This window comes from Meles meles, chromosome 21 (assembly GCF_922984935.1).
Source record: "Meles meles chromosome 21, mMelMel3.1 paternal haplotype, whole genome shotgun sequence".
Classification (NCBI taxonomy): Eukaryota; Metazoa; Chordata; class Mammalia; order Carnivora; family Mustelidae; genus Meles; species Meles meles.
The window spans coordinates 34,989,728-35,274,742 of record NC_060086.1 but is presented as its reverse complement, the minus strand read 5'-3'; the positions used below and the strand labels follow the sequence as shown (position 1 = coordinate 35,274,742).

The following is a 285,015-nucleotide window of genomic DNA, read 5'->3' as shown; positions in this document are numbered from 1 at the left end:
ATGCTCATTGAATGAATGCTCTCTGTCCTCTACTTTACTTTCTATGGCTGTAAGTCACTGAGCCTTCTCCCCGCGAATACTCCTTATAGGACCTTGAAAGATTCTCCCTCTCAGTTCTTTGGGGGCCAAAGACAAACTTTTGGAGAACTGGAAGAAAACCACAGCCCTCGCCCTCAGCACTCAAAAGTTTGCATACATATTCAAGGTTGTCTCCGGTCGTCTGTCACCAGCCCTGCAGTTCTGGAAACACACATGGTCAGCAGACATGCCAGGTATCCGGCATGGGTGAGACATAGAGAGAGGCATGTAGGTCCTCTGCTCAAACATACTGTCTGTGATAGTACCCCTGTGCTCTCCTCCAAGGGGATATGACATCAGGGTCACACATCAGGCTCTGGGCTTGGTGGGGGAGGGGGAAAGCTGCAGCCACCTGTAAGTTTCATGGAAGTGTGGCAGTATTACCCGTAAGTTTCTCTGAATAGGGTTTTGAGGGGTGAACAGAAGTTCACAAATTCAGTGACAAAGGGAAGGATATTCGTTAGGTGGGAAATATATTGCTCATAAAAGCCTTACTCTAAATGAAAAGGAGTTTGGGGGTTTGGCAGCCTGTCTCCTTTGTCAGAGAGCCTAAACCCCATTGCTGAGACACTCCAGCAGACCCACAAAGCTAATGAGTCCCTTGGGAGCAAATAATCTCAAAAAGCAAAAGGAGAGAAGCCTCTGGGGGGCAGGGGGTGGGTGGGGAGCTGTTTAAGGTGGACCACAGGTCATTTTGTAGGATTGCTGCAGTGTGGAATGTGGCTTCCTCAAGGGGTTATGCCAGGGTCCCTGAGCCCTTAAAACATCTCCACACAGCCAGGCAGGAAAAGCGACTGGCAGTCTCTTACAGAGTTAACACACTCCTCTCGTACCACTCCGCAATTCCAGTTCTAGGTATTGTATGCGAGAGAAAAGAAAGCATATGCCCACACACAGACTTAGACGCGAACATTCACAGCATCTTAGTTCCTAACAGCCCCAAACTAGAAACCTCCCAGATAATCATGGACAGGAGATTAGATACACAATTTCGGTACATTGACGCAACAGGACACAGCTCAGCAGCAAAACCAAGCAAACTCTGGAGGGATGCCTGGGTGGCTCCATCCCCTGAGAATCCGATCTCAGCTCAGGTCTTGATTTCAGGGGTCGTGAGTTCAAGCCCCGTGCTGGGCTCGATGCTGGGGTTGGAGCCTGCTTTAAAAAAAATACTCAAGGGGTGCCTGGGTGCCTCAGAGGGTTAAAAGCCTCTGCCTTCGGCTCGGGTCATGATCTCGGGGTCCTGGGATCGAGCTCTGCGTTGGGCTCACTCCTCAGTGGGGACCCTGCTTCCCTTCCTCTCTCTCTGCCTGCCTCTCTGCCTACTACTGATCTCTGTCTGTCAAATAAATAAAAATTTAAAAAAAAAATACTCAAACCAAGCAAACCACGGAGACACACAACGTCATGCTTGACCTTCCCCCGTGTCCTATTTGGGGAAACTAACCAATCAGAAAAGGGTCACACCATGGGACCCCTTGCTTTGTATGCGGTTTAAGAAATTTATATGATATTTACAAAAGGCAGAGGTCACGGGAAAATTCTAGAAGGCCAGGAATGCGTGCGATCTTGGAGCGGTGAATACATAGGTCTAAAAAAAAAGTCAGCAGGCTGAATACTTAAAGTTGACACAGTTCAGACTCTTTGTCATGTAAATGTCCTGCCTGGAGAAAATAAAAACCAGTTCTGGGAGCCCCTGTACGCACACAGCCCCGGGGACGATAAGGTGCTTGTTTGACAGGAAAGAGAAACTCAGCTGCCAGCCAGGGTTTATTTTCACTTTCCCACCTGGTCTGCGGTCAGGTTGTGCAGCTCGCTGCCCGCCAGGTCTGGGGAGACGGGCACGTGAGGTCAAGGGCACAGCCCTGGCCATGGTGCAGAAAACAAGAAGGGTCGTGAGCCCCGGTTTTTTTTTTAATTAAAATAAAACCAGGAGGAGGAAGCCCAAGTTATGTCCAAATATGTCTGTCTGAGAAGAGAGTGAAAGACTGCACACCACATTGTTAACGATGTTTTTTCCGGGAGACTGGATGAAAGGGAGAAAATTAGCACCCAGCACACCTGTCATTACGTTGGGCAATGGGTCTCAGCATGCAGGGTGGGGGTGTAGCTTTGAGGTTTCACACCGTCAACAAGAGCTAATGAAAGGAGGGAACAGTGAATAGTTGGCCCCAGAACCCGTCAGCAAGGACCTCTTAGGACATCTGGGAAAAAATGTAGGAGCCTAGGTGTCTAGGAAACATCCCAGATGGGTCTTCTCCTCGCCTGTCTGCTCTCCAGGAGAAACCTTGGCCATCACGGTTACCCCCAATTTAAAGATGAAGAAACTGAGGCCAGCACAGTTTGAGGCTGGCCTGGGTGCCCCAGCCAGGAAGGATCAGAACTCACTCTCTTATCCCCAGAGCCCCCATTTTACAGGGGGGTCACCTGGGGCTGGAGGAGATGAGCTAAGTCATCCAAGGGCCGATGGAGGGACCCAGGTCAGAGGTTCTTTGCTTTGCCCTTGGGGAATCTGGTGCAATCAGATGCCCTTGGGGAATCTGGTACAATCATGGCCTGACCCTCCCAGGCCCTCCTCTCTTGCCCCAAAGCCTGGTTTCTCTAAGACTAGCAGTCTGGGGAGGCCAGCCTGAAATCGGGTGGCCGCCCTCTGGCTGTCAGGATAACGGGACTGGACAGCTGCCAGCCCCGCCCCTGCCACCTGGTCTGGTGGGAGGTCATCCGTTGTTTTCCTGCTGGGATATTGGGCGAGGGTCAGCTAACCGTGGGGAGCCGGGCATGACAGGGTGGGGCGACAGGTGAACGCCAGCCCTCGAGCTGCCTGGCCACACACTGCGGCTTGCCCATTGGATGAAAGGACTCTGCAGGAGGAGGGAAGAGAGCTGTTGGTGGAGTTAGGGGGAGCTTGGACAGGTGTGTTCAGGCCTCCGAACCTCAGTTTGCTCATCTGGAAACAGGGCTCGTCAGCACAACCCTTTGAGGGTCTGTGTAAAGATTAGAAGCAACACCCTGGGGGCACCTGGATGGCTCAGTGGGTTCAGCTCTGCCTTCAGCTCAGGTCATGATCCCAGGGTCCTGGGATCGAGCCCTGTATCAGGCTCTCTGCTCAGCGGGGAGCCTGTTTCCCCCTCTTTCTCTGCCTGCCTCTCTGCGGAGTACTTGTGATCTCTGTCAAATAAATAAATAAACTCTTAAAAAAAAAAAAAAGGCAGCAGCACCCTGATACCCATGCCAGAGGGCCGTGGAGACGTGTGGTTATAGACGTTCTGGAACAAGGCGGCTTGGGTTCAAAGCCTGCTCTCCCTTGCCAGTCATGTGAGCTTGGGCCCAGGGTTTAACGTCCCTTCTATTTATATAGTCCACACTCAGCAGATACTTATCGGGTGCCAATGCTGTGCCCGGTGCTATGGAGGGGCTCTCTGGGCCTCAGTGTATCCACCTGCCAAATGGGAATAATGGCATTTACCTCGTAAGTTTTGGGAGGATGAAACATCATATTCCCTGAGAGGCCTGAGAGCAAGGCCCAGACCCCAAATGCTCGGTTTGCTATTCCCAGAGCCGTGGCCTTCCCTGAATAGCAGCTTGATGACGAGGAGGGCACGGTTGCTTTCCAGATCAGGCCTCTTTGCTTCCTGGTCAGTGTGGAGTTTGAAACTCCTTGCTCACTCAGTCTGGCTGAGCCCTCTTGGTCCTCAGCGTCTGTCCCTCCCCCAGATGGTTTGTCCAGGGATGTGGATATCTTCTTCCATAAAAAAAGAAAAAAAATAAAGTAATATTTTATGACTGCATTGGCATAAAGAGCCATGTACCCCAGGCTGGGGTCATGGTGACTCATTGGTTATTAACCATATTTGGTTTTCCCTTTTAAAAGGACCTAAAACATTTCCATGGGCCCCTAAAAGCATCCTAGGCCCAGGCACTGTGCCCATGGAGCCCAGTGGATTATAAATCGCTCCCCTTCCCTCTTCCTGGGAGGGCATCCCTCCCTTGGGCTAGAAAGCTGGCTCAGAATTTTGCAGGAAACAGTGCTTCCCCTGCAGAATCCCCCTTGGAACTTACCCCATGAGCCCAGACCCCTGCTCTTTCTGCCCCTTTCCTGAAGGGAGGAGCTAGAGGTCCCCAGGAGGGGCTTACCAAATTCCTGTGACAGCCACCTCGACAATAGACAATCAGGAACCTCAGCAGCTGGCTCTGCGGAAGGGGCCACCTGTGCAGGTGGGCGCACGGCGTTTGCACCCTCCGGTCCCTACTTGGTGTAATCCGCCGCTCCTGTCCCGGGACAGATGGGACAGGTGTCGCCCCAGAAAAGCCAGAGAACATGTCCGAGGGTACTCAGTGAGTGGGAGGTTCAAAATCAGGCAGACAAGGGAGAGATCCCCAAATGTTTGCCATCTCCCTCCTCATAACGACACAAAGCATCAGCGAGAATGTCTGTGTATGTGAACTGGTGGGTAAGTTACATACACTGTATTCGTTTCCGGGGGCGACAGCAGCAAATGACCACGAACTGGGTGGCTCAAAGCAACAGAAATGGGTTGTCTCACGGTCCTGGAGGCCAGAAGTCCGAAACCAGGACTTCGGCCAGGCTGGTTCCGCCTGGAGACTCTAGGGGAGTGTGGGTTCCCTGCTTCTCCCCTGGTGTCTGGTTGCTGCTGGAATGCTTTGCTGGTCCTTGGATCATAGACCCAGGCACTCCGATCTCCGCCTGGGTCTTCACGTAGCCTTCTCTTAGGAAGATCCTTGTCGTTGGAGTCAGGGCCCACCCCAGTCCAGGATGACCGCGTCCCCAGAGCCTTCCTCACACGTGCAGAGAGGCTGTTTCCAAATCGCCCTCCCAGGTCTCGGGGTTAGGACTCGCACACGTCTAGGGGCGCTACTCAACCGGCTGCAAGCCAGATGCAGATAAAGTGAAAACCAGGATATAAATAATAGTCATATCTTAGCATGTGGCCCGGCGCCTGACACAGGGAAATTACATACACATATACTTAGGTCTGTAAAATCCCTAGTCTAACAACAAAAAAAAATGTTTGGGTGCCCCAATGTTCCCCGATTTCGGAAGCACTAGCTGGTGTGGGACCCCAATCTCAGGTCTTTGTGGAAAACACCTTTCGTCTCATTTTACATTTGGCAAACAACCCGCTGTTCCTGTCCGTGCAAGCCTGGCCTGTGCCACGGTTCCCGGAGAAAGTGGGGCCCTTTGTTTTCCCAGCCCCGGGCTTTTACTCCTGCCTTCCTTGGCCCGATGGGTCCGCCCACGCCATCTCTGAGATGCATTTTGTAAAAGGTGCTTATTCCCTGTTTACCCCCAGCTCCCAGAGAACTGGACCGCGTCCTGCCTATTCATTGCTATATCCTCTGGCCTAGAAAAGGAGCCGGGCGCACACACATTGGGTGATTGCACGGATTAACTCTCTAATCCTGCCCCTAATCATCTCTGTGACCCCCTCCCACCATCCATTATGTTTGAGGCCCTTGTTCCCGCTTTCAGTTCCTGGAATTAAAATCATGTTCCTACCTCGGGGCCTTTGCTCGCCTTTTCCCTCAGCCTGCAATGCCTTCTTTCCATCCAGATCTCAGCAAAAGGTCACACCCCCATCCTGCCCTCCCAGGCCCGGTGCCGACCTTTTGTACTTGCTGGCGTCCTCGCCCCACCACACGTCTGGAAGGATCTAGACCGTGCTTTGTCCTGGCTCATTATGTATTCGCTGCCGGCCTCCTTGCACCAGTTCCCAGTACCTTTGGGGACAAGGGTATCCTCTGGCTCCCAGAGGCAGCCCTAGCACCTGGCAAATCACACGTGCTCAGGAAATAATGTGTTCAACGTAGGGATATATGGTTCTCGCTCTTTAAGACAAGGTACTTTCATCTATCGTGAACCAGTGGGCTCCAAAGGTTGCAAAATCCTCTGTAATTGCAGGCAAAACAAGGTCCTTGCCAAAGCGTTCTCCCAGAGACCGGGTCCCATTGTACCCACCAGATTCTCCGTGGGTGGCTGCTCCCCAAAGACTGAGAGCTGTCACTTTATTTAAAACATTCATTAAAGGAGGCACCTGGGTGGCTCAGTGGGTTAAAGCCTCTGCCTTCGGCTCAGGTCATGATCCCAGGGTCCTGGGATCGAGCCCCGCATCGGGCTCTCTGCTCTGCAGGGAGCCTGCTTCCTCCTCTCTCTCTCTGCCTGCCTCTCTGCCTACTTGTGATCTCCATCTGTTAAATAAATAAAATCTTAAAAAAAAAAAAATATTCATTAAAAAAAAAAAAATCCCGTCTTTACTGTTTCTCTTCCTCTCTGTGCTCAATTTCACTTTACTTAAGGTTAAACAGAGACCGGGCTTTCTGCCTGGGTCGAGGGCACTGAATAGTATCAGGGAATATCTGTCTTGGCTGTTTGGGCCTCATGGCACCTGGCATACAGTTGGCGCCTCATTCATGCTGACTAAGTGGAAAGAGGAAGTCAGATCCACATCATTTGCTCTGTCTGTGGGACCCTGGACTGGTGGTATGCTCTCTCTCTCAGCCCTGATTTCCCGGTCTGTGAAATGGTGCCCTTAAGTCCTCTCCTAAAATCGGGACGGAAGGGGGCATCTGGGTGGCTCAGTGGGTTAAGCCTCTGCCTTCGGCTCAGGTCATGGTCTCAGGGTCCTGGGATCGAGCCCCGTATCGGGATCTCTGCTTGGCAGGGAGCCTGCTTCCTCCTCTCTCTCTCTGCCTGCCTCTCTGCCTACTTGTGATCTCTGTCTCTCTGTCAAATAAATAAATAAATTCTTTAAAAAAGAAATAAATAAGTTAATTAATCAAATCAAATAAAATCTGGACGAAGGGACAGCAGGGACCGTGGGCTCAGCAGCAGATGGGACCACTCCCGACCGCCGGCTTTGCAGAATTTCATCCTGCTCCTACCCTTCTGACTGAATGGATCAGGGTTTCTGGGGTAGCGTGGCCCCCCTCCCCCCGCTGGATAACAGAATTTTATTTGGCGACAAAGACAGGCAGAGCTCGGGTCTTCGCTACAACGCAGAGGGCCTTGGAAACGTGCTCTGTGATGGAAGGCCGACACGGAAGACCGCCTATTGGAGGATGCCCTTTACGTGATACGTGTGAAGCGAATCCAGATAGAACATAGATCAGGGCTTTGCCTAGGGTTGGGGAGATGGGGCCAGCGGGAGTGACCATACATGGGTACAGGAGGGTTAACTGTTTGGGGTGAAAATGTTCTAAAATTGATTGTGGTGGTGATTGCACAACTCAGCCTAGACTAAAAACTACTTTAACGGGGTGAAATGCATGGTATGTGGGTTGTATCTCAAGAAAGCTATTTTTTTTTTTTTTTTTTTTTTAATTTCTACAAGAGAAGAACTTCTAACGCTTGGTGAGCCAAAGGTTGGAGCTGGTGAGCAAGGAGGGCCCGGCCGCAGGCCCCCGGCTGCAGAGGGAGCTGGAGCGAGGGAGGCGGTGTAGTTTCATGTGTGGGCTGGGGCTCCTCCCACGGTCCTGGTAAGATCCTGGCTCTGGGGCTCACCCCAGTCCTTCATGGAGGGGAGGCCCTTGGGGATGTGGGTTTTAACAAACCTCCAAGGGAAAGGAGCAAACCCCTGGTTTAAGATGACTCCGTGTGTGTGTGAAGGGGGCCCAGATGCCTTTGGGCAAGCCACTGATCACCAAGGACCTTTGGCCCAGAAAACCACACACTCAGGATGTAGAGGTCTCAGGGGATTAGGACTCTTGGGCCCTGGGGACACAGGACACGCCCACAAGCTGCTTATAACTAGTTATAGCCCTGTGAGAAATGAGCTTGCTGGTTACCCAGAACTGGAGGGGAATAAATTAGAGCTAAAACTGGGCAGTGTTCAGTGACCCCCACTAATTCACTCAGTTCCTAGGAAGAGCCCCTTCTGCCTCCTGCAAATCCGTTCCAGCCTGGAACTGAGTGCCTCTTGGCTTTGGGCAAAGAAGACAGCCTTGGCATTGGCCATCCTTCACAGACTCCTCAGGGACTCTCCTGACCTTGGCCCCACTCTGTAGGAGGGACGGCCCTCGGGAGATCCTGACCTCCTCTGGGGTCTGGGAACTGGGTGCAGAGCCGTGTGTGTGTGTAGGTGTGTGTAGGTGAGAACAGGAGCAACAGGGTAGCTCGTACTGATGGGACCCCACGCTTGGCCAGGCCCGTGCTCAGTGCACACCATCACCCAGCCCCCCAAGGACGGTGGGATGATTCATCCTGCACAAAGTCCCCCGACCTGTCAGTGCCTGGCTGGGTCCCCAGAACTCAGCTTCAGAATCTCTGTGCTGCCTTTGCTCATTTGTGTGTGTGACATAGTAAAACAAAAGTGTCGTTGGGGCACCTGGGTGGCTCAGTGGGTTAAGCATCTGGCTTCAGTTCAAGTCATGATCCCAGGGTCCTGGGATGGAGCCCCACGTCACGCTCCCTGCTCAGCAGGAAGCCTGCTTCTTCCTCTCCCTCGGCCTGCCACTCCCCCTGCTTGTGCTCTCTCTCCCTCTCTCTAATAAATAAAATCTTAAAGAAAAAGTGTTGTGCATTGGCACACCCATGGTCATTGCAGCATTATACACAACCGCCAAAGGCGTTAGCCACCCAAGTGTCCATCAATGGATGAATGGATTAAACCCAGTGTGGTCTCTCCATCCCTTGCCCTATCATCCAGCCAGAAAAAGGAAGGAGATGATGATACTTACAACACACGTGAGCCTTCCCGAGATCATGCTAAGGAGAGAAGCCAGTCACAAAAGGACAATATTGCCGATTTCTCAGATATGCCTAGTGTCCCCAAAGTCACAGGGACAGAAAGTGGAATGGTGGTTGCCGGGGGCCACGGTGGGGCCTGGGACATTCTTATTTAATGGGGCAGTTTCAGTTTTTGCAAGATGAAGGGTTCTGGAGATTGGATGCCCGACAACGTAAATGTACTTAACACTATTGAACTGTGCACTTAAGAACACTTAAGAGGCGCCTAGGAGGCTTGGTTGGTTAACTGTCCATCTCTTGGTTTCATGGTCTCATGGTCAGGGGATCGAGCCCTGGGTGGGGCTCCATGCTCAGCGTGGCATCTGCTTGGGATTTTTCCCCCTCCCTTCCCCTCTGCTGTCCTCCCCAACCCCCTCACCGCCACCCCCCCACCCTCGCTCCTGTGCACACACGCGCTCGCTCTCTCTCTCTCTTTCAAGTAAGTAAATAATTAAAATCTTTTTAAAAGAACAGTCCAGGGGAACTCTGTGGCTCAGTGGGTTAAGCGTCTGCCTTCGGCTCAGGTCATGATCCCAGGGTCCTGGGACCAAATCCCGCATCAGGCTCCTTGCTCAGCAGGAAGCCTGCTTCTCCCTCTCCCTCTCCCACTGTTTGCTATCTTGGATCTTGCGTACAATTTGACTCGTACACACACTCGCGTGGGGCTCACCGGACTGACGGAGGAAATGCAGCTCCTGTGGGCCCCGCACCCCCAAAACCTCTCCCCGAAATAGGTCCCTGGCGATCAGACTCCCGTCCGACCAGCATCCTTCCCTGTTCTCAAACATCATAAACGGAGTCGTACAGCGTGTCCTCGTTTGAGTCTAGCTGCTTCAAAGGCTGTGTGTGCAGGGACGCTCCCGTCCTCTCGGTGCTCCGTGCTGTCCTGTTGTGTAGCTGCTGTCTTCCTGCCAAGGCCCGTGTTCCCAGTTTGGGCTGTTAGGAGTGTCGCCGATCTGAGCGTTCTTGCGCGTGTGTGTCTTTTGGCGAACTCGCGACCACGTTTCCCCTGGGTATGTCCTTGGAAGTGGGATCGCAAGGTTGCAGGCTGTGTATGTGTCCAGCCTTAGTAATGCTGCCAAACAGATTTCTGCGAAGCTGGGCCCGCTCACATGCCGGGTGGCCGTGCACGGGAGTTCCCCCCGCCGCTCGTTCCTGTACCTGCTCTTGTCTTTTTTGTTTCGTGCCTTCGGCTGAGTGTGTCCTAAAGTGGCTTCTTATCTGGGGTCTGGTGAAGCCCAGGCCACAGGCCACGGGGTACAGGTGAACGTGTATGAGATCTTTGATGAAAAGTCCCTAGTGCGAGGGCCTTGATGACCAACCTTGTCTGGCAAAGGACAGAGGGCCACTGCTAATGGGCTTGTTTTGAGAAAGTTCTACAGGGCTTACAGGAGCGACTCCCACAGTGTGGTCCCTGACCTGGGGCATAGCATCCCCTGAAGCTTGGGTCCAGCCTTTCACCTAGGGGTTTAGGAACTCTGGGGGTGGGCGGGGCCCGGCAGAGTGGGTGTCAACAAGCCCCGCCCCCAGGGGATGTTAGTGCCTTCCCGTACAGGAGAGCTTCATGGTGAGGACATGGGCTCTGTCCTGGGTAGCTGTGCTACCTTGCCATGGTTCTTAACCTGTCCGGCCTTAACTTTCCTCCTCTGTGAAAGGGGCATAAAGACCATACCAACCGCACTATGTTTTTGAGGATTTGATGAACTAAGATCTCTCCTGTTCTTGAACCCAGATAGCATTCCATAATCAAGTGGAAGGGGAACAGGTAGGGCTGCCTGGTCCAAAGGAGGCAGGCACCCACGTGTCCTCATACATCTGCCCACGTGACTGTTGGTTAAGTGAACGCACCAGAAAATTTCCACTGCCTTCCAGACCCTGGTGCAAGGCAAAGCTCAAGTCCGGGAGGTTTTGGGGGGTTTGTTGGGAGTGAAAACGGGGTGAGGCTCTCACCCTACGATGTTCAAGGAAAGGGAGGCTCCCTCTCTGGAGAAGGGGCTGCACAGCCAGGTTTCCTGCTCTCAAGGAGACTCGAGAACTGCTCGCACTTTCTCTGGTTCCATTTTCAGTTTCTTGGAAAGCACCGACTTTCCCTACCCTGGACCCCTCCTGTCAGCCCCCACCCAGGATCTGCACACCAGAGGCGCCAAGCATCTTGGAAGCCGTCCAGAGCTGGCAGATAAGGAAAGCTCCTTGTAACTGCCAAGGTCAACATCTCACACAGCAGGGGCGGGGCTGGTCCGCCTCCGGCAGGCGTCCTGCAGCAACACCCCAGAGGCGCAGAGGAGCCCAGGGCAAGGTGAATTATGGTGCTTCCGCACCATAACCCAGGTTTTATGTGCTGATAGGGAGACGAAGTACAGGGTGATAAAAGCAAGGGGCAGGGGCGCCTGGGTGGCTCAGTGGGTTAAGCCGCTGCCTTCGGCTCAGGTCATGATCTCGGGGTCCTGGGATCGAGTCCCGCATCGGGCTCTCTGCTCAGCGGGGAGCCTGCTTCCCTCTCTCTCTCTCTCTCTCTCTGTGCCTGCCTCTCTATCTACTTGTGATCTCTCTCTGTCAAATAAATAAATAAAATCTTAAAAAAAAAAAAAAAAAAAGCAAGGGGCAGGTCCGGTGGCAGAACAAGCTCCCATTTGCATAAGGAAGAGAAAACATGAGTTAATTCCACAGGCTGAGACCAGCAGAACATCTCTTTGGAAAGGCACACGGGAAACTGACCAGAGTAGGTGCCCCCAGGAAGGATAGCCAAGAGGCTGCCGAAGGCTAGGAGGGAAGCTGACTGTCTTCTTCTTCTTCTTTTTTTTTTTTTTAAGATTTTAATTTTTATTTATTTGACAGACAGAGATCACAAGGAGGCAGAGAGGCTGGCAGAGAGAGAGGAAGGGCAGCAGGCTCCCCGCTGAGCAGAGAGAGCCTGATGCGGGGCTCGATCCCAGGACCCTGAGATCATGACCTGGGCCGAGGCTTTAACCCACTGAGCCACCCAGGCGCCCCAAAGCTAACTGTCTTCTGAAAGCCTCTGGAGGCTTCAAATTTTTTTTGACTAAATATTATCAGCACGCATCATTATAGTGGGGTTCTTTTTCCAAGGAAGAAAGAAAAGCAAAGAGGCTTTCTTGTTTAAACCAGCTTTCTGGAGGGACATCCTGTGTGCTCTCTCTCTGGGAGATTTAGTAAAATCAGGGCTGCAGGGTGCCTGGGTGGCTCAGTGGGTTAAGCTGCTGCCTTCGGCTCAGGTCATGATCTCAGGGTCCTGGGATCGAGCCCCGTCCTGGGATCGAGCCCCGCATCGGGCTCTCTGCTCCGCAGGGAGCCTGCTTCCTCCTCTCTCTCTGCCTGCCTCTCTGCCTACTTGTGATCTCTCTCTCTCTGTCAAATAAATAAATAAAATCTTAAAAAAAAAAAAATCAGGGCTGCAGATTCAGCCTGGGTTCCCATCTGGACTGCCCCACTTTTTAGCACTCTCGGGCAAGTTGTGAAACCTCTCCAAGGTTTGGTTTTTCTCCCCGGTGAAATAGCACAGATATGGCACGGCCTAGGAATATTGACATGAATACAATAATAATAGTTCCTGCTTCATGAGCTCGTTTTGCAACCTGAGAGCTGCAAACTTGTTTGATATGCTTGAGAAAGTGCCCAGTGTGGGGGCTGGGCGGGGGATGAACCCCCTGGGGTCTTGTTCAATGGAAGGTAGATTCTGACCCACTGGGGTAGGCCTTAGACCGGGTAGGTGCTAGACAGGCAGGCAGATCTGCATTTCCATAAGCTCCCCGGAGAGCTGGGAACCGCTGGCCTGAGGACCACACTTGCTGTAGCCAGGGCCTGAATCGTGATGGGGGGGCAGTGACTTTCAAGTGTGTGTGTGAAAATCGATCGAGCCGCACGCTTCAGAGGCGCGCACGGTACTGTATGAAGCGGATACCTCCGCGGAAAGGACCACAAAGGCACAGATGGTTTGGGGTGCTGTATGGATGGGGGAGAGAAACAGCACTGAGTAACAGTGGAGAAAATACCCAGCCTGGGGATGGTCTCAAGAGGAACTCGCTGGCCTGGCCACCCACAGTGCTCTCTGTAACCACCCCGCCTTCCTAGCAGGTGCTGGGGGAAGGAGCGCCTTTCTCAGGAAATGCGTGTGGTCCCTGGTTGGGGAGACAAAGCCACCGGCACTGGTGTTCGGCCCCCAGCAGGAGGAAGGGGAGCACTGCCTCCGGGCAGGTTCCAAGAAGTGGGATTGCTGCTTCAAAGGGAAGGCAGACGATGATGGAGGGGTGGGGGTCGAGGGCAGCCGCTGGAAACCCCCCCCCGCCACACCCCACAACACGCCCCCACCCCATGCCGCCAGTCTGGACCCACCTCCTGGCTCAGCGGCACCATCGCAGGCCCCTGCTGGGGCAAACCCAGCGCCTGTATTACCCTGCCTGCTCCCCACCCTTGGCCAGCCCCACCCTGTCCTCCCTGGTCCCTGGGTCTCTTCATGCTGTCATTTCCTCACTGAGTCCCTGGTCCCCCAGGGCCGCAGGGCTGAGTGATGCACTGTGGCCTCTGGAACACCTTGTGCGAGGTCCAAGTCAGCTCCACACAGACGCGCTGGGTGACCTTCCGCGGTTCCTCAACTTCTCTGTGCTTTGCTCTCCTTGCCATAAAGCCCCGCCTCTCCGGGCTGTTGGCGAGGATGAAATGTGCAAACCTGGGAGGAGCCCTTGGAATTCTGACCCGTAGTAAGTGCTGGCTAGCCCCCAGCCGCCACCCACCATCATTCACGCCCCTGCTCTCCCCTGTTTGCTGGCGGGGGCGGGGGGCAGGGACCCCTCTGTCCAGCCTGGGAGCTGACCTTGCCTCGGTGTCCCCACACCTCCCACACGGGTCCCAGCTCCTTGCCTGTGTGCGGAGCCCAGCAGCTGCATTCCTCCTGGGAGTCCTGCCCCTGGGCTCTCCGGGAGCCACAGGCAGACCAGAAACAGTGGGCTGGTGTTGCTGCTTCTCAGAAACCCGAGATCCCCAGGTCAGGAGCGGGAAGCCGTGTTTCAGAGGCCAAAGCTGAGACAGGCAGGTTCTGTAGATCATGCCTCAGCCTCTGGGCCTGCGATCTGGCGCTAGTCTCCATGTCCCAGACAGCTGTGGGGAAATCGGGTGAGGTGGAGGGACCCTGAACCCGTCCTGCGATAGGCACGGCATCTCGGGGGTGGGGGGAACTGCCCCCTGCCCCCACCGCCAGCTTCCTCAGCAGGGAGACAAGGACAGTGGATGGATTTGGAACCCGCAGCGTCCCTCTTCCTCAGCCTCGGTCAGGCCAGGCTGGGGGCTTGGGGGGTGGTCTCCAGAAGTGCCTGGAGGGCCCCAAACCTGGAACTCTCCCGGGCTTGGAGGCTCGACACACCTCAGTTTGAATCCTTGATCTGTCACCTAGCAGCTTGGTGGCCTTGGGCTCACACCTTCTGCTCTGGGCCTTAGCGTCCTTGGCTGTAAGGTGGGAATGTTCTCCCTTTGCAGGACAGGTGACCATGAAGGGCCCCTGGGATTTTGGGGGTCCCTGGCATCACCCCTGCGGTGCCACTCAGACTAGCGGGGTTATGGCTCCCCTCTGGGTTCCCTCTGCCCAGGTGAGGCTCTAAGAAAATTCAGGCATCTGGGGAACGGCCCTACCCATCTCCTGGAACTACCCTTTCCTGATCTCTCGTGAGGGATTTCCATGGAAATTTCCATGGAAGCCAAGTGCTATTTCCTATGGGGTTGGCACTCCCCAGAGGGGCCCAAAGGCCAGTTTCCACTGCCATCTCAGTTCTCAGGGGGCAGCCAGGGAGCCTCAGTTTACCCACTTGTGAAAGGGCCGGTGACCTCCCATCTTAAAGCATCGGCTCCCTGATTTTAGGATCTCAAGGACCTCAGACTTGATTGGAAAGTTAACTACCAATCTTAAAACATTACCAAGAAGAGTTTTGAAGAAACCATTTAATATCTCCGATTTTCATCCCTCCGTAAAAGGAATGTGCGTACACCGAGGGAAGCTCCTGAAGTCCGGGGACTGTAGGGCCAGTCCCTGCAGTAGAATAATTACAGTGATTAACGCACCCTTGCTCAGTGCCAGGTGCAACCTTGAGGCCTCGGTGCAGCCCCATGCCCCAGACTTGATCATGATCTTCATTTCCGGCTGGAAAGTGATGTCTGGGGACACAAAGTGATGAGCCTGAAGCCACATGGCTATTGGGCAGCAGATCCCAGATTCCAACCCCCGGGGTGGCCAGCTCGCCGTCTGGACTTTGCACCACTAGGCCAGTGGTCCTCAAAGGTTAGCATGCTTCAGCAGCCCCTGGAAAGCCCTGTCTGCAGCTTTTGAAGCTCTGGAGGGGGCCCAAGGATGTACATTCCTAGCCAGTCCCCAGATGACCCCGATGCTGCTGGTCCAGGCTCGTGCTCAGAGAGCCAGGGCTCTTCCTCTTACTGCTTACCAGCATTAGCTTTGGCTTTAGGAATGACCCATGAACTTGTCCTGTTTTTCTCTTTTTGCTTCAGAGCCATTTTGGGGGGGTCAGTGTGGTCTGCGAGCCAGCACGTGGGACCCTCACCCAGGGGCAGGACCCCAGGGTAGCAGCTGTCCGTCCTGCCACCACTGGGACTCAGTATTCTCATCTGATAAGTGGGACCATCGTGATATTCTCTGCCTGTCTCGGGGTGGGGGCAGCAGAGAGGGGAACCCAGGGAGACACTCGGTGAGGAGTCCTTTGGCACATCACCACCCACCTCAAGGTGTGCCTCTGTGGTACACAGATGATTTTAGGTTGATTATTTTTAAGAAACAGGAGGCTCAGGAAGGAAGTTTGACCTTCCCCCTTAGCTGTCTGAAAGAATTTAGACAGGGATGCCTGGATGGCTCAGTGGGTTAAGCGTCTGACTCTTGATTTCAGCTCAGGTCATGATCTCAGGGTCGTGAGGTTGAGCCCCGTGGTGGGCTCCATGCTCAGCGCAGAGTCTGCGTGGGATTCCCATCCTCTCCCTCTGTTCCTTCCCTGCCACTTGTGCACACACTCTGTTTTTCTAAAATAAATAAATAATTTTATTTTTTTAGGAGAAAGAATTTAGACAGAGGACCTGCTGTAGGAAGGGAGCTGTCCCCACGGATACCCACAACAGGAACTAGATGATGGTAGACAGGGAGGAAGGTGGCAAAAGTCTGTTGATTAAAATTCTTCCGTGTCCCACTGCTCCTGAGTGGCCCCGCCAATACTTACCGAACATTCACTATTTTTCATCATTCTGTGAATTGTCTTCCTTCCCTTTGAGGCCCCAGAGCCCCACCCCTGTCTCCTCAGCTCTAGATACCATCGAAGCCTCAATTGCCTGACTGCCCCTGGGCCTCCTGTTCTCATGGGTCCCCTGCATGTGTGTAATTACATTGGATTTTCTCCTCCGATCTGTCAGTTTCATTCTTAGACCAGCAAAAAGAACCTTAAGAAGAAGAGGAAAATTTTTCCTCCCCAGCACCTCCCTCTGATAATAGTTAGCATTTACTGACCCAACTGTGCCAGACATGATTTTATGTATTTATTTATCAAATATTTATTGAGAGCTTTCTAGGTTCCAGGCAGGCACTTTCTGAGGCTTTATAGGTATCAACTCATGTAATTTCCGTTTCCAAATGAGAACTGTCTTAGCCTCATTTTACATGTGAAGAAATCAAGGCACAGAGAGGGTGAGTCACTTGCTTGAGGTCCCACAGCAAATAAGAGGTAAGGTCAGGATTCCGAGCCATGCTGAGAGGCTCCAAAATATGTCTCTTGTCCCACCTCTAGTCATGTTAATGATATCCCAGATAAGGGCTGGGATGTGGGGGCCTCTGCCTGGTACTGGCCCAGGCTCATCAAATATAGTGGGTTGAATAGTGTCCCCAAAATAAATAAGTTCACATCCAACACCCTCAGACTCTGTAGATGGGATCTTATTTGGGGGGAAAAAAGTCTTTGCAGGTATAATTAAGGGTCTTCTGATGAGAACATCTGGTTTAGGGTGGGGCACAAACCCAGTGACAGTGTCCTTAGAAGAGAAGGGCAGGGGATTTGGGCACACAGACACAGAGAGGCGGAAGAGGAGATCGGAATCAAGTGGTTGGAAGGGGGAAGGAAGGAGTCTCTCCCAGGGCCTCCACAGGGAGCATGGTCCCATGAGCACCTTGATTTCAGACTTCTGGCCCCCAGAATTGTGCGAGAACCAATTTCTATTTGTTTAAGCTGCCTAGTTCGTGATAATTTGTTACAGCAGGTCTAGAGACCCTACATACTGGGTGACCCTGGGCAAGTCCCCTCCCCTTCAGCCCCACCGTGCAGATGCTGGGGTCCTGCTCCCTGGCCTCCTGATGCCAGCCCATAGGGGACCCTTCCAGGATCAGTGGGGCATCATGGGCCAGGGTGCATCCCCCCGGGGACAGCACTGCTTTTGCAGACACGCAGGGCTAGGGGTAGAAGATGTGCAGATCTCGGGGCTCTGGACAAGACACCAGACCTCTGGGGCCTCTATTTCCTCTTCTGCAAGATGCGAGCCCACCTGCCTCCCGTGGGAGCTGGGAGCCTCCACGGCCTTCCACCTGTAAACACAAAGCCTCCGGTTTGTTAGTGAACATTGCTTTCAGTCCCTCAACAGGCTTTTCCTGAGCACCTACTTTGTGCTCAGCTGGCCACGAGCCCCCTCTGGAGGACACGAGCTGTTTTTCTGGTTGTGATTGTCTCTCAGGTCTCCCCCTGCTCCTGAGCAGCTGTGATGGCCAGGGTGGGGGGCTTCCCGGTGGGTAGGGTGGTAAGAGTTTGCCGTTTGGGATGGGGCTGGTCCACAGGGGGAGGAGCGTGCAGGCCTTGCCCGTGTGTGCCCGCAGGCATCAGTATGTGTCCGCACGCGTATGTGTGTGTGTGTGTGTGATGCACATGTATGTTACTCTGTGTGCATGCATGTGTGAGTTTTGCTTTCACATTTGGTGCTGCTCAGAGGCCCTGATTCCTGTAAACCTCATGGTCTAGTTTCCAGCACCCACCGCCCGGCAGTGGCAGCAGGCACTGCGACCGAGGCTCGGTCTGACCTGTGGCTTCCCCTTCTTGATCCTCTGGCTGCACGGTGTGCAGGGGATGTAAATGAAGGCAGGCCATCTGGCCCTCGTGGCAGCTGCCGGCCCAACTGGCTGTGGTATTTGTAGCATGAAGCCAGCCGGGGGGGGTCTGAGGGAGGGTGGGGGCTAGCAGGGCCGTTGAGGGTGCAGCGCCTCAGGAAATGTGGGTGCATCTGGGGGACCCGTTCTCAAGGTCCCAGCTGGCCAGAGGAAGATTTGCGAAGGAGCCTGCCCATAGTATATCCGTGTGTGGGGCCTGGGCCTCAGTTTCTCCTCCTGTAAAGGCAGGCAAGGAAGTCCTTGCGATCACGTGTGCGTCCGTCGGGGACACCTTGGGGACTCAGCCATGAACGGGATAGTCCTCCTGCTGGGCACCAGCCTTTTCATTCACCCAGATGTGCTTCCCTGGGTTAGCACAGGGGTCCAGGGGCAGAAATATCAAAGAATGCTTGCTTCCCCAAGCCAGTTCTGTTCCACCTGGAAATACACCATCTCACCCTTGGTGTTGCTCCTCATGTTCCAGGAGCTGAATGAGCGAATGCACCTTCTTTTCACTTGCAACTGCCCCACGGTGCTCGGGACTTAGACTTTCAGCCCCATTTTGCAGATGCAGAAACTGAGTCCCATGAAGGAACTTGCTCAGGCGTACGTGGTAGAAGGAGGTCAGGGTGGAATTCAAATCAAGGAGGCACTGGCCTTGGAGCCGCTGCCCCACCCAGCCCTTCAGAGGCACCCTAACGTGGGGGGGCAGGGTGGGGGGCCTCCTCCCAGCCCAAGGAAGAAAGGGTCTCTGGCAGGATGGACTGGACTGAGGATGGACTGGACTGAGCGGCAAAGGTGTGGGGGCGGGACAGAGATGGCATGTCTGGGGACAGACTGGGAGAGACTCTGCGCCTTGGGGAACAGCGTGAGCTCAGGATGGAGGCCAGGAGCAGTAGGAGCACGGGGCACTCTGGATCTCCTCCCTTGGGGGGTGATGGGGGTTGCAGGGAGAAGGAGGGACAGTCAATTCCTTGCAAACAGCAATGCTTGCATACAATGGGGTTCTTCTTCCCTTGTCCAGAGGCTCTCCTGGAGCCCAGCTTCTCCCACTGCCCAAGCCTCCTGCCCAGCAGGTGCCTGGACGGAAGTGCCTTCCTGAGAGTGCCCCAGTGGTCTGCAGCCCAGCCCTCTGCAGCCAGCCGCCTGCCCACCGGTGCCCAAGGATGGCGGGGGTGGGGAGGGCTCAGCACCTGGCGCCCAACCCAGGCTCAGGCAGACTTGTCTCCGGCCCTTGGGAGCACCTGAATACAGCGGTTTTTCAAGAACCTCTCAGGGTTGACTCAACTTCCTTTATTCCCAGCTGGGTTCGCTCAGGAGTGTCGCTGTTTTGCAAGGTGAAGTCGGAGTCCTTCAGAGGTGAGGAGCCGGGCTCTATGCCTCGGTGAACCTCTGATGAGGGTCGTGGCCCCCGAGAAAACCACAGTCCCAGCACAGTTGGGAAACTACCCCCTTTCTGGCCGTTGAGGTCTTGAGATTTGGAGAAACTGCTTTGAGGCTTTGGAGGGGGTGGGGCGGGAGGGAGTGGGTCAGGGGTGGGAGGAGAGATCGTCCTGTCTGTCCATGGGCAGCCGAGCCTCCTAAGCCCAAGCCCTTGCTGCCCTTGGGGGGCCCCGTGTTGACATCCCATGTGCCCCCCTTTTCCTGCCTGCCCCCGATCTAAGGCATTCCTGCCCACTGCTTCGCTCAGGCTGTTTTGTTCTTTCTGTACAAACACACAGGACATTGGTCGTTCTCGACCGTGTCGAACAGCTCCACTTTCACAGAAGTGTGATCATTTTGGGAAAAGAGGTCCATGACAAGTACAAAATACTGGCCTGGGTTTCTTATTCTTTTATTTATTTGAGAGAGAGAGAAAGCACAAGCAGGGGAAAGAGGCAGAGGGGGAGGGAGAGAACCTTAAGCAGAACCCCCCCCCCCCACCCTGCTAAGCATGGAGCTCCCCCACGATCTCACGACCCTGAGATCACGACCAGCGCCGAAACCAAGAGTCGGCCACTTCTCCGACTCAGTCACCCAGGCGCCCTTGGATTTCCCATTTAAACACCTGAGAGGATTTTCACATAAATCAGGTCACACCACTCAGGGGAGAGGGCATTCTGGACGGGACTCTGTCCCCATTTTCGGTGTGGGGAAATGTGTTCTTCCAAGCCACACCTACACTGATCTGAGGTCTTTCATGGCAAAGGAGAAGCAGCTGCCCAGGGCTTCCGGGTAATAGCTTCCAAGTAATAAGCGTCACTTTTGGGGGGCAGGGGTGACCTTCAACCTACCCTGTCATGTGATGTCCAGTGGAAAGGATTCAAGCATGGAAGCCTACTGACTCAGAGTCACCCTCATACTGGCTGTGTGGCCTTGGCCGCATCACTTGAGCTCGTGTGAAGCCTGGTTTCTTGGGGGTAGATTAAGGGTATAGGGTTCTCTGGATATATTGTTTTTTTCTGGTTTGAGATTTTTTTCCCCTTTTAAAAAATCATGGAGGTTTTTTTTTTTTTTTTAAAGATTTTATTTATTAATTTTGACAGAGAGAGATCACAAGTAGGCAGAGAGGCAGGCAGAGAGAGTGAGAGGGAAGCAGGCTCCCCTTCAGTGCAGAGAGCCCGACGCGGGACTCGATCCCAGGACCCTGAGATCATGACCTGAGCCGAAGGCAGCGGCTTAAACCACTGAGCCACCCAGGCGCCCCAATCATGGAGGATTTTAAAAAAGATTTTATTTATTCATTTGAGAGAGAGAGAGCGCAAGAGCCAGGGTGCTGGGGGTGGGGAGCAGAGGGAGAGGGAGAAGCAGACTCCTCGCTGAGCGGGGAGCCCGACGCAGGACTCGATCCCAGGACCCTGATGTCATGACCTGACCTGAAGGCATCGGTAGAGCCGCCCAGGCACCCCAAAATAATGTTGAAATTTATATATGTAAAGTCTACCATCTTAAAGTGTACAGTTCAATGGTTTCAGCACATTCACAGTGTTGTACAACTGCTGTCTCTCTACCTAGTTCCAGAACATTTTCACCAGTCCTGGTACTCACTCTAGAAGCATTAACATATACGCAATTGAACTTGCTTGGTCCCCTGGGCTGAGCCCCTGAAGAGGAAGTGGGGTTTTCTGGCTGGGCCAGAGCCCATGAACAGAAGAGGCAGCCTGCTGCCATGTGCACCGAGCATCTAGCCCGGGGCCAGGATGCTGCTGCACTGTGTGTGTGTGCGTGCGTGCGCGCACACACACAGTTCTATGAATTTTAACACAGGTAGATATTTGTGTAACGACCACAGTCAAAACCAGGACACAAAATAAGTCCATCACCCCAAAAAGTGCCCTCCTGCTATGCCTTTCTCTATTCAGTCCCCTCTTCCCCCAGCCCCTGGCAACCACTGATCTGTTTCCTGTCCCTATAGTTTTAGTCATGCCAGGATGTCGCGTAAGTGGAATCCCACAGTGGGGTCTGGTTTCTTTTGTACCCAGTCCCAAGTTGCTGTGTCTATCAAACGTCTGTTCTTTTTTCTTGCTGAGTAGTATTTCGGGGCGTGAATGTGTCACAGTTTGTTTCTCCATGCACCTGCTGAATGACCTCTGGGTTGTCCCCAGTTCAGGGCAATCATGATCAGACTGTTATAAACACCCGTATTTTGGGCGTGAACCTAAGTTTCCATTTCTGGAGGGAAGATACCCGGGACGGGGAACACAGGCGGGGTGAGGTACAGTCAAAGTGCATGATTCTGCTCCTGGGCGAGGTAAACCTCTTTGGGCCTCAGTGTCCTGCATCTGTAAAATGGGTATAACAAGAGTACGTACCTCACTGGTTATCGTGGGGATGAAATGAGATGTTGTATGTGAGGCACCGTGTAAGTGCCTGGTAATTGTCACTTCTTGTTTTTTATTTTTATTTTTTGAGGGGGGAGTGGTTCCTGTGTGTCTTTGGTTGTATTTTTGCCTACGCTGAGGGGGTCACCAGCCAGGGTTGGCATGCGGAGAGGTGATTTCCTTTGAGGCACCAGAGGTTGGAGTCCTGGGAAATTCATGAACAAGTCTGGCTGTAGACTTGAGGTCCCATTTGCAAGGAAGCTCCTTGATTCCACAGAAGGGGAAACTTAAAGCTCAGAGAGGGACAGAGTCTTGCCCAAGGCCACCCACCCGGGCAGTGGTAGGGAGAGACTTAGCCCCAGGGCTCCTGAAGCTCCGGCCCAGTGAGTACCCCCCTTGATTCCAGTGGCCGGGATCTGGGACACAAGTGAACGAATGAGGGAGACAGCATAGCAGGTGTGAGCACAGGCTCTGGAACCAGCCTCCCAGGGCCTCTCATCCTGCCTTTTTCTTACGAGTTGTATCCTTCGAGTACATTCTTTGACCCCTCTGATCTGTAAAACGGGCACAGTGATTTTCTCCACCCCATAGAGACGTCAAGAGGCTTACGTGCAAAGACCTGTAACAGTACCAGACTCACAGAACGTGCCTGATAAAACTTTTTCTTTCTTCCTTTTCATTTATGTATTGAAGATTTTATTTTTAAATTATCTCTACACCCGGTGTGGGGCTTGAACTTCCGACATGCCTGTCGAACGAAGGCATGCGTGTTGGTGGGAACTGAACTGGGCAGGTGGGAGGCATTAGACCTGCCTTCAGGACCAAGGGGCTCACTCCCCAGCTGCTGGGCAGGTGGGAGGCATCAGACCTGCCTTCAGGACCGAGGGGCTCACTCCCCAGCTGCTGGCTGAGTTGGCACCTGATGGCGCCCAGCGGAGTCCGTCTGTGGGAATGGCCCTAAGTCACAACCCCCTGTCCAGTGACTGGTCAGTAGGGAGCACGTAGGCCCAGTCCCCTTCCCCGAGATAGGACCCCTGTGCAGGGCTCCTCCAGACCTTCTGGAGTTTACTCACCTTAATCCAGACCTACCCACCTGTCCTTCCCTCCATGCACCCACCCGTTCAACGTGAGTTGGAGACGTCCATACACGGCCCCTCTTGGCCTATATCTTTTGGCGTGCATCTCATTAACTAAAATCCAAGATTTGTTTGTTTTATAGAACTGGCCTCCTTCCTCCCTTCCTTCCTTTCTTCCTTCCTCCCTCCCTCTCCCTCCTTCCCTCCATCCCTTCTTTTCTTGAGTTCCTCAGGGAATTCTATTCTGGATGACCCAGGATAGTGGGTCTGATGAGGGCCTGATTATTAAGACACCCAAGAGGGACCTTTTGTTCTATTTGGGGATCAGAATCCCGGACTTCACCTCTTACTACTGTGTGGTCTTTGGTCTCTGTGTGTGGGGGTGGGGGATTTGTGTCACAGCACCTCTCCAAGGATCAGTTTCTTTATCTATAAAATGGACTTACTGGGGCGCCTGGGTGGTTCAGTCGCTTAAGCGTCTGCCTTTGACTCAGGTTGTAATCCCAGGGTCCTGGGATTGAGTCCTGTCTAGGGCTCCCTGCTCAGCAGGGAGCCTGCTTCCCCCTCTCCAGCTCCCCTGTGCTTGGGTTCCCTCTCTCACTATCTCTCTTTGCCCTAGATAAACAAACTCTTAAAAGAAAAAGAAAAGAGAAAACGAAATACGCTTCCTGGGACATCTGGTTGGCCCAACTCTTGATTTTGGCTCAGGTCACGGCCTCAGGATCATGAGGTCGAGCCCCATGTCAGGGCAGAGTTTGCTTGAGATCCTCTCTCTGCCCCTTCCCCTACTCATGCACGCGTGCTCTCTCTCCTCTCTCTCTCTCTCTTTTTCTCTAAAATTGATGGATTGGTTGATTATTTAAAATTTTTAAAAAATAAAAGACTTCTTAGAACAGTGCTGAGGAGTAACCGAGACTCTGCCCTTGAAGCACGTGGCCTGGTGCTTTGCTCTTAGTAAATAAAAGCACAGCTAATGACAGCTAATTTTGAAGAAGCTACTGCGTGAATATCCTTCCAGAACAAAGTCCTTTCCTTAGGGCGGTTGGGTTCAGTCTCTGTTCACCCAGACGCATTGCATTTCGGCCTGATGCTCCCGAGAACTGGTGAATGGGTAGGTTGAATGTGAGATCAAGGCCTGGAAATCCCCTTGTCTTACCTTTGCCCTCAGGTGGCAGGAAACTCCCTGCCCAAGGTCTTTGATCTGGCTAAGAAGCAGGGGCTCAGGGTGGGTGCTTCAGGCCCCTGCTGAGGGTGGCAGGTAGGGAGGGAGATCATCTCCCATGGAGGGAGGGCTCGCCCGGCGTGGGTCCACGGACCCCCGTGGTCTGTGCACTAAGGGCAGTGAAGACAACGATTTTGCAACACCGGGAGCTGGTGACATGTGAGAGGCCCTTAGACGTTTACCCCGAGGTTCCAAGGAGCTGCACGTTGGTTAACACACGAGGCATCCATTTCCCCCCTGCACCCCAACCCCGCGGGGAACTTGGAGAAGAGCTTGCTTTGTAGAGACCGAGTTTGCAGACTGACTGCTCCCGGGTCAGAGTCCCCCGTAGACAGGTTTTATTTGGTCGTTTGTTTTAGAGTTGAATACGTTGCCAGCATTTTTTTTTTTTTTCAATCTTGAAAAATCAAATCTGGCAAACTCTGGGCCCACCTTCCTCTGTGGCTGCCATGACCCAAATCGGATCGGCCCATTCACTGGAACACACGGAGACCAGGTTTTTTACTGCTCTACGAGCGTTCCCTGCCTGGCACAGCTGGGCTCTGAGCTTGGATCCCTGGCAGAGCTTCTGAGGACACAGGCCCATGATTATGGTTCAAGACAGAGTAAAGCAAGTATTGGGGGAGCGGCGGGATCTAGGCCTCCCCGGGACACTGACGACGTCTGAAGCCATTTCTAGAAGCCACGACTCCAGGAGGGGGCTCCTGGCGCATAGCGGGTGGAGGCCAGAGATGCTGCTGATGTCCTGTGGGCACCTCGGGCAGCTTCCACAATATAGACTGACCCAGCCTTAAGGGTCAGAAGAGACCTTGGATTGGGGTGTCAGCAAACTGCTTGGGAATGGAGGGATTGACTCCCATCGTTAGCTCAAGAAAGTCTCCCTGAACAGGTTTCAGTGGCAGCGGGCACTTGGTGACTAAGCCAGGGTCAGCTGGGAGAGACTGGGGGGAAAGCACGTCAGGCCAAGGACAGCCCGAGCCGAGGTGAGGGGGCATCTTCGAGGGGGGAGGTGGGAGGGAGTGTGCACGATGAGATGACACGAGTGGTTCAAGGGCATCAAGTTTGGGGTCCGATGGACATGAATATGAATCCTGACTCTACCTGGCACGGACCATGTGGCCTCAGACCTGTCATTGGCCTGAACCTCCTTCTCATCACCTGAAAAATGGGGCTAAGAAATGAGGTTACGTGGGTACAGCCTCGTCTCCTCCCCGCTCCTCCGTTGGCACTCCGCCTCCCAGCCATCCTGAAATTCTGGCAGTTTGTGCCATGCTTCCGGCTCCTTCTCTCCTCTCTGGGCTCTCCATGTGGGGTGCCCTCTCTCCCCAGGATGCTTGTATTCCAGGTGTATGGATCACACCCATCAGGAGGTTTAAACTGGGCACTGATATGTTCAGACTGGTGTTTTGGAAAGGTCACTGGAGCTTGAGGGTTGTGTGTGCCTGTGTGCCCGTGTGTGTGTGTGTGTGTGTGTGTGTGTGTGTTTGTGTAAACTTGAAGGCCAAGAGAATGGTGGGAAATTCCCAGGCTCAGACAAGAGGCGTGGGAGCCTCTGCCTTTATCCCAGCTCCTTTCCCGATTTTCTCTGGCCTTTAGGTGCCTAGGAGGAGGTCAGGGGGGACCCACCACACATGAACGGTTGGCTTTCCTTTTTCCTTTTTTAAAAAAAATTTTATCTATTTATCTGAGAGAGAGAGAGAGCACGTGCACAAACAGGGGGAGGGGTAGAGGGAGAGAGGATGCAGACTCCGTGCTGAACAGGGACCCCAACGTGAGGCTCGATCCCAGGACCCTGAGATCATGACCTGAGCCGCAGGCAGAGGCTTAACCCACTGAGCCACCCAGGTGCCCCTGGGGACATACAGTTCTAAGGGAGAAATTCAATTTCTAGGCACTTATCTGAAATATATGTACAAAGATTCCGGTCCAAGTAGGTTCACAGTAGGGATTTCATAAAATGAAAAACTGGAAATGGTCTTAACGTCCAACTGTATAGGACAGCATTTAAACAGGTATCTGACAAACGGAATATTATGCAGTCGTTCGAGAGGAACCAGAGGGATATTTGTTGTTATGGGAACATGTTACTATTAAGTGAAGAAATATAGAAAATGTTATTTTTTTTAAAAGATTTTACTTATTTATTTGACACAGAAGGAGAGATCTCAAGTAGGCAGAGAGGCAGGCAGAGAGAAAGAGAGGCGGGAAGCAGGCTCCCTGCCGAGCAGAGGTCTCTACTCGGGGCTCGATCCCAGGACCTTGAGCCGAAGGCAGAGGCTTAACTCAGTGAGCCGCCCAGGTGCCCCAGAAAACGTTATTTGTAAATCAAAAATATATATGTATATATATTTTTAGATATGGATGTTATTATACTCAAAAGTTTACAGTGGATATCTCTGATTTTTACAATTTGTTGGGTGATTCCAGATTTCCCTTTCTAAATGTCCTACAATGTGCACTTCTTTTACAGTAATAAAATAATAAAATAAATAATAAAACAATAATCAAAATAGTAGTAAAAGGGACAGTTTTGGCCGCCGTCTCTGTCCCTCATCCCAGCCTTCTCCCTTGACTCGGTTCTTCATCATTCCCAAAAAGCATGGGCTACCGCTACTGTTCCTTCCAGTATCGACTAGGATTGATGAGCCTCAGAGTAATCCCGCCATGCGAGGCGACGTAAATACGGACATTGTCCGGGTGACTTGCATGCACATCAGGTTTTGAGATGAGCTGAAACAAGTTCTTCTCCCTCGTTCATTTCTGTATTTCTGGTAATTCGCTTCGCCCATTCAGTTTGGGAACGTTTATGTACTTGACGCACGCATGCGCACTCCTGAAGGCTTGGAGGAGGCCGCGAGACCGGGAAGCCCCGCCTCCCGGCGCCGACCATTGCTCCGTTCCGCCAGAGCGTCTCTGATTGGTGGCTACGGACCGGGCCCGGCTGCCTATCAAAGTTGGCGGGAAAGCGGAGGCGGGGCAGCATGGCGGCCGCGGCGGCGGCCGCAGCGGCTGGGGACTCGGCTACCGGCGGCGGCTCAGCGGCCGTGCGGCTGCCGCGGTCACCGCCGCTCAAAGTCCTGGCGGAGCAGCTGCGGCGCGACGCGGAGGGCGGCCCGGGTGCGTGGCGGCTGTCGCGGGCGGCGACCGGCCGCGGGTCCCTGGAGCTGGTGACCGTGTGGATGCAGGGCACTGTGGTGGCGGCGGGCGGCGGCGAGGCGCGGCTGCGGGACCCCAGCGGGGCCTTCTCGGTGTGCGGCCTGGAGCGGGTGCCGCGCGGGCGGCCCTGCCTCGTCCCAGGTAACGGCCGGTCCCGACGCGGAGCTGACCCTGGTTGTGGGCGGCCGGAGGGCGGGGCCTTGGCGGGTCCCCGGCCGGTCGCCCGCCGCGGTGCCCTTTCGTCCTGTTGCCCGCCCGCGGCCAGGCTGACCCGCTGATTAGCCTCCCCTGCAGCCCTCTTACAAATGGAATATTACACAGTCGTTGGAGAGGAACGATCCAGATGCTCCCCTAGATAGAATCTCCTGTGGAGGACCCCCCCGCCACATCGGTATTTGTAACAAGCCCCTCCCCCACGGGTCACCTTTTTTCCCTCCCCCATCAAGTCTTGGAAAACGCTGTTACGCTGTTACGAGGAAGCCTCTGCATCCCTAACGTCTAGACTCGAGTGTGCCTTCCTCCTGGAAGCCCTCCGTGACTTCTAGGAATGGAAGTTTTCTGGCACCTCCCCTTCGTGGAACTGCCTTAGAGTGTATAGTTATCAAATGTTTGCCTCTTAAATCAGCGAGGTCCTCAGACTTACCCTGAGGGCTTGTTACAACCCGAGGTCTGGGTGAGGCTGAGAATTTGCCTCTCTAAACCAGGTCCCTGGTGTCGCCCATGTGGATGGCCTTGGGGCCACACTTTGAGAACTGGAGGACCAGGACTCTTTCTGACCTCTCTGTCTTCAGCCTGAGGTTGAATTCCTAGCTCTGCTCTTTACCCGTTGAGCCTCCTTGGAGCACTTTCGTTAACCTTTCTGGATCTGTCCTGCCTGGGTCAGAAAGGGGCCTGTTGTGTGGCTTCAGTTGGGGAAAAAAAAAAAAAAGGTCTTAACACAGCGCCCGGCTCACAGTGAGGTTCAAGACATTGTGCTGTCCTCCCTAGGCGCTTGTTCCCTTCTCGCCCCACGCCTGGCCCCATCCTTCAGCCTCCTCTCCCCGCCCGCTCCGCTGTGGCGTTAGCGAAGCAGACGGCCAGCAAACCACAGGCTGCTGCCTCTCCAAACGGCCACGAGCCTTTTTTTTTTTCCATTTTCAGATGGTTCAAAAAACTAGAGGATGATTTCATGACATATGGAAAGTATAAGAAATTCAAGTATCTGGAAGGCGGCAGCCACATTTGGGGAAAATCGCGGCCCCAGTGGGGTGCGGGTAGTTGTGGATCTGTGAAGAGGAAGCTGCTGGAGGCGGACTTACTGGAAACGATTGGTGTGGTCCAGGCCAGCGGATGAAGGCCTGGTGTAAAGGAGGGGCTGTGGTGGGGCAGGAGAAGGGAGACAGTGTGGAGACAGTGCCAGGGGCAGAGAGGGTGTGGGTAGGATGAACCCTCCTAACCAGACTGTCTCATTGCCGGAGAAGCAAGTTCATGCCAGCTAGCTCATCCCTCTAGCCGTTTGTGCCCTTGTGTAGATATCCTGTTACACTCCCCTGGCAGGGATCTCCTTGGACTTGTTCATCTTCCTTGGGTCTTCAGTCATTCTTTTTATGAGGGTTCTGTCTTTACCAGCACTGGAGAGTCCCTTGGGAGGTATTGGCAAAGTGTAGTTTTAGCACTCGCTCCTATTACCGAGGAGCCCCACGTTACTTGCTCAAGTAGAATCTGGAGGTGGGTTCAGAGGAACCAAATTACATCGTGCATCGTGCAAGGGGTAGCCGTCCAAAGAGGCAGGTGTCAGCTTGCCAGCCTGCCTTCAGCCAGAGCCCGGGGGGCCTGCGTGCGAACTCAACCCTGCTGTTAGAAGCAGTGTGAGTGATTAAAGTAGCCTCGCAGGGGCATGCAGTGGGGGCTGGCAGGGTGCCTGCCCTTCCTGCTGTGTTTGGGGTTTTTTACACAATTGAGTTTTGTGTGGTTAAGCCTGGCCAAGTTTTGCTTTCAAGGAGAGCCACTTCCCCAAGGGAATGGGAAGAGAGTTGTGGTTAATATGTCATGAGATCATCCCAATGGCCTCCTGTTCGTTCTCTAGTTGATTTGCCAGCATGTGCCCGGCTGGTGGCAGGAATTGGTCCCGGGCAGCTGGAACAGCAGGGTGGCCTGGCGGGGTGCTGTGGCCTGCCCAGCTCTTCTGGGCATCAAGGGAAAGTCAGATTTGCTTTGGGGCAAATCTGGGGATATCTCTGCAGAAAGAGAACTGCTCCCGTACACAGAGATCAGCCACATACCCTGCGGGTCTGGGCAAGAAACAGAGATAAGAGAAAAGCTTGGGGGTTTTGCCCCTGCCTTAGAACAGTAGAATTATAACTCCTAACTCCATTGTGAGTCTCTTCCCTTCCTTAGGCACGATTGTTTCATGCATGATGGTAGCTTGCTGCAATTTTATTTTATGGTTTTAAACCAGAAGCCAGAGTTAAACATTGGTATCTACTCTCCGTAGGTTTTTGGTTTTTGGTGTGTGTGTGTGTGTGTGTGTGTGTGATTTGCTTCTCTGATAAAGTTAAGCTCTGAAGGATGGGGGTCTCTGATTTGGTTTTGTATCCATGCAAACATCATCCTGGGCTTTTCTTCTTCTAGGGAAGTATGTGATGGTAATGGGAGTGGTACAGGCGTGCAGCCCCGAGCCGTGCCTTCAGGCTGTGAAGATGACAGATCTCTCCGATAACCCCGTCCACGAAAGCATGTGGGAGCTAGAAGTGGCGGATTTACACAGGCATCTTCCTTAGATGACATTGGAACCCTTGCTTATAACCACAGGAACTCTGAAACAATTTAGGTTCTTACACCATGTAGATTTCACAAGTAGCATTCCGCGTACATTTCTCTGAAGTTTCTCCAAGACACCGTACATTTCTCATAAGTTTCTCTAAGAGTTTTGCTTTGGTTGACCAAGGAGTCCGGAGGTGGGATTTCTATGGACTAGGACATTCCTCTTAACTTAGCCCCCAATGACCCTTGCTTTGACGACTGTAGATGAAAAGCAGATGTGTACTCCTTTTTTTTTTTCCCTTTTGGTTTATGTGTGTTAATGCTCTTTAAAGCACGCAGAAATCTCATGTTGCATTTTCCAAGTCTTATAAGTGATGGTACTTTTTCCGTTGCCGCTGGGACCCTGTTTTTACGATGTCGAAGTTGAATCTCGCTCATTGCCTGCAGTGATTAAACTGTGGTTGTGGGCTCGGAAACAGACTGCGTGAAATGGGAATGACATCATGGCCCACCTCTTCTCCCATCAACAACTTCCATGTCCAGCTTGCAGGTCAAACAGCGTTTTCCTGCTGCGGGCACCAGCAGCCTCTCAAAGACAGCTCGCTCTTTGTGTGGCCGGGGCCTCCAAGCCATTAAGGTACATTTCCTGGAGATACCGAGGGTTAACGCCTGTCGTTCTTCCTCTCTTGGAGCTGTTGAAACACTCAGAAAATGTCTTGTTGAAACTAAAATCAAGATTCAGAATGACTTTTGGGCATTAACCAGACTTCTGGCCTCGTAGCTTCTGGTGAGATGCCGCAAGGCAGCAATGTCCTGGTGAGGGGTTTTGGGGCTTTTTTAACCCCCCTTCCAGTGTTACTGAAATACAGTCAACATATGGCACTGTGTAAGGGGTACTGCCTAAGGATTTTAGAGTTCTAGCATTTTCTGGACGATATGACTTTTTGTTGCAATTATGTTCAGCATGGGTTTCTGCTCTCTTACCGGTGCCCGTTTTCCCCAAGATTGTAAATACCAAGGAATTATATTCCTACACTGCTGTACAGTTTTTTTGGGTTATTGATCTTCTACCACTAATAAATTATTTTATATGCTGTATTTTTCTTTAAGATTTCTTATTTACTTATTTGAGAGCGAGAGATAGAGCAAGGGGAAGGGTAGAGGGAGAAGCAGACTCCCCGCTGAGCAGGGAGCCTGATGCAGGACTCGATCCCAAGACCTTGGGATCATGACCTGAGCTGAAGGCAGATGCTTAACTAACGGAGCCACCCAAGCGCCTCCCCTTTCTAAAATAGACTATTTGGGGGGATACCTGGCTGGCTCAGGATCATGAGTTCGAGCCCCACATTGGGTGTGGAGTCTACTTTAGAAAAAAATAGACTACTTTTTAGAGTAGCTTCAGATTTATAGAAAAAAGGAGAACATACAGCGTTCCCGTGTACCCCACCCCGCAGGTTCTTTTATTAATACCTGGCATTGGGGGGTACATTTGCTGTAATTCCGACACCACACTGAAAAGTGTCACTACCTAAAGTCCGCAGTTTTCAACAGGTTCTTGCTTTGTGATCCCCGATTCTACAAGTTTCTCAAAGACAGAATATCGTGTATCTTCCATGACAGTGTCCTACAGAATCAGAGCACCGCCTGAAACTCCTCTGTGCCCCACCTGCCAAGCCCTCCCTCTCCCTCGACCCCTGGCAGGCACTGATCTTTCTACTGTCTCCATAGTTCGCCTTTGCCAGAATGTCTCACAGTCCGAGTCCTACGGAATGTCGTCTTTTCGGACCGGCCTCTTCTCCCTTAGCAGTATGCATCTAAGCTTCCTCCGTGTGTCTCTGTAACTTGGTGCTCATTTCTTCTTATGGCTGAATAACACTGCCTTGCATAAATATCCCTTAATTTGTTTACTTACCTATTGAAAGACACCTGTTAGATTCCAGTTTTTGCCAGTTATTAATAGGGCTGACAGAAACGTGTGTGCAGGTTTCGTGGTAGACACAGGTTTCCATTTCTCCGCCATAAATGCCAGGGAGCACCCCTGGGGGTCCCACAGAAGCCTGTGTTAGCTTTTGGGAGAAAATGCCGGACTGTCCCAGGCCACTCAGGCTGCTCTCATAAGACTCCATAGACTAGGGGCAGGGGCTTGAAAACCACGGACGTTTATTTTTCACAGTCCTGGAAGCTTTGGCAAGTCCAAGATGCCAAGATTCAGGGTGCCTCTTCCTGTTCGTAGATGGCCGTCCTCACATAGTGGAGGGGGTAAGGAGCTCTCTGGGGCCTCTTTGCTGGGCACTGATCTCACCCGTGGGGGCTCCACCCTCGTGACCTAGTCACCCCCCGAAGGCCCCACCGCCAGATACCATCACACTGAGGGTTAAGTTTCAACATGGGCATGTGGCAGAGGGGACCCGTGCTCTCTTTAGCACCGTCCTCTGGAATGGCTGCACCCCCCGCCAGGCTCTCCCATCAGCCGCGTATGAGAGCGTTCATTATCCTATATCGTCGCCAGCATCCGGTATTGCCAGCGTTTTTGGTGTTTTGGATATGCTAGGCATCCCCCCGCCCCCGATACTAGTTCTATTTTATTTTATGTTTTTAAACTTCTAAAGGCAAGGCAAATCGGAAAGCGCCCGCTGTCTTTTATTACTGGTCTGAGTTCATGGACTGCTGGAAGCTTGGTTTCCAGCCAGCCGCTGTTCAAAGTTTGGGATTTTTCAGGCCCGGTTGCTGTTATCAGTAACTTTGCAGGGCGCCGACCTGAACATGAGCCCTTCTCACGGCGTTAAGTGTGCTGTGTGACTGTGAGCAAGTTAACTAACGTCTCTGTGCTTTACTTAGCTCATCTCCCAAAAATGCAGATTTTCCCCAGCCCCCGGCGCCGATATGAGGAATAAAGGAGGATGCACAGAAATCACACGTCCATGCACCCAGCAAATGGCAGGCATCGAGTGATTGTTTCTAGGAGGAGGAGAGAGTTCTTAGAGCCACTGACTGCCTTTAACAAATTTTTTTCCAAAGAATAATTTTAGATCCCCAAAAAAACGGCTGAGAGAGTACATAGAGTTCCCATGCACCGCAGCCAGTCTCCTTTATTATTAACATCGTACATTAACGTGGCATATTTGTGACGATTAATGAACCGCCACGGAGATGTTATTATTAACTGACGTCTGTACTTTATTCAGACTTCCTTCATTTCTTTCTTTTTTTTTTTTCCTAACGTCCTTTTTCTGTTCCAGGATCCCATCCAGGATTCCCTGTTATATTTAGTTATTGTGTCTCCTTAGGCCTCTGGGCCGTGCCCATGGACCCGTTGCTTTGATTACATGGATATTTAATTCCGACATAGTCCATGGGATCTCCAGTACAGGACCCTCGGCCTAAAACATGATTTCAGAATTGCTGTGGGGCTCCCAGTCGGAGTCCTCGAGCTGGGAGCGTGGTCGGCTCCTCGACCCCCGGCCCAGAAGTCTGCCCTCCTGAGCCTTGCCACCCCCCTATTCCCCCAAACCCGCTTTCCAGCTAGAAAACGGAGTGGGCTGCCCAGAACTTTCTCATCTCCCTCGCGTTTGTCTTCACCTAACTTGGGTAAATAGTGCCCCGTTGAGAAATGCTGATTTAGCTGATAGGGTTGCCTGGGCGGTGACCTCTAGTCAGCAGTGTGGGAGGTGGGGACCAGAGGGTGCCTGCACTTTTTCCGACAGTCCCCGCAGACTGCCTGCGGCTCCCAGGGGCTCCTGCCGCCCCAGTGTGGGGGTGCGAGCCCTTGTGGTTCCCCCAAATATTAATAGCTCTCACCGATTCATAGCATTTCCTCCTTGACATCGCTAAATGAAAACGCATCTCGGTTGGGGGTTTTAGTTTTCAGGAGCCAAATCACAGTCGGTTTATCAGCAAGCACCCTGCCCCCCCCCACTTCCCCACCAGATGAGAGCAGGCTGTGTGCGCTCCCGTCACCCAGCTTCCCTTTTGAAATGTGCTCTTTTCTAAGAACTGAAAATAAGCACCCTAGGCCGTGACTTCACTTTTCTTGGAACTGCTTTACATTAGAAGAAGAAACACACACACACACACACACACACACACACACAGACACCTTCATTTAGCTGGTTTTGGATCACCGAGTTCCCTTGTCGTTCCTGCTGCGTCTTCTTGTAAGGCTGAAGTTTGACCGCAAAGTTCTGATGCATCAGGTGAAGCAGGAAGGAGAGGCAGGGACCCCGTGACGCAGTCGACGGTGCTGTGTCCTGGCCGGTTCCATTACGATTTAATGCCGCAGGAGGGCCCGAGCTGGGATGGACACACTGTGGGGGGACGTTCAGATCCCCAGGGTCGCAGGCATGAGTGTGTGGCCCTGAGAGCCGTCAGGCCACCAAATGGGCTAGGGCTGGTGTCACTGACCCCCAGGCCACAGTCCAGATCACTGAACAGCTGCCTGTTGGCAACGATAAGGAGGGGAAAAAAGCACTTCTCAGCTACAGTGACCTACATTATAGTAGCCATGTTGGAGCCGGTGCAGGAGGAGGTCTCCAAGAGCCCCTGCCCGCTTAGGATAAGGGAGAGCGTGGCTGAGCCACACCGGGGGTCCAGTCCTGGTCCTGCCCTTTCCTGTCCAACCTTGGACTTGGAGGTCTCTGAAGTGGAGCTAGTTCTTCCCTCACAGGACACTAGTGGGCTCGTGGGAACTGGCGTAGATGCCCCTTCTCAGTGGGGATCATTGTTCTGAAATCGGCTGTTGGTATCTCGGTACCCATCAGTGGAGGCTTTCCCCTGGTGTGATCGTGGCTTATCTATCTCTGCCCCGTGCGGGGCCTTTGCAAAACCGACGTGGGCTGTCAGTAAATTGGGGGGTGAATGGCCGCTTTTTAGGTCAGAAGACAGAGTGGGGGTCAATGCTTTTGAGTTGACCCTCGGCTCACAGCAGTTTCCCAACGAAAGGAGCCCTTCCAGGCCAGGCCTAACGAAAAGCACCCTTTGACTTGAGCACCCGGCTAATGTGTAATCAGCCTGAGGGTGCTCGCTAGAATGTTGGCGAGAGCAGGGCGTTCTGAAGTACAGAGACAGCTTGATTCAAAAAAGGCTGGAGGAAAAGAAAAGAGACAGCAGGGCGCCACACCCCCCCACTCCTCCCTCGCCTGGCAAATGTACGCACTTCGGGCAGAATCTGAAATCACAGTCCTATGGGAATCAGTAAACATCCCTTGATTAAAAAAAAAAAAAAATGCAAATTCAACCAGGAGTTGCACGCCAGGGAGTCCGCTAGATTTCCCCTATGTTACCTCATTTTATTGTGTCAGTGCTTCGGGGACGTTCATTTCCTCCTCCCTGACCCGCCCACACCGGAGAAGGGATGCAGTCCCTCGCTGGAGAGCATCTAGCCAGCAGCCTGTGGCAGAGACAGGTGACACAGGCCTGCTGATGTCCCACGTTGTAGGGGAGGTGGCCGGCGCCTTCTTCCTGAAGTCCTCAGACCCATTCTGGAAGCTCCCGGTCTTTCCACTTAGGTGCTGGCTCCCCCTGCTGGCCGGCCCCAGACACCGCGGCCTTGAGCTGTCGGAGATGGGATGCCCTCCTGACAGGCGTGGAAAACCACAGAAGGAGGCAAAGGAACAAACTGAGGCCATGAGAAGCTCACAGCTGTCCACCCTGGGAGTTGTGACCATCGTGGCCAAGCCATCTTGGGGGTGGAGGGTGGGGGACAGTATTGGATGGGTTCCAGTGGCTCAGCTTTTGGACCCTTGCCCTATTGCCTATTAACTGGGTGACCTTGGATGAGTGGGTTTCACTCCTCTGAATCTTATTTCTGCCATCGGTACCGAGGGGTGACTTGGGATCTGAGAGGTGAAATCGCTCGTTCACGTGGGTGCTCAAAAAATGTTCACCTCATTGGTCTTTCTACCCCTAAGCACTTGCTGAGTGCCTGCTGGGTTCCAGGCTCTGGGGACCCACACAGTGACCGAAAGACATGTGGCGGCTCCCTGTGGAGCACGGTGTCCACACATGCTTCAAATCGCTGACCTCCCACTCTGCCTCCTCTCTCTGGCTTACAGCCCCACAAACCTCTGTGGTCAAGTCGGGCTTACCGGGATAGCCTCCCCCATCTCAAGGCCTTAATCTAATCACATCTGCAAAGTCTGCAAAGGTAACGTTCACAGGTTCCGGGGATTAGGAGTCAGACCTCTTCGAGGGAGGCATTCTACCTACCCAGTCTGCCCTCTGTTCCCCCAAAAAGTGTATGTCTGTCCCAAAGGCAAAGATGCAGACCCTTGGTCCAGAGGCCCCACATCTTCCCTAAATCTCATCTTTGAGGTAATCTGGGTGTGCTGTGGGCGGGCCCTGGGTGTAACCCATCCTGAGTGCCGCTCCTCTCCGTTAGAGAAACCAAGCTCCTCCCCCACAATGGGTGGGTGACAACCCGGAAGGGACGCCGTCTGGTTCTGTCCCTGATCCAAGGGACCACACATCCAGACAAGGATGGTGAAGAAGAAGAAACAACGAAGCCCTAGCACATGGAAATACCGAACTACTGGACATACCTTGCCCCTGAGCAAGTAGGGAAAGGAAAGGAGCTTCTAGAAAGATTTGTCGGCACCTACCTCTCCGGGGCATGGGGAGAAAGTGGACCCCGCCGTTTCCATCAAATAGGTGGGGCCTGTTTTGGAAAGTCAACCAGGGCCAGACCCCACCCTGGCGTCTTCCAGGGCACAGCTGTGCGGCCTTTGGGTGCCAAGACTTCCTCCGAGTACCGCCCAGGCTGGGCGTCCCCACGGGAGCCTCAGGACCATCGCACGTGGCTAATTATCAGCCCCACCTGGGCTGCCTTGAACCTGTCTCTCCCCGCACCTTTAATCAGAATTCGTGTGGGCAGGGCTCAGGAGGACGGAAGCATGAAAGCTCCCGGGTGAGTCTTATAACCAGCCAGGTGTAGCAGGCCCAGATCTACAGCTTCCTGGCTGGGGACACTTTGGGGGGAAGTCAGAGCTGCCCGAGCTTGGTTGACGGCTCGGGCCTTTTGCCTTCTCGGGCCCCCCGGAGTCCACAGGAAGGGCAAAGGAAGGACTTGGGAACCCTGGGGACCAGGACCGAGGGGGACACCCATCCATGGAGGAACTGGGCTGGATCACTGCTGCTGAGGTGTCCTAAGGTAGTGATATCAACGCTTTTTTTTTTTTTAAGTTAGGAGAAAGCAAAAGGAAGGGGAGTGGCAGAGGGAGAGGGAGAAGCCGACTCCCTGCTGAGCAGGGAGCCCCACATGGGGCTCAAACCCAGAACCCCGGAATCATGACCTGAGCCGAAGACAGACACTTCACCGACTGAGCCACCCAGGCGCCCCTCAGCTCTCCTGTTTAAAAAGTGAGTCCGTTTGAAGGAAAAACGTTAGTGAACCGTAGTACCAGTGGTCCGTGAAGGCCTGAGTTTGGGTAGCCCGCTGCCTTCCCTTGACCTGCAACAGAGCCGCGCGGTCCCACGCAGCAGCCACTAGCCCCGCCAAGCTGCGGAGTGCTTGTCGTGCATCCAGGGCTGTTGGTAGGGTTGCCAAATTTAGCCGACAAGTACGGGACACCTCCCATTTCCCAAGTGTGCGTCGTGCGTGGTGGCTTCCTTCCAAAGAGGACCCGGTGGGAAGGTGTAGGGGAGAGGGTAGCTTCCAGTGGAGAAACCTGGGCCCCCTGGGCCCCCACACCTCAGCCAGGTGACCAAGCCATGGTAAGTCCTGCTGAGTACGGTTTGTCCTTGGTTGGGTGTGGTGAGAACGACCCCTTCCCTCTGCGACCTTGCCTCCCCATGCCAAGCCTTGTCTTCCATCATGAGAAAAACCTGAGACAAGTCCCAGTTGGTCGGCATTCAACAAAATCCCTGCCCAATACTCCTCAAAACTGTCAAGGTCCTCAAAAACAAGGATCGCTTGAGAAATTGTCATGCTCGGGACGAGCTGGGACTACAGCCACAGGTGGTTATTAAGAGCAGGCAAAGCCTAAGGAGACCGGACAGTTCAATGTCATGTGGGATCCTGCAGGGAGGAAGGGTACAGGCCAAGAGGAAGTCTGAAAAGAGTAATCACTTCAGTTAATAACGTCTGGACATGGTCTGTTTGCAAAAAATTCCCATAGAACGTAGGATCCACGTTCTATCCACCTACCAATAGACGGATCTGGGGGTGAGGTAGTTGGGAACTCTCTACTTTCGTCACGATTCTTCTGTAGATCTAAAACTGGTGTCCCCGCCCCCAGAAGTGGCTTTTAATTAAAAATACAGGCTGCCCAGGTGAAGTTGAATTTCAGGTAAACTAGTACTCTTGGTGTGTAAGTATGTCCAGTGGGATATTTGGGATTTAGTTACACTAAAAAGTTGTCCATTTTTTTTTTAAAGATTTTATTTATTTATTTGACAGAGAGAAATCATAAGAGAGGCAGGCAGAGAGAGAGGAAGGGAAGCAGGCTCTCCGCTGAGCAGAGAGCCCGATGTGGGACTCGATCCCAGGACCCTGAGACCATGACCTGAGCTGAAGGCAGCGGCTTAACCCACTGAGCCACCCAGGCGCCCCAGTCCATTGTTTATCTGACTTTTGCACTGAACTGGGTGTCCTGCTTTTTGTCTGGCAATCTTACCTGAATTCCTACTTCTTTTATTTTTTTTTTAAGACTTTATTTATTTAAGAGCGAGAGAACGAACAAGCACAAGCAGGCAGGGGGCAGAAGGAGAGGGAGAAACAGACCCATTGCCAAGCAGGGAGTTGGACGCGGGGCCCGATGCCAGGACCCCGGGATTAAGGTCTGGGCCGAAGGCAAGATGCTTCGCTGACTGAGCCACCCAGGTGCTCTGAATTCTTAATCCTTAATGGATTTGAATGTAAACAGCCCTGTGCGGGCAGAGGCTGCATGTGGTTCGGGTAGCAGAGATCTGGGTCCTGTGGCCCTGAGGTCAGCAGTGAGAAGGCAGGTGAGGCCCTGGAAACATCTTCTAATTCCAAGTCTGGTCCTCTGAACTGTGCTCACCTGGTTCCCGCAGAGGAGGACCAGTGTTCTGAAGGACGTGCTGGGAGCCCAATGGAGCAGTGTGGGGCCTCCAGGAGCCCAGGAGAGGCACGGGAGAGTTCTGAGTCTCTGCCCGGTGTGATAGCTTGAGACCATGGCTTAGGGACCGCCAGGCCACGTAACAGATTGCCACGGGCTCAGCAGCCCACCTGAAACAGCATGGTTGGGTTTTCTGCTCAAAGCCTCACTAGGCAGAAATGAAGGCGTCGGGCTGACTGAGCTATTAGCCGGAGGCTCTGGGGGGCGGGGGGGGGGGTATACTTTGAGGCTCATTCTGGCTGTTGGCGGAATTCAGTTCCTTGTGGTTGCAGGACTGTGGCTTCCGTTCCCTCACTGGCTGCAAGTTGGGGGCTGCCCTTCACTCCTAGAGACCACCCCCATTCTTTGCCTTCTATCCCCTCACCCCCATCTTCAAGCCTATTTTGTGTGTGGTATAAGGAAACAGTGTCACATTCCTCTTCGGCTTCTAGTCCCCAGTTTCCCCCTCTGTGCTCTAGGCTCCAGTTGGAAGCACACGTATAACAAGGTCAGGCTGGTCTGCCTCGAGGTCAGCTGGTCTGGGACTCTGATGACCTCCCCAAATTCCCTTCAAAGCAACGGGTAGATTAGGGTTGGGTTGAATAATGGAACTGTGTGTCCACACCAGGGGTGGGGATCTTGAGAAGGCATCCTAGAATTCTGGCCACCACGAGGACCTGTGACACACAACCACGGAAGGGATGGAGGGTTCTAAGCCAGACAACATGGCTTCAAATCCCAGCTCCCCCACCACTCCCCATGTGTGAGACATCTGGGACACACGGCCTCTATGAGCCTGTTTCCTCATCAGCAGAATGGAAATAAGCGTGACCTTGTTGAACTCTGCCCGATCACCGATTCGTCTTGGTGCCGTTCTCCCTCCCCTTGCCCTACCCGTTGCAGGACCTGCCTTGCCTCTGTAGGCGTGAGAATGGCGTTTTCCCTGCTTTCCCCACATTCTTTGCCTTTCTGGCTTGCGACAAGGCTCTTTCAGAATGAGCTCACTGGCTTGGGCTCTTGATCTCCCCAGTTTGGCAGACTGGACCAGACTTGGCATGAGAGAGAAATGTCAGTGGGGAAAAAAATCTGTTTGAAAAAAAAAAAATGTATGCATGTAGTCAAATGCATATCCAATTCCAACATAAACGTAATTGCACACGTTGGCATGTGTTAATGAGCCCGAGGTAGAAAAACGTTTGGATTTCCATCTGCCCCCTTGCCGCATGGCTCATGGAAGATGAGACTTGGGGCTTTAGCAGTCTGGGGGAGGCATTTCTCTGCGAGCATCCTGTTTGTTCCATGGTCCTGGGCCTTGAGAACCAAATGTGCCCGAAAGCCCTGTGAACTTACTCATGGAGAAAGACCAAGCAAGGGATCTTGGGTAATAAGAAAGCCAGTGGCCAGTTTTGCGCAAGTTCTAACATGGGTGGTTTATAACTAATTGGAAAAACATGCGTCTTCTCAGTTGACTTAATCCTTTCTGCAGTGCCCAGGACTTAAGTGTTCCCAGAAGGCTTACGGGGGTGTACTTGGCTCCCAGGGTGGTCCCCACAGTTCGACAAAGGACAGAGCGCTTATGCCTATGTCTCTGGGTCTTCCTCAGTGTACTGCCCACGCGTTCTCGGGGAGCAAGGACTCTGCCCGTCGCCAGCTGTCTTGGCTAGGACATGGGGCTAGGTGTCAGGGATGGCAGAGAGGAGGGACTCCTCCTGGCTTTACATTTAGCCTTCAGAAGGAAAGGCTCTGGAGGCCAAGTTTGGGGTCCAGGCAGAAAAAGGAAACATGCAACGTTTAAGTCCTCTCCGACCCGAGGATGCCCTCACCCTTCGATTAAGAAGTGCACAGTGTTGGGTCCTTCCATGCTTCTGCAAGACCATCTTCAGAGACACAGAAGAAGACTGTCCTACTTTCCCTTCCTAATTGGGGTTCTCTGTTCCCAGGGACAGATGAGCTGGCTGGGCCCTGGGCTCCCCAGTGTCCTTCAAGAGAAACCTCCGTCGGCAGAGTAGAACTGGGCCCTGGCCGACCCCGCCAGCTCCTCTGGTCCAAGCACTACAGAGGCCAACGTGTGGCCTCAGGCCCCCCAGGCCAGAGGGACTCAGAGCATCCCTGACCCAGCTTTGCCAGCTGGTCTCCGTCCCTGGGCCTCCTCTCTCAGAGCCACTGGGTGGTTTCAGGATGAAATGCAGCGTGTGGAGCTCTGCCCCCAACCCCTCCCTCGTCACCACGGCGTCTGGCCGAGGGGGGTTGCCGACCAAGAGGTGATCCTGTTATTAGAGTTATAAGCATTTGTGGTTTCCTCTCTCTGTCTCCGCTTCCTTCCTGAAACCCCAAAAGAGCCTTCTCAGGAAAGGAAGGGCCTTTCAGGTCCGGGAGCCCAGCTGGGAATGGCTGGTCCCTGTTAGGTTGGCTAGCTCGAGCCCGGGGTGACCAGCTTGAGGTATGGGCTTGATTTACCAGGGCCACTGAGACACAGCTGGTATGCGGCTGAGCTGGGCCAGCCAGTGTGCCAGAATCACCTTTGATCAACCCCGGGAGCTATTCCACCACTGGGAAAAAAAATATGTTGTGGAAACTTGTCCTGCTCGGGACAGGCCGCTTCCAGGGACCCCCATAAGGCCAGCCTGGGTCCTGTGCCTCCCGGGAGTTTTTAGCCCAGAATGCATGTGTACAAGGGGTGTGCAGTGAACCCACTCTTGTGCAAGTGGGGTCACGCTCTTGAAGGCTCCTCTAGGAAGTGGCTACAGGATGGTTATTCCAGGGCTAGAGATTGGGTGCCCTGTTTGGAGGGCTCTGTGGCTGGCCAGCCCCTTGCTTTATGGAAACTCTGGTTGGTTTCAGGCACCTGAGAACCTAGGGATTGGCAGCTTTGAAGCAGAACAAGTTACATAACTTACGGGGCCCAGCCTAAAACGAAAATGCAGGGCCTCTGGATCAAACACTATTAAGATTCAAGATGGTGACAGCAGGGCACGGGGGCAAGCATGCGGGTGCTTCCGAGGGCAGGGCCCTGACTCTGCAGCGTGCGCACCCATGAAGCCAGACCTGGTCTGGAGAGCGAGTGTGGGGTGGGCGGCTCCTCTGGGCACCCAGATGGATTTGTTCACCCCGCCATCTTTTCTGGGCTACCAGCCCGCGGAGACTAGTGACATGAGCAGGGCTTGCCATAGTCGAGGCTGAGACGCTGGTTGGGTGTGACATGCAGTGACAAAAAGGTAGGGACCACTGGAGGGGAACAACAGGTGCTCTGGGCCAGGCAACATCTCTTCTCTAGAATGGGCGGTGCCTGAGCTTGGACGCCTGACGTCATCATCTGTCACAGGGCTCAAAGCAAAATACAGAGGACCAGGCAATGACGCATCGAAGCCGCCACCCCCCAAGTCAATGTGTTCTAAAACCTGTGCTTTTGGGTGATACAACTTTTGTTACTTCTATCAGAGAAAACCAACCCAATTGATGACCTTCAAAAACAAATCCATCCCTGCCAGCAGACTTGACTACCTGTGAGCATGGAAGTGTCACCCAAAATGTGATCCTTGCTTCTTGTTTTCTTTGCCTTCGGCCCACAGCCCAGGGCCTTCCTGCAAAAGTTTTGCCCATGGCCAACCCTGGCTTCCATTGTTCCTAATGAATTCAGTGGTCATTCTTCCTGCCGTTCCCACGAGTGGAATGTCTCTTTCATCCTCAAGCTGGTTTTAAGATTTTTCTCCTTTTCTTTGGTTTCCATTAGTTTATGGTGTGTCTAGGTGTGGTCATTGTGTTAATCCTGTTTGGGATTTGCAGAGCGTCTTGAACCTGTGGATTGGTATCTTTCATCCATTTTGATTAATTACTGGCTATCATCCCTTAGGATCTAGCCTATTCTTTCTCTCTTCTCCTCATGGGACTCCAATTACAGGTATATGAGACAACTTGATGCTGTCCTGCAGGTCTCATACATGTGTCCTTTCTTACATTTTCCTCCCCTCTTTCCATTTCATTTTTAATTCTTACTTCACTCTGTGCTTCAGTTTGGATAGCTACTAATGACCTGTCTTCAAATTTACCGATTCCTCTCTTGGGCTGCAGCCAGTCTGTGGTTAAATTCCTCTGATAGGTTTTTCATTTCAGACATTTGTATTTTAAATTCTAAAACTTCCTTTTGGTTCTTTCGTAGAGTTTCCATTTTTCTCTTAAATTTCCATCTCTTCCTCTTCCATCCCGTTTTACCTCCAAATTCTTTAACATATTTTAAAGTCTTTGTGAATTCCAGCATCTGGGTATGTGTGGATCTGCTTTTATTAATTGTTTTTTTCTGGTTCACACAGCTAGTAATTTTGGATTGTATGTTGAACATCGTGGGTGACATGTTGTAAAGACTCTGGATTATATTATCTTCCTCTAAAGAATGCTGAGTTTTGGTTGTTTTTTTTTTTTTTTTAAGATTTTATTTATCAGAGAGAGAGACAGCACGAGTGGGGAGGAGAGGGAGAAGCAGGCTCCCAGCTGAGCAGGGAGCCTGATGTGAAACTCCATCCCAAGACCCTGGGATCATGACCTGAACTGAAGGCAGACACTCAAGCACCTGAGCCATCCAGATGCCCCAAGAATGCTGAGTTTTGTTCTTGGAGACAGTGAAATTGACTGACTGATCAGCTTGTACATATCAAAGCTTGGTTTCAGCTTTGTTAGAATGGGTCTATTTCAAATCCCACCCTCTCTTCTCCAAAGTTCTAGTGTATGGCCCCTACTCCTAGAGTATGCTCCAGACTCTTAAAGCCTGGCTTTTGGGGGTGTCTACTGAAAGCCTCAGATGATTAATCAGAATCCTTCCTCCTAGGGTTGGAGTTGTAGTACCTCTAATGTTTCTGTTCAGTTTACTTGCCCTCCCTACCTGCACACATCTGAGCTGTTTTCCACTAGACCTCAGAGTCTCGTTCTGCACTACTGCAGCTCAGGATCTGGTCAAGGATCTGAGGTGAACCTCCAGACAGGTTTCTGGGGCTCTCTGTGTGGCTCCTTCCTCTTTAGCACTTGCCCTGCAAGTCTTAGGTGTTCTCACGTCTCTGAACTCTGACCTGTTACCTCCAGTTAACAAGACCCATGTTCTTCGTTGGGGCTCTACATCCCTGCTCAGTGTCTGTTCTTTTTCTGCTTTCCAAAGAAAGCCATGGCGAACGTGGACTTCATCTCAAGTACTTTTCTCCTGTCAAGAGCTGCCCCTCTGTGCTGTGTTCTCCAGTTCCTGCAAATGAGTGTTTTATGTATCCTGCTTAGTTTCAGAGTTGTTTATGAGGGGAGTGGTAGTAATCCAGTGAGGCTGGCTTGCAGACTTTTAAAACTTTTTATTAGATCATAAAAGATATATATATATATCCTGGATTTCTGGGGGGTTGAGTCCAGCTTAGAAAGGACTTTCCTACCAAGAAATGGTTGAAAGTTTCTTTTGAAACTTTCCTTCTTTTAGTACTTTTACAGATTCATTGTTTATGTTTAAATCTCTGACTCCTCTGTAATTCATTTGGATGAAAGAAAAAGGTTTATTTTTTTTTTCTCCTGATGCTACCAAGTCATTCTAATCCTGATAACTAGAGTACTTCCCTCCACTGATTTGAAATGAAGCATTTCCTTATATGTTAAAATTTTGAATGTATGATGTGTATTTTTCACTTCTGTTCCATTGATAGGTTTTATGTACATTTTCACACATATATATGTTGGTATGAAACTGTTTTCATTACTGTAAGATCACAATCTGTTTTAGTACCCAGTAGCTTTCTTTATTCTTTCAGAAATTTCCTGGTTATTACTGTTTTTAAAAATTTCATGAACTTTATTTTTTAGTTTTTAAAAAAGGTTTTATTAATGTATTTGACAGAGAGAGACACAGCGAGAGAGGGAACACAAACAGGGGGAGTGGGAGAGGGAGAAGCAGGCTTCCCACCAAGCAGGGAGCCCAGTGCGGGGCTCGATCCCAGGACCCTGGGATGATGACCTGAGCCGAAGGCAGAGGCTTAAGGACTGCGCCACGCAGGCGCCCCACCAAGAACATTAGATTCAGATCATCTAGTTGAAAAATTATGTGTGGGCACACACTCACACACACACACACACACACACACACAGGCACATATATCCCTGTGGGGTACTTTCATTGAGATCATATTTACATGTTAAATTTAAGAAGTTGCTTTTTTAGTGGCTTTATTTTTATACCTTAACAAATCACCGATTTTAAGTGGACGCCTCAGTGATGTCTAGTGAATTTATAGAGTCGTGCACCACACTACAGTCCGGTTTTAGAACACTGCTCCCTCCCCCAAGAAGAGCACCTGTGCCGCTGGCTGTCACTCCTCGTTCCTACCGCCAGCCCCAGGGCAGCCACTCTCCTGCTCTCTGTCTTTACCAGCTTTCCTTTTCTGGACATTGCATGTAAATGCAGTCACACAGCCTGTGGTCTGTGGCATCTGGCTTCTTTAACCCAGCCTACTGCGTTCGAGACCCATCTCTCTTGTAGCGGGTACCACTGTTTCCTTTTCACTGCCTAACAGCCTTCCATAGACTGGACACACCACAGCCTGTCTGTTCATCCGCTGGAGGGTCCACGCGCACCAGTCTCTGTGGGAGCTCACGCCTTCATTTTTCGTGGGTAGCAGCCTAGGGACATTGCTGAGCCATATGGCAAAACGGTGTGTAACTTTTGAAGAAATCACCAACCTGTCTTCTTTCTGGATTGGCCACGTCATCTCACACCCCCACCATGTATGAGGGCTCCGCATCCTCCCCGACACTCGCTATGGACGGTTACACTTTTCCTCGTGTTGAGTTTTTGCTTGATAAGAATGTATGCGCTACAGCTTTCTTTACAGTTGAAGTCTTTTATTTCCAGCTGCTTTAAAAAGATGGCTCCATCTGGATTGTATACACTCTGGTGCCTTTATTTCTGGGAGTTTTCTGTTTTTGGAGTCTGTTGTAAATGGAACATTTACTTTTGCTAACTTGTCCAACTGCTTACTGTTCATACATAGGAACTCGAGGTATTTGGGTACGTTGCTTCGATACCCTATCCCTTAGGGAAATCTCTTTCCGCTTGCCACATTTTTCCATTGCTTCTTCTGGACTCTCCAGAGTAAACACAGTTACTTTTCTTCTTTCTTTCTCCTCAAATTTCTTCTTCTTCTTCTTTTTTTTTTTTTTTCCGCTTAACTACTTTCATCAGCCAGAATTGTCCAAACAAAATAGTAATGATAGGGGGCATTCTTTAGTTGCAGAGTCTCATGGAAACTTCTCTTGCTTCCAACCATCACAGATGATGCTGATTGTTGGCTTGATGAATGTGCAAGTCTGTGTGTTTAAATTTTTTCCTGTTAAGAAAGCATCCTTCTTTCTAATTTGATAAGAGATTTTGTTATAAATGGTAAATTTGGTCAAATGCCTTTCAGCCTCTATGATGAGTAGATGCTTTAATAGGTTAATATAAAGTATCCTTTAATATAAAGCCACTTTAATACGTTAATATAAAGTAAATTAAAAAGTGTCATGTGACGCTGTACAAATCTCACTTGGTTCTGGTGATTTCTCCCTTTAATGATCGTGGTGGATTTTATTTGCTAATATTTTATTTAAGATATTCGCATTGATTTTTTTTAATGAACAATAATGTGTTATTTGCTTCAGGGGTACAGGTCTGTGAATCATCAGTCTTACACAATTCACAGCACTCACCATAACACATACCCTCTCCAATGTCCATAACCCAGCCACTCTATCTTTCCCCACCAACCCTCCAGCAAACCTGTTTGTTTCCTGAGATTAAGAGTCTCTTATGATTTGTCTCCCTTCCCAGTCCCATCTTGTTTTATTGTTTTCCTCCCTAGCCCCCATGATCCCCTACTCTGCCTTTCAAATTCCTCATATCAGAGATATGATAATTGTCTTTCTCTAATTGACTTATTTCGCTTAGCATAATACCCTCTAGTTGCATTAATGTCATTGCAAATGGCAGGGATTTTTGATGGCTGCATAGTATTCCATTGTGTGTGTGTGTGTGTGTGTGTGTGTGTATACACACACACCACATCATATATATATACATGTATGTATATATATACATGAAAATGTGTGTGTATATATATATACACACACACTCACACACACACCACATCTTCTTTATCCATTCATCTGTTGATGGACATCTAGGTTCTTTCCATAGTTTGGCTATTGTGGACATTGATGCTATAAACATTGAGGGGCACGTTCCCCTTCAGATCACTACATTTGTATCTCTAGGGTAAATACCCAGTAGTGCAATTGTTGGGTCATAGGGTAGCTCTATTTTCAACTTTTTGAGGAACCTCCATGCTGTTTTCCAGAGTGGTTGCACCAGCTTGCATTCCCACCAACAATGTAGGAGGGTTCCCCTTTCTCCACCTCCTCTCCAGCATCTGTCATTTCCTGACTTGTTAATTTTAGCCATTCAGACTGGTGTGAGGTGATATCTCATTGTGGTTTTGATTTGTATTTCCCTGATGCCGAGTCATGTTGAGCATTTTTTCTTGTGTCTGTTGGCCAATTGGATATCTTTGCCGAAATGTCTGTTCATGTCTTCTGCTCATTTCTTGATTGGATTATTTATTCTTTGGGTGTTGAGTTTGGTAAGTTCTTTATAGATTTTTGATACTTGCCCTTTATCTGATATGTCATTTGCAAATATCTTCTCCCATTCTATTGGTTGTCTTTTGGTTTTGTTGTTTCCTTTGCTGTGCTAAGCTTTTGATCTTGATGAAGTCCCAATAGTTGATTTTTGCCCTTGCTTCCCTTGCCTTTGGCAATGTTTCTAGAAAAAAGCTGTGGCAACTGAGGTCGAAGAGGTTGCTGCCTGTGTTCTCCTCAAGGATTTGGATGGATTCCTATTTCACATTGAGGTCCTTCATCCATTTTGAGTCTATTTTTGTGTGTGGTATAAGAAAGTGGTCCAGTTTCATTCTTCTGCATGTGGCTCTCTAATTTTCCCAAAACCATTTGTTGAAGAGACTGTCTTTTTCCATTGGATATTCTTTCCTGATTTGTTGAAGATTAGTTAACCATAGAGTTGAGGGCCCATTTCTGGGCTCTCTATTCTGTTCCATTGATTTATGTGTCTGTTTTTTTGTCAATACCATACTGTCTTTTGATTAGAGCTTTGTAATAGAGTTTGAAGTCTGGAATTGTGATGCCGCCAACTTTGGTTTTCTTTTTTGACATTCATCTGGCTATCCAGGGTCTTTTCTGGTTCCATATAAATTTTAGGATTAATTGTTCCCTTTTTTTGGAAAAAAAATTGATGGTATTTTGATAGGGATTGCATTAAATGTAGATTGCTCTAGGTAGCATAGACATTTTTACAATATTTGTTTTTCTAATCCATGAACATCGACAGTTTTTCCATTTCTTTATGTCTTCCTCAATTTCTTTCAGGTGTACTTTATAGTTTTCTGAGATTTTTTTGCCTCTTTGGTTAGATTTATTCCTCGGTGTCTTATGGTTTTGGGTGCAATTGTAAATGGGATTGACTCTTAAATTTCTCTTTCTTCTGTCTTGTTGTTTGTGTATAGAAATGCAACTGATTTCTGTGCATTGATTTTATATCCTGACACTTTATTAAATTCCTCTATGAGTTCTAGCAGTTTTGGAGTGGAGTCTTTTGGGTTTTCCATATAAAGCATCATATCATCTGCAAAGAGTGAGAGTTTGACTTTGTTGCTGATTCCCTTACCTTTTATTTTTTTTGTTGTCTGATTGCTGAAGCTAGAACTTCTAGTACTATGTTGAATAGCAGTGGTGATATTGGACAGCCCTGCTGTGTTCCTGACCTTAGGGGGAAAAGCTCTTAGTTTTTCCCCATTGAGAATGATATTTGCTGTGGGGTTTTTCATAGATGGGTTTGATGATATTGAGGTATGTACCCTTTATCCCTATACTGTGAAGAGTTTTGATCAAGAAAGGATGCTGTACTTTGTCAAATGCTTTTTCAGCATCTATTGAGAGTGTCATATGGTTCTTGTTCTTTCTTTTATTAATGTATTGTATTACATTGATTGATTTGCGGGTGTTGAACCACCCTTGCACCCCAGGAATAAATCCTACTTGGTCGTGGTGAATAATCCTTTTAATGTACTGTTGGATCCTATTGGCTAGTATTTTGGTGAGAATTTTTGCATCTGTGTTCATCAAGGATATTCATCTGTAATTCTCTTTTTTGATGGGGTCTTTTTCGGGGTCTTTTTCTGGTTTTGGGACCAAGGTAATGTTGGCCTCATAAAATGAGTTTGGGAGTTTTCCTTCCATTTCTATTTTTTGGAACAGTTTCAGGAGAATAGGTATTAATTCTTCTTTAAATGTTTGGTAGAACTCCCCTGGGAAGCCATCTGGCCCTGGGCTCCTATTTTGGGGGAGATTTTTAATGACTGCTTCAATCTCCTTACTAGTTATGGGTCTGTTCAGGTTTTCTATTTCTTCCTGGTTCAGTTTTGGTAGTTTATACAACCCTAGGAGTGCACCCATTTCTTCCAGATTGTCAAATTTGCTGGCGTATAGTTGCTCATAATATGTTCTTATAATTATTTGTATTTCTTTGGTGTTGGTTGGGATTTCTCCTCTTTCATTCGTGGTTTTATTAATTTGGGTCCTTTCTCTTTACTTTTTGATAAGTCTGGCCAGGGATTTATCAATCTTATTAATTCTTTCAAAGAACCAGTTCCTAGTTTCGTTGATGTGTTCTACTGTTCTTTTGGCTTCTATTTCATTGGTTTCTGCTCTGATCTTTATTATTTCTCTTCTCCTGCTGGGTTTAGGCTTTCTTTGCTGTTCTTCCTCCAGCTCCTTTCTCCTTCAGGTGCAGGGTTAGGTTGTGTACTTGAGACCTGTCTTGTTTCTTGAGAAAGGCTTATATCGCTATATACTTTTCTTCTCAGGACTGCCTTTGCTCTGTCCCAAAGATTTTGAATGGTTGTGTTTTCATTTTCACTTGTTTCCATAGATTTTAAAAATTCTTCTTTAATTTCCTGGGTGACCCATTCATTCTTTAGTAGGATGTTCTTTAGCCTCCATATATTTATGTTCTTTTCAACTTTACTCTTGTGGTTGAGCTCTAGTTTCAAAACATTGTGGTTTGAAAATATGCAGGGAATGATCCCAGTCTTTTGGTACCAGTTGAGACCTGATTTGTGACCCCAGATGTGATCTATTCTGGAGAATGTTCCATGTGCACTAGAGAAGAATGTGTGTTCTATTGCATTGGGATAGAATGTTCTGAAGATATCTGTGATGTCCATCTGGTCCAGTGTGTCACTTAAAGCCTTTATTTCCTTATTGATCTTGTGCTTGGATGATCTGTCCATTTCAGTGAGGGAGGTGTTAAAGTCCCCTACTATTATTGTATTATTGTCAATGTGTTTCTTTGATTTTGTTATTAATTGGTTTATATAGTTGGCAGCTCCCATGTTAGGGACATAGATATTTAACATTGTTAGATATTCTTGTCAGATAGATCATTTAAGTATGATACAGTGTCCTTCCTCATGTCTTATTACAGTCTTTGACTTAAAATCTAATTTATCTGATACAAGGATTCACTCCCACTTTCCTTTGATGACCACTAGCATGGTAAATGATTTTCCACTCCCTCACATTAGATATGGAGGTGTCTTCCAGTCAAAAATGAGTTCCTTGCAGACAGCATATTGATGGGTCTTGTTTTTTTAATCCATTATGATACCCTGTGTCTTTTGATTGGGGCATTTAGCCCATTTACATTCAGTGTAACTATTGAAAGATATTAATTTAGTGCCATTGTATTGCCTGTACAGTGACGATGACTGTATGTTGTCTCTGTTCCTTTCTGGTCTGTTACTTTTAGGCTCTCTCTTTGCTTAGAGGACACCTTTCAATATTTCCTATAGGGCTGGTTTGGTGTTTGGTCTTTTAGTTTTTGTTTGTCCTGGAAGCTTTTTATCTTTCCTTCTATTTTCAATGATAGCCTAGCTGGATATAGTATTCTTGGCTGCATATTTTTCTCCTTTAGTGCTCTGAATATATCATTCCAGTTCTTTCTGGCCTGCCAGGTCTCTGTGGATAAGTCTTCTGTCAATCTAATATTTCTACCATAGTATGTTATGCACTTCTTGTCCTGAGCTGCTTTCAGGATTTTCTCTTTGTCACCGAGACTTGTAAGTTTTACTATTAGATGACGGGGTGTGGACCTATTTTTATTGATTGTGTGTGTGTGTGGGGGGGGGTTCTCTGTGCCTCCTGGATTTTGATGCTTGTACCCTTCGCCAAATTAGGGAACTTCTCTGCTATAATTTTCTCCAATATACCTTTTGCCCTTTCTCTCCTTCTTCATCTTCTGGGATCCCAATTATTCTAATATTTTTTTGTCTTATGGTATCACTTATCTCTCGAATTCTCCCCTCATGGTCCAGTAGTTGTCTCTTTTTCTCAGCTTCTTTATTCTCCATTATTTGGTCTTCTATATCACTAATTCTCTCTTCTACCTCATTTATACTAGCAGTAAAAGCCTCCATTTTTTATTGCACCTCATTAATAATTTTTTTTTATTTCAACTTGGTTAGATTTTAGTTCCTTTATTTCTCTAGGAAGGGATTTTCTAGTATCTCCCATGCTTTTTTCAAACCCATCTAGCACCTTGATAATCATCGTTCTGAACTCTGTTTCTGACAGATTACTAATACCTGTATTGATTAGGTCCCTAGCTGTTGGTACTGCCTCTTGTTCTTTTTTTTTTTTTTTTGAGGTGAGTTTCTCCACCTTTTCATTTTATCCAGATAAGAATAGATGAATATGAGAGAACAAAATACTAAAAGGATAACAATGACCCCAGAAAAATATACACTAACCCAATCAGAAGAGACCGAAAACTGGTGGGAGAAGAAAGGAGGGAAAAGAAAGAAAGAAAGAAAGAAATGTTTATATATGTAAATTAGACTGGTGAATAGAACAGAGCCATACACTTGATTTTGGGTGTATTTTGATCTATTAGAAGAAACTGTATCCCAAAATTTTAAGGAAAGAAAAGTGTACAAAAAAATAAGGTGAAATATAATGAAGGGATAGAATGTGACTATAACGATGAAAATTTAAAAAGATTTTTTAAAGCGGTATTGATAAGATAAAATAGTTAAAACGTTAAAATAGGAGAGAGGAAAAATTTTTAAAAATAGAATAAGGGGGCGCCTGGGTGGCTCAGTGGGTTAAAGCCTCTGCCTTCGGCTCAGGTCATGATCTCAGGGTCCTGGGATCGAGCCCCGCATCAGGCTCTCTGCTCAGCAGGGAGCCTGCTTCCTCCTCTCTCTCTCTCTGCCTGCCTCTGTGCCTACTTGTGATTTCTCTCTGTCAAATAAATAAATAAAATCTTTTTTAAAAAAAAATAGAATAAGGAAAAAATTTTTAAATTTAACTTTGGAAGACTAAAGAATCATGGGGCAGAAAAAGCGACGAATTCCCATTGCTCTGAAGTTCTGCAGTTCTCATTGATTGGTGCACTTGGTCTTTGCTGGATGTTCTTGCTGATCCTCTGGGGGAGGGGCCTGTTGTGTGATTCTCAAATGTCTTTGCCCGAGGAAGAATTGCGCCACCCTTCCCTGGGTGGCGCTAAGTCATCCGCTCTTGGGTTCTCTCAGTAGCTTTTATCCCTGAGCGCTTTCCGTACCGCTTTGGAAGCCGGGAATGAAAATGGCGCCTCCCAGTCTCAGGCCTGGAGGAGCCGAGAGCTCAGGGCCCCACTGCTCAGTGCGCCCTCAGAGAAAAACAGTCAGTCCCTCCCGTCTCCCTGGTCTCCGGCCACACTCTGACCTCACCAGGCCTGTGACCGAGCGTTTCTGTCTCTGGTGCACACCCCTGTTTGAAGTCTCCTAACCCACGATTCCTGTCGCTCACTCCCGTGCTGCTCCTCCTGGAGGAGGAAGGAGGGCGTCTCCCCAGATCTGACACTTGTGGGGTCCCTGCCCCAAGAGCAGTGGAGCGACTGTGCCTTGGACCACGGCTTAAGGTAACCCCAAGCCGAGAGCCCACTGCTCGGCTCCATTTCTGCATCCGGCTTCCCTGCTCCATACCTGGGAGCCCTGCCACCTTCAGGCACCCCTGGTCTTCTGTGACCCCGCGTGTCCTGAGAGGACACTGTCCCCGCGAGGGCTCCACCCCCTGCTCAGCCTCTGGAGCGACATCCGTCCATGCAGCAGACTTCTCCAAGTTCCGATTTTGTGCTCCGCTGCTCCACCGCTTGCCGGGAGCCGGCCCCTCCCCCGCGGTCTGTCTTCCCGTCACTTCGGATTCACTTCTCCGCGCGTCCTGCCTTCCAGAAAGTGGTCGGTTTTCGGTTCCTAGAATTGCGGCTCTTCTTCTTTTCGCTCTCCTGTTGGGTTTGCAGGTGCTCAAAACGGTCTGATAGCTATCTAGCTCAACTCCTGGGACCCGATGATATTTAGGTCTCCTGCCCCTTCGCCGTCTTGGTTCGGTTCATTCAGCCCCATCCATGGAGACATGGGGGTGTCAGCCCTGACCCTTGGTGTCAGCCAAGGGCTGACCTGCTAGCAAATGCTGAGAGGCACACTGGCATGTTTTAAGCTGGGGTTCTGCGGCGATGACTTCTCCCGCCAAGGGTCAGTCACCACAGGTGGCTCCCCTCTTCACCTTGCACTGATATTTATGTAAGCAAAGTTGGTCTGTGGTTTTCCTTTATTGTGCTGTAATCGTTGGCTTTCAATATCGATGTCCCTAATAAAGAATTTGGAAGTGTTCCTTCCTCCTCTAGGCGCTGGATAAATTTAAATGGCATTATGAGCATCCCCAAGGGTTGACTTGAGGTTGGTTCCCTTCACCTGGGAATGGATCCACACCTACGGTTTCTCCTTTCCCCTCCCACCATGAGGCTTGGGGGAAATGGTAGTATGTCTGCAACAGCCTTCCCAAGTTTCTTCGGGTATAGCTATCTTTCCTCTTTGGTATGTTGGGGAGGAAAAGTTTTCCTCTACCTTTCACAGTCTCTTCTGGCTGGTCTAAGAATTAAATTGACATGAGACAGGTTAACAGGAGGAAACCAAATTTAATCTGATACCTACGGGAATCCACAGAAATACAGAGGAGGGGTTCAGGGCAGAAAGGAAAAAAGAGGTCTATATGCTGTCCTGAGCTAAGAGACGGGATGGGGCTTCAAATGGGGAGGAAGGCATTTGCAGGCCAAGAAGAAGAAGAAATGTTCAGTAATGAGATGCTTGCCCTGCTATACATACAGATTTACTGATAAACTCTATCTCTGGTAATAGCTCTCATTCTGGGAAAGAGCCCTTATTTTAGATTCTTCTGGGTACTTAGGGGAGGGGCAACATTCTCTTGAGCTTGCAGGATCTCAGTTGCCTTCAGAGCAAAGTAGTCCATGCCAAAGTCTCACATTTTGGGGAGACTTATTCTAAACCCTTTCGTGTTCTTGTTGGTACTTCCCCCCCAAAGCCCCCCCCCCCCGAATCTGTCTCTTCTAGGTTTTCAAGTTTGCTTGCCTAGACTGTGGCCTTGACAGCCCCTTTCTTGTCTTGATGAGCGTAAACCCCCTTCCCCACTACCACATAAGACAAGTCTTAAGTTGGCTTAAGGTTACCATTTTTCTCTTAATTAATTATTTGAAAAGTTTTACATTCAGGAAATGCTACATTCTTCCAAGTTGTTCTTGGAGGAATAGGCTAAGATATACATCATCTCCTAGAGCACTCCACCCCCATCCCAGGCAGTAGGAAGTCCCTGGAATGCGTCCTCTGCATTCAGCGGCCAAGGATCGGCTCTGCTCCTCTCCTGAGGGAGGAAGTCCTGGCCGGAGAGCTCAGTATGACCTCACTTCTACCCCTTCCCTGTCTTTATAGAATAATCAAGAACTGAGGTTTGGTAACGAAAGCTCCCATGGCTTTTCCCAAGCTGTGTGTTGACTGGGTCAGTTTCCTGCTTACTTAGACAATGGTCAAACATAAGCTGTTCTCCCTTGGCCCCCTTCTGTTGTAAAACTTAGGTTTCACTCACACCATCTCATGGAGACTAGATTTGTTAAAAAAATATGATTACACACATACATGTATACATATATATATACACACACACACACATACACACACACACGGACTTTATATGCTTTTGATTTGGTCAGAAGCCCCGCAGGTGGCAAGAACAGGACTGACAGAGGCAAAGGGTAGCAGAACGTGCTACCTGAAAAATATGCCCTAAAGAGTTTGATGCTGACGGCAGCTGGGAAAAAGCAGACACAGGAAAAGCTCTTTGCTCTTCCCCTATTGGCCTAGAGCAGGGCTAAAAAAAATTTTTTTTTCTAAAGATTTCATTTATATGTTTGACAGAGACACAGCGAGAGAGGGAATACAGCAGGGGGAGTGGGAGAGGGAGAAGCAGGCTTCCTGCTGAGCAGGGATCCTGACATGGGGCTTGATTCTAGGACTCTGGGACCATGACCCGAGCCGAAGGCAGGCACTTAATGACTGAGCCACCCAGGCAGCCCTCGCAGGACTAAATTATAAAGCTGACTCCCTCTCTCCCTTCCCAGAAGGGTACAGGCTAATCAGGGGACAGAACTCCAGTCCCCTAGTATCACCAAAGGCATCCGCATAACAAACCCTGGGAAAGTCTAGCCTTAGCCTCTTGTTCCCCAGTATATTTTCACCTTCCCTCCATGTTCTGCCTCTAGAAGCTCAGTCCTTCTCCTTTGACTTGTTTCTTCTCGAAAACTGTGTCCTTCTCTTGTTAACACACACACACTCTCTCTCTCTCTCTCTCCCCATTACTCATGCAGGTGCTCCCATGTACATGCTCGAAACACACCCTAATAAACTTCTCCTTTCCTCTTGCCAGTCTCTTGTCAGCATAATTGACAGGACCCCAGCCACAGAACCCAAGATTGGTAGAGTGTAAACATTTTATCCCCCTCCCTTCCAGCAACTTCCTCTGAGAAATGACCTGCCTGTTATTCTTCCTGACCACAGAAAGCAGCTTCAAGTAGGAAGGGGTCCCGGACCTGCCTCCTCCCTCCTCTTCCTCACCCTCTGTCTCCGCCTTCCCGCTCTCCCTCTAGGCTGCCGTCCCTATAAACATGTGCCACTCTTGGCTACCCCCAACCTGATTTCAGAAACAAAAAAGTCCTTTGAGCCTGTGTTTTCCTTCCTATTTTTTCTACTACAGTAAAATGCACATAATCTAAAATTTGCCATTTTTAAATGTCTCATTCAGTGGTATCAGACACATTCATGGTGTTGGACAACCATCATCCCCATCCATTTCCAGAATGTTTTCATCTTCCCTGAGCATTATACTCATTAAACACTATCTTTCCATTCTCCTCGTCCTTCTTTTCAATTTCTAAAATTCTCTGGGACAAACAGCATCATACCAAGGTATCTATTTTTTTTAAAAGATTTTATTTACTTATTTGACAGAGAGAGAGATTACAAGTAGGCAGAGCGGCAGGCAGAGAGAGAGGGGGAAGCAGGCTCCCTGCTGAGCAGAGAGCCAGATGTGGGGCTCGATCCCAGGACCCTGAGATCGTGACCTGAGCCGAAGGCAGAGGCTTAAGCCACTGAGCACCCAGGTGCCCCTCTTTATTTTTTTTATTTTTTTAAGTTTATTTTTCTCTGTAAATAAAAATTTTTAATAGGTCCATGCTGGGCGTGGAGCCCAATATGGGGCTTGAACCCATGGCCCTGAGATCCAGACCTGAGCTGAGGTCAAGAGACATGGGCTTAACTGACTGAGCCACCCAGGTGCCACTGATGTTTATTTTTCCTTTTAGCGATCTCTACACCCAGTGTGGGGCTCAAACTCACGACCCGGGGATCAAGAGTCACATTTAGAGAGAGGAAGAAAGGAAGCATGTGGGGTGGGGGTGGGGGGGGAAGGCTGAGGGGAAGAAAGAATTTCCAGCAGCCTTCATGTCCTGCTCAGTCTGGACCCTGAGATCATGACCTGAGCCAAAACCCAGAGTCGGATGCTTAACCAAATGAACCATCCCGGCGCCCCCAAAAGGAATTTTTTAAAAGAAAAATGATCACCTACAATGTGATCCCTCTTCCTATATGAGCTGTTTCCATTTCCGGGATACTGATGTATCCCTACCCGTCCTTGCCCACACGTGGTCATTCTTAGTGCGAATATTTGCGCAGTCCTGTCTTCTGCTTGACTTGGAAGCTGCTCTTTCTCTTCATGTTAATATATTGCCCTATGCTGGACTTTTTTTTTTTTTCTTTTTTTTTAAAAGATTTTATTTATTTATTTGACAGAGAGAAATCACAAGTAGGCAGAGAGAGAGAGAGGAGGAAGCAGGCTCCCTGCCGAGCAGAGAGCCCGATGCGGGACTAGATCCCAGGACCCTGAGATCATGACCTGAGCTGAAGGCAGAGGCCTAACCCACTGAGCCACCCAGGCGCCCCTATGCTGGACTTCTTGACAGATGAGTCTGAGATAGTGTATCAAATTAATAGATCACAGCTTTAAAAATTATTTCCCTGTTAGCTGTCTCTAATTTTTCATTATTTTAAATAATGAAGTTGTTTTGAAATTCTTGGGAATCATTCCTGTTTCCCCTCCTTCCTGGTTTTGGGTAAAGTCCCAGAGGTGAGGCTTATTAGGTCAAAGGAATGAATGGTTTTAAAAAGATGTTAGGAACCCCCTACTAAGGGGCACCTGGGTGGCTCAGTGGGTTAAAGCATCTGCCTTCGGCTCAGGTCATGATCTCAGGGTCCTGGGATCGAGCTCTGCATCAGGCTCTCTGCTCAGCAGGAAGCCTGCTTCCCCCTTCTCTCTGCTTGCCTCTCTGCCTACTTGTGATCTGTCAAATTAAAAAAAAAAAAAAAAAAGAAACCCACTACTGAGGTGCAAATTAAAACTACCAGTTACAGAATCAGAGGGCTTTGGTTTTGCCCACAGCCTCACTGGTTCTGGGTATTACTACTTCAGTACCTCCTCTGCGGTGGAACAAAATGACCATTGTTATTTTCATTTGCATTTGGTCCCCAGGAAAATTAAACTTTCTGCGTAATGTTTGCCCCTTAGTTGTATTTCTCTTCTGAGGTCACCTTTCTCCTTTACCAAATCACTCCATGGAGACTAGATTTAAAAGAAAAAAAAAACTTTCTTTGGACCTGCTCTTTATATGTTGTAGCCCTGTTCTAGGTATTTTTAATGGAATCATTCCCTGTCCCATCCATCCTTCTCTAAATCCTGCACGTGTGCGTGCACACCCAGCCACTGGCCCCAAATTGCAGAGTGGGTGTTGTCAAATCTGCCTTGAGAAAGGAGAACCGTGCTTACCCCTTGGGGTCTGGGCACTTGCCCAGCCTACTGCCGTTTTCCTGCTAAGTGTCTGGCTGGGGACAGAGTGTGGGACGCGGGTTGGGAACCTTCAGCAGTTTCCTGTCTGGACCAGAAATCACCGATGCTTTGAACAGATCTAGAAACTGAGGTCGCATGGTCATAAATCATGGGTGCGTCAAACACTGAACTGCTCCGCCTCCCTTCCACCCCAGAACCCCCACCTTGCACTCTAGCCATTTGCTTTCCACTGTGAAGTCCGGTTCCTTCCTCCTCCTCCTGGGCCGAGTGCATTTCTGATCACATGTGACGTGGCTGATGGGGACATTTTAATGTGGACTCAGGAAAAATGAGTAAGCACTATGGATGTGTCTGGGGACAGGGCGAAAGTGCACTTGGCTCTCGTCGTGTCTGCAGTAGACTATGAGCACAGCTCTTGGAACACAGGAGGTGTTGACTGATGCTGGCAGCTTTGTGGGTCCAGTGGGGCCCACATAGCACCAGCCTGGCCATCGGGCAGTTGGATGACCTCGTGTAAGTCCACTGGGTTCTCCGAGCCCGTTTCTTCCATTACATGGGGTCATGCAGGCCTCCCTGGCCTACTCTAAGGTCTAAGAAAAGGTCAGACAGCTTTCAAAGAGTCGTGCCTGGACTCTGGGGTCTTTCGGTTGTAACCCACAACAGCATAGCCCACGCCCAACAAATCAGAACACGGCTCCCCTCCCACGTCCCTCCAGCGTGTGGGGGTGTACTGGGCTGGCCCCGTTCGTGCCATCTTCAAAAAACTCTCCGACTCTCTAGAGTTCCTTCTTCTAAACTTTATTGAGCACCTGCTGTGTGCTGAGTAGTATTTGTGTGGGGGGAAGCTGGGACAACTGTATCTGGCATTCGACCTTCTGGTTGGCCCGTTCCTGGTGTCTGATGCTTTGCCCTTTGTTCTAGAATCTCAGGACCTTAGGACTCTGTGCGCAGAAGGCCTGGGGAGGGGGCCTCCTCCTGGCGGGCGGTTCTTACAGACTCCCGAGCCGCCTCCTTCATTCCCGTGGACGGTTAGCCCCATCCATCCAGTGAATGTGTTAGGGATTCTGCCGCATTTACCTTTTGGTCAAAAATTCAAGGGATAGGTTTGCCTTCCCAAAGAAAGTGAACAGCTTCGAAGGCTGTAACCTTGGGGCCTGGGTGCCCCCAGCAGGTGTCTCTGGGAAAAAAAAGGAGGCCTCAAGTGCCCCCTGAAACAATTCAGTTCCAGATTCAGTATTTACCCCAAAGAGGGACTCTCTCCCGCCAGGCTTATGCTGAAGGAATTGGGGACCATCAGTCCACCTCCAGGAGCCTCCGGTCTTAAGGGAGATGCCGCAGAGGGCAGGGAAGCCAGTGCTAAGCTAGGAAGACCTCAGGGCTGGCCAGGCTCACACTACAGAGGCCTCAGCCAGAGCAGCCAAGCACGAGGAAAAACATTAGGGCAAGAACAGTTGCTAGAATGGAGGTTCCTCTGCAGAAGGGGGGCCCGGGGGGGCCAGACTGTGTCCTGGAGAGAGCGCAGGTATCGAGGAAGGCATGAAGAATCCTCCAGACCAGCTGGGAGCCTCATGGTCCCCAGAAGAATTTTGAAATCTTTGACTCCGAGCCTTCTTTGCTGTATCTGGAGCAAATGTGACGGCCACCCGCTGGCGTTTTCGTTTCATGCTGATGGTTCTGGCCCAGCCAAGAATGCCGGCCTTGCCGAGGAGCTGGGATTGGTGGGAGAAGGTGAAGGAGGCTGAAATCTTGGGCCACTGGTGCTGGCCTAGGCACCGTCTCAAACTGGAAAGAGAAGAGGAGGCCGAGCTGTGCTGGGCGCCCAGAGGATGGGGGGAGGGGGTGCCTTCTGGCAGCCGCAGCATTGTCAGGCCCGGGGTCGGGGGGGAGCTTTTTTTTTTTTTAATATTTTATTTATTTGACAGAGAAATCACAACTAGGCAGAGAGGCAGGCAGAGAGAGAGGAGGAAGCAGGCTCTCTGCGGAGCAGAGAGCCCGATGTGGCGCTGGATCCCAGGACCCTGAGATCATGACCTGAGCCGAAGGCAGAGGCTTTAACCCCCTGAGCCTCCCAGGCACGGGGGGGTGGGGGGGTCCTTTTTAAAAGGACCCCCCCCTCCCCCTCTGGAAAAGAGCAGGAGTTACCGGCCGGTCGTTCCCTACACCCGCCAGGCAGAGAACCAAGACCTGGTTTCCCCACCCACCCCGTCCCCACCCTGGAGTTCCCAGCCTGGTGAGGGGGCTGGACGCCAGCACCCAAGGCTTTGGGAGCACAGGGGATGCCCCAAACCCAAATCGGGGTGAAGGGAAGTTCGGGGGGGGGTCATGCCCGAGCTGACTCCTGAAGGATAAGGAGAGGGGATCCAGGGCACCAACGCAGCAGGGACAGTCAGATGGATACAGAGTATCTGGTGACCTCTGCGTGGTTTCCCTCTACTGCAGAGCAACCCAGGCTCACCCCGGGAACCTCTGGCTCACACGGAACTGTGGATCCTGTCAACTGAGAAGGGACAGCCCCTCTGCACCCTCCCTAGGCAAGTTGCCGTTAGCAGGTGAGTTTGAAAAGTTGTTCTTGGAGATCTCTGGTCCTTGACTGTGTCTGGCCTGAGTGGGATGGGGTTGCCGACAGGGCGTGCAGCTGAAGCAGGGACCCCGTATCTTTTCTGGCTGCTGACTTCAGAGGGCTTCTGACCTGTCCCCACCCACCCGGGACAGCAAAGGCTAGACACCAAACACCAGCTTCAGGGAGGTCCTTGGGTTGAAATTCTTTAAAAAATATGAACATGCGAGAACTCCATTAAGTGCCTTTTCTGTCCTCTCCAGAGATTTTGGGTTCTGTTCCAGATAAGAAGCACTCTTAAACTACTTTCCAGCTTCCTGCCAAAACGTACAGTCTGTGTCCCATAAACCCAGTCGTGAATTCCCGCGTGTCTGGGTGTCTGTCGGTCTGAGCTCGTTCCTGCTCTTAGATTTCTGGCTCCTTAAGTGTGTTCGTCTCTTATCATCCCCTCGCTCAGGAGTACAGTGTTGACTGGCCTATCACCATGCCGAGCGTGGAGCGGGTGCTCTGTAAACGTTCCTTCATGTAAAAAAATTTAATCTCCGTGTCCAAGGGCACAGGCAAGGCTTCGAGGACATCCACGGTGTTGTGCGGCCAAGGCCACCCTTCAGCTCCAGAACTTTTTTTTCCCGTCCTGCAAAACTGAAACTCTGTCCCCGTTAACCGACAACCCCTTATCCGCCCCTTCCACCAGCAGCTGGAGACATGGGCTCCGTGGTTGTGACTGCTCGAGGCGCCTCCCCTAAGTGGACTCAGAGATCATGGGTCTTCGTGACCGGCTTCCTTCCTTGAGCATAATGTCCTCAGGGTTCGTCCATAGGTAGCAAGTGTCAGAAAATCTTTGACTTTGTGTATTGTATATGTCACAATATGGAGATACAGATACGTGTTTGAGCCCGTACTTTCCATTCCTTTTGGTCTGTGCCCAGAAGTGGAGTTGCTGGATCCTACGGTGATTCTATGTTTAATTTTTTAAGGAACCATCATAATGTTTTCCAGAATGGCTGTGTCTTTTTTTTTTTTTTTTTTTGTATTTCCATCAACAGTACCCGAGTTCTAATTTTTTTCCCTCATCGTTGCTAACACTTATTTCCTAATTCTTTTTCTTACAGTAGCTCTTCTGTTGGGTGGGAGGAGATAGGTCGTTGTGGTTTTGATTCACATTCCCCTGACAATGAGCGATCCTGACCGTCTCACATGCTTGTCAGCTGTCTGGATGTCGTCTCTGGAGAAAGGTCTATTCCGGTCCCTGGACCATTTTCTCTAACATTTGCAAATTTATTTTTAGTAATCCCCCCCATGTGGGGCTCGAACTCATGACCCCAAGATCAAGGGTCACATGCCCCGCCTTCGACCATTTTTTTTTTTTTAAAGATTTCATTTATTTATCTGACAGACAGAGATCACAAGCAGGCAGAGAGACAGGCAGAGAGAAGGGGAAGCAGGCCCCCTGCTGAGCGGAGAGCCCGATGCAGGGCTCGATCCCAGGACCCTGGCATCACGATCTGAGCCAAAGGCAGAGGCTTAACCCACTGAGCCACCCAGGTGCCCCATCCTTCAACCATTTCTTAATCAGGTTGTTCTGTTGGTGGTGAGTTCGCAGGAGTTCATTATATATTCAGAATATTTACCTGTCATCAGGTAAAATTTGCAAAGATTGTCTCCCATCCCATAGGCTGCCTTTATACTCTGTCGATTGTCCTTTTGTGCACAGAAGTGTTTACCCTGATGAAGTGCAATTTGTCTGTCTTTTAGATGACTGGGCCCTTGGTGCCTCTCCAAGGACTCTGTTGGAGCCAACGTCGTGAAGCTTTTCCCCTATATTCTGAGGGCTTTATGCTTTCAGTTTTTATATTTAGACATCTGACCCATTTTTTTTAAGATCTTATTTGACAGACCAAGATCACAAGTAGGCAGAGAGGTAGGCAGAGAATGAGAAGGGGAAGCAGGCTCCCTGCACAGCAGAGAGCCCGATGCGGGGCTCGATCCCAGGACCCTGGGATCATGACCTGAGCTGAAGGCAGAGGCTTAACCCACTGAGCCACCCAGGCGCCCCGACATCTGATCCATTTTGAGCAAGTGTTCGTATGTGGTATAAAGTAAGGGTCCAAGGTCATCCTTTGGGATGTAGACACCCATCCTCCCCCCCACCCCCGCTTGCCCACTATTTGATGGAAAGACTGTGCTTTGTCCATTGAATGGTCTTGACAATCTTGTGAGAAGTCACAAGGGTTTAATTCACTTCTGGGCTCTCTATTTTGTTCCCCTGGTCTGTGTATCCTGTGTTAGTACCTTAGTGCTTTGATTGCTGCAGCTTTGTTAGAAGTTTGTTGTAAGTTCAACACCAGGAAGTCTAAGACCTCTAACTTTGTTCTTTTTCAAGATTGCTTTGGCTATTTGGGGGCCCTTGAGAATCCATGATGTTTAGATTGGATTTTTAAGAAAAGATTTTATTTATTGATTTGACAAAGAGACAGCAAGAGAGGGAGCCCAAGCAGGGGGAATGGGAGAGGAGGAAGCAGACTTCCCGGCTGGGCAGGGAGCCCGATGCGGGGCTCGATCCCAGGAGATCATAACCTGAGCCAAAGGCACATGCTTAAGGACTGAGACACACAGGTGTGCCAATTTTTCTTTTTTAAATATCTGTAGGAAAGGGCTATTGGGATCTTGATGGGGTTAAGTCCATAGATCCCTGGGTAGTGATACTAATGATATTTAAGTATTCCAATCTATTAATATGGGATATTTCCCCATTTCTTTGTATCTTTAACTTCTTTCAGCAATGTTTCATAGTTGGCAGTACACGGGTCTTTCAGCTCCTTGGTTAAGTTTATTCCAAGTATTTTATTTCCTTGAATACTAACGTAAATGAAACTTATTCTCCTCATTTCCATTAGGTTAGTGTATAGATATGCAAGTTTTTGTGTTGATTTTGCAGTTTTTGTGATTTATATTCTGTGACTTTGACAAATTTATTAGTTCTAATGGAGGATGTGTGTGTCATTTTTAGGGTTTTCTGCAGGGACATAGGTTTTGTATCTATTTACATGTTCATTTTGTTTGAGAACAGACAGTAATAGCAGATAATTTCTTCCTTATCAATTTGGATGCCTTAATTTTTTTTTTCTGGCCTAATCACTCTGGCTAGCATTCCTAATACTGCCTGTAATAGAAAAGGCCAACCTAGACATCCCTGTCTTAGTTCTGATCTCAGAGTAAAAGCCTGCGGCCTCTGACCATCGAATATGTTATCTGTGGGTTCTCGTGCCTTTTATTAGTTGGTTTCCTTCTAGTCTGTTGCTGAGTGTTTTTATCATGAAAAGATACTGAATTTTTGTTCAGATGTTTTCTTTGCGTCAGCGGAGACAAACATGTGGTTTTTGACCTTCATTCTGGGAATGGGTTATATACTATTAATTTTCCTATGTCTACGCACCCTTGCATTTCAGGAATAAATCGCACTTGGTTGTGGTGTACGACCCCCCCACCCCCACCCCAAACGCTCTCTTGACCTCTGTTGGCTAGTACTCTTCCTTGTCTTTGTTCTTCTTTAGGATTTTGCATCTGTATTATCAGGGATCTTGGTCTATAGTTTTTTTTTTTTTCCTCGAAGTGTCTTTTTCTCTGGCTTTGGTATGCCGGGAATTCTGGCCTCATAGGGATCTGGACATGTTCCCTCTTTCATGTTTTGTAAGCGTTTGAGAAGGATTGCTTTTCATTCTTTAATGCTTGGTAGACTCTGCTAGTGAAGCCTGGGATTCTTTTTTTCTTTCTTTTTCCTCCTTTGTGAGGACGTTTTTAGTTACTGTTTCAATCCTCTCACTAGTTACAGGGCTGTTTGGATTTCTACTCCTTCATGATTCAGTCCTGGCAAGTTACAGGTTTCTAGGAATTTAACCATTTCATTTAGGTTTTCCATTTGTCATACAGTTATTCATAGTACTTCTAAAATCTTTTTTTTTTAATTTTATTTAGTTATTCGAGACAGAGAAACAGCAAGAGAGTGGGAAGGGAGAGCGAGAAGCAGGCTCCCCACTAAGTCAGGAGCCCAATGTGGGACTCGACCCCAGGACTCCGGGATCGTGACCGGAGCCAAAGGCAGTCACTTAACCAACTGAACCCCAAGGCACCCCTATTTTTTTAAAAAAAGATGTTATTTATTTACCTGATGGAGAGAGCATAAGCAGGGGGAGCAGTAGAGGGAGAGGGAAAAGCGGCTCCCCGCTGAGCAGGGAGTCAGATATGGGGCTTGATCCCAGGACCCCAGGATCATGACCTGAGCCAAAGGCAGACGCTTAACCATCTGAACCACCCAGGCTCCCCAGTCCTTTTTATTTTTGTAAAAACTGGCTGTAATTTCCTCTATTTCATTTCCGATTTTAGGTGAATCCTCTCTTTTTTTAAATTAGCCAATCTAGCTAAGTTTTGTCGGTTTTATTGATCTTAAAAAAAAAAAAAACCTTTGATAGTCTCTGAATCTGTGTGACTTCCTCCTACTAGTTTTGGGTTCACTTTTTTTTTTTAAATTTGTTAAGGTGTTAAAGTTAGGTTGTTGATCTGAGATCTTTTTTCATGTAAGTATTTACAGGAAAAGAATATAAATTTCCTTCTTGGCACTGCTTTCTCTAAATATCTTGGTTTTGGCTTTTTTTTTTTTTCCCATTTCATCTTGCTGTCAAGATATTTGCTCACTTACCCTGTGATTTCTTTGACCCATTGGTCAAGAGTATGTTATTTAATTTTGCACAATTTTTGATTTTTCCCATTTTCCACTTGCTACTGATTTCTAGTTGTAAGTTTCTAGGATCTCAGTTTTCAAAAATTTATTAAGGCTTATTCTGTGAGGGCATTGGTTAAGCATCTGCCTTCGGCTCAGGTCATGATCTCAGGGTTCTAGGGATCAAACCCCACATTGGGGTCCCTGCTTCTCCCTCTCCCCCTGCTGCTTCCCCTGCTTGTGCTCTGTCAAATGAATACATAACATCTTAAAAAAAAACAAAGATTTATTTCGTGGTGTAACATATAGTCTGTTCTGGAGAACGTTCTATGTGTACTTGAGAAAACTACATACTCTGTGGCTGTTGGGTGGAGGCTGTGCGTGTTTTTAGGTCTGGTTGATCTGCTGTGCTGCTCAAATTCTCCACTCGTTTCCTGATCATCTTTCTGGTTCCATCCATGGTTGAAAGTGGGGGGGGGGGGGTTGGGAGGGCTGAAGGTCTCAATGTGGAACTATTTTTTTTTAAAGATTTTATTTGAGAGAGAGAACATGATTGGGGGAGAGAGGCAGACGGAGAAGCAGACTCCCCACCGAGCAGAGAGCCCGAGGTGGGGCTCCATCCCCGGACCCTGAGATCATGACTTGAACCAAAGGCAGATGCTTAACGGACTGTGCCCCCCAGGTGCCCTCAGTGGAGAACTCTTTTTCCCACTTCGATTCTGTCCCTGTTTGCCTCTGATAATGAGAAGCTCGGATGCCTGATGCATTTATACTTAAAATTGTTGTTCTTGGAGAATTGACCCCTTAATTGTCACATAATGTCCTTTCCCGTCCCTTGTAACAGTTTTTTTTTTTCCCCTTAAATCTGATTTTTCTGTTATCGGCACAGCTCCCCCTGCTCTCTCCTGGTCACTCTTTGTAGAGAAGATCTCTTTCCATCCTTCAGCTTTCAACCTGTGTGTGTCCTCAGATCAAAAGCCAGTCTTCCGCAGTCGGCATGAAGTCAGTTACTGGACTTTTCACCTCCAGAATTTGGTTACTACAGTTTCCCTTTGTTGAAATTCTCCTGCTCATACGTGGTTTTCTTCGCAGCATTTAGTTGTCTGCCCGCCTTCTCCTTCAGGTGATGGAGGATATTTCGGATGGTGGTATGAAAGTCCGAGCAGTAGAGGGGTCCCCCTTCCCGGTTGCTTTGTATGTCTGCTCATCTTTGGTTGAAAACTGGGCATTTGAAAAGACTTTCATCTCTCCTAGTCTTTGCAGAATGTCCCTGCCCAGGGGAAGACCTTCACAGATCAGCCGGGGGGGGGGGGGGGGGGGGGGGAGGCACACGGTTCTTGCAAGGGCTGTGTCTTCCCTGGGCCTGTGTGTGCTTTAATTCCACACCCCAGTACACCCAGTTGCTTTTATGTATCTTAATTTCCCTCAGAGCCTCACCCCTGCTTCTTATGGGTTTGGATACAGCGTTGCATTCCTCTAGCCCCCTAGGGGTCACATTTTTTCCTTCCATCCTGCGGACGGAGTCGGGAATGGGCTGGCTTACTTGAAACCGTACTGGACCAGGCAAGCAGAAACCACCACGGGGTTCCCTACTGTCTTGTGCTCCGCTTTTCCCTGGTTGGGTGCCCATTTGGATGCTGCCGCTGCTTTTCGAGTTGTCACAGAGTAGTGTGGCCCATTTTATTATACATTTGTATTATACATTTGGCATTTCCAAGAAGGAGTGAGGGTCTGGGCTTCGAGGCCTGCCATCTTGCCAATGGCACCGGCCCTTCTCTGGATTTTGATCAAGATGCTCCCAACGCGTATATTAGCTAGCCCGCCGGAAGCCTTCCAAATGCTCTCCCGTCGTCACCATGTCCCTCGGACCCCACAGATTGTTGAGTTTGGCTTATTACTGTATCATTGACCTCCGTGCTCAAGGGCCCCGTTGGGCTTCTTCCTCTTCCCGTGTTGTTCTTGTGGGATGTTCATCCCCTCCTACTTCATCAAAATGCGAAGAGAAAGGTTTTCTTTTTCTCTTCTGGAACAGGATGTGTGTAACAGTTAAAACTTGTTTCGAAATAATGATAGATTTGCAGAAAGCTCAACGATAGGAAGTACAGAGCGGGACTGTGTGTCTCCCGGTTCCTCCCAGTGGTCACATCTTCCATGATCATTAGTACCGTATCAAAACGCAGAGACGGACGCTGGTAGAAATGCATGTGTGTCGTTCTGACATCTCATCCCAGGCGTGGACTCGTGTTCCTACCTCTACCACCAGAAGCCGGAGCTGTTTGTACCGGCACACACGTCTCCCTTGTGCCGCCGCAGGGCAGTCGCTCCTTCCCCCGCCACCCCTGACCCCCGGCAGCCACTAACTTACTCTCCTTCTTTATAACCGGTCATTTTCAGAACGTTACAAAAACAAAATCTGATAATAAGTGACCTTCTGAGTCTGGCTTTCTTTTGACTCAGCGTAATGCTCTCAAGATTCATCTGAGTTGTTGCCTGTATCAGGAGTGTGTTCCTTTCTGGGGCGCCTGGGTGGCTCAGTCGTTGGGCATCTGCCTTCGGCTCAGGTCACCATCTCCGGGTCCTGGGATCGAGCCCCACATCGGGGTCTCTGCTCCACGAGGAGCCTGCTTCTCCCTCTCTCTCTGCCTGCTTGTGTGTGCTGTCAAATTTAAAAAAAAAAAGGGGGGGGGGGATGCTCCTTTTCATTGCTGAGTAGGATCCCAGGGAATAGGGACGTACCAAAGTAGGCTCTCCTGGTTGTTTTAAGTTCTGGGCTATTCAAATAATAGTGTTATGAATACTCACATACAGGCTTTTGCCCGAAGCATGTTTCTTAATTTCTTCGGGGCGAAGGTCTAGGAATGCAGTCGCTGGAACAAGCGGTCAGTGCGTGCTTGGCCTTTTTCCAGAGAGACTGTACCGTTTCCCATTCTCCCACCAGCAATGCACACAAGAACCAGCTTCTCCGCGCTTCTGCCAGTATTTGGTGTTATTCTTTTTTTAAACTGTCCTAGTCGGTATGTAGCGTTCTCATGTCCCTGAGGGCTGGAACTGTCCCTCATTTTTGGTGTGTGCCATTCCTATGTCCTCTTAGGTGAAACGTCTCCAGGGGTTCTGCCCATTTTCCGTTTTGTTTTTTGGTTTCTTAACTGTTATATTTGAGTTTACGTAGAAGATAGGAGCCTTGTGTCAGATATGTGCATTGTAGTTTCTTCGTCTTTCCACAGTCTTAAAGGTCTTTTGTTACAGAACAGAGTAACTTTAACCTTGGTGCAATCTATTTTTTGGTGTCCCCTTCCCTCAGCTTTCCCTGATGTTTTTTAGAGGAAGATTTTAGCCTAGAGGTTCAGCTGACTGAAAGGGCTAGGAGACTCTGGAGGTTAAACATCCTTTCTCCAATCACCGTATTTTAACCTACGTCTGGAAATTGATCAGTGAAGTTGGCGAGTGGCTTTTCGAAATGGCGGCTGATGCGTAGTTTCGACTTCTTGTTCGTTCCATTAATTTCTCCCTCCTGCTTCCACTGGTTCACACGGAGGACCAGCCAACACTTTCCCTAACGGACAGTAGACACTTCAGACTTCCCAGTCGTTGCCAGCATTCTGCTGTTGCAACACAGAGGCAGCCACAGATGGTGAGGGGGCGTCCTTCAGCGGGGAGGACATTTGCAGATAACCGGGTCAGAGTTGAGCTGGGCTTCAAATCCAATGAGGCAGTTGTTCTCTTAGTCCTTTAATGGTTTATGTCCTACCACGTTTGGTCCTTGGTGGTGGGACACTGGTCTCCTTGTTCCTTCAAAGATCCATGCCGATGTCTTCATAGGGGGTGGGATGGACAATATCTGGGATACCTTGTGCTTCCGGAATCCGGGGAGTTCCAGCTCTCAAACCTCTTTAGTTTTCTCATCCCGAACTTTCTGTGAGACTCTTTTATATTTTCTTGCTCATTGATTTTTTTCTTTGCTCAAATTTTTTTTTAAATATTTATTTTTAGAGAGAGGGCATGTGAGCTGATGGGAGGGAGAGAGAGAATGTTAAGCAGGCTCCACGCTGAGCACAGAGCCAGACACAGGGCTTGACCCCAAGATCATGATCTAAGCTAAAATCAGGAGTCAGACACTTAACAGGTTTGGGGTGCCTGGGTGGCTCAGGGGGTTGTTTTAAATTTCAGTTAATATATGTATTTAATAGTTTCAAATTCTAGCATCTGAAGGTCGTATAGCATGGGTAAGAGTCTTTGTCTGACCTGACTCTACTCGGGCTCTGTGGAAATCTCAGTGAGGCCCTCACTGGGGGTTCTGTCTCTCCCTGGCCCAGGTCTAGCAAGCATTCTGCTAGGTTAAGCCAGGATAACGGGTCCCCTCGCCATCCGACAGGGTTCCTCCGATCAGCCGGGGCTGCCTCTAGCAAGTTCCTGGCAGGGCGGGTTAGCAGAACTTCGCCGTCCCCGATGGTTCCTCTTGGTAATTTTGCATCCACAGACCCCCCCACCCACCCCGGGCCCTGCTCCTTGACTCTCAGTCCCCACTTTCCCCTATTGTAACCAGAGCCTGATCTCTCTCCCCTCTATGGTCAGACCCCCTTGCAGTGGTTCCTATCCCGCTCTGATAGTCCCCCTGAATACAGCCTGCCTGACCCTTCTTTCCCGAGCATCATGAATAATGTTTCCTTTACCAGGGGCCCTACTCCTGCTCTGCGGCGCACGTGCTGACTTCCATCCCCGAGCCGTGGGGCTTCGGCTGTGGGAATCGGAATCTTGCCCAATGGCAGCTGACGCAGGGCTCTCCAGACCTCGGAGAGACTGTACGTTCACACCCCTGAGTGGCAGATCGGTGATTTGCGGTTCGGGGAGGTGAGTTTATCGTTGTCTCTACTACTGTCTCCTCTGTCCGCTCCCGGGACTCACTGGCCTTGGCCTGGGCAGGGCAGTCTTGGGGCCTCTCCTTCTCAGCGAGTGCTCCTTTGCACAACACTTTGTCTTAACTCGCAGCTCCTGCCAGGCGGACAGGCACTCTGTTGTCACGCCGTGAACTAAGACAGTAACTAGTTTTCCCTCAGGAGGGAAGGCAGGGGTCGGCCGCACGGAGGGCAGGGGCGGCTTACCGCACCGTGGAGGAGGGTCCAGGGGCACGAAGGCCCGGGCGCACAAGTGGACGTAGGCAGCCGCCAGGTTACAGGCCAGGTGGAGCTCCTGAGGGCCACAGGCGTCCTGGACGCACAGACTCAGGAATGGCGCTGGGTCCACCTGAAATCCAGCACCCAGAGTCACGGTCGTTGCCCGCTGTATCCTTGGGCATAGCTCAGGGGAGGGGCGGAGGCAATATCGGGGCCACTTTTGGTCTCCTGGTCTACCTGCTGCATGGTCTCTGCTGGGGTCCAGACCCAGCCTGATACTCACCACCCTGAAGCAATTGCCCAGGCAGGAACGGGGGTCCTGGAAGAAGGCCCCGCAGGTGGGGCTCTGGCCGGGGCACTCCTGAGTTTTTTCCATGGCCTTGCAGTCGCCACCCACCTGGAGAGATAAAGCTCAGACTCGGGCCTCCCGCCTGGACCTCCATCTTCTTGAGCAACTAGGGCAGGTGCATTAGTCTTCCGAGGCAATGACCACCCCCTCGGCCTGGGACGTTGTCTCCAGAGTGCCTGCCCCCAGCCACTCTCTACCCTCAGCCACGGCGCCCTGGGACGCAGGAGCCTGCGGGAGGCGAGGCTGGTGCACCAGCTCACCTGCCAGGCCAGAGCGAGCTCCTCCAGGCTGTGGGCCACTGAGCCATCCGGCAGTGTCTGCTCATTGGCCGCCTCGTTGTCATTGGTGCCCAGAAGGCCAGCAGACACCCCTGTGGGGCAAGGGGCCCCTGGGGGAGTCTGTCCTGTCCCAGGTTCCAGGGGTGCCCCAGCTCTCCCCCACTGATGCCCACACCACCACCAGGGCTCTGACTCTCCCTCAGAGGGAGAGGAGAAAAGAAAGAAAGGCAAGGAGGGGAGGAAAGCATCTGTGCCCCATCTGGACCTTCCTCCTGCCCGCCATCCTCATCCCGAGTGGCCTGGGCCGGCAGGAAAGCTGTCTAACCAGATCGAGGGGAGCATGCGGGAGCTGCCCTCAACCCAGAGCAGAACGTTTCCGGGCAGGGGCAGAACACAGGGTCAGGGAGCACTGGGGTCCTTTCCTGGCCGTGGGAAGGGGGGCCAGTACATTGACCTCAGCCAAGTCCCCCACACTCCAGCCCACAGCGGGGAGGAGAGGAGGACGCATTCATGGGATTAGAGAGGCAGGTCAAGGCCAGTGGGCACAGAGCCGAGCAGTATCTGTCCTGCAGTGGGGACGGTGCCCACACTGGCACGATCCAGCAGGGAGAGACGCCCCGGGACCCCCTTCCCATCTGAGTCCTTCAGACTCTTCTCCCGCCTGCTTAGGTCGTAAGCCCTGAGGAGCAGCGGCAGCTGTGGAGAGTCTGTGGGTGTCCTACCCATCGCCCCTCGAGAGCACCCCTCGCCAGGGCTCCGCCGGCCTCAGCCCTGGAAGCTGACTGTGGGCTCAGCACGTCAGCAGCACCGGCTGGGAGGCTGCCCCCATGGGGGCCCACACCCACCATGGAGCCAAAGGCCCAGAGTCAGGCTGCAGAGGCCAGCTCGGACGTCACAGGCGACAGAGACGCCATCCTCACTGCTCAGCTCAATCCGGGGGACGTCCGTTCTCGTCTTGGCAGGAGGTGGATCCACGTGCGGACAGCTCCGTGTCGGCCGGGAGGAGTCGTGGAGCCTGTAGGTCTGGGGGCCGGATGGGGCAGAGTGGACAGGTCGTGGGCGATGTGGGGTGCCGGGGGGAAGGGTCAGGGGCCCAGGTCACAGGTGTGTGGATGGGACGGGAGGCAGGGACGTGTTGTCAGCCCGGGCCACCTGCCCCTCCTGCTGTCACGTGCTCACCTGCAGGCTCGGGTAGACGACCAGGGTGGTGCGGTTCAGCTCCACGGACAGGGACAGGAGCCCCGAGGGGGTCCGGTTCAGCATCACCAAGAACGTGTTGCGGGCAAAGTCACTGGCCAGCAGCAGAGGACCACAGCGCACACTCAGGCTCCACACCTGGCCATCGAAGGTCACCACGTGCCTGGCTCCAGCCACCACAGCATGGTCTGGGAAGAAGCAAGCCCAGGACAGGTAAGACGGGTCAGCTCTGCCTGCTGGCCTGGGGGCCCTGCACCCGGGGGAACCCCAGGGTGTCCAGGGCCTCTCAGGCCAGTGTCCTCTTAGACGCCCCCATGGGGAGAAGGAGCGTCTCTCCCCAGATCTTCTCCCCACCCACCCCGCAGCCCAACACCCCGAGCTGAACCAGCTCCAGCCAAGTCGACAGTAAAAAGAAAGAAAGGGCTGATGCATGATTTCATTTATCCAGAACAGACAAAGCCATGGAGCCCAGGGTGACAGCTAAGGGACCGAGGATGCTTGTGAGGTAATGAAAATGCTCTACCATTTATGGGGGGAGGAGGGAGTTTGTATCTCTGAATATACCCAAAGCCGCCGAACTACATGCTTGAAATAAATGGCGTTGTATGGGAACCATGTGTCAGTGAAGCAGTTGAAAACTAACCACTGTAAAAAAAAAAAAATGCACAAAACTATGGCCAAAGACTCCACCCAGTGTAAGGAAGGTGCCACAGGGGTCCTAGCTCTCCCCTCTTTAAGGGGGGCAGAAGATGGTCTGACAAGGGGACAGCGCGACCCACCGGTTCCCCTGCTGAGCAGGGACATGGGGCGGCGTCTGGATGGGCGGAGCTGGGGGCTTGGGGGCTGCAGGAGTGGACACAGTCCCAGGCCAGGGAGCTGCAGGCCTGCCCAGCCGCACAAGGAGGGTCCTGAACGCCCCTTCACCAGCCATCAGAGCTGAAGGTGACACGTGTAAGGAACCCCCAGATCAGCTGGTCTGAGCTCACCGTGCTGCCTGGCAGAGACCGTAGCCCTGACTCTGAGGGGGACCACGTGCCCCGAGCCTCAGCATTCCCACATGGACGCTGAGAAGAACCACGCTGATCCCCCAGCCCTACCAGGCCCTGAGGGCTACGCCTGCCCATGGACTTGAGACCGACCCCAGCATCAAGGAACTCCGCTCACAAACCACACATGTCTGTGACCCAGAGGGTGAGCTGTGTTGCCTCCTCCCCTGGTCTAAGGGGAAACTGAGGCCTAGGCAGGGGGGAAGACACACCCAGGCCTGACTCAGGCACGAGCTAGATGCAAACTCCCTCAGGGCCCCAAGACCCCGGAGCCGCATCCGGTCCGGGCCCAGCCCGTGGCAGCAGGCCCTGCCTGACCCGGAGTCTGGACTCAATTAGCCGCCTTCCGGCTCCAACTGGAGGTCTGCCTTTGTGGCTCCAGCTCCGTCCAGGGGGAGAGAGCTGGCCTCAAGCCCTAAGCCGCTTGGCCCACTTCGGACTTGGGCCTCTGGCTCAGGCTCTCCTACTCTGGCCGGAAGCCCGGAGCTGCAGCCCAGTCCTCGTCCAGGATGACCTTGGGCAGTCCAGGTTGCTCTGGGCCCTGTGGTACTGGGCTCAGGCTCCAGAGGCCACCCAGGACCAGCCCCCTCTCTCTCTCTGCCTGCCCCTGCCACCACGTCCCACAGGGCCCAGGGCTTCCCCGGGGAGGAGGGGGACCCGAGACTCACATTCGTGGGGGCTCTCCAGCCAGCGGCGCCGGAGCCTGTAGTACTCGGCCAGCATGTTGGTCCTGGACAGCTCTCGGAGCGGCCGCAGCAGCTTCTCCACCACGTAGCTGGTCACCCGGGCCACGGCCAGGGGCTCCTCCCCCGCGGGCAGCAACGGCAGAGTCACCAGCACCGAACAGTCCCTGAGGGGAGCACGGAGGTGCGGGAGACCCCGCCCGAGCCGTCTGTGCTTCAGGAGCGAGCAAGACGCGCCGGAGGGTCCGGGCTTGGGGCGGACACGGCGGCCTCCCGGAAGGACACAGGTGTCTGAGCTCCTGCAGGGCGTGGGAATGTGCGCACTGCCCCCCCAAGGGCTGCGGGTCCACGGGGCCACGTCTGTGGGAACCATGAGGGTGGACGGGTGCCCCTCTGGGGCTCCTTGAGGTTGGGTGGATGAGGGCAGCAAAAGCATGGGACAAAGGGGAGGTCAAAGCCAAAGGGGACCTTGGGAATTCCACTACCGAGGAAGGACCCTGAAACTCAATGTGGAAAACGGGGGTTATGTCGGCCTTGTGGGGTGTGAGGGAGCCGAGAGGTCTCAGCACAGGTTCGGGCTGGAGAGGGATGGGAATGGTGGCCGCCCTCGACCGTGGGTGGAGGCGGGGGCAGGGGGCCAGCGGGGAGGGCCTTTCACCTCTCCCAGGAGGTCAGAAGTGACTCCAAGGTTTCCCTGCCCGGAGCAGCCCTTCCTCAGCACTGGCACCCAGTGGTGACCCCTTGCTGGCCTGGGGCAGGGAGGCAGCAGGACAGTCCCCACAGTACCTGGCTGAGAAGCGGTATAGGGCCAGGACGGGCCGACAGAGCCTCCTCAGGGTCTGCGACAGACTGGCTTCAGCCCAAGACAGCATCTGGCGGGCGGCCTGCGGGGGCAGGGGGAGCTATCAGGTCAGCCCCGGCTGGCAGGTCCCCATCCCACCCCCTCATCGCGCCTCACCAGCTCCACGGCGGCCCTGATGGGTCTGGGGGCCAGGGTCCGCCACAGCTGCGCGGCGCCCTCCAGCCGCTCCCACCACATGTCATCCAGGGGCCGCGGCGTCACTTCGAGGTAGGCGTCCTTCAGCGTGGCCAGGGGCCCTGCAACGGGGGCAACACCCACTGTGAGCCCCCTCCCCGCGCCCCGCCTCCGGAGTCCAGGCGGCAGGCACGATGTCACGATCCCAGACCCCAGCAGGGAGACCAGCCCCCTGGACCACCCGTTCGTAGGGACAAGTGGCTTGTGCCTGATCACCCCTTTCCCCACGAGTCCGGAATGGTGGGGTGCACCAGGGGAGGCTTCCTACGTTCCCAGCCCCCAAGAAAACCTTCGGTGCAGGGCCTCTAACGAGCTTCCCCCACAGACCGGTGGTGAACACCTGTCGTCACCATGGGGTGCTGGGGAAACTGAGGGTGTCCTGGGTGACCTCCCCAAGAGAAGATTCTGGAAGCTTGGGCCTGCTTTCTCTCCCTTGCTCAGGCCTTGGCTCCTTACCCCTGCCCTTTGCTGATCTTGCTCTGTGGGCTTTCGCTGTACCAAATCCTAGTCGCGAGCATGAAGATATTCTGAGAACCGAGCCCTAGCGAGCCACGGAAGCTGGGGGGAGGCTGTGGGGATTCTGACCCAGAGACAGAAGCAGGTGGGAGAGGAGGACCAGTGGGCGGCCCTGGTACTCCCGTGGGGAGGCTGGAGGTTCCCAGCATCACTCGGAGGACGCTCGGGACAGCGGCCACTCAGTAACCACAACAGGAGCCCGAAGCACACAGCCCCGCGGATGCTGATCACAGACCCAGAAATGGGCTGTGGAGTCTCCCAGCGCTGGGCCTACCAGCAAGCAAGCTGAAACCCAAAACAAATCAGGCAGGAACTGGGGGAAAAAAATCCCAGTCCCCAAAGAAGTAAGGCAGCGGGCATGAGGAAGATGAGCTTGGGGACCTCCAGGAGCGGAGGCAGCGGATGAAACAAAGGCTGCAGGCCCTGGAGGCCCAGCAGGCGGGGCAGGCTCCGGGTGGGGCCCTGGCTCGTGCACTCACGTTCCAGCTCGTTCCGCAGCTGCTCCAGCCCCGCCCGCAGCCTGGCCAGGTAGAGGGGCAAGTGCTGTGTCAGCACCGGCCGGGCCCAGCTCCGGCTCCACGCCGCCGCCACCGCCCGGCCACTCACCGCCACGGCCCCCAGGCCCGCGTGGGACAACCGCAGGAGGGGGCCCACTGCGCTGTCCGGGGGGCCTGCCGGCCGCACCTGGGCAGAGAAATCAAGGCAGGATCGGTGTGAAGATCCGGGGCGCCCCGCCTGGTGAGTGGAGGGCGTCTCCCCACGGCACCTCCCCTTCCGCAAGTGTGTCCCCAGACCCCCAGTGCGGTCCACCCACCAGGTGCCAGAACCTCTCCACGTAGGCATCCAGGCCTCGGAGCTCCCTCTCCAGCCGGGCTCCCACCTGGGCCCCAATGGCTGCGATCCTGGACTGTGGACAGAGAGGGACAGGCTGAGGGCACCGGGGGTGGCGGGGGGGGGGGGGCTTCACGGAATTGGAGGGGCCGAGAGGTTCTTGGTGCCAGCCCTAGGGCCCCAGGATGTGTTTGCAGGCCACAGAGCTGCCTCTGGTTCTCTGGGCCCTGTTGGACCCCAAGGGCTGGCACCCCTGGCGCCGGGGCCTCTGTCCCAGGGAGAACAGCGCCCCCCAGCCCCGGGCCGTCTCACCTCCACGCCGCCCAGCAGGGCTCCGGGGCAGCCGTGCGCTGCCAGACGGAGAGCCTGAGGGGCAGCCTGCAGGCTCAGGCGTCCCAGGGGCTGCACGGGCCGCCCGCCGTCCAGGAGCAGGGCCTCCGCCTCGGCCGTCCGCCCGTGGGCACATGCCCGCAGCAGCACACTCTCCTCTCGGCGCCCTGGGGCCAGGAAGGGTCCCGCTGTTGTCCCCGGGGCTCGGCGGGCTACCGCCCAGCTGTACACACCACCGCCTCTACCCGTCACCCCCGGGCCCCAATGTCTGCCGGCCTGGAAGCGCACCACCCAAATCAGCTTCCCAGCCCCGCTGAGGCCTGGGGTCCTCCTTGCAGCCCACACCCACCTCCGCTCTGCCCATCTAGACCCTCTGCCAGCCTCTCTAAGCATCACAAGCCCATGCAGGTGGCCGCAGGGAGCTCACCGTCTCCTCCAAGCTACGGGGGCCGTGAAGTCCTAACGGGGCTCCCTCACTCAACTCTCAACACCCCAACCTCTGTCCTCTCTGGGGTCCAGCTGGGCCGCGCCCCAGCCATCTGAGCGATCCCCACTGTCTCTACTCACCTTCCTCATGGGCCCCAGCGGCCTGGAGGCAGCTCTGGGCCCGGGACACCGACAGCCTCACTTTCTTGTCCCCATTGTCCAGGATTCCCTCCAGCTGGACGCTGCCCTGAGAAGCCGAGGTGGACAGCCGGCCCCGCAGGCTGAGCTGCTGAGCCTTGGGGCTGAGGATCTGCGAGCAGGAGGAGAGAGAGCAAAGTGAGCCCTGGCCCCCTGCTCTTGCTAGCCCCAGTTCCAGGGAGAAGAAAGGCAGCACCTACCCCCTGCCCCACATCTCCCGGAGCATGGGGACGCCTGCGTCCTTCCCTACAAGGTTCACTACCCCTGCCAACTGCAGAAGGCAGTCCTTTGTTCGGCAGCCCTAGGGTTCTGATTCAGGGAGCTCCCTATAATGTTCCAGAAAAATCTGTCCTCAAGGTTTCCAGGTGGGTGGGGTGCAGCCCAGAGAACCTTATGAAGTTTCACAGTGTCATGAGGACCAAACAAGGATGGGAAAGGCTTCTCTCCACCACATGGACCCCCATATGGGGCGGGGGCTCACTCCCAGGCTGGCAGGCCTTGGGGCACTGCGATTCCAGAAGCAGGAAGGCCTGCTGCTTCCCAGGGGCCTGGCTGGCAGGCAGGGAAATGAAGCAGCCAGCCCCGGACCACCTTGGAAAGCAAAGCTCTTTTGAAATCACCATGCTACAGTGCAGGGAAACAGAGGCCGAGTGAGTTCCAGAGGCAGAAAAGCCGGCCCCATCCGGGTCTGGAGGCCGGAAGGAAAAACCCACCCCAAGAGCACCTACTATGCACGGGCACTGCGCAAACAGCTCTGCTGAGGAGATGGGATTTGTGCCCACTGGACAGAGGAGACAACGGAGGTCAGAAGAAGGAAAGCCCCAAAGTCAGGTGCACTCGGCCAGGGAGGCACAGAGGTGGGCAGATGGGAACAGTGATGGGACACCTACCATGTACCTATGCCAAAGGGCGCAGAGGGAGGGGATGCCCGGACCCCTACAGCTGCCCTGTACAGATGAGGAGGGAGAACTCAGTGAGGGCCCTTCCCAAGATCACTGGGCCAGTGGGGGCAGAGCAGGCATGGGGCTCAGCTCTGTTCCCTCCTATCTTCCAGGAGGCAGGAAGACCCATAGAATATGTGTTACGGGGAGGGGGGCTCCCTATCAGGCCCTGCTCCCAGTGATCTACACGCAGGAACATGTGTATCCTCACGCCATGAATCCCCCGGGAGGGAGGGCAGGTGCAATGACGAGGCTGGGATTCCAACCCAGACAGTCCAGCTGCTGCCTCCTCTCAGGGTTGGGGCTGGGCCAGGCCGGAGGGTCCCCACCAGGTTGCCAGCCTGCAGTTATAAAAGTGGCCACTAGGTGGCAGGGCCATCCAGGCAGGGGTGGCCTCGCAGGCCAGAGCAGGAGGGATGGCATCCTGTTGCGGGCGGGGGGGGGGGGGGGGGGGGGGGGGGGGGGGAGGTGTTGCTGACACCCTTGACCTGGCCACTCACCTCCAGCTCCCCGGAGAAGTCTGGTGCCCGAGGCTTGCTGTGGTCGCGGACGGTCAGGTTGAGGCGCAGGCCATAGTCTGGGTCCGGGGCGAGGCCCAGTTGGCAGTGGGAACGCAGCAGGAGCCCACGGTGGCCCAGGGTGTGCTCCCCAGAGACTAAGAGAGCCTGGAATGACGGGGGGGGTGTCAGCGGTCAGGGAGGCACGGGGCAGCAGCTTCCTCTCCCCGCCATGCCCTGGCCTCTTCCAGACGTCCAGGGCTGTCACAGTAGCCTGTTGGGTCTCCCTGCTTCCAGTTCAGCCCACGGTCCCTGCTCCACTCCGTATCCGGACTAACCTTGCAGATGCAAATCGGACATTATCCTGTCTTCCCGCTGTACCGAGAAAAAAAGCGGGTTGCCTTGATACGGTCCACCAGTCAGCATCACCTTCTTAACCTCACGTCCTTGCTCTCTCTAAAGGCTGCCCTATGTTCCTCCAATACCCGAAGCAGGCTCTGTCACAGGGCCTTTGCACTGTCTGTTCCCTCTGCAGAACTTGGACTTGTCAGCGAGGCCCCCACACTCCCCCTTCCCTCTCCCCGTGTCATTCCTTCACGGTACTCACTACACCTGAGTATGTTTCAGGCGTCCTGTTTAACTTTTTCCACCCGCTGGAACGTGAGCTCCAGGCAGTGGGGCACTGGGTCTGTCCCTTTCGCCATCCTTGTCCCTGCACCTAGTAGAGGGCCCTGCGTTAAGTAAAACCTACAAGTGCTTTCTTAACAGATGGATGGATGGCGTTGGCAAACTGTCCCAAGAGCCAAGTTTGGCTCAGCGCTTGTTCTTGTAAATAAATATGCATTGGAAGCTGGCCACACCCGTTCGTTTACATAAGTCCCCTGACTGAGGTTGAGTGATTGTAACAGAGATCCCACGGCTTGAGAAGATAAGATATCTGCTATCTGACCCTGTACACGGAAAGCTCTGCCCCTGGGATGGATGGATAGATGGGAAAATGAATGGATGGATGGATGGATGGACGGACAGACGGATGGGGGAGTGAGTAGGAGGGTGAGTAGGTGATGGGTGGACAGAAGGACGGAGAGTAGGAAGTAGGTGGGTGGATGGATAGACAGACAGGAAGATGGGGAGAGATGGATGCATGGATGGAAGGGTGGGCAGGTAGGAGGAGGGACCAAATAATCAGCCTACAAACCCAGGAAGACTGTTGGGGGAGAGGAGTCCCAACCCCTCACCTCCAACCACGGTGAGGCTGAGTGCCTTTCATTTACGTGTAAAGCTCTCGTCCTGTGTCCCATCTCCGGTATCTCACCATCACGCTCCATGCCAAAGCCACTGCCTCTTCCGCTGCTCAGATGGGACACAGCGGGCTGACCTGCCCTGCCCCGGGATCACCCCACCAGCAGACGGCAGAGCGGGCACGTGGGCACCCAGCTCCCTCACTCACACCCCTGGCTCTGCGGATGTTGTTCTCTCTCGTCCTCCTCCCTGCACGGTCCCCGGTCCCCTTCCCCCGGGCCAGACTCACCCTGGGCAGGTCGCAGAGCCCCAGGTGCAGGGAGTGGTGCAGCCAGTGGGTGTAGTCGGTTTCCATCTGCCCCTGGAGGCTCTGTGTGGCGCAGGAGCCGGTGAAGGTGAAGACGCGCTCGAGCTTGGCCTGTGCGTGGAGCCTGTCTGGCTGGGATGGCCAATGCCTCTGCAATGCGAGGGCACCGTGAGGCCACAACAGCCCTTTGTACTCTGGGCAGGTGTTTGCTGGGAGCACCAAGGGCCTGAGCCTAAGGGGTCCCAGAACCCATGGTGCCAGACCCCAGCAGGAACAAGGCTGGCTTTCAGGGCAAGCTGCCCCCATTTCTCCTCGGCCCGGTCCCTGCCTCAGGCTCTACAGAACAGTGCTCGGCACCAGCAGCAGTCCCCCAAAGGCAGTGATACGGGGGAGACCCCGACCCTGACACCTCCAGGAACCTGAACCCATGCCCCTAAAAGCCCCCTGGTGTCACCAGCCCCTTCCCTTTTCTGCTCTGAGTGCTCACCTCAGGCAGGATGCCTTGCTTCCCTCATCTCCCAGAGCTGTCCCTACATGCCAGTCAGGGAGGGGTTTTTGTACCCATTTTACAGATGAGCGCACCAAGGCTCACAGTGGAGAAATGAAATGCTCACGATCCTGCGGCCCGGCTAGCACAGTGGCCTCAGAGCCAGGCACTTTCTACAGCGGGTGCCACCACCCCCCCTCCAGGGGGGCTTTCTAGGCCTCACCTCATAGGTCAGGTTCTGCTGCACCCGACGTCGGTCCCAGGACAGATCGAGCTGCTCGCTGAACACGGCTGGGGTCCGTGTTAAGGCCCCACAGGCCCTGAGGGCACTCAGACCCCAAATTTCCTGGAGCTGACAAGAGGATGGAGTGTGGGACTTGGGGGAGTCCGCACAGAGACCCCGAGTTAGGGAGAGCCCCGCGCGTGCCTTGGCAGTCCAGCCAGTGCATACCTGCCCCGGGGAGGCGGCCAGGCAGCCATCCCAGATGGTACTGAACTCCGAGGACCTGTTGGTCCAAGCAAGGTGCAGGGTCACGGGCTGCCCTCTGTCCCAGGCCAGCTGGACCTGCACGGAGACAGAGGGTGGTGGAGGGGAGGGGAGCCGGTGTCGATGAGGTCACGGGGCAGGCCTCCAGGTGGGATTAGTGCCGCTACGAGCAGAGACCCCAGAGAGATCTCGCCCTGGTGCGTGAGGACGCAGGAGAAGACGTGAGCCAGCCAGAGAGTGCTCACCAGAACCCGACCAGGCTGCCAACCTCATCTCGGGCTTCTAGAAGTGGGAGAAATGCCTGTTCCTGTTTAAAGCAACCAAAACCACCCAGCCACCCACCCGGAGTATTTCGTGATGGCAGCCCAAGCCGACTAAGGCAGGGGCCCTCAGCTGACCTCCTGTTCCCAGCGCCTGCCCTGCCACTTGACTCTGTCCCAGCCTAACTGCCCCTGGCTCTTCCTGAAGCTCGCCAGCCTGTCCCCACCTCAGGGCCTTTGCACTCGCTGTTCCATCCCCCCCCCCTGGAATGCTATTCCCCTTGCTTGTCAGAAGGTGGATCCCTCGCATCTGGAGGCCCTCAGCTGACAAGCCGCCTCCCCTAGGAGGCCCTCCCTGACCACCCCATCTGATGAGTGTCTGTCTCTGCCTCCTCACCACTTTCTTCACGGGCTTATCACAGTTCTTCATTTTTTCTTTATTCAATGCCTTGAATTTTAGGCAGGGTCTCTGGCCTGGCCCAGAGGATCTACTGTTGATCCACCCTGGCCAACTGTCTTCCAGCTCACAGCTGAGAACGCTGAGGCTCAGAGAGGGTCCATGAGCAGCCCGAGGCCACCTGGCTGGTCAAGGAGCCCAGCCGCCCTGCGCGGACCCCCTGCGGCTCCCGACTCAAGTGACAAGGGTATAAATAGGAGTCATTGTATGTATGGACGTATGTGTGTATGTATGTACGTCCTATGAGGTCATGTGTGTTAAGCTCTTGCCCCGCTGAAGTGTGGGCTCTTTAAATGCAGGACTGTGTGCTCCCAGCCCTGCCTGGCATGCAGTAGGTGCTTACTAAGGTACCAGTGAAGGAATGAGCACATGACAGACACCTCGGGCTGCAAGCTTCAGGAGTCTGACTCTGGAAGAATCCTTCCCAACCGCAGAGAAGCACAACCTTCTGCCCCTGCACGCGGTACCCAGGTGGTGGGCTGGGGGCTCAGCCATGCAGCTTCCCACCCCCCAGAGTCTCCCCCCAGGGTCCCCTTGGATGCTCCCCACTCACCTCCGCGCTCCGCCGGCCACCCCTGCCCTCGGCCAGGCCGCTGGCCTCGATGCGCCACAAGGAGAGGCTGAAGGGGTGAGCCAGGGCCAGGTGGCCGGCCAGCTTGCCCTTCCCCAGCTGCAGAGAGGACGAGAGCAGCACCTGGGGTGGGGGGGACAGACTGAGCTGGAGGCCTTTCCCAGAGGGGCCACTCCCTCCCCACCTCCCCACCCTGCACAGACAGCCTCCCAGGGCCAGGGCGTGGGGGCAGTGGGCTTCAAGCGCACAGCCCAGCCCTGAGGGGGGCCTTGGAGAGACGCAGCCCATTCTGCAGAGGAGAAAGTCGAGGCTTGGAGCAGAGCAGACAGGGACAGTGTATGACTGAGGGAGCTGGAGGCCTAAGAATGTCAGCCCTGTTTTCCACTAGCTCTGTGACTCCCAGAGTCACCGGGCCAGCCCTGAGCCCCAAGTGTCCCGCTCAGGCTCCAGGCTCGGTGGAGTTCCTGGGGTCTCCTTCTGGCCCTGACACCTACCTGGTCCTTGCCATCCCAGCCCACGACCAGGTCGTCCCGGTGTCTGTGTCGTGAGTGCTCGCAGGACAGACGGAGGCTGCCGCGCCATGGTGGGGACACGGACAGAGGCAGCAGGTGGGTGAGCTCTGCTGGGAGGGGGACACAGGGAGAGGCAGGCACGTGAGGGGAGCACGTGGGCTCAGGGGCATCTCAGCGGACAGAGCTGCCAACTCGGGCAGGTGGCCATGTGGGGGCCCCCCGTGCTTGGGTCATCTGCTCAAAATTCAGGGGGTCAGTGCTCACTCGGCACTCCCCAAGCTGTCCCCAGGAGAGCTCCAAATCTTTGTCACCCAGCAAAACCTGCCTGGTCCAGATCCCAGCCCATGTCCTGCACCATCTGACCTCCCTCATGCTCACGGGTCCCCGGTGCCCCACCGGGGCCACAGTCAGCTGTCCTCCGCTCTCCTTCTGTCCGGAGTGTGACACAGTGCCCCCACAGCTGAGGCCTCACAGCGGACAGTTTCTGTGCCTCTAGGTCTCCCTCCCTTGTCCCCTCGGCGGAGCCCAGCTGCCCTGACCTCCTGCCTCAGGTGACCAGCTTGTGAGGCCACCAGTGGGTTCTGTCTTCCCAGACCCATGGGCAGGAGCGAGCAGAGATGCCGCAGTAGACAGAGGCCACCTCGGGGACCTCTCAACTCTCTGGAAGGGGTGCCGTCTGACCACCCAGCAAGCCGTGCCCCCGGGAGCGGGGTCTGCACTGTGTTTCCTGCTTGGCAGACGGCAGGGCAGGCTTTGCTCTGTGTGGTGGGGGCTCGTCCCACAGAAACTGACAGTCTGTGTGACAGCATGGCCCCTTCTGAGCCCTTGGAGGGGGACACAGGTGGCATCCATAGGGCTGCTGGGGGACAGCACTCGCCTCCCCTGCTGACCGTCGGCATCTGCTCTGAAACCCCCTGGGATGGCTCAGGGTTGCCCCATTTAACACACGTCCTGTCTTCTTACACTCAGGGTAGCCCTAACTCCGGGATGGGGGGCGGGGACCTTGTGTAACCTGGGTCCCTCAGTCCTCCTGCTGGTCTCCTCTCCTCACCCCCATTTCAGTGCCCTCCGGCCACGCCGGCCTCGCTGCTGTGGCTCCAGCACCCACCTTGTCTCCACCACAGGACCTTGGCACCTGCTTTCCCTTTTGCCGGCGATGCCCCTCAGATCCCTGCCACCGCCAGTTCTTCCTCATCATTCGGGGCTCTGCAGGGACACGCCTTCCCCACCTACCCCACCCGAAGGAGCCCTGCACCCCTCAATTCAACCCTTCTCACTCTCAGAAACACTCTGATGCGATTTCCTTCATGTTCACAGCCCTGCTCACCACCTCTCCCCAGGGAGCTGGGGCCGTCTTACTTCCAGATGGATCCCCAGGGCCTGGGACAGCACCTGGGATAAGCAGTTGTTCAAACATGGGTCGCTGGGCGAACAGCGCCCCCTGCTGGTGACCTTGCAGACACTCACCCTGGACGCTGAGGTTCCCAGCGGACCTGGGGAAGGGCCCCAAGAGGCTCCCGTTGAGCACTGCCTCCTGGTCATCCCACAGAACTGTCTGGTGCAGGATGTGGGTCCCACGGGCTGTCTTGTACGAGGTCTGCAGGACCAGCTGCCTGGGAAGGGCTCTGAGCTGGAAGAGGAAGACAGCTCTGGGTCACCGGGGAGCCCGGCCCACGCTCCTGCTTCGGGTGGCAAAGAAGAGGTACTTTCAGAGGAGGAAAGACAGGGAATGTCTGTGGGGTGTGAACGGTTTACTGAGACGTCATAAAGCCAAAGGCTCCCCAGGGATGGGCAGACAAGGTGAGGGAGGGGTGTGGGGCACGGGGAGTGGGACACAGGGAGACTGTGTCGCCCTCTGAACACATCACCACCTCTCAGCTCCATTTCCAAGCTGTGTGGCCTTGGGCCGGTTTCCTAACTTCTCTGAGCTCAGTTTCCCCATCGATAAGAGCGGCTGAGACGGACAGCGCTAATCCCTGAGATGATGTGACGGTGTGTCCGCCCAGGGCCGACCGGTGGGAGCTGCGGTGGCTGGGCCTAGGGTTTCTCCGACAGGTACTGAGCATGTATGAGGATCCAGACCCAGGCCTGAGCATGGGGGTACAAATAACCAAGACGGGTCCTGGCCCTCCAGGGGCTCCTGGCGGATGGGGAGACATCACAGAGACAGAAAATGACAGGCCCAGGTGACAAGGGTGGCAAGAAAGATACTCAACAGGCGAAGGAACACAGAGAAAGAAGTTGGAGGACAATGCAGGGAAGGGCATTCTAGGTAGGAGGATAGGTCTGTGCAAAGGCTCAGAAAAGGGGACTCTCCCTGTTAGGTGGGTGCCCCCATTGGGGGGGGGGGTCAGGGGCCCTGCAGGGAAACTTGCTGGGAGGAGGGGGGAGTTTACTCTTGAAGGTCTTACTGCCCTACCTTGACTCAAGACACCATTATTTCTTGCCCCGCTAAGCACAGTGGCTTCCTCACTGGTGTCTCTGCTGCCCCCTGTAGGTCGCTCCCCATACAGCCACTGGAGGGATCTGAAATCTTCATTTGGACCGTGTCCCCCCCAAAAGTTTCTAATGTCAGAGAGCTAAATCCAAACTCCTCCCTGTGGCTTGTCATGCCCTAAGATCAGACCCCCATGATCTCCTACTGCCCCACCCTGCTCCAGGCCAGCGGCCATGCCTCAAACAAGCCTACTCTTTCCTGCCCCAGGCCCTTTGTATGTGCTGTTCCCCCAGCCTGGAATGCTCTTCCACCAGATTTTCAACTGGCTGCCACTTGCTCGTCATCTGGGACAGCTCAGATGTCACCTTCATGAGGCCTTCCTGGCCACCTGAAGAGCTGCCTGGCCACACACCCACTTTTAATCACCCCATTTTCTTTTCTCTCTAGAAGGTATCCATCTGGATACATTCCGTCTGGAATGTTTTCTTATTTGTGTGATTTTCTCCCCAGCAGGCTGTGCAGTTGGTGAGAGGAAGGACCCACCAGTCCTGTCCCTGGCAAGACCCTCAGCTTCTTGAGTGATTCCTGCCCTGGGCCCTACTAGGGGTTCAACAAATAACATGGGAGGGAGGAAGGGATGGACAATGAGAGCAGCTGAGAACCCATTCCAGCACGTTTCCCCCACTCCAGAGCCCCTCACAAATCCCTCTCTTCTCCCGGAGCTGCCCCCGGAGCCCCCTCCACCCCCCCACCCAAGCCCGCCCTGGCCGCCCTCCATGCACCTGGGGGAAGGTCTGCTCCAGCCTGATGATGTTAGTGACGCTGGCCTTTGTCGTCACCAGCCTGGTGCCCACATGGAAATGATGGTCCTCCCCCTCGAAGAAAATCATGCTCTCGGCCTCACGCTCCAAGTACTGTAGCTGGGCCAGAAGGAAAGCAGGTGAGATATTTTCTCCTTGGTCTCTGATGGCATATTCCTACAGATCCCGGCTCCAGGCTGGAGGCTGTGGCCCCAGACACCCACGGCTTCCTGGACTGTTTGAAATCTGGTGAAAGGAAGGTCCTGAGCCTCGGTTTAGACCAATGACAGCCCCCTCCCCGTCCTTCCTGCTGCTGTCCCACTGACTGGAAGATGGCTATGGGCCTGGGGCCATGAGGCAAGAATTCCAGTTGCATTACCACAGGTGGACGGCAGGGGGCAGTCTAGCGCAAGGAACGAGGCAAGGGCTGGGCCATTCAACAGATGCCGGTTTCGGCTCTCCGTCGCTGGGGGTAGGTCACCTCTGCCTAGGTCCTTCACCACCGGAGTCTCTGCTTTCTAACTGGGATACACTGGGATGATGACACTTCGTTAATGTGTCGAGGTGAAAATTTTATCAGTGTGCTCTCTTCCAGACTGGCTACGTGACAGAATCAGGTAGGACACCAGCTACACATAGAGACTCTGTCCCCTACCGACAGCTGGGAGGGACATTCTTAAACAGCTCCGCAGATAGGTTTGACCTCAGTCAAAGCTGAATTCGGTCACACTGAATCTTGAACAAAGAGTCTGACAAATCCACACAGAGGATTTCTGCAAAATAATTGCCTGGACATTTCAAAACTGTCAACGTGTGACTTCTTAAAGGTGGTTAAGGACTGGGGCGCTGGGTGGTGGCGTCCATTAAGCGTCCCACCCTTGATTTTTGGCTCCGGTCATGATCTCAGGGTCCTAAAATTGAGCCCCTTACCAGGCTCTGTGCTCAGCATGAAGCCAGCTTGAGATCCTCCCTCTCCCCCTGCCCCTCCTCCCTGTGTGGGTGCGGGTGCACACACACACACACACACACATATACACACACACACATATAGAGTCTGTCTTTCTCTCTCTCTAATATTTTTTTTAAAGGTGGTTAAAGGGGTGCCTGGGTGGCTCAGTGGGTTAAAGCCTCTGTCTTCGGCTCAGGTCATGATCTCAGGGTCCTGGGATCAAGCCTCGCATCGGGCTCTCTGCTCAGTGGGGAGCCTGCTTCCTCCCTTCTCTCTGCCTGCCTCTCTGCCTACTGTCAAATAAATACATAAAATCTTTAAAAAAAAAATAAAAGGTGGTAGAAGACAATGAAATGCTTAGGGGCAAAGTCTATCGATACCTGTAACTTACTTTGAAATGTGTCAAAAATTCAGGATGAAGCGCTGTCTGATGAAGCAAGTGGAGTGGAACAGGGGTGAGAAAATGGACGCAGCGGGTATGTGGACATTCACTATAAAATTGCTTTAATTTTCCAGGGTCTAAAATGTTTAATCCCATAACAATGGGGGGAACTAGGTACAGGGCGGGAGAAGAATTTCTGGATCAGGGGGTCTGCTTTAGGCCACATTCGGCCCACCACTTGGTTTTGTAAATAAAGTTTTATTGTAACACAGCCATGGCTGTTTAGTTACACCCTGTCTATGGCTGCTTTTCTGTTATGGTGGCAGCACTGAGCAGTTACAACAGAGATCATACTGGGTTTAAAGGATAAAACATTTACTTATGGTCCAAGTTTGCAGATCTCTGTTCTAGATGAACTCCCTCAAGAGACAGGGCAACTAAGTACTCTGGGTGATCCTGAAGTGTGTCTTGGGTTTAAAACAAACTGAAAACACACAAACGAAAAATTCAGCTTGAAAGAACATTATTGGGGCAACTGGGAAAGGTTATTAGGGGCCGTATATTAAATAACAGCATGACTACATCATGTTAAACTTCCTGAATTTTCTAATTATGCTGTGTCATGTGAGAAAATTGCCTTGTCATTGGAAGCACTAGGCCAAGCACGTAGGAGTAAAGAGGTATGTGTCCAGAAATATGTCCTTATTGTCCCTTAATGGTAAAATGTACGTGGGCATGCGTATGACTAGAGAAAGATATGTGACACGTAAGTACAAAGTTATGGCAGGTTGTTAACAACTGGGGAATGTACTCGGTCCTAAAATAACTTTTCTATATGTTGAAAACTCTTCAAAATAAAGCCCGGAGGGAAACAAAGAGGCCCCTGAACGTGCAGTCGGCAGGGACGCTTGGGAAACACTAAAACCATGTGTGAACGTGCTAGGGCAGGGCCAGGCACACAGGAGGTGCTCTGGGAACAAAGGCAGCCGGCCCGGGCAGCGAGGGCAGGTAACCAAACTGGGTGGCTGGGGGGCTAACCAAGCAAGGAGCAGGGCAAATGTTAACAACCAGTCACTCACTCGTTAGCCAACATCTTTCATGAGCACCTACTATGTGCTGGGCCCTGGGCCAGGTGCTGGGCATTCCTGATTTGGGGAAGAGGGGCAGACAGGCAAACAGGTCATGGGAACAGAGTGCGGGGGGGAGCCAGCCTGGGCCTCTTGTCAACCCCCCCCCACCCTAGGGCCCCCAAATGCTACATGCAAGCCAGATGCATGACCGCGGGCTGTCCTGGGGGTTCCAGGTGGGGAAAGGATTTGCAGACAAGGGCAGGAAGATGTGCGGGGAGCCCGGGCCGTCAGAAGAAGCTGGGGCACCCGGGAGGCGGTGGGGCTCGGCTCGAAGGCAGCACGCCAGGTCGGGTGAGGCGGCGCCAGGCTCCAGGCATGGCGTGGGCAGGCAGGCCTCCCCCCGCTCCCCAGGGTCTTGTGGGCCCAGCTGGGGGCTCGGGGCCTGGCCCAGGAATGTAAGCCTGGGGATGTTTGAGAAAGCTGGAGCCAGGGGTCTCAGGGGGCAGCCCCCCCGGGGCCTGTAGCAGGCCTGTGCACACAGATGTGGATGCGTAAGCCCTCCCCGGTGGGGCCCGGCCCGCGGGGCCCCGCCCACCACGGGCAGGGCGTCTGGAACCAGTTAGGGCTCAGGGGCGGCTGGGCACAGTTACCTTGGCTGAGGCTGAGGCTCTGCGGGGGCAGCGGCCCAGGAGGGCGGGGAGGCTGTGCCAGCCGGACAGCTGCAGCTCTTTGCTGGAAGGAGACAAAGAGTGTCTGAGGCCGGCCTGGGTCAGGATTCAGGCCAGCCTCCCCCCACCCCGCCCACAGAGGGCAGGAGATCCCGAGGGCCGAGTAGGGCCGTGGTTAGGGCCACAGCCTGGTGCCAGGTGATCCATGTTTCGATCCCCACCTGGCCTGTGCCTGGTTCTGGCATGTGGGATATAGCACCTCTGGGCCTCAGTTTCCCCTTCAGCAAAAGGGGCTGCAGGGGTACTGGGCTGAGTCTTCGCTCAGGTGTGGGCAGGGGAGGCCTCCGCAGGGTCTGGACAGCAGGATTCTAACTGCGCTCACTCCTGGCAGCCCTGTGCTCACCGTGGCCCTTCAGGGCGGGGTGCTCGCGGCTCCCCGCTGCTGCCGCCGTGGGGCGCTGGCCCCTCCTGGTCCTTCTTCCACAGCAGCGCTGCTGTCTTGGGCCAGATGGCCCATGGCAGCGGGCCAACCTGGGCACTGGGTGAGGGTTAGCACCGCCTCTGGCCTTTGCCCACCAGAAGCCAGACTTCGCCAAATGACCCCGGGTGGGGAAACCTGCCCCAGGTGGGAACCACTGGTCTAGATCGCTCCCAGCTGGCTTCCTCATGCCCCTCAGGGACCCCGTGTGGGTGCCGGAGCCAGGCAGCCCCTGCCCCAGGCGCATACACATGCGGGGCCACTGAGCTCTGGGCCAGGCAGCCAGCAGGTCCCCACACCGAAGAGCTATAATAATTATTAGTTTGTATTTGAGGCCTAGCATGCATTTCACTTGTGAGACCAAGTCCTCGTCCATGTCATACCCCCGAACGTCAAGGTTGTTTTACTAGCTGTGTGACCTCGGGCGAGTTACTTTGCTTCTCTGTGCCTTCCTTTCCACATCTGCGCAGTGGGGCTGTGGGAGGGGTCAAGGAGGTCCTGGGGGTTGGAGGTCAGCGCACAGCAGGGGCTCCACTGATGTCTCCCCCACCCCCTCTCTTCTGGTGGGAGGAGAGGGGACCCCCAGAGCTGCAGAGAACCCCTCACCAGAACTCCTGGCTCTGTCCACGCACGTCGAGGACCAAGCTGGCTTGAGAATCGCAGGTCAGCCGTAGGGAAGACAGCATCTGTTCCTCTGCCCAGAGCTTCTGGAACACGAGCTGTGGAAGGCGCCGGCGTGAGGTGTGAGGAGTGCAGCGGGCCCCGGGACCCGTCTTGGCCGCCGATTGCACCCCACCAGACCCGTACCCCAGACATCGGCAAAGAACAAGCCCCCCCACATCTCCCCATCACTGGCCTGAAGCCAAGGAAAGGGGGTTTAGAGGAGGTGAGGGAGAGCGGAAACCGGGTCTGCTCGGTTGTGGGGTACGGTGACCAGGGACAAGGACCCACTGCATGAGGGGTACCCGGGCCTCTCCACGCGGCAGAGTGGAGTGGGGGCAGGGCAGTGCTGGTCACTGGAAACAAGAGGTTGCAAATGAAGCTTCCAGAATGGGCAGCCAGAGAGCCCAGCCCAGGACAGGCGACCTTCAGCCAAGTGACAGTGACCTGGGCCTGGCCCCATTCAGGAGACCAGAGCAGATTCCCCCTCTCGGACGTGGGAGGGCATCGTGGGAAACGGCCCAGGTGCCAGCCCGAATCCCTTTTGCTGCCTCCTTGCTACATGACCTTGAGTAGGCGAGATACACACGCGTGTCCCACAGATGGGGATGACGGGGACTGTCGTCACAGCAGCAAATGCTTCTACAGCATCTGTCTGACCAGGCACCACGCCTGTTTCCATCCTCCCAAACCCCATGTTGTTGGTCCAACTATCATCCCCATTTCGGGGACAGACTGAGGGCACAGAGAAGTTAAGGAATTTGCCTGAGGTCACACAGCACTTTGTGTGAGTCAGAGCTGGGATCTGACATCCAGAGCTGGGGTTCTTAAGAACTATGCCACCTGCCTGTTGCAGGGCATTAGGAGGAGGAGAGGAATCAAGCCATGGAAAAGCCCCAGGACGGTACTGAGCACGGAGCAGGGGCTCCAACAGCAAAAGCTGGGCTTTGGCTTGAGGGCAAGAGTAGAAAGGCAGAAAGCACACAGGGCGGGGACCTGGAATGGGGGCTCCCAGTGTCTACAAACTGCAAAGTGCTGGAGAGAGACAGCGCAGGACATCTGTTGGGCGAGCCTATAGTCAGCCCCTGCACGCTGGGGAACAGACAGAATTTGCGGGGAGCCCAGCCTGGCAGGGGCAGGGGGTGCACCCATTCCTCACCTGGCTGGCCGAGGGCAGGCCCAGCCTCCGGAGAGCGGGGGCCGCGTGGCTGGCGTTCACCAGCAGCTCCAGGGAGCCGTTCGCCGGCCAGGACACCAGGGCTGCCACGTCCATGCGGACACCACCATCCCCTCCGTGGAGGGCCACACTGGCCCGGGTCCGGGTCTCTAGGGGCAGAGGAGGGCACAGGCTGCTGGGGGCTGGGTTCACCTCCCTGCACATGCGGGGCCAATACCAGACAAGGCTTTTGCTTCTCAAGAGCCTCTGGGATTTCATCTGCCAGGTGGTGTCCCCCTCGATGAGTGTGGCCGGGCTGGCTCCTCTCCCAGGGTTGCTGCTGAGATGAGAGCTCTGAGAGCCCACCTCAAGTGCCCCCTGACCCTTCCTTCTCCCTCCCTGGGGTTGGCCAGCCCCGTGAGGGCAGGACCTTCAGTCTGTTCCCTGCTCTGTTCCCAGCACTTGGCACAGCTCCGGACCCATCGCAGGCAGTGAGGAAACAGACGAATAAATACTTCTCTCCGGGTTTATCAAACATCCAAAGGATATCAAATCATCCTGACCTGGAGCCCACCCGGCCCAGGATGGAGGGTCCCCACCTGGGGAACTTCCAGCCTGACCACACCTCCATGTGGCCGGCAGGAGAAAACCCTCTGGGAAAGGCGATTCCAGGAGCTTCGTCCTTCTTATTTTTGGACTTAAAATCCCCCCTGCTACAGCAGGAAGCAGTTCTCCAGGGTACAGAGGTGAACCCTAGCCTACGTCACCGGGGATGGCGGGGGTGGGGTTGAGTGCAGCTCACGGCTCCTGCCCGTGACACCTGACCCAGTGCCGTCACCTGCCATCTGGGCCCATAGGGGCTGGTGGCGCTCTAAGCCTCGATTTCCTCATCAATAAAGTGGGCACAGCCAGCCCACCTTGAGTGACCTTGCCAAGATGAAGAGAGAGAACACCCCTGAGAACCCCTGCCCATCAGACACACAGGTCCCAGGAAGGGCTCTCTTCCTTCCTTCCCAGGTGGTGTTCAACCCCAAGCACCTGCTATGTGTGGGGCCCGAGGAGGGACACACACTGAAGGAGTCCCAGTCTCCAAGCCCAGGGAAGTTTCAGATGGTCAGGGACAGCAAGAATATGAAGGCCAAGCAGAAAATGCCCCCCACCGAGGGGCTGGGACAGCCAAACCTGAGCAGCAGTGCGGAGGTGAGACGCCTCCCTGGCTGCAGGTGACCACGCCAGGCCTCTCAGGGGCCAGGAACTGGGTCACCCTGGAGTGACTGTCCCATCATTGACACACCACGTCCCCAATAAGCCCTTCCTCAGAGCGGTGAGGTCAGTCCCCCCGTCTGCTCCAAGTACCCAGTCATCTCGCAGGGGGCTGAAAGCCAAGGATGGAAAAGTTTGAGGCCAGGAGAAGATGACCCAAGTGACATGGTAGCCCCTGAGGGGTCCTGATCTCTGCATTCTACACAGGGGGCCAAAGGGGGGCCTGGAGCCACACTGCCTGGATTCAGGTCCTGATCTCATCGTTCCATGGCTGTGTGACCTGGGGCAAGTGACTCAACCACTCTGAGCTTCCTTTCCTCCCCTGCAGAATGGGAACAGTTACTAACCCCTACCTCATATATTCACGAATTCGCTCAACAGATTAATTGAATAACTACTAGGCTCCACTCTCCAAAACAGGCAAAAATCATCCCTGTCCTTGTGGAGAGTGCATTCTAGTGTGGGGTGGGCAGAAGACAGGCAATGAGAAATGAAGGTCCTGAGTCAGTCAGTCACATAGGATGTTAGAGCGACCAAGCCAGGAACAGGGATGGGGTGAGCTCCAGGGAGGCGGGGATGCCAGTAAATAAGCTGGGTGGGGAAAGCCTCACTGAAGAGATGACATTTGAAAACTATCTGAAGGCAGGGAGGGATTGAGACAAGCAGACGTGCAGGCGAAGAGCCTCCCAGACAGAGAACAGCCAGTGCAAAGGTCCTGAGGCAGAAGCCAGCCTGATGTATTTGAAGACTAGCAAGGAGTGAAATGAGCAGGGGCCAGAAGATGGGGTGAGAGAACGGAGGTTGTGGATCCTGAAGGCTCAGAGGCCCCACGATGGGCTTCGAGCTTCCCTTGGCGTGAATGGATGGCTGAGCAGACTCACTGAGCTTCTGTGTTCAGAGAACTTGCCTGGTAATGGTAAGCACCTCATTAACACTGGTTCTTACTACCTCCCCGCTCCATTAGAGCTTGAATTATTTATCCCTAAAAATCATGTTGAAGCCGTAAGCATTAGTACCAAGGAAATGTGGCCTTATCTGGAAATGGGGGCCCTGCAGAGCGGATCAGGTCGAGACGCGGTCTTGCTGAAGTAGGGAGGGCCCTCAGCCGGTGACTGGGGTCCTTAAAAGAAGAGAAGAGGCCCAGACACAGAAGTGGAGATCAGAGCGAGGCAGCCACGAACCAAGGATTGGCTGGGGCCTCTGGGAGCTGGAAGAGGCTAGGAAGGATCCCCCCATCAAGTCTTTGGCAGAAGCACGACCCTGCAGACCCCTGGGCTCCAGGATTATTAGAGACAACACATCTCTGCAAGCCTCGGAAAGGAATACAGTCTCCCCCGGCAACCAGGGCTTCAAGGGCAAGGATGTCCTTTGGTTCTGAGAGTGGCGAGCAGGCCCCGGGGTAGGGGAAACCGGCCCTCCGGTCCTAGGGCAGGGCCCTGGGTGCCTTACCGTGTGTCTGCAGCTTGGCGCTCAGGCGGGCCTGGCCCGGGAGCCCGGCCTGCAACAGGGTCACGCTGTTGTGCTCACTCCAGCCAGAGAACTGCAGGTGCCCCGCACGGTGACGGCCACTCACGGAGTAGTTCACGGACGTGGGCCCTGCCGCGATGCGTCCGGAATGCTGGAAGCTGGAGCCGCTGCTGGGAACGTCCACAGAGGCCTGGAATGACACGCCGGAGACCGGAGAGGGTGGCTCGCTCGGGGCAGAGAAAGCCAGCCCGGCCCAGCTCACTCTGGCTCCCACAGACCCACAGCACTGTGGGGGTGGTGGTGGGGATCTGAGACCCACCGCCTCACGGGAGTCGGTTTAGGAAAGAGCAAGGGGACACGTGCTGTGTTGCTGGGTGGGGCGTGCTGGTCCAGGAACGGCTGGCTGCCTGCAGCTACGGGGTTTTCGCGCGGGGAAGTTAAGAAGTTCTGGAATGAATGAAAAAAAAAAAAAAAAAAAAAGTCCTGGAATGAGAGAACCAAGGCACACCACTATGAATGGGCCCGGTACCCTTGAAAATACTTAAAATGCTGGGACGCCTGAGTGGCTTAGCGGGTTAGGCGTCTGCCTTCAGCTTGGGTCATGATCCCAGGGTCCGAGGATCAAGTCCCACGCTGGGCTCCTTGCTCAGCAGGGAGCCAGCTTCTCCCTCTGGCTGCTACTCCTCCTGCTTGTGCTCTCTCTGACCATTAAATTAAATTAAAAAAAAAATTTATAATGGGGCGCCTGGGTGGCTCAGTGGGTTAAGGCCTCTGCCTTCGGCTCAGGTCATGATCCCAGAGTCTTGGGATCGAGCCCCGCATCGGGCTCTCTGCTCTGCGGGGAGCCTGCTTCCTCCTCTCTCTCTGCCTGTCTCTCTGCCTAGTCGTGATTTCTCTCTGTCAAATAAATAAAATATTAAAAAAAAATTTATAACGGTAACACTTCTATGTATTATACCACAATAAAAAATGTTTGCGAAATACACGTAACTTTGGAAGGTTTAACAGACACAAGCTCTCTATGTCCCCAAACAGCCCCCACGACCCATTTTCAGGTCTCTACCTGGCCCCCAAAGGCTTTGAGTTTGCGGCCTCTGCCCTCCGCATCGGAGCAGCAGCGACCAGCACGGGCATAAAGCCCCTTGCTGCGCGGCGTCAGCGGCTTTACAAAGCCGGAAGTGTTGCCCGCCCTTCAGTGGTGCTGGCTGAGCGCCACTAAGTGCTGGGCCCTGTCCTGAACCTGGAGATGCCGTGGTGCCCCAAACACGGGACTGCCGGGGCCTCTGCAGCCTGGAGGCCAGCTGCAGGAGACAGACCAGGACAAGGTAGAAGGCATCGAGGGCCGGACGGGAAGAGCATGGAAAAGAGAAAGCAAACGGGGAGCATGTGAGATACTAAGAAATAGGCAGGCGTAGGTATCTATGCCTTTGTCCCCAGTTCCTGTCCCCATCTGGTCTGTGATCCCCATTCCTGACGCAGAGCTCCTGCCCTTGCAAACTCCCCAGTGAGTGGGAGAGGGGAGCGTCTTACTGGAGCTCCTCAATCCCTTGGAATTTCGTGAGTGAGACAAGTGCCTTCTGTTCTACTGAGGGGACTCTCGGTGAGTTCCCCAGAAAGACCAAGCCCTGGTGAGAATCTGGAACCTTCAGCCCCCCTCACCCAGCCTCAGGGAGGGGAGGAGGGGCTGCGGGTGGAGTGAAGGATCGGGCACGCTCACAGGATAAAGGCCCATGAAAATCCCTCAACTGTGGGGCTCGGGGCCTCGGGGTGGGCTGAACACATCCCCGTGCAGGGAAGGGGGTGCCCGCAAATGGGTCATGGGTGGGGGAGTCCCCACCCGTCGGGTCCCACGTGTGCTCTGAGTGGCAGATGAGAAGCAAAGTCATCTTCTTTACAGAGGGTTCGGGTGGGGGAGACACGGGCCAGGGCAGGGGTCTTCAGGGAAGCCCGGAGAAGGGACATGGGTGCAAAGACCCGGGGAGGCCAGGAGCGGGCAGTGGGCATCGAAGGGAAGAAACGTCTGGCGAGCCTGAGACAGGGGCCAGCGAGTCGGAGGACAGTCAGCAAGCGGGGAGTCCCCGGGGGCTGAGCTCAGAGAGGGGACAGCACCAGATCCCTGCACGAGGCTTTCTGGGGCCAGGCTGGGGTCTAAGGAGCTGGAATGGACATGGAGGGGCTCTGGGTGGAGACCCAAGGGGGCAGCAGTGAAGGTGGGAGCCCAGCTAGGTGGCAGGAACCTGGGCGGGACCCGAGGTGGCCTGGAGCAGATGACATCGCTGGAGATGGGGGACAAGGGGTCGGGTTCCAGGCACACCTGGGAGGACGCGCCATCCGCGTCTTGGAAGGCGGGGTGCGGGGTGCGAGTGAAACAGGGATGAAGGCTGACACCGAGGGGAGGCGGTGCCTGAGATGCGGAAACAGGAGGGGCCGGCGGCCGGGCTGGGCAAGTCAGGGGCCCACCCGCCTCCAAGGGGAGAGACGCAAGTATACGGAAATGCAGGTCTGGGCCCCAAAGAAGGAGAAAGGGGGGAGCTTCCGTGCAGCAGAGAGAGATACCGGCCCAGAATGCCCAGGCTGAGAGCGGGTAGATAAGGCTAAAAAGGGGGTCAAGGACACGCACTCGGTCCACAGGGAGGCTTTGGACTCAGGGGCATGTGGCGAGGCTAGGAAGAGGAGCCCTATCCCCACCATCCAGATGAGAAGACTGAGGCTCAGAGGGCAGTCTGAACCTTGTTCCACCACCCCCTTGCATCCACCTTACTTCCAAGGACATTTGTTGAGTGAATGCACGAAAGCATGAACGCACGCGCGCGTTTCCATGATCGCCGGCGCCCGCCGAGGCTGACCTGCAGGCCCAGCTTGTCCGGCAGCCACAGCGTCCACAGCACGGGGATGTTGTGCCGGAGCGTGTAGGACAGGGAGACGTGCTCTGGCTGCCGAGTGAACGTCAGCTCCTCCGACACCTGCCCGCGGGGACGACTGTGAGACCTGGGCCTTGGGCTGGGCTGTCCCCAGGACCCCCACAACCCCCCGCCCCCAGCTCCCGGACGCCCCACCTGCAGAGCCCCACCCACACCTGTTTGTCGTCGACTCGGACCTGCAGGGCGCGTCTGTAGCCGGGCCCGTGACTCTCCGTGGCCAGATCCAGCAGGACGCGGGCTGGGAGACCCAAGGGGCTGGGCTGGGGGAGGTTGTGTACCAGCAACATAGCCACCTCCTGCTGGGTCTGCAAAGGAGGCAGAGAAACAGACTCCGTGCCTGGCAGGTGGCCAGAGTGCCCCGCGGAGGGGAGCATAAACTACTCAGACATTAAATCAAGCCCCGTCTCCCCCTCCCTGTTGTCTACCGCACCCTAGAAGAACAGTCAGGGGGATTTCCACCAAAGGCAGCGAATGCATTTGGGATGCCTGACAGAAAGGAAGGGGCAAGTGCAAAGTTCGCGGGGGAGGGAGCCCGGGAGAGGAGAGGAACCTCAGAAGAAAAGGCTTCGGCGAGGTTCAGGGAGGGACCCACAGACTGTTTGAGGAGGACACGCCTTGCAGGTTGGGATGCAGCAAGAGAAAAACATGTGGACAAATAAAAGACACAAAAACTCCCGAGACGTTCAGACGATGCTCACAGAAGGGCGTGAAGAGTGCCCTGCAAGGCTCCTCCGCCTACTGAAGTGAGGGTCAGCGACTTTCCCAGGGAGCTCCGCGCAGGCCGGCGAGCGCTCAGAAAATCAAGCAGAGCTGAGCCTGTACACCCGCTCTGACCTAGTGGTTCTGCTCGGGGCGTGCTCACCGAAACACAGGCATACCGGTGAGCTTGAGGCAGCGCTATGGGCAAGAGGCAAAAACTGGACACCTGCATCCCTAAGAATGGAAAGCCAGGTCTTGGGAAGATACCTGCATGACCATGGTCCTAGGAGCACGGCTCCCAGTAGTCAAAGGTTGGAAACAACTTGAACATCAGCGGACCGATGATCAACATGGTGTGGTCTGTCCACACCGCGTGGCGTTGCTGGGACTTAAGGAAGGAGGGACACTCTGACAGCAGCGACAACATGGGGGGACCCTGAGGACTTGACGGTCAGCGAAGGAAGCCAGTCACAGAAAGACAGATGCTGTGTGATTCCGCCTGGAGGAGGTGCCCTGAGGAGTCAAACCCAGAGAGACAGAAAGGGGAAGGGCGGTTGCCAAGGGCTCGGGGTGGGGGGGGGGGGGGACGGGGAGCTGCTGTGTCATGAGCAGAGTTTCCATTGTGTAGTCCGAAGACAGTCCCGGAGACGGAGGGTGGGGAGGGCTGCTCAAGAATGTGGGTATACGGAAGACCCTGAACTTTCGACTTAGAAATGGTTAAGACGGTTAATTTTTTAAAAATTACATATTTATTTGTCAGAGAGAGAGAGAGCAAGCACAAGGAGGGGAAGCGGCAGGCAGAGGGAGAAGCAGGCTTCCCATTGAGCAGGGAGCCCGATGCGGGGCTCAATCCCAGGACCCTGAGATCATGACCTGAGCCGAAGGCAGAGGCTTCACCAATGGAGCCCTCCAGGCATCCCAAGATGGTAAATCTTATATGTATTTTACAATGAAAAATTCTAAAACAAAATAAAAACAGGTGCATGACTAATTCATAAGATCTACCGTAGAAGGATGACAGCCCCCAAAAGCTAATGGGTAGAAGGACAGATGACCTGTAATACATCCACACTGTCAAGTACTATACGGCAACGAGGTACGGTCGGCAACAAGGCAGGAAATCTCACAACCTAATGGTTTTTTGGTTTGGCTCTTAAACGATGCACTTATTTGAGGGGAGAAGGAAGAAGGAGAGGGAAAGAAAGCCTTAAGCAGACTCCACGCTGAGCGCAGAGCCTGACACGGGGCTCGAACTCACAACCCTGAGATAGGGACCTGAGCCGGAACCAAGAGACGGATGCTCCAACGACCGTGCCCCCCAGGTGTCCCGCACAAACCTGTTGAAGAGGAGGCAGGTGTGAAAAGGAACACACTGCGTGCTTCTACGGACGGACGGGACATTCAAGAACAGGCATGTGGGGGGCTCCCGGGCATGCCCAGTGAGAGGAAGGGGGCCCGAGTGGGGTTTCTGGGGTTCTGGTCACATTCTGAGCTTTGAGGCAGGTGGTATTTGCTTTGTGAAAATGCCACCAAGCTGAGTACTTTTCATCTCTGCCCTCTCCCTGTCATGTTTATGTTGCATTTCCATAAAACTTTTTTTTTAATTTTAAAGCAAATAAGAGAAAAGTGGGGGGCTGCAGGGCTTCTTGTTGGAAGCCTCATGCCTCCACGTATGGGTCCCGAGGCTCCCATCTCGGAGCTAGGAGAGCATCCGGTGCTTCTCCTCGGGTCTCAGCATCCCTTCCCTGGTGTCCCCAGGTACCCCGACCCCCGTGATCTGACCTCGGTAGCCTTGTGGGTGAGCAGCCCCCGCAGTGAGCTGTGGTTCACGGCGACTAGGACCCGGGCATCCACAGCCACAGAGTTCACGGCGACGGCCCCAGAGCTGTTGACTCGGCCGGGGACCCCCAGGGCCTGGAGAGGTTTTGAGACACAAAAGCACGGTTCTCGATCAGGGGTCCTAAGACCTCCCTCTCGAACTGTCCACCCAGTGGGATGTGAACGTCTTTCTAGGACAGGGTTTGTGGCTTTTTTTTTAAAAAGATTTTATTTGACAGAGAGAGGCAGGCAGAGAAAGAGGAGGAAGCAGGCTCCCGGCTGAGCAGAGAGCCCGATGTGGGGCTCGATCCCAGGACCCTGAGATCATGACCTGAGCCGAAGGCAGAGGCTTTAACCCACTGAGCCACCCAGACGCCCCAGGGTTTGTGGCTCTGATCTGGGTCTCAAAGTGCCCAAGGGCCCCCTGGCTGTAGCTCTCAGTATCTACTGTTTAATGAGCTTCCTCCTCCTGCCTCCCCGCCCTCCCCAGATCCCTAGGGATATGATTTTGGGGGAGAACCCAGTCTTGTGGACCAAGCTGCCCAACAATCTTACAACCAGAGGAGCTAGAGAACCCTCCTCCTCTCCCCTCTCCTCTCCCGGGACAGAGCCAGCTCTCGCAGAGAGCTCCCAGCACCTGCAAGAGCCCTCCAGAGAACGGACGGCAGGGCTGGTACACAGAGCATCATTCGGCTTCCTCGCCTTAGCACTGGGCAGGGAAAGACACGTCCATTCTCCAGCCCCCCACTGTGCATCGGGCCGTGCTAGGCAGCGGGTGTCTGCCGTTTTAACTAATCCTGATAGCAGAGGGGTCTTTACACCTCATTTTGTGATAAAACAGAGACCCAGAAAGGAAGGATGACTTGCTCAAGGCCACCCAGAGACAAGAGCACAGAGCCGCATCTCAGTCTAATGCTTCCTGGCCTCCCAGGTGGCCTTGCCAGCATGGACTTTGCTGAGACCCGCACCTGCCGGACACAGCCTCCAACCCTCTTACCCCCTCCCTCCCTGAAAGGCCTTCCTCCTGGGCCTCCTGGGCCCCTCCTTCCTTGGGTTTCTAGTCCTCCCTGGCTTGTCCTTGGTAGCTGGTACCTGGAGCTGCTCCCTGATGCTCCGGCTCAGTCCACACCCAACCCCATGGAAGTCTCAGCCAGTCCCCCCGCTTTCAGAGACTACAGCCAAGCTCCTGACTCCAAGAGCTGCCCCCCACAGCTTTGCCTGGGCGTCCAACAGCCCTGGCAAGTTTAACACGTCCAAGACGGGACTGAGTCGGGGACGCCTCCCCAGCCCTCCTCTTTCCACGGTGCTGCCCGTCACAGGCACCAGCAACCGCAGCCCTCTCCACACATGGCACACAAGCAGAGGAGACACCCTGCTCCCCCGCCCCCTCTCCCACACCCCTGCTCCCAAACCTCCAGCCGGTCCTCTGTCTCAGCCTCTACAAAGGATCCTGAATCAATGCTCTCCCAACTCATGTGCTTTTCATACAGCAGAAGTCAGCAAACGAAGGTGGATGGGCCAAATCCAGCCCACTACCTGCTGTTATAAATAAAGTTTTCTTGGCACATGGTCACGCCCATTTGTGTCTCTATTGTTTATACGGTGTTTTGTGCTGTAACCACATGGCTGAGTAGTCACTACAGAGGCTACGCAACCTGCAAATCTGAAGATATTTACTCTCTGGCCTTTTAGAGAAAGGCTTTGCTGATCCTGGTTCCAGCAAATGCTTTGCCTCTCTGGCTCTGCCTCAGGACCTTTGCACGGGCCCTAAAAGACTCTCTCCCCAGATAGCCACATGGCTCCTCCTTCTTCTGCTTCACAACTCTGCTCAAATGTCATCTTGTCTTTGGGGCCAACCCTGACCGACTTATAAAAACTGCAGTGTGTCCTGTTATTCACGCCCCCGCTCCCACTTTCTGCCTCGCCGTAGTCCTTCCCACTAACCGATACAGCCTGCACTTCGCTGATGGATGCCTGGGGTTGCCTGTCTCCCCCAGGCAGGCATTTACCTCTGCTTGGTTCATGGCTGTATTTCCAGGGCACAGAGTGGGCTTGATAAGTATTTGATGAGTCCCTTCTTCTGGGGTTTCATCTCTCTTGTTTCTCCAGTGGTTGAAAAGAAGGCCCCGCCCTGCCCCCTGGAGAGCGTGGGGCCTACCCCTCACCCACGCCGCAGCGCCCCTTACCTGCAGGGCCTCGCAGGAGCTCTCAGCCAGCACCCACCAGTGCAGCCCGTGGTCTAGGCGCAGCTCGCCACCGCCCTGCAGCTCACAGGCCCCCGCCTGCAGCTCCAGACCCAGCCGGTGCCCGGCCACCCACCCAAGCTGGACACTCAGCAAGGCCTCTGGGGGGATGGCCCGCAGCGTGGGCAGCGTGTGACTCAGCTTCACTCGGAGTGTGGCCTCCGACGGGTGCACGGCCGCCACCACGGTCAGGGACGCGGTCTGGCTGGGGGATGCGAGGGCCCCGGACACCGCTGCTTCTCCACCTGTGGCTTGCAGGGAGCCATTGAGCTGCGTCCCTGCTGGGAGGCCCAGGCCCTGGCAGACCAGAAGGGGGTCAGAGAGAGGTCCCAGGTCAGAAACGAGTCTGATTCTCCGTCTGCCACCATCTCATCCCTCCAGCCCCCCAGCCCCCCAAATCTGTGCTTCCCTCGCCCCACGAAAGAGCAGCAGTCCCAACACACAACAAGTAACCAGTGTAGAAAGTCAGTACCCACACAGCCTCATGCCAAGTGCTCTGCGGGAATCGCCTCTCTTCAGCCTGTCCCCAGCCCAGAGCTGGGCAGTCGCTGTCCCCATGTGACAGACAGGCAAACTGAGGCTTAGAGAGGCAAAATGAATGAATGCCCACGATACCGGGGTTACCAGCAGAGCTCAGGTCTGTACCCGATCAGTCTTCTACAGCCTATGCCTCTAATCTAGGCCGTCCGGTAGGATAGTCTCTAACCACGTGGGGCTGTTTCCATTGAAATTAAAGTGAAGCAAAAGGAGAAATTCAGCTTCTCGGGTGCACCGGTGAGCGCCATGCTCGGTAGCTACGTGAGGCTAGCGGCTACTGTCCCGGACAGCAAAGGAAAAACGTATCCATCATCCTAGAGTGCGAGTGGGTGCGTCTCCCATGATGCTTACGCTCTCGTGGGTGGCTCAGGGCTGTGCTGACTTCATAGTGACAGGGCATCTGTGAGTGCCCGGGGATGCCGAGGGGACCAGATCCTGTGTCTACCCCCAGGAGGCTCCACTGGGAGGGGAGTGACAAGGTGACAGGCAGGATGACAGTCTGTACTGTCTGACTCAGTGTCCCCCTTCCCTGAGACTCGGGTTCTCCTCCCCCAAATTTCACAGGAGAATTCTCAGACCATCTCGTGGCCCAGACAAAGCCCAGGCTGTGGTTTCATAACCGAGATATGCCTGTCCCCACTGTCAGCAGAGGAGAGAGCCCCTCATTGCCTTCCTGCGCTCAGAAGGTCACTGAAATGACAAATTCATAAATTACAACTGTGTGGTCCTTCCACGGCACGGCTCTGAGCGACCCTTATCTCTCTCGGCCTCAATTTTCCCATCTGCCAAATGGGAATATTAAGACTAGAGAGGAACCGAGTGTTGGAGAGAGAATGTGGGGAAGAGTGGCGGGGTCTTGAGAAGGCGGCGGAGGGAGCCGAACAGGCTCAGGCTGTACCCTGCAGGGGCTCTGGAGGCCTCCCCCCACCCCCGGCTGCCTCGTTGGCCCACCATACGCACCTCCAGCAGCGGGCAGCCGGGCTCGGTGGCCAGTGTCCACGCGCTCTGGTTCCCACGCTGCTCCAGCATGCCCTGCAGCCGGCACGGCCCCAGCTGGAGGGCCAGGGAGCTGCGGGCGGCAGGGCGGGGCCGGACAGCCAGGCTGATGGCGCTGCTGGGGGGCAGGCCCAGGCGGCCCAGCAGGGGCAGGGAGTGGGCCAGATGCCCGACAACAGAGGTCTGGGGCCCACAGGTGCAGGCCAGCTGCAGGAGGGCGTCTCCTTGGTCACTGTGGAGGCCCGTAGCCAGACTGACCTCACAGGGGCCCCAGCTCAGGCTGCCCTCAGCGTGCAGGGCCTGCGGGATGCCCGTTGCCTGAAATATGGAGAAGTGGCTGGAGTTAAGGGCAGCTTTGGAAGCCAGTGTCGGGGAGCTGGGCATGAGCCTGGCTGGGAAGACGGCGGTACCGCCCTACGGGCTCAACTCCACCAGCAACTCCCTCTGCAAAGCAGCCGATACCCTGGGTACCCCATGGACAGAGGTAGGCTCCGGTTCTGGGTCCACCACGGACTCTGTCTTGCTGAACCTGAACTTCAGTTTACCCATCTGGGAAATGGGGGTTGATCATAGCACCCCGAGTCCCTGGGAAATGTCAGTGAGTTAATGCTTATGACTCGCTGGCCAGAGCCAGGCCCCCAGAAAACACGGGCTGCTGGAAATTCAGCACTGCCATCAATGATGGTTGGCTGGAGGGCGGAGAGCCTGAGTAACTTGTCCCACTGGGGCTGACGACATGCCCCTCACGGAGGCATGGACCCAAGATGGGAACGAGAGGGGAGTGATGGGGTTAATTCCACTCCGGTCTCTCAACTTCTCTGGGCCCCAGACCCCGGGACCAGGGACACAAGCAGGCCCTTCCCAGCGGGGGTGAGGATTTGGGGAGCACATCTGAGAAGCCTCAGAGGGCACTCAGCACACAGTGCTCACCAAAGTCAGCACGTGCTTCTCAATATTCTCATGAGTGCTCCCAGACCCTGAATCCTAGGGCCAGGATGAGCGAGATCAGGAGAAAAGAATAAACTTGAGCCCCAGAACGGAAGCCAACCAGGGAGGCCCCTTTGCGAGGGGGAATATTCACGTTGGGGTTCCATTTTTGGCTCAAAGTTTTGTACTCGATGCCTCCCCCCAAATCAGGGGATAATGGCAAGACAACAGAAGTTTCTCATGCTGAGAGCAGAGCTGGGTATCCAGTAGGAAGTTAATAACATAGAGGGGGGCAGGGGTCTTGCCGGGCCTCTGCACTGCTGGGTGCGGGGTGGGGAGGGGGCTTACCTCCAGCAGAGGACAGCGGTTCACCAGGGACAGGGTCCAGTTGGTGTGAGTGGTGTTGGCCTCAGGACCGACATCCCCACGCGCGGTCAGGGCACACTGGCCAAGGGCCACCTCCAGCCTGGCCCTGGGGGGATCGTGTCCCCCCCGAGACACCTGGATGTGGTTGTCGGGGGCAACCCCCAGAGCCTGAAGGGGAGGCCACGTGTGCTGGAGGCTGGCGTCCAGGTAGGTATGGCGGTGGCCACAGGCTGTGTGGACGTGGGTTCGGGCGAATGTGTCCCCGGAAGTCATCTGAGCCTCTAGCCTAGCCGTGCGGGCGCGGACCAGGAGGGAGCCATTCAAGGATAACACAGCCAGATTCTGCCCCCAAGAAAGGCATGGTGAGGCCGAGCAGTGTCCCCAGAACACCCCACCAAGCGATGGCCTCTGCCCAGCCCCGGTGGTCAAGGGAACCCCCAACCCCTGGGCCACCCACAAACCCAGGGAACCAGCTCTAGTCCTGACAAGTGTCTCTCCCGGAAGAGCTGGAAGCGGCCACTCAGGGAGTCACGAAGAAATTCGGCCTCTCAGAGCATTTCGGGGTCCCTGATGTCCCCTCCCCGTAGGCCGGTCTCCGGGTCCCCCACCCTGAGCATCCTGGTCCCATTTCTGTGACAGAGTCTCAAGTCGCTCAGCCTCACTCACGACGCTTGTCGGGGACATGCCCTTTCTTAATGCCCCCAGAGGAAGTCACCGCTTCTCGGGGTGGGGGGGTGGATAATGTATTCTCAGGACCTGGGGGCCCACCCTGTGCCCCCGTCAGAGAACCCGGAGCTGCTCACAACCCCTTCCCCTGGGGCGGGGACAGCAGCACCAGCGCGGGAGCGAACGCACACTATCGGTCCCGCCGCAGCTGAACGGAGGCCACACGGGGGGCGCACGGTTGAGGGGGCACATGGCTGGGGGCCCAGACCACAGGCTCTCCCGCCTCCCCCTCCTGCTCTAGAACTGGGGAATGCCTTGATTTCTAGCCCTTTCCTGGAATTCCAGAGCACAGCTATCTGAAGGAAGGGCTATTCACTCACCGCTCCCGTCCCAACCCCCTTCCCCAGTTACTCTTTCTAGCAACCAAGCCCCCCTGCAACCCCCGACTGGGTGCCAGGCACACAGCTCCCCATTCCGCGTGCCCTGGCTTTCAGCTGCATGGGGGGAAGGCAGCCCCTCTGTCCAGTCTGTTAAAAACCCTTTCAGTCCTGATCCCCTATTCTCTTAGTTAACTCTCCCACCATTTAGGCCCCAGTGTGACCTTGGGAAAGCCACCCAGCTCCTGCGGGGGAAGCCAGCACGCAGCCAAGCCAGGACAGCGAGCCGCAGGGGCAGAATACCTCTGTCCTCCACCCCCAGGCCGTCCTCTGGGCTACGTCCCCCTCCACTGCCATCAAGCCACAGAGCTCAGCCAGGCCAGGCCTGCAACCGGCTGCCCACTCAGGTGCCTACAGAGCAGCACTGACAAGGTCTGCAGCAAGCCCCGTGGTTGCCGCCGTGTCTAGTTCACCCCAGGTCCAGGAGCCACAGGACTGCCAGAGCTCAGGGAGCCCACCCCGCCACGATCTGCCTGTGACAGAGAGGACCCACTGCCCACCTATGACAGGGACCCACATACCTCGAGAGGCTGCCCGGTGAAGTCCCCCCTGCAGAGCCCTGAGAGCTGGGTGGGCGAGGCGTCTCCGCTGCAGTTGACCTGCGGAGACCAGGGGGGTGAGGGGCCACGCTGACCGCCACTGCCGGGAATATGGGGACAGGAGGCCTCTGCCCCCAACCTAGAGCCCAGACAGAGCTCAGACCTCCAGCTCCACTCTGTCTCCCTTTGCGGAAGCCCCCTGGGAACAGCCCCCAAGGAGAAGTCCAGAAATCCCAGCGCTACCCCACAGGGCCGTCATTAAACCAAAGGAACCAGAGCTCATGTGTTCACGGGCCGAGTGTGCCAGGCTCTAACTGGTTCTCGGAACCGTCAGCAGTTGTGTTTTGTGGATTAGGACACTAAGGCCCAGAGAGAGCAAGCAGCTTGCCCAAAGTCACGCAGGCGGTAAGCCAGGAGTAGCGGGGCTGCAGGGAGCCGCACTGCACCCCGCACACCCGAATCCACTCGACCCGCCTCCCACACATCGCAGACGGTCCGGCCACCCCCGCGCCGGCACGCAGGAGGCTTCCTGCTTTTCATTCTGGACAATAATGCCAAAGTCAGCTGTGCGTGTGGTTCCCTCGGCAGTGATGCAGCGGAAGCACCCAGAGGACTAGCTGCCCGCCAGGGTGTGGGCGGTTTTAACTTTGCTAGATGGGGCTGGGGGGTGGGAGGGGCAGGACAGGTGGGCAAGAGGACAAATGGACAGAAGAAAGAAGGAAAGAAAGAAAGAAAGAAAGAAGAAGGAAGGAAGGAGGAAGGAAGGAAAGAACAAAGAAAGAAGGAAAGAAAGAAAGAAAAGAAAAGAAAGAAAGAAAATAGATAGATAGATACAGGCACGGTGGCTAGGATGGAAGGGATGGAGGATGGAAGGGAGAATGGAAGTTGGGAGGGAAGACCGGGGTGGGGGGGTCAGGGGAGGGGCCAGGCCGGGTGGGAGCGGCTGAACAGGGATGGGCAGGACCCGGGGAGGGTCTCCGGTGTTGGCAGGAGCTGGTGGGTAGGGTGACCCCGCAAGTTGGAGAGACAGGAGGCAGCCCTGGTTCACCCACTGGGGGCGGGTCACTCACCCGGAGCCGCGCAGGCACGATGCCCAGCAGCGCCGAGAGGCCGTGGTGCAGCCCCAGGGCTAGCCCGTGGTGGCCGTGCTGTCGCCTCGTCTCCAGGACCACACGGAGCTGCTCGCCGTCCACGCTTGCCGTCAGCCCAGCTGCCACGCGGTGTCCCATGCTCTGGGCAGAAGCAAAGCTGTGAATGTCCCTGCGACCCGCTACCCCCCAACCTGGGGCCGGCACCCAGCCCCCCGCCCCCAACCCACCTGGAAGTGGCCTTGGCCATCCATGGAGAAGGGGAGGCCCCAGCGCCCGAGGCCAGGCACCGTGTGGGCCAGGCTGGCGTAGAGCCGGCTGCCCGGCGCTCCAGGGGCCGGGGCATCCAGGCCGAGGGCGGCGTCCAGCTGACCCCACGCACTCCGCAGTGCCAGGCTCGCCGACAGGTTGGAAGCCCCGTGGGTGTGTGACAGGAGCAGCTCTGCCTCTGAGGGGAGTCCTGGGGGTGGAAGGAAGCACAGAGATAGCTGAGCCCAGTCTACACTCCGCAGGACAGGGTCCGCAGGCCTTGAGGCAAACTCTGGTCTCCCACGTCCCGTTTCCCCTAATACACCTGATGGAAGCATATAAAGCGCCAGCATTAAACCATGTCTGATCCTCAGAAGAGATGCCATACTCAGCAAGTGAGAGGTCGGGTGTCCCCTTCCCACTTCTAACCCCCCAGGGACAGGGACTGGCTCTCAGGGAGCAGGAGGGGAATGGGGGAAGGGGAGTCTGACCTCCTCTCCCCTAGCTGCTGCACCTTTGGGCCCCCCAGGCCTTCCTAAAGTCCCCAAGGAGCTAGAGCTGGGGGTGTCCTATTCCCTAACTGTGGTGCAGGAGCATATCCTAGAGCCCCGAGAGACCAGCTTCTAAGACTGAGAAGCCGGGGGGGGGGGGGGGTATGGTGGGGGTTGTGGGGGAGGGGCTGGCCACAGGGGCTCTCTGCCCCCAGGCTGGGAAGGGCGTCAATACTCAGCAAATGCTGCTGTCCCTGCCTTGTGTGTTATGAATGACTCACAAACACCCCGAGGAAGACAAGGAAGACGGAAGCCCTGGGAGACGCTGGCTGGGGAAGGCAACACAGCAAGGTGGGTTTGGGGGCTGGGGGCTCCTTTCTCTCCCCTCCCCTTGGCTTCAGGCACTGGGAGCCCTTGGGGAGGAAGGCATGTGGCCCCATCCACCCCTCCTACCTGCCTCACTCAAGGTGCTGATGTTGTGACTCAGACTCCCCGAAAGCTGGCCATGTCCGGGGCCGCAGGCGCAGACCCCACCCAGAGCCAGGCTGGCCTCATCGGCTCGGAGGCGGGCCTGGCCCCCAAGGCTCCCCGTCTGGGCCTGCAGTTGCCCTCTCAGCCAGAGTTCTCTTGGCAAGACCCGGCTGCTGTTCTGGGTGAGGATGCCAGTCACGGTGTGTATGCTGGTGCTGTTCCCTGCCGTCTCATGCTTGTCCCGCAGGAGGAAGCCCAGCACGGCTGAGTCAGCAGTGACCCTGATGGTACCTGCAGAGGATGGCAGAGAATTTGTATAGAGCAAGGGGTCAGCCCAGGAGACTGGGCTGCTCTGGGCAGGAGGGAAAAGGATCCTGGGGTAGGAAGCTCCTAGATCTGTGATGTACTTCTGACTCTCGTCCTAGGGGAGGAGCCCATCTGGGAAATGGACCAAATTACACCAGCTCCCTCCCAGGATGCTCTGAGGACTGAGCAAGCTAATTCACAAAGAAAAAGACTTTGCAGGGCGGGTGGTGGAAAAAGCAGCATGCCTACCAGGGGATGCCAGTTAATTCCAGTGCTCCATTCCCACTCAAGAGACTCACGGGCCATATTGATAGAAGGGCCCATTATACAGACAACAAAACCGAGACTCAGGAAGACTTGAGGGATTCGACCCAGAACTCCAGGGACAGAAAAGGTCTCATCCTTTCTTGGAGGTCTCATCCACCCAGAGAAGAAGATTCCCCACTTTTGGGCAAGTCCATGTCCATATATAACTCATGCAATAGGGAAATTCTTGCTGTTATCGGAACCATTGCCTCTCCTGCCCCTACCAAGTTCTCTGGAAGCCTCGGTGTGGTCCATGTCCCTTTATACCTCCCTCTCCTCTCACTCAAGGTTGGACTCATGGGTTATGACCTCCAGGAAGGATGCCCTTCTGCACTCCTGGGCTGCTTTAACCCCCCCTGTTCTGTGCTTTCAGGCACAGAAGGCACGCAAGTCTCAATCACAGAGTACACCCCACTTTCTGCACAGAAAGAGTCTCTCGTAGAATCTTGTGATCATCTTTTTCTAAATTCCTTACATCGTAGGGCCCTACGACACTATATCCTAGAAGGTATTAGTAACCAGGTAATCCTGGGTAACCAGACTAAGATTTCACTAGACTGTTAAGAAGTGAAAGCGAAATGTTGTTGATGGGACAGCATAGAGTCCAGGAACAGACCCCCACACACGGTTGACTGGTATCTGATGAAGGTACAAAGATCATTCCGCAGAGAGAGGATGGTCTTTGTAATGAATGTGCCGAAAGACTGAAAATCTGCAAGCAAAAAACTCACCTTGACCTTGACCTGATCATACACCCGAATTAATTCAAAATCAACCGCGAGCCCAAATTTAGAAAACTAAAACCATAAAATTTCTAAGATGGGGCCTCAGGTTTAGTAAACAGAGATGTCTTATATGACAGCCCAAGCATTATACATTTAAAAAAAAATAATCAGTTGGACTTGATCAAAATTTAAAGCTTCTGCTGTTCCAAAGACCCCCGTGAAAGAATAGAAAGCCACAGCTTGGGAGAAGATATTTCCAAAGCACACATCTTACATAGGACTTGTGTAAGTCATTCCCAAAGTCCGTTTGGGAATTCAAGAAAACGACTCAATTTTTTAAATGGGCACTTGACTCATGAAAACTGAAAAGTAGCCCATCAGCCTCTGAAAAGATGCTCAACATAATTAGTCCTGAGGAAAACACAAATTTAAACCAAAAGGAGATTCAATTATAAATCACAAGTGAAAACCCCAACACTAAAAACACCACCAATGGCCAGCAAGGGTGCAACGAGGATTCTCACCACGCTGGTGAGGATGTGACATGGGACAGCCACGCTGGAAACTTTCTGGTAGTTTCCCATAGATTTCAACATATATTTGCCATAGAATCCTACAATCCCGCGTCTAGGTATTTACTCAAAAGCAAAGAAACTGTACGGTCCCATAAAGACCCGTAGGCCAATCATGACGGCAACTTCATTCGTAACTGGAAAATACTGGAAACAACCCAAACATCTTTCCACTGTGATAACCAAACTCAGCAATAACAAGTATACACTGTGGATATGGGCCACAGCTTAGATGTATCTCAACCACCTCATTTTGGCAAAAGATACTGTACTCCGAAGTACAATGGACTACAATGGATGGCAGGAAGGGATTTTGGGGGGAGATGGGACTGTTCCGTATCAAGACCGTGTTGGTAGCTACACAACTCTAAGAGGTTATCAAAATGTAAAGGGCTTTTTCCTGTATGGAAATTACACTCCGAGAAATTATACCTTGGTAATTGCCTTCAAAAATGAAATAGTAGGCGTTCAGTGATGAAGGATGAAAGAGAGACCATCAGTGTAACTCAAAGTACACTGGACAAGAAGAGTTCTCTGTGACCTTTTTTTACTCGATTGTGTTTAAATTTTTTCAAACCTTTGTTATTTTATGATGAATTTTGGTTTTGGCACGTTTTTGCCAAACTGGGAATTAGAGGGTTCGTGTTAATGTGGCTACCAGGCCAGAGAAGGGCATTCGCCTCTTGGGCAAAAGCAGAGTCTTCAGGTTCAGAAACACTGGGCCCTGGACAGATGTCCAGCTAGGTTGCTGGGGTCAAGGACGCTTGGGCAAAGGGTCCCTTTTTGTGTAATCCTGGCTTCGGGAACACTGTTAATGTTTCACATCATCAGAAAACAAATGCAGAAAATCAGTAAGGATAAGGGAAAACCTAAAACTGGAATACAAACAGAAACCAGAAACCCGACTGCCTTTCAAATGATTAACAGAATCACATTGGGGGGTGGGGGGGCATGGATTAACCCTAATGAACTTGTGAACACAGTGTTTGGATTTATGCCTGCAACGACTACCCGGATGGATCTCAAACACATTATGTTCAGGCCAAAGATGGAAAGAACTCTAATCAAATGTTGAATTCTAGTTAATAAAGTTGACTTTCACAGAGGTATAGGTTAGGAACTCTGAAACTACTTCCTATGTATCCTTGGGCTGAACAAGTAAGTAAATATATTGTGGATGATTGGAGTCAGGCTTCTTTTTGTTGGAGAAGGGAATGAGAAATACAAAAATGGAAAACAGTAAGAATGAGTTTTTTGAGGATAGACTGAAACTGAGGCATCAGTGTGAACTAATGGTTTTAAACTTATCTATCTGTAGACAGATATAGAAATGTGTATGTGTGTGTGAGAGAGAGAGAATGTGTGTATATACTTCTACAGTCCAGTAGCAATAAACATACCTAGCACCCAGATCTTACTTTCTACCTACTATTTTGCACTTGAAAAAAAAAATATGTGGGGAAAACAGAAAAAAAGAGTAAAATAGACATGAATCCAATTATATCTATAATTACATTAAACATCAATCAACTAGTATAATTAAAAGGCAGAGATTGTCACACTAGACATAAAAGCAAAATCCAACTATATGTGGCCTACAAGAAATTTACCTTAACTGTAGGGAAACAGCTATGTTTAAAGAAAAAAAGGTGGCAAAACATATACAATGTAAATGCCAATAAAAAAGCAAGAGCAGGTACATTAGGCATATTTCACAATAAATGGATTGATTCATCAAAAAAGTATAACAATCATAAATGGTCATATACCTATTTCTAACATGTCAATACACTTGGAGCAGAAATGGACAGAATCAAAGGAAGAAACAGCAAAATCCATAATCACAGTTGGAGAGATTAACACTCTTCTCTCATTAATTGATACAATAGCAAGACAAAAAGAAAAGCAGTAAGGATATATATCAGAACAGCACAACCAAGCACGTTAACCTAACTGACCTTTATAGAACATTACATCCAACAACAGCAGAACACAAATTCTTTGTCAGTGCAGAAGATATGTTCACAAGATAGATTATATACTGGCTCATAAAACAAATCACAACAAATTTTAAAAACCTGACCCTCTGGCCACAATGGAAATAAAAATCAAGAAACTACCCAGAAAATTTTCAAATATTTGGAAATTAAGCAACATGATTCCAAATAACTGATGGATCAAAGAAAAAAAAATCACAAGAGATATCCAAAAATATTTCAAAATAAATAATAATGGAAATAAGACAACATCAAAATTCATGAGAAGCAGCTCACAGAATAGTGGGAGCCAAACATACTTACATGCTTACATTGGGAAAAAAGATCTAAAAATCAACCTCTTAAAGGTCCACCTTAATAAACTAGAGTAAATCCAAATTAAAGTTAAGAAAGGAAATAACAGATAAGGGCTGGAATCAAAGATACTGGAAAGAGACAACTAGAGAGAAACAAAACTAAACGTTGGTTGACAAGATCAGTGAAACTGATCAGATCCTAATTAACCTAAAGGAACAGAGAGAAGCACAAAGTAACAACTATCAAGAAGGAGAGCATGGACAGCACTATAGATCCCACATACATTGAAAGGATAATAGTAGATACAATGGGGCCGCCTGGGGGGCTCAGTGGGTTAAGCCTCTGTCTTCAGCTCAGGTCATGATCTCAGGGTTCTGGGATGGAGCCCCGCATCAGGCTCTCTGCTCAGCAGGAGCCTGCTTCCCTCTCTCTCTGCCTGCCTCTCTGCCTACTTGTGATCTCTCTCTGTCAAATCAATAAAATCTTTTAAAAAAATAGATACAATGAACAACTTTATGCCAATAAATTAATAACTTAGTTGAAACAGACAAATTCCTTGAAAAGTATAACTTACGAACTGACACATGATGAAATAGAAAACCTCAACAGCTTTATATCCCTGCATGTACCAAAAAACGTTTCCACAAAGAACACTTGGGGTGACTTTGTGGGTAGAGTCTATCAGATCCTTTAAGGAGCATGAACACCAACCTTACACAAACTTTTTTTTTTTTTAAGATTTTATTTATTTATTTGACAGACAGAGATCACAAGTAGGCAGAGAGGCAGGCAGAGAGAGAGGAGGAAGCAGGCTCCCTTGCTGAGCAGAGAGCCGGAGGCAGGGCTCGATCCCAGGACCCCGGGATCAAGACCCGAGCCGAAGGCAGAGGCTTTAACCCACTGAGCCACCCAGGCGCCCCAGCCTTACACAAACTCTTTCGGAAAATAAAAGAGAAGGAAATATTCTTCAACCTGTTCTATGAGATCAGAATATGAAGGAAAAAATAAAAACAAGGGAGAAACCTGGCAGGCACTATGTTAATCAAGTGATCAAAGCTAATGTCACCAGTACTGGGACATACTGACATCAGGTACCTCTGAATATGATGATATGATGGCTCATTACTACTCTGACCTCCCTGAAAGTAGTCATGAGGAAGCATAAGACCAACCTCCAAATAAGAGATGGTCTACAAAATGACTGTCACGTACCCTTTGAAAATGTAAATATCACAAAAGGGAAAGAAATATTCTCAATTTTCTGATTTTGATACCTGCCCTGTGGAATGTAGGAGACTAGCTTTATTTTATTTATTTTTTTTTATATTTTTATTTATTTGACAGAAATCACAAGTAGGCAGAGAGGCAGGCAGAGAGAGAGGAGGAAGCAGGCTCCCTGCGGAGCAGAGAGCCTGATGTGGGGCTTGATCCCAGGACCCTACGATCATGACCTGAGCCGAAGGCAGAGGCTTCAACCCACTGAGCCACCCAGGCGCCCCCTCTTTATTTTTTAAAGATTTATTTATTTGACAGAGACAGAGAAAGAGTACAAGCAAGAGGAGTGGCAGAGAGAGAGGGAGAAACAGGCTCCCTGCTAAGCAGAGAGCCCAATGCAGGGCTTGATCCCAGGATCCTGAGATTATTACCTGAGCCTAAGGCAGAAGCTTAACCTACTGACCCACCTTTTTAGGTAGGCTCCAAACCCAGTGCAGAGGTCAATGCGGGGCCCAAACTCACACCCCTGAGATGGAAACCTGAGCTAGAACCAAGAGGTGGATACTCCTCTGACTGAGCCATCCATGCACCCAGAGAGCACCTTTATTTTTTTTGTATAATTTTTTAAAGATTTATTTTTTTAAGATTTTTGTGTGTGTGTGTGACAGAGAGAGATCACAAGTAGGCAGAGCAGCAGACAGAGGGAGAAGGAGAAGCAGGCTCCCCGCTGAGCAGGGAGCCTGATGTAGGGCTTGACCCCAAAACCCAGGGATCATGACTGGAGCCGAAGGCAGAGGCTTTACCGACTGAGTCACCCTGGCACCCAGAGAGTATCTTTATTTTTAAGAAATAAACACTGTCTGTCAAAAGAAACGGAATCTTGCCATAGGCAACCACGTGGATGGAACTAGAGGGCATTATGCTGAGCGAAATAAGTCCATCAGAGAAAGACAATTATCATATGATCTCCCTGATACGAGGAAGCTAAGAGGCAGAATGGAGGGTGTGGGGGTAGGGAAGGAAAAAAATGAAACAAGATGGGATCGAGCGGGAGACAAACCATAAGAGACTCTTAATCTCACAAAATAAACTGAGGATTGCTGGGGGATGAGGGGGAGGGATGGGGTGGCTGGAGATGGACACTGGGGAGGGTCTGTGCTATGGTGAGTGCTGTGAATTGTGTCAGACTGATGACTCACAGACCTGTGCCCCTGAGGCAAATAATACATTATATGTTAATAAAAATAATTTTAAAAATAAACAAACAAACACTGCACTATTTAGGGGTGAAGAAGCATCACTTCTGTACCTTACAACTGTATAAAACACAGTTCAGGAATAAAATGAAATAAATACGGTATGTACACACATATATGTGTGTGTATATAGAGAGAGAAAGAGAAGGAAAAAGAACGATAAAGCAATTGTGGTAAGATGTCAGTAACTGATGTAGCTGGACTTACAGGATTCTTTGTACTATTCTTGCCACTTTTCTGTACGTCTGAAATTACGGTAGAATTAAAAGTACTAAAAAAAATATGCTTGGGAAACACTGCCCACAACTCCTCCTCCTGGGTTTTCCCAACATCCATTAGTACATTAAAGACTCTGACAAGTCCTGCATAAGGAAGCCTGTTTGGTATCTTTGCCAGAATGGGTGTTTGTTTCTCACACATTAGTGTGTGAGATGCTGAAACAGCGTATTAGTGGACTTGAAAACATGCAGGGTTTAGTCTACTCTGAGGTTCTACAGAAAGTGCTTCCCCAAGACCCTCCCTGACCCTGCCATGTGGCGTTCCCCAGGCTCACCCTCTCTGAGCGTCTCCTTGTGCTTTAGCATGCCCTTGACGGTCAGGAGGCGGGGCACAGCTGTCCAACCAGCCACTGTGTGCTGGACGTGGCTCTGCAGGGTCAGGAGCTGGCCTCCCCTCTGCTCTGCGGAGGCCTTGAAGAGCAGCTGAGCTGTGCTCTGGTCCGCCAGCACCTTATACAACAGCCAAACCCTAGGAAGGAACGTGATGGGGTAACGGATAGTACCCACCCCTGTAGGCAGGTCATAAGAGGTGAGTCCCTGAACCCCACTGTCCAGACCCATCATAGGACTGCTTTTACTGGGTTCTCAACCCACAGGGACACAATGTAATAGGGGTTAAGATCATAGGCTTTGGGATCAGCCAAACCTGGGTTTGAATCCCAGAGCCGCTACTCACTAACTGTGGCCTTGGACAAGGACCTGACCTCTCTGAGCCCCAGCTTCTCCTTCCGTAAAGCAGGGGATAAAACAGAACCACTGATACAGAGCTGATGTTGCTGGTAAGTTATCAGTGCATCATCTGATGATGAGCAATGAGCAAATAAACAACTTCAACAAGCCTGGTATTCAACTCCCTGGAGAACTGGGGAAGAGGACACAGTCCCAATCATCCACCCAGATGTTCTTCACAGGACACCATGGGAGATGCCTCCCTTGAGGGTCACCACCAGAAACAAGATCAGTCACGCTTTCCTTGATGCATACTCACACAGGTGTGAGCGGGCATGCGTCTGTGTGTCCCCATGGCCTTTGCAAATAACACCACTGATTGGTTTCCCTTTTCACCTTGACTACTAGGATGCTCAGAGCCAAATTTTAACTGAGCTCTAAAAAATGTATGGGACCTCATGACATGAATTTTGTTTCCTAAGGCCACTTTGAGCACCTTCCTATTTTCTCCATTTTTCTCTTCCCTTCACGCTCACTTCCTTATGTGTTTTGAAAAATCTAGAACAGACGAGAGACAACGACGGACATTCAGACAGACGGGTGAATCCATGGACGGACAGCTCTAGGTGGTAATTCTGGGGACAGGGTTATCTAGAACCATCCCCAGAGCCTTGGGTCTCCTCAAATTCACAAGAGCTGCCAACGCTGGGACAGCAGGGGAAACAGGGCACTGACATTTAATGGAGAGCCGAACTATGCCAGAATGAGTCCTGCTCAGAGGGCCAGTGACAATGGCAGGTGCATCCTCGCTGGCCAGGCGCTGGTGGGGCAGGCACGTTAACGCTCCGTTACCCGAGGACAACCCCAAGAAGCAGGTGGAGAAACTCAGGCACAGGAGGGCATGGTGACTGGCCCCAAGTCCCATAGGCTGAGCTGGGGTTTGAACCCGGGCGGCTGGCTCCAGATCCAGGATCCCGACGGCCATATTGTAATGGGCAAACCCCCATGTAAAGATACAGTCAGAGGTGAAAGGCTGCACCCACACACTCCCTGTGATTATCTCTAGAGACTCGTGTTTTATGCTTCACACTTTATTGCCATCTTTCAAGTCAGCCACAATGAATGCGGTCATTACTAAGAAAGCAAAGAAAAAAGATTAACGTGGAAGACTGAATGCCTCCTCCTTCCTTTCCCTCAACGGCTTAAAATCAAGAACGGCCCAAGGAGCGGGGATTGAGACCTGGTCCCTGAGTGATGCAAGAGGGTTCCTCTCTGCCCAAGGATTTCCCATCTCCCAGGACACCAGCCCTTTGCCTCGGAGGCCCTTCCCCCGCCTCGCACGGCCCCCGGAGACCCTCACCTGGCTGGGGCCACCTTGCTGGACAGCTGCAGCTGAACAGCTCGCGGGGCGCTGGAGACTGCCTGGTGGAGGAGGACTGTCATGTCCCAGCCGCGGCTGCGTCTCCGGGCGTCCTGGCTGGTGTCGGCCTCCAGCAGAAGCAGCTCCTGGCCGGACGTGTGTACAGACAGGGAGCCACTGAGGCCGTGGTCTCTGTATCGTCGGGCAGCTGCCTGCACCTGAGGGGAGGCAGGAGAGGGCTTAGAAGTGGAGGGAGGACTGGACGGGTCTGTGGGAGCCCGCTAGGTGGGAGGACTCCTCCTCCAGGAAGCCCTCCTGAGCCTCACCAGCTCTGAGAACCACCAAGCACAGCAGACAGCAAGCACCCAGGGAGAGGGGAGGTGGAGGGAGTGGTGGTGGACTGCCTTCCCTGACCCCAGCTCCTGGCCCAGGGACAGAGTCCTACCTTGTCCTTCCTGGCATGTGATTGCCATCTTACAGCTAGGGAGACTGAGGCCCGAGGAGGGTCACATATTTAATATGGGCCTGTCTGCGCTCTAAAACTCCAGCTTGTGCTGGAAGGGAGGAGCTGGGGGAGGGAACAGAAGACCCCTGGGCCACTCCGTTAACAGGAAAGGATGCTCCAACAGTGCCCCTCCCCCAGGGGGGACCCAGAAGACCTACGAAAGTTCTGGAGCTCAAAGGGGAGGGTGGCCAGGGCACAAGGAAGAGCTACACTGGGGCTCAGGCTCCCAGGGGTGGGGATGGGAGCAGGGAGCCCTGCTCCGCCACCAACTCTGCAGGACCTGAAGCCCCTTTCCTCATCCGGGCCTCAGTTTACCCATCTCCAAGGCAGAAGTTGCTCCAGCCCTAGGATGTATGTTGTAGTCACATGGGAAACTTTTAAAAGCACGCCTGGTCCCTCCAAAGAGGAACTGATAAACGGGCTCGTCCACACAAGGGAGTATCATTTAGTGATGAAGAGAAATGAGCTCTCAGGCCACAAAAAGACATGAAGAATGCTTACATGCATCTTACTAAGTGAAAGCAGCCAGTCTGAAAAGGCTACACACTGGATGAGCCCAGCTCTGCGGCCTTCTGGAAAAAGGAAGAATGAGAGACGAAGGTGGTTCGGTGATAGCCGGGGCGGGGTTGTGGGGGAGAGAGAAGGGATCCACAGGTCGGGACATGGGGGATTTTTAGGGCAGTGAAACCCTTCTGGGTAGTACAGTAAAGAGGGGTACATGACCTTCTGCATTTGGCAAAACCCACTAAACTACAGACCCCCAGGAGTGAACCTGGATGGAAACTAGGGACTTTGGCTGATAATAACATGTTAGTATCTCTCCAATTGGAACATACTACACTAACGCAAGAGGTTTGTAAGAGGGGACACGGTGTGTGTATGGGTTGGGCGGGGGGCGTTGTATGGCAACTCTCCATACTTTCGGTGCCACTTTTCTGGAGACCTCGAAGTGTTCTGAAAAATGAAGCTTTATTAAGTTTTTTTAGAAGTACGCCTCAGACCCCCGAGGGTCTGACCAATCAACACAGCATCTCCAGGCTGGGGTCCAGGCAGGTTCTAAAACCCCCCAGGGGGGATGTCCAACGTGGCTTGGGCTGAGAACTTTTAGGGTGCACCCGTGTTTTCCTCCGACTGGCCTCTCTGTGGACCTGAAGACTCCCACAGACCATGCATTCTCGACAGGGGCAGTCTCCCCCCCAAATGTAAAACCTTGTTTGTTGGGGGTAGATTTAAATAAAAAAACAACAACGTATGTACAAATCACAGATGTGCATACAGCAGGCAAACAAATACAGGACGTCTGTGCAATTAAAATATCACAGAGGGGGTTTATGCGACACGTTAGCTGGATCGTGCGAGCACACCCTGAAAGGACCCTGTTGGTCACTGTCTTGAGAATGTACGGATCCCGGGCTCCCACTATATTCCCGTCGAGCAGGATATGCAGAAAAAAACATGTTCCGCATTCAAGGTCATGGGCTCTGACAGTGGCCAGCTTAAAGCATCTCCTTTGTAACAAAGAATGTCCACATGGCAGGCCTTGAGCTCTCTGGAGCACTGGTCATGCAAGGAGGGAGAGGCTACGAACGGTTGCTATGCTATTCTAGCTTGTTGTGCAGAGATCCCAGCCATGGATGTTGGGTCCAGGCCTCTGCTCCCGGACTCCCCGTATGTAAGTTCCCCCGCTTAACCTCTCTCTTGACTGCTGTATCCAGGCCATTTCTTCTGCCTCACTGGGCCATCCCCCAGCCTTGGCTTAGAGCCTGCCAGGGATTAGCAGCATAACTGGGGAGCTAGCTAGGAAGCTGGAGAAAACCCTACACATTCTGAAGTGCTGGAAAGGGGAAAAGGGAAATCCGTGGGGGGGAATGCCAAGTTGGCCAGTGACCTCTGTGTGGGGTGGAGTGGCCCCCGGGTCAGACGCTTGTGGACCACCGCATGAGAATAGGGACGGAAATGCCAGCAAGTCTAATGGACGTTGGAGAAACTGTGTGCTGTGGCAGGGAAGGGGAGGGAGAGCAGGATAATAAGTTAGAGACCTCCACGCACCATTGTGCGAAGCCAGGAGGTCCCAGGATGCCACGGATTAAGATCCGGGCCCTGGACTACTACGTATTTATCCAAAAGAGGGAAACACGCACCCCGATGTTTACAGCAGTTGTCTACAAGAGCCAAACTATGGAAAGAACCCAAATGTCCATGAGCTGATGAACGGATCAAGAAGATGTGGTGTGGACACACCACGGAACATGCCTCCGCCACAAAAAACGGGCGGGATCTTGTCATTTGCAATGACATGGATGGAGATAGAAAGGATGATGCTGAGCAAAACCAGTCAGTCAGAGAAAGGCAAATACCATATGCTTTTACTCATATGTGGAATTTAAGAAACAAAACACACGAACATAGGGAGGATATAAAGAGAGACAAACCAAGGAAAAGACTCAACTCTAGAGAGCAAACTGATGGTCACCAGAAGGGAGGGGGGCGGGGGGAGGGATGGGGATTAAGGGGATGGGGATTAAGGGGTGCACTTGTGATGAGCCCTGGGTGCTGTATGGAAGTGCTGAATCCCTATATTATGCTCCCGAAACTAATATTACACTGTATTTTTAAAAAAGATTTTATTTATTTATTTGACAGAGAGATCACAGATAGGCAGAGAGGCAGACAGAGAGAGAGAGAGAGAGAGAGAGAAGCAAGCTCCCCGTCGAGCAGAGAGCCCAATGCAGGGCTCTATCCCAGGACCCTGGGACCATGACCTGAGCTCAAGGCAGAGGCTTAACCCACTGAGCCACCCAGGCACCCCTATTACACTGTATTTTAACTGAAATTTACATATAGTCTTGGAAAAGAAAAAAAAATCCAGGCACTTGTAATAAAGTCCAGTTAGGACGCTAAGATATAAAATCTCTAAAAAGTGACCGATCTATCTATCTCGGGAAAACTGATGAGGAAACAGACAAAATTCCCCATGTTTTCTAACTGCCACTACAAAGAGAACGTTTATATAGCAATTATCCTCCTAACTCTTAGAAGAAAAGCTAAAATCCTTTTTCTGTCCCTTGAAGTTGTAAATCTTGTCCTATCTTTATAACATGTACACCCCAGGAAATAACCAAATGTCAACACAGAGACTGAAGAAAAAAGAGGAAGGAAGAGACTCTTCAAAATACAGATTGCTGGGAATAATCAGGAAAACCACTGCCTATGTAGGAAAGGCCGGAAATGCCTAAGAAAGCTTTCAGAATGAGAATACATTTTGGTTAAGGAGAAAAAAAAGTAAGTTTGTCCTGAAATGAGACTGGTTGTTTAGAGAGAGGGAAGCTTAGGACAAAATCTAGATGAAAAAAGAAAGTTGTAGCAGGTTCGTGAAGGGGAATCTTAGGAAACAATTTTATGCCTGGTGAGGACTAAGATTGGTATAAGTTTGTAAAGTACATTGGTTTCAGATTAGAATTTGATTTGTCCCTCTGTGAAAAGGCAAAAGGTTTCTCAGTCTGCTCTTGGTTTAAAAAAAAAAAAAAAGTCAACAATTTTTTTGTTTTGTTTACTCTGCCCAGAAAAACAAAGTTTCGACGTTTCTCCTTTACCAGACTGGTAAGAAACTCTCATGAGATTTTTAACCATGGCCATTTTCCTGAGTCTTTGGTTGTTGGCGGAGTTACTGTTCTATTCTGACGCTTTAGCAAAATGCGTTCCTGCAAAAATGCTCGTCTCCCAGGAAATTCATAGAAAGAACTTTGATGGGTGCGAGTTTCTGGGAAGGAAGATCAATTTGCCTTCATGTAGGAGGGACCAGGGAAGAACCTTTCAGGGGGTCCCCCAGGGCCACCTGTGTACTCCCGCACCATGTCATGGTACGGTAGCCCGTGACCTCTCCCTGCTCGCCCATCCCCGTATCAGTGAGACGGGCACCTAGCATTGATGATATTAACATTAGCACCCAAAGTCTTGCCTCGGCTGCAGGAAACGTTGCAGGCTTGGCCAGGGCTCCCGCGAGGGAGAGGATGGGCAGGGAACCCACAGACACTTCAGGGCCCTGGCTTATCAGTCACACACTCGGGTGTTACCCGATTGGAGAAGACAAAGTTGTTCCCATGGGGACCACTGAAAGATACAGGCATACCATGCCTCACCACGGCAAAGCAGCTGCAGACCTTCCTAAGACTGTTAGGGTACCAGCGTCCGTTCAGCCTTCACCTGGCCTCATTGCTTCAGCCTCTTTTAGATTGGTTAAAAAGAGAGCACCCAAAGCAAAGCATGTGACCAAGCCAAGGTGGCCAGTGGACAGACTCCAGCTTGGGCGTTCAGGGACAGGGACGGCCACGCAAGTTTAAGGATACATTCCAAAAGCCCACGTCAGGCAGTGCACAGACCATGCCTACTTGCAACAATGCTGTACCTTGACGAAAAACCCCAGGGAGAAGCACTCCACCGACGGCCAGGTGACTCAGGTAATCCTGAAGGACAGCCACTCACGGGGTCAGGGGAGCCCCTGCAGGGGCCATCCTCTGCACCAGAAGGAGACGGACCAATCCCCGAGCACATGCGGTACCCTGATGAGTCAGCAAGGGACAGTCCCACGGCCATCCCACCCTCCACAAGGGAGTGTCTGATCGACTCCAGCACTGGACAGTGGTCAACGGGCCGAACTTCGAGCATGGATGCTATGGTTCTGTGAGCCTGATCCCAGTGTCCCTTTTTTTTTTTTAATGATTTTATGGGTTTTTTTTTTTTAATGATTTCATCTATTTATTTGAGAGAGAGAACACAGGTGGGGCAAGGGAAAGAGGGAGAGGGAGAAGCAGGTGCCCCCCAGAGCAGGGAGCCCAACATGGGACTCGATCCCATGACCCCAGGATCATGCCTGGGGCAGAAGGCACCCACTTACCCTGAGCCACCCAGAAGCCCCTTCTATGCTTTTTTTTTTTTTTTTAATTTGACAGAGAAATCACAAGGAGGCAGAGAGGCAGGTAGAGAGAGAGGAGGAAGCAGGCTCCCCGCGGAGCAGAGAGCCTGATGCGGGGCTCGATCCCAGGACTCTGAGATCATGACCTGAGCTGAACGCAGAGGCTTAACCCACTGAGCCACCCAGGCGCCCCAAGAGAGGAAGGGAAGCAGGCTCCCCACTTAGCAGAGAGCCCGACGCAGGGCTCGATCCCAGGGCCCTGAGACCATGACCAGAGCCGAAGGCAGAGGCTTAACCCACTGAGCTACCCTGGTGCCCCTCCCTTCTATGCTTTTAAGTAATCTCTACAGCCAACGTGGGGCTCGAACTTACAACTCCAATATCAAGAGTCACGTGCTCTACTGACTGAACCAGCCCGCACCCCAGGATGCCACTGTTCTGTACAGGGACACTGAAAGCTGGACGGCCTACGGAGGGCTGACCCCTAGGAGGACCTCTTGCTCCTGCAGGAGGCACGGGACGGGATGGGGGCAGGGCACCCACTCCAGGGCAGTGACCTACAGAAGGACATACTCCAATGCCGAAGAAGGATAAACATCACCATTTTCCATGTGGGTGCACACACAGCACACACCCCAGCTGGAAACCAACAAGCTAATGGGTTGGCCTGTGTCCGCCTCCTTACAAAGACCTTGTGCCCATCTGCCAACAACGCCCAACCTATACTGGGAATGACCGTGACCTTGGCCAAGACACGCTGGACAGGGAGCAAGGGGGCAGACTGACGGCACGGGTCCCTTGCATCTCTCTGGTGGCTGCCGTTCCGCTCGGAGGTGTGTGCACACTGATGAGGGACCCCCTGCAAGGCTGCCTCATAAGCGTGCTCCCCAGTGAGGCCGCCGTCAGGGGCCTGGAACAGCTGTCACATCACGCAGGGCGTCCGCTGAACGGACAGCCACCAAGGCCCCCAGTGGCATTTCCATGGATCATCCCAGCCCACTGCAGCGGGACGGATGGACGGATGCAGCGCACGGATACAACGTTGCAACAGCCGTGATGACAAACCCATTCCCTGGCCCTGCGGACACGCCTCCTCTCAACAGCTGTACGGACATGAATGCCCATGCACGTTCCAGTCGTCCCAGTGCGGTACGCTCGTCACCCTTAGAATAGAAACAGACCCAGCACGCAGGAAGGATGTTCTCTGCTGCAGGGAGGGACGCAAGGTCACCTTTAATGTCCCCAACACAAGATCTACCTATGGGGGGACATATAAAGACATGACCCTGGACACGGCCGATAAGTCCACCATGGTGTGCGGTTTGGGTCCCCTGGGGAAAAGGGACAGGAGAGGACCTATCCACCGCCCCATTCCTCTACCCTATTCCGCCAAAAACAACAGAGGGACACAACCCGGGGCCTCGTATAAACAGGGACGCTATCATAATCCCCTTATGAGGGATCATTAGACACAGGTTCGCCCCCAGGGGTGCTGCTTTATCTCCCGCGTTCTGTTACGCAATCGTGACTTGCCTTTCCTGGCACCCACTCAACCGCAAACTTCTCCCGCTTCAATTCCGCGTGGTAAGCTGTTCGGTGACTGGGCTAACCCCGGCTCCTACCCACAATCAGACCACCTGCTGGGCGCCTCGTGAACTCCCACCATCTGCAACGGCGGGCCTTCCCCCACAAATCCAAACAGCCAACCTCAGCCCTTGAAAAGCCTCTACCCTTAACATAACCCCTCCTCGCCCATCTCTGGACTGACTGTTCCCAGGCTGGGCGGGTCCCGGAAAGACACAAAGAGGCAAGTCTTCCAACTGATCAGGGGGCAGATAAATCAAGACTCTGCCAGTAAGATATGCTATTTGGGAAGGCCTGGTGTGGTCCTCGGTGCCAATTATAGACGTAGCAGAGAGGTACAACGGGACCCCGAATCCTATAGGTTGTAATGTCGGGTGGACAGCCACACAACAATGCAATCACACCGTACTTGTTAACCGCTGGTGTCTGGCTGGAGAGACAGCACGCACCCAATCCTACAGGTGCTTTCCCTTTGCCTTGGGCCTGGCCACAGGCATGTGCCACCCCCTGGCCCTGCTTCCCCTATAACTGGGCTGAATGCTACACCCGGGAGCCCCCCCACCTGCTGGGCCATATACTCATTTATAAGATGAGAATGGCAGACGCACAGCGGGTCAGGCACTCCTGCCGCCTCTAATTCTGCCTGTAAGGCAGTCCCCCTCCTTCCCTGGGAGAGTTCCCAAATAAGACAGGAACTTCCTGCAACACGGAACGACTCATGACATGTAAGCCATAGCCCATGGGGGGACGTGAGCTCTCCCTAAGACAGAATGCTGCCTGTAGACACCTGAGTATTCCCACAACGTTCCCTAAGCCAGGGCTGGCGTAAAGACAGAGCAAAGCTGCTGAAATCCCTACTGACCCTTTTAGCAATTGCTTAAATCGCTTGCCTTCTTCCCAGCCGAAGAGTTTCCGAGCCATCTGTGTTTTCCTAGGACCTGGACACTGTGGCTTACACTCTTGCTGCGGGATTTGGTGGCAGGGCGTCTCTGCGTAGCCAGCCCAGGCGATACCACAGAAGAGAGGCGTGGCAAGAACCTACAGGCCACCAGGGGTATATCAGGGAGGAGCGTGGTGTGGTCCAGGCTAAGCCACTGGCTCACGCAAACCCACCCCAAACACCGCTGCCAATGCACGTCTTGAGAATGTATGGATGCTGTGCTCCCTCTATATTCCCATCAAGCAGGATATGTAGGAAAAACATGTTCAGGGTTCAAGGTCAGGAGCTCCGGGGACAGCCAACCGGGTGCACCTCCTTGATAATGAAGAATGCCCGGATAACAGGCCTTGATCCCCTTGGAGCGCTGGCCGGGCCAGAAGGGGAAGCGTTATGCATCGTGGCTAAGCTGGCTGATAACGCTATCAGAGCCGCCAGCAGACAGGGTCCACCAGCGGATGCTCTGCGGGGGGCTTCCAGATGGGGGAGAGGCTGACCAGGCTGAGCTGCGCAGCCTCGCTTCACCTAAGATCTGGGACACCAGGGGCTCTGAGGTGCGCCAGGATTTTACGGACCTGGACCCCCTCCCCCATGAAAGAAAAAAAGCTGGTAACAAGACAATGCGCCTGCGGGAATTGGAAGACACATCCTGATTTCCGAGCTGTTGACCCGTGAAAACAGGTGCCTCCAAGAAGGACCAGTTTCCATCATCGAAAACTCTTCTGGGGCTCCTTTAGGGTTCCCAAAGCCTCCAGCACAGGGCTGAGCACACAGCAGGCATTTAAACATTGCTGGCAAGTTCTGGACCTCATCATAGGTGGGACTTCCCGTCTATACCTCCATCCGCAGCCTGGTTCCTGTGTACACGGCCCATGTGGCTTGCTCGGTGAAGCAACTAACATGTGGGGTCTTCTAAGCACCCAGCCCTGGGGCAACAGAGCCCGGCCCTCCTGCCTGGCCCCCTTTCTCTGCCCTTTATTTCCTTGTAGAGTAAAACCCTTCATTGTTTCCACCCCACACTGTGCAAACATACTCCCTAGTCCTAAAAGGTTCAGAAGGGTTGAGAGGACCCCATTTTCAAAGGTGAAATGTGATCCTTCTACCACCGACCCCCGACCCCAAGGAGCTCAAACTCCTTCTGGCCTGGACAATCACTTCCAAATGATGGATTTGGAAAACTCCCTGCCATCTGTTCTTGATTCTTGGACTGGCTGTCTGGCTAAGCTCAACATCCGGGAGTGGCCTCCCCCGTCCCACACCCGGGCCTCCATCCTCCCCTCCTTCCGCCCCATCTCCCCGCAAGCTGGCTGCTCCGCTTGAAGACAACACTTGGCCGGCGATTCGAGGTCATCCCAGAGGGACCACGTCTGTACCTGTAAGTCTGGAGGAAATGTTGGTCGGTGGGGATGTCTGAGCTGGAAGACGAATGCCAAGTGGGAGTCAGATCCGTTCAGCTGGACCGAGACCTGTTGAACAAGGGAGGCAGAGGAAGAGGGTCGGAGGGAACAGAGGAGGGAGATGCAGAACTCCGGAAGGTAGCCAGCTGGGCAGCCGAAGGAGGACAGGTCATCCCAGAATTTTCCCACAACCCAAGCCGAGAGCAGATGCCAGAAACGACTTTCCATGATGCTTCTTAGCCCTGATCTCACTCAGGCTGCGTTACATGGAAGCAGGAGAAGCGAGGCCCCGGACATGGTGCTGGGACGGTAACTCTGGGACCTCAGCCACCCTACGTCCCCTGCCACATTGCCTGCTCATGCCTCCCATGTCCAGGGCTGCATTCTCTCAGATCCTGACCGTGAACCAGGCACTGGACTACTAGCTTTGTAACTGTCACGGCGGTTAACCCCCACCTCTGCTCTCACAGGCTGGCATCACTATCCCCATTTCACAGCTCGGGAAAAGAACCACCCCATATTCAGTGAGGCTGAGTCATTTACCCAAGGTCACACAGCAAATCAGCAGTGGAGCTAAGATTTGAACTTGAAACCTCCCTGGAGATGGAGACACAAACAGTCGCCCGTGCATCCCCAGTACACACTGCAGAGCCCAGCACGTGGCAGAGACACAGTCCGTGTAGCATGAAGGACCAAACAAATACACCGATGGCACCTTCTTTATAAAGTCACCAAGCTGCACTTTCTTTCCCTCCTGGACATACAGCTGAAACTACATTTCCCAGCCTCCCTTGCAGCTGAGTAGGGTCATGTGATGAGTTCTGGCCAATGGAATGTGGGCAGGAGTGGCCTGTTCCCCCGCCCCCCCTTAAGGAACTGGCCCATGAAAACCTCCTGAGTAATTCTCACTGTTTCTGTGTCCCCCTGTGCCAGCAGTGGCAGGGACACAGTGCTGCACTGCACTGTGACATGACCGGGCTAACGGGCTTTTATTTTAACAGCCAGGGCATCCCGATTCATCCCACCCTCTCTTCAGCCACCGCACACAGGGACCCCTGCCCTCTGACAGGAACCTCACTCCTCCCTCAGCGAGGAGGCAGAGCTGAGCCATCTGACCTGGGATGTGACGTTGTGGTTGATGGTGGCCCTTGTGTCCAGGCTGCCGTCAAGTGCTCCCTGGGGACCCCGTCTGAAGATGATGTCCCCATCCAAACGCAGGGCCTGGGGCAGCCTCAGCTGGAAGGAAACAGCACCACTTACTCTCTCCAACAGCTGAGGTCCGCTCAGAGGCTGCAAACCAGTGTTCGCCCAACCCGGGGACCGATACCTGAGAGGCGTGAGCTGCGTCCAGCGCCAGGCTGTGCCACATTTCCCCATGTTGAGATCGGTCACGGTGCAGACCCTTTAAGTGCAGTACGACCTTCTGGTTGACTTTCAAAGTGGCCTCGACCTCCCTGTTCTGCGCCTGGGTGAACAAGAAGTGGTGGCAGAGAGAGGACTTACCATCTCCAAGTGCCTGCAGAAGCACCCCCCTTAGAATCCAGCAGGTGGAAGAAAATGGCCCCACGATGGATGGGTTAAAGCTGTCTACACCATCCACACACAGGGCAGCAGCAAGGGACAGGTGCACAGGGGCCTTTCAAACAGGCATGGTCAAGGTCAGTGCCCGCAGGTAGGGTTAGCAGTGCGGGCTTGAGGGAGCAATCTGAGGACCCACGGCTCATTCCAAGGGAGTGCCCTGGTATTAGTCTATTTCATTCACCGTGGTGTCCCCATACTTAACACAGGTCCTGGCGCATAGCAGGTGTTCAATTAACACCTGGAAGGGTGCAGAATCCCATGGGATCGCCTGCAGCCCCAAAGCAAAAATCAGGCTGAAGTGAAAGAAAGTTGAATTCATAGTGCAGCGGGCAGGATAATACCCCCTCTCCCCCCCGCAAAGTAACCCACATCTCGATCCCTGGAACCTGTAAATATGTTTCCTTATATGGCAAAATGGACTTTGCAGTTACAGATCTTTAGATGGGAAGATGATCATGGATCAGCAGTGGGCCCAAGGTAATGGTAAGCATTCTTATAATAGGGAGTGGGTGGGGGAGAGAGAGAGAGAAGAGAAATGCTACTCCTACTGGCTTTGAAGACGGAGAAAGGGACCATGACCCAAGAGACGTGGGTGGCTTTTAGTAGCTAGAAAAGGCAAGGAAATGGGTTCTCTCCTGGAGCCTCTCAAAGGAATGTAACTTGGCCAACGCCCGATTTTAGCCAAGAGAAACCCATTTTGGATTTCTGATCTCTAGACCGGTAAGGTGAGTTCGCGTTGTTTCAAGTCACCAAGTTGATGGTACGGAGGTACAGCCGCCACAAGACACTAACACGCGCGGTTCGTCATGTGTTCACACTCAGCGACTTTGCAGCCTCTGCCACATGCCGAGCCCACAGAAGCAGGGGGGACGCCAGCTGTGCCCATCTGTGCCGACGGGGACATTCAAAGTGTCTTGCCACTGAATTTCATCGTCGGCATGTAACTTCGGAAGAATCCATGGCTTGATTTTAGAAACAAGATGGCAGAGGAAAAAATAAAAGCCCAAGAAGGGAAAAATAAATGTGTGCAATCGAACAAAGACAGGGTTTTAGAAAGCACGGAGAGCCAAATCCAGCTCCGTTCAGAGTCGCCGTCGACTTGGTTCTCGCTTCCTGTCGGCGGGTGGGATTGGAGGCCCCGTGCTTCCGATCTTCTGATTTCTTTTTAATTAGAAGCAGAAATCCGGGTTTGGCCCCCTAATCTTCTGATTTTTAAATGGGGATGATGGTTTGAAAAACGTGAAGTACAAAACAGGCCAAACAAAACACATCTGCAGGCTAGACCTGGCCCGTGGCGTCAGACTCTGCGATCTCCGGTTTGGGGGGAAAAAGAAAAAACAACACTCAACACCATGGGAAGGCATTTCTGCAGGTGTGTTGGGCCGTCATTCTGTCCTGTTTTCTCTCAGGAGCTCCAAGGACTCTGGCTACCAAGCCTCTGGCAGCCTCCACAGCCCTGTTTAACTTGGTGAGGCAAGAAGGGACCCTAGAAGGAGGTCTCTGAGCTCGACAGCGGACCCCCTTTCATCACCCTTCAGCAGCCCTCTGCATCTCCCACCACGGAGAATCCACCATGAACTTCTTCACCCAGGGCCTGGCACACAGTAGGTGCTCAATCAATGCCTGCTGGAGAATGAGGTTAATTCCCAGGCCTTCCGCTCCTCCAAGGATCAGGAAGGAGTCCGGGCCGAGTGGGAGCGTGTCGAGTACCGGAAGCAGATTATTACCTTATCCCTCGGTCCCCACAACCACAGCCCGAGAGATGGGAACTGCTGTCTCCGTTTTACTGCCGAGGAAATGGGGACCCAGAGACGTGGAATCATTATTCACCACGGGCACATGGGGAAAAATGAATTTCACTCCTGGGATGACGAATGCCAACACCCTCTAAGTCAGGGGTCCGAGGGCCGCGGCCAGGGAGCCGAGCCTAACTCGTGTTTGTAAATGAAGCTGTCTTTGTCATTTCGGGCTGATCTCACAAAACTCCCATAGACCGGGCGGTGGAAACACCAAAATTTATTCCTCATGGCTCTGGAGGCTGGAAGTCCGAGGCCATGGTACCAGGCTGGCAGGCGGCTCCCTCCTTCCTGTGCCCTCACAAGGTGGACACAAAGCTCATGGCCAGGGGGAGGGGGGCTCCATCCTCATGACCTAACCACCTCCCGAAGACCCCGCCTCCCTGTGCCTTCACATTCGGGCTGCAGCATGCAAATCTGGGAGAGGGGGACACACGAGCAGTTAGCCCAAAGCAAAAATCTGATCGGAACAACACAGTCGTGCCCATTCCCTTGTGTGTTTTCTAGAATGTGTCTGTGCTACCAAGCCCTGGGTGGGTTTGGTTCCCGACCGCCCCGATACAGCGAGTCTGGCAACGAGCAAGGCAGATGAAATTCTTGCTTTCCCAGCGCAGGCAACAGTTTGGTTTACACTGTCGTCAATTAAACGTGCACTAGCCACACAACTAAAGAAACAATGTATGTATCTTCATCTGAAGAATCCTCATTGCAGAAAAATGCTAACCATCATCTGAGCTTTCAGCCAGCTGTGATCACGTATCACCACAATCAATCGGATAATAACAACAAAGGGAAATATTGCTGGAGTCACCAAAATGTGACCCAGAGACACAAAGTGAGCAAACGCTGTTTGGAAAAACAGCACCAATGGCCTTGCTGGACACAGGGTGGTCCCAGGCCTTCAAGTTTTATTTTTAAAAAGGCACAACATCTGCCAAGCGTCAGCAAATAAAAGGCCGTCACGTGAGTATGCAGACACGGTCCCAATCATGGATCTTGGGGACTAGCAGGGGAAACAGTGAATGGTTAAAGAATCGTGTCAAAAATAGGACTGAGATACGTGAAAAGTGCTAGAAACAGAAGTGTGCGGCGTGCAGGACCAGAGGATGGGAGGTGGTCTGCGGCCAGGAAAAGCATCCTGGAAGACAGGATGTTTGAGCCAGATCCTCAGCAACGAGTACAAGGGAAAGAGGCAAAGGTGAGGGAGTGCCAGCTCCAGGCACAGAACATGCAAGGGTCCTGAGGCAGGAAAGAGCCAGCTGAGGAACCGGAGGAGGCTGAGTGAAAAGAGGCAGCAAAAGGGAGAGAGTGGTCTCGGGTGGCCTGGAGGGTGAGCAAGACCAGAGAAGCAGGGCTGGGATCTTCATATAGAGACAAGAGTAGAATAATTCTGACATACTGGAAAGCCCCCTCTGGCTATCAGGTAGGCAGGAACAGCGGGGGCAGAGTGGAACAGAAAACCCAAGCCGGAGAGCATGCTGCTCTTCTAGTTCAGAGGAGAAGGCAGTTTGGATCGATGACCACTGGGGTGCTCGGTCCCCGGGATCTGCTCACTTACAGCATGCTGGCTCCAAGCCACAGCGCACCCCTCCACATTCCTGGGGATGGCCTTGCCATCATACGGGTGAGTCAGGCCTGCACAGACCTGGAAGGGAAGACCACACATGCATACACATACAGAGACGGGTCAGCGACAGATGGGGGGCCACCCCCTGCTCCCAGGCCCCTTCCTGGCTGCGCTGAGAGCCCACTCACATAGGGGTGTCCAGCCTGGTAGCCCAGGACTATGGTCTGCAGGGTCTCCTCTTGGCTGTTCAGGACGAGCCTGGTTTCCAGGGAGGATCGTTGGTGATGCCCGTCTGCTGTGAAGGTCTCCTGCAGGAGGAGACTCTGCGGGATGGGCAGAGGCAAGGCGTGCCTGGCATGGAGAGGGGAGAATGGGCCGAAGCCATTAACGTGAGTGGCAGGGTCAGGGCCCAGCTGGGCCCCAGGAGCTCAGAGCAGGTCTGTCACAGAGAGGAGAATGTCAGGACACACATCAGCCCTGCATCTCGCCAACTCACACTCATTTACCATTTTGCCATGCCCTTGCGACAACCGGGTGACCTGGGCACAGCAGGGGTCATCATCACCCTTGGGCAGCAGAGACCCAAGGACAGCCCCTGGGGTCTGTTACCTTGGGCAGCAGAGGATGCGGCTGACTTTCCAGTGCCTCAGTTTTCCCATCTGTGAAATGTGGGTTCAAATACAAGTCCCCCCCTTCCCAACAATGGTTGGAATCACTGAGATAATGTCTGTGTGGTGAATGCAAGCTCCCTGAGGGCAGGAGCTGTGTCCTTTTGATTCCCTGTTTTCCCAGGAAAGTGCACCCCGGCACATAGGAGGTGCTCAGCAAATCGGAGAGAAATGAACAGAGGAATGAGGTCTTTGCAGATGACAGCTGCTGTTACTCCGTGGTTACTGCTGTTTCAGGCAGCTGATCTGGTCACAGGCTGCGGCTGAGGCTCGGTCTCTTGATCTCACCCCCTCCCTACCCCCTTACGCTCCCCCGACCACAGGAACAACCTTTTCAACCAGCTGCACCCCCAGGAACTGGAAAGATCACCCCAGGAACTGGGGTGAGGACAGATTCTGCTCCCAGGTCTCTAAGCATCCTAATGGAAGGGGACCGGGGATGCAGGGACTTTCGAGGAGGGCAGGCAGCTAGTCTCCAAGCTCCAGGCTCAGCCTGGGCCCCAGCATGGGCCTCCCAGGTAGCATCGCTCACCCCGTCCCCCGGGACCCAGAATCAGAGGCCTGGCAGATGCTGCGCATAAGGGGAAGGGGCCCTACGGACCTGAGGAGGAGGGTCCCCTGCTTCTGGTACAGGCTCCTGTCGCGCGTCTCCTGCTTCAGGCTGCCCTCCAACTCCAGGCCCCGAGGCTGGCCCCCGGAGCTGGTCGCCAGAGCCGTCAGCGACACGTGGGTCTTCCGGCGCTGCAACAAAGGACCAGGCTGGTGGAGAGGATAGCCCGGTGGGGACTGAGCTCCTTAAACATGGTGCCCAGGGGTTCAAGGAGCAGCTCCCACTGCCCACCGTTCGTCCCAGGAGTGACCACCTGAGAAGCAGCCGCTAAACAGGACCGCAGCCTTGCCCCAGAGCAGACCCCGAGGCCACACGGGTGCACGGCCATGCCTGGACCTCCCCAGGCGCCCAGCGGGGAATGGTCTCAGGCTTCTGGCTCCATGAGGCAGAGCTTTGTTCCAGGGTCTGTGCTAATATGGCTGGGGTCCATTTTACAGATAAAGAAACTGAGCTCAGGAAAGCCCAGAGTCATAGGCCAAGCACTAAGCGCTTTCCCATCCCAGGTGAAGGATTTGGGGGTCTCTCAACAGCAGATCCTCCAGCAGGGGCTGCCTGACCCCACCTGCTCCGTGTGCTTGTAGGCAGCTGTTAGGTTCATTTCCTGCACGGGGCCCTTTAACCAGCAGTGGAGTATCTTAAGGTCCTGGCTGTTCTCCACGTGGATCTCGCTCTGCACCGTGGCAGTCCAGGCTGACTCTATTTCACTCCGGCTGCGGAAGAGGCTCTGGGCCACGCTTGTCACCATGGATACCTACAGCAAGCCAGAGGAAGGTAACCAAAGCCTTTGCACACTCATGCCCTCCCCTGGGATGCCCTTGCTCCTCATTTCCACTTGGTGAACTCCTACGCATCCTTCAAAACCCTATCGATACCACCTCTGTGAGGCCTTTCCTAAGGGGTCCAGGCAGAATGGGGTGTTCCCTAAGGGGTCTTGAGGAAAAAGGACAAACTTCCCTCCATCTCTTAGCCCGGAGCTGAGAGAGAATCTGAAGTATCAGTTACTAGAGAAGATAATTCCCTTCCCCCCCCTCCTCTTTGGCTCAGAAAGGAGTATGATCTCAGTGGGCCACTATTATTAGCAGGTGGAGTCTCTGTATCCTGAGGGACATGCACCGGAGCGTGGCCTTCTCTCCCTGCATCATCACTGTGGTCTTCAGAGCCCTGGGAAGAGCTCGGGGAGTTAGAGCACTACAGCCCTGCACGGGGCCATGCACCCTGGCATAAGCCCCATTAGGAATAGCACAGCACCTGACCCCAGAGACTACTGTCCCCTGTTCACATGGCTCAGGACCTCCCAAGTGGAGGTGATGGGGTTAAAATGGGGTTTAGGCATGACGGATCCCCAGCCACATTCTAGAACTCCATAGCACCTTGTCCCATGAGGCCCGGACCTGCTCCCCCCAGAACCTACAGGCCCCCCACTGCCAGCTTCCCATTTCAGTGAAAGGCCCTTCCTTCCACCCAACTCTTTGTGCCAAAACCTTGGGGTCATTTAAGTCCCGTCTTGCGCTCCCTCCCCACTGCCCATCCACCGGCAAATCTGTCAGCAAATCTCTCGGTCCCCCTGCAAACTAGTTCTGAAATCTCTCGGTCCCCCTGCAAACTAGTTCTGAAATCTCTTGGTCCCCCTGCAAACTAGTTCTGAAATCTAGACACATGCTTCCATCTTTTGCCCTCCCCCCACCCTGGGACCCCCCCCACCTCTCCCCCACCCTGGGACCAGCCAGCGTCAGGCCCCGATGGGGGGTTTGCCAGAGCTGGCTGGCTGAGCCCACCCTGATACCACTCAGCCCCTGCCTCAGAGGGAACTCTGCTGTCCCCAGGTGGACCCACAGAGCTGCCTCTTTCTTGGTCCAAGTGGGGGCCAGACCTCCTGCTGTGTCCACTCGTCATTCCAGCATGGGGAGCAGCTATGCGCCAGGCCCCCCTGCGCGACGCCTGGGGCATCCTTCATGGGCGGGTTTTCTTCCAAACTGCTATGCTCCAGAGAACCAACAGGTGCCAAGAAGCACAACGAATTAATTACACCCAGCATTTGCTATGAAACTGACCTACGACCTTGAAGTTTTCATTCTGGTTTTCAGCAAAGGCCTGATGTCTACTGGTTTCCCGAGTTCCCCTTCCTCCTGCTTTCGTATTTTAATCTATCAGCTGCTAAGCAAGAATATGGGGAACTGAGATGGGGGGCGGGGCAGGCGGTCCACTCTCCCAAATTCACATGGCAACTAATTCTGAGGACTGTCAACCCTGGGTCATCCAAACTGCCCACATCTGTGACCTGGTATCAGGCCTGGGTGTCGTTCTCCCTCTGCATGCAAGAAGTTCTAAATGGCAGGGAGCCAGGTTTCTAGGCCGGGAGGTTCCCCCACCCCGACCACCCCCTCCGGCAAAGAGGGGAGCAGGGGGCATGGCCGAGCATGCGCACCCGAAGGTAAGTGGTAGCCTGGGTGTAGATGTGGATCCTGCCCTCCCTGCCGAGGCCCTGGTTCCTGTAGGCCACGTTCATCACCAGGTTCTTGACGGTCCAGGCCTTGCCCAGCGTCAGCTCCAGGACAGCCTGGAATGTGGGTCGGTGCGGCCAGTACAGCCTGTGAGCCACGGAGACCATCAGCCACGGACTGTCCAGGTTCAAGGCTCCTGCAAGAGGTAGAGAGAAGCGGGTACAACCAGTAGGAAAAGAGCTACTGGCAAGAGGTCCAAGAGGTCCCCGTAGCCTCATCACAGCCACTGTGGGCATGTGTCACAACGGAGGATGACGAGGATGGGACCGGAGGGGACTTTACAGAACGCTGCTCATGTTCTGAATCTTGATGGGGGCGACACAGGCGTGTGCACCTGTCAAAGCTCATTCAGTGGTACCCTGGAGTCGTATGCATGCCACCCTCGTTAAGGGGTGAATGCACAGAGGTCTACAGCTTAGTCTGAACTGCGCCAACAAGTAAGATGGACAGGTAAGTGGACAGACACGTGGAGTAATATGTTAGCAGTGGAATCTGGGCTGACTGCATGTTGGATTACCGCTACGATCCATTGCACTTTTCTGGTTTGACCTTTTTTTTTTTTTTTAATTTTATTTATTTATTTGACAGAGGAGAAATCACAAGTGGGCAGAGAGGCAGGCAGAGAGAGAGGGAGAAACAGGCTCCCTGCTGAGCAGAGAGCCCGATGTGGGGCTCCATCCCAGGACCCTGAGATCATGACCTGAGCCGAAGGCAGAGGCTCAACCCACTGAACCATCCAGGTGCCCGTGGTCTGACCCTTTTTCATAGGGACGTGTTGGACAAAAGACTTGCAAGGAGAAGTTGGACGTGGGGCACAGGTATGTGGTAATGAAGAAAGTGGCTTTTACTTTCCAAGTTGTGACTTCTTTGAGCCTCTGCCACTATTATCTGTAAAATGGGTACAGGAAGACTGCTTACTGGGTACTGGGACAGTCGAAGCCCCCATTAAGAGTAAATACTGGGGCGTCTGGGTGGCTCAGTCAGTTAAGGATCTGCCTTCAGCTCAGGTCATGATCTCAGGGTCCTGGGATCGAGCCCCACACTGGGCTCTCTGCTCAGCGGAGGGTCTGCTTCTCCCTCTTCCTCTTCCTCTGTTTCCTCCCCCACTGCTCATGCACTCTCTCTCCCTCTCTCTCAAATAAATAAATAACATCTTTTTAAAAATAAAGATGTTAATAAAAATCTTTTTAAAGATAAAGAGTAAATACCATCACCAACATCATCATCAAAAAGGTGACGATCAACATAACCTTTTGCCCTTCCAGAATTCACTAAAGGCAGGTCTCGTATTTTGTCATGAAAACCCCACTCCCTTTAAGGACTAATTCACCCAATATTGCTTGGGACACTTGGGATGAGCAGTGAACAAGCAGGCACGGCTGCTGCCTTCATGCAACTTGCAGCCCAGAGGCGGCAGATGTCAGGAAGGACAGATCTTGAACAAATAAACATATAAGGAGACCTAGGTCGAAAATGCTGAGTGCCATGAAGGCAAATAAGGGGGGGGGGGATGATAAGGATCTGGCCAGGTCAGCCAAGGTTCCCATGAGGAAGTGACAATTGAGTGGGGGACCTAAATGAAAAGCAGTGGGAGTCTGTCAAAGGGAAGGGTGACCTCCCACCTGCTGGAGATGGGAGATTTATGGTCTAGGGAAACAGAGGCAGAGAGGCCCGGAGGTAGGCAGACCAAATACAAGGAGGCCAGGGGGTGAGTTGCCCAGCTGAGAACAGGGAGATGCTGAGTAGAGTGGCCCAGAGCCCTGCCCTGCTGCATCCCTCCCACAGGGGATGCTCTGCAGAAGAAAAGAATGAAAAAGAAAAGTTCACAGATACAGACCACAGGGCTCCCCACTCGACTGCTCAACAGGGAGCCCTATCAAAGTGCTCCCCCCAAACACATGCAGAGCTTCTTGCAAATAAGGGCTGAGTGGCCAGTCCTTAGACACAGCACATACCTAAGTCTTGCCCGACACTTGAAAGCCACTAATAGGAATTCAGAAAAAAAAAAAGTTAAAGTTAAGAGAGACTCAGGGAGAACAAATTCGAAGTCCCCCCAGGTCTGTAACGGATTCTCTCGAGGAGTAAGAGGCATTGTGTTCTCGGAGCAGGACACTGTGAGAAAAGGGCTCTCAGGAATCAAGACGAGCTCTTGGAGATACAAGAGAGCCACAGTTAAATGTAGTAGAAGGGGGGGGCAGATGGAGTTGAGGAAATATGTCCTCAAAACAGAACAACAACAACAACAAAAGATAAGGAGATGGGACAAAGGAGAGAAAAGAAAGAAAATCAGAGGCTCGGTTTCTGAGGACCAACATCTGGCCAACCGGAATTCCAGAATCCAGAAAGAAGATTATCCAAGAGATGGTACAAGCCAATTACCCAGGCCCCCATGACGTTTCCAAGTTGAGAGGGTCTAAGCAAAGCGCCCAGTACAATGGATGAAAGTTGACGTATACCCGGGCACATCATAAAAGGATCTGAAGACACTCGGAATACAGCGAAGTTCCTAGAAGCTTCCAGACAGTGAGAAAGTGGGCACAAACAAACGATCATGGCCCTGAAATAGGATCGTAACTATTTGAAATGATCCTGGAGCGATGTCCTCAAAATCCCAAGGGGAAAACGAAAATTCTCTCCTCGGCCAAATTACCCAGGTAGAACGAAGACAGTTTAAACATTCAGGGTGATCTTCCATTATGGGTTAAATTGTGTCTCTCAAAAATATACAAAATGCCAACCGCCCCCCCACCAGTATATCCCAGAATGTGACCTTATTTGGGAAATGAGGTCTTCACAGATGTAAGTAGTTACAATGAGGTCATACTAGAATAGAGTGGGTCCTAAACCAATAGGACTGGTGTTCTTATAAGAAGAGGGTAATCAGGGGCACTCGGGTGGCTCAGTGGGTTAAAGCCTCTGCCTTCGGCTCAGGTCATGAACCCAGGGTCCTGGGATCGAGCCCCACATCAGGCTCTCTACTCAGTGGGGAGACTGCTTCCCTTCCTCTCTCTCTGCCTGCTTCTCTGCCTACTTGTGATCTCCGTCTGTCAAATAAATAAATAAAATCTTAAAAAAAAAAAGAAGAGGGAAATCTAAACACAGACACACACACATATTGGGAGAAAGCCATGTGACAGCAGAGACGGAGACGAGAGCCATGTCATTACAAGCCAAGGAACTCCAAGTAGCAACGGCCTCCATCAGGAGCTAGGAAAAGGCAGGGAGGAATTCTACCCAGGTAACAGAGGGCGCATGGCCCAGACGACACCTTCAACTCAGAGCTCTAGTCTCTAGAACGGCTGAGAGAAGACGTTACTGTTGTTTTAAGCCACTCAGTTTGTGGTCCTTTGGTAAGGCAGCCCTAGGAAACTAACACCCTTCCCTCAGGAAGCTGCTGGAAGATGTGCTCGATCAAAACAAAAGGGTAAACCAAGAAAGAAGATGACATGAGTGCAAGAAACAGGACAGTGACCCAGGGAAGTGGAAGGAATTCCCAGGATGATGGGGAAGGAATGACCCAGAACCAAAGCTGTGCAACTGGTCTACATCAGAACCGAAAGACAGAGGATCCAGGAAGAAGGTCTCCAAGAAAGATACAAGAACTAATTGAAGCTGATACGTAATTTGATGTGTCTGACCACCTGGAGAAAGTTTTGTACTTACACTAAAACTTCGGGGAATAATTATAAAGAGAAAACTAGAAAATTAGTCAAATGGGAAAAAGACAATTATAACTCCAGGAAAAACATAAAGTTAGAGTCTTAGTACACCATGTATCTCAGCTATGAAGGATATTTATACAGTCACAATTAAGTAACATTGACTATTCACTGACCAACTCTCTTAGGGGGATGAAGGGAAATAGTTATCCGAAAAAGGCTGGTTTAAGAGTTAAATTCTCATCCTCTCTGGTTAGAGATACATCGAGAACGCCTAAAGAAGAACAATCAAGAAATAATAGTATTTTAAGAACCAAAGTGTTTAACGAAAAAGAGCTAACAGTTTACAGTGGTTGCTATTTTAGGCAAAACTTGGGATAGAAAGACATAAAACAGGAGATTACTGTGTTTGTTATATGCTAGCTTTAAAAGAAACTTTTAAAGAATTATTTCAGGTATGTACATGAGTACAGAACATAACTTGATGAGCCCCTACATAATACTCACCCCCTTCAACAATTACCAACTCACAGTTTCTATTTTACTTTTCAAACTACATATTACTGCAAGAAAAATAAAATTAATTCAAGGATAAACTATGGCAAATCTATTTTTTTTTTAAAGTGAGAGAGTATTCCAGGAAGAAGAGACAGCAATTGCAAAGGCCCTGTGGTATGTTTGGAGGAATGGGAAAGAAGCCAGTGGGGCTGCAGATAACAGGCAACGGGTAAAGTGGGGTAAGAGAAGGCGAGAAAATCAGGCAAAGGGCCGGAACGCAGAGCTCTGTCAATGAGGCTAAGCTGTCAGGATAGAATTTTAAGTGTCACAGGACACATGGAAGGTCTGAGTCTTGACGGCCAGACCAACACAAAGGAAAGGTTATTCCAGGTAATGGACACAGCCCGAGCAGAGGCAATGGACACAGCCCGAGCAGAGGCCTGGGGACCACAGATCTTAACTGCTAGCCCAAGAGTCTCCCCTAGATGACACTCACCTTCCCACTTCCACAGGGTAGCGCGAGACGTGTCCTTCCACTGCAAACCTGCCACGAAGGGCAGCCGCCCGTTGTACTGCACCTTCAGGTGCATGCTGCTCTCCACGTGTGGCTGGCGCAGGCTTGAGTGATACAGTTGCGTTCGGTAATTCACCTGCCTGTCAGGCACCTGCAGCACAAACTGGGGAACAGCCATGGCTCATGATGCTCATCAGATCAGTCTACTCCCAACCTAGAACATTCCACCGGCTCGCCACGACAGCCAGGGGTTGGGCTGAGTTCCCCGGTTATCAGGAGCTGCCCAGCCCACTCCCAGAGAAGCCCTGAACCCATCTGCAATTGCTCCCCGTTGTCCCTGGAGACCACGAATCTACTTTCTGGTTCTATGGATTTGCCCATTCTGGACATTTCAGATTACTGACATCACATAACACGTGGCCTTTTGTGTCTGGTTCCTTTCACTTACCATGATGATTTCAAGATTCACACGGGAATATATTCTAGTGTATCAGCACTGTATTCCTTTATATTGCTGAACAATATTCTATCTACAGATAAATCATTTTATTTATCCATTTTTTTAAAGATTTTATTTATTTATTTGACAGGCAGAGATCACAAGTAGGCAGAGAGGCAGGCAGAGAGAGAGAAGGGGAAGCAGGTTCCCTGCTGAGCAGAGAGCCCGATGCAGGGCTCAATCCCAGGACCCTGGGATCATGATCTGAGTGGAAGGCAGAGGCTTTAACCCACTGAGCCACCCAGGCACCCCATCCATTCATTGTTGAGAAGCTTTTGTGATGTTCCTCCTTTTTGCCTCTTACAAATAACACTCTATAAACAATCCATACACATTGGTGTGAACATAGGTTTTGAATTCTCTCGAGGACCTAGGAGTAGAAAGGTTATGTCATATGGTAACTCTGTTCTTAACATTTTTAAAGATACACCAAACTGTTTTTCCATATCGTCCTGCCATTTTATGATCTTAACCAGTATACGAGAGTTCTCGCATCTCCATATTCTCACCAACACCCCGTCTTTTTCGTCTTTAGCCTTGTGGGTTTGGACTAGTATCTCCTTCCGGATTTCCCTAATCATGGTGAGCATCTTTTCATATGCTTACTGGCCATGTGTCTACACTCTGTAAAGAGCTACTTTTTTCCCCCCAAATCCTTTTTCTTGTTGAGTTGAGTTGTCTATATATCTGGGGGGAATCCCTTATCCGTCAGTAACTTGTAGACGTTTTCTTCCATTCTGTGGGTCACTTCTCTTTCGTGATGAAATCTTTGGAAACTTTTTGACTTTTGATGAAGCCCAGTGTATCCGTTTTTGTTGTTGTTAAATATACTTTAAGTGTCATAGCTCAGGAACCCTTCCCTATTCTAAGGTTGTAAAGAATCACTTTTATGTTTTCTTCCCAGAGTTTTATGGTTCTTCAATTTAGGTCTCTACAACCTGGCTTGCATTAGTTTTTATATATGGTATTTGGTAAGGGTCCAACTTCATTCTTTCACACATGGAAATCCGGTGGTACCAGCACTCGTTGGAGAAAAGATTCTTTCCCCTCTTCGATGGTTTTGGCAGCCTTGTCCAAAATCAACTAACTGTGAATATAAGGGTTTATTTCAGGAGTCCTAATTGTACTTCATTAGTCTCTAGGTCTATCCTTATACCACTACCATACTGTCTTAATTATCAGAGCTTTGTAGTCGATTTTGAAATTGGGAAGAATGAGTTCTCCAACTCTGTTCTACTTTTTCAAGGTGGCTTGGGCTATTCTGTGTCCCGTGCGATTCCATATGGATGTTAGGATCGGCTTGTCAATGTCAGCAAAAAGAGATCACGTCATTTTGATAGGGATAGATACAGACTAGCGAAACTGTAGGTGAATTTGGGAAATGCTGCCGTCTTAACATTCGTTTTACAATCCAAGAACCTGGGATGCCTTCCCATTTATTTCGGTTTGCCTTAATTTCTTTCAATAACGTCTTGTGGTTTTCAGAGTATTAAGGTTACATTCTTTTGTTACACTTATGCTGAAGTGTTTATCCTTTCTTGACACTGTTGCAAATGGAATTCTCTTAATTTCATTTTCAGTTTTCGTTGCTAGTGTCGAGAGAGACATCTGACTTTTGTGTATTTATCTTGTCTGCTACAACTTTGAGGAACTCGTTTACCAGCTGTAATAGACCTTTTTGTGGATTCATCAGGGTCTTCCACAGGTAAGGTCATCTGTAAGCAGAAACAGATCTACTTCTTCCTTTCCAATTTGGATGCATTATATTTCTTTTTCTCGCCTAACTGCCCTAGCTGAAACCTCCAGGACCATGTTGAATAGCAGTGGGGAGAGCAGATGTTCTTCTTCCTGATCTTAGAGGAAAAGCATTTTGCCTTTCACCATGAAGTAGGACATTGGCCATGGTTTTTTCATAGTTGGTCTTTATCAGTGTGAGGACGCGCTCTTCCATTGTTACTCTATGGGGTGTTTTTTTATCATGGGGTTTTGCCAAATACTTTTTTCTGCTTCTATTCAGACAATCATGTGGTCTCCATCAGTCCATGAATATGGTATATTACACCTTGACTGATTTTCAAATGTGAAACCAACCTTGAATTCCGGGGATAAACCCCATTTGGTCACATTGTGCAACACTATTTCTACATCGCTGGATTCAGTTTGGTAGTGTTTTCTTGAGGATTTTGTATCTGTATTTAGAAGAGGTCTTTAGTTTTTCTTTTCTCATGATGTCTTGGTCTGGTTTCGGCTTCAGGATGATACCAGCCTCATAGAATAAACTGGGAAGTCTTTTCTCATTTTGACTAATCATTGAGTAAATTATTTTCTAGTCAATTAATTCTGGCACAATCCAGCCCAGCCGAGAGGCTAAGAGCCTAAGGTTTGCACTGAGACCTACTGAAGTTTCAATTCCAGTCCTGCCACAGAGTAGCTATGAGACCTCAGATGAGTCTTTTACACAATTTATTCTCGGCAGAATGAGGATAGTGGTTACCCCACAGGGGTTAAATGAAATAATACAAACAAATGTATCTGAAAACATAGCCTGGCATTAATAAAGGGCTATGCCCACTCTGCCTTTCCCTCTTCTGTTCCCTGTCAGCTTCTTAGGGATAAACAGTATCTCACACGTGTCTCCCCAGAAGCTAGGGTGGTGTCTGCCACACTTGACAGCAGAAACAAGCAGTCTTTAACCTCTTCCCTAAAACCTTTGGGACCAGATGCTTTCCAGGAGTAAGAAATTTTCATGATTGGACACCTGGGTGGCTCAGGTCCCTGGGTCCTGGGATCAAGCCCCACATCAGGCTCTCTGCTCAGTGGGGAGCCTATTCCTCCTCTCTCTCTGCCTGCCTCTCCACTTTGGATCTCTGTCTGTCAAATAAATAAACAAATTCTTAAAAAAAAAATTCACGATTTAGAATAGTAACATAACACATGTACTGTGATTATAGAAAAAACTGCCAATCAAGTCAAAATTCTAATTTTCTTCCAATGCCAATACAAAAAAAAAAAAAAAAAAAAAAAAAAAAAAGCTGTCCCCGGAAAGGGTAATGCAAAGGTAGGAGAAAAATATAGAAAAGATGGCGCTCAACCTTGTTGATTATCAGGGAAATGTAAATTCAAATGAGATGCCCTTTCCATCCAGATCAGCAACGTGTTTTAAATGCTCAAAGTGAAGCACTGGCCAGAGTATGGAAATGGCTTGTCATGGGCCAAAAAAAGGGAATTTTGGCTTCAAGTGTGATATTTTTCTCACAAGGAGAATTTAATCACACGGTATTGGTATTTTTAAGATTTTCTTAAGTTTTTTTTTCTTTTTCTTTTTCTTTTTTTTTTTTTTTTGTGAGAGCACACGAGCACAAGCAGGGGGAGTGGCAGGCAGCTGAGCAGGGAGCCCGATGCGGGGCTCCATCCCAGGATGCCAGGATCATGACCTGAGTTGAAGGCAGACGCTTACCTGACTGAGCCACCCAGGTGCCCCAAAGTATTGGTATTTAAAAGCAATTTTATGCTTAGGAATAAAGTTAAGCAAGGAGGCCAAACACGTGCATGCTGGAAATTACAAAATGTTGCTGAAAGAAATTAGAGAAGACACAAATACAAAGACGTCCTGTGTTCATAGACAGGAAGACTAAATATTGGTAAGATGGCGGTACTCCCCAGAGCAACCTATAGATTGAACTCGATCCCTATCAAAATCGGAATGGCATTTTCGTGTGCATGGCAGAAACAGAAAACTCCATCTTGAAATTCATACGGGATCTCAAGAGACCCCAAACAGCTCAAACAATCTCGAAAAAGCAGCGCAAAGTTGGAGGTCTCACAAAGCTACAGTAATCAAAACAGTGCAGCAGGGACATACAGACAGACGTACAGACTCACGGGATAGAACGGGGTGCCCCAAAATCTCCTCGCACATCTGTCATCAAGTGATTTTCCCACAAACACGGCACGCACACTCCACGGGGGCAAGCACAGCCTGTCCAACACAAGAGGCTGGGACCAAGGGCTATCCCCAGGCAAGAGAATGTAGCTGGACACTTACCTTACACCACACACAGAAATTAATTCAAAATGCATCAAAGACCTAAATGTTAACAGCTGAAACTAGAAGACGTTTAGAAGAAAGCAAAGGGGAAGAACCAGAACATTGGTTGTGGCAAGGATTTCTTAGCTAGGACGCTCAAAACCCAGGCCACAAAAGTAAAAAGAGATCAATCAGACCAAATGCACACGTAAAATTTGGGGGGGGGGGGGATCAAAAGATGCTGCCGACAGGTGGAAAAGGCAATGGGTAAAATGGGAGAATGTGTTTGCAGTCTATGTATCTGATTAGAAGTTAATATCCGTATGTATCAAGAACTCTTGCAACTCAGTAGCAACAAAGCAAACAACCTGTTTCAAAAACGGGCCAAGGACTTAAACAGACATTTCTCCCAAGAAGACAAACCAATGGCCAACAAGGGCACGGAAAGGATCTCAGCATCACTCGGTATCAAAACCACAACGGGGTACCACCAAACCCCTATCAACACAGCTCCCCTCTACAATGACAGGAAATAACAAACATCAGGGGGAGTGGGGAGTAGGGGAGTTCTTCTTGAACTGGGACAGAGGCTCACGTGTTCAAGATGAACAAATTCTAGGGATGGATGCCGGTGACGGCCGCCCAGCACTGTGAATGTAACTCATGACTCTGAACCATGTGCCTAAAGGTGGCAGAAACAGTCAATTTTATGTTGTATCTATTTTATTGCAATTTTAAAAAGATATGGAACAATTTAAAAAGAAACACACTAAGTGTTTCAGCCAGCACACTGACTGTTCGGCGGCTAAGCGCTCCTGTGTATGTTACTTACCAGGAACAGAGAACCCTCGGCTGAAACCTGAACGTGAAGCCATTTCCCAAATGCACTTACAGATGGAGACCCGTGCTTCCCAAGTCCCCTGGCTGGCCGGCAACGGGTGGCAAAGATCCTTGCAGCTGAACTCCCCACGCCCGCCCTGCAGATATTAGACTCCCAGTGGGGAGGAGGTGGGGGCAAGTTCAAGTTCTGCAGAAGTCGGGCTCACCTCCACGAAGTAATTGCTCAGGGCCGGACCCGAGTTGTTCTGGAAGGTCTGGCTGATGCGAAGCTGCCTCTTACCACCGCTCTCCTTCCAACGCACCCCGTAGCTCGCCTCCAGCTGGGAGTGCAGGGAGCTCACGCCCTCCTCGTGCCGCACGTGAACCTGGGGACACATCCCACCAGGGAGAGCCCAGAGAAAGCCTTGTCTGTCCATCCCCGGGCCTCCTCACGGCCGCCCACCCTGGGGAAGGCAGGTTTGCTTCTCTGGGAAGACAGTTCTGTAGGAGGAGAATGGTCTTTGCGTTGATTTTATTTGGCAAGACGGGGCATCCGAATATGGTGCACTGTCCTGTGTTGTCGGTAACCCTTAAATGCTGAGCCTGAGGCGAGTGGCTGGTGGGCCTCACCCTGGTGCATGCCCCATTAAGGGTCTGAAAGAGCCAGCTGCATGGGAAAATGGCTCCAACCCCATGGTCCTCTACCCCAGACTCTCCCATGGCAGCCTCTGGCTCCCCAGATAGACTAAGTGGACAAGGCTTTTACACTCAGTATTTGGCTGCCCTCTCTTATCTCCGAACCACAGGTCAAGCAATACAGGTTCATTCATTTATTCCTTCACTGAGCACATTTTCCCTGAGTACCAAGTACGATGCCCAGCCCTGGACGTCAGATACCTAAGCATAAAGAATCAAGAAGACGCCGCACTCACAGGAGCTAGAATCCAGCAGGAGAGGCAAATGTGAACTAAGGAAATTAACAAAGGCACAGCTGCCTGCTTCTCCCTTTTGCTGACCCTGCCAGCCACTCTGGTGAACTGCGAGGTCCCGTCGTTCCATTTCTCCTTCCTGTCCCAGGACCTTTGCACTTGCCATGCCCTCTGCCTGCAGCATGCTTCCATAGGAATAGAACTGTTGCGTCGCTTAAAATTTATTTTTCCCAAAGAAGCCTTCCCTACTGTCCCATTTGCTCAGTCTCTGTGCTGTTACCCATGTCACTTATGGCTCTTTTGGTCTGGTCTGTCTCTCTCTCTGCCCCAGCGATAGGACGGCACAGACCTAGTGTTGCCGTGCGCATTGCTCTCCTCCGAATGCTAGACATACAGCAGGTGTTCAGTAAAAACCAACAGAACCAAGGCATGGGAGCCTGAGACGGAAGCTCCAATTCTAGCCCCATTCCCGTACATGACCTTGAGCAAACCCCTCTGTGAGGACGAGCTGCGGGCTCTCTCCAGACCCCCGGCCAGCCAGGGCACCCACCTTGTGGCTGAGGGCTGGGGTCTGCATGCAGTGGAGCTCGTGGTCCAGCTCCAGCTCATAGGTCTCCTGTGAGCCACTCTGCGCCCGCAGCTTCTGGCTGGTGCTGCACTCATGGGCCGGCTGCCTCGCCTGACCTGTGCAGGGTGACCAGAGACACCTGCCCATCCTCCGCCAGCCCTCCACCCCCATTCCGGGGAGAGGAGCGGCCAGCCCGGTCTCAGCCACCCCCCACCCCCGCTCTGATGCACTCCGCTTCATGTCACCCACTGGAACCTATGGCTGGAGAGGTTTTAAAAGACAGGCTTATGGCCCCCAAACACATACACTGCTTTGTTTTGTTTTTTAAACCGGCCGGTGCTCAGGGGCTATGGGACAGAGCGGCGAGGGCCAAACCAGGTGACAAAGTGGCCCCTGAGCCCTCACAGTGGGAGCCCCAGGAGACACTGCGGGTTCGGCCACCTCCCACCTCCCCCCAGCCTGGCACGTGGCACCGTACCCAGGAGGCCGTACTTGATCCTCAGGGAGCTGGTCCAGAGGCCGCGGTGTGTCCGCAGCAGGCCCGCCAGTTGTAGTGCCACCACACCGGGCGCAGAGAGCTCGCCACCCACGGCCACCACCTGCCGCCCGTCCTCTGCCGTCCTCTCCAGCCGCACTGCACGCAGGTTTGGGGAGGGAGGGGCAGGCAGTGAGAGGGGCAGGTGTGGTGCGGCCACAGCCCACACCCCGGGACTGACACCCGACCCCAGCTCCGGGCAAGCCAAGGAAATGTGAACCGTCCAGGGGACCGAGAAGTGGGGGATCCTAGCAGAACCCATGCCCGCGTCTCCGCCGAGGAACCTGGTGTCCAAGCGCTCACCGCATTACTGGGCGGCCAAGGTGGGTGGCCTGAAAGTCACTTGGGCGGGTTCAGGCCCAAATGTTTAAGTAAAGTGGAACAAAATAAGGATAGAGCAGAAGGGAAAGGACAGTGCCTTCTAGGCCATCTGGTCAATCTCACTCCTGCTCCGTGGACATCCAACCCGATCACACAGGGAGAGCAGGGCCCGGGACAGTTCCCAAAGTGTCCACACTGGGCGGCCAGCAGCCCAGCACCTGACATCGTTGCCTCGGAATCTCCCAGAACATCCCAGGCGGAGCGTAGCTGGGGGCCGCATCCCAGCTCTGCTTTCAGGGCGGAGATGGATCTGCCAGACTGGCCGTGCCCAGGCCAGGCCAGGGGTTCAAGGTTTAAACCGTGCCCCGGGCAACTTCGGTCACGACACAAAATGTGCATTTTATGCATGGTGTAACGCAGGCCAGAATCAAAATGGTCCAAAAGCTGCTGTTCTGTGGCTCATGGAGGGCAGTCAGTGTTGGGGGGCCGGAGGGAAGCTGTGAGCACATGTGCAGACCAGATTTTCCCGGGGATGGGATATTAATACTGGCAGGGGGAGGACGGGGACCCCACGTGGGCTACTCAGGCTACCCCTCCGGCTCCTGTAGCCCGGCCCGCTGAAGAGAGGGTAGTGGCTGGAGGGAGTCCCTCTTTCTACCTGACAGGTGGGCCTGGTCGCTCAGCAGGTTGCTCAGTGACACGGAGAAGGCCAACTTGCGGCCGGCCTGCCGGCTGAGGTTCGCCAGGAGGACCACAGGGCTGCCTGCCGTCACGAGCTTCCCCTCCAGCTGGGCCTCAAACCGTTGGGCCTCACCGCCAGCTGCTGGCCACAGGTCGCTCCGGCCCTGCAAAGGCCCCAGCATCACCTGGGTGCGGGCCGGGGGGGGGGTGGTGCTTGGCCAGCAGGGCTGACTTTGCCCGTAAGAACTGAGACAGGACAGAGGACAGAGCTTAGCCAATGGCCTTCTTGGCTGGTTCTTCTCTAATTTCTTCACTTTGCCCTTTTCCGAAGTAGGTAGTCCCTGTTTTAAGTTCAGATGTAAATGTAAAGCACTCCTCTCTCTCTCTCTCTCTCTCTCTCTCAGCAGCCAGCTCTAGGCCAGCTCTCCCTGCAGAATATTCTGGCATCTGACCACTTGGGCCACCTCCACCACTCCCCCGGCTCAAGCCCTGGCCATCAGCCCCTGTGTCATCACAGCGTCCTCGTCCTGGCTGTCCTGACTCCCGCCCTAAACCCTGATGTCTGTTCCCCACCCTTTCCACCAGAGCGACCCCTTTGAGGCAAGTAGGATCATACACTCCCATCTACTTAAGGGTCAAAGTCAAAGTCCTTGCAAAGACCAACAAGGGTGGTACTTTCTCTGGAAGTCAGCAGTGCAGACGTGGCCGAAGGAACTGCTTGTGGGAGGACGCTGGCAGGCAGGACACACAGAGAGCCCAAAACACACGCTACACATCACCGTGCTTGAGACTTTCTGGAAAACCCATAAGCAACTACAACCATTATTCCTGATGGTCACTGCCAAGTGTAGACCAATCCCACAGACCTCTGTGCTGACTGCCAGCTGACCCACTCACCCCAAAGGTATAAAACTGAACTCACCATTCCCAGACTGTCTGCTATTTTAAGCGCTCTTGAAATCCCATTTCTGCCTTTGTTTCTTGACAGTCATGATTTGCTCTCTTCTGATTCCTCGGTGGCAAGGCCTTACGTGATCTATCCCCCCACCTCTCTGTCCTCTCTCCTATTTTGCACCGAACACATGAGCCTGTGTGCTATGCTATTAACACTCCAGGCACATTCTCACCTCAGGACCTTTGCACACGCTGCACCCTTTCCCCAGAGTCCCTTCCCCCAGAGAACTCCATGGCTCTCTTCTGCACATCCTTCATGTGGTGGCTAAGAGTTATCCTCTCCATCAGGCTTACTTTCCCATCCTGCTTAAAACTGAAGCCAAGCCCCAAACTCTTCTTCTCATGTAACTTCAGACCCCTGGGCCCAGCTCAAAGACTCCCTTTTCCTACAGCACGTATACCCAGTTTTTCACTGTATAATTTGCTTATTTAGTTCATTTACTGGCTCTCCCATTACAGTGTAAGCTCCAAGAGGAGAGAAGTGTGTCTCCTTCACTGAGCTGCCTTCCCAGTACCTAGCACATTGTAGGTACTTGATAAATAGCTATTGAAAAAAAAAAAAGACACTGAAAAATACAGGTTTTGATCCCCTCCTTTGTCTCCCCATCTCCCTCCATGGCCGCCACCGCACCCAGCTTCTCGTGCATTTTCGAGAAAATTGGGGTTCGGGGGGGAAGGCACTCTCCCTGACGTTGGTTTTCTCCCCACCAGGGGAAGGAAAGACCTAGGTGACTCCGTGTCTGTGTGTGTCTGTGTGTGTGTGTGTGTACACACGTGTGCATGCACACGTGCGTTGAGTTCAGGCACACGTGTGCACAGAAGCATACACTTAGAGGCTCCCTCTTGCTTTTCCCAAAAACAGATGGAGGCTCTCTACTCTGCCCTGCCTCTCTCTCTCTCTTCAAAGGGGTTCTCGGTGATAATTTTCATCTTAATTTTAAGTTGTGATCGCAGAGGCTGCCTGGCGTTAGCCAAGTGCGGCCCGCGAATAGGACGACTGCGGAGCATTTCATCCAAGCCGGGAGCCTTAGCAGGGAAAGAGTGCACTAGCCACAGGGAGCCAGGTCGAAGGGAAACCAGGCCTCCCGGGGCAGCCTGGGACTACCGGAGGTCCTATCCCCGCACAGCGGGAGCAAGCCCTCAAAGCCACACGCTCCTTCACGCCGTTCTTAAGCCCCACAGACAAGTTCCTCTGCCTGGGTGCCCTCATCTCCTACGGGCTTGCTGAGAGGACTGAAGGAGGGCCTCCGAGCCCAAGGCAACTCAGGACTCCCTGAGAACAGGCTTTGGAAAGTTCCAGACCCCGGCTGTTACCATTGCATCTGGGGCAGCTGAAACCGGAGGTTCTCTAGAAGCAAATGTTTGCAGGCTGCAGACAGCCCTCTGGGGAACAGCCGGAAGGTCTGCAGGGAAGTGGAGGCAATTAGCACTTGTGTATTTGGCGAATGACCCCAGGAGGCTGGCGGGCTCCTGGGAGTTTGGCACTGATCTGTAGCCTCAGGAGTCAGGCAGCTGGGGCTTTAGGAGGAAGGCGCTCTCCCCTGACGCTTGCTGTTCTCCCCAATCCCAGGGAAGGAAGCAGATCTGGGAGTGGAGAGTCCGTTTGTGCAACGAAATCCCAGCCTCGGCTGCAGAGTCGCAACTCCAGAGCTGAGAAGCCCCCAGAGACCAAGGTGGACAGGCCAGACCCAATGCCACTGGTGCCCAGATGTCCTGTTTGGTGGGAGCAAGGCTAAAACCGCTGTTTTTATCCAGACCAGGTTGAACACCAGACGGAAGGTCTCAAGCCTCTCCCCAGCAGGGCAGACCGACAGACACAAAACTTACGCACAGCTACTGGGACCTCAATGGCCCTGCTGAGTCCCATTCAGGGACCTCTGGTGTAGAAGCTTCAGAAGGAGCTTCTGAGAGAAAAATGCAAGTGCCCTTTGCTCTGGGAATTCCACCGCGGAGAAGGTCTCTCTGAAAAGGCTCACACACGAAAACCTGACTGTGGTTGGCTCTGGGGAGGTGTGGCAGGGAGAGTTTTTAATTCTAGACCCATCCTGACCCACAGAACTTTCGGCAAGGATGAAAACATTCTTGGGAAGTGGTTCCTGCCACTAGGGAAGTAAGCTAATGCTAAGTTACTTCAATAACCACGTGGGCTATCATTTGGGTGGGACACTTGGTTCTATACCTTTTCATATCCTCCTGAAAACAGGCAGTTTGGACCCAGACGGAGGAAGGCAATGCAAAGACACAGGGAGAAGATGTTGGAGGCCAAGGAACGCCCGAGGCCACTAGAAGGGGGGAGGGAAGCAGGCAACAGTGTCCCCCTCCCCACCTCCCAAGAACCAGTCCTGCCAACACCTTAATTTGGGACTTCTGGTCTCCAGAGCTGTGCAAGAGAAATTTCTGGTGTTTCAGACCCCCCATTTGGGCGACGCTGTTACAGCAGCCCTGAGGCACTCACAGAGTTTGCCTGGGACATACACAGCCGTTTCTTCTGGGAATTCGGGGAGTGCCATGCTTCAACTTGCCCTCTTCCACTGACTTTCGCACATGCTCCCGTATTCCTAATATTATCAATTTTTGACCTAAATGGTAGTAAGTTTCGAGCCCATGTTTTTCTTCTTTATATGTTTTTGAGCACCAGGAGGTCACATGTGTTACGGTAGGAGGAAGGGGAAAACCCACTAACACACAAAAGGTGATGTCGACTATTAAGTAGGGACTGCGGGACCGAGGCCGGAAGAGCCTGGAAGGTGGCAGGTGCCCACACAGGAGACCTGAGGGTGTGGAACAAACCTTAATGTAGTAGACGTCCCTGTCATCCAGTATTAGCTCCAGGTGACCCACACAGGTGCTCTGCAGAGTCTCGATCTTTCCTAGGGAACAAAGCAAGAGTTTGGGGACCAAGGCTGAAGCTCCACCCCTGCGTTCCCTAGGGGACAACCTCCTACGGGGTTTCTTATCTCTGAGCCCCAGCGACTGTGGAGGGGACACTCATTACCATCCAGCTGCATTTTCTTCCTGGGATGCAGAAGCTTGAGGCGGAACTTCCCCTGGGGCAAGCTGTACCTGACGTCCACCCCGACGTCCCTGGGCACCTCTGATTTGGGTGTGCCCATGAAGAGGTGCGCTGAAGCTTCCTGAGGGAGCCAGCTGTCCTTCTGAAAGCACAGAGGACTATTCTCAGTCTTGAGAACCTCATCCAGCTCCAAAGGTTCTCCCTCTTCCCGGGAAAAGACCCTCAGCCCCACCATTCAAAAATGTGAGTTCTTGGGCTCCTCCTTGGCCCTCACAAGACAAAAAACCACACGGGGAGTTTGGAAATCTCAGGCGGTATCTGGAGAAGAACAAAGCCCTGCAGGACAACTGAGGACCACGTGTACAAGGTCTCATTTTGTCCGGCAAATAGCCTGGGCAGGGGGTTTGGGGCACAAGGTATGGCGTGCACGACAGGCACCCTGCAGAGACCCTCTCACATCCCCTATCCAGCTCGGCGTGCCTGTGACTCAGCCTTTGCACGTACTGTTAACACCTGGCACACAGGCCTCCAGAACATCGCCCTCCTTTATGTTTTCCCAGGAGTAAAGAATACCCCGGCTCCTCAGCCTCAGGGGGACCACACTCTGAGACGTAACCCATGCTCCAGGGCTCCCCCAGGATCAGACAGAGGCTGCCACCTCACCTGCATCACCACCACCCCCCCCAAACTCAGTTCTTCCCTTCCCTGGCCTAACTTCCCCACTCTCTTATACTGGGTCCCCCGGGAGCCTTTTCTTTTCTTTTTTTTTTTTTTTAAAGATTTTTATTTATTTATTTGACAGAGAGAGATCACAAGTAGGCAGAGAGGCAGGCAGAGAGAGAGAGGAGGAAGCAGGCTCCCTGCCGAGCAGAGAGCCCAATGCGGGACTCGATCCCAGGACCCTGAGATCATGACCTGAGCCGAAAGCAGAGGCTTAACCCACTGAGCCACCCAGGCGCCCCCCGGGAGCCTTTTCTTAACCTGTCACTTTTACCCAAATCCTTAGTTCAGGTCCGCCTTAAGGAAAACACAGCCTAAGACACAAGCCCCCTTTAAGACCGTGCACGGACGAACATTCATACACCACCAGCAAAGGGTCACTCCTCTGTACGAGGCTAGTTGTCAGCACAGGGAGTGCCAATGAGCATCAGACCCACAAAGACATGCCCCGTCATGGCACCTACATTCTAGAGGGGAAGCGCGGGAGCAGCAGACACAAACGAAGATGGCACAACAACGGGGGATGGGTGCTCTGCTAACGAACTCAGTGGGAGTAAGGGGTCGGCCAGGGTGGTCAGGGAAGGCTGCCTCTGAGGAGGTGGCATTTCAGAAAGCAAAGGAAGCGAGAAAGAGAGAGAGAGAGAGCCAAGTGGGTGTGTGGGAGAGTGTTCCCGGCAGAGGGAAGAGCTGGTGCAAAGGTCCTGGGGCAGTGATGTGCCTGGCATTAAAAAAAAAAAAAAAAGGTCAGTGTGTGGAGCGTGATAAGCCTCGTAAAGAATCAGGAGACGGGGAGGACAGCCCAGCAGGTCCAGGTATCCAGCTCCCACTTAGAGAGACAGGGCCACTGGAGAGCTCTGAGCAGAGAAGCGACAAGATCGTTCCAGGATTTTGAAACACATGTCTGGCTGCTGGGAGACAAGAGATGGCAAGGACACGAGCAGAAACTGGGAGATCACATAGGAGGGTGTTGAATGTCCATTCTGGGCCAGATGCTGAGGACACAGGAATGGGAAACACAGGCATTAAAGCTCTTCCTGGGAACAGAGTGAGTGACTGGGACGGAAAAGGGGGAAGTCTGGTATTAGTCAAGCAGCTTTAAGTAACAAACGTTAAGAGGAATTGGGCACCTGGATGGCTCAGGTGGTTAAGCGTCTGACTCTTGATTTTTGCTTCAGGTCATGCTCTCGTGGTTGTGAGACTGACCCCTGTACCAGGCTCCATGCTGGGCAGGAAGCCTGGTTAAGATTCTTTCCCTCTGCTCCCATCCCTTTCTCTCTCTCCCTCTCTAAAACAACAACAACAACAACAAACCCCCCCAAAACAAAACAAAACAAACCACACACACAAAAACAAAAACATAAAATTAATCTAAAGGGAATAAACATGGTCCCATTAGAGCAAGTAACAAAAGAACACGACCAGTTTGGGATAATTCAGGCAGGCTTCCCTGAGCAGCTGACCCCTGAACTGAGACTCAAAGACTGATGCAGAGTTAACAAGTCATAGAGCCAGAGCCAGAGGATCAGCACGTGCAAGGGTCCTGAGGCAGGAGGGAGACCAGAATGGACCAACCCAGCCCAACAGCTCCAGAGAGAAGCCCCACGTCCTTAGGAGGCTGATTCCGGAGGGGAAGACCTAGGGAGACCCACAGCATGGCCAGGAAAAAAGGGGCCATTCCACAGGGCCTACCTGGGGATGGAAGGTATAGGCAGCTTCCAGCAGATACTGTCGGAGGCCCCGGTCCTGCTTCGTCAGCGTCACAGCCGTGAACACAGGCACCGAGAGCAGGGAGGGCTGCCCGGCTGCCGGCCAGGCGACTTCCGTGCACAGCTGCCAGCCCCAGGTCTGGGAGGCTGTGGAGAAAGCGGGGCGGGCAGCTCTGGTCACCAGAGAGCCAGAGAATTCTAGGCGGGAGCCACGCTGCTCATCCAGCAAAGGCAAGGGTTCTGTCGGTCTTCTTGACAACCTCGGCACCGCTGACATTCGGAGCTGGATAAGGAAGGCTCTGCGGCGGGAGCCATCCTGCAGGGCGGTGAGCAGCTGCTCTGGGCTCCGCTCAGTGCCGGTGAGGAGCAACCCCAACAACAGTTCGGACAACCCAAGCGTCTCCAGGCATGGCCAAATGGCCCCTCGGGGGACAAAGCCACCCCCGCTTGAGGACCCCTGGGGGAGAGTGCAAATGTGTCGAAGACAAGCTCCAGAGTCAGACCACCTGGGTCTCAATTCCAGCTCCTCCACTTGCCAGCTGTGTGACCTTGGGCAGATTACTTAACATCTCTGTGCCTCAGTGTCACTCCTCTGTACACCGGGACCAATAACAGTTCCTGCCTCATGGTGTAGCTGTGGGGACTGATGGTCTGTGTCAGTGTTTATGACAATGCCCTGCCTAAAGGTGTCCATTCATTTAGAGCGGCCCCTCCCCCACCTGACTAAAAAAAAAATGACCTTCAAGATCCGCTAGTGTTTGGTGTATTTCCTTTCCAATCTCTTGTCAATTTTGTTGCTTTTCACCGGATGTTGCTATCAAAGAATCTTCCAGTGTTATCAAATAATGTCCTTCGTTATGGGGTTTTAAAGCTACAGGACAGCTCAACAGCTGTTTCGCTCTACTTGAAGGTGGAGAATTTTTTTCTATCCACGGCCAGAGAGTAGATACCTGAGGCTCTGCGGATCACAGGGTCCCCTCACAGCCGCTCTGCTCTGCTGGTGACTGACCAGAGCAGCCAAAGACGACAGGGAAACCAATGGTCATGGCCATGCGCCCATAAAGCTTTCTTTCTGGCCATCGCAAAATGAACTTCACAAATGTTTCACGTATGAACTATTCCTCGATGACTTTCCAACCCTTTGAAAATGTGCCAACCTCTTGGCAGCTTGTAAGCTCCTGTAACGAGCCATTCACCTATGACTGTGCCCTTGTCAATAACGATGCAGCGATCATCTCTGTGCAGTGTGCATTTTTAAATGATTTTGGTGTATTTTCCTAGGGTGGAGTTCTAGAAGCAGAAGCAAATAATTAAGGGATATAAACACTTCGAGGGCAGAAGGGCCACTGCAGCATTTGGAGCCGACACCGCTCCCCACGGTACCCAGACGTCTGCCAAGGCAAAGGCAAAGACCCCGCCACCTACCTTTCTTGTCAGTACAGGACTGGGCCTCCGAAGGGCTGTGGGCGTTACTGAGGCTCCTCACACCGTCCCCAGTGACGAGATACAGCTTAGAGCTGGGTGAGGAAAGAGGAAAGTCCCAGACAGTCATTTTTATTCATTCACTGGACAGATAGGCCGGGAGCTGCCATAGTTTGACATGGGGAGAATTCCACCATGAACAGGATGGGCCTTTGGGGAACTCACCCACAGCACTCAGTGACAAGTGCCACGACAAACCTGAATGGGGGTGGATGGCGTCTGTCTTGGGGACAGGGAAAGGCCTCCTTTAGCCGGGAGGCAGGGGTCTCTGCAGAGGTCAACGTGTGAGCAGAGACTCAAAGGATGAGAAAGAGCTGGATAGAGGGAAACAGTAGGTGCAAAGGTCCTGTGGTGGGAATAAAGTGGTCTCTTCAGGAGAGTAAGAAGAGTGGTTCAAGGGGGTTAGGATGGAGGGGGAGTGACATGACTTGACATTTTAAAGGACCTCACCGGTTGCTGCTGGGAGAAGGGCCTAGAGGACAGCCAGAGCACAGTGTCCCTGGCTAGGGTGGGACAACACAGACAAAGCAGGTGTGACTGTGGGGAGCCTGGCTTCCCTCCTGTTTTATCTGAAAGAACTCATTCTCCAACTTTCCCGCCGCCGGGAAGCTGGGGACAAGCTGGTCCCAGGAGGGACCCCTGTAAAGAGCTGACGAGTATGGGAGTTCCCCCCTCCTCCTCTCAGCCACCCACAGTCCCTGGCACAGACACCCCCCATACTGATGCACGCTCACACACACACACACACACACACAGGACACTCGCAGACACGGCAACACCCCTCTCATGGACACATGCACACGCTCGCACACACACAGGCAGGCACGCTGCACTCACGCACATGCCCAGACACATACCTGTGCACGCACAGACTCAGAAATGCACCCTCACGCGCACACACGCTTGTGCAACAAGGGTGCAACACACATCCTCACACGCATGTGGTCACACACACACAGTCTCACACCCACACATGCTCACGGGTGCTCCCAGACACACGTCCCCAAGCCCTCGGGCCACGCCCACCCGCGTACAGGCTCCCTCCCACGGGTGCAGGACGCCCACCTGAAGCTGAGTAGCTCCACGGCCTCCTCCGGGGTGTTCAGATGCACCTTGAAGTCCCGGCCCTTCCTCGCGTGGATCCCCCCATCCAGGCTAGCGGCGCCACGGACGCTGGTCACCCACTGCAGCCCAGCCCGTCCCAGGACACCTGTTGTACCCATCTGCGCCGAGATCCGGAGGAGGGCACTGCGGGGGGAGCCAGGCACTGGCTGCAGCCCGCAGGCTACGGGTGGCCGCACACACAGCGTCCCCTTGCCAACCTCCCCTGCTGTTCTCGGCAGCCCCTGCCCTGTCGTCCCCCTTCCCACCCTCCTGTACCCCCCCACCCCCACGCTCTCTGGGAACCACGCCCCCCAGGGGTACCAGGCACGCCATCTGGTCCATCTGGACCTCGCCACAACCAGCCTCAACTTAGAGACGCAGACCCAGGCTGGGAGCAGCGAAACCACCTGCTCGGGCCTTATCGCCAGGGCGCGGGGCAGTAGGACCCGGACCAGGAGGCTGTCTGAGCCCCAGCCGGGGTCTTCGTGCCAAACAGCAGCTGGCACGGGATGCCCAGGCTCCCCACATCAGACCCAGAAACCACAGACGGGACAGGTGAATGGGGGACACCTGTGAGTGGACAGTCACCCAGCAGGCCCCGGACCCCTCCAGAATCAGACCAAGCCCTGAACCAACTCAGCCCACGCTGTGGGGCCTGGATGGGCAGCACACCTGCCTGGGGCCTGTTTTCTCAACCATTAGTGGGAACAGGGAGAGACTGCCCGCCTGGTCGGTGGTGATGCGGGTCACCGGAGTCCCAGCCCATACATCTTACATGGTCCTCCCTCCCTCTTCTCCTCCCCTCGGAAGCAGAGTGGAGCAGAGGGAAGCATGCCATGTGGCAGGACACCAGAGTCCTGTGGCCTGGCCCTGCTTCATCCTTGGGCACATGATGTCACCTCACTGAGCCTCAGTCTTCTCACCCGTCAAGTGGGCACAGCTGCCCAGCATCTCCTCACAGTCTCTTGACACAAAAAACACTCAGTCATAGGATTGACGGTACGATGGTACCAGGGATGGTCTGCAGGGCGGGGATCCCCTCCAGCCCGCGCTAATGGCCCAGCTCTCTGCGGCCCTCTGTAGGGGGAGGCCTCTGCCCACCCACCTCCCTCGTCCAGCTCCAAGAAGCCAGCCAGCTACCTGAGCTTGACGTAACCATTCACAGAGAAGTCCAGAGGATGCTGGAAGTTGGCAGTCCCCCGGACTCGGAAGCTGACAGCGGCCAAGGCATTGAGGGTCAGCCGGGCGGGGAGGCCGGATATGGTGGGAAAGGTGAGCTCCTGCTTCTCTAGGTTCAGCCTCCGGGTCACCTGGACCTCCTGCCCCTGTGGCCAGAGAACCGTCATGACGCAGGAGACAGCCCCTGGTGCGGGCCAGGCACACACTGAGCACACAGTCTTATTTGATCAAATAAGATCCTCACACCAGAGCGGTGTGGGAGGAAGGGACAGGATCGTTACGCCCTCTTTCCAAAGGAAGAAACGGAGCCCTACAGACAGATGAAGTCACCGGGCCAAACCCACGTGGATAGAAACAGGTAGAACGCAGCTCAGACCCGGTCAGGTTCCTGCAGAAAAGGGTCAGAGCTCGGGGATCCAGGGTGAGTCAGGTAAGGGGGAATGTGGGCCATGCCCAGGCTGCAGAGCACCTAGTATGCGCCAGGTGCATTTTAAATGCTCTGGTGCATTTGTTGCTGCGTGAGCTCATGTAACACAACAGCCCCGTGAAGCTGCTGCTTTTGCTACTACTGTGTCTGTCATGCTGTCATGCCTATTTCACAGATGCACAAACCGAGGCCAGGACCCGTGAACTCTCCCAAGCGGGTAAGAGGTGGAGCCGCGATTTGAGCTTGGGCAGCCTGGCTCGAAGTACCGCGGTCTTAGGTCTGAAACGGACTTTAGTACTTTCCCCCAGAGCATCGAAGGAAACAAGACAGGGTCAGCGGGGCTGGGAGGGGCCGAGCCCAGGCGGAGGTACCTTCAGGAGCTTGACGGCCAGCTCGGCCAGGTTCAAGGACGGGCGGTTCACATGGCTCGCCATCGCCCCACAGTTCATGAAGCTCAGCTCGTGCCCGAACACCTTCACACTCAGCTCGCACCGCAGCGCCCGCCGCTCTGCGCGCCTCCGGGCCACCTGAGGGAGAACCCAGACCAGACGGGTGACTAGGAGCAGGTCTGCTGCCTGGACGCAGGTGGGGGTCCGGGGGAGCAGAGGGGCAAGGTCAAGGGCTTTTGGTGTCTGGAATACGGCTTGCAAAACTCATGGCCTGCAGGCAGAATCCCCAGATGGGTTTTCTTTGGCCTGCATGGTGCTGCCGAAATGCCCTGGGCGGTGTGTGTGGGTGTGAGCGTTCTCACCATCCTCTTGTTTTGGAATCATCTTACATTTACAGAAAAGTTGCAAGGATGGTACAGAGAGCTCCCACACGCCCCTCACCCTGTCTCTACTGGCACCATCTTTCATGGCCAGCATGCAAGGAAGGCAAAGAAGCCAACATGGACACGTAATATTAACAAAACTCCAGACATTCAAATTTCACATTTTTCCAGTCCAGCTCTCCCTCCGTTCCAGCGACCACACTGCATTAGCTTATCCCATCTCTCCTGTCTCCTCCTGTCTATGACCATTTGTCTTTCTTCATATTTTTCACCGTGCATGTTTTTTTGAGAGACAGAAAGAGCACGAGCAGCAGGGAGGGGCAGAGGGAGAAGGAGACTCCCCGCTGAATGGGGAGCCCAACATGGGGCTCAATCCCAGGACCCTGAGATCGACCCAAGTAGAAGGCAGACTGCTTCACTGACTGAGCTGCCCAGAAGTCCCTCACACTGCATTTTTTTTTTTTTTTTTAATTTGTTGGGGCATCTGGGTGGCTCAGATGTTAAGCGTCTGCCTTTGGCTCAGGTCATGATCCCAAGGTCCTGGGATGGAGCCCTGCATCAGGCTCCCTGCTCAGCGGGGAAGCCTGCTTCTCCCTCTCCCACTCACCCTGCGTGTGTTCCCTCTCTCGCTGTCTCTCTCTCTGTCAAATAAATGAATAAAACCTTTAGCCAAGAAATAATGAACTTTGAATTTGTTTCCAATGTTTAAAAATTAGGAGACTACCCAAAAAATCCAGATTCTCTGGCTTCTCCAAGCAGAGAACTATTGGCCTCCTGCCCACCACCACAAGGGGCGGTAAGAAACCAGAGTGGGACAGTGGCCGCCGCTTTTAACTGAGGCCTGACCATTTCCCACCTGCCACAGCCCCCACCACTCCCTATCGTCCCTCTGACACCGAGGCCAGGCATTGTTCCCACGCTCGCTGTGCTTGTGCTAAACAGATCTTGGGATTAGGACTCTCTATCCCAAGTGGGAAAAAAACAGACAAAAAGGACACAGATTCTAAGAAACAGTCTTCACATCCCACCCACCACCCTCCTCCTCGTTGCCTGCCAGCCCCAGCTCCAGTCCAAGAGGCTTTAAGGGCACAGACCACGTCCTGACCATCTTTGCGCCCTTGGGTTCACACCTGATGACTGGTAAAGCTGTGAGCATGTGAACCAATGCCCCAGCCACTCCTCGATCACCCTCAAGTGTATGTGGCAATAACCTCTTCCAAGAGTAAAAAGGTGCCCACAGCTAAATGCCCATCAGTGGGGGAACAATCACGTGAAATAGAGCTCCCCACCCAAAGAATGGATATTATGAGACCCCACGACCCACCAACTCCATTCCTAGGCATATCCCCAGCCCAAACACGTACATGCCTGCACCAAAAAGACACGTGCAAGAATATTCATAGGAGGGGCACCTGGGTGGCTCATTGGGTTAAGCCTCTGTCTTCAGCTCGGGTCGTGATCCCAGGGTCCTGGGATCAAGTCCCACATCGGGCTCTCTGCTCAGCGGGGAGCCTGCTTCCCCCTCTCTCTCTCTGCCTGCCTCTCTGCCTACTTGTGATCTGTCAAATGAATAAATAAAATCTTAAAAAAATATATTCATAGGACTATCTGCAATGAGCCCAGAAACTCGAAGTTATCCCAAAGCGCACCACAAGTCGGACGGACAAAGAAATCCTGGTGTGTTTGCACCACAGCAGCGCTGAACAGCAGGGAACACGAGCAAAGCATGACTATATCCAGCCCCGTAGCTGGATCTCACCCACAAAATTTAAGTCAAAGGGGCCAGACACACACACACACACACACACACACACACACACACACTCTCTCTCTCTCTCTCTCTCTCTCTCTCTCTCTCTGACAGGAATAGAATTAATCACACTTGCCAAAAGGTGGAAACCACCTGCAAACCCAATGTCCATCAGGACCGAGCGGGTAAACACAAGGGGGTCTACCCATACCGTGCAACGTTCTTCAGGCTTCAAGAGGGTTGGAGGACCAATCCGTGCTACACGGATGTGTCTCAAAACATGACTGATACTCAGCGAGAGACGCCGGACACGACAGGTCACGTGCCGCCTGACTCCATTTATAGGAAGTGTCCAGAACAGGTCAGTCCACACCGACCCAAAGCAGGCTAGTGGTTGCCAGGGGCTGGGGGAGGACAGGATGGAGAAATATTAATAATATTTCCAATAATATTGGGCAGGAGGCCAATAGTTCTCTGCTTGGAGAAGCCAGAGAATCTGGATTTTTTGGGTCGTCTCCTAATTTTTAAACATTGGAAACAAACTCAAAGTTCGTTATTTCTTGGCTAAAGGTTTTATTCTATTCTAGAACGTTCTAGAATCAGATAGAAGTGGGTGTTGCTCATCTTGGTACAGGTGCATCCACACGTCCAAAATGATCAAACTGTATACTTGACACACCCACCGCTTATTCAAAGTAGACGAGACCTCTGCAAAGCTGATTTTTACAAAGCAGAACTCGTCGGTGCAGTAAGGAGGCAGATTAGTGATCGTCCTTGGTGGGGGTGGGTAGACTGGAAGGGGGGGGGGTGCAGGGGGCCACTGGGGAACTGATAATGGTCCGGACATTGATTAGAAGGAGGCGTTCTGTTCATGGAGATGCATTTAGGACTTGGACACTTTCCTAATTGTATGTGACGCTTTGATCAATACGTTTCGAGATAAAGCAGTCCAACAGCAGACACCTGAGCTGCGGACCAGCTCCTTGTCTCCGTGAGCCTGTCCCAGGGCTCAGAGCCTGTCCCGAGTTGATGGAAGTCTGAGCCACAGGCCAAAACCTCGGGCTGGTGAGGAGAGGGAGCTGGGTGGGTGCAGGTTCCCCGCTCCCCTTACCTTCTGCTGTAGGTCTCTCATCTTTCTGGACTTTTCTCCTGGACAGTCAGGGTGGGCCCCCCATGGTGTGGGCTCTGGTTCCGGCTCTGGGGATTTCTCTGGCTGGGCCTCTGTCTCCTCTTCCTGCCCCCAGAAGGACTTGCCGCCAAAGAGCCTGTGGACGATTTTCTCTGCGTTTTCCAGCCGGAGGCCAAGCTGGGAAGAAAAGCCAGGGCTCTCTGAGGAGCAGCTCGGTTGGCTGATCCAAAGCTGCAGAGCTGGGGGCTCAAAGTGGGGGGAGAGGGTAGCAGGCTTGGGTAGTGTACTCTGGGCTCCCCAGGGCCCACCTGGGCCCAAGGCAAGGGGCACCACCTTTTCAAATCAGCAAGTTCCACATTTGTTGGGCAAATGTCCCTCAGTAAAAATCCTTACCGATTCTTTAGAGCCTGGTTCCTATGTCACCGCCTCTGGGAAGTCTTCCCTGATTTCCCACATCACTCCCTTCCCACACTCCTCACCCCCAGACCAAATCTATCACTGCTTTCTCTGAGAGTCCAGCACAGAATTTCTGGGTCACACTCATGCTGTCATCTGTGTGTCTCCTTTGCAAGATTCTGAGCTCCCCGAGAGCAGGGACCCATGTCTCCTTCTCTAGGCACACTGAAGGCCCAGTTGGTGGGTCATTTTGTATTGATTTGACTGAGCCACGGGGTCCTGACATATTTGGTCACACAGAATTGTGGGTGTTTTGTGAGAGTGTTTCTGGATGAATTTAAGTTTTTTTTTTTTCGATTTATTTATTTTAGAGAGAAAGAGTGGGGGAGGGAGTGTAGGAGAGAGAGTGAAATCTTAAAAAGACTCCATGCTGGGCTCAGAGCCTGACACAGGGCTCTATCTCAGGACCCTGAGATTAGGACCTGAGCCAAAACCAAGAGTTTGAAGCTTAACTCACTGAGCCACCCAGAGGTCCCTGAATTTAATATTTAAATCAATAAACTGAGTCAGGCAGAGTACCCTCCATAATGTAGGTGAGCCACACCCAATCAGTTGAAGGCATGACTCAAACAAAAAGCAGACTCTCTCCCAACCACAGGGTAGTTCCTCGTGACCGCCTCTGAGCTGGGACATCAGGGTTTTTTTTCCCACCTTCACCCTAAACTCAAACATCAGCTCTTTCCAGGTCCCAAACCTCCAGACTGAAACTATACTACTGGTTCTCAGGCCTTCTTCAGGTTCTTCAGGTTCTTCTCAGGTTCTTCAGACTCAGACTAGAACAATGCCATTGGCTTTCCTGGTCTCCAGTTTGCTGACCACAGATCTTGGAACCTGTCGGCCTTGATAATTGTGAGCGCCAATTCCTTACAATAAATCTTTTTTCTAGATATAATACATTCTGCTAATTCTGTTTTTCTGTTTCTCTGGAGAACCCTGACTAATACACCTAGCCTGGTCGGTTCTCAAAATTTGATGGATGAATGAATGAGTCCTTTCTGTTCCTCCTTCCTTCCATCTTCCATTCACCCAGGCATCTGTTCAGTAGCTCTTTGACCCTTCCCATCCATCTATCCATCCATCTGTCTATCCATCCATCCACCCATCTTTCCATTCATTCATCCATCCATCCATCCATCCAACCATCCATCAATCCATCCATCCATCCATCCTTTTATCCTTCCAGCCACCTTCCCTTCTTTCCATCTATTGTGCCTTCCACCGTTCCACCAAAAAAAAGTTGAATTCATCCAGAAACACTCCCACAGAGACACCCACAATTCTGTGTGACCAAATATGTCAGGACCCCATGGCCCAGTCAAATCAACACAAAATGACCCACCAACTGGGCCTTCAGCATGCCTAGAGAAGGAGACATGGGTCTCTGCTCTCAGGGAGCTCAGAATCTTGCAAGGGAGACACACAGATGACAGCATGAGTGTGACCCGGAAATTCTGTGCTGGACTCTCCGAGGAAGGAGTTATCTCCAAGAGCATCTGTACAGAAAACAACGGAGGGCCAGCCATTGGCAGATCTAGGCCCACACCCCCAGCCGGTCATGTCTGGACAAGCTCTCTGTTCTCCATACATCAGAAGGGGTCGGGAGAAGGCACAGAGCACCCTCCCTTGGACAAGCCTCAGGGGCCTGGGGGAAGGAGATGAATGGGCGCCAAGGTAATCCAGTATGCTCAAGTTTGCTGGATATAGGACCTCAGAGACACTGCCTCTTCTGTTGCTATACCCCACAATCCATTCTCTGCATGACTGCCAGAATGTTCCAATCACGTCTCATCCCTCTCCAGCTTAAAACCCTTCGATGCGTGGCCCTGCTCCTCTCTGCCCTCCCATCTTCTCCTCACTCCCTGGTCAACTTCTGTTCCTCTGACACATCAAGTCCTTTCTTGCCCCAGGACCTTTGCACATACTATTGCTCCTGCCTGGAAGGCTCTTACCCCAGCTCTTCACCAGGCTGCTCACGCTCCTTCTTCAGGTCGCAGCTCAAACCTCACCTTCGTACACAGTACTTAGAGTTACCTTTGTTTTATCAATGTGTTTACTCATTTTTTATCTGTCCACCTCTCTGGGCAAGGATCACGTCTCTCTTGTTGACTGTCAGATTCTGAGAGCCTAGCACAGCCCCTGGTTTATGTCAGGTTAGAAAACAGGTACTTGTGCAATGGATGGCAGGTGGATGTGTGGATAAGTGTGGATATGTCGATGGATGGATGGATGGGGAAGAGGGTAGAGGGAGAGAGGGGCATATTAATGAACAGATAGAGGAGAAGGAAGGAAGGATGGACAGACGGATGGACGGACAGATGGATGAAAGGAAGGAAGGGAGGCAGGATGGATGGATGGATGGATGGTTGGGAGGATGGACAGGAGGATGGATGGACAGATATACAGATGTATATAGGGGTGGGTATACAGACAGATGAGTGTGTGGGTACATAACTGTGTGTGTGTGTGTGTGTGTGTGTGTGTATGACTAGAGAATGCAGGGGTGAGAGGTTGACAGGGAAATGGACGGGAGGCTACATGAATGGATGGATGACAGGGGTGGACGCTTGATGCACGAAGGTAGACAGATATACAGCTGTATGGGTGGCTGGGTATACGGCTGGCTGACCGGGAGAACAGGCACAAGACAGAACAGCCGATCCATATAGAGAAGAGGTCATCCGTGGAAAGATGGGAGGATGTGATCATTTCTGGCCCCAAGTCTAGAAGAGGCCCCAAGAGACCACAGCCAACCCTCTCGTACCTCCAGGAGGTTGAAGGCGTGACCTAGGGCGTGGATGGTCAGGTTGGTTGTGGCAGAACGGGGGAGGAAGGAGGCTGGAGAAAAGAGAATGGTCCTCTCCAGGTTGGCTCCCAGGCTGCCAGACACTAGGACAAGAGAGAGAAAGAGGGTCCGTCCCCTCCTGCCCCTCAAAGAGCAGGGTCTGGCCACTGAGGGGCGATAGCCTGGGAAAGGGAAAGACAGGGTGCGTCCTCTCTAGCAGGACACGTGTCTCAGCCTTAGGCCTTATCAAGAGCCCAGGGAAGGCCAGAAGGGTCACAGATGTATGTACCCATACCTGCTGAGAGCCAGAGAGAGGGCACAGCCAGGGCACCCCACCCTCCACCCCCAGACCTCCAGAGTGGCTGAGGTAGTCTGGGTGCCTGGGCTAGAATGGGGTTTCCTTCTGGATGCTCTGTGTCATTGTGATAAGGAGGCGACAGCCCCAGTGTGGAGCTAATCTCCTTGTTAACACCAGGGAGAAAGGTCTCCAACTCACAGGTGCGCCACAGAGTCAACGCTGATTTACACAGAAACAGACGACACTAAGGAAAGAGCATCCTCGATCCACATGTCCTCAAAGGGTTAGAGCTCCCGGGTCCCCAGGGCTTTGCGGCCCCAGAGCAGGACCGCACCTGCCCAGGATCGCCATACCAGAGCGGAAGGTGACATCAGAATAGGACGAGTGTTTCCAGGCCTCTGGCTGGAACTCCCGGCTCAGGATGTCCTCGGGGAGGGCCTCCTGGAGAGCTCGCTTCAGGGGGTCACCGGTCTCCAGCAGCTGCGTTAGGTGACTCCACACAAAGGAGCCCACTGGAGGCGGGTCACGGCCAGCAGGCAGGGGAAGGAAGAGGAGGGAGGAGGGGAAGGATGAACCTGGAGCTGACACAGTCCAGAGAAAAGAGCCCCCTGTGCCCCGATCCCGAGTCCTACTATGCCCACATGCCAGGGTATCCCTTGGGTATCCACACTTTCTTTCCAGAAATACTGGCAAACAGCAGTGCCTTAATGGAACGTGGAAATCTAGCCTGTGCACAGCACTGGGACATGCCTCTCCTGAAGGGAGAAGGAGGCATTGCGGGGAAGGCTCTGGCTTGACAGTCAGACCCAAGTCTGAATCTCAGTTCCACCACTCAGGAGCTGTGTGACCTCGGGCTGGTTACTCTCCCTCTCTGAGGCTTGGTTTCCTCATTTGTGAAATGCAGTAACCACCCATCTCCCAGGGCTGTTGGTGCAGACAAGTCAAGAGGAAGTCTGGGCCCAAAGAGCTGAATTATCTTTCAGGCTTGGCAAAGGTGTGATAAGCAATTTGTGATGGGGGTCCTCTTTCTCAGGCTCACTGGAGGAGAAAAAAATCAAACGAGCAACAGTGGGAGAGTCCAGTTAGGGATACTAGAGTCTAACTGGGAACCCTGAATCCTCTTGGTTGTCTCAGGCTCTCAGAAGGCCCAAGAGGGAGCTTCTAGAACAATCCATCGGGGCACCTGGGCGGCTCAGTGGGTTAAGCCTCTGCCTTCAGCTCAGGTCATGATCTCAGGGTCCTGGGATCGAGCCCCACATCGGGCTCTCTGCTCAGCAGGGAGCCTGCTTCCTCCTCTCTCTCTCTGCCTGCCTCTCTGCTTACTCGTGATCTCTCTGTGTCAAATAAATAAATCTTAAAAAAAAAAAAAAAAAAAAACAACAATCCATCAAGGAAGAGAATGGAATCAGGATTTGTTTCCACTGGGCAACACACAGAGGCCTGGTGCCCCAGGGCCTCCATCGAAGCTGAGCCCTTTGGCTGATGCCCAGGTGATAGGGCTTGGCCCAGTGGCCTCCCATCCCTCACACATCCCACCCCATCCCTGAAACTGCCAACGGACAGTTCCATCATCCAGCAGTACCGCTTCTTTTCCCTTTGGGGGGTACGGTTTCTTTAGAAGGTAATTCAGCAGAATCATAGACTTTTCAATGTGTACGCCCCATTACCTGGCCATCTGTCCTCTGGAAAATTATCCTACGGCTAGATTACCACAAGGTCTCAAAGGTGGATGCATGGAGAGGTTCACTTTGCTGGTTGTTTTTCATGGCAAAAACCCAGAAATGACCAAAATGCCCATCAGTGGGGACATGTCAAAGCGAATATGGTGTAAGCTCCTAGTATGATATCATGCAATAGGAGATAAGAGTCCACATGTCCTGATGTGGAAGGAGCCCCCAGAAATGCCAAAGGCAAAAAGCAAAGGCACAACAGTCTATAAAACATGATCCTGAGGTGCGGGTGTTTGGGAGATCCATGGACAGGCTTGTCTGTGTGCTCCCAGTTCTGCTGGGATATAGAAAAAATCTGTTTACCATGAATGCATTCAGGCAACGGGACTAGAGGGCCCAGGAAGAAGGAGGTAGGTTTTAGTTTTCCTATCCGCTTTGAAACTCTAAACAGCCACACACACACAGCCCTTAAAATGTTCTAAAGGTCTTTGTGTATGAACTCAGTTTATGCTCCCTCAAAGAGGAAGGTGCTGTGATCATCCCCACTTCACAGATACAGAAACAGAGACTCAGAAAGGCTTCGTAACTTGTCCAAAGGCACGCAGGTAGGAAGTGGCTGAGCTGGGATTTGAACCCAAGCTGTTGGGCTCCAGGCACTCAACTCACTGTCCATCAGGGAAAGATTTGTTGAAAATCAGTTGAACTTATTTTTCAAAGTTTCAATTTTAGGTTTAGGAACTGTGGCCAGAGACCCCTGTTTAAAGGGACCTCTCTGACCCCAGAAGGGATGTGAGATTCGCAGATGCCATCCCTCCTCTGTCTTGAGTCTCGCTTCCAGGTACTAGGTCGCAAACTGACCAGAGCTACAAGGGAAGCCACTGACTTCCATCCCTTTTTACAGATGAGGAAATGGAGGACCAGAGAGGAAAAGGGATGTGTGCAAGTTTATCCCATTGCCATATGTATGAGGCGGAGGTATGCCAGGCCAGTTTGGCCAGGTGGGGTGGCAAGAAAAGGAGAGCAGGAAGGGGTTAAGAGAGCACCCTCCAGGAAGCTCTGGGCCGGCCCCAGCACCCCCTCTCCCAGCTGCCCTGCTCACCCTGGGTGGACTGCTCGGCTGCCTGGGTCCGCTGCACCTGTGCAAACACGTCCTCACCAGGACATCTCATCAGGGCCAGGTAGGCATTGATGCGGATCTCAGCATCCTCCTCGGGGTTTTGGTATAGACGGGAGAGCGCAGATCGCTGGCTCGGGCAGAGCAAAGGCCATCACCTGGGGCCCGTCCACCTCCATCCCCCTCCACCCAGTAGCACAATGTCCCCCGAGTTATTCTGGCTCCAGTGGGGAGAGGGGGTGGCCCTGCTGCTCTGTCCCAGCTCACACAATCACAAAGTCTTCACTGCAGGAGGCCTCCCCGACACGCTCATCCATGGCCGGTTGTGGCCGGTGGTAGGGTCACTGCTAAGCCCATCCTCCCCCAGCCCTCCCAGCACAACCGTCCACCCATCCACTCTTGCAGAAATATTTACTGAGCACCTACTATGTGACCGGCACGGTGCTAGGTGATGGAAGCCACCTGAAGCTAACACTCTAGTGCAGGAAGACAAGACATCAAGCAAGGTTAAGATACGAAATATAGAACATATTAGGTGCTAAGTACTAAAAAGGGAAACATTAAGTGGGGAAGCAATTTCAGGTGAGAGAGCCAGGAAGGACCCACGGTGAAAGTGGTTTTTAAACAAAGACCTACAGGATGTGAAGAAGGGAAGCCTGGGGATGTTCAAGCGAAGGGAAAACAGCACATGCAAAGGGCCTGTGGCAGAAGTGGGCCTAGAGTGTCTGAGGAACAACAGGCAGCCTGGCGTGCCTGGAAGCAGTGGAGGGCAAGGGAAGGAGGAGATGAACCCAACGAGGTGCTAAGCAGGCCTGTGGTCAGAGCACACAGACCCTGCTAGGTCACTGTAAAGACTTTGGCTTTGACTCACAGTGAGAAGGGAACCACTAGTCCAGGGGCCAGCAAACCTTTGGGCAAAGGGACAGATGGTAAATTTTTCTGGCTTTGCAGGCCATGCCGTCTCTCCCACCACTGCTCAGCTCCGCAGCGAGAGCAAGACAGCAGCACAGACAACACACAGATGAGCAGGCACGGCCGCATTCCAGCAAAGCGCTGCGTACAAAGAGGCAGCAAATGGGGAGGGGCCTGCGGTCCAGAGCTCACCGCCCCCTGAACAAGAGGGTTTGCAGGGATGGCTTCTCTGTGGTTTGCAATCATATGCTTGTCTGTGCGCTTACTGGACAAGTATGTGCCTCCCACCAGACACGGGCTCTGTGAGAACAGAGACATGGGCTGTCATTCACAGCAGGGCCCAGCACATAGCAGGTGCTCAGTAAACGTGGTGAATGAATGACCACATAAAGAGGTGAACTGGCAAATGGTGGTTCAAGACCCACAGTCGCCCCATCGCCACCCTAGCCGATGACAGGCAGGAGCTCACATCTGCGGAGCAGGGGACCCTCCGGAAGGCCTGGATGGCCCCCAGCCGGACCTCAGGGGGGCAGTCCCTCTGGGATGCATAGGTACTCAGTGTGGGAGTGAGAGCCATGGCCGCCAAGCCTGCATTCCCAATCGCCTTCAGCACGAGCTGGAGCTGGAAAGAGATGGCGGTGGCGCCTTGAGGCCTGGGGGGGGAGAGGGGGGGCTCAGCCCGCCCACCCACGCAGCCTCGGGCTCCCCTGCACAGCTCGGGCCCCACCAAGGGGCTGCGCCCAGAATTCTGCTTGTCCTCACCTGCTCAGGGTCTGACGGATCCCGGAAGGTGCAGTTGGCCCCCAAGGCCTCTCCCAGCATCCTCACGAGGGAGCTGACACCTGGCAGGTGTCCGCAGGGCCCACCCAGGGAGGCACAGAGGTTGTGCGTCAGGGCCGAGACACCAAGGAAGGCACTGAGGCTGGTCCCCGGGGTCTGCAGAAGAGGCTGGGGACAGAAACCGGCCCCCCCACCCAAGCCCAGAAGGCTGGTGAGGTGGCCCTTCCCAGGTCTCCCCCCATAGAGCTGAGCCCCCACCCTGGCTGCCCACAGATTCCTGAAAAGACAGAGGCCTGGCCCACCAACCCTGAGAGTCTAAAGAGGCTGCTCCGAGCGGGGACTTGTCCACAAGTGTCCTTTCTAAAGCACCTGGGTGGCCCCGTGTATCAAGGAGGGAAGACCACGCCACTGGGCTGACCCCGGGAAGGGCGCTCAGCCACGTCCGAGGACGGTTTCGGCTGTCACGCCTGAGAAGCAGGCTTGTCCGCGTCCAGCCAGCAAAGACCCAAGCTGCTGCGGTAAGCCCTCTACTATGCAGGGCGGCCCCCACGATGAAGAACCACCCAGCCCCACCATCCACAGCGCCGAGGTTGAGAACCCCTGGGAACGGTCACCAGGTGGGAGGACCGAGGCGCTGGCGGGGACGTCCTCAGAGCAGGACACGGTGGAGTGGCCAGAGACGTTAGGGTAAATGGTTAGCAACCAACCCACCGCCCCCCACCCCAGGGAAAACGCCAGCCCTTGCGTGGAGCGCTTGCCAATTTCCAGGGTGTAAATGCTCCCACCACGTGCTCTCAGCAGACTCAGTGCTGCGGGGCCAAGAAGAGCCCGCGTCCGGCATGCTGGGAGCGGCGGCCACGCGGCAGGTGCACGCGCACAGCCAGCGTACGGAAGCCCAGCAGCAGGCATGCGCTGCAGGACCAGAATTGGGAATTAAGTCTCTATTACTTCTGTCTGTGTGAGCTCATCTGGGCGGTACGAGCAAGCGTGTATGTTCTCGTATGGGTGTGCACGTGTCCTCCAGCACACACGTCTATCCTGGGGCACGTGTCCCAGTGCATGTGGCTGCACGGGCTTGAGTGTGTTTGTGCACATGGGCAACATCAGTGTGTGCCTTGTGTATGTACATGCAGTGTATCCTGGGAGGCACGTGTGTAGCCAGGTGCGGGTCGCTGTCCCCACTTGTCCCTATGAGTACGGGTCGGGGGGACACATATATGTTGCATCTGGGTTTGGACGTCTACACGTGTAGGTATGTGTGCGTGCATCTTGGTGGGTATATCTCCATATGATTCAGTGTGTGGGTGTGTGGCCCCGTGTGGCCTCAGGGGAGTGTCCTTAGGGTACAGGAGTCTCCATATGTGTGTTTTCTTTGTGAAAGGAAGGGGATGTGCGGCTTGGAAAAGTACGCTCACCGTTAGCGTAGATTGGGCAAGTAAAGACAAACCCTCCCGATTTTCTGCATACAGCGGAGAGAGCGCAGGGGTTATGGAAAGTGGAGAGAAGCCACTCCAGCGCATGGGAGGAGGGTTCCCGCCGGCCAAAGGCTCTGCTCCACCAAGGATGCCGAGGGGAGGCGGGGCAGACTCGGGCCATCCAGCTCCAGACCCGGATGGAACTGGAGAGATGGTAGGGAGAGATGGGAGAACCCCGTGGGGAAGGCTGGGTGGCTGCAGCCACTCCTCTCGTTGCAGGACCCGGACAGCCAGGGCAGCTCAGGCCAGGGCTCCCGGAGCAGCCCAGCCAGGAATGATCCTCTTGAGTGGATGGCTGTCCTGGGGGGTCTGCCCCAAACTGCCAGGTTTCCTTCACAACCGATTTCCCTTTTCCAATGGGACTTGAATACTCACTCCTTTTGTCCCAAAACAACCCTCCCCAAGATACCAAACCGCAAAACTAGTAGGGAACAGAAAAAAAAAAAAAAAAAAAGAAGAAGAAGAAGAAGCGCCAGCACCCTGGGGAGCTCAGAAAGATGACTAGGCTGGATTTTCCAAACCAGGAACTTCTAACTCCCATTCTTCAAGAGACACCATTTGGAGAAGAAACGGCCAAGAGGTTGAATGCAGCCCAGCAATGGAACAGAGTCCGCAAGTGCGCGCGCGCGCACATGCATGCGCACGCACCTGTATACAGATGCACGTGCACGCGCACACATGCACATGCACGCATGCGCCCAGAGCACGGACGACTCTCACAGAGGATGCGGGAGAAAGAAGCCACACTTCAGGTGCACGTGACCTCACGGTATGAAGGTCAAGAGCAGGCAAAACTGAGTGATGGCCAGAAAGGGCAGCATCCCTGGGACCTGTGCGGTCACGGGTGGGGAGGGGCATGAGAAGTGGGTGGGGAGAAGCGGGAACCTCCCATCTTCTAGGACAGGGTGCGCCGGTGTAAAAGCATCAAGCCGGACACCTGGGCGCCGTCTCCTGATTGTGTGGTTTACTGCGTAATTTAAAACACGCAGCCCCTCCCTGCAGTGGGGGGCCCTGGTTGGGACCGAGCCGCAGACGGAGTCTGTGGGGCAAGCGGTGGGATCCGAACCGCTGGAGTCTGGTTAGTAACAACATACTAATGTCAGTTTCTCGGATGTGACGATGACATCCTGGTGACGGCGGACGTTAGCGCTGGGGGACCCTGAGCCACAGATACACGGAAACTCTGTACTAGCTTTGCAACTCTTCCGAACACAAAAAGTCATTCCGCAATAAAAAGTATATTAAAATACTCTCCTGCCGGCCTCCCATCTCCCTCCTCCACCCTTCTCTAACCCCCTCCCTCTTTTCCCTGGCCCCTCTCCCCATCTCCTCCCCCCCCAAAAACTTCCAGGCTGCAACAAGGGAACCCGCACCCCAGCACAGGTCCAGCACGCGCCCGGCACGCATACGTCCTTGTGGACCGGGCAAGAGAACAAGCAAACCCATCCAGAGAGATGCCAGCTCTGGCCTGGAGGACAGGCAGGCAGGATACAAAGATCTTGGGCTCTGTAAGCAGAGGGACCCTGACGGCTCTACTCACTGTGTCTCCCTGACAAGGGGTCACAGCAGCGACCCCTGTCGTGTGCAAGACACTTGGGACACATCACAGTTCCTTAATCTACAGAGTCTCCCTGCCATTGCCCCCGCCACACAATGGGGAAACTGAGGCACAGAAAAGTTCAGTACCTGGCTGGAGGTCATTGCGGTAAGGGACAAAGCTGGGGTCCAAATCTGGATCACCCCGCTCCATGCTGGTGTCCTCTGAATCCTCACCCACGACCCGCCTGGCACAGCAGGGTGAGGGGCGACAAGAGATGGTGCCCCTAGGGCAAGCGAGGACACACCCCATGGAGAAGGGGGGAGCAGCAGGGGGCCTCAGTTTCCTGCCATAGGGGCGCCATCCAAGCACCTACCTCCCAGAGGCATCATCAGGGTTCACTAAGACCTCCAGGTTGTTAACACCCTCGGCCTCGACTTCACACACGTTTCTTGGTTTTAAGACTCAGTAGACGTTATGTGTTTACAGTAACAAGAGTGGCTCTCATTTTAAAGTGCTCAGATGCAGTGCCGGACTCTGGGAGAACGAATTTACATGCAACATCCTGTGTCTGAACCCCAGCCCAGGAGGGAAGTACTTGTTCCATCCCCCTCTTCCAGATCAGAAAAACGGGCTCAGAGAGGTTAGGTCACCTGCTCAGAATCACCCAGTGGGCGGGACACTGTTGAGACTCAAACCCAAGATCTCTCTGCTCTGTCCCCACTAGTAACACAAGGGTCTGGCACGAAGGCCCGACGGAAGCGGGTCACCCCCAGTGTCCTTTCAGCAGCCAAGTGGGGAAAGGAGGACGGGGGGCCAGGTGGGGGAGAGGGGGCTCACCAGCAGCATGTGGACCATGGCATCCGTGGGCTGCGGGACGAAGGCCAGCGACCAGAGCCACGCCTCCCTCTCCTCCGCCTCCACCTCCCCGGACACGATGAGGTCCTTCATGAGGCCTACACAGGGCTCAGTGCCACAGGAGGGCAGGGCGTCCACCAGCGGCTGCCTACAAGAGATGCCTAGGAAGGTCAAGGAGGTGGCCTGCACCTGCAGAGCTCCTTCCAGGCCTCCTCTGGGCATCCCGGGAATGCTTTGAGGCTCCAGGAAGTGCAACCGACATGTGCCCAGGATCACACACCCCAACATGTGTCCAGGATCACACACCCACACAGCCCTGAGCGAGGGCTGGGACCCTAGCTTTTAGGGTCTACAGGGATAAGTGCAGCTCAATCCAAACCCTGGCAGGTCTGCCCCCTGCCCGCAGGAGAGAGTGGCTTCCAGCAAGATAAGCCCCACCCACTGTTCTGCTAAAAGGCTCGCCATGGTCACCAGGGAGGGGCCAGCACCCCTGCTATCAAACAGGAACCAAAGCCAGGAGGTGCTTTCTCCCCAAGGTCAACATCAAGACTCTTCTCTTCTTTTTGTAGATTGCAGAAAGGTTCGGAAGCTCAGAAAAGCTTTTTAACTTTTATGCAATGGTGGCTCTGAGTAGAGATGCAACTGAAGGAGAGGACGGTCCCCGGGGGCACAGCAGAAACAGGAGGCGCCATGAGCCAGCGGAGCACACAGCTGTGGGTAGACCGGGCCACCTACCCCCTGATGAGTGATGCCGGTGACTGGAGGGGACCAGACGCCCCACCCCAACCTGCCAAGCCACCCTCTGCCTGTAAATGGTCCCTGGCCTCAGTTTGCTCATCTGGAAAATGGTGATGCTGATGAATGAACCTGCCCCGACATGCCCGGGAGCCCTTGGAAACGCAGAGGTCACTTTGTCCAAGTAACGTCCTACCTGTTTTTCCCATCTCCCACCTTTGCACTCCTCTTTCCCTACAGATTTGGGCCCTGGAGAACCACACTCTGGCCCCATGTGGAGGAGACAGCAGAGGCAAGAGAACTCCAAAAAGAATCTACCCTCTCAGAAACTCCTAGATTTGGGATGGGTCTCTCGCCTCCCTGACTCCCAGCATCTACGTGGACCGGAGAGACACGGGCTTGTAGGAAAATCCAGAGTAGCAGGCCACGTATATGTCACCGGGGAAACAGGCGGTTCCTCCCAGAGTCTCCAGGCCCTTGTCTACATCAGACACCATTAAAACGTGCCTAAGTCAGACATCACTCCTAAGCCCATGGGTACCAGATGGAGAAGGTTCGAATCTCGCTTAGGTTCAAATCTCATCTCGGCTGTGTGACTCTGGACCAGTTTCCCAACGACTCTGGGCCTTGGTTTCCTTCTGCACACGTAAAGCAGGAAACAGAATAAAGCCACCTAGCCCACGGGGTCCTTGCGGGGGTCAAATCAGAGAATACGGGGGCGCCTGGGTGGCTCCGTCAGCTAAATGTTCAAATTTTGATTTCAGCTCAGGTCATGATCTCGGGGTCATGGGATTGAGCCCCCGCGTTGGGCTCCATGCTCAGCGTGGAGCCAGATTGAGATTCTCTCTCTCCTCCTTCTGCACCTCCCCCTACCCCACACACCCTCTTTCTTTCAAATAAATAATGTTTGAAAAAATAAAAATAAAGGCAAGAATACAGAGAGAGGGTTTCAAAAGGTGACTATGCCTTAGCCATTCCGTTTGGCAGTCATTCGGTTAGACACTTGGCAATGCTGACTTTACAGGGTTACCCTCTCCTTTCATATTTTGTAGCTGATAAGATTTTCGAGATCTTTTTGATAGCCTTTGAGAAAGTCCCAGACGTCTGCATCTCAGGGCCTGGAGAACCGCTGGACTTCGGGAAGGAGCCCTAAGCTCCTGAGCACAGCCCTGAGCTCAGAGAGCTCCTCAGAGATCCCACTTGGCCCCTGGGGTCTCTACACACCCCCTTGCAGGCCCCACATCAGAAGGGTCCAGGTGGTGGGATCCTAGCCTGGCTGGCTCCCCCCACCCACAGGCAGAGGGGGACCCAAGGCACATTGGAATGCTAATTCCAGCTGGAGCCAAGAGGGTCCCAGTCTGGGGAGAGAACAAAGCCTGTATTTATTCTGCCAGGCCTTTCAGCTTCAGTCCCAAGAGGGCTCGGCCCGTGGGAACTTCCAAGCTCCCTGCTTAATCACCTTCTTGGCAGCCATCCCCAGACTGAAGGACAAGTCAATATCCCAGGGATGAGAGGGGAGGAGATATCACCGTCCACGCCTCCATGGGGACCTGGGACAGTGTCAAGACAAGCCAGCCCCCCCCCATCCCCCAGACTGCCAGCCAGCTCCTGGTCCCCCTCCTCCGCGCAGAAAGGTCCTTACCAGTTGTCCCGGCATTTAAAGGAAGACTGTTGCCAGAGTGTCCTCAGCTCGTCTGGGGAGAGGCCCTGGAGCTCGGACACCAGCGTCGAGAACAGTTCTGCAGCCTGGGAATCAGAGGGAGGGGCAGCGTGAGAAACCAGGCAACCTGGGGGCAGGAGGGGATACCAGTGGGAAAGGCATTAGCATCATCTTCCGCCCAAGGTGTCCTGAGACCCAATGAAATGAGGCCACGTGTCTGGCCTTTTCTCCATGGAATCCCCCGGTACACAGGCTGGCCCATTTTTACTCTTTAACAAGCATTTAGTGGGCGCCTACTGTGTGCCAGGCCCTGCACTAGGAGCTAGGGACACGGTGGGGAGAAAAACAGACATGATATCCACATTTGTGGGCTTTAGGCTCTAATAAAATCAGTAAGTGTTCACCGTGACCGTATCTAGTTATTACAAGGAGTCTTAGCAGATTTTGTATAGGGAGATAGCAATATTTCTAGTATTTGTAATGAAAGAAATACACAAATGAGAAAAAGAAATACAAGAACGTTTTTCAGAATTCCGAGCAGAGATGGCTAAGAATGGTGTTGCAGGTTCTCTTTCTTATGGGCAGGCCTGACCAGCACAGTCCCTTAGGGTCCAAACACGCCCGAGGAAATAAAGGACTATATTCAGAGCCCGCACTGCTGAGATCTCAGGAGATACATGGTTTGGTCCTGGCTGGCTGCTGGTAGCGCCCACGCTTTCCCCACGCTTGGCCAACGCCAGGACTGAGCCCTTCCCCCGCCCCACCTCCTGGACACCCAGGGGTCCCTTGGGGCTGGGAGCTGCGTGTCTGGCCTCAAGCCTCCTGTGCTGAGTGGTGGGGACCCAGTTTCCGTGCACACAGCTTGGCTCAGCAAGACACAGGCTGCAAACCAGGCCCCTCACCGGCCAGCACGTCTGCCCCCCCAGGGTCCAGGCAGCATTCCCATAGCGTGCCTTCTGTTAGCAGAGCTGGTGGCTACCCTTAGTGCTGTCTCTCGTTCCCTGTGCAGAACACCCAAGCCAGCCCCTTGTTGGGGCGGGAGGTGGGGAAGTGACGGCTGGCCCTGACTGCTATCAGCCTTAAAGACTGCCCCCAAAGCTCGGGGCAGCTACCCTGGGGCCTCTCAATTCCAGGCCTGCTGCCTGCCTTCTGGAAGGGCTCAGACTCTTTTCCTTCCAGTGCTGCCTTTCCCCAGCAACACCCGAGATCCTCTGGGCTCAGACACACATGCTTCTAAGTCCTCCAGCTAGCATGCACACTGCTGTCCCTAGCCAAGCATGCCTCCTCCTCCAGGAAGGCCTCCAGCTCCAAGTGTTGGCATCAAGACTAGCTCTCCAGAGCCAGGCATGCCCGGAAGGATCTCAACAGCTCGTCCTGGTTTCCCCCTCAGCAGGGAGAGAAGGGAGAAGCCTGTCCACTAATAACAAGAACACACAGTATTAATACCACCAGCGCCGGTGACCTTGAGCGGAGCCTCTGCTGTGTGCCAGGCACCATTCTAGGCCATGTGCACGCATCATCCCGTTTGACCTTCACAACACCCTATGCAGAGCAGCTGTCACTGTCCCCACTTAACAGAGATCTGCGACTCTCTGAGCGCTTACGTCAGGGGCCAGGGGTCTCAGCGCTGAGTCAAGAAGTGAACCCAGGCCACTTAGCTCCTAAACCCACAGTCTTAACCAGTGTCCTCCGGGTTGGCCGGGGGGGGGGGGGGGGGGGGGGTGTAAAAACAAACAAAAACCAAAAATCACAAGAGAAAGGAAAGCCCTGCTTTGTCGCAATTGCTGATTTCCACAGTGCCAATACCCCCGAGGCGGCCCCTCCCCAGCGCTCCACAGGCAGCATGGGATGCAGACTCCCGAGGAGCAGCACGGAGGTGCCATGGTGCGTCCTGTTCCCACAGGCACCAACAGCGGGTGCAAACGACCTCAAGGGTGGAGGTCATGGGCAAGCAACAGTTCTGAGTACTCACTACTTGTGTTTCTAACGGGATTTATTTCTAACTCAATGGCTCATAATGTCTGCATGGAACAACCAGACTGCAGGATTCCTACCGTCAGCTCTGATACACCATGGTCTACCCTTGGCTGTACACAGTTGGCGTTTAATGAAGACCCATGACTTGGGCTCCCTATTCTTAGAATACTGGATGCTAACCCCGAGCTGTGCTGTCTCCAGAGGCGGTGGGGGGGGGGGGGGGGTGACCCACCCTGCCTCTGTTTCGGCCTCCTCCCGCATGGCTGACTGATGCTCACGGCTCCGCAGCCCGCTGCCCCCCACGTTGAAGCTCCCGGGCCTCTCTGCAGAGGGTCAGTCTGGGGAATTTGCTCTCTATTGAACACAGAGTCCCGGTTTTGTTTCCAAACCGAAAAACCAATCTTGTCTCCTGCCCACCGACAATGGAGAGGGGCAGGGGCATTCCACACTGAAGCTGCGGAGGTCGGTCCCCCCGGCAACCAGGCGGGGCCCCCTCACTCCTCCGGGGGCAGGGGGCAAGGAGTTGCGTGCTGTGCACTGAGGCATCCCTGGAAAGCCATTTTCAGGAACAAGGTCCTCAGCCACTCACCCCCACCCCAGGGGACCTCCCCAGTGGGAACAATGTACTTCCTTCCTCGAGCTATAAATACCCAGCAGCCGACCTGTGCCCTCTGGGGCTGGGGCCGCCAGTCTCCCGGAGGGGGAGCGGCAGGCTCACAGCACGCCTTGCCCTGAGTCACCTCTGCCAGGGGGAAATGCCCAGTCCGGGAGTCAGAGCATGCTCTGGGGGCCAGACGAAAGGAAGCAGGCCTGTCCTGCGACTTCCCAGCGGGTCACGAGGATCAGCAGCATGACAGCACAGAGGCTGCGAAGCAGCCATTCTTAAAGAGGGGTACGGGGCAGCACCTGGAGACATTCTGGTGCTCACAACTGGGGAAGGGGTACTGCTTACACCCTACCGTGCACAGGACGGCCCCCACAGTAAAGAATGATCTGGCCCAGGGGGCCAGTCGCATCAAGGTAAGAACCCCATTGTGGGGGCAGGCCGCCTGGTTTGACGACTGGCACGGTCACTTACTGGCAGATGGCCTGGAGGACCATCTCATGAGGTGTTCCCTTGCCCATGGGCTGCTCTCTGACTCCCACAGAAGGCCCCGGTGACTCCCACCGGATCGACAAGCTGGGAACCCGGCTCCCAAAACAGCGAGGATAGAGATCCACACAGACACAAAATGCGTAGTGTGTGTGCGTGTGTGTGTGTGTGTGTGTGTGTGTGTGTGCACTACGCATGTGGTATACTCATACACAATACAGTCTGCTTCTTCAATATTTTCTACCACATATTTAAGTTTAATAATTTCTACAAGTTTAATAATTTCTACACATATTTAATATGTAGTCCAAAAAGACAATATCGTCTCCCTACGTATTCAATATATTGTTCAATATTATATATTTTCTCAGGGTCTTTCTGAATCTGATACTTCTCTCCCCACCTCCCACCTGCCACCCAGACCATCGTCCTTCATGTCACGTCCCCCCGCGTTACTGCAAGAGCCTTTTAGGGGGGCTTCTGGCATCCTGGCTGGCCCTCAGTCCGTTCTCCAGCCCCAGCCAGCGTGAGAGTGTTAAAATGCACATCAGATCGTGACCTCCCTCCTCTGCACAACACCCTCCACGGCACCCTGACGGCTAATCCCAGCCCACACCTGCCCGGTCCCAGTTTCAGGGCCCGGGGTCTGGGCATCGGTGTATCTGAGAAGCGCCCACACCCCATGCTGCCAGGAAGGCTGAGCTTTGGAGGGCGACGGTGTGCCTGGAACACTCAGCACCATGCCTATAGCTGGGGACAGAGGCCCAGCTCTGCCCATCCCGAGTGACCAGTTTGGGTTCCCCAAATCCTAGGTCCAGTGTAAGCAGCCAGTGAAACGGGTATGATCCGGAATAAATAAGCAAGGATTGTGGGAACCCTCTCGGGCTGTTACCAGACCAGAGGAAAAACACTCCTTTCTGTTCTCAGCACACAGGCACTGGGGCCTGAATCAGAAAAATCCCCGTTATCTCTCATGCCTTCCATGGGAGGCCGGGGCTCTCAGGCTAAGTCAGCAGCGACTCTGGACTGGGGCAGAAATCCCGGCTGCGGAGGAATTCTCCACAACGTCAGCGGTAGTGGCACCCAGCGCTGTGAAGGGCAGGATTGTGGGAGAAAGATCGTTCTGTGGGCTGGAACATTCTAGAAATCATCCTGACCATAAGACCTTGCAAGAGCCAGCCCCACTGGTCCTCACCGTCCAGCTCCAGAGAGGCTGGGTGGCCTGCTCTCCAGACCTGTCCTCAGGGCTCAGGCTCTGGATTCTGGTCTTTCCAAGCTCTTTTCAGAGTTCCTTCCCCCTAGATTTCAAAGAGACCACCCCAGGTCTCAACCCCAGTGTCTTCTGCTTGAGACTCCTAGTCCAAAGTGGTCACTTAGTCACATCCCTCTCCCATTCAGAAAGCCAGCCTGAGAGCCCAACAGGACTACTTGTCCATATACAGAGGAAAGAAAGGCCTTCTCTTTGCTCACATCCTATCTGTACTGGGGCACAAGGTTTGGCACACACCCCTTCTTTTGCTTGTGTAACCAGGCACAGCTATGCAGTGCACAACCTATGCAACTGTACATAGCAGCTCTGATCCTGAACATGTAGATCATAAAAGATTTGACAAAAAAAGAAAAGGGTGTGCCAGGGACCCAGGCCAGATTCTGGCTTAGGACTGGAGAATGCACTTACCTCAAAGCTCGTGGTCTGAGCCAGACACAGTTTCCTCACTGATGCATCCACCATGACCACCGTAGCCTGAGACGGTGTTTCCTCCCATTCGTACAACAGGTTGCTTGGAGTTACATCTCCATCATCTGGGTCTGATACGGGAAGCCCTAGATGGGGATGACCATATGGGGGAATGCCAGAATGAGAAGAAGGTCCCCTGAGAGCCACCCCCAACCCTACCAATGCTTCCTTCTGCATGTTTCTGACAAGGGGTGTAAGGGGGGGGTGGGGACATGTGCAAGGAAAATCATGGCAGCACTGTTGCTACCAGCAAAAGACGGAAACCACCTTTACACCCATCTGTGAGCGATAGTCAAATAAGGTAACTCCAAAGCCCTCGTGGGATGGACAGAGAAAACATGAGAAGTCCCTCCATGCAATCAAAGGTTATTTCAGAAATAAAAAGGTCAGACACCTGCTACAATGTGAACAAACCTTGAAACATATTAAGTGAAAGAAGCTAGTGATAGAAGGTTCTATCATACCATATGATTCTATCCACATGGTATGTCCTGACTGGGCAAATCCAGACAGACAGACTGGTTGCCAGGGGCTGGGGGAGACAGGGGGTGATGGCGGGGGCGGGGGTGGTGGTGAAATTTGTTTGTGGAGTCACGGAAATGTTGCAAAGTTGGTTGCCATGGTAGGTGTAGGACTCTGACTATACTAGAAGCCATCAAATTATACACTTTAAATGGATTAATTGTACAGCAGGCCAATTAAAAATTTTTTAACTGAAAAATAAAAAATAAAAATAAAACTACTTATGGGGCACCTGGGTGGCTCAGTCAGTTGAGCGTCCAACTCTTGGTTTCAGCTCAGGTCATGATCTAAAGGGTGATGAGATCAAGCCCCGCATTGGGCTCTACGCTCAGCATGGAATCTGCTTGAGGTTCTCCCTCCCTCCCTCCCTCTCCCTCCTGCTCTCCCTTTCTCTCTCTCAAAATAAATAACTCTTTAGGGGCCCCTGGGTGGCTCAGTCAGTTAAGAGTCTGCCTTTGGCTCCAGTCATGATCCAGGGGTCCTGGGATCGAGCCCCACATCGGGCTTCCTGTTCAGTGGGGATCCTGCTACTCCCTCTCCCTTTTCCCTTCCCCCACCCCACCCTGCTTGGGCTCTCTGGCTCTGTCAAATAAATAGGTAAAATCTTAAATCTTTAATCTAAAATCTTTAAGGAATAATAAAAAAATAAGTATATCATTAAAAACAAAATAAAACCACTCACATCCTAGTGAAACAAAATAAAACCACCCGTATCTTCACTAGGATACCACTAGACACGACCAGCTGCCCCCTCACGGCTAGCACGGTGCCCGAGGGAGTGCTCAGGAGGCAGGTTCTTAGCCAGTATTCCATGGGGCCAGAGAGGATGCTGGGAAACCACAGGGCTCCATTCCCACCTGCCAGGCTCTCCCGCAGTGGAGCAGTGAGCCTGGGCTCAGAAGTACAAGGGCTCCCGGCCAGGGCTACAGAACGGAGCTGCGGGTTCGAGTCTCCGCTCTGCCTCTCACTGGCCGTGTGACCTCAGACAAGTCCTCTTACCCTTGGAGGCACTGTTTCCTCATTTGAAAATGCAACTAATAACAGTACCTTCCTAATGGTACCCTCACAGTAAGAACCAAATTAAATAATCCACATAAAACATTCAGCACAGCTCGTGGCCTGAGTAAATCCTTCCCAAGCATCAGCAGTTGGAAGCATTTTCATTATTCAGAGAAACCGTTTTTCAGTCATGCCAAATTATCTTTTTCCCTCAGATGCACGCCTTGTTTCTTTCTTCCCATACAAAACTGGAGGAGAGAGCCAGGCTCTGGGGAATGCTATGTGTTGGCAGAGACTTCCCAGAAAAATCAGGAAAACTGAGTCAGCTTGCCTCCCGTTCCCCAAAAATGGTCAGGTCATCAGATGGAAGGTTTTGTGGGGGAGGTTCCCCACCAAAGCAGGGAACCAGAAGATTCTATCTCCACTCAAGACAACCCAGAGAGCAGGTCAAGACCAAGCCTGAGCCATCTGAGCCAGCAGAAACTTCTGGAGAAACTTCTAGAAAAAGAGCCTGACTCTTCTGACTATAGCCATTTTCAGAAGTGATTCAAGACAGAGCCTAGGCCTGCCTGAGCCCCTCCACAAAGGGAGGTCCCAAGACTCCTCTGAGGGCCCTCACGTCCACCCTTGGTCACCTGTGACAGCCGGCTCCAGGGACATCTCACGCAGCAGGGTGAGCGAGTTAAGGGTCCGCATCTGCACTGCACTTGCCTTCTCCGAGAGGGGCCCCACAGTGTCCAGCTCTGTGCAGGAGGCCTCCCTCAGCACACCAGCCTGGAAGCTCTGGAGGCAGATGAGGCGGGAGGCCAGGCCAGCCTGCTGGACCACAGGGACGGGGAGAGGCAGGGGCTCAGGGGAGGCCCAGGGTGGGGTACACCGGGGCCTTTAACAGGGGACCTCAGCATCCCCCCCCCCACCCAACCAACCTGGGTCATAGTACCAGCAGCCCAAGCAAAGCCTGATCGGGGCTGGGGGGGAGGGGGTCGGTGAGGGAGTCCAGGGGAAGGAAGATGGTCCCAGAAACAGGCACCTGCATGGGAGGCCAGATATCAAGTCTTTGTCTAATAGTACTTAAGGGCATCAAGGATCATCTTTTTTTCTTCCCCAGAAACGTACTATTTACAAAACACATTCTCTGCAGGGAGCTGTGGGCAGGACGGGAGGAGAGGAAGCGAGGAGCCAGGCCGCCAGCAGGAGCAGAGTGGGGGAGAGAAGGGGAGAGCGAGGGGGGAGGAAAGCTGGAGATGGGGCAGGAGGAAAGGAGAAAGAAGGACAGGGAAAGGAAGGGACTGACCGTGTAGATGTGTGGATGGGGCAGGAGAGGAGTTGAGGGAGGAGGAGAAGGAAGGCGGGACTGGGGGACTGGGTGGGAAGACCCGAAGGCCCTTACCTCCTCCCGTGGCAAGGCCTGGGAGCGCAGAGAGGAGCGCACTCTGCGCAGGGAGCAGCCGGCCAAGTCCTTGGTCTTGCGCAGTCGGGTACCCTGTGGCTGGTACGTGGTGGGACACCTGCCCAGGACGTCCACCTGGGCGAGCGGGACCCCAGTCAGCTACCTGTGAGTGCCCAGCTCTGCCCCCGTCCCCGCCCCCTCCAGGCTCCTGCCTCACCTCTTCGAGGGTCTGGGGGCCAGGAGCATCCGGGAGCCCCTGCAGGAGGCTCAGTACTGCGCGCTTCATGTTCAGCGCCCAGCGGGGCTCTGCCCGGTGGGGACACAGGTGGGCCACGCGCCCTGCCTGCAGGACGAAGCGCAGCGGGTGGCGGCCCAGGGCGGCGCTGGGGACGGTAAGCGGGAGTCACACAGAGGCCCTCCGAGGCGCCAGGCCAAGTCTTCACTGTGGGGGCCGTGGTACCCCTGCTCCCACTGCTCTAGGTCAGTCGGCCTAGGAACCCCCCTGGGGAACCCAGCATCTTCCCAAATAGCCTTGCTTCCCGCTTCAGCTGTTCTCTCCGGCAACTGGTAACTTCGGAATCCAACACAAGGGGCAGCCGACTCTGCTCAGAGCTGCCCCCCCTTATTAACACTTGCCCCCAAATTACCTGTGCTGCCCAGCCCCAAAGAATACAAGTCCGCACTTGTAAGAGCTTTCTGAACAAAGATTCTCATTCTCCCAGCCCACCTGGGAGGCACCTAGCATCGCTACACACACACACACGTGTTACAGAGGAAAGGACCAGAATGTGACTGGTTCCAGACACCAGCTGGGATTTGAACCCAGGCAGGAAGGCAGGCAGGCTCCAGGGTCATGGGTCTCAGAACTCTGACCACCCCCCCACCCACCGCAGGAAGTGACTTGAGACCCCATCACTGTGCAGATGAGGAAAAGAGACCCACACATCACCTGGACCAATGAAGCCTGCGTCCTGCATCCGCCAGGTGAGTGGATGGGATGGGGGAGGTGATGGGCGGGGACAGCCCCACCATTTTGCCCCCAGGGGTGGGCAGAGTAGAGCCAAACTCCAGGAAAGTGTCCCTACTCATACCTCCCGGGGAGGTCACTGCCCTTCTCCAGCCCCAGCAGGAATCTGGGGGCCTTCTGGGAGCAGCCCCCCTGGGTCTCAGGCCTGGCCCTAGAGAAATGCTAATGGTGCCCGCCCCTGCCAGAATAGCAAATGTCAGTCCGGCCTCAAGGAGCTGACAGCCCCCAGCCCCGTGACTTAGCATTTCTGATGAGGGGCCCACGGACAATAGCCCACACTCCCCCTGGGAGGAGACCACCCTAGGCCTTTCAGCGGGGATCCATCTGCCCCCACAGCATCCCCCATCCCTGCACCCCCCCCACACACGCACAAAGCCTTTTTTTTTTTTTTTAACAAATGAATTTGCAATAAAAAAGGAAGAGGAATCTGCAGAGATGGGCTTGTCTTCAGTCTGGCGGCTGGACTGAGCTTTGAGGCCACAGAGGCCACTGTCAGCGAGTCCTGGGAAACAAGCCGGAGAGAGAATTCCAGGCTTGGTCCTTGGTTGGGTCACAAAAGGGAGGCTTAGCTTGGGATGGGAAAGGCCATGGGTCTCCAAAAAAACCCCCATCTCAGCAGAGATTGGGGGGGGGCTGCTTTAATGGAAGATACCAGTGTCTTCCAGAATGCACTCAAGGACAATGCCCAGAGGCTGCCTGACAAACACAGAATCTGGACGTGCTGGGGGCGACTGGCAGGGAAACAGGAGGTGAGTTCCATCCGCCAGGTAAGGGAAGGTCACTGAGAGTGACTTAAGCCTCCTACATCGCGTCCTCGTCAATGATCTGCTCTGGGAGCCTACAAGGTCAAAATCAGAGGGGGTGTCATTCTTCCAATCTAACTTGGTGCAGCCAGCGCCTGGCAGCTGTCGTAAGAAGATACGGGGCTCACACGTCCTGTCCCATGAGGAGCAAGACCTAGTGTCTTACCTCAAGTTCTCCGAGTCCTTCAGAACGGCCACCTCGGACCCCAGGATAGACATCACCTGGAATTCTTGGAGCTGAAGCAGAAAGGCCCATGAGTCAGGGACCTCTCCCGGGATACCCAGGACCTCACTAGCTCCCCTACGCACAAAGCAGTTCTGGGGTCCAGCAGGAGACACAGCCCCAGGTAGGAGGTAGGCAGAGAGATCCCTCCCTTGGGCAGAAGGTTCTAGTTCCTAGATGGGGAAGGCCAAGGATCTCCAAAGGTAAATAGGAAAAACATCCAGGGCCTACCGCTCCCCAGTAAATGTTCGGAAGGTTCACTCTACTTTCTCCTGTTGCCCAAAAGGCCCTGGAAACTGGAGTAAGTAAGAGATTCCTGTGGCTTTCCAGTAAAAAACAGACGCTTCCGAGAGCAGTCTTAGATTGATAGCAATGTTGAGAAGGATGTACAGATTTCTCATATACCCTATGGATACCCAAACCCACGCCCCCCCCCAACCGAAACCCCCACCAGCATAGCACATGAGTTACAAACACATCATCACCGCCCGAAGCCCAGGGCTTACACCGGGGCTCACTCCGGGGGGTGTGCGTTTTGTGGGTTTGGACACACGTACCATGACACGCATCCACCATTAGACCATCATACAGAAGTTACCATGCCCCAGGATTTCACTTTTTCCAAAGTGACTTATCTTCACTCATCTTGTCTAAAACCCATTTCCTCTCTCCCCTGAAAACCAGCTCCCCTCCGCCAGCAGAGGGTCTGTGATCTCGCCAGTCCCCAGGCTTGAAACGTCGGGGTGAAATACAGTCCCCCTTGGCCCCGAGAGGCTGTCCGGGACAATGGATCCCTCAGGCATGGAACGGACACCGCTTACTGGCCGACCACTTGGTTGAAAGCTGCCCACGGCGACTGTATTCCATATGCCCGGGTTTTCCATAGAGACATAGAGACATGGAAGATCGTTTTTGAAAACCCACTGAGCTGTATACCTCAAAATGGTTAAAAAGAGGGCGCCCGGGTGACTCAGTCCATGCACCATCCAACTTGATTTTGGCTCAGGTCATGATCTCAGGGATGTGAGATCGAGCCTCACAGTGGACTCGCCTATCAGCAAGGAATCTGGTTCTCTCGCTCACTCACTCTCCCTCCCCACTCCTTCCCCCTCTAAGATAAATAAATCTCTAACATATATATTTTTTTAAAAATGAAGATCTGGGGCGCCTGGGTGGCTCAGTGGGTTAAAGCCTCTGCCTTTCGCTCAGGTCATGATCCCAGGGTCCTGGGATCGAGCCCCGCATCGGGCTCTCTGCTTGGCAGGGAGCCTGCTTCCTTCTCTCTCTCTCTCTGCCTGCCTCTCTCCCTACTTGTGATCTCTGTCAAATAAATAAAATAAAATTAAAAAAACAAACAAAAAAAATGAAGATCTGAATAGAGCTACCCATGACCCAGCAATCACACAACTAGGTATTTACCCTAAAGATACAAATGTAGTGATCCGAAGGGGCACGTGCACCTGAATGTTTATAGCAGCAATGTCCACAACAGCCAAACGATGGAGAGAACCTAGATGTCCATCAACAGATGAATGGATAAAGAAGATGTGGTAGATACATACAATGGAATACTATGCAGCCATCAAAAGAAATGACATCTTGCCATTTGCAACGACCGGATGGAACTAGAGGGAATTATGCTGAGCGAAATAAGTCCGTCAGAGAAAGACAATTATCATATGATCTCCCTGATATGAGGAATTTGAGAAATAAGAGAAAGGATCCGAGGGGAAGGGAGGGGGAAAAATGAAGCAAGATGAAACCAGAGAGAGAGAGACAAGCCTTAAGAGACTCTTAATCTCAGGAAACAAACTGAGGGCTGCTGGGGGGTATTGGGTAGGGGGTAGGGAGAGGGCGGTTGGGTGATGGACACTGGGGAGGGTCTGTGCTATGGTGAGTGCTGTGAACTGTGTAAGCCTGATGACGCACAGACCTGCACCCCTGAAACAAGGAATACATTAGATGTTGATTTAAAGTGTAACAATAAAAAAATGAAGATCCGGTACAGACTGTGATGTGGATGAACCTTGAAAACATTTACACTAAGTGAAAGAACCCGGACACAGAAGTTGACACGTTGATGGCGGTATTGATGGCGATAAGTGATTCCACTTCTGGGCGGCACCTCCCCAGCCAATTCCCAGAGGCAGGAAGTGAACCAGAGGTCCGGGGGGCCGGCGGGGAGGAGGAAGGGGGTGCTACTGTGTGGCGGGTACGGTGCTTCTGTTTGGGATGATGAACAAGCAGCTGGAGACGGTAGCTGTAATCACATATGTAATTTGTACGTACGTACGCATTTACAGAACTCAGTTAATGCATTTGTTGCCACGGAATTATACATTGAAAATGCGTTAATGAAATAGGAGGGGCTCCTGGGTGGCTCGGTGGGTTAAGTGTCTGACTCTTGATCTCAGATCAGGTCTTGATCTCCGGGTCCTAAGTTCAAGCCCCACATTGGGCTTTATGCTGGGCACAGAGTCTGCTTAAATAATTAAGTACATAACTAATTAATTAGTAAACTTTGTGATATATATTTTACCATAATTTTTAAAAAGGACTAAGGGCATCTGGGTGGCTCAGTTTAAGCATCTACCTTTGACTCAGGTCATGATCTTGGGGTCCTGGGATCGAGCCCCATGTTGGGCTCTCTGCTCAGTAGGGAGTCTGCTTCTCCCTCTCCCTCAGCCCCATCCTACTGCTCATTCTCTCTCACTCTGTCCCTCAAATAAATAAATATCTTTTTAGGGGCGCCTGGGTGGCTCAGTGGATTAAGCCGCTGCCTTTGGCTCAGGTCATGATCTCAGGGTCCTGGGATCGAGCCCCGCATCGGGCTCTCTGCTCCACAGGGAGTCTGCTTCCTCCTCTCTCTCTGCCTGCCTCTCTGCCTACTTGTGATCTCTCTCTGTGTCAAATAAATAAATAAAATCTTTAAAAAATATATATCTTTTTAAAAAGAATAAAAAGAAGCCAGACACAGAAGAGAAAGAATATGCCACCTGATGCCATCAGAGAAAAAAGTCCAAAGACAGGCCAAACTAATCCACGGCGTTAGAACTCAGATGGGTCTTTGGAAAAGTGACCGGAAGGGAGACTGGGGCAAGGTTAGAGGGTTTGTGTGTCATTTCTTGATCTGCTGGTGAGTACACACACGTTTTGTTTGTGAAAATCCATTGTTCCGGAAACATCTTTTCACACTTCAATTGATGGCTTCCTGAGCGCATGTAAAATTTCCATTTTTACCAAAAATCTTTAATAAAAGCCAGTTTTTTTTAAATTCTTGAAAACATTGGACATTATCTATTTTTTAAATTGTTTTTCAGAGAGTGCAGCAGCAGAGGCGCAGAAGGAGAGAGAGACTCTTAACCAGCCTCCACGTCCAGTGTGGAGTCCAACAAAGGCTCCATCTCACGGCGCTGAGATGGTGACCCGAGCCGAAATCAAGAGTGGGACACTCCACCGACTGAGCCACCCAGGGTCCCACCAATTTTTTTTAATGCTAAGAACAAAGCAACCGAATCAGCAGCAGCACACCATTTGCTTTGTGAAAACTATCCCCATGGGGGAAAAAAACCAAGTGGCTGCTGGTATTTTGAGGGACACGAGCAGACAAAGACTCCACCAAAGTAGCAGGTCTGAGCCAAACAGACATTCTGGATGGTTTAAGATTTCAGAGGCAAGACTGCCTCGGTGGCTCAGTCAGTTAAGCATCTGCCTTCGGCTCAGGTCGTGATCTCAGGATCCTGGGATGGAGCCCCGCATCGGGCTCCCCTGCTTGGTGGGGAGTCTGTCCCTCCCCTACCCCCACTTGTGTGCTCTCTCACTCAGTCTCGCTCTCTCTCATAAATAAATAAAATCTTTAAAAGGGAAAAAATTTTTCAGAGGCAGCTCAGAGTCACCCCATGGAAGACCCTATCCTGTGATCTACGTGAAACATAAAAAAATAAAAAGTTTTGAGAAACTCTTGTCAGCAAGTGCTCCAGCCAGTTCGAAACTGCTTCTCAAGCCTGAGAGAAGGCTCCAGTGAAACTAAGAGACCATTTACACAGGGTGGGAGGGTCTGTGCAGGAAATGGGAGGAGAATCAGCAGGAGGGAGACAGGAAAGAACAGGCAGGCACTTCCACTACCGAGAACACAAGGGAGCTCTGGGGAAATCCTGATGAAAGGCAATCTATGACCACCAAGTCTAGCTCATAGTTCTGCCTCGACTGAACCCAGAGCAAACACCACCATCACACTGCCTACCATTTGCCTTTAACCCGAGCTGTGAACCCAGGCAATGCAAGGCCCACTGCCCAGTATAAAGCTGCCCGGGGCAGGCCTGGAGGCCCCATCCAGGCCTCGGGTATCCACTCCAGTGTTCATTTTTCTACACGGCTCTTGATTCAGTTTGGCTTTGTTCACTCCTGGGGCTGGCAGGTTCCCCAGCTTTGACCCTCATTTCTACCAAAGACACATCCCCCTGTTCCCATCCCACGGGTCTACTTGCTCCACAGAATACCGACACTCCTTTTTTAACCACTGCTATTCCCCCGACGGGGCACTTCCTTCAACCAAAATGGCACCATGTTCCCATGTCACCCTCCATGTCATCCTCTTCTGACTTGATTCTGAGAATCCTCAGAAATCTCCTCTCTGTTGGAAAGCTGGGGGTCTGTGGCTTCCCCTTGGCCCTCCTCAGTATCACTGTGACTTCTCTGTTGCCCAAAGGCACTCACCCATAAGGCCATCTGGCATGGGCCCAGCACATCGATGATGACCAAGCCTTGGAGGCCAAGGCCACTCCCCTCCACTGGGTCCCCCTGCAGGCCAGTACTGGTGTTGGTGGCAAACTGATAGATGTATCTGGTGCCCACAGGGAGGTGGGGATCAGCTGGCCCTGGAGAGCAGACAGAGGGCACTGGGTCACCTTGACAGCCCATCCCTGTTGGGGACCCAACTGCACGGAGACTATCTGGACATGTTGTTCCCACCTCCCTCCCTCCATCTGGGCCCTGAACTGCCTGCCCCCAGTACAGGAGAAGGCTGGGGTGCCATACCCTCCTATGAAGGCAAAAAGAAAATTAAAATATTAACAGCTAGGGCTTAATAAATGGTAACCCGTGTTCTCAAGTACTAAGAGCTCCTTCGAAGAGCTTTAAATGCCAACTCTGGCCTCTGCCCACTTGATGGCGGACCCAGTTGCCAGAACCAGAACCACCTCTAGACTTTGCAAAACATCCCTGAGGGGCACCATCGTGCTGGTTCGGAGCCACTGATCTACACCTACGTGAACTCATTCAGGCCTCTTAACCGACTCTGGGGTGGGTGCTCTCATTTTCCCCATTTTACACAGGTAGAAACAGAGGCCCAGAGAGGTTAACTAACTCATGCAAGCTCACACAGCTGGGACGCCAACCTTGGGAGTCCGACTCCTCGCCTACCTTTTGAGGACTGGAGTGTGTGCGAGGAGAGCACTGCCCTGATCCCTTACCGGGGGCAGAACCATCAAGCTGACCAGCCTCAGGGGCACTGAGGTGGCAGAAATGATTTAGGGAGGCTGATTTAGGGAGCAGACAGCTCTAGACTTCTCTAACCCTCTATTTAGGCCAGGGAACCGATTGCAGAACCTGAGTGTGGCAACACCCCACCCTTCTCTGGGGCTCGCAGGTGATTACCATGTTCCTGAGCTCAGACGAAGACACACCTCCCACTCCCAGGATGCTCTTCTCCCTCCAAACAATTTGCCTGAGGTTCTCTCATGTGTTCCACCCCAAAATGTAAATAGAATCACCCAGCACACATGTTTATTGCAGCGGAGGACCATGGGGCAGGAGGCCAAAGCCGCAGGCGTGTTACCTTGGGTGTGTTGTTTGCTTCCTTAACTGCTGATGACCAGATGGCATTTCCAGAACTGGCCTCGCTCCGCCCAACCCGCCTCTCCTGGGAATGGGGACGTGCCCTCCGAGGCTGTCCCTAATCACAGCCGGCAGCTGGTCGGCTTTGTTCCTACCACCGCCCCCGCCCGATCCCCGTCTCCTGGCCACCGGAGGTGTGATAAGGTCTCCCCGGGGAGCTGCTCACCTGGGCACGCGGTCATGCAGGAGGCCGCCGGTCTCACCAGCGAGTCTGGAATTTCTGAAATCACAGATCAGATGGGAGGAGGGCAAGGCCAGAAGGAGGACAACCCACTGACCTACTTGTGAGTGGGACACGGAAGGGTTTGAGGGGGAAAGAGGCAACACCAGCTCTCCTCTTCCCCGCGGGGCTGGGAGTGACCTCCCCACTCCCTACCCAACCTGCTCTTCCCCATCCTGCTTGCCGGTACCACCGTCCCGACGGCTTAAGCTGGCGAGGCAGGGGTCATCTGGGCTTCTACCCCCTTCGCTTACTGCCACCCCTGTGCCAGTGCATTAGCACGATCTGCCCATTCCATCACCAAATCCAAGTCTCCCTCCCTCCCTCCCTCCATATCCATCGCTCCCTCCCTCCATCTGTCCCTCCCATCCCCTCCCCACTCCCTCCCTCTCTCCATCACTCCTCTGTGAGTCTCCATCTCCCCGGCCATCACTCTAGGCAACGCCATGCCTTCTCTTGCCCCGAGGATAGCAGCAGCCTCCTAACGAGTCCCCATGTCCCCAGTTCATCGTGCACAGCTAGAGTCATCTTAAAAACCTAACCCAGATCACAGCACTCCTGGTGGAACAGCTCCTAAGCCTCCTGCCCACCACGCCCACTCGCCCACTCGTCCTTGGCGCAACTGCCGGCCTCGCTCTGCCCTCTGGCCACGTCTCATCCCACCCTCGCCATCCAGCCACACTGGCTCTCCTTCAGCCCAAGGCCTCCACCCATCCTGTTCCCTCCTGCTCGTCACAGCCCAGGCTCCTTCGGGTCTTGCCCCAGCAGGGCCGTCCCCGACCACCATGAACCAACACAGCCAAACCAAGACGCTGCAGCAGTGAACAGTGGGGTCTAGCGCTGCTGCCTGGGGGGGGGGGTGTCTCAAGACCCCTCCTCCCAGCCACCCACCGCCGCCTTCTCAGCGGCAGAAGACGATCCCAGCAGGAACAGCATGGGCTCCTGACCTCCTTAGTCCCCCCCCTTGGGCCACTGAGGTCCCTCTGCAGGGAATCTCCCAGCCCACCCTCCCCAGCATCCCTCCCTCTGCCCATCCCAGCCTGAGGCCTCCCCACTTCCACCTGCTGTCACCCTCCTGTGTCCTTCCTTCCAGTCACTCCTCTGGGTCTTTCCAGGCTACCATCTGCCCTCCTGGGACAGCCTCAGCTCCAAGCCCTATCCGCAGCCATTTTCATAAAATGGCTTTTCAATAACATCATTTCTATCCTCAAAACCACCCCCACTGTCCCCCAACTGCCAATCATGACCCACGCCAGCCTGCTTAATCCCTTAAAAGACAAAGCACATCCATCAGGCCCGGGAAAGTGCATTTTATACCATTTCGTACAGACCCTTTGCAACGAAATAAACACGGTAGGATGCTCCCACCTCCGAAACGTTGTGTGTCGTCTAACAAGATGCTCTTTGCATTCCAGTAGAGCACTTACTGACGGATGAAGCTACATTTCAAAGACACTTAACTCAGTGCATTTCTCTCCCAGTGGTCCTCCAGCTCTGTGACATGTACTTTGGGCACCAAAGTAAATTAAATCTGTTTCCGTATAATCGTTAATTTACACGTGATGCTTAAACTCGTGCACAGATCCAGCATTCTGCTCGCTTGCTCTTCCAACAACCTCTACACCTGCTTTACCCCCCAGCTAAGGCTGAAAAGCAGCCGAGCCCGCGAACCCCCATCCACCATGAGCTCCAGAAACCAGGTGTGTTGCAAAGAGCATTAGTACCCAAACTGTGTCCTGCTCCCCTCCACTTCCCACACACTTAAAAAAAATTTAGATTTAAAAAAAAAAAAAAGTTTCAAAACGATTCAATAATCCTACTCAAGAGATCAACAAAGGAGGGGGAAACACAGACTCTTGGGAGGTAAGAAATCTTCCCATCGGATCCTACTCATTTCCAGGGGGTGAGTTGAAAGAGCCTGAAACTGAGGTTATCTCTACAGCCTGGAAACAAGATCAGGTCTCATTCCAGCTTCCTCAGAGGTCAGTGCTGGTCCCTGTTCATTCATTTATCCTGCACAGATTCACGGAAGAGCTACTGTACATTGCGCAGGTAAGTGCTAAAAATATAGCAAACAAACAAAAAAAACCCCACAAAAACAACAAAAAATAAAAAACAAAGCAAAACAGAAAAACAGCTATAATCTGACCTGCACCATCCAGCTCGACAGACAGACACCAGCCACGCATGGCTATCAGGCTTCTGAAATGTGACGGGTGCTATGGGGGAACTTTCCGTTCTATAATTTGTTAATTTAATTTTAAGTTAAAAACTGATCCTAAAGTCAGCCACTGGAAAACTTAACTACGTTTGGAACAACTTAGGATACAAAACTCCTTTTTTCAACTCTAAATCCTAGGAAATCAAAATATATACATCAAGTACTTGCAATGAAAATTTAGCATCCGAACCAGAATGCAGGGGTGGTGTGTGAGGGGGGAGCCTGCCTGGCTCACTGGGTAGAGGGCATGACTCCTGCTTTTGGGGGTTTTAAGTTCAAGCCCTACGTTGGGTATAGAGATGACTTAGAAATAAAATCTTTTTTAAAAAATTGAAATAAGCTCTCAGTAGAAAATACACTTCGGATTTCAGAGAATGGAAATTTTGTCTCATTAATATTTTTTTTTTACACTGATTACATTTTATAATGAGACTTTGGTCCAGTAAAATATATTCTTAAAATTAATGTCACCGGTTCCTTTTTAACATCTTTAAAACATGGTTGCTAGAAACTTTCAAAGTACATATTGGCTCCCATGATATTTTATTGGCCCTTCTGCAGGAAGCAGACAGCACATAAAAGCTCATTCTGCCCAGTCACCCTGCATCAGAGAGCTACTTAGTATCTTCAAGCTAACTACCCCTAAACCCCCGCAGACCATCCCTGGAGCCCAAGGTCAGCATTTCCTCGCTCAGGATTGCAGACCTGGTCTCGGGTTTCATGGGATGTTGGTGCAAGACAGGAGCAAAACATGCAGGACCACTTGGAAGCTCGTTCTCCTTTTCCCCATCAGAGGCCAAACCAAGGGACGCAGCGGAACAGGTGAGCAGGCACCTGGCTGCAAAATACACCTCCCCAGGTGGACCCGCCGCTTTCCCAGCCCCGCCCCAGCTTTACTTACTCCCGGAAGTCACTGCCACCAGCGCCCAGAGCAGGGCCAGCCCCTGGGGCCCCATGGGCACCAGCACCGCCATCAGCCCAAGGGAGCCCCACACCATCAGCCTCTCTCCGAGGGCACAGAGCACCCTGAGAGGAATTCTCTTTCCCAAAGGGGCGGGCTCAGCCTGGATCAACGCCCCCATCCCAGGGCCGGTGGGGAGGCGGGGAGGGGGCTTCCTGAGCAGAGACCCAGCCAATCAGAAGCCTCCGATAAAGTTCTCAGCGCTCTACCCGGGAAAGGGGTGGGGTGGGGGGAGAGGTGGCTTCTGACCCAGGAGGGGGAAAATCCCTTTTCTGGATAGGGGAAAGAGAAGAAAGGTCTGCCTCTTCAAGCCTTGTAAATGGAGCTCTCCGGCCAGAAGGCAAACACAGCGATGGTCCGATTTCTTTCTTTCTTTCTTTCTTTAAATGCTAATCAAATTTACCATTTTAACCATTTTTAAATGGCAGTTTGATGGCATTGAGGGAATTCACAATGTCCAGAGAACCATCATCGCTATCAGGTCTGGTCAGTCTGGCCCACTGCTCCAGATGGCTGTCACCAAACAGGGGACAGCAGCAGGGTCTCTCAGAGCTCAGGCCCAAGGCCTCCCTCCGTGACACATCAGGACCAGCAGTTAAGCGGGTGGGGAGGGGGGCGCTGGGTGGCTCAGTTGGTTAAGCATCTGCCTTTGGCTTGGGTCATGATCCCGGGGTCCTGGGATCAAGTCTCGTGTCGGGGAGTCTGCTTCTCCCTTTCCCTCTGCTGGCTCTCCTGCTTGTGCTCTCTCTCTGCTAAATAAATAAAATTAAAAAAAAAAAAAATAGACAGGGGAGGTCTGCTCACCTGTGCTCCGTGTCCTTTCCCAGACCTCACCTCCTCTTCCTAAGCTCATAGTGGCCTCCACGAACACTTCTGATTTCAGGCTCCAGGCAGCCTGGGCTACCACCTCCTTCAGGGCCGCCGGCCCAACACCTCCTCACCGGCACTTACCCCCCCACAATAAATCTGCTTTTTATAAACCACTTTATTACCATACAATACAGATCCCATAATTCTCCCACTGAAAGTGCACAACACAATGATTTTCGGCCCATCCAGAGCTGGGCAACAATCACCACAATGACTTTAGAACATTTTCTTCACCACAAAAGGAAACCCCATCACCAGGAGACTCCGCAGTCCCCGCCACCCCAGTCCCTGGTCACCGCTGATCTGCATTCAGTCTCTATGGATTTGCCCACTGTGGACATTTCATAGGAATGGGATCATTCCTTAGGTGGCCTCTAGCGACTGGTCTCCTGCACCGGGAGTCATGTTTCCCAGGCTCATGCACAATGTAGCAGGCTGACCGTGCTTCCTTCCTTTTCATGGCTGCGTACTATTCCACAGGACAGAGAAACCAGATTGTTTATTCACTCATCCCTTGACGGACAGTGAAATGAGCATTCAATGCAACTTTCTTGGAGTTAAACTGAGACACAGTTGACAGGTTGACACATGACATTGCCTAGAAACAATTCAAGTTTTATACTAGGTCCACTTTCTGGTGAAACCAGGAATTCTGCCTTCTCATCCTGCAGCTCAAACATGTTCACGGGCCCCCAACCCATAGGGCTGGAGATTTAAGAGTCCCCTTACAGCTACGTCAAGTCCCACGACATGTTCTGAGTGGTGCCAAACGCTATAAAGGAAATAAGAAAACTGCATCGAACAGGGCCAGGCCTCTAGGAACTAAAATCCAAATGAGGAAATGAGGCACAGACAAGATGTGAAGTGTATTAAGGAGAGCCCTGGTTCTGAGAAGCAATGGTTTTTATGCCGGAGGATCGTTGGGAATTTATGACAGAGAGATTGCCTTGAAACCTCAGAAAGACGGATAATAATGTTATTAGAAAACTGTATACTTGCAACCAGTAGGTAAGTAAGTCCTAGAGACCTAATGCAGAGGACAGCGATCACAGATCAGAAAACTGGATTATAAGCATTAAACTCACTAAGAGATTAAATCTGAGTTGCCCGATACCAGAAGAAATGATGGTTATGGGGCACCCTGGTGGTGTTAGCTAATGCTACAAAAACAACCACGTTGCAATGTAAACGTATCATGTCAAGACCCTGTAAACCTCCAACTTATCCAATGTTCTATGCCAAATGCATTTCAATTTCTAAAAATTGTATCAGACACTGGGCAAGCCCTTCACTGAGCATTAACTCATTCAGTCAAAGCTCCCCTGCACCGCACCACCAAAAATCACCAGTGAGGTGGAACTAATATCATCCCATAGTACAGACAAGGAAGTAGGACACAGAGAGGTTAAGTCATTTGTCCCAAATCACACAGCCGGACTCCACCTGGCTCCAAAGTGTCCTCTCTCTCTCAACTCTGCCGCTTAGCTCAGTGGTTATCACTTCCTCCTTCTCCTCCTCCAGGAGCCTCTAGTCTCTGCCCCCAGTCCAAGAATCCTCCCCTGTTCAGAGTCAGGAACTGGAGAGAAAATCTTGCCATGTTTCACATGGTTGTTCCCAGACAACATGGTGGCATCACATTCTAGGCCTGGAACATCAGAACCACTGGGGAAGAGGAGGAGCTCCCTCCAGAACACACTGATGACTCACTGATACTGCCATCATCTGCATTGTACCTGAGCTGGCCAAGGCCCGGTTCCCCGCATCTCTTCGTTTTAATACATCAAGAGAGGGCATTATTTTTGCATAGGTGGGGCAAGATATAGTCCATCAGAGACAACTAACCAGTAGGGGGCGCAGTGAGCTCTGCTTCCCAGGGCGGAGGATGTCCCCAAAGATTTAGTCTTTAATGAACCACACCCACCATACTTCTTAAGTCCTCATTTTTTATAGCACTTTTAGGTTCATAGCAAATCTGAGAGCAAGGCATAGATGTTTCCCATATGCCCTCTGTCCCCACACATGCAGAGTGTCCCCTGTTAGCAAATGACCCCAACACATTGGGACATTTGAGGCCATTGGAGAACCTACATTGACACGTTGTTATCATCCAAGGTTCATACTTTGCCTTAGGGTTCACTCTAGGGGTCGTACATTCTGTGGGTTTGGACACATGTATAATACTCTGTATCTACCACCATAGTAACATACAGAGTGTTTCACGGCCATAAAAATCTTCTGCACGTCACCGACCCATCCTTTCCTCTCCCAGTCCCTAAAAATCACTGACCTCTTCACTTAGTGTCTCCATATTTTTGTCTTTTTCAGAATGTCGTACATCATATAGTTGAAATCACATAGTACGTAGCCTTCTTACGTTGTCTTCTTTCACTTGGGAATACGTATCTAAGGTTCCTCCGGTCTTTTCCTGGCTTGACAGGTCATTTCTCTTTAAAATGGAAGAATATTCTGTTGCCTGGATGTACCATGTTTGTTTATCCATCCACCTACTGAAGGACACCCTGGTTACTTCCAAGTTTGGGCAATTATGGATAATGCTGTTATAAACATCTGGGTGCCAAGCTTTGTGTGGACATAAGTTTGTTTTGTAACAGGCTCTATGCTCAATGTGGGGGTTGAGCTCATGACCCCAAGATCAAAAGTCACATGCTCTACCGACTGAGCCAGTCAAGCACCCTTGCACCCTTGTGTGAACATAAGTTCTTAACTCCTTTGGGTAAATACCAAAGAGCATGACTGCTGGGTCCCAATGTAAGAGTATGCTTACTTTTCTAAGAAACCACTAAGCATCTTTGAAAGTGGTCACAGCATTTTATGGTCCCAAAGGCAATGTTGGAGAGTTCCTGTTGCTCCACATCCTCACCAGCACTTGATGTTGTCAGTGTTTCAGAACTTAGCCATTCAAATAGGTATAAACAAGCATAAAGTAAAAGTCATTAATTTAATTTGCATTTCCCAGGTGAAATACAATATAGAGGATCTTTTCATGCACTTATTTTCCACCCATACATCTTTGGTGAGGGGTCTCTTAGGGTCTTTTGCATATATATTTAGTTCTTTTATTTCTTTCAGCAGAGTTCTGTAGTTTTCCTCATATATATGAATATGTATCTTGTTAGGTTTATACCTAGGTATTTCATTTGGGGGATGCTACTAGAAATGGTGTTTTTTATTTTCAAATTCCACTTGTTTGTTGCTAACAGAGAGGAAGGCAACTGACTTTTGTGTATTGACCTTGTATCTTGAAACTTTACTATAATAGCTTAATTGTTCCAAGAGTCTTTCAATTTTTTTTCAGATTTTATACATAGATGGTCAGGTCATCTGGGAAGACGTTATATTTTTTCCTTCCCAACCTGTATATATTTCCTTTTCTTGTCCTATTGCATTGGCTAGAACTCCCAGAACAATGTGGAAAAGGAGTGGTGAGAGGGAACATCCTTGCCTTATTTTGGATCTTAGGGGGAAAGGTTCTAGTTTCTCACCATTAAGTACAGTTTTAACTGCAGATTTTGGGGTAGGTATTGTTTAACAAGTTGAGGAATATCCCTTCTACTTCTGGTTGACTCATTTTTTTTGTCATGAATAAGTATTGGACTTTTTTTTTTTTTTTTTTTTGACAGAGAGAGACAGCGAGAGAGAGAATACAAGCACGGGGAGTGGGAGAGGGAGAAGCAGGCTCCCACTGAGCAGGGAGCCCAATGAAGGGCTCCATCCCAGGACTCTGGGATCATGACCTGAGCCGAAGGCAGACACTTAACAACTGAGCCACCCAGGTGCCCCTGGGCATTTGATTTTGTCAAATGCTTTTCCTGCATCTACTGATATAATCATGTGATTTTTCTTCTTTAGCCTGCTTGATGCGATGGATCAGATTTACTGATTTTCACATGTTGAAACTTGGGATAAATCCCACGTGGTCATGATGTGTAATTCCTTTTACATATTTTATATTCAATTTGCTAATATTTTGTTGAGGATTTTTGCATCTATGCTCATGAAAGACATTGGTCTGTGGTTTGTTTTTTGTTTGGGTTTTTTGTTTTGTTTCTGTAATGTGTTTGTCTGATTTCAGTAGTGGGTTAATCTGGCCTCACAGAGCTCGGGAGTATTTCTTCTGCTTCAAGCTTTTGAAAAACATTTTAGAGAATTGGTACTCCTACTTCCTTAAATGTTTGGCAGAATTCACCAGTAAGCTCATCCGGGAGGCTTAGCTTTGGAAAGTTAATTATTCATTAGACGGTTAATTAGTGATTGGTTGATTATGATTTCCTTAACAGAAATAGGCCTAGTCAAATTGTCTGTTCCTGCCTTTTTTTTTTTTTTTAAGATTTTATTTATTTATTTGTTAGAGAAAGAGATAGAGCACACAAGCAGGCAGAATGGCAGGCAGAGGCAGGGAGAGAGAAGCAGGTTCCCCACTGAGCAGAGAGCCCGGAGCGGGACTCGATCCCAGGATCCTGGGATCATGACCTGAGCAGAAGGCAGACGCTTAACCCACTGAGCCACCCAGGCACCCCTTGTCTGTTCTAAGACACATCTGTGTCTTAGAACGACTGTGACTAAGATCCCTTTACTATTCTTTTCATGTCCACAGGATCTAGGGTGATGCATTCTCTTTCATTCCTGTCATTAGTAATTTGTATCCTTTCTCTTTTTCTTAACCTGGCTCTAGGCTTGTAAATTTCATTTATCTTTTCAAAGGACCAGCTTCTGGTTTTGTGGACTCTGATAACGCTTTTCAGTTTCACTGCTTTCTGCTTTCATGTTTATGATTTCTTCTGCTTTCTTTGTTCTGCTTTTTCTAGTTTCCTAAGGTGGAAGCTGAAATTATTGACTGTAGATCTTTCTGCTTATCTAATGTATGCGTTCAATGCTATAAATTTCCCTAGAAGCACTGCTTTTGCCGAGCCCCACAAATGTGGGTTGTGTTGTTGTTTTGGATCAGTTTGAAATATTTTTCAGTTTCTCTTGCGATTTCTTCTTGGACCCATATGTTATTAGAAGTGTGCTATTTTATCTCCTAGTATTTGGGGATTTTCCTGCTATCTTGCTATTAGTTTCCAATTAAATTTCATCGTCATCTCAGAGCTGGTACTGTGTGAGTTCTACTTTTTGCCCTATCTTTTATCCTGGTAATGAAGCCTGCTCCCTGTTGAGTAATGTGTTTGGAAAAGCTGACGGGGCGTGGGGAATGTTAGTTCATCTTTCTACTTGTGCAATTAGTAGTGTGATCTTAGAAAAGTCACATGACCCCTCTGGATGTATTTATTCACTGGCCTAATAAAGGAGCTGGAAATTATTGGTCAAGCGTCTTCCGGCTCCATACTGTGTTCAAGTGGAGAACAGAGGGACCAGAAAAAAAATCAAGTACACACAGGAGTTGCCACGTGATAAAAATAGCATCACGTACAGTTGGAGAGGAAGACAGATTATTCAATAAATAAACCAGGTATATGACCACCCTGTTCACAGAAAACAACACATAGTAGACTCATCCAACTAACAGGGACTCAGGAGCCTGGCGTCTCAGTCAGAAGAACATGCAACTCTTGATCTCAGGGTTGTGAATTCGAGCCCCACAATGAGTGTAGAGGTTACTTAAAAATAAGAATCTTTTTTAAAGATTTTTATTTATTTGACAGAAAGAGACACAGCAAGAGAGGGAACACAACCGGGAGGAGTGGGAGAAGGAGAAGCAGGCTTCCTGCTGAGCAGGGAGCCTGATGTGGGGCTCCATCCCAGGACCCTGAGATCAGGACCAGAGCCAAAGGCAGATGCTTAATGACTGAGCCACTCAGGTGCCCCTAAAAATAAAAATCTTAAAAAAATTTAAAAATTTAAAAAGGGAAGTCTAACGTGGATCTCAGTAGGCTCAGATCAAGGTGTTGAATGGGCTGATTTCTTCTGGAAGCTCTGAGTGGAGAGAACCCATTTTATTGCTTTTTCCAGCTTCTGGAGGCTTCCTACCCTCATTGACTTATGGTTCCCGGTCCCATCTAAAAGATGATCCAAGATATTCTCCCCATCTCAAGGTCCCCTACATTCATCATCTGCAAAGTCATATAAAGGTTACATTCAGAGGGTCTGGGGATCAGAATGACCTTATCATATCTGCAAAACCCCTCTGGCTTTGCCTGTATTTCCAGGCAAGCAAGATGCAGAACGTTGCAGGTTTTAAGCCATCATGTGGTGAAAGGCCGAAGGAAGAGAGAAAATAAATGTGTGGGCTTGCTCATGTGAAGAGCTCTGTGGGCAAGAGACTGCCAGGAACTGGTAACCGTGGTTTTGTCTTGGGAGGGAGTTAGGGGGGACTGGGTGTGAGAGCTGGAGGTGTGAGGGAGAGTCCATTCTTCCTGCACCATTTGAATTTCATGCTGGAGCATAGAATGCTTATTCGAAAATTAACTGTGTGGGGTGCCTGGATGGCTCAGGTCATCATCTTGTGGTCCTAGGATCCAGCCCCAGGTCCAGCTCGCTGCTCAGCGGGGAGCCTGCCTCTCCCTCTCCCTCCCACTCCCTGCTTGTGCTCTTTGTCAAATAAATAAAAATCTTTATAAAAAAAAAAATTTTATTTGCTTATCTATTTGACAGACAGATATCACCAGCAGGCAGAGAGGCAGGCAGAGAGAAAGGAAGGGAAGCAGGCTCCCCGCTGAGCAGAGAGTCCAACGTGGGGCTCGACCCCAGGACCCCAGGATCATGACCCAAGCTAAGGCAGAGGCTTTCACCCACTGAGCCACCCAGGTCCCCCAAAACAAATAAAATCTTAAAAAAAAAAAAAGAAAAGAAAATTAACAGTTTATGGGGGCATCCCAGCTGGCTCCGTTGAAAGGAGGCCGTGGGTTTGAGCCCCATGTTGGGTACAGAGACGATTAAAAAATAAACTTGAAAAAAGACTCTAAAAGACATTATTGGAAACATGTAAAAATTTTTACCTGCTTATGAGTCAGAGGCCAAGAAGTCTGCATGTAATATTGGCAGCTAGTGAAGAATGAGGGAAAAGGAACACAAAAGGCGATCGGATGTTTTGCAGGAAAGAGGGAAGGCAGGTAAGCACCAGGGACAGGAAACTCTCAACAACAGTGTAATACCGTCAAGGGCAAAGACCATCCTCTCTGCATCCCTCAGTGCGGGTCGATTGTGATGAGAAATCTGCTCTTTGGAGTGCTATGCAGGCTTGAGACCCTAGGACAACCCAGCTCACACTCAGCATCTGCACATTTAAGAGGAGATTAAGATTCCTGCTCCAAGTTCCCACCTTGCTTTCCAAGGGCGGTGGGGAGGCACCTTTTACACTAACCACTTAGAGGTGAGCACTCAAAAAGTCAGAGTCCTCCACCCCCTCAAGTCACAAGTGTAGGCTTACCCTGCTCTCCCTCTCCTGCTCCCTGGTGACCTGCAGCAGAGGACGGCTCACCCCCCCAACTCAGTGGGGTCCCTCTCCACTACTTTACCTAATAAATCCTGTGACTCTATTTCCTTTGTGCGGGTGTACGGAAACCACATCTTCAAAGAAAACGACCTGGTGGGTTTCACTTCCCCAAGGTGGGAGCTCTGATGCAGAGGCAATTATCTGCCCACGGACCCCACGGGGGTGGCTGGCTCCCCCACTCATTCAGCGGGTCGGGTGGCCATGCCTATGGTTAATTTCACATACCAACTGCAGGCCTCCCAATACAGTCACCATTTCACAGTCGAAGACCAAGGACCCATTCCAGCTGCTGTCAGGTGTGAAACAGCGAGTTAAAGCAACCAGCCCAAAATGATACCATAACCCTTTCATCACTCAGTGTGGGGGGTAAGCGGGATCCCCTCCCTTTCCTCCCCCCACCCCCGCCCCGGGGAACAGGGCGCCCACTGAGGTTCAAGGGCATCCATCAGCTGTGGGAGAGTCTTTTCACCGTTGGGGGATTCCCAAAACACAAGGCTCTGGTTGTTTTATGGACCCTGGGCTGGAGGGCGATGAGAGAAGAGTGGGAAGCGCTGAGCTGGTCAGGCCTGAGAAATCAGACACAGGGTCTCTAGCAGGAGCTGGTCTCCTTAGCACCCTTATCAAGGGTCCGCTGGAGCAAGATAGTTCCCTGCCCCCATGCAGTCCAGGAACGGGGCGTCCATGCCTCCTGGTTTGCCCAGGATTGCCCCCGCGCCCGCCTGCCGTCTGGAACACTCATAAACAGCAACCCCTTTCATCCTCAAAACCTTGGTTTGCCACGATTAAAAAAACAAAAAACAAAAAGCAAAAAAAACAAAAGAAACAAAACAAAAACTAAACAAACAAAAAAACCTTGAAAGCACACACACACAAAACTCTAACAAGCAACCATTTTACTGATAAATAGCACACAGTTGATTCTTTTTTGAACGGCCCATTACAAGTAGCCATTTCACAACCATGAATTTCTTAGCAAAATGTCGCCATCACCAGAGAAACAAAATGCCGTCTATCCACACAGCGGAAGGCTTCCCAGCACCTGCTACAACAAGGATGAAACTCGGAGACGCTATGCTAAGCAAAAAAAAAAAAAGCCAGACGCACAAAACCACACACTGTATGAAATATCCGGAAGGAGCAAACCCGTAGAGATGAGGTAGATTAGTAGCGGCTTAGGGCGGGGTGGGGGGTGGGAGGTTGGGGAGCTGGAGATAGATTTGAGGGTTGGCAACCTTAAGGAACAGGGTCTCTTTTGGGGGTGATAATATTATAAGATTGGGGGCGCCTGGGTGGCTCAGTGGGTTAAGCTTCTGCCTTCAACTTAGGATCCCAGGGTCCTGGCATTGAGACCTACATCGGGCTCCCTGCTCGGCGGGAACCCTGTTTTTCCCTCTCCCACTCCCCCTGCTTGTGTTCCCTCTCTGTCAAATAAATAAAAAAATCTTTAAAAAAAAAAGTTGTAAAACCTATTATGGTGATAGTCGCAATTATGCAATTACAAATGAAAACCCCCAAAACCACCCTTGAGTGTACGCTTTAAATGGGTGGAGTCTATCTTCACAAAATAAAGCTATATTGCCCCTTCCCCCAATAAATCTCTTACCTTGAAACCCTCTGTCGGCAGCTGTCTACAGAGATATTGCACAGTCTGGACGCTTCTTCCGTGCTCAGAAGCCTGCCTCTCCCAGCCCCTTCTCGCCCTTTTCCCCACTCGGAGACCCATCAGCCACCTCGCCTGGGTCTCCGTTATCGCATCCACACCTGTTTGCAACCCCATCTCCTCCAAACCTGAGGACACCTGGCCGGGATTCTATTCACACCAGTTGCTGGGGCCTGTGAGGTCATCCGGGAGCTCCTATGAGCACTATACGCCACGTCCAAGCGTTTGCTCATTTCTGCTTCCGGGGAACGGGCTCCATTAATTACAACCCAAGGAAGAAACACCTCGCCTGTGGCCCGTGAATGCACAAGAGATGCTCTGATGATGGCTTTGCAGGCTGGGGAGCAAGGCGGCCACTCGCACCTGGCAGCAGGTGGTGGAAAGGGGGGACCCAGGCGGTCGCTTCTCGTGGCTGAGTCTCACCTGCTTGGCTCTTCTGAACCCGCTCATCAAAGCCGAACGCTACCTGGTCCTAATTGAGACTGACTGCTTGGTGCTGAGCCAGTGTCTTGAGAAGTTTCCTAGCTTGCCCCGAAAGGCCGAGAGAGCCGGCCCCTGCCATATTCCAGCATGTTCTGGAATGTTCCATAGCCTTCCCCTGGACCCGCCTATTCCCCAACACAGACATTTAGAGCTGGAAGGATCAGCCTGTCCCTTTTTTGAGAGGAGAGGGGCTTGGTCCAGGGACGTTTAAATGCGTCGCTCCAACCACACTGTGGGCTGTAAGCGACTCAGGCACAGTTCTTGATGGAACTGCTGCTTTCGGTTCTTTTTCCTTCTGACGGTCGGCAAGCCTGCACTGCCCCTTCCTCTACACTGTCCTGGTTCCAAGGAGGGTTGTACGGAGGTCCTGCCCTCAAAGTCTACCCTTTGCTTTGCCAATATTATTTAATGACGTTATACTCTTATTATACTTGTTCATGGTTACGACCTCATTTAGATAGCTCTTCTTTTTAAAAAATATTTTACTTGTTTATTTATATATTTATTTGAGAGAGAGCGCAGGGGGGAGGAGCAGAGGGAGACGGGCAAACACACACCACCTGCTGAGTGCGGGTCTCGATCCAGCCACCCTGAGATCCCGATGGGAGCTGAAATCAAGAGTGGGGCCCGCTCAACAGCCTGAGCCACCCAGGCGCCCCGAGATATCCCTTCTGATGCACCCAGCACCCACAATTCACTCTGGCCCCGTTTTACCGACCGTCACAATGACTCACGCACCTTGATGTGTTTTGCACGAAGGTAGAACTCACCGACCCGACAAGCAAGCATTTTCCACTGAACAGTTCAGTGGCATTTAACACTCAGGGGTACAGGATCACCACCTCTGTCTAGTTAAAGCCATTTTCATCCATCCCAGAGGAGACTCCGTTCCCACGAGGCCGCCACTCCCCCTTCCCTCCGGACTCGGGCAACCAGCAAGCTGCATTCCAGTCCCTATGCAATCATCTGCTCTGGAGAGTTCGCACAAACGGGAATCCTACCCCTGTGGCCTACTCTTTGGCTGGCCATCATGTTTTCAAGATCCATCCACGTCGTAGCATTCATCAGTGCTCCATTCCTTTTTAAGGAAATGGGCGTACTTTAGAACTACCTGCTTGGGTCAGTGAGAATCACCCCAACTCCCGAACACAGATGTTTGCTTTGACCCATGTACTTAGCACCGGGGTCAAGGGCTGGTTTGGTCCCCTGGGGTGCATTTAGCAATGTCTAGAGGCATTGTGAGTTGTCACAACTGGGGCATATGCCCTGGACATCTGGTGACTGGTGGTACCGACACTTCTCTACCTCCTGCGATGCACGGGACAGCGCCCACGACAAGGGATAAATCTGGCAAGCTGGCAACAGTGTCCCCAGTTCCTCATCTGAGCTGACCCTAAGTCACATGCTGAAGTATTTCCCAAGCTCAGCTGTGGTTAGGAACCCCACGTGCCTTTTTTTTTTTTTTTAAGATTTTATTTATTTGACAGACAGCGATCACAAGTAGGCAGAGAGAGAGAGAGAGAGGGAAGTGGGCTCCCTGCTGAGCAAAGAGCCCGATGTGGGGCTCGATCCCAGGATCATGACCTGAGCTGAAGGCAGAGGTTTTAACCCACTGAGCCACTCAGGCGCCCCCCACGTGCTTTTTTAAAGATTTATTTATTTGAGAGAGAGCGCGAGCAAGTGGGGGAAGGGCAGCAGGAGACCGAGGGCAGGTGATGATAAAAAAAGGTGGAAGCTTTCCTGCTTAAAAAGGTGAGGTGGGGGGCGCCTGGGTGGCTCAGTGGGTTAAGCCTCTGCCTTCAGCTCAGGTCATGATCTCAGGATCCTGGGATCGAGCCCCGCGTCCGGTTCTCTGCTCAGTGGGGAGCCTGCTTCCCTCTCTCTCTCTGCCTGCCTCTCTGTCTACTTGTGATCTCTCTGTCAAATAAATAAATAAAATTAAAAAAAAAAAAAAAGGCGAGGTGGGACGCATGAGTGGCTCCATCCGTTGAGCCTCCGACTCCAGTCGAGAGTCCTTGAGCTCGCTGCCCAGTGGGGAGCCTGCTTGTCCCTCTCCCTTTGCTCGTCCCCCTGTGCTCTCTCTCAAAAAAGTAAGTATCTTTTAAAAAGTTAAAAAATTTATTTTAAAGGGGTGCCTGGGTGGCTCAGTGGGTTGGGCCTCTGCCTTCAGCTCAGGTCATGATCTCAGGGTCCTGGGATGAGCCCCGCGTCCGGCTCTCTGCTCAGCGGGGAGCCTGCTTCCTCCTCTCTCTCTGCCTGCCTCTCTGCCTCTTTGTGATCTCTGTCTGTCAAATAAATAAATAAATCTTTTTTTAAAAATTTTATTTTAAAAAGTAACAAAACAGGGAAAGTTAACCTGGGCAACCACAAAGAAAGGCTCTCAGTGATGGGGGAAAGAATTCTGCAATTACATGGTCAGATGCCCTAACATGCCACGATCATCCAGCCATGCGCAGACACACACACACACACACATGAGGTCACTGCTGTGCTAACAGCTTCAGGTTTGAGAATGTGCAGAAAGGCGAGATCCCAACCCACAACCTCATGCTGAGGAATTTTTTTCTACCCCTTTACTTTCAAACATGAACAAGGAACGTAAAAGAGAGTTTCGAGAACTATCCTAAGACACTGTGTGTGTTCTTATACCACCTACACCCTTCCCTCCTCTCTCAGCCTGGGACACCCCAGGAACTGAGAAAAAGAAACCTCCCCACTGGACACTGAAAGTGGTCATCAAAGGCTTCACACAATGTCCTTACTGCGGCTGCCTGGCCGTGTCTGCTCCAGCGACCCGGCGTCAGGAGGGGAGGAGCAGAGCCACACCCCAGAAGCCGGCCCGCGCTTCCTGCTGACCCCCAGGAAATCGGGAGACTTGAGAGGTAGAGGAAAGGATTACCTTTCAAAGACTCCTGCTCTTCCAGAGAAAATGGGAGGAATCTGGTGATTCCAGGCAGAGAGGGAGAAACGGTAAATTAAGTCCCACAAAGGCACAGAACAGCAAACAACCTTGCAGCCCCCTCCGCCCTAGGCGGCCTCCAAACATGGAGGAAACCTCAGGTGGATCTGATCACCTGGATGAGAAGCCCCTCCCCACAGGTGCAATCACTATCCTGCACTATTTCCCTGCCCCCGACCACCTCCCCCTCCCCCCCTTGTAAGTTTCTAACACGAAATTTTTCTGCACGAAATTTTTCTGCTGTTTCTCTCTGCTTTCTACCGTCCATGCCACAGGGGAGGGGATCCCATCGCCCGTCACTGCTGTACCCCAAGCAGGGCGGACAGGTAAGTAAGTTTGCCCCCGAGGGCTCTATTTTGGAGTCCTCGGCACCTTCTCAAAAGACGGCCCACCCGGAGGGCTGAGATACAGCACCCATCCCTCCTCAATTTTCAGGCTCCGTGAGAACCCCAGAAGGACTGAAGGGGCTTAGGGCATCCCAGGAATCGCCGCTCCAAAGGAGGATGGCAAAGTTCTCCACGTCAGCTCGGTTCGTGCTGGGGATCCCTGGCGACATGTGGCTTTGCAGTAGGAAACATTTAAAAAGCAACGGGGAGGGGCGCCTGGGTGGCTCAGTGGGTTAAAGCCTCTGCCTTCGGCTCAGGTCATGATCCCAGGGTCCTGGGATCGAGCCCCACATCGGGCTCTCTGCTCCGCAGGGAGCCTGCTTCCTCCTCTCTCTCTGCCTGCCTCTCTGCCTAGTTGGATTTCTCTCTGTCGAATAAATAAAATATTAAAAAAAAAAAGGCAACGGGGAGGTTCCTCCAAAAATTAAGCTGAATTATCCTACGGCTCAGGATTCCACTCGCAGGGAGATACTCAGGAAAACTGAACACAGGGCTGCATTTACATGAAATATGCAATACAGGTAAATCCAGAGAAACAGAAGGCACAGGGTGGAGGGAGGCAGGGGGACCCAGCAGACGCAGGGAGAGGCGGCGAAGGGGCGTGGCAGCTTCGTGAGCTTGGCTGCTTCATGGGCGTGCACGTCTGTGCAGGGGGCGGGGCGATGTAAATGTCCCGAGTTGGGTTGAGGGGAGCTTTGCACAACACTGCACTTTCTAAACCACATGCAACACTTGAATGACAGGTGAATTTTAGCTTAAAAAACAGAAGCCCCCAGACCTATTGGTAGGGCCGTGCTGGGCCCACTGCTCAGTCTTCTCTGGCAGGGCTGTGTTTGGTCCCCCAGCTGTAGGAGGCCCTAGGTACAGCAGGAGTCAATCAATGACAACCCAAAGACCAGAGGGGGCAGGTTGGAGGCTCCCAGATGTCCCCCTGAGCCCTCATTTTGCACTGCACGACTATACACATGCACGACTATACACACAGGTTCACAAACAACACTGTGCTCAGTGAGGACCCGGACCCGCTGCACACATCGGGAGGAGGATGCTGCCTGTTTGGGAAACGGAGCACGACCACTTAGGGGAAGAGGCAGCTCAGAGAGCTTGAGACCCGCTCTAATGTGTGACACATCAGAATATTGAATACTGAGTACTATTGAGCACCCAAATCAAATGAGCGCTCGGGCCATGAGGACACCGGGAGGAACCTTAAGATGCTGAAAGGCAAGGGAAAGGCGCCAAGCTGAAAAGGCTGCATCCTGGATGATTCCAACTCCGGAACATTCTGGAAAAGGCCGAACTGTGGAGACAGTAAAAGGGATTAGTGGTTGCCAGGAGTTTCGGGGGAGGGAGGGATACGCAGACAGCACAGAGGATTTTCAGGGTGGTGAAACTAATCCGCAGGATACTTGAACGGGAGACAGGGGACATCACACAAATTCACAAATTCACAGAAGGTGCCCCAGCAGGAGTCAATGAGCCCTGATGGAGACTGTGGACTTTGGGTGTTGATGGGACCATGCACGTTCATCTGTCCTAACAAGTATCCCCTCTAGTTGGGGGAGGCTGTGCTTGTGTGGGGAAGGAGCAGGGATGCCTGGAAAATCTCCGTACTTTGTGCTCAGATCTGCTGTGAACCTGACACTGATCTCAAACAGCTTATTTTAAAGGGGAAATAAAGGTACTTAAATGCGTGAACGTTTTCCTAATACTGCGGAGATCAGTCACAAAATGGTTAAATGCTCTAGCCGGTATACTTGGCTGTGAACTGGGGTTTTCTGTGTTTGTGTGTGTGTGTGTGTTTTAATCTGAGCCTCAGAATCTCGTTTCTTTAAAATTCTTAGACGGCGGGGGGGGGGGGGGGGGGGGGGGGAGGAAAGAAAAAAACCCTCCTGGTTTCTCTCTTTCATCGCCTTGCTGGATCTACTTACAATTTCTCATGCGCCTATGAAAAACAGACGGCTCATTGTAAACATTCGAGTCGTAAACGCAGGAGATAACTTTAATAGCATCCAAAATGCAAATCAGAATTTTGGAAGCAAAATTCCAACGTCTACGTTTACTCCTAATAGAGATCTTGGAGCCCCGAAAGTCAGCGAAGGATTTTAACATCCTGAACACAGAGGCTGACGCTGGGCGGAGAAAACCCGGGGCCAAGCTGAGTGAGCCTAAGACGCCGCGTTTATGAATAGCTCAGTGCCCAACAGAAACGGTCTCACTAGCAACTGGGAAGCCAGCTGTCCCAGAGAAAACATTTCCATGGGCTGCGCTGTGGTCAGCCAGGAACCAGTCATGTGCTTCCAGCGGGCTTCAACAGAGGCTGTAACTAACTGAATGCTTTTTGTTAACAAGACGCAGACGCCACACTTCTGCAGAAGCCCACCTCTCCCGGACTGGACTTAACTGGAGTTAAGGACAGCCAGCCATCGGGGGCTTGAAATCGGTGCAGAATCTACTTTGAGGTCTGAGCAGATACGGGTCTCTTTCATCCGCTGAATGCAAATTCCGTGTTAACAAACTCAAGCCCAGCGTCCCCCGTGCACCGAGGCCAAACAAAAGAGCCTTTTAGTTTGTAACCGTACACGAGTGAGCCCACACTCGGAACAATACGAGGGAAGGACCGATGGAGGCGTCCTCCTCCAAGCGTCTGACATTATTTTTAGTCCCACAGAGTGTATGTTTTATGGTCCTTGAAACAGGCTCCTGTTTTGCAGGCGCTGCATACGTAATTAATAACAGCTTGAGACCATTTCTATACCCCCATCGGAGCAAAATGGCTAAATATGCGTAGCCCTCATTTTGTCAAATGAAAGGAAAACGCACGATCTTGATCCGGCGAGCGGCAATTTCTCCAGGGCTTTAGAAGTGGAGAGTTTAAACGACAAGGCTGGCCACACCAAGAGGACCTCATTGTTCTGTGCCTTCCGAAATAAAGTTTTATCACCAGGTAGGAGAGGGGTGGATGACAATGGCCCCTTCTCGCATCTCGCCACCGCCCCATCAATTAACAAAGCGTGTTTTGTTTGGAGAATGAATGAGAAAGCTTTCTTCTGTGCATTTTATGAAAACTTGAAAGCTAGGGCTTGCTGCCATGGATAATGCCTAGTGAGTTCCAACAGCCTAGCGGCCGAATCAGACTCCCTAGCAATCCACCCAACGCAACATCGGTCATCCTGATGTGGAGGGATATTCAGCAAGTCTGACGTTTTTACCATGAAGGGTTTCCTACCATTATGGAACAAATAAAGGCTCTTTGTAGCCGCAGCTGGAAACGCAACACAAGACCTTTCTTCACACTGTTAAGAATTGATAAATAGTTCACCGAGTGAACCGAAGACTTTATTTTTTTTCAAAAGCAGATAACACCAAAGTACTACGTACTATCCGTACTCATTGCAAAAATAATTACTGGAACTTTCCAAACATCGAAGGGATAAGCAGGATCACTGGTTACCACTATGATTTTTGGCCAATATACAGATTTTTGTTCCAGGTCTAGGCTTGATTTCTACGTAATATTATTCACGTGCATTCCCTGTGTCTGTTTATTATCTATACGGGGACTCTGGAAAGTCAAGCCCCGCTTTATTTGCTTTCGGGGATGACACAGCAGCTAACCGAGAACTCTGGCTTGCTGACTGAGTCCTAGAAATCATGTCTCTTGGTGTCCTACCACGAAATGTATTTCTGAAAAATAAAATCAGAATTTAGATTCCTCTGAAACCGGTCCCCACGCTCTCCAGCACCGTGGTACCCGGATGTGCTCGCCCTGTGCGTCCCTCTGTCTCTCTAAAGACTCCGCCAGAAACCCCCAAGGGCCCCCCCACCTTGAAGAGTCCCGTTAGAGGTTTTTAAGAACCGCACCAAAACCAAGTAGAGGCAGTGGAGAAAATTATCCATTGCCTTCTCTGTTAAGGACCAAAAACCAAAACAAAACAAAAACAAAGAACGCACCGACCAATAGGAAAGTGGTGGCGATCGTATGGTCGAGAAAAATGGATCTATAAATCCTTCCTTTCAAAATTATGACCACAGGTGTTTAAGACCCAAAGGAGGTCACAGACAGGGTTAAGACCAACGATTCCTCTAGAAGGGAAAAGCCCTTCCCCGGAAGGGGCAGAGGATGGTGCGGAGAGCGGAGGGAAGGCAGATCCCAGGTAGGAGCCAAACCTGTATCTCCAGCACACAGCGCACGTGGGAATCTGGTAGGGGGAACAGCTCCTCCTGGTACTTAAAAAGGAATGAAGAATAAAGTGAATTTGTGTGCTACTGAAAAGCCCGCACCGGGAGACTCTGCGAGCCAAGGCAGAGATAAGGCAGAGATCTCTGATAAGGCAGAGATCATGGGCGGTGGGAACAGGTGCGCGGGACGCAGGCACTGAAGGTGAGGTCAGCTGTATCTGGGCCAGAACAGTCTCGAAAAATAAGGCAACCTGTGGCTTCTAGGCTTGAGACCGCCCCCTGGAAAGGCCCACGGAGGCAGGAAGTGAAGCTGGCCGATGGCCAGTCACTGGAAGGTCCCCGATGGGGCAACGGTCCCGGTTACGTGGGGTGGCCTGGCGTCACCGGAGGCAGGGTGAATGTCACTCGGGGTGAATGTCTTTGCAGGTCCTGCGCATGACTCCGAGCGGCGATCTCTGGGGTTTTGGAGGTGTGTTACTTTTGCGATATTTTTCCCCCAAAAGAAGACACGAAGGTGAAGACCCTGGAGAGAGGAGGCTAGCGAGGCGGGACCCCACTCCCACCAGGGGCCGGACGGGGTGAGAGTCGGAGAGCACTTCCGGCAGCGAACAGCTCCCTCCGGGTCTGGCGGAGTCCTACAAACGCTTGTAGGTGCCCAGGAGAGCTTTGCAGTTGGGACAGTAGTGGTCCACGTCCTGCAGGGCGTCCACACAGAAGGGGATGAAGCAGCAGCCCGCTATGCACCTAGGGGACAAACAGTCAGACACGAGCGCGTCACCCTAGGTCACAGTGCCCCGCGGGGGCCCCAGCCCCACAGAAACACGCTCTGACCATACTTGGAACCAGGGTCTTTGCAGATCTCCAGCTGGGATCATCCTGGAAGAGCCAGGTGGGCTCCCTCCACTCAATGAGAGATGTCCTTACAGGAGGAGGAGGGGACATACAGAACAACAGGGAGGGACACAGGCAGAGACTGTAAGTCTCCCAGCCACTGGCCAAGGACCGCAGGGCCACTGGAAGCTGGAAGGGGCAAGGAAGGAGTCTCTGCCCTCCAGAGTCCTCAGAGGGCGGCACTTTGACCCTGGACTTCCGGCTTCGAACACTTTGAGAATAGATCTGTACGGTTTTACCAGGTAACGGTTATCTGTCACCGGCACCCTAGGCAACAAGCACACAAACCAACGCCCAGCATATTCTCTCAGACCCGCCCACCCGGTGGTATTTTCTACTCTTGGGTCAGCTCAGCGTCTCTGAGTCTTAAACTGGGGCTTGTGACTTTCTTGTGTCAAGAGCCAGACAGTACATATTTTAGGCTACACCTTGCTACATCTGGAACAGACAGTGTGGTCTGTTCCCCACGAACTAAAATGGGCTGGATTTGGGTCCAGGGCTACAGCAGGCCCCCCCCCCACCACCACCCCGCTGTGTAGACTGATTACTCGTCCAAATGGAGAGGGCTGCGCTGCTTACAGTAACCACCAAACAAAATTCCCCAAATAACATCTCTCAATCTACGTAACCCCAGGCAGGAGTCTCAGACAGCCTGTGGTAGAATAAGGAATAGGTCTGGTCTTTGTCCCCAGTTCCTGGCAATTAGCTCCAAGAGCCTGGGAATTTCCCGAGGGACAGGGGTGAGGGCCTTCTGCTATTCAGAACAAGCCCCTTTCTGTCCCACCTGATTCTATGCTGATAAGGAGACACTCCCTCCCCTCCCTGCCTGAGGATAGGGCGGGTCACCACAAAGACCCTCGGTTCTTGCTGGTTCCAAAGTTAGAACCTTCAGCCCCAGACGCAGACCTCCCGGAGGCAACGGGTTAGATCAGGTTATAAAAACCCTAAACTCTCTTTGGAGAGCTTCGGGATTGGTAAGGGCAGCCTTGTCCCAGGAGAGCCTTAGTAACACCCCAGGTCCACGGGGACAGAAGCTTTGGCACCAGGGACCCCCTGGACCGTGTCCTCTGTCCCTCTCCATCTGGCAGTCGCTTCATAATAATCTGGTAAATGGAAATATAGAAGTGCCTTCCTGAGTTCTGTGCTGCTCTAGCAAATTAGCAGACTGGGAGAAGGGATCATAGGACCCTCAGTTTATAGCTGGTCAGCAGACGTCTGGGCGGCCTGAGGCCTGTGACTCACATCTCTTCTGGAGGCAGTCTAATGGACTGGGTCCTTCAGCTGTGGGCTCCATGCTAACTCCAAGCAGTTAGCGTCAGAACTGAATTAAATCTCCGACACCCAGCTGGTAATGGAGAGCTGGCTGGTATTGGAAAACACTCCCACAGGCTTAGGACTGATGTTGGCCCAAATTTAGTTAAAAATCAACATTTTAGGGGCAGCTGGGTGTGGCTCAGTGGGTTAAAGTCTCTGCCTTGGGCTCGGGTCGGATCTCAAAGTCCTGAGATCGAGCCCCGCATCGGGCTCTCTGCTCAGCGGGGGAGCCTGCTTCCCCTTCTCTCTGCCTCCCTCTCTACTTGTGATCTGTCAGTCAAATAAATAAGTTTTAAAAAATCAACATTTTATAATGCACAGCATAGGGATCAATCCGTAACATTGTCCTAATTTGATAGGGCAACGGATAATGTATAAAAACATCAAATCACTATCTTGTCTATCGGAAGCCGATATAATATTGTTTGTCAATTCTAATTCAGTAAAAAAAAAAAAAATCAGTAAGTTACGGGAAGACATTGATTTGCATAAAGCAGAAACAGGACACAGCCTGATAAGGAAATAAGCAGAAACAGGACACAGCCTGATAAGGAAACAATCTTACGCAAAAAATTTCCTCCTACTGCCTGAGTTCACCCAAGTTCAAGTAAGGGCGGCCACCGGGCATTAGTTCTAATCCTTACCGCCCTCTTATGCAAAAAAAAACAAAAAACAAAAAAACAAAAAAACCAACAGCTCCGAGAGCTGCAGGACATACATATTCACTTATTTTATCCTCAACCGCCCCCCTGGGTAGGAGGGCATTATTACCTCCAGTTTTCAGAGGACAGAACTACAGCACAGAGAGGTGAAGTCACTTGTCCATAGTCACACAGCAGTGAGAGGTACGATTTGAACCCACAATGCCACATTTAAGGACGAAAAGGACGGAGGGACAGAAAAGCTGCCTCGATTTGAGAGCTAGATAGTAAAGGCTAACATTCAAGATTTCTCATCCTGTCTTTCCCTGGCTTCCAAGATAAAAATGAGTTTTAATACAAATGTCCAAGGACGATAAACTTTTATTTCATATTTTCGCTCCAGGGACTAGAGAGGTCAGCCTTCACTGCAGTCCCCTGGGCAGCACAGGGAATCAGTCAAGTGCCAAGAAACCTGTTTGCTCTGCTTTCTACCCCCACTGAACATGTGTCCTCAAGGAAGCTAAGCTCTCTGGGGTTTGGGGCCTCCCTTCCAAACAAGGAAGAGAAATACCGTTCCTTCTCGAGATAAGCCACAAACAGTGAGGAACAAGCCAGTTGTAGGAGAGGCCAGAGATCCTAAAAAAGAAATGCAGAGACACCGTTTCCTTCCAGGGAGAAAACAGAGCCAGGAATAAGGAGGTTGCCTTTAGTTGCCTTTATCTGTTTGGGGGGGGGGTGGGCAAAAAATTAAACTGTGCTTCCTCAAATTTCTCCCAGAACAAAAATCATGATCTCTTTCAATATAATACCCTTGGTGGGCGCCTGGGTGGCTCAGATGGTTAAGCCTCTGCCTTCGGCTCAGGTCATGATCTCAGGGTCCTGGGATCGAGCCCAGCATCAGGCTCCCTGCTCAGCTGGGAGCCTGCTTCTCCCTCTGCCTGCTGCTCCAAGGGCTTGTGCTCTCTTTCTATTAAATGAACAAATGAAATCTTTAAAAAAAAATTTTTTTTTTTAAATGTAGTACCCTTGGTACAGACAGAAAGACACACTTTCCCCGTGTAGACAACAGGAAAAATACTGGAGTCCTAAAAGGGTAATAAGTGTCAAACGGATGACTATAAGGTATTTTGACCTGCAAGCTGCTGCTTAAGCTCCAGATCAGTGGTTCCCCTCTAGGGACAATGTGCGTGTGGGGAGGTACCACCCCCATGGAGAGCAGAGGCCAGGGGGTGTGGCTTAATGCCCAGCCGCGCACACCCACCCCACCCAGCATAGATAGACGACCTGTGGTGAAGAAATCCTGCGAGGGAGGGACAGAGAAGGAGCCTGGGGGCCTAGTGGGCCCTGGACTTACCCCAGCAGGCACAGGCTCCCACAGGAGAGCCAGGTGAGGGCACCGGCGTTATAGGACAGCTGAGTCACGATCATCTTGCTGCAGGAAGGACAGCACATTTGGACCGGACGGTCGAAAAAGGAGACAGGCTGCTGGACGTACACGGTCTGCACAGCAACTGGGGGAACAGGTCCGGGCGATCAGTGAATGGGGAAAGCGTCCAGCTGACAACCAGGAGGTGGGGGGGGCCTGGTCTCCACGGGGGGCTCACCCACCCACCATTCACGAGAGCCAAAGCGGGGGAGCCATCCAAGTGTCCACGGGTGAGCAGACAGCGGAGTCTCGCTCGGCCTTAAAAGGACATTCTGACACATGCTACAACAGGGCCGAACTTTCGCGATGTGCTGCTGAGTGACGTCAGCCAGCCACGGGACACACACGGCAGGGTGTCACGTACATGAGGCACCTGGAGTCATCCAATTCACAGAGATGGCAGATGCCAGGGGCTGGGACAGGGACAGGGACAGGGGCAGGGGGCGCCGCGGGGAGCTGCTGTTCGGCCCGTACAGAGTTTCCATGTTACAAGACTTAAAAGTTCTAGAAAGGGATGGATGGCCGTGATTGGTGCACAACGTGAACGTGCTTATTAATGCCACTCAATGGTACTCCGAGAAACACTTCCGGTGGTTTTATAGGACGTGTATTTTACCAAAATGGTGGCACATTTCAAGCATGACTATTTGAGAAATGTTAATTTTTCAATAATTCGCCGCCCCCCAACAGGAGATGGGGAGAAGGTCCTGGAGCGGGGATTTGGCTCATCACCACAGGCTCTCCAACTCGCTAACCACAGAATCGGGTGGGGAGTTTGCTGCTAATGCGGGGTCCTGGACCCCCTCCCCGCCACCCTGCCCCTGACGCTGGGACAGGCCGAGTCAGCAAGTCCCGGGCAGGGTCCCCAGAAGGCTCTTTTAGCTCCCTGTGTGGTTCCACGAAGGTGGTCTGCAGATGGTAATTCCAGAAATGGCGATATGACGGGGTTTTAGCCTAATTTTCCTCATCCAGAGATTAGTGGTTGCCAGTGGCCAGGGGAGGGGGACGGGGGTTCTGTCTGGGGCAGTGGAAATAGTCTGGAATGAGTGCTGACGCTTGGACAACTGTGATTATACTGACCCCACTGAATCAGACACCCGGAGAGGGTGAACTAACACGAGGGGACGGGAATCTCCATAACGCTTTTATTTTTCAAAAATGGAAGGAACAGAGGTGGTGCAGGGATTCCATGAGATAAGGACAGTAAAACGGCTCACACTCCAGGACACAGTGAACCCTCGATTACACAGTTCCCTCGTGTCGCACGGGCCTCCTGACTCAGTCTGACGCCCAGCGATAAGGCTGGGGACGGCCCACCAGCCCAGCCCAGGGACGCTGGCCTGGCCTTTGCCAAGGAGTCCAGGAATCAATCAGACCCATGAAACGAGAATATAAAATTGTGCTGCAAGAAAACCGTGTGGAAAACATGTATAGGTGTTCAGTCACCAGAGGAGAGCCCACAGGGACAGAAATCGTGAAGTCCATAGCATTCAGAATGGTTTTGGGTTTTGGCAAAGCTGTCTGAGCTCCTATTTCTGTCAAAGTGACTTCCTTCTGTTCCTTTCCTCCATGCTGGAATGCCATTTCTACAATCTATGCGTTAGGGGAAATCGCTGCTGTCCAAGCCAGAAAGACTCTCCTTCCAGAAAAGCGGTATTTAAGTATTCTTGACCCTTTACATGTCAACTGTATTAAAGTCTTTTTTTTTTTTTTTTTGGTGTAATAAATTATTGATCAGAGCATAATCAGCCCGAAGTCACCTTGTTCTCTTCTATCTGAAGGGGTCAGAGTTACTCGAGTACGACAATAGCTCACTTTTTATCAAAGGATTACTCACAGAACTTTATTTCATCGGAACAACCCACTGATGGAGACATTTGATGAGCCTCATTTTACAAGCAAGGAAACTGAGGTGCCAGGCGGGAGGTGAACCCAGGCAGTCTGACCCACAGGGCTGCTCTCTGAGCTGGTGAGTCCTTCCTCCTCAGCTGCTTGGGATACTGAATCAGCTATGCACCTGGGCGCACCTGGGCGCACCTAGGCACACCTGGGCAGCAGGAAGTTCCAGGGGGCAAGGCCACCAGGAAGCTGCCCGAAGGCTGGGAAGCTGTGCATACACGGGCAGGCTGGCGGTTCCTAACTCCTGGCTGTTTCTGCACCCCACCCCTACTCTAGCCCAACCTCAGCAGGAGAGTTGGGGGCCCTTAAAAGCAAACTCCCATCCCCCAGTCTCTCTGGGATTGTTAGTGGGCCTCTGTGGTTTGCTCCAGAGGATCGTTTTTTGGCCGACTTGGGACTGTGCTTCGCTAGGGAAAAGGCTCGAGCCCCCCAGATGTGGAAGACTAGGGGAGGCACATTCCAGGACGAGGGGTCAAGCCGGACTGACCGGCACTCGGCTTCGACCCTTTGGCAGGTCGAGTCTGTGGCTCCCCGGACTGTCGCCGAGTCCCCGAGGCCAGGGTGGAGGGCCAAGGAGAGGTTAGGGGGGCGCGGGAGGTGTCACCTACTTGCATTGGCATTGGGGACGGGCACCGGCTGCGTGTAGTAGGCAGGCGGATTCATGCCCTTGCCATCCGGGCCCGTCACCAGCCCTGTGGTCGGCCCCGGCACCGGGCCAGGAGGCATCGGGAAGTAACTGTTAACAGCCACCGTCTCTTCGTAGGATGGGGGCGCGGTTGGCACCGAGGAAGGCCCGGCGGCCGCCTGGTAGGATCCCGGAACAGACATTGTACCTACAGCAAAACCAGAAGACACCAGATCAGAAATGCAAGGGACACCCCCGCTCCTTTTTCCACCCGAATCTTCCAATGTCTACCGGACAAAGAAAACGTGAAGACGAGGCTTGTGTCCAGCCTTGTCCAAAAGCCAGGAAGGGGAGTTTATGTCTCTCCCAGAGCCAGAAACGATCACCTTAAGAAGGGATTCCCTAAATAAGGCTAATGGGTCAAGAGTTACAAGCCCAAATCATCGAAACCTAGGAAAATCCCAAGGGCACACACGCCGATTACACCAGAAGTTTCTCTCCACACTTCAGAACTACCAAACGGCCTGTCTTGCACACGGAGTATGGTCTTCTTTCGAACCACTGCAGTTTTTACTAAAAGCATTTTGGATGCCAGAACAAAGGCATTCAAAGGCAACCCAAAGCCAGAGGGCAGAGACAGTGGGACACCCCGTACATCCAGAAGCGGGCAGGATGAGTCCCGGGCCAGAAGGCCCAGAAGCAGGTGTTCCTGGAGGGGTGGGGAGCGCCGGCTGGAAGGGTACAGGGTCTTGTAAGGGGCTGCTCCTGTCCTTGTTCTCCGTCTGGGGGCGGTTACATGGCGTGCCCACCATGTGAGAACGAGCGGTACAATGAAGATGTGTGCGCTTTTCTATTTGTATATTATGGGGTTTTTTTTGTTTTTTAAGATTTTATTCATTTATTTGACAGAGAGAGACACAGCGAGAGAGGGAACATAAGCAGGGGGAGCGGGAGAGGGAGAAGCAGGCCTCCTGTGGAGCAGGGAGCCCAACTCGGGGCTGGATCCCAGGACCCTGGGATCATGACCTGAGCCAAAGGTGTTGACGCTCAAAGACTGAGCCACCCAGGCACCCCATGTTAGTTTTTTAAAAAGTCAACACACACACACACACACACACACACACCAGCTCCCATTCTGAAAACGGAGTATCAGAGGAGCCAGGCACATATTTCCTTTTGTGAGGGCAAAGAAAGAGTCTCCCCCCATTCCTGCTCCTGCCCCCCCATCTCTCCCCCGCCCCAGGGACTGGGGACAGAGCTGATGCCCGCCTAGAATTACGGGCCCATACCCAGGGTGTGTTCCTGCTGTGGCCCGTGCGCAATGGCCCGGGGGCAGCTGGAGAAGGACACAGTGCAGCTCTTTGTGCTGCTCTGTTTTTCTAAAGGGGCAGGGCTAAGGCGGCCTTAGAAGATCCATTCAAACCTGCCTCAGGAGAAATGGGGAAATGAGCTCCCAGGGCGGCGTGCCACGGTCCAGGGGCTTGGACAGGCCTGCCGCCTCTTCCCCCCACATTCTGCCTCGCCTTTTGAGAACCCGTGGGAAGCGGAGGCAAAGTTAATTCTGCCACGGGGAGAAGGGGAGACTCCTTCGAGGAAGCTGTCTGTCTTTAAGCAGAGACCAAAAAAAGGAGATTTCTCCGGGGCAGGGGGGGAGGAGGAGAAACTTAGGAAAGTGGACACGTGTCAAACACAGTCAATAAATAAAGCTAAACAGGTTGGGGCCGGGTTGTAGGAAACGTGAAAGCCCTATGGAGGTGTCTGGGCTTTATTGTATAAGTCTGCCTGATGGAACCTTCTGGAAGAACAGAAATGTTCTCCTTCTAGACTGTCCAATATGGTTGTCCAGCAGCCAGCCACACACACACACACACACACACGGCTTTATTGTATAAGTCTGCCTGATGGAACCTTCTGGAAGAACAGAAATGTTCTCCTTCTAGACTGTCCAATATGGTTGTCCAGCAGCCAGCCACACACACACACACACACACACACACACACACACACACACACACACGGCTGCTGGGAACTCACAGTGTGATTGGTGTGACCCAGGAACTGAATATTTACATTGTATTTCAAGCATCAGTGGTTTAAATGTAAAATCTAGAGACGCCTGCATGGCTCAGTTGGTTAAATGTCTGACTCTTGAGTTTTGGTTCAGGTCATGATCTCAGGGTTGTGAGTTCAAGCCCTACCTAGGTCGGGCTCTGTAGTCAGCACGGAGTCTGCTTAAGATTCTCTCCCCCTCTCTCTGCCCCTCGCTCCCCACTCGCATGCTCTCACCTTCTCTCTTAAAAATAAAAAATAAATAAAAAATAAAAATCTAATACACCATGCAATTATTGGAAAACTTACATCAAGTTTTCAAGGGGCACCTTGGCTATGTGAATCTATTTTTCCAACAGCGACTACAAGGGGCTCTGCATCTAGAGCGAAAGTTTCTGACAAAACATTAGCATCTGATTTCAGAGATGATGTCAACATAAAATAGCCCCTGGATTTAAAAAAAAAACAAAACACACATTCACGTGAAATACTTCATCCGTAATTTTTTATATTGGAAATGGCAATATTTTAGATAGGCGGGGTTAAGTAAAATGCATTGTTACCATTCCTCTCATCCGTTTCTTTGTGTCTTCTAAAACGTGGCTACTAAGAAATGTTTAGACTAGCCACGTGGCTCACAGTTCCTGCTTCTATAGGAGGGAGGCACTATGGAACTCAGGGGGAGCCACGGAGGGTTGCAGAGAAGAGGAAAGGTCCGACCCTAGAAAGCACAGATGAGGCAGGTCTGTTGGAGAAGGGAGAAGCAAGAAGCCAACCTCGGAAGGCCCCTAAGAGGGGGCAGCAGCTACATCCTAGTCTGCGGGGACAGTTAATCAGGAAGGCTGAAGGGGAGCTAACGAGATCACGGGATATCTTTGTGCAAACAGGCCCAGGGTTTAAAAATGAGAACACAACTGTCAAAAGTGGTTATGACATGCTGTCCGCTTCCTCTGACACACAGGAACAGAAAACCAGAAGAAAGAAGGGAGCCAGACTACAGACATGAGCCCCAGCAGAGTTCACCGACTTCACCTCCTAAGCTGGCTTGGTGTCCCTCGCCGGCCAGGGCCCCTGGAACACCAACCCACCCCACCCCCAACCCCGACCCTCCGCCGCTGCTTCTGGCCCGGCCACAGCGCACGGACTCTGGCTGCCAGCCGCCTCCATACACTGGAGGAATTCCGGACCTCGCCAAAGGTCAAGGACTCGCTGTCCCTTCCTGTCTCAGGCAAGGCAGACCCCCAGCTGCCTACACAATTTATTATGAAAACTGACTCACAGCAGAAAACCGCAAGGACCGAAAGCACCGGGCTGGACAGGCAGAGGGCCGAAAATAGCACAGGGCGCCGCGGTGGCAAGCGGCGCGCTTTTGGAGGGAACCGGGAGGTCTTGGGCGCCCTGGGTTGTGCAGAAAACACAGTCTGGGTCAAACAGCTGGGAAACAATGACTCAACTCGGAAGTCGAATCCCTCCCCTTCAGAACCACTGCTCCCTCCTCCAGAAAGGACCCCAGGCAGCTGTGTGGTCAAGGGCGGACATGGGGGTGCTGGGGTGGGGGGGGCCTCCTTTCCTCTGGAGGAAGGAAGGGCCTGAGCTTCTGGAAATCAAGGCCGGCCTGCCGGCTTATCACACCCGCATCGCTGATGTCAAGGCCGCAGCCTATAGCTTCTGAACGCCAGGCCCCTGCCTCCTGGGAACATCCACCCTGGGTCCAACAGCCACATACACGTAAACACCACTGAGGATTCTGAAAAGGGACAAAAGCGACAGGCTAGGGAAATGAACACAAAACCAAACCCATCAACAGCTGGATGGAAGGGTTTTCTAAATACATTCCGCAGCCTCCCTTCCCCAGGCTCCAGGCCAGGAAATGCCACGTCGCTCCATCCATCCATCCGCTTCTCTTTCTTCTTCTCCCCGCACATGCCGCCGCCGCCCCCCACCCCCCGCCCCGCCACGCACCAACCTTTTTAAATTTGGCTTCCCCAGGGGGCAAGAGGCCCACCTTGCCTCCACTTCCTGGTCCTCAAGCCCCAACACTCTTCAAGGGGAACAAACAGTCACCCACACCCTCCACTGTCACCAGAGAACCCTCTGTCCCTCCAGATCAGGCCACCCAAGTGCGAAGGTACGAGCACAATTCCATCCAATGCCTGCGCTCCCTTTTCCGGGACAAGCAGGGAAGCATCGCGGCGTTCAGAGCAAAGCCAGTCTTGCCACCGAAAAGCACAGCCTTGAGAACCCCCTTTGGCGGGGTTGGTGAACACCAGGTTGTCATGGCTACAGCGGGGGGGGGGGTGGATAAAGGGGCCAGCGAGGGGGTCTCCTTTCTCCCTCCCCACTTGTTTAACTTTGTTATCAGGCCCCTGAGAGTGGGTTTTCTCGACCGCCCCTTTGAAAGCACACGGTGAAGGCTCCATCCAGCTTCCCCCCGGCCCCCCAGAGATGAAGGAAATGCTCAGGGATGGGGAGTCAGAATGGCCCTGCCGCGAGCGACTCCCAAAGCCACAGAGAGAGAGAGAGGGAGAGGCAGGCATCCCTTGTTCCAATCAGAAAATATGACCAGGACTGCCTCGCGGGGCGCGTGGCCCGGGCAGCCCCACAGGCCCTACACCCCGGAGACGGCGCTCAGCCCAACACTCTGCAGCTTCCACCCTGACATTCTGAAGACTCAGGGAACCGGCGGGGGGCCCTGCATGTCCACGCTGCTGCCCCAGGGCCCCGGGTCACGGGAAAGGAGGCCTGTCTGAGGCGAGAAGGGCAGGAGGTGGACCAGAAAACTGGCCCATGACCAGATGCACGGGCCTGGCCCCCACTTTCTCACCTGTCAACGGGCCACTTGGAATTCTGGGGTCCCTCTGCTCCGTGCCTCCACGATTTCTGCGGTGACAGTCTCTCTTCGATGGGCAGTGAGGGGTTCTAGGGGTATCTATTCCTGGGCCCAGTTCAGAATGGTAGGGAACAGGGTTTCTCAGCCTTGTTTTCATTATAGCTGCCTCTGCCCCCCACCTCCCCGGACCCCCCCACGGAGAAAAATTAAATTATATTAAATTTAATTAATTAATTTAATATAATTTAATTTCTGCCTCACAAGAGAAAATGCAATACTAAGAAAGAAGATTTCATTGGATACGGTTGAGATTTGAAGGGCCACACACCACCGTAATATCTAAGACTTGTTTTTTCTTTCATTCTTTTTTTTTTTTAAACTCTCCCCTCCCCTCCGCCCCAAAGTGACTTTCACTCCCCTGGGTCCCTGCTGAGAATGGGGGAAGGAGATGGGGAATGAGCTATCTGGGGTACCAAGGAGTTTTTCAAATCACCGACATTTGTTCCTTCAGTTTTCCCAAAATGTGTCTCCCCTTTCCTTGCCATCATAAACGCAACGGTCTGAACAAATTTTAACCTTTTAATGACTGAGGCCTGAGGTCCTTCCTATGTGTATATTCTTTCCAACCTCGCCCAGCTCTAGGATGTAACCTAAGGAGCCACAACCAAGGGAGATGGGCAGGGTGAAGGTGTCCAGCCCCGGGAGGGCTCCCCTCTGCCTAACGGGGCCAAGCAGGATGGGTCTGGCTGGGGTCACCCCTCTGAGTCGAGTCTGCATTGAATCTGCGGGATCCTCACACAGGAAGAAAATGAAGGGTGATACCCAGGCCGTTCAAACCATACTTGGCTATCTCTGAGTCCAGAGGTCCTGGCCTGAGCAAAATCCACTACCCGTCAACTACCCCCCGCCCCCACCCCAGAGTCACAGCTGCATTAAAATACACCACAACGGGCTCTACTTTACTGTACCAGGCTCTGTAATTCACAGCCCCACGTGAGGCATCCCGCGTGGTCCTCACACCACGGAAGGGATTATCGCTATCATCGTCCTCACTGTCGCATGGAGAAACCGGGGCCCAGGGAGGTCAAGCTGCCGGCCCAGAGTCACACAGATGGACTCCAGGAGGCAGGGCTAGGGTCTGAACCCACAGTTGGTGGACTCCAGACTGCTCTTGACCTCACCAAACACCTCCCAGGCCAGGAGACACAGACACCATCGGTGGCCTCATTTTACCCCCAAATGGAACGTGAAAATAAGGGAGCAACACCTTGGAATGCCTTTCTCTCTCTCTCTCTCTCTCTCTGCCTCCCTTACACATGCAAAAAGATGCATTTCCTGTAGACTTTCACAGCACACACTCAAAGCAGGGCTTTTTTGAAAAAAAAAAAAAAAATTTATATGGATTCCAACTCATTTTTCACTGATGACTTTGTGACTCAAGATAACCACGTGGGTGGCTCAGTCCGTTCAGCGTCTGACTCTTGGTTTCGTTCAGCTCAGGTCATGATCTCAGGGCCCAAGTCCTGGAGATTCTCTCTCTCTTGCTGCCCCCTCCCCCACCAGATAAATGAATCTTTAAAAATATCCAAAAACAAGAACGATCTGCTTCTCTGATAAGGATCAGGGGGCCAGGACCTTCGTATCAACCAAAGGCACGTATCCACACACAAGGCTCTTCCTTCCAGTACTGGGGGACAGACGGACAGAAGGGGAAGATCCCAGAACCTCCCTGAGATACAACACCCACCCTGAAGCTGCTCTTTAAGGCACCTCGTGATGCTGCTTTAACACCTGGGGTGGGAAAGGCAAAGTCTCCTTGCCAGCAGGGTCTCCGGGCAGCTCAGCCTCGGTCTTTTCATACTGCTCTGTGGAAGGAGAAGCAAAGTGCCCTCACCACCCCGGAGAGAAGCCGCGCGTCCCGAGCAAATATTAATGAACGGGTCCTGAGACCTCGGGACACTGGAACGGTCCCAGAGAGGCCTCGGTTTCAGCAAAAGATCCTCTCCTAGAAAGTTCAGCCTGAATGGTCTCAGAACTCCCTGGAACACCCGAGTGGGGGCTGAGATTCTGGGCATCTCCTGCCGCTCTGAGGAGCACCTTCCCCGTTCTGTGTCCACGCAGACCTGCGTTCTGGGTTTGTGGAGCCAAGCCAGCAGAGCTCTGCCCGGAATCCTAAACTCCGGCAAAGGTCTGACCTCTGGGAGGTCTGGGGACAACCGGCAGACCAGTCCGCCCCAAGAGATCGCCAGGGGAGGGAAGCCAGATGCAAAGACCAGATGAGGGTATGAGTCCATTTCCACAGGACACCCAGAACAGGTGCACCCAGACACAGGTGGTCAGTCGGTGTGGCCAGGGGCTGGAGGGAGGGTGTGGGGAGGAAATGGGGGGAGTGTGAATCAGTACAGGTTAACTGAGGTGAGGAAAATGTTCTAGAACTAGACTGAGGTGGTGTTTGACAACACTGGGATCGTGCCACAGACCACTCAACTGTTAGTCTGTTGTCGTGAGCCCGCACACCCCACATCCCAGGAAATCCGTGACCAGCTGGTCACCCTGACACTTGCAACAATCGTGGGTAGAACACCAGACCCGTCTTGGAGGGCATCAAGATCTGGAAGCAGACGTAAACGGGAGGGTCTTCCCCTAACGCCCCAGCTCAGAAGCTGAGAACGTCTCTGCAGGGAATTGTCTGTACAAGGACAAGCCTCGGGAACACAGGGTCTCCTGGTTCAGCTCAAGGTAACACCAGCATTTGGCCAACGTTGTCACCAAACACAGTCCAGAACTGGAATTTTTTTTTTTTTTTAAGATTTTGTTTATTTATTTGACAGAGAGAGATCACAAGTAAACAGAGAGGCAGGCAGAGAGAGAGAGAGGGAAGCAGGCTCCCTGCTGAGCAGAGAGCCTGATGCGGGACTCGATCCAGGACCCTGAGATCATGACCTGAGCCGAAGGCAGCGGCTTAACCCACTGAGCCACCCAGGCGCCCCCAGAACTGGAATTATTTAATTGGGTCTGAAATCCTTCCTTTCCTCCAGGATTCCTGAGACAGTGGTGCTTCTCAACAGGGCACCCTGTGATGTCAAGGCAGGAGAGCGAGTCAAGATGTGGGTGGGAAAGGGAAGTGTGGAGGTGTGCAAACACGAACAAGACAGAATCAGAAAGATGGGCGCCTGGGTGGCTCCATCAGTTAAGTGTCTGCCTTCAGCTCAGGTCATTGATCCCGGGGTCCTGGGATCGAGCCCTGCATCAGGCTCCCTGCTCAGCGAGGAGCTTCTCCCTCTCTCACTGTCCCTCCCCTGCTGTGTTCCCTCTCTCTCTCTCAAGTGAATAAATTTAAAAAAAAAAAAAGGAATCAGAAAAAAAAAAAACAAAACCACAATCTCTGAACCTCAAGGTGGGCTCTCTCTGCTCCTCGATGCAAGTTTATGACGCCATTGGTATTCCTGCTCTGCAGGAGGTGCTCCCGGTTCTGGCTGGGGTTACTGAACAGAGTGAGGGGTTCATCCTGTGACAGGCGCCATCAGTTCAAAATCCGGACCCATGAGCAGGCTGCTCGCCGCCATCACCCCAAACTCAGAAACACCTGCCCCTCCACATTCATTGCCTTGTCTTTGGTGTGGCTCTCGAGCCGCCTGGCCTACATGGACAGTGTGTCATTGTTCTCCGGAAATGACCATCTGTCCTTTTTTCATGGTGTCAAGAAAACTCAGAGGCTCTAACCATCCTGCAACCCCAAGAAGCCAGAACCGTCAGCAACTCCTGCTGACGGGTGTGGACGGGAAAGGGGGGACAGAGCTCACAACTGTGAGGCATCTCTGTCCTCGGTGCCTGTTGATAACTGGCGAGGACGGAAGGGATACTCTTGGCAGATGAGGGAAAGCTGCCTCTCATCATTTTCCCTACCCATCCCCATCCCCATCCCTTTCTTTCCTTTTTTTTTTCCTTAAAGATTTTAGTTAGTTATTTGAGAGAGTGAGATACAGAATGCATGAGCCGGGGAGAGAGGGACAGAGGGAGAAGCAGCAGGCTCCTCGCTGAGCAGGGAGCCCGACACAGGGCTCGATTGCAGGACCCTGGGATCATGACCAGAGCCAAAGGCAAATGCTTAACTGACTGAGCCCCCCAGGCGCCCCTCCTGTTCTTTCAGGTGAGAAGACCAGCAGGCAGCCCCGAAAGCAAAGAAGCACAGAGAAATGATGCCCGATGCTGAGAGGTCTCACTGGGACAACACACAGTGGGCTGCAGTGCAGATTCCAACCAGGAGCTGAGCTGGTGGGGAACATGGCCATGGCCACCACCGAGCTCGGGGGCAGTGCGGGTGGGCCCGGCACCCAAGCTACGGACACACGCAGGGTTTCTGGAAACCCCTGCATGCAATCCCTAGTCATTTACAAGAGTGGGCGGGCACCACTCAAGTCTCAGGGGTCACTAGGAATGGCAAGGACCAGGGCCTGGCCCGTTTAAGACCCACCGGTGATCACGAGACAAGAGAAGACACAGGGGGCGCCTGGGTGGCTCAGTGGGTTATGCCGCTGCCTTCGGCTCAGGTCATGATCTCGGGGTCCTGGGATCGAGTCCCGCATCGGGCTCTCTGCTCAGCAGGGAGCCTGCTTCCCTCTCTCTCTCTCTGCCTGCCTCTCTGCCTACTTGTGATCTCTCTCTGTCAAATAAATAAAATAAAATCTAAAAAAAAGAGAAGACAAAGAAGGGTGGGATCAGGCAGGGCACGGAGAGGGCAACAGAAAAGCTCAAAAGAAAGTCAAGGTGATGGGATGTACTTATTTTAAGACAATGTAAACTAAAGGCAGATGGAATTATTTAAGAGCAGAAACTGTGGAATTGATAAGCTCCCTCGGTTCGAGCCCCCAACGCTGCCGCTTCTTGGCTGTGTGAACGTGGGTGGGTTGCTCGACTTCTCGGTGCCTTGGTGTCCTCATCTGGAAAGTGGGCTAATAGTACCCATACCTCAGGGAGGGGGAAGTGGATGTGCTCAGAACCCTGGGCACGAGGGTTACTGCACCAGCACGCGTGCTCACAACTTGCAGGGAAGCAAACAAGGACCAGGGAGAGGATCACTTGCCCACAATGGCCCAGAGGTTTCACTGCCAAGATCCAAATAGACCCCAGGGCACCACGTTCTGGGGCCACAACCTACCCAAACTCCCACCTGAACCAGCGCCCCCTAGAGTCGGCCCCATCCTAATCCGGAGAACGCGTGAGTACGTGAGCACAGAGCCTTACTGGGCAAGAGGAACTTGGCAGCGGGACCTCAGTTAAGAGATGAGGAGACGGTCCCGAGTTCCCGGTGGGCCCAACGTCACCACAAGGCTCCTCCTGAGAGGGAGCCAGGAGGGCCTGAGAAGAGAGGAAATGCTCCCCTACCGGCTTTGAAACTGGAGCAAGGGGCCGCGAGCCAAGAAACGCAGGTGTCTCTGGAAGCCGGGCAAGGCCGGGAGATGGATTTTCCCCTAGAGCCTCCAGGAGGAATGGGACACCTTGATTTTAACCCAAGGACACCCGTTTTGGACTTCTGACCTCCAGACCTGTCAGATAATGCATTTGTGTGACTTGAGCCGCTGAGCTCGTGGTCATTTGTCATGCTCCCCTCCCTCCCACGTGGGGCCCCCACGCCTCTCCCCATCCCCCCCGCCCCCCCCGCTGACCTGACTCCCTCAGCCTCCCATCCCAACCCCCAGGCCTCTGTCCACCTGCCCTGAATTCGGAAGGAGCCCTTCTCTGGCTCAAACTTCATTTAACCGTGTTGAGTGTGGCCAGCCGGGCCTGCCCTGCCAAACCCCTGGGGACTCTGTCCCAGCAGTGTCCCCCACCCGTCAATCCTGCCTCTCACTTGGCTCCCCTCTCAAGAGCTCTTATAGGATGACTCAAATCCTTCCTTACCAAAATGTAAAAAGAAACACCCCTCTTCCCTCAGCCTGGGTGCTCAGCCCCTCGGGGCCCCTGCTTTTCCTCCCCGTCCGTCCCCAGGTTCGCTCCCCCCACCCCCACTGGGCCTCAGTCCTCCCTCAGCCATGACCCAACTAAGCCCACTTCCACTTCCTGTTCTCCTCTCCCCAGGCTGGAGGGCCTCCCTCCTCTGACCCAGGCCTGCACCTCTGTCTCCTTCAGGGGGTGCTCCTTCTCCACCAGCCCTCCCCAAAAAGGCTCGCAGGGACTCAGGGGTCTGGCACCCAGTCCTTAACCGCACCCCCGTCGAGCTGACCCTGGCCCATCCTGGACAACTCCCCTGGGTCGTCACAGGCAAAAACCGGCTCATCTCATCCGAGGAGGTGCAGTCAAAACGGCACAGAGACAGAGAGAGTCAAGCTTCCTATCAGTGCGAGGTCACACAGACATCACGCACCTGCCGGCAGGATGGGGGTGAAAAGGGCGCTTCAGCTCTGAGCCTTCCGCCCCCAGATCGTCCACCGCGGGCTCATCATGAGAAAACATCAGACAAACCCGGACTTGCTACAGAGAACCGGGAGAGTACTCCTCGAAACTGCCAAGGTCACAGAAAGTAAGTCTGAGAAACCGTCACAGACCGGAAGAGAACAAGGCATAACAACTAAATACAGTGTAGGATCCCGGATTGGACCCTGGAACGGATCTAACAGAATAAAAGCTTTTCCTCCAAGCTCACATAGTCTAGGGTTGGTTAAGAGGTCAGCACACCGATGTCAATTTCCCGGTCATGACAAACACAGCCTGATGATGTGAGATGTTTACAGCAGGGGAAACTGGATGGGGTAAATCCGGAACTTCTGCGCTAACTTTGCAACTTTTCTGTCGATCTGCAACGAAAACATGTACCAAAACGTAACGTGCAAGAGACAACTGACCCAGCAGTTCCTCTTCTAGTATCTGTCGTTGGGCCATCCCATGCACGGGTGAAGGGACAAACGATGAGCACACAGTGGTCTCCAATGTGATGTGGCTAGAAACCACCTAACTATTGGCAGGGCATCGGGCAGATCCGTGATGGCCCATCCACGCCAAGGGAATAGTACACAACCACTGAAACAGTACAAGCAAAGCAAGAGTTTTACGTGTGGAAATGCATCTCTTAGACATATCGCTGCATGAAAAAAAGCCCCAGCAGTGTTCACAGCAGGCCAACATTTGGCTTGGATGGCCTAAGGAAGAAGGATATACACATCTCCTTACAGAATATGCATAAAACGTCTCCAGAAGGATACACACGAAACTGGTAACAGTGGCTGCCTATGAGCAGGGGAGGGGGGCGGACTGGGAGATGCAGTGGGAAGGACATTCTCTGCCTCTGCTCTGTGATCTTTTGTATACTGAGCCATAGCAATAATGATATAATCAAATCAAATTCAGAAGAAATTCTATAAACTAATTAATTCCACTTATTAAGTTTATGTGACTCAGTATTTATTAATCGCGTTTACAATTAAAGGACATAAACTAAAAATTAACCCGTGTCTGCCCTCCCCGGCCCAGCCTCCCATGGACCCCCACCTGTGGGTTGAAATGATGTCATCACAGCCCTTTGTCCCATGAACCATCTCATGTTGCTGCCTGGCACCTGGCCCTTAGCCCCTCCCTGGGTGTTTGCAGAGTGATTAAAGCTTCTGATTACTTCTATTTGGTGAGAAATGTGTCAACTATTCATCTCACTGTAGTCTCCCCAAATTTATACCCAAAATGTCCTATTTACCAAAATAAAGTTCTCTTAGAATTTTGTGCCGTGACCCATTTTTCATGCAGGGGGTTCTGAAGGCTGGTGGTTTATACGGGACTGGGGAGACATGGACCCTCCCTCCCCCGCTTTAAGGAATCCCTCTGGGGAGACAAAGTTCACCAACATGGGGGGAGATACAGGAACAGACCCAAAGGGGAAACTGAGCCCAGAATCTAGGACAAGTGGAGGATCTGGGGGGACACAGGCAAGAATAGGTCAGGGGGTGGGTAACAGCGCAGCTGGACACTGAAACGGCACACCTGTGTCCTGTAGGAAGGTGTGGAGCTGTTGGCCAGGAGTGAGGGGTCAGATCATGGGAGCCTTCCCACCATCAAGAGCCTGCCTGGTCCAGGCGAGGTGTGTGCCAGGCTGGACCTTTCAGGGAGGGACCCCACACAAGTGTTCTGCATAATTAACCAGCAGCCCAAGAGCAACTTGAAAACCCCCCTTAAAATATTCAACCCCTGCCAAGGAGAGTGAGATTCTAAAAATAAGCCTCAAAATGTAGAACACCAGGAGAAACCAACCACGGCAGAAGCCACACAGCAACTCCCATCAGAATAAACACACATCAAAGGCCCAATGGCCCACAACCAAGGGGGTCCCTCTCCCCACATCATGTCTGAACACAAGGAAAACTCCAGCCTTGTAACTTCTCATACAGCTTCACTCTGACTGCTGGCTTCCTTCTATATCCCTCCCCAAAATGTATCTGAACTATTTTCTAATATTGATCCCATAGTTCTCTCTGCTTCCTTAAAATCTACAAAAAAGACAATGACGATGCCTGGGTCAGCATCTGGAGGTTCTGTGCTATCCCAGACGGAAGAAGGTCCAGCCTGGGGCTGTTGGCAGCCCCCATCCCACCCCTGCCCTTGCTGTGTCAAAGCCTCTGAGCATCGGAAACCAGCACCCACTGGGTAAGAACTCTATGCAAAGTAAGAGTTACTAGTGTCCTTGGTGCCTTCTATGAGTAAGGTAAACAGGCCTGGGCGTTTGTCTTGATGATAAATATCTGTGTTCCTTGGAAACCTCCTATTTGCTTGTTTCCTCAATTCTGGCTATATTCCAGTTGACTGTGGGGATTGTAACTGTCATGTCTTTGAAAATTATGGGAAACATCCGCCTTGCCTTTAGCAAGACTTCAGGTGAGAACGAGGTGGTAAACGTTACCTGTTGAGTTCTCTTAAAAGTCTGCCCCCCCCTCTTCCGCCCTGTGCCCCTGGCCAGGCCTATGCAATCCAGCCCTCCACAACATACACCTTTCTTGTGCATCCTAATTGCCTCCTGCCTGTAGGTTAGACTCTGTCTCCCCAACTGGACCACATTACACCCCTCTGGGGCAAGGACTGGGTTCTACACTTCTCCCAGGTCCCCATGGGGCTTTGGGAGAGTGATACCCACACTATATCCTTGTAGAACTGAGGTCTTACACACATAAACAGCATAGATACCCCACATACGATGGGGTCATCTATCATGCTAGCCCTTTATAAGTGTGTATTTTTTTTTCCATTTTATTTATTTTTTCAGTGTAAATATAAGTGTGTATTTTTAAGATACAAAAGACCACTCTTCCTTATGGAAGAATTCCAAATGGCATGTGTCAATACCCCTCCCTCCAGGGTGTGGGGCTTAGTCTCTACATCCTTCTCCTGGGTGTGGGCTGGATTTAGTATCTTGCTTTCTAAGGGACAGTCTACAAAAAGACAAAGACAGGTATTCGGCAACAATGAACCTGACAACCATCATCTCAACCTAGTGAGGAAGTTCAGATTATTAGCAATGTCGTGTGGATATCAGGTACCCCCCACCCATGTCATGAGAAAGGCATTTCACCTCCATGCCAATTCTTCCCCTGACCATGAGAAAAACACCAGACAAACCCAATCTGAGGGAAATTCTACAAAATCTCTGACCAGTACTCCTCAAGAAGTCACAGAAATGAGAATGAGACATTTAGAGCAGAGGATGCTGGGGAAAGGCATTAAAATGCCATGTGGTACCTGGGATGGCACCTGGTACAGAAAAAGGAACTCGGGGGGAAAATGGGTGAACTCCAAAACAGAGGTTGGAGTTTTGTTAAGAGTAAGGCACCAACGTGAGCTCCTTGGTTTGATGGGCAACACTGTTAATTAGAGAAACTCCCTGAGCTAGCTGCAACTTTCCTGCAAGCTTAAAACTAAACTATAAGGTGAACCAGGGCAGTCAGGCCTCATCCAAAGGCATTCAAGTTCAATTTTAAAACACAGTTTTTTAAGGTTTTGGTTTTTTTTTTTTTTAAGGGCATTTTGGTTAAAGCAAAAGATGAAGTGAAGCCAGTTTCTGTGACCAGGGTTTCTAAATATTTCTTTTTCTTTTTTTTCTTATAACTTCATATATGATTTTTTAAAATTTAATTTAATTTTATTTTTTCAGTGTCCCAAAATTCACTGTTTATGCACCACACTGGAACACTGAAAAAATAAAATAAACAATGAATTTTGGAACATACTAAGTATTTCTGACTGGGGAAGTTTAAAGAGGAAAAAAAAAAAGAAAGAAAGATATCCCCAAGCAGAAGCCAACATACAGTCCTCGAGGTTGAGGGATCTCCAAAACCCGTCCCGGCTGGAGGCACATGGCTGCCTGGCCACGGATCTGTACCCCTCCCTTACAACATCATTTCAAAACTCTCACAGTGGTTTTAAACACATGTGGGTGATAAAGTCTTCTAAAAATACATCAGATCAACACAGAAAAGGGCAAGGCCCTCCGGGAGAAGATAAAACAGCCTTTTCACCACCGACTTAATCCTCCTTCTTAAAATGAGTTCTTTCAAGGAGAGAAAAGGAAGATTATTCACTTCTACACCCTGCCCCCACCCTCCAGCCCCAGAAAAAGGAACCCCGACACCAGCTCCCAATTGGAATATTCCCATCACTAAAATGACCCCCAGGGGAAAAGGGATTCCTTCCGCAAAAAAAGAAAAAGGTGGAGGGGTGGGCTGGGGCAAAGGACACTCCTGCAAACTGTCAAGTCGCCTGTTTGTACACAACGTGGAGAACCAGCTGGGAAGGCCAAAAAAGATCTGGTCTTTAGCGATCTCTGGAGAAAAATGTTATTAACAATAATGTGAACATAAGTGAAACCTGATTATAACAACTCTTAAGGACCTATCCCGCATGTCCATGTAGGAAATCGAATATTGCTCAAAATTCTTAGACTAAGGACCACTGGCTAGCAAACTTGAAAATACACAGATACCGCAATGCTGTTTTTGTTATAATGGAACTCAACCAGCACACGGTTCCTGAATATGTCCCAGGTGAATGGTGCTTTCTAAACTCTAAATGAGTAAGGAGGAAGAATTTAGACAAAAGGGGAAAATGGGATCTCCAGTCCTCTTCAGGAGAGGAAGTGAGAAAACACTGCTACCTACCGCTCTTGGGCTATCTGCTCTCACACAAGTTCAAATTCAGTATCCCTCAGTAAGAACACTGAAACTCCTAAGAAGTATTTCAGAGGAATCATTTTCAAATATCATCTTCTGAATTCTGTCTGCTTCCATGGAGTGACACGTCCCACAAATCAAAGATAAAATTACCACAGTCTGAAAGCCAGGTTCAAGGATGGCGTAAGTACAAATTACAGTGATTTGCGGGATGGAAAATCCTTCCACTGGGGAGGTGGGCTGCTGCCCTGGAATCAGAGAGGGCGACTTCCCCTCTGGATTCCTGGTGAAACCACATCCTCAAGTTTCCAGAGGAATGATGAGTTTTGATGAAGTGACACAATGAGAACATTAAGAGGCCCGTGTCGGGATACAAAACTGTATGGTCCCTGATCCCAGCTTCAGAAATAAACAAGCACCAGGATAAAGATCAAGCTGTGGAACAAACAAGGAAAATTTGGGGCGTCTGGGTGGCTCAGTGGGTTAAAGTCTCTGCCTTCCGTTCGGGATGTGGTCTCGGGGTCCTGGGATCAAGCCCCATGTTGGGCTCTCTGCTCAGCGGGAGCCTGCTTCCCCCCTCTCTGCCTGCATCTCTGCCTACTTATGATCTCTGTCAAATAAATAAATAAAAATGTAAAATAAAAAAACAACAACAACAAGGAAAACTGAGGCTAGCTGTTTGGTGCTCAGGCTGAGATCATGCCCCACCTTCTTTATCTCCCACACTATCTGCGATAGTGTTATTTTTTATATCACTTTCAAAAACATCAATGTATCGCCTACAAATAACCTCCTTGGATTCAAGGTTAAGGCAAAACATGCTGAGCTCTTAAATTTACTCCAGGAACATGGTCAATTCTAAAGTTACATGAGCGAAGTAGCTGAAGTTCTCTGTTCTTTTCTCTCACGGGGTTAACGCCCATAAAGAAGAAACGATAAAGGAGGGAGTGCCTTGAGCTTTTAGGATCCTGGTGAATGAACTTCCTACCTACTAGAGCTGGGCACGGAACCACCACACAATCACCCTCAATATTTCTTTTCTTCCTCTTCTTTTTTTTACGATTTTATTTTTAAGTAATCTCTCCACCCAACATGGGACTCTAACTTACAACCCTGAGATCCCAAGTCACAGATTGTGTCTACTGAGCCAGCCAGGCAGCCCTCTGTCCATGTCTTTTTTTCTTTTTAATATTTTATTTATTTGACAGAGAGAAATCACAACTAGGCAGAGAGAGAGGAGGTAGCAGGCTCCCTGCGGAGCAGAGAGCCCGTTGCGGGGCTCGATCCCAGGACTCTGGGATCATGACCTGAGCCAAAGGCAGAGGCTTTAACCCACTGAGCCACCCAGGCACCCTGTCCATGTCTTTTTAAAGCCTGTGAAATTACACATGGTATTGAAATAACCTGCATGCAAGGGACGACTACATTAGCCAAGGAAGTGGCTTGAGCAGCCCAGAATACCAACACAGGCTCAAACGGTAAGAAGAAATTGCGGCGACCTAGGAAAGTACCACTTTGAGCACAAATAACAATTTTAAGGTTAAGAAAACACCAGCTGAGTTCAGAACAGACCAGGGCAGGCCAGCTGGGCACCAAAGACATCATAAACATGCCTGTACTAGAGAAAGGCAGAGTTAAGGAGGTCTGTTTGCCTGATGGGATGGACCACCTCTCCCACTGGGCTGTTTTCCCTGCAGTAAAAGCAAAAAGAAATACAGGACAAGACATAGTGCCAGGGCTCCAGGACTACTTCTTGTGAGTCTCCTTTCTTCCACCATTACTGTAGCTCTGGGTTGATTCATCTTTGGTGGGAGAAGTTTAAGTCTCAGGTGGGCACCAGTCCATTCTTAGAGCAGAATTAGACACACCTCCAATGAGCAGGGGTGGTTAACAGCTAAAGTATGTACTGCTGATCTCCTTGAAAATTAACTTAGGCTGGAAATGCCTTCTGGCTCCTCCCCTCCCTGTAGCTCCCCTTTAACCCTCCTCTCATCTGTGCATCCTCTGAAGCTTTGCCAAGACCCTTCTGCTCCTCTGGAAAGCTGCTGACCACATCCACATGTGCCTTCCGCCACATAAGCTCAGCCTCAACTTTGCTGCTCAACCCACTGTGGCTATCCTGGCTCCTTGCTCACACCTCCCTCCTTTGCATTCCCCTGAACCTCCTCCTGCGCACTAGAGAGCACTAGCTTCCCTCACCCCCCAAGCCTGGCATGTGTTTCCACTTCTAACCCACAGCGTAAACCCCTCAGGACCAGGAGCCATTTCTCCTGTGTCTTTCAAAGGCTGAGGCTAGCCCTTTGTTTCCCCATAGCCAGACCATAAAAGGCACTGAAGGAGCAAAGGGATGTATATTCACCCAACCATCTAGTATGTTAGAGACCTAAGAAACTGATCACCCATCTCAGGTCAATCACCCAGTCACTTCACCGGCACAAACATTACAAGGGTATTTTTTCAAACGCGAGTAAAAGCATCTATGAATAATGCCTAAAGTAACAGGAAAACAGGAAAGAGGAAAGATGACCCTGCCTCCCAGCAGATCTACAATTAAGGTTTCTTAGAGAGGCTGAAGCACATTCAGATCCAAGACAAAAGCTGGCTTAGAGGTAACCCAAATGCAGCGGAAGGCGTTATCCCACGCCAGGTAGAAGCAGTTACCTGCTCTCTGGGTTCTGATCCAACTAGGATCAAACCAAACACGGTGGTGGAATCCCACACACCAGCCCATGCCTCTCTTTACAAAGGCATCCAGGTTAGTCCTATTTTAAAGGAGCGACCCTGAAAAGGCTGGGGGGCAGGGGTAGGAAGGTAAGTGAGGCAGTCCAAGCATACACTAGTGCAAACCATGTCTTTCCTTACAAGGGCTCCAGGGGACCCACAGCGCAGGGCCAACCTGCCTTCCAGGCAGCCCCGAACCAGCGCCAGCCCACCAGGCCACTGGGAGGGATTTCTCCCTCTTGGGAAGACTGATGGGAGAGTCTAACCTGATAGGTTCAGAAGGAAAGGCCCGTGGCTTCCAGAAACTGGGTTCCCCAAACACCAGTCGGTCCAATAAGTAATGACGTCAGCCCCATGAATCAAAAGCACAAAAGTGACCAGAAAACTAGTGAAGATCCAACCGGCCTGATCTCTGCACTGTACCGCCCCTTCCAGAATATGCTCATTTCCCCATCCCCTGACCTTGACCAGGAGGTGCAGACACAACACCAACCCCACTGCCCAGATCCATACTGACCTGGAGAGCAGAGGGGAGGAGGTCACCTGCCAGGCTTGGCGGGGGAGGGGTGATGCCCACCTCTGCCACAGGTTCCCGCATCCACCTGGCACGGGCACTGGGGGGGTCTGGGCCGACCCCTGCACTCACCCGGTGCCCACCTTAATCCGCGGGTGGGGGGTCTAGGCAGGGCCACGGCTCCCTTCGCGCTCTGTCCGCACTTTCACCTCTCGGGGGCTCCCTAGGCCCCCCGGGTGCCCACAAAGACACGCGCTTAAGTTGGCGGGGCAAAAACCGCAGATACAGCGGGGCCCTTAGAAGCCGAATTTCTAGGACCCGCGTCCGGAAATTCTTTCAGACGACCCAGCGCGGGCGATGGGCCCACTCGCGGGAGCAGGGCCGCAACCCGGCCTGTCCCCCGGCCGGCCCCAGAGGGCCCCGCGAGGCACATTTCGGCAGGACCCCTACGCCCTCCAGCCCGCCTCGACCCCCGGGACCCGCCGAGGTCTCCGCCGCCGCAACCCGCGCGATGCCGCGGCTCTCCCGGCTTGGGCTGCTCCGGAGCCGGGCACCAGTGCCCGCACGGCCAAGACCCGCTCCCGCCCGCCGCGCCCCCACCAGCGCCGGAGCCCGCGCCGCACTCACCGCCGCCCGCGCTGCTGGTCGAGCCGGGAGGTCTGAGCGCGCCGCGCGGGCGAGCCGCGGGGCCGGCCTGGGGGCGGGGCCCGGGGGCCAGGGCGGGGCCGGGGCGGGGCCGGGGCGGGGGCGGGCAGCTCCGGCTTCCGCCTCTCTGTTCTCGGGCTGCGGTGACCCGCGTGCGGGGCCACCCAGCCCAGCCCCGCCTGGGACCCTGCCTAAGGGTGTACACCCTCCGCGTTCTGCCCATCCCCTCCGTCCCTCGGAACACCCCCGGAGCACACCCCGACCCCGCTCATTCCCGGGACCCCTAGTTTCAGCCCAGGCCCCTCGCTCTGACCTCGGAGCCCCCCAGTCGCCCCATCCTAGGTCTCCCCTTGGGGATTCTGCCCCCGCACATCGGTCCCCTCCCCTCCTGACTTCCGCGCCTGCTCTCCCCTCTCCCGCAGGGACCCCATCTCTGGCATTCCTTCCCCTTCCCACCCTCAGACAACGCAGACCATCAACCTCCAGTCCCAGATCTAAGGTTCCTGGCCCTTCGTAGGGCGGCCCTCCTCACCCCAGTACTCAGTTCTGTATGGTCAGACGCATCCAGACAACCCGAAATACTCCGTGTGCCTTTGGGCAAGTCACCCACTCTCTCTGGGCCGCAGCTTCCTGTCTGTAAAATGGGCATAACAGTACCTGTCTCATAAATTCTACTAAGAATTCACCGACATCAGGCAGGCAAAGGGGTTAGCACAGACTGTGTTAAATAAAACCAGTCTGCTGTCTGACTACTTCCTATGCCCCCAGGGTGGTCCACAGCGCCTAGGCACCTTCTCCTTCCATCACCAAAAGCTCTGGAAATCAGTATCTTCTGTTTCAACACCCACTCAATCCTCTGTCCCTAAGCGGGTACTGCCTGTGAATCTGATAAGAGCCTTGTCTGCCCGGCCCAGTAATAACAGCATCCCTGATCCAGTCGAGCCGGGAGGTCTCTGAGCAGTCATCAACCGTAAGAAGTCATCACAAGGCATTAAGGGGCTCATGCTACTTTCAGAGTACAGAGTCCCGGAGATACCAGGAAGCCTAACGGGGCCATATAAAAAAGGCCACTTGGGTGGAGAGATTTGAGCCTACCTGATCCTAGAACTCCTCCGGGGATAGAGTCACCTGCCTTTACACTGAGACCCCAGAGACACTGAGACCCAGACAGGGAGAGGGACTTGCCCAAAGTCCCACAGCAAACAAACTGTCCCCTCTGTCCTTGTCCAAAGCTCTCACCACCTTTCACCATATGGACCAAGCCATTATCATCCGTGGACTCAATTGGAGGAGGGGATGTGAAACTCCTCCCAACCATTAGAAATTGCCAGGTGGATGTTACTAGGGAGGCCAATCTTTTCTTTTTAAAACCCTAGAACAGGGTGTCTGGGTGGCTCAGTGGGTTAAGTCTCTGCCTTGGGCTCACGTCATGGTCTCAAGGTCCTGGGATCGAGTCCTGGACCTGGCTCTCTGCTCAGCAGGGAGTCTGCTTCCCCTCTGTCTCTGCCTGCCTCTCTGCCTACTTGTGATCTCTCTCTGTCAAATAAATAAATAAAATCTTTTAAAAAATAAATAAATAAAGCCATAGAGGAAGCTGGATTATGCCCAGCCTCTGCCATTCTCCATTCTCAAGGTGACAGAAAGACCTATCATCCTGACATTACCCCAGAGCATCACAGCCTCTAGAGTTCTAGAGAAACTCAGAGCAAAATGTTTGGGAAACAGCCCCAGAGAATGCTTTGGGAAAGCATTGGGAAAGTGAATGCTTTCCTCCCTGCCTCCTTTCCTCTCCTTCCTTCCTGCCTTCCTCTTCCCCTTTCTTTCCCTTTTCCTTTCTGCATGGGGGACAAGGAACTGCACACCTGAATTCACTGCTATATTTCACTTGCTGCTACCACGTTTTTCCTTGCTTTTTCTCCCTGCAACTGCTGAGCACCCCGGGAGCAGGCTTTGTTTTTTTTCATATATCCTAAACACTTAACTGTGCCTGTGAGTTGGCGATCATTTATGGGGAGAGCTGTGAAACGGTGACTGTTTTTTTAATCCCCGAGAAACCACAGAGATTGAATTTCCAACCCAGCGCTTCAGAGAAGGGAAGGAAAGCAAACCAGGCATAGGATCATCTCAATAGACGCTAAAAAAGCGTTTGACAAAATACAACACCTTTTCATGGGGAAAACACTCAACAAAGTCAGGAGAGAAGGAAACTTTCCACAAGCCAGTGGAGAGTACATACTGCTCACATCCACCAAGGTCAAAGACTGGACATTCCCCCTGTTCCCGTACCTCCAAGGTCAGGAACAAGTAAGAATGTCTGCTTTTGCCACTTCTATCCAACCTTGTACCAGAAGTTCTAGGCGGGACAATTCCCCAAGAAAAGGACATACGAAGCATCCAGATTGGAAAGGAAAAAGTAAAACCATCTCTGCTCATATGATCCTATATAGAGAAAATCTTAAGGAATCAACCAAAAAAAAAAAACCAAACAACAAAAAAAAAACACCAAACCCACAAAAACTATCAGCGCTACTGAACAAATTCAGCAAGGTGGCAGGATTCTAGAGCAACGTACAAAAATCAGTTGCTTTTCTATACACTGGCAAGGAATGATGCAAAAGCAAAATTCAGAAAATAATTGAAGGAGGTTTGACTTGTACAGGAAGACTACAAAATATTGCCAAAGAAATTAAAGACCTAAATAAATGGAAAGATGTTCTTGTTGTACATCAGTCAGAGTTCTATCAGAGAAACAATTCTGGAAGGAGATGATAGATACATAGAATGGATAGATAGATAGATAGATAGATAGATAGATAGATAGATAGATAGATAGAAAGAAAAAATGGAAAGCTAGATAGAATGGATAGGTAGGTAGGTAGGTAGGTAGATAAGATAGGTAGGTGGGTAGACAGGATATGATGGATGGAGAGATGTGTGGGGGAAGAGATGAAGCTCTCAGGCAGAAACTCTGGTCCCAGGGCACCTGGGTGGCTCAGTGGGTTAAGCCTCTGCCTTTGGCTCAGGTCATGATCTCAGGGTCCTGGGATGCAGCCCCGCATTGGGCTCTCTGCTCAGCAGGGAGTCTGCTTCCCCCTCTCTCTCTCTCCCTCTGCCTGCCTCTCTGCCTACTTGTGATCTCTGTCAAATAAATAAATAGAAATCTTTAAAAAAAGAAAAGAAAACTGGTCCCTACATGTAATTCTTCCTCGGGGAAACTTCAGTTTTGCTCTTAAGACCTTTTAACTAATTGGATGAGGCCCAAATTCCCAAAATAATCTCCTTTACTTAAAGTCAACTTGTTGTAGAAGTTAACCCCATCGGAAAATACCTTCAGAGCAACACCTTGATTAAGTGTTTACTTGAATTACTGACTCCTACAGCCTAGCCAAATTGACGCATAAAACTAACCATCACGGTCATGACTCCCCAAACTGATGTACAGATTAGTGTGATTTTTTTTAAAGATTTTATTTATTTATTTGACAGACAGAGATCACAAGTAGAACAGACAAATCTATGGAGACAGAGGGCTGATTAGTGGTGGCCCTCGGGGGCCCGAAGGGATGGTGGGTGACTTCTAATGGGCATGAGGTTTCTCTTAGGGTGTGCTGTGAATGTTCTGGGAGTTGATCATGGGGACGGTTGCACAATATTTTGAATGCACTGAATGCCACAGGATCGTAGGGTTCAAAATAGTTGAAGTGTTAAATTTTATATTAGGTAAATTTTATCTCAATTAAAAAAAAAAAAAAAGTAGGCGTGCCTGAGTGGCTCAGTGGGTTAAGCGTCTGCCTTTGGCTCAGGTCCTGATCCCAGGGTCCTAAAATGAGCCCGCATCAGGCTCTCTGCTCAGCAGGAAGTCTGCTTCTCCCTCTCCCTCCGCCACTCCCTCTGCTCTCTCTCTCGAATAAATTAATAAACAAATAAAATCTTTAAAAAAAAATTAAACCAGCCATCCCATGTATGTTGTTAGGACACAGCAAAAAAGCGGGGGCTACATGGCTTTTCACGACATCCGTGACTGCTTCTCTTCCCGCCGAAGACTTTGCTGTTGTGTTCTCACCCACAAGGGCTCAGCACGAGATCTGGGACATGAACACGTGTGTGCCCACGTCCCTAGAATCACAGGGACAGGACAGAAAGGGAGAAACACCCCGAATCCACTCCAGAACTTGAGAAATGGCAGTGGTTGGGGGAGAAAAATGAGTTGTCCAGAAGAATGCAAATGAGCCTGCTTTTTCTTAAAAGGGGACACACACACACACACCCCCTGGGAAAATGCCTTCGTACTTTCTCGAGGATAAAGAACACCGCAATGTGTAGTCTCTGAATAATGAGAATGAAGGATTCTTTGTTCCCTTCTGCTCCCCTCCACTGATCTGACGTTTACAGGACACATACAAATCGCTTGTTTAAAAAAACAAATCTTCAGAGAAGGAACTCAGTCCCCAGAATCAGCCTCCGCGGACTGGTCTGTGCTACTCCTAACAACAAATTCTGGTATGCTGTGTTTCCATAATACCTCCTCCGTTTGCAAAACACGGTTCCCGCACACATCACACGACTCAGCCTCCAAGAAGCCCTGCGGAGCCGAGATTCTTACCGCTGAGTCAGGTAGGTGGGGAAATTGAGGCCAGGGGGACGCTGTGCCCACATCCTGGCCTCGGACGAGCGCTTTGTTTCCGCTGCCACGAGATGGAGCCAAAATGGGGTGAGCTGGGGGGTCCAGGGGGGGCGCTGGAGAGAGGACTTGGGAGAACTGCCTGATGGAACAAATTAAAACAGAAGATGCCCGATTAAATGTGAATTTCAGGCAAACAGCCAGAGATTGTTTAATGTGTGTATGTCCCAAATATTGCAGAATTATAACGTATTCCCAATATTGCCCTGGATGTATTTAGACTAACAACAAAGAAAAATCACTCGTTTGTCTAAAACTCACATTTCCCTGGACGTTCTCCATTCTGTCTGGCAATGCCACCTGCCCGGTCTGCTGGGGCCAGAGCAGGAGGCCCAGGTCAGCAGGCAGTCCCTGGTCTCTGTCCGTGAGCAGTGGGACCTGCAGCCAGAGCCTGGAGGGAGGCCCAGGAGAGCTGTCATTACGTGGGTCAGCCTCTCCCTCCCCTGGGGGTGTGGCAGACCCCGCCAGACCTGGCCACGCTCGCATCTTCCCCAGGCCCTCGGAGCTGCCGGTGGAGTCCTTCCTGGCCTGCTCAGAGTGAGGACCGGGTCACCTGTTCTGGGGACCCCCAAAACCACAAGGAAAATGGGTCCTCCGGATAAGAGCCCAGACCCCACTTCATAACGACACCCAGATGTCGTGCTGCGAGTCCACGTTTCTATGCAACGGGACAGAAGCCAGCCCCTGCGACTGGGAAAGGATGCAGAATGCCCCCCAAGACAGGACAGTGATAATGAGGAGGATGATGGCGATGATGGGAATCACCAGCTGAGCCACCCCTAGCTGCCGGGCCCTGGACTAAGCACTTTTACATTCATTATCTCATTTTCTCCTTACGAAAGCCCTCCTATTCTAGAGCTGAGGCCCGGAGGAGTTCAGTGGTACCAATGTCTGGGGCACCTGCAGGGACAGAGGTGCAAGAGGAGGACGGCCTCCGCGGGTGTCCCTGGCAGGGGGAGGAACCTGCCGGGAGACCCCGGCTGGGCGGGGGAGGTTGGCAGACTGCTTCAAGTTGCAGAGAACTGCTTCTTTCTGTTTGCTGGCTTGGGGCTCTGTAGGAGACTGTATTGGAGGAAAAGGCTCTAAGTTTCCATGGCCTGAAAGGTCTATGTGTTCTGGAAGGTTCTAAGTTCCAAGAAGTTCTCCGTTGCATGACGGCTAAACAGAAGCTTGGCTCCAAATGCCACCGCTCCCGTTACCAACTGTGTGACCTTTGGCACGTTGCTTAACCTCTCTGGGCCTCCACTGCTCCATCTGTGAGGCAGAAATGATAACGCTCCGTCACAGGGTTTGGGGAAAGCAGTGCCTGGGGTGGCATGTGACTGTGTGTTAAATAAGCATGACTCTGCTTATTGCTGTGTTCCACTCACCCCTGTGCAACCCCCACCGTCCCACCCCTCCAACCCAGGGCTGTGGAACGGATGTTCAAGGCTTCCCATTCGCCTTTCAAAAGGATCTCCTCACCTGGGGCTTTCTCCCAGGCACACCGTTGCTGGTCTGTTGCTGCATTTTCTGGCATGTTGGTCCATCAACTCTGGGACGCTGGACACCAGCTGCGAAGCTTGGGTCAAGGCTGGCTTCTCCAAACGGAAGGAGAAGTACAGGCTAGGGGAGCTGTGCACGTGGGCCCGCGGAGCCTAGGACTGCCCCACCTCCAGAGGTTCCAAGCAGGGCTCGGGGGTGGAGGGTGGGGGGTCAGCCCCTCACCCCCCCCAGAGGAAACGGTCGGGGATGACTTCAATTCTGGCGTGAGGCCTGGGCCAAAGTTCCCTTTGGCTCCTTCCCAGCAGCAAGACCTCAGCCGGCCCCTCCCTCCAAACTCCCCCGGTTCCTCAGCTGCCCTGCCACAGCTCCCAGTGTGGCTATGACAGTGAGAAGAAATCACGAAGGGAAGCAGCATGGCACCCTGTCTGGCAAGGAGCGAGGCTTCGCTCGTTCAGAGCCGCTGCTACGCTATTGTGTTGTGTCCCTTCCATCAAGAACAAAGCCCGCGGGTGCCTGGGTGGCTCAGTGGGTTAAGCTGCTGCCTTCGGCTCAGGTCATGATCTCAGGGTCCTGGGATCGAGTCCCGCATCGGGCTCTCTGCTCCGCAGGGAGCCTGCTTCCTCCTCTCTCTCTGCCTGCTCTCTGCCTGCTTATGATCTTTCTCTGTCAAATAAATAAATAAAATCTTTAAAAAAAAAAAAAAGAACAAAGCCCACAAGGCCTGTGAGCGTGCCCTCATTTGTTTCTGGAATCACTGTTATGATCAGCAGGCAACAAGCCACAACCCGGTGATGAGAAAATGGTTCAAAGAAATGAACTCTGGACACAAGTCACCATCCCCCGCCCCCAACCTGAGCTCCTGACTCAGTTTCCTTACAATCTGGGGTGGGGGGGTGGTGTGGTCAGGGCCTTCCCTAAGGCCTCCAGAAGTCTAGATGATCTAAACCCGGTTCTTCTCTGCCCTTATCTCCAGATGCCTTGACCTCACTCACTCCTCTCCAGCCCTACGGGCATCCCCACTGTTCTAGCACAGTCCTGCCTCCGGGCCTTTGCACTGGCTGTCCCCTCTTTAAACCATTATCAGTGAGGAAGCCCCAGGTTTTTGGGGTGCCTGGGTGGCTCAGTGGGTTAAAGCCTGTGCCTTCGGCTCAGGTCATGATCCCAGGGTCCTGGGATCGAGCCCCACATCGGGATCTCTGCTCAGTGGGGAGCCTGCTTCCCCCTCTCTCTCTGCCTGCTGCTCTACTTGTGATCTCTCTCTCTCTCTCTCTCCCCGTGTCAGATAAATAAATAAAAAAAAAAAAATTTTAAACTTTTAGGAAGAAGCAAATGTGCCCACCTCAGTTCTCGAGAAAGAGGTGGGCTGTTTGAAACACCAACAAGTGTGAAAAAGGCCAGATTCCGGTCTGAAGGGGCGCTGCCTCCCCAGGAGGAATTCAACAGCCTCCCTGGGTTTTTCCACTCATCCTTCTCATCCCTTCCAGAAAGCCCCAGGATCCTCCAAAAAGGAAACCCGCCTTAAGATGTCAGTCTTCATTTTCGAAAATGGAACGGGCACCCCGGGGAGGGGGGGCGCCCCGGGGGCTGCAGCTGCCAGCTGGGGACCCAGACTGGGATCCCCCCTCCAACTTCTCCCCAAAGGCCACTGTGTTTTCTGCTTAGTATTAAATCATCAGTATTTTCCATGAGGATAAAATGTCGCAGCAGCAGACATCGCTGGGCACGTGGCCTTTCTTTCTTTCTTTCTTTTTTTTTTTTTTTTTTAGGATTAGTTCCTTTGGGCAAATTCCCAGAAGTGTGATCACTGGAGAGGAAGGCGTAGACCTTTCTGGAGCACTGAAATGCTCTGCTGAACTGTTTTCCCAAAGAGCTGGGACTCACAGCTTTTCAAGGAACCGACGCTGGGGTGGTCAGGTCATCCCCACCGTTGTCCCTGACGTGAGTCATCGGGGACCCAGCTGCCCATGTCAGGGAGCCGTGGTGGCGAGGCAGGAAACAACATCCTCCTCTCTGAGCGGGGCCCCGAGGACTCCGGAGGGCAGGGAGGGCGTCTCTTTCCTGGCCTCCCACCCTGGAAGCCTGGCACCCCGGCTCTCGGCCTCCCAAAGCCAGGGCTGGGAGGGTGGGCATCTTTTCTCGGTGGGCTGCCTCATGTACCATGGACCTCATCAGGAGGTTATGGCCCAGAGCGTGTTATGCTGGGTGTCTCCACCTGTTTGGGCTGCTGGGACAGAATGCCGTAGATGGGGGGGGGGGGGGTGTTTGGAAACAGTGCAGATTTCTTTCTCACGGTTCCAGGGGCTGGGAGGCAACCACCTTCTCTCTGTCCTCACATGGCATCAGCCGGCAGGGAGCTCCTGGTCTCTCTGATCAAGGGCACGGATCCCATTCATAAGGGATCGCCCTCATGACCTCATCACCTCCCCAAAGCCCCACCTCCTAACAATATCATGTGGGGAGTTAGGTTTCAAGGTGTGAATCTGGGGGGACACAAACATTCCGTCCACAACACTGGCTCTAGGCTGAACAGAGAGGAGGGGGGCAGGCAGGTGTTGAGATGGGGCAGACGGATGCACAGCTCAGTGCTGGCTTTGTCCCCAGGAACCTCCAGAAGGTCTGGGGTTCTCGGTGCTGGAGCCTGCAGGCAGTCTCCTACAGGAGAAGGGCCAGCAAGAAGGAAAGGAGGTCAGCAAGCACTTTCTCGGCACCCCTTGTCCCCTCTCCGGTGCGTGGACCTGGTACCACCGCCGGGTTAGAATCATCACCAAACTCCTACCGTGACCTTTGACTCAGACCCCCACTTCTGGCTCCCCATGTTCTCCTTAGGGCCTTGTTCACGCAGAGTGTGTAATTATCCACTAAGTTAAGGGACTGCATTTTTGCTAGACTCACCAAGCATCATTACAGCATCTACTGATCTCATCCGCGTCCCCCCACATTCCCTCCACCACTGGATTTTTTTTAAGATCTTATTGACTTACTTGAGATAGAGCGAAAGCCAGAGAGATCACCGAGGGAGAGGGAGAAGCAGGCTCTCTACTGAGCAAGGACCCCAATGCAGGGCTCGATCCCAGGACCCTGGGATCATGACCCGAGCCGAAGGCAGACGCTTCACCAATGGAGTCACCCAGGCACCCTGGATTGCTTTTTTTAAATAAACTTGTTTTGGGGAATCGTTTTAGTTTTACCGACCGCACTATGTTGAAGCAAATCTCTGACATCATCTCATTTCATCTGTAAACACATCTGTGTCAGTACCTAAAAGATGAAGACTCTTTTTAAAAATATAACCACAAAACGACAACGTGCTGGGGAAAAAAAAAAAAAGAACACATTTCTGAATTATATCCAATGTCATCCAGTCTGGGTTTACATTCCCCCCCACCACCCCACAGCTGTCTCATAAACATTTTTAAAAGAATCTGGTTTATTTGAAATGGGATCCTGTGGACTGTGTCTCCAGGCCCTGGCCCTCAGCCTGTCTGGCACATAGTAGGTGCTCCCTAAATCCTTGCCGGGTGAACAAATAAGGCTAAAGAATTTTCAGAAGATGCTCGTGTCTTCAGAGTTGTTCTCAAGCTGTGCTGTGTGGACGCTCGTACCGCACCCTGACAGCCATGCTGAAAGGTAATGCCTTTTGTTGTCCCATTTTACAGAAGACAAGACTGAGGCACAGAGAGGCAAAAGGACCTGCCCAAGGCCACACAGCAAGAAGGTGGTGCCTGAATGAACAGGTAAAGAGGGCATGGGAAACTAGCCCATGCTTCCTGGCAACAGCCCTCCGTCTGCAGGGGAGGCTGTGCTGGGCCGGCCTCACCCGATCCCAATTGTGTCTACGCCACAAGCATGGAGACAGATGGGCATGTGGCACAGTTTCCAAGGCCAGGAGTTAATGCCTGTCTCCACAGACGCCCATGGGGGCATCCTCAGGTTCATCGGCACCCTGCCGAGGAGTGCCTGACCTGCCTTCTCTCCTCCCCGAGGACTCTAGGAATGTCCTCCTTCGGGCTCTGGAAGGAGGACAAAGGAATCTGAGGCTGCCCCATCCTCATCTGGTCACGCAACAGATACGCAGAGACAGTTACAAGATGCCAGCCACTATGGCAGGCCCTGGAGAAATGGCCAAGGCCAAGTTTGAGTCCCGTGGGGAGACAGGACTTAAGTGAGACCACCAAATGCATTGATAATGGCCAATGGGAAAAGGGCACAGAGGAAGGACGTAGAGGTTCTAGGTGCATCGGGGTAGAGTGGTCAGAGAGGGCTTCCTGGAGGAGGTGAGGCCAAGACTGAGAAACGGAAACTCCGGAAGCTAGTGACTGGGTCCTCTCAGTATTTATTCTGAACGGTTCCGATTAACAACTTACTCTCAGGGATGATAATTACAAACAAGAATCTCAATGCCAACAATTACCGGATTATGTGGTTTTGTGTGTTTGTTTACATACGGCATTTCCTTTAATCTCTACAATAACCCAATGAGTAGAGACCACTGCAAACCCCATTTTATAGAAGAGAAAGCTGGGTCTCAGCGAGGTGAAAGTGATTTAGCCTAGTCACAGAACACAGTGGGTGGCGAAGCTGGGATTTGAACCCAGAACGGCTGGATCATGGGATGCCAGATGGACTGCTGGCTGAACCCAGGCCTAGAGCCTCGAGGAACCCTGTGAAGTTGTCTCCCTTCTCCAGCTGGGACTCTAGGTCCATCACAAGGTGATTTCAGAGCCACCGCCACCAACAGCTTGCAAGGATCTGAATTCTACTATGGCTCCGGGCCATACAAGCTGTGTGACCCGAGGCAGGTTCTGCAGCCTCTCTGAGCTGCTGCCTCTGCCCTGGAAAAAAGGGGATGGCAACGAGGTTGATCTTGGGAGGCATTCGAGGCAGGAGGAACAGCAAGGACAAGGAGGTTGGGGCCCGTGGGACGTATTTGGGGGACTCCGTTGCACGGTCCCTGGGACCCAGGGCATGGGGACAGGGAGGAGGAGGATGAAGTTGGAGAACCTTCTGTTGGGGCAGTTGACTAAGCACTTGCTGGGTTTGAGGGCTGCAGACACAGAGCCCGAGGGTGGCGATTTCTGTCCGTTCCGCTCACTCCTGTCACCCCAGGGTCTAGAACAAGGGCAAGCACACAGTAGGCCCACACGGGTTGTTGGACTGATTGAATCAATGAGTGAGTGAATGCACATTCTGGAAGCAGTCTCAGAGGAACAGCTGGGGAGGAGATTGGGCAGAAGCCACTGTGCTCTAGCGGGGAGGAAGTTCAACAAAGGCTTTTTAAAGGGGCCATGCTTCAAGCTACTGCTATTGTATGAGCTAGGCAGACGGGGGGGGGGGGGGGGGGGGGGGGGGGGCATTCCAGGAAGAGGACACTGCCTGGGCCAAGCCTGGTGAGTTGACAATTGTCTGCAGTTCACTGGGGCAGAGGATGGAGGCAGGTGTAGAGGAGAAAGGTTGGTGGCAAGTTGGGGATGAGCCCCCAGAGTCTAGAATAAAGCATTTGGAGGCCGCCCTTCCGAGATGTGGAATCAGAGAGGGTTTCCAGCAGAAGTCCAGTGGGATCAGGGCTGACTGGTCCACCTGCAGGATGTCCCCCAGGCAGAAACCTCCATCCTTTCACTGCCATTCCAAATCCCCACCGCAAAGGCTGAAACTTTCCTTGCAGGTAACATATGCAAGTGTTCCAAAAATATTTACCAAGCACCCTCCACGGCCCGGAAACCATAGCTGAGAGGGATGAAGGATTTACTTTTGCCAGCGCCGGGAGGCTTGGGTATATATTGTTTCATTTCATTTTTCTAGCAGTCCTGTGAGGTAAGTTGTATTTCTGCCCCTTATTATCGGTAAGGAAACTGAATTCAGAAAGGTTTGGAAGATACAAATGTCGTGATCTGATGGGGCACGTGCACCCGAATGTTTATAGCAGCGATGTCCACACCAGTCAAACTATGGAAAGGACCTAGAAGTCCATCAACAGATGAATGGGTAAAGAAGATGGGGTATATATCTACAATGGAATACTATGCAGCCATCAAAAGAAATGAAATCTTGCCATTTGCGATGACGTGGAACTAGAGGGTGTTCTCCTGAGCAAACTAAGGCAATCAGAGAAAGACAATTATCATTTGATCTCTCTGATATGAGGAATTCAAGAGGCAAGGCAGGGGGTCATGGAGGGAATGGACAGAAAAAAATGAAACAAGATGCAACCCAGGAGGGAGACAAAGCGTAAGAGACTCTTAATCTCGGGAAACAAACTGAGGGTTCTGGGCAGTGGGGAGTTAGGGAGAGGGATGGGGGGGCCGGGTGTTGGACACTGTAGAGGGTATGCACTATGGTGAGTGCTGTGAATTGTGTAAGACTGACCTGTACGCTGAAACAAATGATACATTATATGTTAATTTTTTTTAAAGTAAAGAAATTTTCTAAACATTAAAAGAAGGAAAGAAAGGTAGGTTTAGAGAAAGGCTGTGAATTGTGTAAGACAGACCTGTACGCTGAAACAAATGATACATTATATGTTAATTTTTTTTAAAGTAAAGAAATTTTCTAAACATTAAAAGAAAGAAAGAAAGGTAGGTTTAGAGAAAGGCCCAGGATCACACAGCTACTCTGGAGAAAATTGGGGTCTTGTTCCCAGGCCATCTGGATCCAGAGCACCTGCGCTCATCATTGTTCTGAACAAAGCACAGACCCTGCTTTCTGCCAGCAGGCTGGGAAAGTCAACCACCGAACTCGGGTCAGGCGCTTGCAAAAGGGCTGCGTCTGCGGGGCTGGCCTCAGCCTTACATCACAGGCCGGCGCTGGAGAATGTGATATTTGCTGTTGCGTAGGGTTGTCGTCGAGGACGGTGTGGTCAGCTCTGGTACATTGCTGTGGGCCCTGTATAAAGGGCAGATAAGAGAAAAGCCTGGGGTTCTTCAGACCCAGGAAAGCCAGGCTTCCCGTGAGCTCTTAATTTGTTTTCCACGATGGAATGGTGACCCCTGTGATTATTTCCCTTTTTGTTCTGGCCACTAGGAACCTCAGATCAAAGGTACCTTCCAGCTCTGGAAGCAGTAGTGTGCTTTAACATGGGTGTTGTTTTATTTTCCTTTCCTTCTATTTTATTATTATTTTTTAAATGACCATTCCCTCCTTTTAAAAAATTTCATTGTTTTGTCGCGATCTTTGTTAGTCACTTCCAATCAATTTTGGCAAGGGGTAGGTTATAAGTAAATACATACAGGGACTTATTCCAGGGATAAAAGGATGGTTCAACATCTACAAATCAATCAACGTGATATTCCACAATACAAAATGAAAGATAAAAATCGTACAATCATCTCAACAGATGCAGAAAAAGCATTTGACAAAATTCAATATCCATTTATGATTTTAAAAAAAGCTCTCGGGGCGCCTGGGTGGCTCAGTGGGTTAAGCCGCTGCCTTCGGCTCAGGTCATGATCCCAGGGTCCTTGGATCGAGCCCCGCATCGGGCTCTCTGCTCAGCAGGGAGCCTGCTTCTCCCTCTCTCTCTCTGCCTGCCTCTCTGCCTACTTGTGATCTCTGTCTATCAAATAAACAAATAAAATCCTTAAAAAAAAAAGGCTCTCAACAAAGTGGGAATGAAGAGAACATATGTCAACATACTAAAGGCCGTGTATGCCAAGCCCACAGCTAACATCATTCTCAACAGTGAAAAGCCGAAAGCTTTTCCGTTAAGATCAGGAATGAGACAAGAATGTCCACTCTAACCATGTTTATTCAACATAGTATTGGAAATGCTAGCCATAGCAATTAGGTGGGCAAAAGAAATAAAAGAGACCCAACTAGGAAAGGAAGAAGAAAACTGTCACTAGCTGTAGACATGATTTTATACATAGAAAACCCTAAGGACCACAAAAAAAAAAACTGTTCAAATTAATAAATTCAGAAAAGTTATAAATAATTCAGTACAAAGTCAACGCACAAAAAATTGGTTGTATTTTTATATACTAACGACAACCTATCAGAAAGAGAAATTAAGAAAATAATCCCATTTATAACTGCATCAAAAAGAATAAAATACCTAGGAGTAAATATAACCAAAGAAATGAAAGACCTGTACACTGGAAACTGTAAGACGCTGATGAAAGAAATGGAAAATACAGGGCACCTGGGTGGCTCAGTGGGTTAAAGCCACTGCCTTTGGCTTAGGCCATGATCCTGGGGTCCTAGTATCGAGCCCCACATCTGGCTCTCTGCTCTGCGGGGAGCCTGCTTCCTCCTTTCTCTCTGCCTGCCTCTCTGGCTAGTTGTGATCTCTGTCTGTCAAATAAATAAATAAAATCTTTAAAAAAAAAAAGAAATGGAAAATACAAATAAACAGAAAGCTATCCCATGCTTCTAGATTGGAAGAATTAATGTTGTCAAAATGTTCACACTACCCAAGGCGATCTACAGAGTCAATGCAATCCCTATCAAAATTCCACTGGCATTTTCCACAGAAATAGAACAAGCGATCCTAAAACTTGTACAGAATCACAAAAGGTCCCAAGGAGTCAAAGCAATCTTGAGAAGAACAAAGCTGGAGGCATCATGCTCTGTGATTTCCAACTATGCTACAATAGTACAGTAATCAAGAGTGTGGTACTGGCATAAAGACAGAGACATGCATCAGCGGAGCAGAATAGAGAACCAGAAATCGACCCACGTATATATGGTCAATTAATCTATGACAAAGGAGGCAAGACTATTCAGTAGGTAAAGGAAACTTTCTTCAATATCTGGTGTTGAGAAAACTGGACAGCAACAAGCAAAAGCATGAAAACGGACCACTGCTTATACCATGCACAAAACCTAACTCAAAGTGAATTAATGACTTCCCTGTGAGACCTGAAACCATAAAACTCCCAGAAGAAAACACAGGTGGTGGGCACCCTGACATCACTCTGGGTGATGGTTTTTCTGGAGCCGACTCCAAAGGCAAGGTAAACAAAAGCAGAACTAAACAAATGGGACCACATCAAACTAAAAGTCTTCTGCACAAAAAAAGAAAGAAAGAACGAAAATGAAAAGGCAGCCTACCAAATGGGAAAAAGTATTTGCTAACCATAAACTCAACAAAAGGTTAATATCCGAAAAGAAAGAACTCCTACAACTCAATAACAAAAAACCCAAACAATCTAATTTTAAAATGGGCAGAGGATCAGGATAGACATCTTTTTCCAAAGACATCCAGATGGCCAGCAGACACATGAAAAGATGCTCAAGATCACTCATTGTCAGGGAAATGCAAACCAAAACCACAATGAGCTCTGAAGTCACACCTGCGGGAACAGAACGGCTAATATCAAGAAGACAAGAGAAAACAGATATTTACAAGAATGTGGAGAAAAGGGAACCCTCATGCACCATGGGTGGGAATGCAAACTGATACGACCACTTTGGAAAACAGTACGGAAACTCCTCAAAAAGTTAAAACTCAGGGTACCTGGGTGGCTCAGTAGGTTAAGCGTCTGCCTTCAGCTCAGGTCATGATCTCAGGGTCCTGGGATTGAGCCCCACATCAGGCTCCCTGCTCAGGGGGAAGCCCGGTTCTCCCTCTCTCCCTCTGCCTCTTCTCCCATTCTCTCTGTCTCTCTCTCAAACAAATACAATCTTAAAAAAAAAAAAATGTTTTCAACTAGACCTACCATCTGACCCAGTAATTCCAACTCTGGGTATTTATCCAAAGAAAACAAAAAAACACCAATTTGGAAAGACGATCTGTGTGTCCCCATGTTCACTGCAGCATTATTCACAAGAGCCAAGACATGGAAACAACCTAAGTGTCCATCAACAGATGAATGGATAAAGAAGCTGTGGTACAGATTTACCAGGGAATACTATTCAGCTGTAATAAAGAATGAAATCCTGCCATTTGCAACAATATGGATGGACCTTGAGGGTCTGACGCTAAGTGAGATAAGTCAGACAGTGAAAGAGAACTACAGAATGTTTTCACTTATACGTGTTATCTTAAAAAACAAAAAACAAAAAAAAAAAAAACAAAAAACAGGACAAAAAAATCAAAACCGAGCAAAGCTCATAGATACGGAGAACAGACTGGTGGCTGCTGGCTGGGGTGGGGGTGGTTGGGACTGGGGGTGTGGAGGGCAAAACAGATGAAGGGGATCAAGAGGCAGCACCTTCTGGTTAGAAAAGAAACAAGTCACGAGAATGCGATGTCCCCCACGGTCAACTACAGTCTGTCCCATCACGGTGCGTATTTGGCAGTTGCTAAGAGGGTCGATTGTGAAAGCTGTCATCTAAAGGAAGAAAAAAGGGTTTCGTAACTGTATAGTGACAGTAATTGGATTCATCGTGGTGACCATTTCACCACATACACAAACACAGAACTGATACCTTGTAACCTGAAACTAACATAACATTCTATGTCAATTATACTTCAGTATAAAACCATGTTAACAGGTGAGTTAATACACAGACGAGAAATGAGCAACAATACTACCTATTAGATCGGGGTTTCTCAACCTTGGCGCTCTTGGTATTGGGAGCTGGAGGATTCATTGCTGGGGGTTGTCCTGTTCCCCGGACAATGCTCAGCAGCAGCCCTGGCTTCCACCCACCGGAGGCCAACAGCACCCTCACCCCAGTGGGACAGCTGAAGAGGTCTGTGGCCAAACGTCCCCGAGTGGTGAACTTCCACGTGGGGAAGAACATATGCTCTAGCCTGAGCTCCTCCAAGACAGTCTGAGGGTGTTTAAGGGCAGTACCCAGAGCTTGGGGCAGGGATGGGGCTTGGCGGGGTGAGAATTCTGCCCCTCCCTGGTCCCCCACCTGCAGAGACGAAGAGAGGCTCGCCCCAATGTCACATCGCCTGTCTCTGGGCTGCCAGCTTGCAGAGCTCTTGCCCATGTCAGCCCCATGTGGTCAGAATGAGGTCCTCATTTCACAGAGAAAGGCACTGGGGTCCAGCCAGAGAGGCTGGGCAAGTGGCCCAGCATCACACAACAAGAGGATGGCAGGGCAAAGGACTGCAGAAGCCAGGAAGACCAGAGAGTGACCCCTGCAAGGGAAGGGAGGTCAGCTGGAGCCTGAGGCATCGGTCAGATCGGACTGGGCAGGGGTCCCCAGGCAGGGATATCCTAGCACAAGAAAGGCCCACAGGCAGGCACGAGAAAGTCAGCTTTCTTCTGACGGGGGCGGGGGGGGGTCCTGAGAGAATGGAAAACCTGCCCAAGAATTTTCACAGCATGGGGCGCCTGGGTGGCTCAGTGGGTTAAAGCCTCTACCTCGGCTCAGGTCATGATCCCAGGGTCCTGGGATGGAGCCCAGCATCGGGCTCTCTGCTTAGCGAGGAGCTTGCTTCCCCCTCTCTCTCTGCCTGCCTCTCTGCCTACTTGTGATCTCTGTCAAATAAATAAATAAAATATTTTTTAAAAAAAGAATGTTCACAGCAGCCCTATTTACAATAACCAACAGGCAGAAACAACTCAAACTTCCATCAGTGTAAGTACAAGATCCATCCATGTCCGGGAATCTTATCTGGTCATAAAAGAAGTCATGTCCGACACACGTTCTGATGTGGATAAGCCTTGAGAACGCACAGCTCCTCGGATACCCTTGACAGCAGAACGGCCCTCCTCTATTGATGGGGAAAGCTTAGGGAGGGACGCGTGTGCAGCAGCGAGGGAGGAAGGGGGCACCCGCCCAGCCAACCAGAGCAGCCAGATCAACCCCCGAGATCCATATGGTGACGGATGTCCCAGCCAGGTCAGCCTCACATCTGAAAACATGATGTTCCGTGATGAGATCTCAAAAAGCTGTTTTTAAAACCACCACCAAAGATAGGGTTAGGGGGATTACTCTCAAGGCTGAGGGTCGGCTGTGACCCTGCCTCACTGCGTGACCCTGGGCCCCTCATCTTCCACAGCCTCAGCTTCCTTATCTGTAAAATGGGCCCATCGATGGCTGCCCATCTGCGATGTTTCAAGGAAGGGAAGATGAAGGAGATGCTTGTAGCCAAAGCCTGCCAGACAAGTGCTTCACAGACTTGAGCCACTAGCCATTAGACTCTGGATGTGCCTCTTCCTACCCACTTTTCCCCGGAACTCCAGAAGCCTCGAGAACACCCATTCCAGGAATGAGGCAATTCCTTGAAATCTGAAAAGACCACGGAGGCTTTCCTGGCTTCGAAAGGGGACAAAAGCCTTCCCTATTGTCCAAGCTCTTGATCCTAAAATCACGCCAGCGCTCTTTCCCTGGACCCAGAGGCCCTCGTCCAACGTTTCTAGCTTCAAGATACCAAATGACCTCAGCGATGGGCAAAGAGATCCTCACCGCCACCGCCACCGGGGGCCATCGGATCCAGGCCCCCGGCCCCCATCCCCGCTGCTCCTGGTAGCTTTGGGGACCGCAGGGAAGGCAAAGAGAAGCTGGCATTGACCCTGCAAAATAATCCAGTGCGGGTGGGATGGGGTGGTGGGGGACCCCACAAAGGAGCAAGTATGCAAGGAGCCCATCTATGTACAATGGCCCCTCAGAAACCTGTCCCCAGGGAAAACAGAGGATCTCTATTGGCATGGCCTAAGAAAGAAATGTCTGTATTCTTTTAGGACCTGCCCCCACAGGCTCCAGGCCAAGAATGTGAGGCACAGCATCTTATTAAGTTTCTAAAATTATGCCTAGGTTGGGGGGTTGTCCAGGCCGAGGAGCGGGAAAGGATGTGGTGGGCGGGCAGGCGGGCAGGAAATCTTTAATCCGGCTCTTTGCACACGCCGGGCAGCGGGAAGGGAGTGCCCCTCCAGCAGATGTCAGGTCGGCCCTGAGAATCAAAAGCCCTTCTGTGCACAGCCTGGGCACTCAACTGCTTTTAAACACCGTTCCAGTGCCTTCCCAGATTGCCCAAGTTTTCCTTAGATGAAGGGAGTTGGGGGCAAGGGGATGATGTCCCTGGGCAGACCAATTTAAGGAGCAAATGAGAGACAGAAAGCTCCTGGTGGTTAAAGTCTAGACATGGGAACAGTGTTGCTGTATAGGGTTGTGCAGGTTGCGCACTGCACAACTGCAAAGGGTTGTATTTTCAAATATGGAGTTGCACTGTGTACAACCTGTACAACCATTCAAGATGGCCCATGATGAACCAGCTAGCTCATGTGGCCAGGGTCTCACATGGGTGGAGTTGGGAAGGATGTGAATTGGTGGCCAGTTTGTGTGTGGGGGACAGACCAAGACCTCATCACAAATGCCAATCCAGACTGAAATACTTCGACATCCCTCCCCACACACAAATAACTAAATCTCAGGGGGAGAGGGAGGATGGAAAAGCCAAACAGGTAAGAACCTCAAAGTTTGTGGGCTGTCCTACCTCCCAGATAGGGTTACCAGAAAGAAAATAAAAAACAGAGTTGTCAGTGAAATCTGTTGAATAAACAATGAATAAAAATTTTTTTAGCATAGCCACATCCCCAATATTTCATGGGAATATATTTACATTAAAAATTATCTGTTTGTCTGACATTTAAATTTAGCTGGACATTTTGTTTTGTCCATTTTGGACATCTGTTTTTATTTGCTAAATCTAGCAACCCTACCTCCAGAGGACATGCCTATAAAAACTCTTTACCACCCACCACTACCTGGAAATAGCTATTAAAGGAGCAGCTAATTAGAGCATGTCCCCCCCCAAGCCTTTTGGCTGCCGTGCTGTAGGCAGGGTAGAGGAATGTGAGCGGCCTCCCCCTGCACCCCCGCGCAAGCACACAAGTGACCTGCAGTGCCCTCCCGTCTCCCCTGGAGGCTCTGAGATCACCACCTGGCCTGGCGAAGGGCTGTATCGAACCGTAGGTGCCCAGCATGGCCGCGTGCCCCTGGGGAGGACAGAAACACAGCCTTAGAGCCTGAGGCTCTCAGGGCACCGCCCACGCCACCGAAACCGGAGGAGTGAATCTTGAGCAAACAAGGCTAGCTCGGTCCAGATTCACCATTGGGCCTCTCCAGTAAGTCAGACCAGGTGGCTTCCCAGGCCTGGGACACCGTGGCTTTGGGGAGTGCGGTGGACTTAGGCTGCAGCATTGGGGACCATGGCGTGGGGGGGGGGGGGGACAGCCTGGGGGGAGATGTTCAGGCCCAAACCAGGTGTTAGGCAGGTAGAGAATGAGGAAGGAGGGGCCTTAGTCTCTTCCGTGGTTTCCACTGGAACGGCTGGCTGGCCTCTCATGGGGCCACCTGTGGCCAGAGCACACTGCATATGGCTTGTGGGCATTAGAAGCCACCACCCCCCCCAGCTGGCAGGACACTTATGTGTCCTGGGAACCTGCAGAGAAAGATACCCAAGGCCGGAGCCCAAAAGGCCTGGTTCCTGAGCACCCAAAGAGCCCTGGCAGAGAGTGAGAGGGTGTCCCCACTTCCCCGCCCCAGCTCACAACTGACCACCGACTTCCTCACCCCTGCTCCCCACCTCTCTATCTGTCTGACCCCCAGGAAGGGCGGGGAGGTGAGGAGAGGCTGAAATGATGTCGTAGGGGTGAGTCAGCCCTCTGTGGGAGCAAGTCCACCTTGCTAGACCAGAGGTGACTGGGTGCCATCAGAGCTTCCCCATGACTTCCTGACGGGGGGTGGGTCCCCGGGTGGGTCCCCTCCCCATCACTCCAGATCCCTGTTCCCTGGAGAGGCTTAGGGACACGAGGTCCCTGCAAAAGCTGTCCTGTGGGGGGCATAACCAGGAGGCGCCCTATTCCCAGACAGGACTAGTTGGTCGGGTTCTTGATTCTGGGTTAGGTTTCCACTTCCGATCCCTGTGGTGGGAGAGAGGGAAGGACACTCACTTGGGCAGGAAGACCAGATCTCCTGTACCACCCCAGCAGGCGGGGAGGGGACGACAGGCAATGCAGCCAGATGCTAGGTCACTGGGGCTGCTTTCTCCTAATCATCTGGGGACCTCCTTCACACCCGGGTTTGTCTGCCTGCTTAGACCTGCCCCACAGCAGAGGCATCCGTGATTCACGTACTGCCAACTCCTGGAGGGCAGGGCCTGGACTGACTCAGACTGTGCTGCCTGGAGAGCCCCCAGAGGGAGAGGGCAGTCAGGGAAGGCTTCCAGGAGGAAGCAGCTCTGGGTGAAGCCAGGGTTCGTTGACAGAGGAGAGCGGAGGGCAATGTTACAGGGAGACAATGAGATCCAAGGTGTGGCTCAGGTGCAGGCAGGCAGGTAACTATTGGCAGTTCAGGCTTGCGGAAATAGGAACACGGTGGAAGTTACGGAAAGGGCTGAACACAAAGAACATCCTGGAAACCGGAGTTTGGACTCAAGAGAGCCAGCCTCCACCCTGCCCCATGCTGCTGCCAGGTGTCTCTGGGCAAAGCCCCTTTCACTCACCGAAGCTCGGTTTCATCTCGAAGATGGGAAGAATGATGGGGACGCGTGTCACTGTGGGGTCCCTTGTCTCCCTGCCAGTCCTGGGGACTGGCGCACACTCGCATGCACCTGTACGTCTCGTTCGTTCCCACAACACACGCAAGGAACAGGTTGTCCCCCGTACAGACCGGGAACCTGAGGCTCAGGCAGGTGTCAGAAAGATGTCGCAGGTGCCGAGCAGACCAGCTCCAGCAAGGATTAGATATCTTCAAGTTGAAGGAGTTTGAGAAACACAGAAGAAGGAAGGCCATCTTAAAACATAGGTGTTTGGGTTTTGCCGGGGGTTCCTGCCCAGAGCCACTAAAACATCCTGCCTGATAGAGGGTCTTCCGTATGCTAATGAGATGACTCCAGGCAGCGGGGATCAGGACCCTGAGGACTGAGCTCACTCCCCAGTGGCCCGGTCATGCCTCCGCAATAATGAAACCTCAATAAAAACCCCTACATGATGGGGCTCAAGGGACTTCCAGGCGGGTGAACACACCCACGTAGCCCAAGTCCACGGGGACTGAGAACCCTGTGCTCAGGGGCCTTCCAGACCCCACGCCCCCCTTTATCTGGCTATTCCTCTGTAATAAAAATTCTCCTGTAGAGGGAAAAAAAAAATTCCTTTTTTTTTTCTCTGTAAGAACGAGAGAGTCCTTTCCTGAGCTCTGTGAGTCCTTCTAGCAAATCACGGAACCTGAAGCTGGGACGGGGGGAGTCGTGGGAGCCCCAAGTTTGTAGTCAGCTGGGGAGAAGGGTGCGGAGGCTGACGTCTCAAGTGAGGGGTGCCGGGGATCGGAGCCCTTAACCTGGGGGGTCTGCCGCTACTCCGGATACTGTCAGAATGAACGGCTAGTGAGCACGTCGGATGGGTTTGTCTGGGCTTTTGTTGTATGCGGTGGGCTAAGCACCAGATGGCTTTCTTCCCAGCAAGGGACCCCCGTAATGTCCTTGCTTGCTGGAGGGTGGAGCGTTTCGAGGGGGCTGCTGGGGGCTGCCGTGAGGATGGGCGAAGGAGACGCCGGCTGAGAGCTCGGCACAGCTCTGCGCAGGATCCTCGGGTGGAAGCCTGTGCCCCTAACAGGGGGCCCTAACTGCCATGTGTGGTCCGTGGGCACTGCCCACAGTGCGCGAGAGACCACCAGCTCGGCCCCCTGCCGGGACCAAGCCAGCAGCAGAAACAGAAGTCAGCTGAGTACACCTCTAACCATGGGTATCCTGAGATAACAGTTCTCTTCTGCACGTTTGAAGGGGATGCAGTGTTTCTCCTCCGTAGGAAAATCAGCCGCACTGAGTATGACCACATGAGGAAGGAATCCCATGCGGCCTCCTGCCAGGAGGACAGGCAATAGGGAGGGTTGGGGATTGTGGCAAACAGAGAACAAGGCCCCACGTAAAGGGTGCCTGGCCAGGACACGTCAACAGCGTGTACGGGGGTGACTCTCCATCTGTGACTTTCTATCTGAGGTTTTCCTCTTGGGCAGAAATATCCCGGACGCGGCCCCCCACCAGTGACAGACAGGAGCTGCAGGGTACCAGGCCAGTTCTCTGGCCCCTCAGGCAACAGGACTCCGAGGCGGGTTCTACACGGTATCCCAGGGCTGCCCAGCGGGCCCAAAGCAGGGACCGCCCACTGACACCAGGATCCCTTCCCAGGCCCCCTCCATGCTTCCCAAGACCCTCTCCCTTACAAACTGCTGCGCATCCAGGTCCCGGTGTCAGAGCCTGCTTGGGGGGGGGGGCACTGAAACTTGGGGTTGGATCCAAGGGCTCCTTAATAGCTGCAGCCAGTTTTCGCTGGTCTGGGGGGGCAGGGCAGGCCCGGGACTGCAAGACCTTCCCATTTTTAAAAGCCAAACCAGAATCCAGAGTCCCCTGTGAAACCCCATGAGCTTGAATTGCCAGCTCAGATTAAACAATATGACACAAAATAAAACAGACCAAAACAAAAGGCATCTGTGGGTTTGCTCTGGTCCTTGACCTGCCAGTTCAAAGCGGTTGGTGGAGGGCGGGGCGGGGGGAAGCACTCATTTGGGGTGGGGGGGAGTTGCGTTTTTGGCAACCCACTCCAGCAGCATGAGTGGGGAAGGCGGACGAGGCCCTGTGATGGGCTAGGCAGCACCGCCTGTTTATGGGGTCCCAGCTGGAAGCATCTGGAAGGCCCGGTGTGGCCACTGTCGTGGGCCGGCGGTAGACACAGGGTAAACAATCAGCTGGAATGCTTTTCCAAACACACAGACCCCGAGCCGCCTGCGGCCTCCCCCGACTCACTGGGTGGGGAGAAATCCCAGGACCCCCTCCACCCAGGCCCGACATCTAAGCTCAGGCCCGACATCTAAGCTCAGGCCCAGAAAAAACAAACTCAGGGCGGCCCGAGTGCCCAGGGAGGAGGCAGTCATGAGAGCGCCCCTTCTAGACCCCACACTCGTGAACTTTTTTAAATTCTATACAGATGGAGGAGACGGTCTTTGCAGATTTCCATCTCTCCACACGGCCCCACGTCTGTCCTCTTGCGGAGAAAACACAAAGGGTGTCTCTTGAGATTGTTCTTGCATCATTTCACATGGTTATTTAAAGCCGTGGCTTTTCTGCTGCCTTTTTGGAATTTAAATGAAGAAGAGAGGGTGTCCAGAGTCCAGGCGGTAATGTAAAATTTTGGTTTTGTGTGTTTAGTGTTCTACAGCCAGCCAAACCCAACCGTGCTTGTTCCAAACGGTTTAATATGTTCAGTAGATTTTAAGTTGGAACTATATCCACTGGTGGTGGGGGGAGGAGAAGAGGGCTCCCTATAATCTGTGTACTCCTTATATATTGTTAGCTCATCGAATCCTCATTACAACCCAAGTAGCTGTACAGCACTGTATCATTAAAATGTCTTTTGGTTGCAAGGGCTAGAAACTGACATCAAAGGGAACGTATGGGCTTACATAAATGGAAAGTCCATGGTAAGGACTTCAGGCATGGTTGGATCCAGGAGCTCAAGTGCTGTCATCAGGAACCTCTCTCTCTTTCTTTTTCTCTCTCTTTCTCTCGGCTCTGCTCTCCTCTGTTTAATTCTTAGGCAGTTCCTTCTCTTCTGGCTGTAAAGATGATCTCCAGCAGTTCCAGGCTTCCGACCAGCCAACCAATCCAAAAAGGTGGAAAGAGAACACCTTTTCCCCAACAGTTTCAGCAAAAGGCCCATGACTGAATCTCACGGGTCTGGTGTGGATCATATGCCCATTTTTTGACCCGATTTCTGTGGTTAGGTGATAGAATTCCTGAGCACATGTCCACACCTGGAGTTCAAGGGGGTCAGCCCCATTAAAATATAGGTGATGGGTGGATAGTGACTAACCCCAAAAGGAGTGCTGGTCCCTGGGCATTTAGAAGTAACAGATGCCTACCACAGCGAGTGTGTGAGAACGGTGAAGCCCGTGGCATGAGCAGGACCATGTGAACAGTTGCACCGATTGTGCACTGCACATCTCGAGGGGGCTCCATTGACGTTCTCTGTCATTGTACATAAATACATTTCTCATAACAAACTTCCAACAATGGCAGCTAGGTGTATTGTAATTGAAAAACATGGCCACAATAATTTGCAATTCTTATCATCAAGAGACACAATCTGTTTCCTTGGCCCTCCAATCTGGGCTGGTCTTGTGACCTGTTTTGACCCATAGAATACAGCAGAAGTTTTGAGGTTAGGCCTTAGGAAGCTGGTTTCCACCTTCCCCCTCTTGGAATTCTGCCTGAGACCAGAATTCCAAGGAAATGTAAGGAAATGAGCAGCCTCTGGGAGGAGGAGCGGGTCACAGGAGGGAGAGCCGATGCACCCAACTGCCTGGCTGCAGACTAGAGGACCTGAGGAGGGGAGAAAAGTGTGCTGCATCCATCCAGTTAGGCTGAAAACCAGTTTCCAGAACATTCTCCCCATGCAGTTCTAGGTTAGAATTTGCCAGAAGAGGAACATGCATGAGGTTTAGAGGGTGGAAACAAAGCAGTGCATGAGACTCGGTGAAGGTCGGCATGGTCCGATGTGATGACGGTGTGCCCTGGGATGACTTCTCCCCAGATCTGTTTATGAGTCTGCTTCTTGGGGATCTGAGTCTAAGACAGGCTTCTCGGGAGACCCTGAGCTCCCTGTGCTGAGTTTACAGGGAGCCCAGTGACGGAGCTCAGAGCAGAAGGAGGGAAACCTCTCCTTCATTCATTCAACAGTTAGCGAGCTCTTGCTTATGTCAGTGCTGGGGACAGAAAGAGCCTAGAATGTGGGATCACCCAAGCTGGTGCTAATCCTCACCCGGAGATATGGGCAAGTCATCCAACATCTCAGAGCTTTATTTAATCCTCACAGAGGTCCCATGAGCAGGAAATGTCATGGTTCCATTGTTCAGATGAGGGAATGGAGGCAACAGAGACGTCGAGTGACTGCCCCAAGGCCACATAGCTAGTCAATGGCAGAGCCAGGATTCCTACCCAGAGATGAACTCCAGATCCTATGTCCTTACCATTTCCTTTTTTTTTTTTTTAAGATTTTATTTATTTATTTGGCAGACAGAGACCACAAGTAGGCAGAGAGGCAGGCAGAGAGAGAGAGAAGGAAGCAGGCTCCCCACTGAGCAGAAAGCCCAATGTGGGGCTCGATCCCAGGACCCGGGGATCATGACCTGAGCCGAAGGCAGAGGATTTAACCACTGAGCCACCCAGGCGCCCCTCCTTACCACTTCCTTAAAAGTTCTGGAGACTGAGCTGAGGAAAGTCCCAGAATTTAGGACTTGCTCCCAGTAAATGGTATGAATTTTTCCATAATACTTAGGAGAATGATCTCATTACTTTGCTTTTCTAAGTCTGATGAAACTGGGATCTGATCCTTCTTGCTGGGGGGGCAGGCCTTTGCCACTCAGAAGCCTGCCTCCCTAGAGACACCCCGCCACTGGCACCACAAGCCTCTGCCAGACAGCCCAGTCTCCACCCCCTACAATGTAGACACCCGCTCCGAGTGTAGCAAACTCCCCTTCTTTCTAGCCGCACCCCAGGTGCTCAGGGCTGAACTGTGCACACAACCAAGGCTGGCCACAGTGATAGCTTCAGTAATGGGCACAGGACCCATGCCGAGCCAATGAGACTCAACCCCCAAGACTGTGCCTAGAAGTTTTAAAGAGGAAATCTCTGTTGGGCCAGTGAGATATAAGCCTGGGGCTGAGGGCACCATCTTTGCCAGCAGGTGGAGAGAGCTCACCTGAGAATGAAGGCAACACAGAGGAAACCAGGGCCACGAGGTGGAGACAGATCCCTGACAACACTGCCCAAGCGCCTGGAATCAGCCATTCCTGAAGGTGCCCCACCCCCAACTTTCCAACAACGCGGAAACAATGGGTTCTGTTTTGGCAGAAGCTAATCTCAGTGGGATTCTGTTCTTTGTGGCTGGATGAATCCTGACTAAGGTAGGAGGCATTGTACTAATAAATCAAGGCTTGTTGATTTCTCTACTGGCCCAAGGCAAACGCAGCCCTTCAGAACACAAAAACATAGTTGCTCTTTGAAGGAGATTGGAGGGAGGGGAAAATACCTCTCATTCTTTGGTGATGAATCAACAGCCAAACTAAGACCTGGTTCATTTCTCAAGCAGGTTATTTTGTCTAACAACCATTACTCATCCTAGCCCCAACCAGCCCTGAGGTTGGTGTGGCCCCAGAGAACCTGCTACGCTCAGAGCCACCCCAGATTTTCCAGGTTCCTGGGAAAAGAATATCTATGCCATTGCTCCTTTCTCCTCCAGCTCAGAATCCTGGGAACTAACTGGGTTTTCTAAAGCTCCAGGAAAACACTTTATGGAATGTCCAGCCAAATCAACACCCAACAACGCTTGCGATGCACCAGGGGGCATCTGGGAATGGATGGAAATCCACATCACACTGGAAAGTGTCCGGAGAAGTCGGTCTTGCCCCTTCTTCTGAGTGGTGGGCTAGCACAGGACCTTAGAAGCAAAGTGGGTTGGGGGGAGGTCAGCAGGGGGCAGACGAGGAATGGCTTCAAAGGCTGAGTGAGCCAAGAAAGGGAGACTCTTTCTGGAAGGACGGAGACCATACAGGAAGATTCTAGGCTGGGGAAATCAGACATGACCTCATCTTAGTTAGATTAGATGCCCTAGAAACGGAGCCTGAGATGGGGAATTGTGTGCATGCGGCTTTTTGAGGGGGAGGTTCTCAGGAGGAGGGGAATGTCATTCCCTTGGGGCTGCAGGAGTGAGGGGTGAGGGGGGGGAGGCAGCTCAGCTGTTGGCAGCCTCTGCTCAGGGCAGCCAACACACAGCAGTCTGGTAAACAGGATCTGGGCAGCTCCTTCCTTCCTTGGCGGGGCCCCGGGGGTGGGGTGGGGGGTGCTGGGTTGGGAGAGATTCACCAGGGACAGCGGAACACCATGGGTGAGCACCCTGGGTTTGAATCCTGACTCTGGGGCCACAGTGGTGTGCGGGTCACAGGAGGCCGTGCAGATAAAACACAATCAGGTGTTAGAAGCTCCTCTGCCCAGAGCCCAGTGTGCGGCAGGTGCCCCAAAAGTCTCACCTTAGCCCGCATCTCTCAGTGTCCCAGGCCTGGGGGGCTGGGGTGCAAGTTTTGGAATCGGTCACCGTGTGTATGTGGTGGGGGGGTTCTTCCTGGGCTCTCCCCAGCTCCTGAAGACACTGACTGACCTTCCTCATGCCAGGTTTTACCAGAGCCCAGTTTTAAGGGCATCTAAACCTCTCTGTGTTGGGGGTCCTGGTTCCTCACTCCCCTTCCCACTCATGGTCCCTCCGGATGGAAAAGCATGGGCATGAGAATCAGGTCTAGACCGTAAACCAGGGCATACTAACAGAAGGAACTCAGTAACAGCTGTGGGAAGTCTGGCCTTGGCCTTGAACCAGAATTACTTCAATGATCCTTAAGGCCCTGAGGATAAGCCCAGCCCCTCACAGTCCAGGCCCTTGGGGAAGACCTCTTGGTCTTCCACAGAGAGGTTTAGATGCCCTTAAAACTGGGCTCTGGTAAAACCTGGCATAAGGAAGGTCAGTCAGCATGACCCCTGTCCTGTGCCCTGGCTGCTCAGAATACTGATGAGTCCCTATTGTTTCACATACACCTACCCCTGGGCCTTTGCACCTGCTGGTCCTGCTGCCTGGGATGCCTTTCCCTACCTACTCCTGGCCTACTTGTCCTCTGCTCTGGCCTCAGGCTACCCCAGATTCCAGGAAGCCTTTCCTGATTCCAGGGCCTCCTTCCTGCTCCCCACCCACCTCCCCGTCTTGTGCTTGTCACTCTCCTTGCTCACTCACCTCCTCAACAAGACCGAGCACCTGAGGATAGCCCCCCGGCTCGACTGCCTTCCTGTCAGCAGTGCCAGAGCAATGCAGACGCTCAGGAAACAGGTGTGGCAGAAATGAACGAACGGTGAGTCGGGGAAGCAGCCCCTCCAGCAGCTAATCGGACGCCACCACTAAGTGTACCATGATTGTGCCAATTACCACGCTAAGCCAGCGACACTGTCCTCCAAGCCGATGTGGACCACAGTTTGTGACGGCCACACACGGCAAGATACATTTATTTATCACGTACTCTCCCCATCCAATTAAAGTTTCCCATTACCCTTGACGGATGGATGACAGGTGCCACGCGAGGGTAACCGTCACTGTGAGGTCAGCAACACCAACTCAACTGTTCCCTATGGACCTGGGGCAGCTAAGCAGTGTCTACAGAAGTTTTGTGATGATTGTCCCTGTTTTACATGGGTGGAAACGGAGGCTTAATGTGGTGAAAGTCACCTGACCATAGGGGGTGGTAGAACAGAGACGAGGAGCAGAACTGCAGAATGACAAGAAAGTTGGAGGTGGAACAGCTTCAGGAATGGCTGAATCCAGGAATTCTGGCAGCGCTGTTGGGGATCTGTCTCCACCTCTTGGCCCTGCTCTCCTGTGTGTTGCCTTCATTCTCAGGTGGGCTCCCCAACTGCCGGCAAAGACGGTGCCCCACAGCTCCAATATCAGGTGGTTCCAGGCTAAGTGCACTGCAGGGCAGACGAGGGGGGGGGGGGTGCTGGGATTCTCAGGGCTGCCGCAACAAAGTGCCACACTGGGTGCCCCAAAACAACAGAGATTTCTCTTTTCGGCGTGCCGGAGGCCAGAAGTTTGAAATCAAGGTGTCAGCAGGGTCGTGCTCCCTCTGGGGACCTGCCTCTCCCAGTGTCCAGGGGCTCCTTGGCTGGGGGCCGCACCCCTCCATCCAGCCAGTCTTCACAAGTATCTCTGCCTCTGTTGCAAATCCTCCCTTCCGCCTCTTACAGACACTGGTCCCTCGGTCTAGGACCCACCGTACATCCAGACTGATCTCACTTCCAGATCCTAAACTTGATGACTTCTGCAGAGACCCTGCTTCCAGATAAGGTCACAGTCACAGGCCCCGGGGGTCATATCTTTTGTGGGGGGAGGGGTCACTATCAACCAAAGGCAGCTGCAGTGAGAAAGCAAGGGGAAGCTGAGAAAGGCGCGGAGGACGGCGGGCGGCATGCGGGAGGCACCGGAACTGCGTGGAGACATAGGGTCGCCAGGCTTCACTCCCTGCTGGAGAGCCCTCCACAGAGGAGGAAGCAACCCAGGGAGCCTGCAAAGCTCCCGAAGGCCCAAGCTCAGGCCAGACAACTGTATCTGACTCTATGACCCAGAGTGTCTTACGCCACCTCCCCTTGTGGCCCGAGGGCCCTCCGGCCCGGAGTCCCGGCACGTGGGTCCCTTGGCCAGCCTGTCCTGGAGGAGGCCCCCACAGAGCCAGATGGATGTGGCTGCGGGCAGGCCCAGGGGCGATGTCACCCAGACCCTGCTTTGGGTTCTGCAAACATCACCAGCCCGGGTCCCTCGGAGGACAGGGTCCAGCCCCGCAAAGTGACCAGGCTGCGCCCTCCACCCACCCCCTCACCCTCAAAAAGCACATGCTTAGAATTCCACAAGATTCCCACAGCAGAGGAAACAAAAGCCAGCCAGGAGGCCTGGGGGGGGTGTGGGGTGTGGGAGGGCCTGGGACTGGGGGGCGGGGAGATGTCCTAGGGCTGCCTTTCCCTAAGACTCGCTCTTAGAAAGGGTGGCCTGTCCAGCCCCACTCAGAGCCCCCACGCAGGGCCTGGGGAGGGAGGGAGGGAGGCCTCTGGGCCCCAGCACACACACACGTGAGCCACAGAGCCGCCCACACGCAGGTCTGACCACGCACGCAGGTGTACGCGTGACCCTGTGTGTCCATCTTGCTGGGAGGGAACACGGGCGGACACATTCCCCAAGGGGTGCCTCTCCAGGGGGAGCCTGGGTTCAGATCCCAGGTCTGGAATCTCAGAGAAGTCACTCAACCTCTCTGGGCCTCGGTTCCCTCTTCTGAACACTGAGATAGCAGTACCAAAGGGCTGTGGAGAGGGGCAACTGAGTCAGTACACGTAAGCACCGGGAAGCCTGGCACACAGTAGGCACCATGTAAGTGCTACGGTGATTAGCATAAACCACAGGTATGCGTGAGGCTACCTATGAATACACAGAGACGCGCAGAGGGGATACATGTAATCCCAAACAAAGACTTTGTGCAAACACACACACACACAGACACGTGCACACACACATGCACACTCATACACACAGATGCGTTCGGAATAGGACAATGCGTGCCCAGATGCCACAAGCGTGCACACAGTCCCTCCAGCCAGCCCCCCATCTGAGTCACCCCCTTTTCGGGGCTTCCCTTCCCCCTCCCCCGCCTCCCCTGGCCAGCTGGGTACAGGACGCATCCGGGTGCCGCCACGGGGCCCCGGGAGCCTTCCCTGTCCCAGTGCGCCTGTGTCGTGTCTCCAGTTGCAACACGCCATCCCACGCATGGTGGTTGGTCTGTCTGACCACAGACACCCCACCACCCGCCTGCGCTGTCCTTCCCCCTCCCTGGGGCATAGCCTGGGGCCTGACACTGGTCCCCAAAGTAAGAAATGAGGCTGAGCCAGAAAAGAGAACACAAACCCGAACTACAGAAGCTCCTCGTGCCTCCCTCCTTGGATCAGGGATCAGCATCCCCAGCGGGACCCTGTTTGGCCCTCGGAGTCCCACCCCTGACCCTGTGGACTGAGGGCTTTTGTGTGGGGGACAACAAAGGGCGTTTCTGATGCAGGACTCAGGGTTTTCATCCCTTCAAGGCCTGCATTGTGGGTTGGCCTCCAGCATCTCTACTCTGGGCAAAAGCGGATTCTGGGCAGCATAAAGCCCCTGGGTGTTTATGGGGGAGAGTGGGGAGAAGAGAGAGCCAGACGGTGGGGACTTGCAGGCTGGGCTCCCTCTCCTCCCTGAGCCTCACTCTGCTCTTCTGCATCCGGGGCAAGAACACCATCCGGTGAGGCCCGGACCTTGCCCTTCCCACACTTGGAGAAACTCCCCCCGTATGGATCTCCCGCGGGCCCAAGCCTTGCTTCCCGCTGGGAAGACTCCAGGTTCCTGGCAGCTAGGACTCGGGCATGTAACCCAAGCTGCGGTATCAGGTCCACAGGTGCCAGACAGAGAGGGCAGGAACGGGGGCAGGAACACCCATCTTCGGAGGCCAGACCTGCAGGCTCCTGGCATGAACACACTTTCTAGACCAGACTCTGACATGGCACTTCCTGCCTACCAGGGTTCCCAGCGCTTACGAACACTAACTCAGTCAACCCTCTCGACAACCCTCTGAGATGGGCCCCATGATCTCGATCTTCAGAAGAGGAGACGAGGCACAGAGAGGTTGAGGGACTAGCCCAAGGGTGCAGAGCGGGGGTGTGTGCCCCAGCTGGCTAGCGTCCCTCGGTCAGTCTAGACCACAGTCTACAGAGCTCCCAGCCCCCTCTGGGAATTTCCTGGAAGATAAGAGTGTCTTTTGTTCTCATGAGGGGACTCTCGGTGGGCCCCCGGATGGGGGATGCTCTCCCAAAAGACCAAGTGATGATTAGAGGGAATTTTCAGCCCCATCCTCAGCCCACAGGGAGGGGAGAGGGGCCGGAGCCTGAGCTCACGGCCCATCATGCCTACAGGATGAAGCTTCTGTAAAAATCCCTCAACTACAGGCTTCAGCCGGCTTCCAAAGTGAACGCATCGCTGTGTGGGGAAGGTGGGACACCCCAGCTGCACGGGGTCGGCAGCTGCTGTGCTTGGGACCCTCCCAGACTTCACCCCATTGTAACTCTTCATCTGGTCGTCCAGAAGCCATAGGTTTCCTTTATTATGTCCTTGAGGGTACACTGGTCAACAGAGGTGTCCCTGAGCCATGCCAGCAAATTCTCCAACCCGGGCGGGGTGGGGTATGAGAAGCCTCAGTGGCAGCCAAGTGGGGACCTGATATTTGTGACTGGTGTCTCAAGTGGGGTCCTCTTGTGGGACCGAGCCCTTAAGCTGTGGGGTTAACTCCACGTAGTCAGGGTCGGAACTGAATTAAATTAGGGCATACCTGGCTGGTGTGTGGCGAGCTGGAGAAGTGCTGGGGGAATCCCCACATATTTATTGTCAGACATGTTGTGAGTAGAGAAACACCTTTCTTTTATCCTCATGGATTAAATAAGATAGAGCACGTGATAATATTCAGTGTTTCTTGGTAGCATTTGCCTTAACATGGTAATGGCGGGATTTATTTGGGTTTCGTGAAACAGATCTGAGTAGGGGTCCTCAAATTCAGAGGATCTGTAGATTTGGATGGGGGTAAAATATTACATCTTATTTCGCTAGCCTACAAGTGAAATTTAGTATAGAGCTTCAGTTCCTAATGTAGCAACACCCACGGGCCTGTGATTCTGTCACCAACAGGAGTCACAGGATTTTTACATCCCATGATTGTCACTGTAGTTATACTTAGCTAGCTTCTTTTGTAAGCTGTGTATTTTATTTTGGAGCTATGGGGCACTGAAAACGATCCTGAATACTCAACTCTAGTTACTGAAATGCATGCCCAAAAGAAAGACAAAAGTGCCCAAGTGTTCAAGGAAAGGGTAGGGGTGTTAGCAACTTATTTTTGGAATGCATCAAAGATAGGAAGACAAGATGAGTGGAGAGATGGCAGGATGGAGGGATGGAGGGATGGATGGAGGAATGGATGATGGATGGATGGATGGATGGATGGATGGATGGAGGGATAGAGGGATGGATGGAGGAATGGATGATGGATGGATGGATGGATGGATGGAGGGTAGATGGATGCATTGATGATGGATGGATGGATGGACAGATGCTTGGATGGAGACACGGAAGGATGGAGGTAGGTGGATAGATGGATGATGGATAGATGGATGGAGGGAGATGGAGGGATGGAGAAATGGAGAGACCAAAGGATGGATGGATGGATGATTGGATGGAGAGATAGAGGGATTGAGGGTGGATGGATGATGGGTAGATGGACAGATGGATAGATGGACGGAGAGATAAATGGATGGATGGATGATGAATGGGTGGAAAGATGGGATATGGAGGGATGGAGAGATGGAGGGATGGAGAGGCCAAAGGATGGATGGATGGATGGTTGGATGGAGAGATAGAGGGATTGAGAGTGGATGGATGGATGGATGATGGATGCATGGATGGACAGATGGATGGACAGAGAGATGAATGGACGGGTGGATGATGATGGGTGGAAAGATGGGAGACGGAGGGATGGAGAGGCCAAAGGATGGATGGATGGGCAAGTGATAAAACAAATATAACAAAATATAATCAAGGTGAGAGGTACATGGCTGGTCACTGGACAATTCTTTCAACTTCTCTATATGTTTGAACATTCACACCATAAAATATTGGTGGAAAATATTTTTTACAGAGAAGAAAGGATGACACTGAGAAAGAAAAGAACATCCAACGTACGGGCAAAGACGGAAGATTCACCTTAAAGATCAGCTTTATCAAGTTCTCATCAAAACCAGATTACACAGAGAAGGAAAAGAACAAAAGAAGGGAAGAACCAGACTCAGTGCAGGTCCCAAGTAACTGTAAAATGAAGGAGAAAAAAAAAACCCAAGTTTTCCTATAAGGAAATTTCAATGTCTAGAGCTGTAAACACAGTGGCTTCTGGTGACACGGGGACACCAAGCAGCTGAAACACGGCAGGTCGGAACCGACGCGTGCTATAAGACACACACCTGGTTTTGAAGACTTGCGACAAACACGAAAACAAAAAAGGACGGAAAACACCTCAGGAATGTTTTTAAAATACGTATTACATGGGGCTCCTGGGTGGCTCAGTGGGTTAAAGCCTCTGCCTTCGGCTCGGGTCATGATCCCAGAGTCATGGGATCGAGCCCCACATCGGGCTCTCTGCTCGGCAGGGAGCCTGCTTCCCCCTCTCTCTGCCTGCCTCTCTGCCTACTTGTGATTTCTGTCTGTCAAATAAATAAAATCTTTTAAAAAAATACATATTACGTGTTGACACGTTACTATTTTGGATATACTGGATTCCATCAAACATACTGTTACAATTAATTTCCTCTGCTTCCTTTTCACTTTCTCGCAGGTATGAGAAAATTAAAAGGGCACACATGGCCTGCATCACTTACATTTCCACTGGGTAACACGGGTCTGCAGGAAGTGCCCACCGTGGAAATCCTGAGTTGGCAAAGACACTGTGCATTTCTCCTGTGCTTGCGGAATTGTTCTTTCGAAGGCCGCCAGATGGGGGCGCCCTGGGACGGGCATCAGTGCTGCCCTCTGTTTATCTTTGAGCTACATGGGGTTCTTGGGTTTTGGGTTTGGGTTTTGTTTTGTTTTGTTTTGTTTTGTTTTTTTCATTTTTCTCATGGATGGTACCTCTGGGAGATACACTGTCCAGCTAGAGCCCAAGATATTTGGAAACAAAGTAAAATCTTTACATGGGGTCTGGGGGTTTCACCAGGCTGCAGAGCGGGTCCCCGGAATTTGCGGACACATCCCGGTTGGGTTCTCTGCCCTCCTTCCCGTTGAGGGCCATGTGGTTTCTGATCATTTCTGACCGGATGGCTGTGCTACCCAAAGGCGGTCACCATGCCCACATGAGGCACCGTGTGACAGTCTCCTGACCCTTCTGTGTGGGCAGTGGCAGAGCCCCAACAGGGGCAGGCGTGGGGATTGGCACTTCTGGTCCCAGCTTCAGACGAAGGAAACCGTGGGAGGAATCCGGCCAACGTGACAGAGGCCCCCCTCCCCGCTGCCGGAGCCTGGCATAGAGCTAAGTCAGGGCCCTGCACCCCGATATTTACCCAAAGGGAGCCTGGGAGGTGGGGACACCTGGGCTCTGGGAAGTGGGGCCCAGGCTGGGGTAGTTGTCGCTATTGTCAGCAACGCATCAGGAGGCATTTCCCGGAATGGGGCCCCTTTGCTGCCCCCCTTTCCAGAGTTGAGCCCTTTTCTTCCTTATTAACACATTTTGAGCGGGTTCCAAGAGCTGGCGCCAGACAGACATGACCTCATTTAATCCCTACAGACCCTCCAGAGAGGAGTTGTCATCCCATTCCCTATTTTACTCATAAGGAAACTGAAGCACAGAGAAGTTATGGGACTGGCCCAAGGTCACACAGCTCCAGGCCTGTACTCTTGACAACCACCCCATGCTGCCTCTTGGAAGAAAGGCCAGAAACCCAGGTACAGCAAACAAACCCGCCTCCATCCCAATACACAGACTCAAGGAGAACCCCATGCCACTGCGGGCATTGCCACCCACCACCAGTCACCCAGCCAGCCTCCCAGGAGGTGCCCCCAGCCTCCCTAATCCTGACAACACCCGGCCCCTTTTTCCAACCCCTCCCCTCACCACCGAGCCACTGGATTTCGCTGTGCCTCAGTTTCCCCATCTTTAGAATGGGGATGACAGGCCTATGTCAGAGTCATTACGGGGTTAAAGTGGGTTTTTTAAATTAAAATACACACATACCTACACATATATTAATATCAAGGCTTACTGTGGTCCTTGGCACAGAGTACGCGTTCAGCACTATTTAACTCCCTTATCATCTGTATCTGAAACCCAGCGCAGTGGGTAGGACACCAGAGGCCCCCCAGCAAATGTCACAGATCCAGCTGAGTCCCTCCCCAGCACAGAGTTCGGCGATGGCTTTCCCAGGAGCCCAGGGATGAAGCGCGCTACCTTGGGGGGCCCCACTCCCTCCACCTGCCCATGGAGCTCCCTCACCCTCCACTGAGGGCTGACAACACAAACCCCATCCTGCCCCAGGGTCTTTGCACGTGCTGCTCGGCAGTCGGAATGTTCTTCCTCTAATACCCTATACAGCCGGCTCCTTTCCATGCGGTATGTTTCAGCCCACAGGCAACCCCTCACGGGACCCAGCACATGGCTCTCCTCTCAGGTGTTTCCAGCTGAATCCTGCCAGCTTAGCCCAGCACCTGGCGGGTACCCCTGCTAGGTGCTCAATGAATGCCAGGGGAACAATCCCACAAATGCATGAGCCAGCGAATGAACCAAGAAACAAATGGGGTCTGGTCGCGATGCTTGTTTTGCAGTCTGGGAAACCGAAGCAGATTTGAGGTGACTTCACAGGTCACAGGCATTGTAGGTGACAAAGCCAGAGTCATCTGCATAGCTGAGGTTATTACAAAATGTTCTGTAAGGACAAAGGGACACACACACCAAGCAGACATGGCTCTAGAGGGCTTCCTCTTTGACTTGCCCTCAGCACCCATGGGACAGGAAGCAGCACCCCAGCTGCTGAGTCACAATCAGGGGCAAAGTACCTCATTTCCAACCACCGCCCCAGGACAGGCGTTCCAAGGACAGCTCCGTCCCCCGCTTCGGCTCAGCTAATGGCAAGGCTGCTCAGGGGAAAGATACTGCTGGAGAGGGAGGAAGCGAGCAAGAGGGAGAGGACTGGTTTGTGGTGCGTGGTGGTCTAGACCAATGTTTGTCCCACGGGCGGGGGCTGGGAGACAGGACCACATCATGATTCCAAGAATCGCTGGGCGTAGCAGGTGCCTACACTCTGCAGGGTGCCTCTTCATTTCTCATCAGCACCCCCGTGACGTGCACAGGACTGTGACCGTCACTTCACAGGGGTAGAAACAGGGTTCAGAGAGGTTGAGGGCTTTGCCCGCAGTCACACAGCTGGTCAGAATTCCTTCGGGGCTGGAACTCCAGAGTCTCACCCACAGTGCTCATAACCCAACCCAGCCTTGTGCCAAGGGCTTAGACTAGAACACATCACGGCCTTTAGAGGCCACCTGGTCAAGCTGGGCTCTCAGGACACTCCATCAGCCCACTGAGCCTGCCTCCTTTCCCAGACTCCGCGCTAGAAGCCGGGGTGTTTCGGGGTGTTTCTCCCACTCTCCCTGCGGGTTGGAGCCCCTCCCTCTCCTCCTCTTGTCCCTACTGCCCCAGGCTGTTTTCCGGGATCACGGCTGGGGGGCGGGGAGGATACCTGACCCCTCTCTTCACCAGTATGGTCTCCTGCAGTGGCCTACCTGACCCCCAAGCCCCTTGGGAGCCAGCTAGGGCACCCCGATGGCTAGGCGAGCAGGCAGCACACAGGCGGGGTGCAGGCGCCTGCGGGGAACAAGGCACACACAGGAATCTCTGTAACTACAGAGAGCAGAACAGGAATAAAAACGCTCTGATTTTCCACCTGCCAAGCACAGCCCCCTGGAGGCCAAGTATGTTGTGTTTAAAGAAATACCAGGAAAACAGGCCTGGCTCAGCCTTCGGGAGCCTCGGAATCTTTTTTCTTTTTTTTAAACAGCTTTATCTGGGTACAATTCGCATGCCACGCAACTCACCCCTTAAACGCACACCGCGGTGGTTTTTAGTCTGTTTACAGAGTTGTGCTACCACAGTCCATTTTAGAACATCTTCAGTCGCCCCCCAAAACCCTAAAGCTGTTACCAGCCTATCCCCCGGCTCCCCCCAGCCTCAGCAACCACTACTCCGAATCCCCATCTCTGTGCATCTACGTACTGGGGGGACTCCGTTCATATAAAGGGAGTCGTGCAATTCGGGTTCTGGTCACGGAACAGTTGGGGCACCTGGGCAGGTAAGACAGGGTAACGCCCACCCCAGGGCCCTGCCTGCTGGCTCGGATGTCCTGGGGCTGTATGAGTCTCCCCTCCCACCTCCAAGATGCTGCCCAGGCCGGGAGGGCAGAAGAGCCCGGAATCCCAGGCCTGTCACCAGATTCTAACGTTCTGAGAGGATCCGAAAACGGAACCCCTGTGGCACTGGCCTGTGGGCACCAGTTTACCTGGGCACGGGCGGGTGAGCTAAAAAGCCATCCCCATCCGGGAGGAGTACCTAGTTGTGGTATGATCGGGACAAGAAACCGTCTCTCAGTCTTCTCATCCGTGAAGTGGGATAATCATCAACCTTGCCCTAAGTGCTTGTGAAGATGGGGCGAGAGGACGCGTACAAAACACTTAGCACGAGGCGCGGCACAAGGCAGAGGTCACACAAATGTTCCTCATCAGTGACTATTACTGTCACTGCTACCCCCAGGGGTCGCCTGAGCAGCCCCCTTGGGGTGGGGGCAGGGGAGGAAAGTGACAGGGAGAGCTCTGTGCTCTGGGGAAATGAAGAATCATCAGATGGCCACTTTCTGGAAAATGCATCCAGGGGCCAAGAAAACCAAGCTGGTCATCGGGTCCCATCTCTTGTCAGATGTCAGGGGAGGGTTCCAACGCTGGTGACCACGGCATGGTGGTCTTGAAGTCCCCAAGGAAAAAGCAATGCAGTCACACAGAGGGGGGACAGAACAATGACCCAGTTTCAGTGGCTATGGCCTGGGGGGCCCTCCTGACAGCCCCTGGATGGCTAGAGACCTGCACACTCCCCTTTCTTGTGTAACGGAACGAAGGACCCTGTCCCCTCCCCACGGCAGACAGATGTCACAGTGGGGTTGGCTGGGGGCCATGGGCTGCCTGCCCACACTGAGTCCAAGACAGGGAAAGCCAGCCCACACGAGAGGAGAAGGCGCATTCCAGGCCCAAGTGGGGGTCTGCAGACTGCATGCCCCAGATCAACGCAGATCAAACCCTAATATCTTCTAGAGCTGAAGGAAAGTTCAGAGGGGATCTTGGTCCAGGGTCTCCCAGCACCGGCCACATGGACGTCTGGAGCTGGATCGTTCCCTGCAGTGAGGGCTGGCCTGGGCACCTGGTCTCTGCCCACTTGGTGTCAGCAGCATTCCCCCCCACCCCGCACCAGCTGTGACAACCAAAAATGTCTCCAGGGGTGACGTAGGTGGAGAACCACAGATCCAGACAAACCCTGTCAGATTACAGATGGGGAAACAGAGGCCTAGAGAGGTTAAGGGTTCCGAAGGGCTCCCCTCGTTGGGGTCCCTATGTGGTGCTGATGCCATACCAAAGGCTCTCTACACACCATCCTGGATCCCTGCCACCACCCTGGGAGGTGGGTATTACCGCCTCCCTTTCAGACTTGCAACATCTGGAAGCTCAGAGAGGTCAAGCGACTTGCCCCAGGCCACACAGCAGGAAGGCAAACATCAGAGCCCTAAGTCCCTGACTCCAAGCCAAGCAGTGCCTCTCCCCCACCCCTGAATACCCCTTCTGGGAGCTGAAGGTGAACTTGGCAGCGGGAGCATTGGTAAACAGGCAACAAATGCTGGCAAATTCTTCGGTCACATCTGTCCACAAGTCTGCTGTCAACAGCAAACATCTGCGTGTCTCTGCTGGGATCCCGTTGGCTCCTTCCCATCTCTACAGCCTGTCAGACAAGGGTGGGATGACATGCTTCCAAGCTGGTGGACCACCCACGGCCCACATTATCCTGGGTCTCGGTGGGTAGGCGGCCCTGGTGAATTCGGGGCCATCTGTTGTGATAAAAGCAGCAACCAGAGCTGGAGGCACGCTCAGGACGTGAATCAGGACCTGATTCAACACCTGAGTTCTCCAGGTGGGAAACGGAGGCCCAGAGAGAGGGAGCACTTTGCTGCAGGCTGCACAGGGAGGAGGACGAGCTGTGTCCCGTGGCTTGTTTGCTTTTCCATAACAGCTTAATTGGAATATCATTCACATACCAGACAATTCGCCCATTGACGGTGTACAATTCAGTGGCTTTCTGCTGAGTTATACAATTATCACCTCCATCATCCACGCTAGAACGTCTTCATCGCCCTTCCCCCCAAAATCCATACTCATTAGCAACTACCCCCCCATTCCGGTTTTCCCCCAACTTCCCCTACCCCCTGCAACCACTGGCTCATTTCTGCCTGGATGGATTGGCCTATTCTGAACATTTCCTATAAACGGAATCGTACAAGCCGTGATCTTGAAGGACCAGCTTCTTTAAAGACTTTTTTTTTTTTTTTTTTTTTTTTTTTACTTGTCAGGGAGAGAGAGAGAGGTAGGCAGAGGGAGAAGCAGGCTCTCTGCTGAGCAAGGGAGCCCAATGCGGGACTTGATCCCAGGACCCTGGGATCGCAACCTGAGCCGAAGGCAGACACTTAACAGACTGAGCCACCTAGGCTCATGGGACCAGCTTCTCTTTCACTTAGCACCATGATCTCAAAACTCACCTCTGTTAGAGCAGGTATAAGCATTTCATTCCTCTGAAAGACTGAGTAATACTCCATAGTATGCCTAGACCACACTGTATCCATTCGTCTGGTGATGGACATTCCTGCCACACTGTATCCATTCGTCTGGTGATGGACATTCCTGTGGTTGCCATTTGGGTGTTTTCTTGTTAATTCCTGTTGATTGCCAGCTTCCCGTGTGCCAGCCTGAGCACTTGCCTTGCAGACAGATCCCACAGTGCTGGAGGAGGCAAAATTGTTCCCATCTCACAGTCAGGGAAACTGAGGCTCAAGGATGCAAATCAGAGCTAAAAAAAAAAAAACTTTCTAGCTTCTTTTGAAAAAATAAACAAACAAATAATAGGAATCACAAGATCAGGCCACACAGACACACTGCCTTTTCCCTTCTAGGAGGTTGGGGACAGGTGCTGAAGGCTGATGCCATTCCCTTAGGACAAACTGTGTTCTCTCCTACTCCTCAGCCCACCTGGTTAGATGGGACTAATCAATGCGGCTCACCCAAGACCATCCTGGTTTCCCAAATTTTATTTCATTCTTTTAGCACTGTCCCAGTTATAAACCGAAGGCCTCGTGCCCAGGAAATCCCCTCCATCCCAGACATACCGGGAGAGTTGGTCACCCTGCTGTCTCTGAAACCTCATCATCTGCAGTCCCTGTCACCCAGCTCTGCCCCCCCCAGCACCCTGCCCTACAGAAGCTCACCCCTTCCTCTGTCAGGTGGCTGTTGTTCTCAGCCATGATCTCTCACCATCTCTCCTTCTGCCCACATCCTCCAGGGCTGACGCCAAACCCCACCATCCTCAGCAAGATGAGAAAAATGAAGTCTGAATTCTTCTCTAACCTGGACTCTCCCCCTGTCGATTCATCCTTTCTTGGGAGACAGGAGGCCGTCCTGTTGGTGCAAACATCCTTCCTTTTCTGAAACCATGGGAGGGGGTAATGCCTTGGTGAGGCTTTTAATGTGCTCATCAGCAAAAATAAGACATTAGCGGTCTCCCAGCCACCCTCAAAAACTTTTCTTAATAACCTTTAAATTTTAACAGACTTGAGACTTGGAGACTCTGAGTACGGTTCAGAAAGTTACACACTCACACCCACTTCTATTATTCCGTGGGGCACATGACCTCATGAACCAACACTGACTCACTCTTATAAACTATATACATTCCGTGCTTTACTGGGATTTCCTTAGTTTTTCCTAATGTCCTTTTGCTGTTCCAGAATCCCAGCCGGGACATCATGTTACATGTAATTGTCACGTGTCCTTGGGCTCCCCTGAGCTGGGACGGTTTTTCAGACTTTCCCTGTTTTGATTCACCTTGACAGTTTTTTTTTTAAGATTTTATTTATTTATTTGACAGAGATCACAAGTAGGCAGAGAGGCAGGCAGAGAGAGGGGAGGAAGCAGGCTCCCCGCAGAGCAGAGAGTCCAATGCAGGGCTCGATCCCAGGACCCTGGGATCAAGACCTGAGCCGAAGGCAGAGACTTTAACCCACTGAGCCACCCAAGCGCCCCAACACCTTGACAGTTTCAAGAAGTAATCGTCATGCAGTTGCAGAATGTCCCTCAGTCGGGATTTGTCTGGTGTTTTCCACATGATCAGAGGGCAGGTGTGCATTTGCAGAGAAAGACCACTGAGAAGGAAGATCATTTTGTCACAGTGTATGTGACCGATGGGTATATGCCTTCAAGATGACCTTGGTATTGTCCTTCGCACTGAGCTGATCGAGGCACATTATTTGGAAATCTGCAGAGGAGACTTACTCCTCTCCCAATTAAAAAAAAAAAAAAAGTAATTGTCAACAAAGCCCTAAATTCTGGCTCTCACCATTGCAGACTCCAGCGGGACAAACGGGGTCCCCCAGAGGAGAGAGAGCCTCCTCTGTGAGCCGGGACTGTGTGGGGCATTTTCATTTCACACAAGAGACTACCTTCTGGCAAAATGCGGCTCAGCCTCCCCAGTTTACGAGCAAGGCTCAGAGAAGCGACTACAGAGCCCCGAGGTCACAGGGTGTGGGAGGCTGCTGTAGGGTCTGAACTCACTGGCTTCCCACCTGCCTCCCCGAGGCTGTGCTTGCTAAAGCTAGTGGCTGGTGAGCAGGAAGAAACCCAGGCCTCAGAAAGGAGGCAATTATACCAGCCCGGGTCCTCTGTCACCTACCCGTGGGGGACCATGAGTGGCGGGCTGGAACCCCAAGGGTGTCTGACTTCAGAGGCCTCCCCCTGCCGCTCCTGCACCTCGAGTTAGGAAACTAAAAAGGTCAAGAGATGGGACGCCTGGGTGGCTCAGTTGATAAGGGTCTACCTTGGGCTCAGGTCATGATCCCAGGGTCCCAGAATCGAGTCCAGCTTTGGGCTCCCTGCTCGTCGGGAAGCCTGCTGCTCCCCCTGCTTGTGCTTTCTCGCTTTCTCGTCAAATGAATAAATAAAACCTTAAAAAACAAAAAC

General features: G+C 52.5%; 3 protein-coding genes across 3 annotated transcripts; 1 reads left to right on the top strand and 2 right to left on the bottom strand.

Moving 5' to 3' along the window:
* Window positions 1–27,011: 27,011 nt before the first annotated feature.
* RMI2 (RecQ mediated genome instability 2) lies at window positions 27,012–31,017 on the top strand. Its single transcript, XM_045993110.1, has 2 exons — window positions 27,012–27,340; window positions 29,810–31,017. Exons 1-2 carry the CDS (start codon window positions 27,025–27,027, stop codon window positions 29,956–29,958), a joined length of 465 nt encoding a protein of 154 aa, XP_045849066.1. The 5' UTR covers window positions 27,012–27,024; the 3' UTR covers window positions 29,959–31,017.
* A 39,576-nt stretch (window positions 31,018–70,593) lies between these two features.
* On the bottom strand, window positions 70,594–196,842 carry LOC123933621. Its single transcript, XM_045992959.1, has 67 exons — window positions 196,770–196,842; window positions 193,594–193,647; window positions 192,249–192,409; window positions 187,476–187,546; window positions 185,697–185,862; window positions 185,480–185,614; window positions 184,725–184,905; window positions 182,509–182,639; window positions 177,743–177,846; window positions 175,348–175,513; window positions 171,478–171,663; window positions 171,185–171,337; window positions 169,789–169,933; window positions 167,373–167,531; window positions 166,701–166,825; window positions 163,466–163,660; window positions 160,204–160,359; window positions 159,367–159,551; window positions 158,188–158,370; window positions 157,066–157,157; window positions 155,624–155,787; window positions 153,197–153,356; window positions 152,992–153,071; window positions 149,225–149,411; window positions 148,189–148,344; window positions 147,693–147,826; window positions 146,441–146,599; window positions 140,851–141,031; window positions 136,122–136,333; window positions 134,259–134,447; window positions 133,688–133,827; window positions 132,607–132,769; window positions 132,410–132,496; window positions 128,802–128,939; window positions 128,591–128,710; window positions 127,451–127,543; window positions 118,140–118,357; window positions 116,386–116,579; window positions 109,141–109,449; window positions 108,178–108,407; window positions 107,930–108,091; window positions 106,842–106,919; window positions 94,693–94,900; window positions 91,984–92,150; window positions 90,771–90,883; window positions 89,669–89,750; window positions 86,600–86,737; window positions 84,848–85,010; window positions 83,363–83,490; window positions 82,851–82,991; window positions 81,545–81,658; window positions 81,317–81,445; window positions 80,589–80,756; window positions 79,061–79,225; window positions 77,563–77,731; window positions 76,978–77,162; window positions 76,649–76,741; window positions 76,314–76,518; window positions 75,241–75,380; window positions 75,069–75,166; window positions 74,268–74,449; window positions 72,536–72,741; window positions 72,202–72,379; window positions 71,339–71,448; window positions 71,013–71,126; window positions 70,718–70,859; window positions 70,594–70,607 (listed from the first exon to the last, which is right to left on the bottom strand). The coding sequence occupies exons 1-67, from the start codon at window positions 196,840–196,842 to the stop codon at window positions 70,594–70,596; spliced, it is 9,927 nt and encodes a 3,308-aa protein (XP_045848915.1).
* Window positions 196,843–213,946: 17,104 nt separating this feature from the next.
* On the bottom strand, window positions 213,947–241,569 carry LITAF (lipopolysaccharide induced TNF factor). The gene is given in 7 exon segments (XM_045993107.1): window positions 213,947–215,287; window positions 215,289–215,422; window positions 215,425–215,499; window positions 215,502–215,566; window positions 219,023–219,179; window positions 221,602–221,826; window positions 241,501–241,569. Coding segments are annotated over 6 exon segments (756 nt in total). The 5' UTR covers window positions 221,822–221,826; window positions 241,501–241,569; the 3' UTR covers window positions 213,947–215,182.
* Window positions 241,570–285,015: the final 43,446 nt, after the last annotated feature.

What these genes read in the sequence shown, in the direction of transcription:
- RMI2 (XM_045993110.1), top strand. Translation starts at nt 27,025, where the DNA reads ATGGCGGCCGCGGCGGCGGCCGCAGCGGCTGGGGACTCGGCTACCGGC. An exon ending in GCGGCCCTGCCTCGTCCCAG is followed by an intron (nt 27,341 to 29,809) that starts GTAACGGCCGGT and finishes TTCTTCTTCTAG; the next exon opens with GGAAGTATGTGATGGTAATG.
- LOC123933621 (XM_045992959.1), bottom strand. Translation starts at nt 196,842, where the DNA reads ATGGCGGTGCTGGTGCCCATGGGGCCCCAGGGGCTGGCCCTGCTCTGG. An exon ending in ATGGCCAAGGCCACTTCCAG is followed by an intron (nt 108,092 to 108,177) that starts GTGGGTTGGGGG and finishes GCTTCTGCCCAG; the next exon opens with AGCATGGGACACCGCGTGGC. An exon ending in TGGGCAATTGCTTCAGGGTG is followed by an intron (nt 70,860 to 71,012) that starts GTGAGTATCAGG and finishes GCTGGATTTCAG; the next exon opens with GTGGACCCAGCGCCATTCCT.